The sequence below is a fragment of the Achroia grisella genome, unplaced genomic scaffold (assembly GCF_030625045.1).
Source record: "Achroia grisella isolate CSIRO2021 unplaced genomic scaffold, CSIRO_AGI_Agris_v1 utg841, whole genome shotgun sequence".
Lineage (NCBI taxonomy): Eukaryota > Metazoa > Arthropoda > Insecta > Lepidoptera > Pyralidae > Achroia > Achroia grisella.
In genome coordinates, this window is record NW_026713039.1 from 308,701 (window position 1) to 534,988 (window position 226,288).

The window sequence follows — 226,288 nt, forward strand, 5'->3', positions numbered from 1 at the left end:
GATGAGCTTATCCAAATTTACAATAAGGATGAACTTGTCCCGCGTTGGAACATCTACTAACTAATCAGTATGTTTAACCGTCTCTGTATAATTATGTACATAGTTCTGTTGGCGAAATATGAATAATTGTATTTTTAATATACACGTAGTTTTTTATATAGATTTTGTAAATATTTTTTTTGTTGTAATTATATGTCCTTTGATTAGAATTATATAATAATATTTGACTCTGAGATGGTACCTCTGGCTGAGATAATGAAACATGGAAATGGATTATTAAAACCTGGATATGACAAATTACATATTATGACCAATTATATGAATTACTGAAGAAAATTATTTCAGACATTCTACTTAAGAAATAACTTGACTGAAGCAATCAAGAATAGCTTGGATATTCTACGAAAGACATAAAACGTTTTATATACTGAAGATTAATGTAACTACTGACTAGGCAGTATGGGCAATGCTCTTCGCCTGTCCAAATTGGACGAATTTTAAAACAACAACAATCAATACTGTATGACTCCTTTGTCTGTGTAGGTCAATTGGCAGTTTTTAAAGGCGTGCTTTGGTGAATGAAATGATTTAGAACTTTGTACACATCATTATATTTCGTTTAATTTTAATTACGTCAGCTTGTATTTGAGTTTTATGAAAAGAAATTGAATTTATTTAAACTGGTGTGAACATAGCTCTGGGTGATCAATGCACTTCGATGATTGAGAGCACCAGATGGCGCAGTAGTACCCGTGATGTTGTTACATGTTGTATGGGCGTGTGTAAAAAAATAAGTGTTTTGTGATGTTTTAATCAATACCGGAGCAAGAAAACGGTGAGTTAAACAACTTAACCATATAAATAATCATATACATTGTTCGCAATCCTGTGAACTTTACAGAAAACTGCCAGGAAATAAGAAATTCTACATCTGTGCGATCAGACTTATAACCCGCCCAAATTTAGATCCCTTCAATATTGGTGTATTGCCTCCTAGTATTCCCGTTCATCTCATTTCGGTCGCATTATACTCCCGCCATCTTGTGTCTGCAGCTTTTCAGGATTTCGTATAAATATATCGATCGCGGTCCGTCCGTAACCTAATTCCACCAATTTTCGCATTCTACTTGAAGCAATACTCTTATATAGATACATAAATGAAGTTTAAATTTGGTCTAATTACTTATATTTGGCTGTATAGATGTTGTTGACATTGCTCTTCAGAATTTCAGCATTAAAAAGCTACCCTGTAAATGGTTTCCTTGGGCAACAGGAACGCCTTATGTAATTAATCCTTTCATACTTCCATTGGTATTAATTTGGTGGATTTATTAGACATTAATTATGTTATTGTGTTAACTTTTACGGCCTTGGCTTGCTGCGCCTACAAATCGAAGTGACATCACAAATTTTAAATAGATTTTTAGTAAAGAGCTGTTCTTATGTATCTATGTTTCTTGATTTTTGTACGTGGTTGTATTCCTTGACTTGCAATCTGAGAAAAAAAAACAAAAAAATTATCGTTTTGATAACAATTACGCGGGAATAAAATTAACAATGTCTATTTAATTACTAAAAAGGCTTGGTCTTACAAGACAGATTTAATATTACAATTTCATATTAATAACTCAATAATTTTCCATAAGTAATTATCACATTATTATATTTAAGTGACACACTTATGAAATTTGTTTTGTTTAAAATTTATGATAAAATTACTATAAATTTATTATAATACATACTCTGTATATGAGTATTAGATTAGTCATCCCTTATTTAATTTGTCAGAAATATAGTTACTATAAATTCTTTGTCATATACCACTTAATACACAGTATTTATACATATACACATTCTTTAATTGAATGATAATGGAATACTGCATGGTATATGCTTGGTTTATAGTGTAAGGTTTCCCTTTAAGTTCATATTGTCCTCTTTGTCTCATAGTTCCCTTCATATTTTCTGAAGATATGTGCATTATTAAGTATATGTATGTTTATGTATGTTTGTATTTTATTATATATATTAATAGATATATTTATGTACAAATGTATATTTATGTTCATTATGTGCACCACCTATCCCTTTCTTATCTTAATGTTACTTTCTCTACTGGTACTCTGGAAGAGATTGCTTAGTGATGAGACCACCTTTTGTATCAGTTTATGTAATATCATTTTGTGTTTTTTCTTTGTCTGGTGCAATTATGTACCAACCTGAATTTATTTTTATTTATTTATTTATTTAAACTAAAGTTTAAATAAATAAATAAAAATAAATTCAGGTTGGTACGACCAAACTGTTACTATTTTGACCATATGGAAAGTAATTTTTTTTACAAAATCTTCAAATAAAATTAGGGCAAGTCACTCCTGACAACATTAGCTATCTGCAAGTAAAAGTCTTGTAAAATCAGTATGGCTGGTTCAGAGATTAACAGGGCCATAGTAGTATAGAAAAAAGACTAAACAGACAGACAGACAGATATTTTTATTACTTTATAATGACAATTGAAATAAAAATTACTTTATAAATTATATACTTTCATATGACTATAGTGGGAAAGTGGGAAGTGTTAATTTAAAATTAAATATGGATATTAATTTTATCTATTCCTATAAATATAAACAGGATCAAGATATTCTGGTCAGTTAGTCCATTCTGACAAATACACCAGGCAGTAACTATTATGAGGGATGACCACATGAGGCAATCTCATATGTCATTGCTAGCAATGGGGTCACTATTCATGATTTCTAACATTTACCTCTCTTAGAATATCCTTCAATTCTTGTCCCTGATGGGTATAGGTAGCGAACTCTGAAAAAGGGTGAGCACAATAGATCTATGTAGGTCGCAGTGCTACAGGTCTTAGCATCTGACAATAGCACAAAACACAAAATAAAAAAATTCTACCTTCCTCCTGTGACTAATAATTTCAAAATGATTTATTATCTATACATCTATACATATAAATAAAATTGGAGTGTCTGTTTGTAATATTGAAATAACCATTTTTTGCTACATGTATATGAATATAAATAAGGTACATAAACCAAAATAACATTTTTTACAATTTTTTTCTAATCTAATTCTAATCTCTGAAATGGCTGGACCGATTTTGATAGGAATTTTTTGGCAGGTAGCTGATGTAATAAGGAGTAACTTAGGCTAATATTATTTTGGATTTTATTTTATTTTAGAAAAAAAAACATATAAAATTAAATTCCTTATATTATTACATTACAGCTAGTTATGTAATAATATTAAGTCAGAATAAATTCACACAGTGCCATCTAGTCCCAAACTAAAGAGAGCTTGCATTATATTTACCTAACATTCTTTTTAATTGAAATGTTATCTGATTGAACAATGATTGATTGCCTAGAAGTTTCCATGTTGATTGTTGTATTAATCCTTGTTAATATAAATCTACTTAAAGCAACATTTATTAAAAAAACCAACACACAAGTTTCTCACTCATTCTTCTTGTGATGAGTCTGCGTTCCGAATGAGTGGTAGAATCAAAATATGACTATTCAAAAGTGCTTGTAATGAGTTTATTTGAATAAAGATTAGTTAAGTGTGTTGCTCTGTTGTATAGATTTTAATAATTATTAGTAGTACATTAATAATAAATATTCCAATATCTTATTAATATTATAAACGCGAAAGTTTGTCAGTATGGATGGATGTTTGTTACTCTTTCATGCAAAAACTACTGAACAGATTTTGATGAAAGGTTACAGTAATATAGCTTATACATCAGAATAACACATAGAAATAATCTTTATTAAATTTCAACTCATTACAAGCACTTTTGAATAGTTAATAATAATAATCTCAGGACAATTCACACAGCAGACTCATCTAGACAAGTTAAGCTAGCTAAACTTGTGTGTTACTGTTGTCTAGATAACTGATACATATATTTAGATATTTTTTTTGTAAATACATACATATTATATATAGTATAGTTAGTATGTAAATAATTAAGTATTAAATTTGTGATCTCAATTCCGCATATCTCTGGTCAAAATATGTATATTTTGAGCAGAAAATAGAAAATTTTGACCAAATATATGTTATAATTTTGACTTTACGGTACTGATTCTTAAAACTAGATTAATCAAGGTATAATTTGTCATATGTAAATTTAAGGGATGATTAAATATGGTGTCTTTGCATATCTCTTTGGTCAAAATCAACGGTATACAGCTATTGTTGCGGGGCACCAGAAATTACCGGAGGATAAAAGATGAGTACCATGAGGAGGTCAAGTTCAGGTACATTGCTGCAAATTCAGCAGCATCTTGTCCGCGATGGTTTCACAGATTCGCTAAGTTTGTGCAGATGTCACTCCAAACACGCGGAAGTACTTATAGCGCCTAGGCCGTAAGTGAGGGTGGGAGATGGTGTTAGTATTGGTGTCTGGCGACCCCATCGCTAGCAAGTACCATGTTAAGTCGACCTCCACGCGGTTCTCCCTGTGGACACTATTGTGGTTATTTAATCACGATGTGCTGACCTGACCTCATGCTCATCTTATCATCCGCTAGCGTATACCGTTAGCGCAGGCTAGTGCACCATTCCATTATCATCCATGAAAAAAAAACTGCCTCACTGATACGACTTTAGTCTGAGGGCACCGCTGGTGATTCAAATATCGACCCGTCGTAGTTTGAATAGAACTGGGAATTGAACCTACTATAGCAAGTTAGTTAACCCGGCGCCGCTGTTCTCATCTCGTAATACATTTCCTGCGCCGGCGCGGCCTATATTATTTAGCAATCAACAACTGCCCAGTTATTTTCAACTATACGTCGTGTTACATGTAATATTTGACGGAAGTCAAATGTAGGTTACAAATCTCATTTGTTTATATACCAATACATGCAAATTAGCTAACCCAACGTTTTTTTTATGGATATAATGGAATGGTGCACCCGCCTGCGCTAACGGTATACGCCGGCGAGGCACCAGTGGAGTATAAGATGAGCCTGAGGTCAGGTTGTTTAGCCTATCGTGATAAATTCCTGGGGAATTTCAGTTTTGAAACATGGTTTTCGATACAAACACGAAAGTTTTTAAAGATGAATGGATGTTTGATAGTGTTTCACGTAAAACAAAACCCCTCCGATCGATCCCCCGTCCAATTCAAACGGGGCTCGATGTTGCGACGGCCTGAGCCGAGGTTCGTACCCCTAGCGGTGCCCTCAGACTAAAGTCGTATCCGCCAGGCAGGACTGGCCTTCAGTCGCTCCATAAGTCCTTCCTTTGGTTTGGAGTGTCATCTGCACTCGCTTCCTATCGTCCGGTGAAGCTGTAAAGGCCAGCTGCGGCCAAAAGCATTAGAGTAGTCCGAAAAAAAAACCGTAAAAATAATCTTTATAACACATAAGCTACAAACATGCGGGTGAAACGGGACGAGAAGTTTGTAAGTAAATAAAATTATATGGATCCTGATATGTGGTACTGACCTCATGAACCAATATGATAGTGACACTGACTTACTATATCGAACGCTGATGTAACGGTGTCGAGGCACAAGAGTACAGCGATTTACACCGACACCACTATAATAACAATTATATTATTATATATATAATAATCTCAGGACAATTCACACAACGCCATCTAGACCCAAGTTAAGCTAGCTAAAGCTTGTGTTATGGGTACTAGACAACTGATACAAGTACATAGATATTTTTTTTTCGTAAATACATACTTATTGTACATAGAAAACACCCAGACCGATACAAACAATCATACTCATGAATACAAATGTTTGTGCCGTGCGAGGAATCGAACCCGCGACCATCGGACGTAAAGCGGTGTGCTAGACCGCTAGACCACCGAGGTCGTCGAATATAGAAACTAGCTTATATATATAAAAACTAGCTTTTGCCCGCAGATTCGCTCGCGTTAATATATCCCCTTAGGGGTGGAATTTATCAAAATCGTTTCTTAGGGAATGCCTACGTCATACTAGCTTTATGCATGCAAAGTCTCAGCCCGATCGGTTTAAAATTGACAAAGTTTCATATAAACTTTCATCCCCTAGTGTATCCCTTTGGGAGTAGAATTAAGCAAAATCCTTCTTAGCGGATGCCTGCGTCATAACATCTACCTGCATGCCAAATTTCAGCCCGATCCGTCCAGTGGTTTGGGCTGTGCGTTGATAGATCACTATATCAGTTACCTTTGAGTTATATATATTTAAATAGACTAGCTGTGCCCGCGGTTTTAACTGCGTGAACTTTATAGCCTATACAGGGTGTCCCAGAACTCAACGTCAAGCCGAAACGGCATGACAAGATTGCATGTAACCATCATGAGAAAAATCATAAAAAAATCTATCCCATGCAGTTAGAAAATTATGGGCATTTAAGAAAAACCTAACTAGTCGACAAATTTAAGTATGTATAAGCTATATTACTGTAAAGTTTCATCAAAATTTGTTCGGTAGTTTTTGCGTGAAAGAGTAACAAACATCCATACATACTCACAAGCTTTCGCGTTTGTAATATTAGTATTCGCGGCAAAACCTTGGAGAAAGACTAATAGTAATACTCATAATCATCATTTATATAATTGTATATGCATATTGGTAAATCTAATCCTCCAAATAAAGATGGGTGACACTGCATGTTGTCAACTCACCCGGCCGGCCAGCGGTGGTTCTGGGCCAGACGGATAAGGTCTGCCTCGGTGTCACTGTTAGGCAAATTGTAACATCTCGGCTGGAGTTATACAAAAGTGGAAATTAAATAAATATTATAATATTAAAGTAAATTAAAAAAGGCACGGACGAATATGTCTGTGGAAAAATGTATTTAAATAAAAGGAAGACGTCCACTGCTGGACATAGGCCTCCCCCAAAGATCTCCACCACGATCGGTCCTGCGCTGCTCGCATCCAATGCCTTCCAGCGATCTTGACCAGATCGTCGGTCCACCTGGTAGCCCTTAGCTGCGGTTCCAGTCCGCGGTCGCCACTCGAGGACTTTACTGTCCGAACGGCCATCTGTCCTACGAGCTATGTGCCCTGCCCATTGCCACTTCAGAGTCGCAATTCTTCTGGCTATGTCGGTCACTCTGGTTCATTCATCATTTCTAATAGTAATACTGATAATCTTGAATATTACTGTTGCGCCAGTGAGATAACTAAAATCACTTTATTTCTATTTTTATCAAAACATACCTATATAATCTTATCACTTAATTGTAGTATTAGATGACGTTTTGTTTTATTTATCTCTAGATAGCAATGATCACTCTTTAAGTGGTCTATCTACTTCTACCGTCAAGCTTGCTTAACAATCTGTATTACAATTATCGAGGTTGAGAGTTGTCAGTGCAGTATTAAAATGAAAATTATCTTGCCCAATTTACACTCAGCCCGAGTGGGCATGGAAGTGAGCAGCGCGACAGTGGAAACACTTCCCATGCCGACATTTAGTCATATTTGATATCCAATAAACATATGCCATAAGTATTGTATCTTCGGCTAAAAAAAATATAAGATTTCAATCAACTTGTAATCATTATATTAAAATATGTGCAAAATAAATTAAGAGTCAATACAGGTAGTGAAATTTAACTACATTCATTCATTCATTCATAATTTAAGAGCTACGCTCTTGTCGGTGGAGCTCTTGCCACTTTCCGCGATCTTCCATCATGCTCTTTAAAGAAGAATGTTAATAGGTATGCCAAATCCGTTGAAAGTTTGGTGTAATAAAGCTTGTATGTATACAAATATATTAGTTTTTGTTTTAGTCAAAAATACCCATTAGTTTTGATTTTATAGGCATTTAAACTTACGATAAATTTCGAGTCCCGCTAACATTCACGTGACATGTGACGTCATTTTATAACGCTCTGCTCCGCTTACGTAACGACTAAAATTTTCTCCTTCAAAGTCATTCAATATATTTTATATTCTGTCAAAGCATAACGAAATCAAATGCATATGGGAAGCGTATTACATTTATTTAAAAGTGCAACACGCAAGTTACATTCTCATTCCTTTCGTGATGTGTCTGGTTTCGTAATGCTTCGATAGAATAGAAAATAATATGAAATGATCATGAACTTAATGAAATACACAGTAACAATCTATATAGAAACCGATATGCACTCATTCCTTCTGCAATCAGATCAGAGAATTGTCTACACTGTTTTATACTATGTAAAGATAAAAAGGTAATAAAGATAAAGAAAGAATGATCCTCGCGACGCCTGGTAAAGAACAAACAAATACCCTCGCGATATCTTTTTATCCTTACCCGGCGTAAAGATAAAAAAGATAATAAAGATAAAGAAAGAAAAACCCTCGCGACGCCAGTCGCTAATTCGCTGTAATCTTGTGTATTATAACATTAGCCAAATCACCAAGCCGCAAGGCCGAATCGTACTTTTACATAATTACCTGTTTTTTTATGCGACCTCGCTGTGGAAGTTCGTATATTTTAACTGTTTACCATTGACAGAGTTACGGATAAAAGCTTTGTGTTCAAAATGGCCGTTTTCTTCAATGCTACGTTTACATTCAGCCGCTTCCCCTGCCACTCGCGCTGCCGGTAATATTGCCGGGCGACAACTGAGCGAGAGGGCTGAATGTAAAAACACGCTGCCACTCGCGCTGCCAGTCCTTTGACTCGCGCACAAAAAACCGATGATCGAGGGAGCGCCGGGCAGCGCGAGTGGCAGCGCCAATGGCATGGGAAGTGTTTCCACTCGTGTTTACACTCTCGCGCTGCTCACTTCCCTGCCCACTCGAGCTCCGCTCCTATTGGTCGTAGCATAATGTTATATAGCTTAAAGCCTTCCTCGATAAATGGACTATCCAACACGAAAATAATTTTTCAATTCGAATTTCATAGTTCGTGAGATTAGGGCATTCAAATAGAAATAGAAATAGAAATAATCTTTATTCAAATAAACTCATTACAAGCACTTTTGAATAGTCATATTTTGATTCTACCACTCATTCGGAATGCAGATTCATCACAAGAAGAATGAGCAAGAAACTTGTGTGTTGCTCTTTTTAATAGATGTTTTTTTTTATATAAATAATTACAGTATAACAAGTAAGAGGCATGCGATAATCAACATAGAAGTCGCTATGCACTCATTATTAATGTAAATAAACAAACTCTTGCTGTATGGCATTGCTAGCTACTCGCCCCGGCTTCGCACGAATGTACATGATAGATATGCGTAGTGAAGACAAGTGAAAGTACACGGATTCGTATCGCACTACTTTATTATAAGACAGCTTGATGGTGGGCGCAGCCACACAGGTGTACCAACATACCTAACAATATATAAACCTTCTAGAATCACTCTATCTATAAAAAAGCTGTTCAATATCCGTTGTGTACTTTTTAAGCTTTAAGCATATAAGAGGCTTACTCAGAGCTTCGACATTTTAATTGAATTCCATTTCTATATAGGACAAACTGAGTGAGAGAACATGAGTCACTAGATATTTAATCATAGACACTTCCTCATATTTATTTATTATCATTGTATAAATACGCACCAATGGCCAGAGCTATAGCAATATGTAGCATGAACATAAATGAATCAATTATATAAAAATCGAACACTATTTCTCTCTAGTCTCGTAATAGTAGTGGTACTGCAAATTGGTGGTTTGTATTCACACACTTATACTTAAAAATGTATAAGATTATTTAAAAAAGCAACACGCAAGTTTCTTTCTCGTTCTTCTTGTGATGAGACAGCTTTCCGAATGAGCGGTAGATTAAAAAAATGTAATGACTATTCAAAAGTGCTTCAATGTAAGTTTATTTGAATAAATTATTTTCTATTCTATTTTCGGTTGTAGTGTTACGGTCTCAGTGATTAGAAGCCTTACATCCGATGGTCGCAGGTTCGATCTGACACGATACAAACATTTTCATGAGTATGATTGTTTGTATTGTTCTGGGTGTTTTCTATGTATGTTGTATATGTAATTACGAAAAAAATATCTAAGTATTTATATCAGTTGTCCCATAACATAAGCTCTGCTTAGCTTGGGACTAGATGGCGTTGTGTTAATTGTCCAGGGTTATTATTACTCTCAATTCAAAAATTCAAATTCAAAATATCTTTATTCATGTAGGTCTATTACAGATTCTTATGATATGTCAAATCTACCGTCAGTTCGGAATGATTTCGAGATGAGAAGAACTGACACGAAACTCAGCTCGTATTTTTTTTTAAGTGTTGAACATATTTACAATAATACTATTTCATTTAAATTCAAATTTGGGAGACTAGAGTGACCACCAGCATATGCTATATATAATTTTTTTTTTCATAGCTTTAGGTAATTTATCAGCTGTCTAATTACTATAACGCAAGCTCTGCTTAGCTTGGGACTATAGTCTGTTTTTTAATGCCAGAGACAAATTTGTCATTTCCGATGTTGACAGGTTTTTGCATTTTTTAAATAGGGTTGTGGCACTATCGGAAATTAATATTAATTACCGATTATTATAGGTTATTCAGAAATAATGTGTGAATGTTTATATAAAACGTATTAACGCAAAATTAATAAAGTGTAGTTATTAATAAATAGACGGTTGTTGTATCAAAATAGATTTTTTATTTTTCACTAAAATAAAGACTAACTGGTTTTGTTTATAAAAGAAATGACCTTTTTATAGTGTCATATATCATAAACCAAACACCTGTTTAAAATATTTAACTCTTTGAAAGAAAAAAATGATGGTTTGTAGCTTGATACTGTAAAAATTACTATTTGTACGGAAACGACAAAAATGTATTTTTATGCTGTATAATAATACGACGACAGTAATGGAAACACTAGTATATGTACGTAAAATTTAAAATTCTGTCATGGAAACGTTATTAAAAGCTTTAAAAGTAATATGTCAAAATAAGTTTCCGATTAAACAAATCGGTATCGCAGATACACCACTACCCCGCTGTGGGTGGTAACATTATTTGAAAATTTGACATTTAGATCTGTCAATTTAGCGGAGATTAAGAAACAGACTATAGATGGTGCTTTGTAAATTGTTCTCGGATATTCATTACTTATACATCTATATATATAAATGAAATTGGTGTCTGTTTGTAACATTGAAATAACCGTTTTTTACTACATGCATATAAATATAAATACGGTATATACAACAAAAAACCACTTTTTACAATTTTTGTCTGTCTGTCTGTCGGTCTGTTTGTTCCGGCTAATCTCTGAAATGGTTGGACCGATTTTGACGAGACTTTTATTAGCAGGTAGCTGATGTAATAAGTAGTAACTTAGGCTATATTTATTTTAGAAAAATAAGGTTAAATTCCACATCTAGTTATTAATATAAATCACTCGTTTAAAGCACTTATTACAAGACAGTAAGGTACTTTTTTAAATGCAGATTCGCGCATATAGGTCAAGGCACAGATGTAACTTATAGTGTGGTAACTGGGACGATGATGCATGGAAAAACCAAAGAACCAATAAATTTATACTTACTAATAATAAACTGCTGACCGTGGACTATAGGCAAACAAACGGAGCGAAACTAAGTTTTATTAACTACTAGCTGTACCAGCGACTTCGCGTGGAATTTAACTTTATTTTCTAAAAAGCCTAAGTTACTTCTTATTACATCAGCTACCTACCAATAAAAGTCCCGTCGAAATCGGTCTAGCCATTTCAGAGATTAGCCGGATCAAACACAAAGAGATTAAAATTGTGAAAAAATTTGTTTCAGTGTATGTACCGTATTTATATTCATATGCATGTAGTAAAAAACGGTTATTACAATATTACAAACAGGCACCCCAATTTTATTTATATGTATAGATTTGGAACCGAAAACTTTTTTAAGTAACTGGATTCCGTTGCTTGCAGTCGTCTTGTTGACTAGGCGATGGATAACGACTGCAAGCAACGGATATTCGTCTGCGATGGACGGGTGGTGCGACGGTAGGGGAAAAAAATAAAATTGTAATGTAAAAATTTGACGTTCATAAGCGGCTAAAACGTCCTACATGAATAAATTATTTGTGAATTTGAATTTGAATTTGTATGGCATTTTCTGATGAGTTAGCAGCTTTTTCCTCAGTGGATGTTGGACAAAATAGATATATTTATTTATAATTCTTTATTGCACCAATATTAAAAGCAGATACATAAAAAAAATATATATAACAATATATAAAGGAAAGAAGAAGGTACAGAAGGCAGTCTTATCGCTAACGCAATCTCTTACAGACACCGTATATATTGCAGAATATATAAGATAACCAGCTGTCCCGGCAAACGTTGTTTTGCCTTAAAATAAAAAAAAAATTAGGGGTGGACTACCCCTAACATGTAAGGGGATGAAAAATAGATGTTGGCCGATTCTCAGATCTACTCAATACGCTCACAAAATTTCATGAGAATCGGTCAACCCGTTTCGGAGGAGTATGGGAACGAAAACTGTGACACGAGAATTTTATATCTAGACACGCGGCAGCGTGTCAAGCCGAGTTTCAAGTAAACTGGCTTGCAGCACCGTGTGTATATTTACACGAACCATTTGGAGCCACTTTTGACCCCCTCATAACTCAAAAACTCTATCACACAAACCTGTCAAATTTGGTTCATATATTGAGACTTGCGAGATAAATATGTGTTCCAAATTTCATAAACATATCTCAAACGGTTATTTAGATATTAATGTCCAAAAATCGTCATTTTTATCACTGATCAACTATAGATCAAAATTATAACCCACTTCCAGATGACCTAGGAAGTTCAAATTTGGCATGCAGATAGGTAATTAGGTGAATATAAAGGAAAAAATCTGAAACTGATAAATTGTTATCATTTTAATACAATTTTTCACTTTAATTGATTATATTTCAACTTATACTGGACGAATACTAAAATTCTATGAAAACGTCGATAGCCACCAATTGACATTGATCCCTGGCGAAAAATTTCATCTTGTACTGGACGGAAAGTAATATTGTATGAAAACGTCGATCATTACCAATTTACGTTGACCCCTTCACATCAGTGTCGATAACTAGCAAACTTCAAATATTGCATTGAGCGGTAAACACTAGTTGCTATAATTTAGATTCTGTCTAAAATATACTCGTACTTATAACTAGGAGTATAGTCGAATTTCGTATTTATTATGTTATTAACTGAGATTTGGTATTAATTATTATTTCAATATTTAGCGCACATCGATAGTGTAAAATCATTATTTTTATAAATAATTATTAAATAATAGACATTTCGGTATAGGGCGCCGCGGCGCCGTGTGGGAGCGGTGCGATAAAACGTTGACGCGAACCTGTCCGAGCGAATGGCAGCCGCCCTCATATGTCTCAATGTTTTGTTTCTCGATATCTAACCTATAAGGTTGCGATTTATGCTACGAAATTTATAGCTTTCTTAAATTATACTTATATATTTGTGGTTATATTATTATTACATTATTTTAGTAAATACGTATGGTATAGACAATAGTTCAAACCAAAAATTAATAACAATTTTAGTATAGTTATAAGTAGGAATGTATAGTTAACTCGAGAATGAGAACTCATTGGTAACAAATTGTTTTCTTGAGAATTCAATAGATAACAGTCAATTTGTTACATAATCGTCTTTACGAACTATAACGTGTCAATACGAAGTTTCAGATATTAAATAATGTATATGTTGAAAGAGAACAATTCCGTATTTGCTTAACATATGCTATTACTATCCACAAATCACAAGGCCTTAGTTTTGGCAGTCCTCTTCTCAACATAGGCTCCTCCATATTTAATAAAGGGCAGGTTTACGTTGGACTCTCCAGAGTTAAAACCTTAGATGGGGTACGTCTTAACAATTTAGATCAAAGTCACGAGAGCTCTATTGTAGAGTACAACCATCTGTGGACGTTATACCGCCCCGATTTGCCCAAAAATTCCTGATACTGAATTGGCTTTGGACTTCAACATTTAAAAGTTACAAGAAAATATAGAAAATAACACAAAAAAAAGACAATTATACCCCGTAAATATACGAAAATACAGTAATTTATCAAAAATAATTTGGTATTAATTTAGTTATAAATATGTACCTAGTATAATTTACGTACAAAAAGTAATGATATCCCATCAAAAACATAAATGTGAAATGATAGCCGAGTTTAATATTATGATATATGCCTTGATTGTTGACTTCTACGACAAAAGAGATGAGATCTAAATGGGTGCCAAGTTCAATGGTCTGTCCTGAAATGTATTTATAACAATATAAAATATCATTTCTTCTTATAACTTAGGATAATATACTGTAGCCTAAGGTCTAACTTGGCTAGTTTTCATATACGAAATATACTGTAGCCTTCGCAAGTTCTAAACATGTTACTTGTCGGTTCCTATTTTAATATTAATAGTAACTAGCAATCGAAAGTAATAATTGGTATATGAGAACTGGCCAAGTTAGACCTTAGGCTACAGTATATTATCCTAAGTTATAAGAAGAAATGATATTTTATATTGTTATAAATACATTTCAGGACAGACCATTGAACTTGGCACCCATTTAGATCTCATCTCTTTTGTCGTAGAAGTCAACAATCAAGGCATATATCATAATATTAAACTCGGCTATCATTTCACATTTATGTTTTTGATGGGATATAAGATATTACAAGGAAAGTGTTACCTACATATGAATGTGGACTATAAAGGCAGAGGAAGGCCGAAAAAGAGTCATCTATCTATATCTATCGTCATCTTTCACGCAGTCCATCTCTTTTTCGGCCTTCCTCTGCCCTTGTAACCATCCACATTCATATGTAACACCTGCCTATTGGGAAGTTTATACACCTTTTACCATTGCACCGCTCGCCATCGACAGGGAATTCATCCCCACACACTGGAACCTAAGTGGTCTCGGACAGTGCGGTTTCAGAGCAGCTTCCTCGCGCGTACACTTAGATTGTGGAATGAACTGCCTGCCGAGGTTTTCTCGAGAGACTACAGCACGGGGTTTTTCAAGAAGGGTATATTAAGGTTCGGCAACACGTGACACCTCTGGCGTTTAAGGCGTCCATAGGCTACGGTAACCATTTACCATCAGATGGGCCGTATGCCTGTTTGCCACCATAGTAGTATGAAAATTAACCAAAGGAAGGACTTATGGAGCGGCTGCAGGCCAACTCCTGCCTGACGGATACGAGTTTAGTGGACACCTTTAAAAAAAAGCAACAAGCTCCACTTGTAATCAGTCGATTTGCATCCGTTTCAAACTGTTGGCAATTGTTTTACATAATAGCTAGATGTCCTGAAGTTAAACCGCAACTGTATTATATCGGGGCCATGAATACTCTCTCTTCTTTCAGCATATGTTTGTCCACTGCTGGACGTATGCCTTTTGCATAATTTTCCACTTCAGTCTGTCTGTGGCGTGTCTTGTCCAGGTCGGTCCTGCCGTCTTCCTGATATCATCGGACCATCTGGCAGTTGGTCTGCCTACACTTCTGCTTCCCATCCTAGGTCGCCACATTAAGGATCTGTATGTCCATCGGTTGTCTTTGCTTCGGCATACATGACCAGCCCAACGCCACTTTAGCTGCGCGATTCTTTGGATGATGTCGGTAACTCCAGTGCGTCTTCTGATCTCTGTCTCGTAGGTAGATACCGAGTCATGAATACTAGTTCAATGTTACCGATTAGTAATAAACAGTTGGGTTTTTCATCACTATTCTGAATCATGCCTTCTGAGATATATTTACCTAGAATGAACACATTTGGTTTTTTATATACCTCTTTGATGTGCGAATAACAATTAATATATATATATATATATATATTATAAAAAAATATATATGCATATAATTATTTTATATCATTTAAAGTTACGAAAAAAAATAGAGGAATAATTATGTCATACGTGACGCAGCGTGGGAAGGCCTCCAGCAAGGTGGACCGACGATCTGGTCAAGATCGCTGGAAGGCATTGGATGCGAGCAGCGCAGGACCGATCGTCGTGGAGATCTTTGGGGGAGGCCTATGTCCTGCAGTGGACGTGTTCCGGGCTGCGATGATGATGATGATGAATTGTTTGATATATATTTTATGGGTAACTTGAACCGTTTACGCAGCGCACGCAACGGAAACCCTCGAATGTGAATAATTTTCCCCGTTCTTGTAACATTTTTCACTGATGCTCCGCTCCTATTGGTCGTAGCGTAATGTTATATCCCATCAAAAACATAAATGTGAAATGATAGCCGAGTTTAATATTATGATATATGCCTTGATTGTTGACTTCTACGACAAAAGAGATGAGATCTAAATGGGTGCCAAGTTCAATGGTCTGTTCTGAAATGTATTTAAACAATATAAAATATCATTTCTTCTTATAACTTAGGATAATATACTGTAGCCTAAGGTCTGACTTGGCCAGTTCTCATATACCAATTATTACTTTCGATTGCTAGTTACTACTAATATTAAAATAGGAACCGACAAGTAACATGTTTAGAACTTGCGAAGGCTACAGTATATTTCGTATATGAAAACTAGCCAAGTTAGACCTTAGGCTACAGTATATTATCCTAAGTTATAAGAAGAAATGATATTTTATATTGTTATATTTCCTAGGTCATCTGGAAGTGGGTTATAATTTTGATCTACAGTTGATCAGTGATAAAAATGACGATTTTTGGACATTAATATCTAAATAACCGTTTGATATATGTTTATGAAATTTGGAACACATATTTATCTCGCAAGTCTCAATATATGAACCAAATTTGACAGGTTATAGGTGTATATTTACACGAACCAAATGGTTCGTGTAAATATACACACGGTGCTGCTTGCCAGTTTACTTGAAACTCGGCTTGACACGCTACCGCGTGTCTAGATAGCTTAAAGCCTTCCTCGACAAATGGACTATCCAACACGAAAAGAATTTCTCAATTCGAACCAGTAGTTCCTGAGATTAGCGCGTTCAAACAAACAAACTCTTCAGCTTTATAATATAACTACCAGCTACTCGCCCCGGCTACGTACGGGTGTACATGTATGATACATATAAACATTCCTCTTGAATGACTCTATCTATTAAAAAAACCGCTTCAAAATCCGTTGCATAGTTTTAAAGATTTAAGGATACATAAGAACAGACAGCGACAGCGATTTTGTTTTATACTATGTAATGAAGTATAGATTTGAAATGCTCATCCAATTTGCAACTACAGTTTGTGACGAATGACGGATCTGATTCATATGCTGTGAATCACGTGCTGATGCTGAGGGCATTCTGCGTAGGACGTGACGTCACGACCCAAGGCTCGAGCACGTCATCCTAACATAATACATTCATTATGAGTCGACGAGGAAAACAATTTTGTTTTTCTGCTAACGTTATTATCGGCCAGTACCGGTTATGCACGGCCGATGGAATCCGACTCGATTCTGAAATATCGACTGTTCTATTTTTGAAATTTGAACGTATCGAAAAGGAGTTGTTTCCCGCCATTTGACCTCTTTTCTATTTTTAAATGCAGGGAGTCAAGTTGGTGTTAATAAAAATTTGTAATTGCAAAGTGTGTTTCCCGCCGTTTGACCTTTTCGATATTTTTGTTTTTTAAAATAAATTTTATGACTCTGGATACAAGTTTGAGGCCTACCTTGTCAAATGCACTATTTGACCTTTTTGATCTTTAAATGTTTTTTTTATCAATTATGTTTTACGACTCTAGATACAAGTTCTTTTAAGCCTTCTCTTGTCAAATGCACTAAACTGTTTCTAAACATAGAAGTCAAATACATACATCACCGCTAAGTATATTGAGTCTCATTTCAGTACTTACTACAGTGAATTTATTTAAAAAAAATACATTAAAACAAAATTGTCCCCTTTTTCTTATCACATGGTCTGCTTTCCTTATCCTCAGAGACCTCATACTCTATCATATTTACATCTAACTTGATCTGCCTCTGCATTTTATGCTATGTGTAGATAAGATGTTACCATTACCGGAGAGCTAGACGTATAAATTGACATACAATTATTGAATGTATGTTGTTATATGCGCTTACCTCATTCTCAGTTAATGAGATGCTGTCATAAATTTATGACTCATCAGAATGGTGTATTAATCTATACATATAAATACAATTGGAGTGTCGATATTGAAATAACCGTTTTTTACTACATGCATATGAATATAAATACGGTACATACACCAATAACATTTTTTGTCTGTCTGTCTGTCTATCGGTCTGTTTGTTCCGGCTAATCTCTGGAATGGCCGGAGCGATTTTGATGGAACTTTTATTGGTATCTGATGCAATAAGGAGTAGCTTATGCTACTTTTATTTTAGAAAAATAAAGTTAAATTCTACTCGGACGAAGTCGCGGATACAGCTGTATTATAGCTGTACCCGCGACTTCGTCCGAGTTACTGAATACGTAAGGTTTATTTGGACGGTGACCAGCAATTATATCATTTTTGATGGTTGTTTGGTAGTTTTAATATCCTTCAATACTTGTCCCTGACGGGTCTAGGTAGAGAACTCTGAAAAAGGGCGAGCACAATAGATCTATGCAGGTCGCAGTGCTACAGGTGCTACAAACATTTGACAATACTCTTCTGGGGGGAAGGGGATTGCTAGTAATGGGAACTAGTAATTCCCATTGCTAGTAATGTACCATGTTAGGTCGACCTCCACGCGGTTCCCCCTGGAAACCATTGTGATAAATTCGTAGTGAATTTGTCACGTTGGGCTAACTGACCTGACTTCATACTCATCTTATCATCCTCCACTGGTGCCCCGCCAGCGTAAACCGTTAGCGCAGGCGGGTGCAACATTTCATTATCATCCCCAAAAAAAAAAACATCTGACAATAGCTGAAATACTATATATTTTTATATTTTTTTTATCAGATTTTCGTAACATAGTTTTGTACTAGTGAACTTTTAAGGTCGCCAATTGCGTCACATCCTGTAGTGGGCTGACTCCCACGCGGATTGCAGGGCGCAGTGAAAGTTGTTCCACTATGATCGACCGTCTCAATTCGGAACAGATGTTGGTGTTAATAACACAATACAGTTCATTTCAATTATGACATTCTTTTTTATCATTACATAGTATAAAACAAAGTCGCTATCATTATCTGTCCCTATGTATGATTCAATCTTTAAAACTACGCAACGGATTTTGAAGCAGTTGTTTTTTATAGATAGAGTGATTCAAGAGGAAGGTTTATATATATAATACATGTACACCCAGGCGATGTCGGGGTGGGTAGATAGTTACATAGTATAAAGTAAAGTCGCTGTTTGTCTGTCCCTATGTATGTGGTACGTGGTGATGCGGCTCGAATGCTCAGATGGTAGGTGAGGTTGTCTTCAGCAGATTACAGGGTTGTAGAAATGATAGATTTCACTTGATAGTCTCGAATTTAATGGCAAATTACACTATTTATTACAAATTTGGTGGAGTGAACAAAATGTACGTTAGATCGGTCGGTTGATTTTTTAAGTCTGTTCGTTACTTTTCGTATTTAAATTGGATGGGGGTGTGCGGTCCAATCAGAAAGCTCCAAGCAGTAACAAAACGCAATACAAAAGGTATTGCGTTTTGTTACTGCTTGGTACGCGACAGTATGCTTAAATCTTTAAAACTACGCAACGGGTTTTGAAGCGGTTGTTTTTAATAGATAGAGTGATTCAAAGAGGAAGGTATATATGTATAATACATACACACCCGTGCGATGCCGGGGTGTGAAGTTAGTGTTTTTTATAAAAGCCACTTATTATATATTATACTACTTATATATAAAATTCTCGTGTCACAATGTTAGTTACCATACTCCTCTGAAACGGATTGATGGATTTTTATGAAATTTTATATGCATATTCAGTAGGTCTGGAAATCGGCTACTATCTATTTTTCATACTCCTAAGTGGTAAGGGATATCCACCCCTAAATATATATTTTTTAATTTTTCGACATAATATTTTATTATTATTTAGAATTGAAAAATACTTACAACCCCTAAATATTTACCTTTTTAGAATCAACCCCAATTTTTTAATAGCGATTTTAATTTATATGGCAAAACGTTTGCCGAGTCAGCTAGTACTTATATATGTCTATGTCTGGTCTATGTATAACATTAAATGAAAATCCCGTGCATGAACAACTATTGCCATGCACGCTCATTCAAGTAATTTATGTAAGTAAATAAGTATCGCGCTTAGATGAATTTCGGCCTATCCTAATGCTATTGCCCGCAGCTGGCCTTTACAGCTTCACCGGACGATAGGGGGCGAGTGCAGATGGCACTCCAAACCAAAGGAAGGCTTATGGAGCGGCTGAAGGACAACTCCCGCCTGACAGATACGACTTTCGTCTGAGGGCACCTAGAGATTCGAGCCTCGGATCAGGCCGTCAAATCAAATCGAAATTAATTTATTCATGTAGGACATTTTAGCTGCTTATGAACTTTTTCTTTTTCGGTTTTTTGCCTGCCGTCGTAATCGAACCCCGTTTGAATTGGACAAGGGATCGATCGGAAGGGATGGGGGTGGAGGGTAGAGATGCAAGGTCTCTAAATGGAGATGGAATACTGTAGAATAACTAGATCGTAATTTTATTGCGTGCAAATTCAAAATTCATTCATGTAGGTCTATTACAGACTTATGATGCATCTCATTCAAAACCGAGCAGCCAGAATCATTGGTAATCAACGTCTATGTGACAGACTCGACCCACTGGCTTTGCGGCGTGATATTGCGTCTCTGTGCATTTTCTACCGCATATATCATGGTGAGTGTTCTGAGGAATTGTTCGGATTAATACCAGCTGCTGAGTTTCACCACCGTACCACCCGCCAGAAACTAAAACACCATCCTGATTATCTGGATGAATGGCGGTCCTCCACAGTGCGGTTTTCTAGAAACTTTTTGCCTCGCACAACCACATTGTGGAATCACTTTCCAGCAATGGTATTTCCGAACCGATACGATATTGAAACCTTCAAGAAAAGAGCTTATTCCTTTTTAAAAGGCCGACAACGTACTTGCAATTCCCCTGGTGTTGTGGATGCTCATGGGCGGCGGTAATCACTTACCATCAGGTGAGCTGCGTGCTCGTTTGTCCTCTGTGTTATATAAAAAGTGTCAAATCTACCGTCAGTTCGGAATGATTTCGAGATGAGAACTGACAAGAAACTCAGCTCGTATTATACTCAGCTCGTATTATACTCAGCTCGTATTATACTCAGCTCGTATTATACTCAGCTCGTATTATACTCAGCTCGTATTATACTCAGCTCGTATTATACTCAGCTCGTATTATACTCAGCTCGTATTATACTCAGCTCGTATTATACTCAGCTCGTATTATACTCAGCTCGTATTATACTCAGCTCGTATTATACTCAGCTCGTATTATACTCAGCTCGTATTATACTCAGCTCGTATTATACTCAGCTCGTATTATACTCAGCTCGTATTATACTCAGCTCGTATTATACTCAGCTCGTATTATACTCAGCTCGTATTATACTCAGCTCGTATTATACTCAGCTCGTATTATACTCAGCTCGTATTATACTCAGCTCGTATTATACTCAGCTCGTATTATACTCAGCTCGTATTATACTCAGCTCGTATTATACTCAGCTCGTATTATACTCAGCTCGTATTATACTCAGCTCGTATTATACTCAGCACATAATGAAAGTTTCAACAACAGTGTGCATTACTGAATCCGGCAACAAAATTCGTGAACTCATTACCCACTTCCGAGATACTGTTGAGTAATACAGTAATGAACAGACCGTCTGTACGTCCGCCTGCCGAGATATGTGTCGCGGTGGTACTACCATACTTGATTTTTTTAATCTATGTATATAAATAAAATTGGAGTGTCTGTTTGTAATATAGAAATAACCGTTTTTTACTACATGCATATGCATATAAATACGGTACATACACCAAAATAACATTTTTTACAATTTTTATCTGTCTGTCTGTCTGATTGTTCTATCTCTGATTCTATTGTAATCTCTGATATGGCTGGACCGATTTTAACAGGACTTTTTTTTGGCAGATAGCTGATATAATATGAAGTAACTTAGGCTAGTTTTATTTTAGAAAAATTATTCCACGCGTACAAAGTCACGAGTACAGCTAGTCTATACTAATATTATAAAAGAATGCTGCGTATGAGTTTCATTTCCTCACCTTTTGCAATATCTTCGTTGCAACTCCGCTCCTATTGGTCGTAGCGTAATGTTATATAGCTTAAAGCCTTCCTCGACAAATGGACTATCCAACACGAAAACAATATTTCAATTCGAACCAGTAGTTCCTCAGATTAGCGCATTCAAACAAACACAAACATCAGCTTTGTAATATTAGCATTGATTGAAATTTAACTCGGGTGAAATCGCAGGATACAGCTAGTATAAAATAATGTAAATCCATTAAGTATTGGTAGGTGGTAGTTCTTGTAACTACCATATAGTAATTTTTGTAGCTGTGACGTAGTCGTGTGGAATGAGTAGTCATGCTCACTAAAATGTCCAGACATGTGGCGGCGTGGTGGGCCGGGTCAATGGGCTCCCTAAAATATGGTCGAGCGCAGTGATGGCTGGCTCATCCTTCATACTCGTGAACGAGTGCTGCTTGTAGGGACTGGTCTGCTCTTATCACTACGACTGATTTAATCTTATTGCATGATTATATTTGACCCAAAAAATTAGTGCTGGTTGGTAGTTTGTATTCACACGTTTCGACTTGTAAATGTAAACTTACAAGGATTATTTAAAAGAGATGAGACAGCTTTCCGAACGAGTGGTAGATAAAAAACAAATTGTTATGACTATTCAAAAGTGCTTAAATTAAGTTTATTTGAATAAATGGTTTTCTATTCTATTCTATTCTAAGATGTCCAGTACCTACCCATGATCCAGCTACGTCATGTTATAAATTGGGTCGAATATAATGATGAATGTCAAATAAGTTTGATTGTTAATACTCATAGTACTAACATCGCGCATACTGACTATTCAAAAGTGCTTAAATTAAGTTTATTTGAATAAATGATTTTCTATTCTATTCTATTCTATTCTACCTCAATGACTATGAGGTAACCTGTCCTGTGCTATCTCTGTACAGGCATGTAGGTATGATAAGTGACGCGTGCGCAGGCCCCTTTGTAAATAATTGATAAAGCGCACCACGTGCCGTAAGTTCGTTCAGACATGTCTTTGTTCTTTGTAAACGAGGATCTGTATTTATTGTTTAAGAGCTCGTATATCATATATAATCACGTGTATATGTATGGAAGTATGTATCTAAATATATATAATTCAAAGGTGACTGACATAGTGATCTTTTATTTATATGATTACTGCCCTTTACTGACGCTTTACGTTTTTAATATTTAGTTGGTAGAGAATACCATATGGCATTAGATAGCCAATTGTACGTTTATTTTAGTCTAGAAATACAAAAACTATTGACCATAGCTTTTGCTTGAAAGAGTAACAAACATATATACTTACAAACTTTAGCATTTATAATATTAATAAGATAGTGCAATAAAGAATATATAAATCTATCTTCTAAATATATATAACTCAAAGGTGACTGACATAGTGATCTATCAACGCACAGCCCAAACCACTGGACGGATCGGGCTGAAATTTGGCATGCAGGTAGATGTTATGACGTAGGCATCCGCTAAGAAAGGATTTTGATTAATTCTACCCCCAAGGGGATAAAATAGGGGATGAGAGTTTGTATGAAACTTTGTCAATTTTATACCGATCGGGCTGAGACTTTGATTGTTAAAGCTACTATGACGTAGGCATCCGTTAAGAAAGAATTTTGATAAATTCCACTAAACTAAGGGGATAAATTAACTCGAGCGAGGCCGCGGGCAAAAGCTAGGTTAATTATAGGAGCTAAAAGAATATCAGCGCTGCAAACTTATCTGTAGCTTCATGCTGAGTTGGTTGCCTCTTCATCATTGCGACACATAAAGCCACCTCCATTTTTTAATATATCTTATATATAAAATTCTCGTGTCACAGTTTTCGTTCCCATACTCCTCCGAAACGGCTTGACCGATTCTCATGAAGTTTTGTGAGCGTATTGAGTAGGTCTGAGAATCGGCCAATATCTATTTTTCATCCCCCTAAATGTTAGGGGTAGTCCACCCCTAATTTTTTTTTATTTTAAGGCAAAACAATGTTTGCAGAGACAGCTAGTAATATTATATTTCTATATTATTTAATTTGTAAACTTTATTTCTATTTATAAAATGTATCTCATGTATGCTATGTGTTTGTAATTGTTGAATAAAACATTTATCTATCTATCTATCTATCTATTTAAAGCAGTATTACAAAAATGTATTTAAATCTATACATATAAATAAAATTGGAGTGCTGTTTGTAATATTGAAATAACCGTTTTTTACTACACGCATATGAATATACATACGGTACATACGCCAAAATAAGATTTTTTACAATTTTTGTCTGTCTGTCTGTTTGTTAGGGATAATATCTGAAATGTCTGGACCGATTTTGACGGGACTTTTTTTGGAAGGTAGCTGATGTAATAAGGAGTAACATAGGCTACTTTTTTTTTCATTTCATTACATTTCTTTGTAAACGAAGATCTGTCTTTATTTAATTATTGCTATGTCACAAAAATATATTTAAACTAGACCCGGTCACGCGTAGCTGTGGCTAACAGTTTCTTCATTACATAGTATAAAATAAAGTCGCTGTCGCTGTCTGTCCGTCCCTATGTGTGCTTAAATCTTTAAAACTACGCAACGGATTTTGAAGCGGTTTTTTTAATAGATAGAGTGATTCAAGAGGAATGTTTATATGTATAATACATGTACACCTGGGCGAAGCCGGGGCGAGTAGCTAGTTCTAATATAAAAAAAACTACGTCATCTAATACATTTATATATATATATATATATACTAGCTGTCCCGGCAAACGTTGTTTTGCCATATAAATTAATAACGCTATAAAAAAATAAGGGTTGATAATAGAAGCGTGAAAATTTAGGATTGTATGTATTTTTGTATGTTGTATCATAAAAAAATAGAACCTAAAAGTTTTGTTTTAAAAATAAAAAAAAAATTTGGTGTGGACTACCCCTAACATTTAGGGGGATGAAAAATAGTTGGCCGATTCTCAGACCTACTCAATACGCTCACAAAATTTCATGAGAATCGATCAAGCCCTTTCGGAGGAGTATGGGAACGAAAACTGTGACACGAGAATTTTATATACATATATATATTAGAAAACTTATTTTTTTTAAATTGAACTTCTATAGTAATAGCGATATTAATGTATATGTAAAATATATAACAAAGAAACAAAAAAATGTCTTACTTTCTGACTTGGGGTATGATAAATGGTCTCAGGCTACTAGGTCTGAGTTTTATATAGTCTGTAGACCATGAAATGAAAAATGTTTATTTCTTAAAAAACAATTCGGTTACACTAATATAGTGTTGTGATGAGCTAGTAAGCATGGAAATGTTTGTGTCAGGTACATCCCGCTCTTCCATATACATTGTCATGTGTTTGTTTTTTTTTAAATTATTTAAGACATTAGATAATTAATATTATAAACTTAAACTAAAGTAAAAGTTACTTAGTAGTATAAAAAATTAATAATAACATTTCAATTATGTGTAATGATGTCCTCTGAACCACACGATACAGACTTGCATGTCTAGTGTGTGGTTCGCCGTAATGTGTATTGAATGTAAAAGTGTTTTAATGGCCAATAAATTTTGTTATTATTATATAACTACACAATATTTTGTAAGAATCGTGGCAAACAAAATACTTTAATGCTATACAAAAGTAAATAAATTTAAATGATAAATATTTTCGCTTTTGTTATATCATTTAATTAACAGACAGAAAATTCGTTAGCGCGTAGTCTTAGCGTTGAATGACTCTACCACAATTCTCTCAAAAATACGCCATTTTTTATTAACTTGTTAAAAACAATCTTTGGCATTTATTTTTTGGAACAATTCTAATGTTGTCGGCCGTAACTTGACGAGTTCGTCATTAACCGGAAGAGTTAGTCATTCTATAATTATTTTTCGGAATTATCTATGAGACCAAAAAATTGAGAAGACAATGATAAAGTCGTTATTTTTTTTCAAGCTGAAGCTTTTTCATTATGTTCTATATTGCAGCGTTAAACCATAGAGCACCAGTGTGTTAGTATGATATATGTGCTGCGCATAATATTGTATCCAGATTTTTCGCAGAGCTTGGAAAAATTCATAGTTCTTGCGTACCCTAACATGGGTTGTGTTTTAATTTCAAAATGCTAGATATCCCTATAATATTTACGCTCAAAGTAGAAAATTTCTAGTCGGAAAAACACATAAATTCAGAACCTTTCTTTTTAAAACCAGTCTCAATTCCCAAAGTGGCATAACTAATGAATATACTTTAGCAAGCCATAAACAAGTCAAACAGTTGGGATGACCCAAATCGTGACACCCGGGCATAGCAGCCCAGCTCCTTATATAACAGGCTCCAAGGAGACGGCAGACGGCGCTGAGACGGCGCCGGCCAGACTGGCGCCGAGAGAGAGACGGATGTATGCGTCTCCCGCTTCGGAGACTGTTGGCGCCCAACATGGGACCGCGTATTTTGCCTTCGACAGGGTTACCACCTTTGCTCAGGATTTAATGGCCAAATTTAAGATATTAAAGCACTGCTTAGGACTTTTGGGTCAAATTTAGGGCGGAGAAATATTGGTTTTATTTATTAAAGATATTGAAGCATTGCTTAGGATTTTTGGGTCAAATTTAGGACGGAGAAATATTGGTTTTATTTATTAAAGATATTGAAGCATTGCTTAGGGTTTTTGGGTCAAATTTAGGGCGGAGAAATATTGGTTTTATTTATTAAAGATATCGAAGCATTGCTTAGGGTTTTTGGGTCAAATTTTGGAGCGAAAAAATATTGGTTTTATTTATTAAAGATTTTTAAAGCACTGCTAAGGATTTTTGGGTCAAATTTAGGGCGGAGAAATATTGGTTTTATTTATTAAAGATATTGAAGCATTGCTTAGGGTTTTTAGGTCAAATTTTGGGATGGAAAATATTGGTTTTAATGTTGAGGATATTAAAGACACTACGCTTAGGATTTTGGGTTAAATTTAGGACGAAAAAGTATTGTTTTTATTTGTTGAGGGTATTAAAGATACTTCGTTTTAGGATTTTTGGGCCAAATTTAGTGCAGAAAATATTTTATATATTTATTGATCATATTAAAGAATTTAGGGAGTTCAATGATATTTTATGCATAACTAATTTGTAACTAAAATGAGTATTAAATAACATAAATGATTAATATTAAAAAAAAAAAGAAAACAAACTGGTGGGATTAAAATTATTAAAAAAAGATAAACGTGATTTATTTATTTATTGAAAAGAAACGAGATGATGGATCGATTTTTATATTTCTCTCAATTTAGCAATGCTACCCCTATAATTACTACCCCATCTGGTATATCAGACGTGAAGACATGTTTATTTAATTAATGAAACGGGGAACTCATATCAACAGTAAATCAAATCAAAACAAAAATTATTTATTGATATAGAACATTTTAGAAGCTTATGAACGCTATGTTTTTTTTTGTATTAATATTTTCACTACCGGCCAGTTCAGTATATAGATTCAATTGAGAAGAACTGGCAAGAATCTCAACTGAATCTTTTTTTCTTTTTTTTTACGACAGTTTTACGTGGTCGGCTCTTGAATAGATGCATAATATTGAGTATATATATTGGAGGTTTTTGGATTTGCGTCGAGGGCTATTTATTTATTTATTTAAAACTTTATTGATTTTGTACAATAGGCAGGGTTGGTGCTAATAGCATTCTCTACCAGCCAATCTTAGGGAGTGCAGAGATACTCGAAGGCGGTTTAGTTTTAATAGAATAAATGTAAATATTGGGGAGATAATAAAGAATGTAGAGTTATTTATGTTTTAAAAATCTGATACAGACGTCAGAGTCAGTATAAACTCGAATGTGCTTATATTGTTTATTATAAAGATAATAATAAAAAATGTAGAGTTATTTTAAGTTTTAAAAATCTGATACAGACGTCAGAGTCAGTATAAACTCGAATGTGCTTATATCGTTTATTATAAAGATAATAATAAAAAATGTAGAGTTATTTTAAGTTTTAAAAATCTGATACAGACGTCAGAGTCAGTATAAACTCGAATGTGCTTATATTGTTTATTATAAAGATAATAATAAAAAATGTAGAGTTATTTTAAGTTTTAAAAATCTGATACAGACGTCAGAGTCAGTATAAACTCGAATGTGCTTATATTGTTTATTATAAAGATAATAATAAAGAATGTAGAGTTATTTTAAGTTTTAAAAATCTGATACAGACGTCAGAGTCAGTATAAACTCGAATGTGCTTATATTGTTTATTATAAAGATAATAATAAAAAATGTAGAGTTATTTTAAGTTTTAAAAATCTGATACAGACGTCAGAGTCAGTATAAACTCGAATGTGCTTATATTGTTTATTATAAAGATAATAATAAAGAATGTAGAGTTATTTTAAGTTTTAAAAATCTGATACAGACGTCAGAGTCAGTATAAACTCGAATGTGCTTATATTGTTTATTATAAAGATAATAATAAAGAATGTAGAGTTATTTTAAGTTTTAAAAATCTGATACAGACGTCAGAGTCAGTATAAACTCGAATGTGCTTATATTGTTTATTATAAAGATAATAATAAAAAATGTAGAGTTATTTTAAGTTTTAAAAATCTGATACAGACGTCAGAGTCAGTATAGTCTCAAATATTGGAACTATTTTGTCTATCGGATGCAACCCCTACAGTATATTTTTCTCGGATGCGGCAACCCTGGCGCCCGGGAATTTTTTATTTTCGCTTTGCATTATACTCCGTAAAATTATTTTTATTGCGAATGCAGTAAGTTATTTCAACTAATGTGTTTGCTTCATACAATGTACTTAAATCTTCGCAGATAGGGTTCGGCGATGTAATATAAGGTCTAAAGAAAATGGGGTTTAAAATAATATTGTAGCAGCACACATTATTCTTATTTTTATTTCTCTATCCACCTAAAGGTAATCTGGAAGAGATTGCTTAGCGATAAGACCGCCTTTTGTATCAGTGTATATTTTCCATTTTAATTGTTTTTTTGTTTTTGTTCTGTAATTGGTGCAATAAAGAGTATAAATAAAAAAAAAAAAATTATAAAAACAGATGATAATGAAGAAGAAGAAGAAATTAATAAAAAAGCAGAGCTTGTGTTATGGATACTAGATCATTATGTAGTATAAAATAAAGTCGCTGTCGTTGTCTGACCCTATGTATGCTGAAATCTTTAAAAGAACGCAACGGATTTTGAAGTGGTTGTTTTTAATAGATAGAGTGATTCGAGAGGAAGGTTTATATATATAATACATGTAGACCTGTGCGAAGTCGGGGCGAGTAGCTAGTAACTGATATAAAACAGATGTTTGTACCGTGCGAGGAATCAAACTAGCGACGGTAGGAAGTATAGCAGTGTGCTAAACCGCTAGACCACCGAGGTCGTCAGAAGAGAAGAGGCAGAAATAGTGATTGTTCTTCTGAAATAGAATTTTATCTTTGACGGTCTCCATGATCTAGCTGTTCATCAGGACGCCTAACTTTCTATGGTCGCGGGTTGGATTCCAACGGAAGGATCGAAATTACGACGGCCTGAGCTGAGGTTCAAACCTCTAACGGTGCCCTCACACTAAAGTCATATCCGTCAGGCGGGAGTTGTCCTTCAGCCGCTCCATAAGTCCTTCCTTTGGTTTGGAGTGCCATCTGCACTCGCCCCCTATCGTCCGGTGAAGCTGTAAAGGCCAGCTGCGGACGACAGCATTAGAGAAGTCCGATTTTTTTTTTATTGATATGTTTTTTTTTCTTTACAGATACAACTGCAATGTGATAATAGACACCCGCCTAACGAGTGCCTTAACAGACAGTGCCTAGTTTAGTAGAACGAACGAGAAATAACGACAAACGAACATAATTTATATTTTGGTAAGTATACTAAATTTGTTTCTTTATATACGGTAACTTAGCCAAGTGGTTTTATTATGTACTAGCTATATCCGCGACTTCGTCCGCGTGGAATTTAACTTTATTTTTCTGAAAATAAAAGTAGCTTAAGTTACTCCTTATTACATCAGCTACCTGTCAAAAAAAGTCCCGTCAAAATCGGTCCAGCCATTTCAGAGATAAGCGGGAACAAACAGACAGACAGACAAAAATGGTAGAAAATGTTATTTTGGTGTATGTACTGTATTTATATTCATGCATGTAGTAAAAACTGTTATTTCAATATTACAAACAGATACTACAATTTTATTTATATGTATAGATGATAATGGAATGGTGCACCCGCCTGCGCTATCGGAGGGGCACCAGTGGAGGATGATAAAATGAGCATGAGGTCAGGTCAGTTAGCACATCGTGACAAATTCACCAAGAATTTACCACGGTGGCTTCCAGACGGAACCGCGTGGAGATCAACCTGACATGATACATTGCTAGCAATAAGATCATCAGTCCACATTACCAACAATCTTTACCCACTGGTAAAGTGGTTTGCACCCTGACTTTGACCTCTAAGTTATCAGTTCTTATCTAGGCGATAAAAAAAATTGTGTGACACATTTCATATTTCTGAATCGCTAAAATATTAATAATACCACTGGAAAATACACAACGTCATCTAGACCCAATATACGCATAACTTGTGTTATGAGTACTAGACAACTGATATAAATACATACTCATCATTGCCTTGCCATTATCCCATTATTTGTGGTCGTCGCAGTATGTCATTGTCTTACACTGATCTCTATAGACCGTCATATCTGAACATACTCTTCCCGGGACAAATTGTCTAGCGTAGATCGATTGGTTTAATAATTAAAAACGGAGCACGATTCGAATACGGCACAGTCTGTCCCGCTGGGACATCTTAAACTAAGCCTAAAATACAAGACGTCCCGGGAGTCCCGTCCCGGAGACAGATTCGACCCATTGGCTTTGCGGCGAGATATTGTATCTCTGTTCATTTTCTACCGCACATATCACGGGGAGTGTTCTGAGGAATTGTTCGGATTGATACTAGCTGCTGAGTTTCACCACCGTACCACCCGCCAGAAACTAAAATACCATCCTGATCATCTGGATGAATGGCGGTCCTCCACAGTGCGGTTTTCTAGAAAGTTTTTGCCTCGCACAACCACATTGTGGAATCACGTTCCAGCAATGGTATTTCCGAACCGATACGATATTGAAACCTTCAAGAAAAGAGTTTATTCCTTTTTAAAAGGCCGACAACGTACTTGCAATTCCCCTGGTGTTGCGGGTGCTCATGGCGGCGGTAATCACTTACCACCAGTTGAGCCGGATGCTCGTTTGTCTCCTGTTATAAAAAAATGCAACGCATGAGTGGTATCACGAGTGTCACATGATAACGTGATGTCCATAGTGATGTCCATTTACATAGGCGACGGTTACCACTTACCATCAGGTGGGTTATCAGCTTCTTTACCGTTCTGATTACGTAGAAGGCGGAATTTACCTTGTATGCCATTGCTATTGTTAAAAAAAAATTGTTATCTTTAATCTTCTAAAACTAACGACCCGTCCATGCTTCCAACAGATGCATATCAATACTTTGAATTTCTCGACTTGTTCTATATTATAACACGTATGTATTATATATATAAACCTTCCTCTTGAATCACTCTATCTATTGCAGTAAACCGCATTAAAATCCGTTGCGTAGTTTAAAAGATATCAGCGAAAAGACAGCGCTGTTTTTATTTTATACTATGTAAATATGGATAAAGTCGCTTCCGTTGTCTGTCCGCTTAGATCTTCTAAACTTTGCATTTTAATGCAGTTTTCAGTAATAGATAGAGCGATTCAAGACGAAGCTTTATATGTATAATACATGTACACCCGTGTAAAGTCGGGGCGGGTAGCTAGTGTTCATGAAATTGAACTATTCACTCGTGCTTGCTCTATCGACATCCCGTGGTGCAGCTAGAAAACGCGTTTAAGTGAAAAATGTTTTACTCAGAAAGTATATCGTAAGGGTAGAACTGGCGAGGGATGTCAATTGTTTTTTTATGCATACGCAGTCTTGGAGAAATATATCTTACTAGCTTTTGCCCGCCGCTTCGCTCACGTTAATTTATCCCCTTAGGAGGGGATTATCAAAATCCTTTCTTAGGGGATGCCTACGTCATAGTAGCTTTATGCATGCAAAGTCTCAGCACGATCGGTTTAAAATTGACAAAGTTTCATACAAACTTTCATCCCCTATTTTATCCCCTTGGGGGTAGAATTAATCAAAATCCTTTCTTAGCGGATGCCTACGTCATAACATCTACCTGCATGCCAAATTTCAGCCCGATCCGTCCAGTGGTTTGGGCTGTGCGTTGATAAATCACTATGTCAGTCACCTTTGAGTTATATATATTTAGAAGATAGATTTATTTATTCTTTATTGCATCTTATTAATATTATAAATGCTAAAGTTTGTAAGTATATATGTTTGTTACTCTTTCAAGCAAAATGTATGGTCAATAGTGTTTGTATTTCTAGACTAAAATAAACGTACAATTGGCTATCTAATGCCATATGGTATTCTCTACCAACTAACTGTTAAAAACGGAAAGCGTCAGTAAAGGGCAGTAATCATATGAATAAAAGATTAATTAAAATAAAATGAAACTTAATTTAACATGTAGATTATACATATATACACTCTCACACCCTTGACGACCTCGGTCGGTTTTCTGGCGCTATTTACAGTAGTTGCATGTTTAATTATAATATATATAACGTATATTCAGTGACGATGTGGTCTAGCGGTCAAGCACACCGCTTTACGACCGATAGTTGCGGGTTCGATTTCTCGCACGGCACAAACATTTGTATTCATGAGTATGATTGTTTATATCGGTCTGGGTGTTTTCTATGTATAATATGTATTCACAAAAAAAATATCTATGTTTATGTATCCGTTATCTAGTCCAAATAACACAAACTCTAGCTAGCTTAACTTTGGACTAGATGGCGCTGTGTGAATTGTCCTGAGATTATTATTATTATTATTACACTGAAATGGCTCCACTCAGCTTTATTGTATGTCCTATGTGAACATACAGCTGGTTGTTAATGGCACTAAAACGAGGAAAAAAAATATAAATATTAGTAAAATTCAATTGCAGATAACCGTTAGTGTAGGACAACAGTCACAATGTAAACACTTCAGTCAAAATGTAAAACAAACAAAAGGGTTAACAAACGATTTGTAACTGGTAACTGTTAACTATCAAGTATTAGTATTAAGAGATGATATTGTAGTCCTCAGAAAATCCAACCCAAGCGTCTAGGGTTGCCACATCGCTATACCTAATAGCTGAACAGACCTGTTTGGCCGGATTTAGCTAAAAAGGCCAATTCATGATCTTATTGCTAGCAATGTACCATGTCAGGTTTATTTTCCGACGATTCTCCCTGGAAACTATCGTGATAAATTCTTGGTGAATTTGTTACGATGGGCTAACTGACCTGACCTCATACTCATCTTATCGTCCTCCACTGGTGCCCCGCCAGCGTAAACCGTTAGCGCAGGCGGGTGCACCATTACATTATCGTACAAAAAACACTACATCATTCAACTTCAAAATATCTTTATTAATTCATGTAGGTCTATTAAAAACTCTTATGATATGTCAAATCTACCGTCAGTTCGGAGTGCTTTCGAGATGAAAAGAACTGACAAGACTCTGCTCTTAGTCTTTCCAAATGAGCTTGTACAAAAGATTCATTTTGCTTCCTATGGTCGCGGGTCCATTCCTCGTATAGTGCATGCATTTGTATTCATGAGTATCATTGTTTGTATTGGTTTGTAATAATATAGAAATTACACCGCATGCGTAGAGATACCTTAAATGATTTCCATCATGAAATCTCCGGAATTCTCATATTGTTAGAGGTACACCAAATCTAGCAAGGTTTTCGGGCAATAATCTTTTCACCCTTTAATAGAGTTCACATTAGCGTGGCATTTGTTAAACGATGGTGTTTTGTTAAATGAATCGCTTGCTTGCCACAGGTGTACCGACAATGCAGATTTAAAGGGTATATTTCCACATGATATGAAGGATGGGGTATCCAGGTCTGTTGTTTTTTGTACAAGGGTTAATCGTACAGCCAAATATTAAAAAAAAATCGTATTCACCAAGAAATAAAGTATTGTTTATTAAAAAAAGAAATACAAAAGTTTCTTGCTCATTCTTCTTGTGATGAGTCTGCGTTCCGAATGAGACATAGATATATAGATAAATTCTTTATTCACAATTATAGACACAACATACATGAGATACAGAAAAAACACGAATTAATAAAAGAAATGTAGGTGACTTTATGTGCCGCAAAAGTGAAAAGGTAGCCAACTCAGCATAATGTTACAGATAACTCTGCAGCGCTATTCTGTTGGCTCCTTACTTATGCTATACTTAATACTAAAAAATTATATAAATATTAAACTGAGTGAACGAGAATGAGTGGTAGAATAAAAAATATGACTATTCAAAAGTGCTTGTAATGAGTTTATTTGAATAAAGATTATTTCTATTCTTTGGAAAGTTTCACGAATACAAGTACTACGGCAAACCAAGCAGTCATAACTAATTCTTACCAGAGGTAGACTTAAACCTCGTCTGCGTTTGTGCCTCAGTGTCACCTATTTCGGCCAAGCAGCTTGTTTTGTAAGATGTGCTTCGGTTGTTAGACGCAGATTCATCATCGTCTGCTTCTTCTATATCCCATTTATTTGTGGTCGTCGTATGTTCTTCTCTTCCATTCATCCCTGTTCGCAGTCATCTCGTTATTTACTCCCTTTCTTACCTCTATAACACAGTCCATCCATCTCTTTCGGCCTTCCTCTTCCAAACTGTTGTTAGATGCAGATTAGGCTGTGAAATTACAGGATAAGAGGCGTGACATCTTAGTCCTCATGGATGTCAACGCTTCAGCTTAGGTGTGTTTCGGTTGGGAATGTACCATAGTTGCAGATCGAACTTAAATTATAGTATAAGTGGCATGACATTCATATGGGTCTAATGCAGACTCTTATGATATGTCAAATATACTCTTCTCTCTGATCTGTAATAGTTAATTATTTGGCAATTCTTTTATGGACTCCCGAGATACAGGTTCGCCTAGTGCGGCCTCCAATGTATAATCAGATATAAAAACATCTTAGGCCTCAAGAATGGCAGCGCTAAAGTGTAACTTTGTAAGTGGACTTTAGAAATATTTTTAAATTTTGATTTGAGAGATTGAGAGAGATTTTGAATACTAACTGCGGGTACAGTTAGTATTCAAAATGTAAATAGCATATGCCAGGTTGTTGAAGTCTGGTATTTTACGTCTCTTAAGAGGTGGCATATAATCAGGCAATATCAGTTGAACAATAAGTATATATAGATGTTTGTCCAGTTTGGTTTTATATTTTTTAACTAGCTCTAGGTACTAGCGACTGCGTCCGCGTGGAATTTAACTTAATTTTTCTAAAATAAAAATAGCTAAAGTTATTTATTATATCAGCTCCCTGCCAATAAAAGTCCCGTCAAAATCAGTCCAGACATTTCAGAGATTAGCCGGAACAAACAGACCGATAGACAGACACGAACATTGTAAAAAATGTTATTTTAGTGTACTTGTAATATATTCATATGCATGTAGTAAAAACGGTTATTTCAATATTACGAAATTAAAAAATTCAAAAATCATTTATTCATGTAGGACATTTTAACCGCTTATGAACGTCAAGTTTTTACATTATAATTTTTTTTCCTACCATCCAGTTCGGTATATAGATCCAATTGAGAAGAACTGGCAAGAAACTCAATTGAATTACTTTTTTTAAAGCCAGATTATTTACAATGTATACAATTACAAACAGACACTCCAATTTTATTTATATGTATAGATTACTGTCGACTGTCCATGAAGTATTAAGTGTTTATGACAAATTGTTAACGTTTTATGTTTCCGTCACAAACTAGTCGGCCGTATCGTTCCGAATTATAACTCATACAATTGTTAAGATGCGGAATTTATGTGTAAGGAAAGTTTATTGATCCTCGTATAAGAGGAAGCATTAAATCTTATAGAGACGCGATAAAGAGAATTAACAACCAGAGCCAAAAGAACCGAAGTCTTCGCCATGATACGAATCAATAAACAAAATCACAAGCGCCGGAAATCCGAGCGGAGTACGAGATGCATTTCCATCTTTCACCGTCTTTTCACCCTCCGAATATCATCCCTAAAGTTCATCCCTCGTCTCGTTCGCCTCGAGTGCGAGAGGGATGCACGGTTGGCACGGCGCATGCGCGGGACAACCCCTCATGAACATCGGAGAAGGTTGATGGCGTGAACGCGGGATCCTGGCTTGTTGCCGGGGTCGCTGAGCATTCCTCTGAGGACCGTCCGCGGTGGCGGAGGTCCCGTTCTCTCACCCCCTGGCACTGTTACTGCACCGCAGTACTGCACAATTCATATAACATAAGGTGCACTACAAGGCAGAGTTATAGGTCCCATCCTCTTCAAAAATTTTCAAACTCGAAGTTCACCACGACAAGCATTCCAATCTTTACAATAAGAAACTTTAAACTAATAATTGCCAATTGAAATCAACCGGGGTGTGAGAGAGCGAGAGATTAGTATAAGTATAAAGTGGGAACGAGACGACGCGATGGCGCACCGCTCCCGGTCGAGGTAAGTGCCACTTGATAACCACGTGTTCCTAAAACTTTTAGTTTCAGGTGCTTCATGAAACTCGCTATTATTTCGCCCGGCAGTTTCGTCAAAAGCCATTGTTGCGTTTCAAAGTCCATTTGGGGTTTTCATATTGTTGTTGGTTATTACAAATTGCTCATTTATATTGGGTTGTTTAGTATTGTTTCTTGGTAATTTGGTGTTGTTAAGTCAGCTATTTATAACACTAAATATTTCTTAAACGTTAACTTTAAATTTACGTCTTTTGAAATTAAGTCTTTAGACGGAAATCGTAAATTTTCATACGCGATTTTCGTTTCACGATTACGTATTACGTAAAACTGCATTATTGCGTGTTTTCATTTCAGTACTCGTGAAATTCTAACAATTCTAATTTCTCGTTATAATAAATTCTATAGTAACGAATGGTATAAATTTTACTATAAAGTCTTGTTTATCATATAAAAATTTGTATCCAGCGTTAGCGTTTCGGGCAATGATGAAATTCAGTCGGAATACTAATGAAATTGTTGTTCAATGATTATTAAACAGAAAATGAATCTTTCACTAAAAAATATCGTGGAAAGTTGAAATAAAAATTCAAAAGCTGGTGTTAAAAGATACTATAAAGTTTACGACTGTCTTTGTATACGCAGTAATTATTATGCATTAGCTGATCCCCGCGATTTCGTCCGCCTGGAATTTAACTTTTGTTTTTTAAAATAAAAGTAGCCTTATAACATCAGCTGCCTGCCAATAAAAGTTCCATCAAAATCGGTCCAATCTTTTCAGAGATTAGCCGGAACTAACAGACAGACAGACAGACAAAAATTGTAACAAATGTTATTTTGATTATGTACCGTATTTATATTCATATGCATGTAGTAAAAACAGTTATTTCAATGTTACAAATAGACGCTCCAATTTTATTTATATGTATAGATAAGAATATTCTACTTCGTACATACCTCTTACATTTCTTGCAATCGACCGACATCGGTAGAAATTAAAGTGTATTTGAATTCCTCTTTTTTTTATTTATTTCTTTAAACTTTATTGAAATGTACAACAAGCAGGCATAATGCTAACTAGCATTCCCTACCAATATTAGGGAGTGCAGGGACTCCTTCGCCGGCTTAACGCCAGTAACATTCCCTACCAGCCAACGTTACAGGGATTCCTTCTTTACTTTATTCAGTATCCTCTTCTTCAATCCTCCACATATTACTAGTTTCAGTGTCAATTTCGAGAAGTAGATTTAGTACATTTCTATCTGCATATATACTCTGCTCACTGCCTCCGCCTCTCCTATATCTACCGCTAGTTGCACGCTAAGCTCATTTCTAGCGTGAATTATTGCAGTTAAGTCACAGAGTTCAGAATCATAACTATATAGTCCTCAAGAAAAACAAAACTAAGATTTGTTACTGCCGCAGTAATGTTTTTTGTGATGACCGTCTACTCTGCCTCTCCTAAATCTACCGCTAGTTGCACGCTGAGCTCATTTGTAGCGTGTATTATTGCAATTAAGTCCCTGTAACTTGTCTCTGTTCAGAGTCATATCTAATAGTCCTCGGGAAGAATAAAACCTAAGAGTTGTTACTGCCGTTGTATTGTATTTTGTCTAATGCTGTTCACGAAGATGACCACTGCTATATAAAAAAAAGTCTATTATGACGACCTCTATGGTCGGTTTAGCACACCGCCTTACTTCCAATGGTCGCGGGTTCGATTCCTCGCACAGTAACATTTTTTTGTTAATTATTCTTTATATTGGTCCAGATTTTCTATGTATATAATGTATATACTTACAAAAAATGTATGTAAGGGTTTCTGTCAGTTGTCTAGTGTCCATCACAGAAGCTCTGCTTAACTTGGGATTAGATGAGGCTGTGTCAATTGTTCTGGGGTTATTATTTTTATCAATTCTTACTAATATTATAAAAGTTTGTGATTTAACGGATGTATAGATGAATATATGGTTGTTACTCTTTCACGCAAAATTACTGAATTAAATGCAATGAAACTTTACAGTAATATAGCTTATACATCAGGCTATAAATTGGGTATAAATATATAAATGCGGATGCAACCACGGGCATAGCTAGTTATACATAAACCTCAAAAGCTCCCATTATATCTGTATCATGGAATCAGATGATGGTATTACTATAATTTTATCATTCGCTGTGTCACAATCCTATGATTATACCTCGTTAACGCCCTTCAGGGCACGTGGACCGCCTGCAGCGTGCGCGACTTCACAATCGTGGTCCATGCAATTAAATGCAAACAGATCACCCTAATGTAATATCAGGGGACTATTTATAATAAGTACAGTCGATTCATCCTTACTATAAACTGATATGCTTTAGAAAGACCACTGCAATTATGTTAAACTTTTGTACAAAAAGACTGAGTATTCGTAATCGTTTGCCATCAGATGGGCTGGTTATCATTGTGACATAAAAGACCTTTTTACTGCACCGTCACAGTTACATAACAACAGAGAATTTATTAATAAGAGATGACGTATAAAAGAGGAATGTAAAAATATATAAAAATTTCGTGTCACGTCATTTGTCCATGATGACTCCTAAACTGCTGAACTGATTGCAAATTTGATTTGCACATTGTATGCAATTTGATCCAACTTGAAAGATAGGATAGCTTACATCTCAATTTATAGTCGCAATATTATTTTATTCAAGAACCTTAGCCACAGCAACGCTGGCCGGGTCTACTATTATATTATATAGAAAAAACTAACTGTGAATTCATGATTCAAATGAAAAATCATTAATTCATCTAGGATATTTTAGCCGCTTATGGACGTCGAGTTTTTTCTTTTAATATATTTCCCTGCTTAAGACTAAAACTACACGTATGAACGTAGTGTTTTACATTTAATATATTTAGCCCGATTATAATGCTTAAAACTATACTAGGAATCAGATTCCTTTGAAGATTTAAAGTTTAACTAATGAAAAAATATATAAATAAAGATATTTGTATTATCTTTTTAAAGAAATTGAAAGAAAATACAAAATTATCTGCACTATCTACAGTTGAGTGGTAGAAAATGTGGCATGGTGTTAAGTCCGCCCAATGTAATAATAACAATAATAACTCTTTACAGACAAATAAATAACAATAAAATATAATAAAAATGTTATACAAAAGGCGGTCATATCGCTAACAGCAATTTCTTATTCATTAATGTACGATTTACGCCACTGAAAACCAGCTGTATGTTCACCTAGGACATACATTAAAGCTGAGTGGAACCATATCAGTGCATTTTTGGATGTAAAAAATGATTATTTTATGTTTATTTTTAATTATGGTAAATTAAGTTTAATTATATGTACATTTTATTTGCTCTTTTTTTTTCGTTTGTTGTTTATATTGTATTTTTTACATTGCACTGAATAAAATATTTTTCTTTCTTTCTTTCATTTATATCGTGTGCATTAAAGCTAAATAAATTATCAAATTCTTCTACAGTTGTTAATATCCACTGACTACATATATTGCCTTAACGCCCTGCAGTCTTATTTTATATATTATCATCTGCATCTATAGGGTTCCCAGCATATACACTACTTAAGTTTTTCGATCGCCTACGATCGCGCCTTACACAATAATTGGTAAATCATAAGTCTGTGTTATCGCTGAATCCTTGTAACTATACCAAAAGTCGGTACAAACCTTATCGGTTGTATGCCTTAAATTGTATATAAGAATCACATAATTATACCCTTGCTTCTTTGTTATTCAACTTATTTATTATACTTTTTCAATACATCAGTTATTCTTTTTAAGTCTCTTCTCTAAATTCACCTCACGTTTTATATGTGATTCTCAACTCTTTTATTTCATTCATTGTGATTACTCTTTTCCCCTGCTCGTCATTGGTTGGTTATTATTACTTGTTACCGTTCAGATTACTCTTTTCTAGTTATTATCTAAATTCATCTCATATTTTCATTATTACTACTTGTTACCATAGAGATCGCTCTGTTTAAGTTTATTTTCTAAAATTACCTTATTTGTTCCTATTCACTTAATCTATACCCGTCATTACTGCTTTAGTATACTTGTTAGTAAAGATATTATCCTATTCATGTCTGTTCTAAATTAAAGGCTGTGAGGGATTATGTCTAGGGTATCCTGCTGAAACTGTCATTGATTAGTATTTTCAAGGGTTCGTTAACATTCATTTGGTATCACAACGGGGGTCGGCTCTACTGTACGGACTCCTGTAGCGTTGATCGCTTTCTTGCGTTGATTGATCGAACTTTGTGCATCTCGCTAATTCATCCTATTTAAATGGATCGCTTTTTAACAATACGTTAGTCAATGTTGGTGTCTCTGCTCTGTCTTGTTTTACAATTTTGTTTTCTGTGTTTGCACTTTAGAAGTATTACTAAAAGGTTTCATTTTTGTTCTGAAAGTTTTGTTAGTTAACTTTTTTAACAGATTGCTTTTCATAGTCTCATTTTATTTTAATTGACTTGTCTTAAATTGCCTGTTTCGTTTTCTATTTAATTTTTTTTATTACTCTTATTGTATTAATTTTATTACCACATTTTCTTTTTGTAACACGCATTTTTGTGCCATAAACGAGTATGCGTGTAATCTGATTGTAAACGATGAAATATCATTAGCGTCAGACCCCACTATAAATGTTATGCTCAATTCGTTCGGCCACGAAAAATATTCCAACATTATCATCTAAATCTCGAAAGCACCTAATTCCCCTGTATTATGTTAAAATCACTAACATGTTTCCTCCCTACGACTGTCCATCCCCTAATTCGCTAATAGAAATTGACTATCGGATGTCTACATCGGACACCGTGACGACTTCCGGCGTGCTCCGGATGTACAATATGGCGGACAAGCGTGCGTCCTTTTATTATCATCTTTTGTATTATTATCTTCTAAGATTTGAAGCGTAGAAAATAACCTTACTTTGACTTATTCAAATATATTAATATAATAATGGCAATAACTGTTTTTAGTTACCATATAGTCTGTACATTAAATTTTGTATTGCGTCACAAGGGATAAGAAATATTGCTATTGTTCAAGCAAAATAGTGTTAATTCTTATTTGAATAGACGATTGTAGTCATTTCTATCGTTTTCAAAATATAAATTATCCAACAGAATTTCTATAAAGTCAATTTAATCAAAATATTTCGTATATATATAGATGATATCTTGGTAAATAACCACGCCCAAATATTCTCCTGTAGTATTATTTTCCTTAAGTCCAAGTGAGATAGCAACAGTAAGTTCAATATGTTGAAACGAGACAGCATCGACCTAGGCGCCAGACACCTCGGCGCCGGAGTGTATCGATTCACCCCCACCGAAGTGGTGGGGTGGGCGCATGCGTACATTTTGTTTGCGCATTCCATCAGATTATGGATTTTCTTTATTAGGTTTATTGTAATTATTTATATCTGTCTCATTCTTTACTCATGATTTAGCTTCAGCTTATTTATATATAGGTAATTTGTCTGGAAGATTTGTTTTTATTATTTATAACTGGAATGGAAAACAAATTAATGACTATTTGATAGAAATGCTTTGCTTACTTACATGGACAACACTAGGAACATCAACAAATACATTGTGTACTTAGTGTACCTACGAGCCTGCATTCTTTAAGTCTCTATCTTCAATCGACATACAACTTTCATAATAAGACAGAGGTAATCAAGTAGAAGATTTTTTTTAAAGTCTTACTCGGTAGACATTAACATATTTATTGTTACTATTTAGGGCTGTTTGATACTTTTATAACTTCAATTGAATGTAACAACACTACAATCCGACCGCTCAGAGTTTACATTTCTGAAAGGGATTTAAAATTTTGTCATAAATTGTACTACAGTTCAAAGGTACATCGCCCATTCGATCCCGATCTGTCAGAAACGCAAATTCTGAGCGGCCGGACATAATCAAGTTTTTGATCCATTCTTCTTGATTTTATGTGGTCCTGGTAAGCGATGATGATCGCCTATATACATGAACTGGACCACAGACATTCATTTGTTACTTTATGTGCGTCGCAAAAAATAAATATTAACTTGGAGTCTAAATATCTTTAATTTTGCAATATAGTCCTTGATGTTTGACATAGTCCAAGACGTCATCGTTAACGTAATTATCAAATGTAATTAAATTAACTCATGCGTCAAAAGAGATATATTAACTAAAGTACAATGACATTATCTGTTTCACAGAACATTGGCATTGCATTGCACACATTAAAGAAAGCAATATGATGTTCAGTTTAAATAATTATAATGTTGTCAGCTGTTTTAATAGAAAGTCACTTAACAGAGGTAGTCCTTGATACTTGACATAGTCTAAGATGTGCCCAGTTAACGTAATTATCTACTACTCTTATGGGTCGCTAAAAAGAAATATTAACTTAGAGTCCAAATATCTTTTCTTCTGCCGTATAGTCTTTGATACTTGACATAGTCTAAGATGTGCCCAGTTAACGTAATTAGAACTCTTATGAGTCACTAAAAAGAAATATTAACTTATCTGTCCGTCCGTTATAACTATCGTGAATCCAAATATCTTTAGGAATAGAAATAATCTTTATTCAAATAAACTTAATATAAGCACTTTTGAATAGTCACATTTTTTTTTATTCTACCACTCATTCGGAATGCAGACTAATTACAAGAAGAATGTGCTGGAAACTTGTGTGTTGCTCTTTAGTGTTGCGGTATAGATTTTTTTATACTTGGCATAGTCTAAGACGTCCCCAGTTGACGTAATTATTTAGTACTCTTATGGGTCCCTAAAAAGAAATATTAACTTGAGACTCCAAATAAATTTGAATAGTCACATTTTTTTTTATTCTACCACTCATTCGGAAATCAGACTCATCACAAGAAGAATGAGCGAGAAACTTGTATGTTGCTCTTTAGTTTTGCGGTATAGATTTTTTGTTACTTGACATAGTCTAAGATGTCCCCAGTTGACGTAATTATTTAGTACTCTTATGGGTCCCTAAAAAGAAATATTAACTTGAGACTCCAAATAAATTTGAATAGTCACATTTTTTTTTATTCTACCACTCATTCGGAAATCAGACTCATTACAAGAAGAATGAGCGAGAAACTTGTATGTTGCTCTTTAGTTTTGCGGTATAGATTTTTTTATACTTGACATAGTCTAAGATGTCCCCAGTTGACGTAATTATTTAGTACTCTTATGGGTCCCTAAAAAGAAATATTAACTTGAGACTCCAAATAAATTTGAATAGTCACATTTTTTTTTATTCTACCACTCATTCGGAAATCAGACTCATCACAAGAAGAATGAGCGAGAAACTTGTATGTTGCTCTTTAGTTTTGCGGTATAGATTTTTTTATACTTGACATAGTCTAAGATGTCCCCAGTTGACGTAATTATTTAGTACTCTTATGGGTCCCTAAAAAGAAATATTAACTTGAGACTCCAAATAAATTTGAATAGTCACATTTTTTTTATTCTACCACTCATTGGGAAATCAGACTCATCACAAGAAGAATGAGCGAGAAACTTGTGTGTTGCTCTTTAGTTCTGCAGTATAGATTTTTTGTTACTTGACACAGTCCAAGACCGTCCCCAGTTAACGTAATTATCAACTACTCCATATCCATCGCAAAAAAGATATATTAACTTAGAGTCCAAATATCTTTTGAAATAGAAATAATCTTTATTCAAATAAACTTAATATAATTGCAAGAAGAATGAGCGAGAAACTTGTGTTACTTGACACAGTCCAAGACCGTCCCCAGTTAACGTAATTATCTACTTAGCGACGACAAAAGACTGGCGGTAACCGTACACTATAATAGATTTGTAATGTCAACACGCCGGAGTGGAGGGTGCAGTTTGTATCAACCCTTTCGCCTTTTACAAGTCTATTGTTGTCCTTACGTTTTGTCTTCACAAAGGGGGAGTGTGTCATAGTGTATGGTATGTATGAGGCTATGATTTTGGAACATTCTAATGCTGTGGCCGCAGCTGGCCATTGCAGCTTTGTCGGAGGGAAATTGGACGAGTGCAGGCATTCGATAACTGCGGAAGAACTTATGCAGCGGCTGAAGCCCACTACAGCATTATAATAATAATAATCTCAGGACAATTCACACAGCGCCATCTAGACCCAAGTTAAGTTAGCTAAAGCTTGTGTTAGGGGTACTAGATAACTGATACAAGTACATAGATATTTTTTTTTTCGTAAATACATACTTATTATACATAGAAAACACCCAGACCGATACAAACAATCATACTCATGAATACAAATGTTTGTGCCGTGCGAGGAATCGAACCCGCGACCATCGGACGTAAAGCGGTGTGCTAGACCGCTAGACCACCGAGGTCGTCAATTTATGTATATTATGGATACGACTTTAGTGTAATAACACCGCTAGGTTCCCAAGTCGGTTCAGTAATGGAACTGGGGTTTGATTGTCCGCTGCTAGATGATAAACTACAACAGACAAAAATTGTAATAAAATTGGAGAGTTATGGGTAAAATTGGAGTGTCTGTTTGTAATATTTAAATAACCGTTTTTTACTACATGCTTATGAATATAAATACGGTACATACACCAAAATAACATTTTTTACAATTGTTGTCTGTCTGTCTGTTTGTTCCGAGTAATCTCTGAAATGGCTGGACCGATTTTGACGGGACTTTTTTTGGCAGATAGCTGATGTAATAAGGAGTAACTCAGGCTACTTTTATTTTAGAAAAATAAAGTTAAATTCCACGCGGACGAAGTCGCGGAAACAGCTAGTTGTAAATATAAAATCAATCAAATATAACTTCTTTCTATATTAAGATGAGCTTTTTCACGCGATGTTGTTCAGGAAATCATTATAAAAATTGGTATAGGTATAAAAGTATACATCCAAAATGATAGGTACGTCAAATTTCATTATAATTTATTAAGCGTAACAAACAAACTGACTTTGGCATTTATAATATTATTTACGACACTGAATACCAATCAGATTTATATATCTGTAACCCCATAGTTAAAATGACGCGCCGCCGGCATCGAACCAGTGACCCGTTAAAGATGTGTCCCGACGCACCCACGCCGCTCGACAGTGTTTTGACACATGGCCATATTAAAATGCGACCCTCGCGAGTTTAATGGCCGAACAAGAATTGAACTTTCTCGATTTAACAGCGCTGTCATGTGTGTGTGAGTTTTGGATGCATTTGACGGTGAATTTCCTTGGGGCGTGTGTTTAAGAATAATAATAATATCAGGACAATTCACACAGCGCCATCTAGACCCAAGTTAGGCTAGCTAAAGCTTGTGTTATGGGTACTAGTCAACTAATATAATAATCATAATCTCAGGACAATTTACACAGCGCCATCTAGACCCAAGTTAAGCTAGCTAAATCTTGTGTTATGGGTACTAGTCAACTGATATAGTAATAATAATCTCAGGACAATTCACACAGCGCCATCTAGACCCAAGTTAAGCTAGCTAAAGCTTGTGTTATGAGTACTAGATTACTGATATAATAATAATAATCTCAGGACAATTCACACAGCGCCATCTAGATCAAAGTTAAGCTAGCTAAAACTTGTGTTATGGGTACTAGATAACTGATATAATAATAATAATCTCAGGACAATTCACACAGCGCCATCTAGATCAAAGTTAAGCTAGCTAAATCTTGTGTTATGGGTACTAGTCAACTGATATAGTAATAATAATCTCAGGACAATTCACACAGCGCCATCTAGACCCAAGTTAAGCTAGCTAAAGCTTGTGTTATGAGTACTAGATAACTGATATAATAATAATAATCTCAGGACAATTCACACAGCGCCATCTAGACCCAAGTTAAGCTAGCTGAAGCTTGTGTTATGGGTACTAGTCAACTGATATAGTAATAATAATCTCAGGACAATTCACACAGCGCCATCTAGACCCAAGTTAAGCTAGCTAAAGCTTGTGTTATGAGTACTAGATAACTGATATAATAATAATAATCTCAGGACAATTCACACAGCGCCATCTAGACCCAAGTTAAGCTAGCTAAAGCTTGTGTTATGGGTACTAGTCAACTAATATAATAATAATAATCTCTGGACAATTCACACAGCGCCATCTAGACCCAAGTTAAGCTAGCTAAAGCTTGTGTTATGGGTACTAGTCAACTGATATAGTAATAATAATCTCAGGACAATTCACACAGCGCCATCTAGACCCAAGTTAAGCTAGCTAAACCTTGTGTTATGGGTACTAGACAACTAATATAATAATAATAATCTCAGGACAATTCACACAGCGCCATCTAGACCCAAGTTAAGCTAGCTAACGCTTGTGTTATGGGTACTAGACAACTAATATAATAATCATAATCTCAGGACAATTCACACAGCGCCATCTAGATCAAAGTTAAGCTAGCTAATGCTTGTGTTATGGGTACTAGATAACTGAAACAAATAAATATGCTATTTATTTATTTATAACTAGTACAACACTTCGTCCGCGTGAAATTTAACTATATTTTTCTAAAATAAAAGTAGCCTAAGTTACTCCTTATTACATCAGCTACCTGCCAAAAAAAGTCCCGCCAAAATCGGTCTAGCCATTTCAGAGATTAGTCGGAACAAACAGACAGACAGCCAGATTTTTTTTTAAATGTTATATGATGCATGTACCGTATTTATATTCATATGCATGTAGTAAAAAACTTATTTCAATATTACAAACAGACACTCCAATTTTATTTATATATATAGATTGCACATGCATATTCAATAAATTTACATACAATAAATTAATAATACATACATGTACTCTGTTTAAAGAGTGTAGCAGTTTCATAGATGACACTTTGCATATTTTAAATACATAGCACTGACAATATTATCTGATTACACTAATAATGAGTGCGTAGCGATTTCTATGTTGATTATCGCATGCCTCTTACTTGTTACACTGTAATTATTTATATAAAAAAAACATCTATTAAAAAGAGCAACACACAAGTTTCTTGCTCATTCTTCTTGTGATGAATCTGCATTCCGAATGAGTGGTAGAATCAAAATATGACTATTCAAAAGTGCTTGTAATGAGTTTATTTGAATAAAGATTATTTCTATTTCTATTTCTATTTAGTCTGTAAATTTGTTAGGACGAAATTGAAGTCTGCATACCACCTACAGTACGTCTGGTAAAAAATCTTTTATAGTATAATAAACCTTTGCACTTAATAAATTAAGTTATTTTAGTAAGTAAGTAAGTTTAGTATACATTATTTATATTATTAACGGGTCTTAACACGAACTAATTTTATGGCAAATAAAGGTATTTACCTCTCGACGTTTCGACTAGGTTGCACTAGCCGTGGTCACGAGCTGACTGGAGTAACAGCGATGTCAATGTAAACAGTAAATATCTTTATCTATACATATAAATAAAATTGGATTGTCTGTTTGTAATATTGAAATAACCGTTTTTTACTACATGCATATGAATATAAATACGGTACATATACCAAAATAACATTTTTTACATTTTCTGTTTGTTCCGGCTAATCTCTGAAATGGCTGGACCGATTTTGACGGGTTTTTTATTCGCAGGTAGCTGATGTAATAAGGAGTAACTTAGGCCAATTTTATTTTAGAAAAATAAAGGTAAATTCCACACGGACGAAGTCGCGGGTACAGCTAGTTTGTCGTAAAATTATTCGTGTTAAGACCCGGTTAATGACATAAATAATGTAAGTAATGTTACTAGTGCTGTGATATATACATAGGCGACTTGTTTGACATTTCAATTAGATAAGTCTTATCAATATGAGAATAGTCGCGGCCACATCTATACTCTAATACTTTAGTCCATTAAAGTTATTGCTCGAAATTGAACAATTCTTTACAGACCCCAAAATAAAATTCCCTGTCAAGTCTAGACGCGTCATAACAATAAAGTCATCCACATAACCACTACTTCATATTGGGCTATTAAAATTCCTGCAGGCCTCTCGTCGCTCCTCTAGCTCTCCACGGTCGGGACCATCCAAAATGCCTTTTTATGCAAAACCTTATGCAATAACTCGCCGCCGTTATTGCTATGGGCTTTTTAATGAGCGCATACGAATTTGGTGATAGCCCGCAGTGAAGTCGAGTTCATTACTTTATCAGATGGAGTTAAAATTGAATTTGCATTAACAAATGCGTCACTTAATGGTGCTTTTAATTTAGTAGGATGGAGTTGTAATGTTTATAGACTCGAAATGATTAAAATGTACCCCTTGGTATTGTCTTGGTTTAATTTGTTTTGCGTATTATGTGATGGGATCGGGATGGTTGCGGGTTCGATTTCTATCACGATACAAATATTTGTATTCATGAGTATGATTGCTTGTATTGTCTAGGACAGGGTAGGCGAAACTTTATGCATCAACGTGCCATTTTTCCAAAAAAATCTTTAATGGGGTAATTGACGTGCCATTAAATAATTTAGACTTTCTGATTATTTGGAATATAATAATAATAAATACTATCAAAACTCTATGAAATAAAGTAAACAAAAGACGTACATTTTGGATTGTTTTCATTACACGCATAAATTAAATTACTGTAACATTAGTGTGACTTCTGTTGCTGCAGGTTAGATGACAAATAATTTATGTCAGGCTTGTACGATGTTACTTTTAGCAAATTACATGCTGAACTGGATTCATCTGTCAAACGGTTTGTAACAGAGTTTTTAATGTTATTCATCTCTGAAAATAATGACTCGCAGGCACAGGTACGTGAAAGTATTGTTAAAATAACATGAGCCATCTTCTTCAAACAGTTTTATGATCGACGACGTGCCCAAAATATTGTGTATCGTGCCGTGAATGGGACGCGTGCCATTGACCTATCCTGGTATTGGAGTTGTTTTTATTAGAATATTTGGCGCGGTTGACCGCAATGTATATTATCTACTCCATTCCTCGAGTTATTGCATAGACACCACGCACGCCAACGTCCAGCTTTTATCTGACTGCAAAATGATTCATTGTAGTTTTTTATTAATTTTTATTTGTACACTTTATTACATGTACACAAAGGGAGGGGACGCCCTAAGAAAAGATGGATGGATTGTGTGAAAGATGATATGAATAAAAGAAGAGTATGTTTAGATATGACGACTGATAGAGAGCAGTGGAAGAGAATGACATACTGCGCCGACCCCAAATAATGGGATAAAGGCAAGGCAATGATGATGATTTGTACACTTTATTGCACCGTGTTTATAACCAGAAATATTAATATATTAAATATACTTGTGGGAAGGGGAAGGCAGCGTAGGAAGGCCTCAAGCAAGGTGGACCAGCGATCTGGTCAAGATCGCGGGAAGGCATCGGATGCGAGCAGCGCAGGACCGATCGTCGTGGAGATCTTTGGGGGAGGCCTATGTCCAGCAGTGGACGTCTTCCGGACTGCGATGATGATGATGAAATATACTTATAAGATAGACGGTTTTATCGTTATGTAATTTTAGACTACTTTTACTTACTTAACAGATAGCTAAGACACAGTTTTGTATTCGTCTTCTCTAAGACAGATAGCGATACGACTGCAGTTAAAGATTATCTCAAAAATATCCCTCTGAAAATATCTGAAATATCCCGAGTTATGGGAGATCGGAAATAGATATCGTTTAAAAGTTTAACACGGTGGTGAATAACCGGACTATTACCATGGATTCAATATATCTTTAAACACCTCGTCTTTATATTATACTAGCTGAATAGCGCAGCTTCGTCTGTGTAACACTTACTTGACATTTATCTTTAGATTTCGCACAATTTACCTATTTTTTTATACTACGTTAATAATAATCTCAGGACAATTCGCACAGCGCCATCTAGTCCCAAGATAAGCTAGCTAAAACTTGTGTTATGGGTACTAGATAACTGATACAAATACATAGATATGTTTTTTTCGTAAATACATACATATTATACATAGTAAACACCCAGACCTATACAAACAAACGTACTCATGAATACAAATGTTTGTGACGTGCGAGGAATCGAACCCGCGACCATCGGTCGTAAAGCGGTGTGCTAGACCGCTAGACCACCGAGACCGTCTTACAAATCTTTCCATTTCTCGATTTGTTCCATACTATAACACGTATATATTATACATATAAACCTTCCTCTTGAATCACTCTATCTATTGCTGAAAACTGCATTAAAATCGTTTGCATAGTTTAAAAGATATATACGAACAGACAGCGGCGTCTACTTTGTTCTATACTAAGATTTAAGGTAAATAAAGAGTTATGTACGTAGTTTTCTATTGTAAAACCGTTTGTTTTTATTTAAAATGCTATGAGTAATAATTTGTTATATATTTGCTTTACTTGGCACTGGTTCGTATACAATTTTTTGTGTTGATTTCATGTCACGTTCTGTTACGAACAGACTTTTATTCAATTCAAATTCAAATTCAAAATATCTCTATTCATGTAGGTCTATTACAGACTCTTATTATATGTCAAATCTACCGGCAGTTCGGAATTATATCGAGATGAGAACTGACAAGAAACTCAGCTCGTATTCTTTTCAAATTAATATTATACATGTGTGTACATTAATATAGATTATTTTTTAAATTCAAACTTAGGATTGGACTGAGATTGTTATTATAAATGCTTTAAAGTTAAAGAACACAATGTGCTGTTTTTTATATTTTACTAGTTACGCGCCCCGGCTTCGCACGGGTGTACATGTATTACACATATAAACCATCCGTTTGAGTCACTCTATCTATTAAACGGAACCGCTTCAAAATCCATTGCGTAGTTTTAAAGATTTAAGCATAAATAGGGACAGACAGCGACAGCGACTTTATTTTATACTAGCTGTTCCCGCGATCTCGTCCGCGCGGAATTTAACTTTATTTTTCTAAAATAGAAGTAGTAAGTTACTCCTTATTACACCTGCCAAAAAAAGTCCTAACAAAATCGGTCCACCCATTTTAGAGATTAACCGGAACAAACACAGACAGACAAAAAAGGTAAAAAAATTTATTTGAGTGTATGTACCGTATTTCTATTCATATTTTACTACGTTTTAAAAATGGTTATTTCTATATTACAAACAGACACTCCAATTTTATTTATATGTGTAGACGATGTAACAGTAATGATATCTCACTAAATGAAATTAAGATTAAAAGTGACTATTTCAAATTACAAATGTATAGTTGAGATTTCACTAATTTAAAAAATTGTGATAGTATTGCATTTTATGATTTTTTTCTGTGACGTGGTCGTGTGGAGTGAGTAGTCATGCTCAGTAAAATGTCCAGACATGTAGCGGCGTGGTGGGCCGGGTCATTGGGCTCCCTAAAATATGGTCGAGCGCAGTGATGGCTGGCTCATCCGTCATACTCGTGAACGAGTGCTGCTTGTAGGGACTGGTCTGCTCTTATCACTACAACTGATTTAATCTTATTGCATATTTATATTTGTCCCAAAAAATTAGTGCTTTTTGGTAGTTTGTATTCACACGTTTCGACTTGTAAATGTAAACTAACAAGGATTATTTAAAAGAGCAACACACAAGTTTCTTGCTCGTACTTCTTGTGAGACAGCTTTCCGAACGAGTGGTAGATAAAAAACAAATTGTTATGACTATTCAAAAGTGCTTAAATTAAGTTTATTTGAATAAATGATTATCTATTCTATTCTATTCTTTCGGTTGGTAACCCTAAAATCATTAACCGTCGAAAAACGAAATGATCTTCGTACAAACCATTGAGAAACCCATAGCTCGTCACCTGTAATGACGCACTACTATTTCTGTAAGCTATTTATAAATGTAGGTGCTTTAATGATGGACTGTTACGACATCGTGCGCCGATGATTCATTTCTGAACATCAAACGATGTTATTTTCTTTTATTTCATATTGTTTTATACACAAATGTAACAAATCTCGTTTTATTACCTCTATATTATAATTATTTTGTTATTATTTTCATATTTAATGTACATATTAATTTATGTAATTACTCTTTCTGTGAGAGGAACAATAAAGTGTTTTTCATTCATTTTCATTCATTCAAATCTCGTTACACAATAGCCAGTCAATAGTAATTACATTTTTAAGATAATTATGTCACAATTACAATTTTAAGTATTCAAAATAATAAATTAAATAATATATAACATAGTAATAAAAGTCACTTAATGGAAAATGTCAGAATTGTACATTGGAATTCAGAACAATAAAGTGTTTTTCATTCATTTTCATTCATTCAAATCTCGTTACACAATAGCCAGTCAATAGTAATTACATTTTTAAGATAATTATGTCACAATTACAATTTTAAGTATTCAAAATAATAAATTAAATAATATATAACATAGTAATAAAAGTCACTTAATGGAAAATGTCAGAATTGTGCATTGGTTTGTACTGTAGTGGAGAGAGACTAGGAAGGCCGAAAAAGAGATGGATGGACTGTGTGAAAGATGATATGGTAAGAAAGGAAGTAAATAACGAGATGACTGCGAACAGGGATGAATGGAAACGAAAAACATATTACGCCGACCACAAATAAATGGGATAAGGAAGAAGCAGATGATGATGATGTAGTGGAGAGAGACTATACTTTTTTTTATAATACTGGGGACACCGTACCACCGTCACCATTCCCCCACCACCTTCCATACCAGCACCATAAACTGAGGATATATATAATATATATATAAAGAAATAATAATAATAATAATAATAATAAACCACCAAAAGCTGAGATAATGAGACGATAGAGAGAAGAAGAAGAATATTAATGAATAAAGAATGTCACCTGAAAAAAAGCGACAGATATTACTTATAAAACAATATTAAACACAAACTCTGCTTAGCTTAAGACTAGATGGCGCTGTGTGAATTGTCTAGGAATATTATTATTATGTTTTGTCACAGATAAAGTCTTCTTTCGAAGCAGATTATATATATTCCGGACATATGTGCCTTTTGTAAACAGATTCGTGGAGTGGGGAACTCGTAGGCGCGGTAATTTTTATAAATAGAAATGTGGGACAGATGAATGGACCGTTTACATTTATATATATATGTATTATATGTAACTTTCAAATGTTAGCATGTGAGTGATTAACTTCGACGGGGAATGCCGTCGGAAAAAGTAGATATTTGTAAACAAAACTGTAATTTATTTTATGAATGAGCTGTGTCCACATTGGATGCGAGCAGCGCAGGACCGATCGTCGTGGAGATCTTTGGGGGAGGCCTATGTCCAGCAGTGGACGTGTTCCGGGCTGCGATGATGATGATGATGATGTGTCCGTTATACCCGTGTGTAATTTATAGTCGCTAGATTAGGCAAACCAGCATACGGCCCATCTGATGGTAAATGATCACCTTAACGCTTAGACGCATCTTTAAGGGGGCGAGTGTACACCCTTTACGGTCTTATTACAAAAAATCTGTTAAAACTCGGACGAAACGTGGTCTAAATGGTCGTGGTTTAAACCATTCCTAAAGTTAATACTTGGAATAAACCTAACATTATTACGAATCCAAATCTAACAGAGGACTACTTAGTACTACAGTTAAATCGTTCATTATGTATTCCATACAGAAATCAGTCACTCATGTCTGTCACCGTACAATTACATTCCATTTTACCAGAAAACTGAAAAGATCAAAAATAATATTAGTTCAAAGAAAAATGTATAAACTAAAAATAAATTTATTTCTATTTATCTATGTCTTCATTATAACTATTTCATTAATATATAATATTTATTAATGTACTATTAGGCTGAAAATCAGTTTTAAATTACAAGTAGGAGTCCTATACGGAGAAAAGGAACGGCGAGATATTTTTATTGGATCGTTCGAATGATGACTATTTCAAAGTCAAATGAGTGAAAAAATAACAATTAACGTCTTTTATATGTTTTTATTGTCGTAAAATTTGCTTTAAATGGTTTTAGTTAATATATTTTTAATTTAGTTAAAATATTTTTCCAAAAACTACAACTAACAATAGAATTTTTAAAATGGAGTTTGTATTTTTGCATTTAGATCACTGTTAAACTAGGGGCATCGCAGGTCTAACTTTAGACCATAGACGAATCACGATTTAGAGATAAACTTCATTTTGTAATAAGGAATACATTGGTGAATGGTTTATTACTAGTGCTAAACCAGATTTATCTTTTTGTAATAAGGCCGTTAGAGTTTAACTATATGATATACTTCGTTTTTTTTTATATTATAACCTATGTGTTATTCTGATGTATAAACTATAGTTCTGACAATGTTATCTGATTGAACAGAGATTAAGTGCGTAGCGGTTTCTATGTTGATTGTCGCATACCTAATCCTTGTTGTTAATTAAATATAAGTAAATCAATATTTATTTAAAAGAGCAACACACAAGTTTCTTGCTTATACTTCTTGTGATGAATCTGCATTCTGAATAAGCGGTAGAATAAAAAACTTGACTATTTAAAAGTGCTTATATTAAGTTTATTTGAATAAAGATTATTTCTATTTCTACTGTAAAGTTTCATCAAAATCCGGTCTGTAGTTTTTGCGTGAAAGAGTAACAGACATTCATCCATCCAATCGTAATAACAAACGTTTATAATATTAGTAAGCGGCTTGAGGACGTTATAACAGTAATATACTACCTCAAATTACTGACAGTCGTGAGTTGATGTGATAAAAACACCGAGAGCAATGTCTTTATTTCGATAAATCTATATATATAAAAATGAATTGCTGTTCGTTAGTCCTGCTAAAACTCGAGAACGGCTGAACCGATTTGGCTAATTTTCATCTTAAAATATTCGTGGAAGTCCAGGGAAGGTTTAAACGGTGATAAAATATGAAGAAATTGCATGTAAAATAGTTAAAACAACAATTTTATGTTCCCATACACACTGCTGATACCTGTCAAACAGGGTGTGTTCAGAAATGTATTGCGTAAATTAACTTAAAAAAACCTTTGACATATTTCATTTTTAGGCGGAACGGAGTCAGCTGTTAGATCTATACATATAAATAAAATTGGATTGTCTGTTTGTAATATTGAAATAACCGTTTTTACTACATGCATGTGAATATAAATACGATACATACCAAAATAACGTTTTTTACAATTTTTGTCTGTCTGTCTGTCTGTTTGTTCCGGTTAATCTCTGAAATGGCTGCACCAATTTCGACGGGACTTTTCTTAGCAGGTAGCTGATGTAATAAGGAGTAACGTAGGCTATTTTTATTTTAGAAAAATAAAGTTATATTCCACGCGGACGAAGTCGCGGGAACAGCTAGTAGTGATAATACATTTTAAGCCACCATCATATTCAGGTTTTAAGGAATTGTCATAAACAACTTCTGGTTTTATGAGCCCAGAAACATTGGCATGCACCTGTATCTCAGTAGATCTCAAAATAGTGAACCAGAATGATACAAAAGATGGTAGCCACGTTGGTACAACTAAGATGTCATGTCTACACTGTAATTTAACTACCGTAGCTCAGCCTTTAATTGCACCGAAGATAATGAAGCGAGCTACTTGGCGGCTGGTTCATCATCATCATATCAGCCCGCAAGATGTCCACTGCTGAACAAAGGCCTCTCTCCACGACGATCGGTCCTACGCTGCATCCAATGCATAAGCTCAAAGTCACTCAGAGGGCGATGGAGAGGGCTATGCTCGGAGTTTCTCTGCGTGATCAAATCAGAAATGTGGAGATCCGCAGAAGAACCAGAGTGACCGATATAGCCCGAAGAATTGCAAAACTGAAGTGGCAATGGGCAGGCACATAGCTCGTAAGACAGATGGCCGTTGGGGCAGTAAAGTCCTCGAGTGGCAACCGCGGACCGGAAGACGCAGCGTGGGAAGGCCTCCAGCAAGGTGGACCGACGATCTGGTCAAGATCGCTGCAAGGCGGCTGGTTAACATATACAAATTCTACCTCGAAAATTCAAATCAAAACAAATAAAAAATCATTCTTGTTTTCTATTATAGCCGATATTAACGTCAAGTTTTCATTGAGTATTGCTTGCTATATTTTTCGGTTTTGGGTACACCCCCATTCTTACCTGATATTGTTTTTTTTTGTAAATTTCTAACTGTAGTAAAGTTTAGTGTTAAAAACAACAAGATGACCGCTGTCGTAGACCCCTTGCAGTTTGTCATAGACCCCTGGGGGTCGATATAGACCACTTTGGGAATTACTGGTTTAAAGAGTCTGATGGAAAATCGTGGAAAGTCGCAAGAGCTCCAGCGACAAGAGCGTCACTCTTAAATTATGAATGAATAACAGATGTATCATCATTGCCTTGCCTTTATCCCATTATTTGGGGTCGGCGCAGTATGTGAATGAATGAATAACAGATGTATTTCAAATTTTAATCAAAGAAATTTTGGTCTTTTCAGATACCAATTGAACAGAACACATCGCAAGCACAGACGGGTGCGTGACGCAGCATCAGGGAGCGGGTCGAACTCGCGCTCCAAGACAACTGGAGGCGGCTGACAGCCCGCGGAACTGTGAGTATACCACCAGACTCTACCAGCACCAGACTTATGTGTATTTAGTTGAACCTGTAATTTCATTACCTTACCTCACTTATGTGACAGTGACGTTATTTATTTATTCATTTAATTCAGACAACATGGCCCATATTATACATACCTTATAGACTAACATACATAAGAAATAATAATAAAAAGCAAATAAAATTGTCTCTATGGTCACGGCACTGACGAAGCGCCAAGATGCCACGGTAGCGCCGATAGACCACCCCCTTCGGCCAGTAGTCCTCCTTCATGAAGGTGGGCAGCATGTTGGTGGGGACCCGAGCCTCGAACGCTTTGAAGCTCGCGTTGTGACTCGATTCCATCTACGTCACCCTCAATGACAGGTTACTTTTGGTCCGGATATAGTCGACAATCGGTCGGTGACAAGTCCCTGGAACTGTTCTGGAGCTCTTTTTCCCTTTGTTACACGATAGATCTGGCACCGCTCGGTGAATCCATCGAAAGCTAAGTTCGTCTCTCAGTACAGTGTTTGTCATTTTTTTGGTAGGCAACACTCGACAGAAGATCACGTCGCTCCTTCAGTCAAGAGCGGCCGCGCAGGAGGACCAGCGCCCACTCCCTCGACCTACCCGCCGAGGAGAGACCCCACCACACCGCCACCATACATAAGTAAGCGTAATATAATAAATCGAATTGAAAAATTGTTTTTGTGTTGGATAGTCCATTTATCGAGGAAGGCTTTTAGCTATATAACATTACGCTACGACCAATAGGAGCGGAGCTGCAATGAAAAATATTCCATAAGGCGGGAAAATGAAACGCAGACGAAGTTGCGGGTCAGCTGGTTATGGAGAATTGTGTCGAGGTTTTAATCCACACAAGAAGCTTCATTCTTTCATAAACTTAAGAGCAACGCTCTTGTCGGAGCTCTTGCCACTTTCTACGATCTTCCATCACACTCTTCAAGCCTCGATACGCCACGACTTCAATTTTGTCTTTAATTTGCTTGATGTAACTGTGCCTTGGTCTTCCTCTCTCCCTCTTTCCTTCTATCTCCCCCTCAATAATTACTTTCATAAATTCATCGCGCCGTATCAAGTGCCCTAACATTTTTCCTCTTCTGCTTTCTATAGCATTCAATATCAGCCTTTTTCTTTCACCCTGTGCAATACTTCTTCATTTCTTACTTTAACAACACAAGAAGCTATTCTGCCAATATTTGTGGCCCTCCTTCCCCCTATCCGGCCCCATAAAAACCACATACGAGAATAAACTAATGTACGGGGTCTTCCTTATTGCGTGTAAATAGAAACTTTTGAATATATTTCTGCCTGCGGTTTCACCCCCATTAAATATATAACCTACTAGCTAATCGCCCCGGCTTCGTACGGGTGTACATTTATTATATATATAAACCTTCCTCTCGAATCACTCTATCTATTAAAAAAACCGCTTCAAAATCCATTGCGTAGTCTTAAAGATTTATGCATACATAGGGACAGACAGCGACAGCGACTGTTTTATACTTTGTAACGATTGGCTGTAACTGCGGTTTTATCCTATTATATTTATAGCCTATATGTTATTTTGATGTATAAGCTATATTATTGTAAAGTTTCATCAATATCAATTCAGCAGATTTTGCGTGAAAGGGTAACAAACATACATGCATACTCACAAACTTTGGCGTTTATGATATTAAATAATTGAGTGCATTACAATTCAATGGACGGGGAGTCTTTCTTTACGTGTGTCAAATCTCTCATGAAGACCAGTCCATCTCGGAGGTTTCTATACGCTGGCGGGGCACCAGTGGAGGATGATAAAATAAGCATGAGGTCAGGACAGTTGGCCCGTGACTAATTCACCAGCAATTAACCTCGATGGTTTCCAGAGGAAAGGTTCACCATGGTACATTGTTAACACTGGTGTGGTACCCCACTAGATGGATATATAAGGTCTTCACCAATCACAGACACATATCATATATGAGTTACACAAAAAATATGAAATAAAAAAAAATGTAGGTGTCTATGTGCCGCAAAGGCAAACTCAGCATAAAGCTACAGACAAATCTGCAGCGCTGATTATATATATGCATTGCATACGCATTTTTCATACCCCTGAATGATAAGAGTTGTCCACCCCTAACACTTTTTTTTTAATTTTTTTGTCGAATTTTTTTTTTCGTGTGTCATTAAAAATACTTACACGCTCTAAATTTTCACCCTTCTATCACCAACCCCTATTTATTTTAATTTATACGACAAAACAACGTTTCCGGGGTCAGCTAGTAAATACATGTAAAAATTATTATATATAAACCAGCTGTCCCGGCAAACGTTGTTATGCCTTAAAATATAAAAAAAAATTAGGGGTGGACTACCCCTAAGATTTAGGCGGATGAAAAATAGATGTTGGCCGATTCTCAGACCTACTCAATACGCTCACAAAATTTCATGAGAATCGGTCAAGCCGTTTCGGAGGAGTATGGGAACGAAAACTGTGACACGAGAATTTTATATATAAGATATAAATACATATATAATTCTGAAAATGAATCTGTATTATTGTAAACATGTATAACATTTATTTGAAAAGAATACGAGCTGAGTTTCTTGTCAGTTCTCATCTCGAAGTCATTCCGAACTGACGGTAGATTTGACATATCATAAGAGTCTGTAATAGACCTACATGAATAAAGATATTTTGAATTTAATTTTGATTCGTCCGCAGAGCACACTCTCTAAGCAAGATGGCGACTTTATCCCTGAAGATATCGTTGGAAGGCGGGACGGTGGTGAAGACGATACAGTTTGATCCCTCCACCACGGTGTACGACGCCTGCCGCATCATACGCGAGAAGATTCTAGAAGCCAACGCCAATGAACGTAAGTGTACACACTCGGAATGTCGTGGGTTCGATGTCAGCACAATACAAACATTTTGTACTGTTTTTTTTTGCGTCTTATTCAAGAAATATCTGCTTTCGAAAGTTTACACTCTATCCTGAGGAGATAAAAACCATCGCTCCTAAGAATATCCTTCAATTCTTGTCCCTGACGGGTCTAGGTAGAGAACTCTGAAAAAGGGCGAGCACAATAGATCTATGTAGGTCGCAGTGCTACAGGTCCAAGCACCTGACAATAACACAATAAAAAACGGTTTTTTTTTTAATTTTTTTTGGTCGTACACTTCTAACAGTGTGGTCAAACCGATACAAACAATCATACTCATGAATACAAATATTTGTGCCGTGCGAGGAATCGAACCTGCGACCATCGGTCGTAAAGCGGTGTGCTAGACCGCTAGACCACCTAGGTCGTCGGATGTACAGAAACTTGTGTGGCATTAAAAATACATACAACCCTAAATTTTCATCCCTCTACCATCAACCCCTATTTTTAAAAGCGATTAGTACCTAAATATATATGGCAAAACAGCCTTTGCCGGGGCAGCTAGTATTAATATATTTATCTCTTTCTAACAGCGAAAGAGTACGGCCTGTTCCTGGCGTCTGAGGAGGACAACAAGAAGGGTATATGGCTGGAGGCATCTCGCAGCCTTGATTACTACATGCTGAGGAATGGAGACCTGTTGGAGTACAACAAGAAGACGAGGAACCTCCGTGTCAGGATGTTGGATGGTCAGTAATTTTTTTCGGACTACTCTAACGCTGTTGGCCACAGGCCTTTACAGCTTCACCGGACGATAGGGAGCGAGTGCAGATGGCACTCCAAACCAAAGGAAGGACTTATGGAACGGCTGAAGGCCAACTCCCGCCTGACGGATACGACTTTAGTTTGAGGGCACCACTAGAGGTTCGAACCTCGGCTCAGGCCGTCGTAATTTCGATCCCCGTTTGAATTGGACGGGGGATCGATCGAATTGCAAATCGAATAAACAATTTAATAATTGTATTGATTATTTGTATTAATCTATTGATTAATTCTATTTGTTTTACAAATAAAATAATAATAATAATCTCAGGACAATTCACACAGCGCCATCTAGACCCAAGTTAAGCTAACTAAAGCTTGTGTTATGGGTATTAGACAACTGATACAAATACATAGATAATTTTTTTTTCGTAAACACATACATAAAATATACCCAGATGGATACAAACAATCATACACATGAATACAAATGTTTTGCGTTGCGAAAAATCGAAAAGAAAAAAACTGTACCTTAATGGTGGTAATATTTCCAAAATATAGATCCACTTTGAAGCATTTGCTGAAGTGCATTCACTTGATCACTCAAACACAATGAATTTTTTTTTGTCTATTCTCACTTTACTTTTTAAATGTATCATTATGGATTGAGAGATCCGGTGTACCCAGCTTATACCCATACCACATAGCCCCTGTTAAGTAGGATAGTAATGCTACGTTTACATTCAGCCGCTTCCCCTGCCACTCGCGCTGCCGGAAATATTGCCGGGCGACAACTGAGCGAGAGGGCTGAATGTAAAAACACGCTGCCACTCGCGCTGCCAGTCCTTTGACTCGTGCACGGAAAACCGACAATCGAGGGAGCGCCGGGCAGCGCGAGTGGCAGCGCCAATGGCATGGGAAGTGTTTCCACTCGTGTTTATACTCTCGCGCTGCTCACTTCCCTGCCCACTCGGGCTGAGTGTAAATTGGGTATAAAAGAGTGCACCGTCATCCCTCATGCCTGTTTGAACACTAATCTGAATATAATTTCCTTAGCTTATCAGTAGATAAAATACACATTAAAAAATTACAAATTCTAGGAATGTTGTTTCCATTTTGGATCCGTAAATAATTGCAGAGAATTATACATATTAAGTTGTCTTTTGTTTTTACCACAATATTGTACCACACGGTACCCATTTACCATCAGATGGGCCGTATGCTTGGTTGCCACCACAGTATAAAAAAATATTGTTATGCCATCTGCCTGTTTGGCTTGTCTGTACTAATATAATAATGTTTTTACCACGCTATTGTACCATAACGGTAACCATTTACCATCAGATGGGCCGTATGCTTGGTTGCCACCACAGTATAAAAAATATTGTTATGCCATCTGCCTGTTTGGCTTGTCTATACTAATATAATAATGTTTTTATCACGATGTTGTACCACACGGTAACCATTTACCATCCGATGGGCCGTATGCCTTTGCCACCATCGTAGTATGAAAAAAATATTGTCTATATCATCTGCCTGCCTTGTTTATACTAAAATTATAAAGGTGTAGAGTTTCTTTCTTTATGATACTAGCTTTTACCCGCGGATTTGCTCGCATGTTTTTTTTTTAATAAAAATATCATACTATGTTCATTATAACACCTCCAAGAACATGTCGCCAATTAAATAGAAAAAAGACAAATTTCAAAATTAGGAGCTACAATTGCCTCCTTGTATAAGTCAATTAAATTAACCACGCCGTCTTAATCATTATCTAAATACTTTTAAAATGATATACAATACTTGTGTGTAAATTTAAAATTAAATATGTAATATATTATAAAATTTAATTAATTAAATTTTCTTTCTTTCTTTCTTTCTTTCTTTCTTTCTAAATTTATAAACTTTAAATGCCTGTCAACAAGACAAGACAATAATGCACATTTTGAATACTGATATTTGTCTATTTATCGGACTATGTGTACAATTTCATGATTATCGATTCAGTTTTTGCGTGAAAGCGTTACAAACACCTATACTTTCACATATTTCGACGACCTCGGTGGTCTAGCGGTCTAGCACACCGCTTTACGTCCGTTGGTCGCGGGTTCGATTCCTCGCAAGGCACCAATATTTGTATTCATGAGTATGATTGTTTGTATCGGTCTGGGTGTTTTCTATGTATAATATAGTATATGTATATAATATAGTATTTACGAAAAAAATATCTATGTACTTGTATCAGTTATCTAGTACCCGTAACACAAGCTTTAGCTAGCTTAACTTGGATCTAGATGGCGCTGTGTGAATTGTCCTGAGATTATTATTATTATTGTTATTTATAATATTAGTATTTAGTAAGAATAGAATAGAATAGAAAATCATTTATTCAAATAAACTTACATTGAAGCACTTTTGAATAGTCATTACATTTTTTTTAATCTGCCGCTCGTTCGGAAAGCTGTCTCATCACAAGAAGAACGAGCAAGAAACTTGCGTGATGCTCTTTTAAATAATTTTATTCTTACTTACAATTTAAGTTTATAATAATATATTTAGTCATCATATTATATTGTTTTAAGTTTTTTAATTTTAGGTTCTTAGTTGTACAACTAGGTTATGTAAATAATAAATTAAAACATATTGTATTATTAATAAAAAACACTATAAGGTAATAAAGTAAATTATTTAAGTTTAAATGTGTGAATACAAAGTAGTCATAATTTAATATGAAAGTAATGAATAAACTACGGAACTTTGAATGTATCAACACACGTATTGATTAATTTATCTTTGATTAGGATTGTAATCTACTCTGTATATAGCTTATGTACAGAATAGATTACAAAAAGGAGCACGATATGAGAATGTTTCAGTGTTTATTTATTTATATTTAATATTTATACATCAATAATATCATCAAAGTCCTCGAGTGGCGACCACGGACCGGAAGACGCAGCGTGGGAAGGCCTCCAGCAAAGTGGACCGACGATCTGGTCAAGATCGCTGGAAGGCATTGGATGCGAGCAGCGCAGGACCGATCGTCGTGGAGATCTTTGGGGGAGGCCTATGTCCAGCAGTGGACGTCTTCCGGGCTGCGATGATGATGATGATGAATAATATCATAATAAACAATATTTTTTATGCAACAGACATACAATACGGATGTTATGAATTTATTTAAGGATAATTCAGAGAGGTTGAAGAGTAATCGTCTATCGTGGTATGGACATGTAATGCGTAGGAATGAGGATAATATTTTAAGAAAGGTGTTACATATGAATGTGGATGGTTATAAGGGCAGAGGAAGGCCGAAAAAGAGATGGATGGACTGTGTGAAAGATGATATGGTGAGAAAGGAAGTAAATAACGAATAAAAGTCAATAAAATACCAATAAAAGTCCCGGCAAAATCGGTACAGCCATTTCGAGATTAGCCGGAACAAACAGACAAATGGACAAAAATTGTAATAAATGTTATTTTAGTGTATGTACCGTATTTATATGTAGTAAAAATCGGTTATTTTAATATTACAAAAATACACTCCAATTTATTTATATAAATTATTTATATTAATCTTCCTCTAGAATCACTATCTATTTAAAAACACCGCTTCAAAAACCATTGCGTAGTTTTAAAGATTTAAGCATACATAGGGACGGACAGACGGCGACAGCGACTTTGTTTCAACCTACGTAATGATTAGGGTATATTAGTAATGAGTTACTTTTGTCACTACATTTACTTCGGACAGTTAGTGGCAAATAAAACCCAAAGTTCGGCGAAAGCAAATGTATTAACAAAAATAACTTATTTCTGATTTAGTATACATATATCTTATATATAAAATTCTCGTGTCACAGTTTTCGTTCCCATACTCCTCCGAAACGGCTTGACCGATTCTCATGAAATTTTGTGAGCGTATTGAGTAGGCCTGAGAATCGGCCAACATCAATTTTTCATCCCCCTAAATGTTAGGGGTAGTCCACCCGTAATTTTTTTTATTTTAAGGCAAAACAACGTTTGCCGAGACAGCTAGTAGGTAATTAATATACGATTAAGTGGCAGAGTTCAGTCAGAAGAGAGTTTCTTTTCAACGAGTTTACAAAACTACTTTAAGATTTAGAATTTAAACATACATAGAGACGGACAGACAGCGACAGCGACTTTGTTTTATACTATGTAATGACAAGACGTAATGTGAGTCTTACGGTGTGGTAATGGTTTGTTTGTCACAGGAACGGTGAAAACGCTGTTGGTGGACGACAGCCAGATCGTGGCCAATCTGATGGTGGTCATATGCACCAAGATCGGCATCACCAACTACGACGAGTATGGACTGGTGAGTTTTTTTATTTATCTTTATTTAATATTTAACGCTGACAATGTTATCTGATTGCACTAGGAAGTGCGTAGCGGTTTCTATATTGATTATTACATGCCTCTTATTATTATTGACGACCTCGGTGGTCTAGCGGTCTGGTACATGTACGTACGACGGTCGCGGGTTAGATTCCTCGCACGGTACAAACATTTGTATTCATGAGTATGATTGTTTGTATCGGTCTGGGTGTTTTCTATGTATAATATGTATGTATTTACGAAAATATTATCTATATACTTGTATCAGTTATCTAGTACCCGTAACACAAGCTTTAGCTAGCTTAACTTGGGACTAGATGGCGCTGTGTGAATTGTCCTCAGATTATTATTATTATTATTAATTATTTACTTTAAATAACGTTTATTTAAAAGAGCAACACACAAGTTTCTCTCTCATTCTTCTTGCGATGAGTCTGCGTTCCGAAAGAGTGGTAGAATAGTGCTTGTATTGAGTTTATTTTAATAAAGATTATTTCTTTTCGTCCGTACGTCACCAATATCTACCGACTTAGTTAATAATCTCGCCAGTTTAAATTTGCTTAATATTATTTACACTAATTTTCGTATCTAGCAGTCAAACGGATTATATATCATGAATCCAGAACTATACAATGGTCCTTCGAGCCGGATAATAGAAATGTTAACTGATCAGTATCTGTACATGGAATACATGTGAGAACTTCAACATCATATGACCCAAAACAATGATTTTGACATATTTGTGTAGGAGAAAATTTCGTTCAAATTTATACGAAGATGAAAATGTAAAAAAAATCATAATGTGTTTACTCATGTATTACAGACTCTTATGATATGTCAACTCTACTGTCAGTTCGGAGTGCTTTAGAGCTGTGAAGAACTGACAAGAAACTTAGCTCTTATTCTTTTAAAACGAGCTTGCTTGTACATGATTATAAAAACGCAGATTCTTTTTTAAATTCAAATCAGTTCCTGTACTGAAGGCCAAAAATCTTATGCGAGAATTCTCTAGTATGTTTTTTTTAATAGTTGATAATGTAATGGTGCACCCGCCTGCGCTAACTTTTTACGCTGGCGAGGCACCAGTGGAGGATGATAAGATAAACTTGAAGTCAGATCAGTTAGCCCATCGAGAGAAATTCACCAGGAATTTATCTCGATGGTTTCCAGAGATCACTGCGTGCAGGCAAACCTGTCATGGTACTAGCTATAGGGTCACCAGTCCACTTTCTCACTCTCTAGTAATTTAGAATGTTGCACCTACTTTGCTGTGAAAGAGATAGCAGATGGATCATAATATTAAATTGTACAGGTACGAGAGGAACAGAAAGATGAGCCCGACCCATGCGAGCGTCCCAACTATGGCACGCTCACGCTGAAGCGTAAACACCACGAGAAAGAGCGAGACGCCAAGATGGAGCAGCTGAGGAAGAAATTGCGGACCGACGATGAAGGTTGGTGGAATTTATACTCTATTACTAGGGGAAGAGAGTATAAAGTCTCTATTTGTCTATCTATTTCTGCTACTAATAGCTAGATGTAAAAATATGTTTTTATTAAGGGCTATTGTCCAGTGTTTAGACATACACTGCGACCTGTATAGATCTATTGTGCTCGCCCTGTTTTTCAAAGTTCATTACCTTTTTTTTTTTTAAATCTTATATATAAAATTCTCGTGTCACAGTTTTCGTTCCCATACTCCTCCGAAACGGCTTGACCGATTCTCATGAAATTTTGTGAGCGTATTGAGTAGATCTGAGAATCGGCCAACATCTATTTTTCATCCCCCTAAATGTTAGGGGTAGTCCACCTCTAAATTTTTTTTTTATTTTAAGGCAAAACAACGTTTGCCGGGACAGTTAGTATATATATAGATATTGATTGTAATCTGTTTTGTATGGTAATGAACAAATAAATAAACTTATATTACATATATACAATTTATTTCTAACAATTATCGCCAAACTGCTTTGCAGTTTGTTGGCGATTAAGGACGCTCATTTTTACTCATACTTAATTTACAATTTAACTATAATATACAACTTATAAAGGGATAAATAACGGAATGACTGCGAACAGAGATGAATGGAAGAGAAAAACATATTACGCCGACCCCAAATAAATGGGATAAGGAAGAAGCAGATGATGATGATGATGATGATGATGATGATGATGATGATGATGATGATGATACAACTTATACTAATGCATTTTTTCGAGTAACCATCTTTTCAATTTAAATTTAAATATTTCTTTACTTGAACAATTGTTAAATTTAAACTTTCATGTTTAATATACATACATTATTTAAATTATTAACCAGGTCTTAACACGAATAATTTTATGACAAATAAAGGTATTTACCTCTCGACGTTTCGACTAGGTTGCACTAGCCGTGGTCACGAGCTGACTGGAGTAACAGCGATGTCAATGTAGATAGGTGACAGCAGTTTTTTCATCTACCGTCACTAGATTGTTTAACGAAAGTTCGCGACACACAGCACTCACGGTATCCGTATACATTGACTATTGATGCTACTGAACTTTGCTTGAATTTAGAATGATAGTGCAACCTAGTCGAAACGTCGATAGAGGTAAATACCTTTGAAGCGGAGGTATCAAATGTGTCTCATGAGTGAGAGGTGCTGAGGGTTTTAATGAGGAAAATACGGAGATTAAATAAAATGCGACTAGTATGACAGCGATATATAATAGAAAGTAACAATAAAGAATATGTCAAAGAATATTATTAGAAAAATTAAAAATAGTATAAAAACCTATCAAGGAGTACAAAGTACAACCTTTATTTGCCATAAAATTATTCGTGTTAAGACCAGGTTAATAATTTAATTAATTGAACAATCGTTTTCGTTAAATTTTTTATTAAATGTTCGTGGCGTAACGTACTTTCTTGTTCTCTCACCATAATAGTTGCATACCATCGGTTCAATATAAATTCAAATTCAAATTCAAAAATCATTTATTCATGTAGGACATTTTAGCCGCTTATGAACGTCAAATTTTTACATTATAATTTTATTTTTTCCCTACCGTCCAGTTCGGTATATATATCCAATTGAGAAGAACTGGCCAGAAACACAATTGAATTTTTTAAAGCCAGTTTATTTACAATGTATATTTATATAGGTGTCTATGTCTAACATTAAATGAAAATTCAGTGCATGAACAACTATTGCCATGCACCCTCGTCATTCAAGTAATCGTTTAGTGAGTAATAGGCTTTGCTCAGTAGTAATATACTTATTTATAGTTGTTTGTCTCATGCTATACTCAGTACCTAGCACGTACCGTACAGTACCCGTCAGGGACAAGAATTGAAGGATATTCTCAGCAGCGATGGTTTTTGTCTCCTCAGGATAGAGTGTAAACTTTCCAAAGGAGATATTTCGTTTATGCATGAGTGGGCTACAACCACATAGGATGTCTAGTGGCGTTTCCTCTTCAGCTTGCCAGATATAAATGCATTACATATATGGTAATGACCTGTATTCAATCGTGCAGTGAACTGGGTGGAACCAGCCAAGACTCTCCGTGAGCAGGGCATCGACGTAACGGAGACGCTGTTGCTGCGCCGGAAGCTGTTCTTCTCGGACCGGAATGTGGACTCTCGGGACCCGGTGCAGCTGAATCTGCTGTACGTGCAGGCGAGGGATGCCATCTTGGATGGGACTCATCCTGTCACACAGGACAAAGGTATACTATAACTCATAAGTCTGTCTTTTAATCCCGCAGACAAATTTGTTATTTCCAGGTTATTATCTATAGATAGATCTATACATATAAGTAAAATTGGAGTGTCTGTTTGTAATATTGAAATATCCGTTTTTTACTACATGCATATGAATATATAATAAATACGGTACATACACCAAAATAAGATTTTTTTTAAATTTTGTCTGTCTGTCTGTTTGTTCGCGCTAATCTCTGAAAAGGCTGGACCGATTTTGACGGGACTTTTATTGGTTGCATAGTCCTGTTTTTTTTTTAATAACAATTGTTGTGTTGTTGCAGCTTGCGAATTCGCCGGCATACAGTGTCAGATACAATTCGGTGATCACAAGGAAGACAAACACACGCCTGGATTTTTAGAGTAAGTATCTACATGTTTTTTTAAATATTTAAATATATATATATATATATTCTTTATTGCACTTAGTAAGAAACAACATATTTATAAATAAATAAAGAAATAGAGGCTCAGCAGTGGGGCCCTACATTACAGTTTTATTAAAACGCACATATCGCTATCAGTCAAATTGACAACACTGCCAACCCACAAAGAATTTAGGGGAACTCCGAAGGTATAACTTTCGTATTTCTCTCAACTGAGTTGCCATGATTAATGTCGGGTTGCAATCTGCTATATTTATTTGGAAATTTTCAAAAGTTCAGTTCGATAGATATTTTTTGGTAAGGGTTCGAGGGCCCTTTGAGCTTGAGGGCCCCGGGCACTGCCCTAATAGCCCCTAGGTAGCAACGTCACTGCTCGTATACTACCATCGTGGTGTAAAAAAAATGTTAAATGAGTATATACGAGCTGAGTTTCTTGTCAGTTCTCATCTCGAAATCATTCCGAACTGACGGTAGATTTGACATATCATAAGACTCTGTAATAGACCTACATGAATAAAGATATTTTGATTTTGATTTTGATATATTTGTTGCAGCCTGAAGGAGTTCTTGCCAGCATCATACGTGAAGGTGAAGGGTATTGAGAAGAAGGTGTTCAAGGAGCACAGGAAGCACCTCGGGCTCAGCGAGCTGGACGCCAAAGTGCTGTACACCAAGAGTGCTAGAGACCTGAAGACTTACGGTGTAGCTTTCTTCTTGGTCAAGGTGGGATTTCAAGGGATTTCATAATTTTTTTTAGCATTCACACCTAGACCTACCTATTGCTAGACCACCGAGGTCGTCAACATGTACCTCACATGTTGAAGACCTTGCTGGTCTAGCGGTCTAGCACACCGCTTTACGTCCGATGGTCGCGGGTTCGATTCCTCGCACGGCACAAACATTTGTATTCATGAGTATGATAGTGATTCAAGAGGAAGATGTTTATTTATATAATACATGTATACCCGTGCGAAGCCGGGGCAAATAGCTAGTAGTTGTATATAATGATAATCCTGGACAATTAACGCAGCGCCATCTAGTCTCGCGGTAAGCTGAGCTTCTGTTATGGGTACTAGACAACTGATATGATTGATATGAATTAGTGCTAATTAGTGGTTTGTATTCACACACTTAAACTTAAAAATGTAAAGAATTAATAAAATTATTTAAAACAGCAACACGCAAGTTTCTTGCTCGTTCTTCTTGTGATGAGACAGCTTTCCGAATGAGCGGTAGATTATAACAAATGTGATGTCTATTCAAAAGTGCTTCAATGTAAGTTTATTTGAATAAATGATTTTCTATTCTATTCTATATAAATACTTAGATATTTTTTTTGTATTTACATATATTTTATACATAGAAAACATCCAGACCGATACAAACAATCATACTCATGAATACAAATGTTTGTACCGTGCGAGGAATCGAACCCGCGACCATCGAAAGTAAATCGGATTTAGGCTATCAGTGTACCTAAAATGATATAAATCGGTTCAGAAGTTTTTGCGTGAAAGCGAGACACAGACAGAGTTACTTTCGCATTTATGATATTAGTAATTGCTTCAGTAATTGCGGACTTGTAAAGCTTATTCAAGTGTAATTGGTTTTTAGGAAAAAATGAAAGGCAAGAACAAGTTGGTGCCTCGATTGCTGGGCGTGACCAAGGATTCTGTGTTACGTCTGGACGAGAAGACGAAGGAGATCTTGCAGACCTGGCCGCTGACAACCGTCCGCCGCTGGTGCGCCAGCCCCAACACTTTCACCCTGGATTTCGGGGACTACAGGTCTGTGACTGCGTGTATTAATATGTTTTATAATCTGTGGCTCGACCCCTAAAGGGATCGCGAAGATTTATTATATATTTAACATAATAGTTTTAAATCTTTAAACAACGTTTCCACAACAATTTTAAAATTTACGTACATATACTAGTGTTTCCACTACTGTCGTCGTATGCAGCATAAAGATACATTTTTGTCGTTTCCGTACAAATAGTAATTTTTACAGTATTAAGCTACAAACCAACTTTTTTTTTCTCTGAAACAGCAATATATTTTAATAAGGTAATTGTTTTATGATATATGACACTATAAAAAGGTCATTTATTTTATAAACAAAACCAGTTAGTATTTATTTGAGTGAAAAATAAAAATCTAATTTGATACAACAACCGTCTATTTATTAATAACAACACTTTATTAATTTTGTGTTAATACGTTTTATATAAACATTCACACATTATTTCTGAATAACCTATAATAATGGGTAATTAATATTGTTTGGGAAACTACTCTGCTACCAAAATGTTAGGGAATATATAGGGGGATTTAGTGTGTCTGGCGTACCTGTATGGTTCTGCGGATTTCTTGGGCTTCAGGGTCTCAAAGGTATCTTCGCTAGCTTTCCAGCTTCACAGTAAGTTTCACAGTAGGTTAACACAGTTCTAATTTATTTCAATTCACAACACAATGCGCGCACGCGTCAAGGCCGCTGTACGGTCCGTTTGTTACTAGTTAAGGGAGGGGAAGGAAAGACGCGGTAACAGAAAACTAACGGACTCTAATATAATAATCTGTGCTTACGATGGTATAGGGTAGATTTTGAACAAATATTAATTTCCGATAGTGCCACAACCCTATTTAAAAAATGCAAAATCCTGTCAACATCGGTAACGTTAAATTTCTATCCGGGATTAAAAAAAACTGACTATAGGTGGCGCCGTGTGAAATATCCAGGATCATCATCATCATCGGTGATTGCATTAAAGGAAATGCACATCTGATGCAAATACCGGTGAAGTCTTTAGTCAAAGTGCCATAAAAAAACCTATTTTTCGCTTTTTTTTTATGGTAATATGTGGTATTTTCTCCACAGCGATCAGTACTACTCGGTGCAGACTACTGAAGCGGAGCAGATCCTGCAGGTGATCGCGGGGTACATAGACATCATCGTGAGGAAACAGCGCGCCAAGGACCACCTGGGTATCGAGGGTGATGAGGGATCCGCCATGTTGGAGGACTCTGTCTCACCGTCCAAGTGAGTAGATATATTTTTTCTCGAAACCTCCCAAAGGTTTGGGCATTTGTCATTTAGACCTAGTCGAAACGCAAAACTCCCACAGGTTTTGAGCTATTGTCATTTAGACCTAGTCGAAACGCAAAACTCCCACGGTTTTGAGCTATTGTCATTTATACCTAGTCGAAACGCAAAACTCCCACAGGTTTTGAGCTATTGTCATTTAGACCTAGTCGAATCCTTAAACCTCCCAAAGGTTTGAGCTATTGTCATTTAGACCTAGTCGAATCCTTAAACCTCCCAAAGGTTTGGGCATTTGTCATTTAGACCTAGTCGAAACGCAAAATTCCCACAGGTTTTGAGCTATTGTCATTTAGACCTAGTCGAATCTTTAAACCTCCCAAAGGTTTGAGCTATTGTCATTTAGACCTAGTCGAATCCTTAAACCTCCCAAAGGTTTGGGCATTTGTCATTTAGACCTAGTCGAAACGCAAAACTCCCACAGGTTTTGAGCTATTGTCATTTAGACCTAGTCGAATCCTTAAACCTCCCAAAGGTTTGAGCTATTGTTATTTAGACCTAGTCGAATCCTTAAACCTCCCAAAGGTTTGGGCATTTGTCATTTAGACCTAGTCGAAACGCAAAACTCCCACAGGTCTTGGCTATTGTCATTTAGACCTAGTCGAAACGCAAAACTCCCACAGGTTTTGAGCTATTGTCATTTAGAACTAGTCGAAACGCAAAACTCCCACAGGTTTTGAGCTATTGTCATTTAGACCTAGTCGAAACGCAAAACTCCCACAGGTCTTGGGTATTGTCATTTAGACCTAGTCGATTCGCAAACCTCCCACAGGTTTTGAGCTATTGTCATTTAGACCTAGTCGAATCGCAAACCTCCCAAAGGTTTAGGCATTTGTCATTTAGACCTAGTCGAAACTCAAAACTCCCACAGGCTTTGAGCTATTGTCATTTAGACCTAGTCGAATCGCAAACCTCCCACAGGTTTTGAGCTATTGTCATTTAGACCTAGTCGAATCGCAAACCTCCCAAAGGTTTAGGCATTTGTCATTTAGACCTAGTCGAATCACAAACCTCCCACAGGTTTTGAGCTATTGTCATTTAGACCTAGTCGAAACGCAAAACTCCCACGGTTTTGAGCTATTGTCATTTAGACCTAGTCGAATCGCAAACCTCCCACAGGTTTGGACTATTGTCAGGTGCTAAGATCTGTAGCACTGTGACCTACATAGATATATATGCTCGTCCTTCGTCCTCGCTACAAGTTAGGGACAAGAATTGAAGGATATTCTTAGGAGCGATGGTTTTTATCTCCTCAGGATAGAGTGTAAACTTTCCAAAGGAGATATTTCGTTTATGCATGAGTGGGCTACAACCACATAGGATGTGTAGTGGCATTTCTCTTCTGCTTGGCAAAATATGCAGATTGTTGTCATACTAAGATACATTGATACATATACATTTTACAACACATAAATATATAAATTATAAAAGAACAGAGTATATAAAAAGGAAAAAACATTAGTGATAGAAGGGTGAAATTAAAATAAATAATTGTATGTATTTTTAAATGCGACATTATAAAATAAATAAAAAGTTACACATAAATATATAAATTATAAAAAAACAGAGTATATAAAAAGGAAAAAACATTGGTGATAGAAGGGTGAAATTAAAATAAATAATAGTATGTATTTTTAAATGCGACATTATAAAATAAAAAAAAAGTTATTGTATAGTTAAGTATGAAAGAATTATTCCTCATTAAATGATTAAAAAAATGCCCGCCACAATATATGTCTATCTTTTAATGGTAATCAAATTTTGTCGAAATTAATGCAATATTGCCAAAATTGCTATAGCGTTTTTGATAACCACTCGAACGAAGTCGCGTCTAGTTTTATACATAAGATGTTGATGCATTGTGTGTTGTACAGGGCGAACATAATACAACACGACACGTTCAAGTCTGGTAAAGTGAATACGGAATCAGTGGCGAAACCAGCGGTGCACCGGCCCGGAGCTGAAGGTAAAATATAAACAAAACATATTATATTATATAGATTTATTTATATACTGTAGAAATATCAGTGTTGCTGGCGGCTTGTCTACCATTCTTTTAAAAAACTTTGTCTTTTTGGTATCTGATAGATAGATAGATAAAAATTTTATTCACGTTAAAGGCACACACACACACAAAAGGCACTGTAATAATAAGAACAAAAATAAAACAGATATACACATTACATTAGTGAAGTCAAACAAAATACAATACACAACAATTTTATTTGCATTTTATTTTATCTGTATAATTGTTGTGTATTGTATCTGTTTTTTATTTATTTATTTTAATGCACAAATACAATATATAAATATACATATGGCAAACAACACCTAAGGGCGACCATAAGGCAAACAGAGAAGTTTTATATGTCACTTTTGACCAGTTGTTGTTACTTTTTCGCTGTGAGCCCTTTTGGGAAATATTTATACACATTTATTTCAATTACAGTGGACCCCCGGTAGTCCGACAATCATTTTGCAGGGCAGTGTCGGACTATCGAATTTGTCGGATTATAGAGTACTGCCTAAGACCCCTTATAGTCCGAATTTTTTTACAAAAGAGTACCTTGTAATCCGACAAATTATAGATCCAATGATGATTCTTTATATTATATACATATACAGTGGACCCCCGGTTATCCGACAAACGTTTTGCAGGGCAGTGTCGGACCATCGTATTTGTCGGATTATAGAGTGCTGCTTAAGGGTCCTCTGCTTATAGTCCGGAATTTTTTACAAAAGAGTATCTTGTAATCCGACAAATTACAGATCCAGTGATAAGATTCTATGTTATAGTATGTATGTATTTGCACTCTGAAGTATATTGTCAAAGTAATATTCAATAACAAATAATAGACAATGTCGGATTACAAGGGGGGCCGGATTACCGCGGGTCCACTGTATATTATTTTTATTAATAGTAGATGTGTTGCCGCTCTATTCAAAACCAGGGATATACTATATATATGTTGACGCAATTTATAACGATCCCAACGACCCCATAACGGTAATTACGAACGTGCCCACCCGTTCCGTCCCGACCACACACACGACACCGTCCTCACCGTCGAAGACGACGACCTCAAACACACCATACCGCACAATCAATCGTGCGTCTGCGCGCGCTTGACGCTCCCCCGTCCAATTCAAACGCGGATTGAAATTACGACGGCCTGAGCCGAGGATCGAACCCCTAGCAGTGCCCGCAGACTAAAGTCGTATCCGTCAGGCGGGAGTTGGTCTTCAGCCGCTCCATAAGACCTTCCTTTGGTTTGGAGTGCCATCTGCACTCGCCCCCTATCGTCCGGTGAAGTTGTAAAGGCCACCTGAGTGATAGCATTAGAGTAGTCTGGAAAAAAACACTATAAAACACTAAGCCAATAACAGGTTTTCTCACTGTTATGTGCATAAGATCTCTTTTTGTGTAAAGCTATAAAATATTTGTAGTTATAAAGGGATAAAAATCTTTTTCTTTCTGTCAACAAGGAGTTTATTTCAACTCTTTGCCACGCACAACCACATTGTGGAATCACCTTCCAGCAATGGTATATCCGAACCGATACGATATTGAAACCTTCAAGAAAAGAGCTTATTCCTTTTTAAAAGGCCGACAACGTACTTGCAATTCCCCTGGTGTTGCGGGTGCTCATGGGCGGCGGTAATCACTTACCATCAGGTGAGCCGCAAGCTCGTTTGTCCCCTGTGCTTTAAATAATGATAATTAATCGAAAATTTGTAGAAAATGTCAGGGTAACAGTAATAGTGTAGAGAAATAGATAATTCAATGTATATATATTATTTTATGTTGTGATTTTATGTGTATTTTTTTGTCAACACACATTTTGTAATGTCAATACGTTTAAAACGGAATGGAGAATGCATATGCATATAAAATATATATTTTTACCAGAATATCTATATTTCTATGAATCATCTATACAATTTAAATAAAATTGGAGTGTCTGTTTGTAATATTAAAATAACCGTTTTTTTACTACATGATGACTATGATTATAAATACAGTACATATACCAAAATAATATTTTTTTACAATTTTTGTCTGTCTGTCTGTTTGTTCCGGCTAATCTCTGAAATGGCTGGAACGATTTTGACGGGACTTTTATTGGCAGGTAGCTGATGTAATAAGGAGTAACTCAGGCTACTTTTATTTTAGAAAAATAAAGTTAAATTCCACGCGGACAATGTCACGCGGGTACAGTTAGTATTTAAGTAAATTTGATATAAACTTTTTACTAGTCGTATTTTTTTTATGTTACCACTCATTCGAAGAGTTGTGAATAACAGCAAGTAAATAAATAATAATAAAATAGGGGAGTTAATAAGCTTAAAATCCAATTTTATTTAAAAATAATGTTGCCATTATACTAAATATATTTTTTAGTTCAATAAATTTTGAAATGTATAATCGAACAAGACTCCAAATATGATATTTTGTTTTAATAACCGTAAGTTTAGTTAGCATTCTCTATTCTATTTTTAGCGTCCATGCTAAATGTACAGCTATATTTTTAATGCACCATTTTGTTTATTTTTTTTTATTTGCGGTGTGGCGCAGGCGCTAAGCCGTTCGCGGTCGGACACCTGACGGGCGCTCAGCACACGACGGTGTCCGGACAGATCATCACCGGACACACGCCTCCCAATGTGTGTATATGCTTTATTTTTTTTTTTATTCTATAAGAGCACAATTTAAATGTTTTCAGACTATGGCTGTTTGAGTGCAGTTCCTTTGCGTTTATGTATTGATAAAAAAGTTAATATGATGTCCAGTGTGTGTATATGCTTTATCTTTTTTTTATATTCCAATACAGCACAATTTATGTATATATATATGTACTATACGTAATTAAAGTGACTTCAGATTATAGCTGTTTGAGTGTAGTTCCTTTGCGTTTATCTATAGATAAAAAAATTAAGTGATATGCTCGAGTGTGTTTCTAATGAGTATTCGGTGTTTGTATGTATTGTTTGTATTTGTCTGGGTTTCTTCTAAGTGTATTATCGGACAGTTATTAAGTATTCGACAGCCTCGATGGTCTAGCGGTTTACTTCCGATGGTCGCCAATTCGATCTCGCACGGCACAAACATTTGTATTCATGAGCATGATTGTTTGTATCGGTCTGGGTGTTTTCTTATTATGTATGTATTTACGAAACAAATCTGTGTATTTATATCAGTTGTCTAGTACCCATAACACAAGCGCTGCTTACCGTGGGACTAGATGGCGGTGTGTTAATAGTCCTGTGATATTTATCATAATTATCTGAAGTCACTTATTATTTTATAGTGTAACTTATTTATGTTGTAAGTTAATTTTTTTAGTCTTATTGTAGGCGACACGTAAATATAGAAAATAAAAATTGTAAATGTATTCTTAATATTAAAAAACGCGCGTTATGGCGGACGTAGGTGCGAGCGAGCGCGACTACAGCGCCTCGCGTTTTTCTTGCAGTACTAATCGGTTGCCGCGCTTTTTGTTCTCGCTTCGGCTCGCACCTCGCACCTCCGCAACGAGAATAAACAAAAACAAATCTATTTATTTCTTTTACATCTTCAACACTTATATAGTGTTATTTTTTATATTTGTTAGGGTTCACATCGATATTGTCGAAAAATCTGATATTTTATATTAAAAGAATGTAGTTTCATTATTACTGGGTATCGTTAAACTAGTTGCATATAACCCCCACTCATATCTTCTCTGTATAAAAGGGAGGGTTTTTGTAGGCCGCGGCATTCGGTGTTTGAGCACAGGATGTGCTGGTTGTATTTTAATTGCTAAAGTGAATTGTGTTAGAGACATAGTTAAATTAATGTTATATAGTTGTTATTTTATTATAATACATACTTTTACTAGTACATAGAGTTGATATATCTACATATTGTAATTGAATTTTTATAATATTAAAACCTGTGTAAGGGGCCGTTCAAGTATTACGTAAGCACTATAGGGGGGCGGGGGGGTCTTTTCTTTGCTTATTTTGGATGACATGGGGGTGGGGGAGTCTGTATGATGATTACGTCATCGGTCGTAATTTACTTTTTTACACGAATGGCAACCCTCACATTGTCTTTGCTAAAAAAAACAATACATTAATTGAGAGATGTTTACGTAAGCATGGGTGGAGGGGGTAAGAGCTTTGCTTACTTTTGCTGATAACGGGGGATGGGGGGTAAATAATTGTGATAAATCTGCTTACGTAATACTTGAACAGCCCCTAAGGATGAATAGATTCTTAGGTTTGAAATGAGTTTCTAACAGAACCGAACCTGACCATCGGTTGATCAGGCCAGTCAGCACCAAGAACGATATCAATCGAAGAATCCATACTACACTTTTTCATTTACTTACTAAATACTTCCTGAAACCTGTATTAAATATATATTTCCTGTTTGTTTCATGCTTACTAACACGGATGTTACAGTCTACGAAATAGGCTGTGTAGGTATAGAATTATTATACATATATATATACTAGCTGTCCCGGCAAACGTTGTTTTGCCATATAAATTAATAACGCTATAAAAAATAGGGGTTGATGATAGGAGGGTGAAAATTTAGGATTGTATGTATTTTTGTATGTTGTATCATATAAAAATAGAAACTAAAAATTTTGTCTAAAATATAAAAAAAACAATTTAGGGGTGGACTACCCCTAACATTTAGGGGGATGAAAAATAGATGTTGGCCGATTCTCAGACCTACTCAAAAAGGTCACAAAATTTCATTAGAATCGGTCAAGCCGTTTCGGAGGAGTATGGGAACGAAAACTGTGACACGAGAATTTTATATATAAGATATAAATATATACACGGTTAGCCGGAAAGGGTTTTTTTTATTATTAATTGGTTTTTTGAGCTATTGTCAGGTGCTTGGACCTGTAGCACTGCGACCTACATAGATCTATTGTGCTCGCCATTTTCAAAGTTCGCTACCTAGACCCGTCAGGGACAAGAATTGAAGGATATTCTTAGGAGCGAAGATTTTTATCTCCTCAGGATAGAGTGTATACTTTCCAAAGAAGATATTTCGTGATTTTATGAATAAGTGGGATATGTCAAATCTACCGTCAGTTCGGAATGATTTCGAGACGAGACCTGACAAGAAACTCAGCTCGTATTCTTTTCAAATAAATATTGTACATGTCTACAATAATACAGATTTTTAAATTCAAATTTGGGAGAATAGAGTGACCACCAGCATATGATATTGGTAAAAGCAAATAGTCGGATCAGTGTTCGTAATCCGATCTACTTGGTACATTGCAGGCCTCTCAAGTGCAGCAGACGAAGGTGACGTCTGTCCTGACGGAGCCACAGAGGGCGCTGCTGTCCACCATCACCGCCGGACGGGAGATCATCAAGACCACTGAAGAGGGACTCGACAGGGTGAGTTGAATTCAAAATGCAAAATCTTTATTCATGTAGGTCTATTACAGACTCTTATGATATGTCAAATCTACCGTTAGTTCGGAATGATTTCGAGATGAGAACTGACTACTGACTGGTCCAGCGGTTTAGCACACCGCTTTACTTCCGATGGTCACGGATTCGATTCCTCGTACGGCAACAACATGTATATTCATGAGTGTGATTGTTTGTATCGATCTGAGTGTTTTCTATGTATATTATGTATGTATTTATGAAAAAAAATCTTTGTATTTCTATCAGTTATCTAATACCCATAACACAAGCTGTAGCTAGCTTAACTTGGGTCTAGATGGCGCTGTGTGAATTGTCCTGAGATTATTATTATCACATAGGCCATATGCTAGTTTGCTAGCGTCGTAGTATAAAAGACGATGGTTTGTCCCCAGGCGTCTGTGCCGCAGCTGGGTCATGACGCAGCATCAGTGAAGTGGAAGCAAGTAACCATGGATACCAGCAAGCAGGTGGTGACGTCACAGATCGCAGCCATGAACGCCGCCACAGCACAGGTCGTCACCCTCACCTCAGGTATGTACCATGTACCATGACAGTCACTTCATTTTTTTTAATTCGAAACATATGTTAAATCATTTTTACTGAGGAAGGCCTATTACTCACTAAACGATTACTTGAATAACGAGCGTGCATGGAAATAGTTGTTCATGTACGGGATTTTCATTTAATGTTAGACATAGACACCTATATAAATATACATTGTAAATAAACTGGCTTCTATGGCTTATAAAATAAGTAATTCAATTTAGTTTCCTGCCAGCTCTTCTCAATTGGATCTATATACTGAACTGGACAGTAGGGGAAAAATTATAATATAAAATTCGTCTGTCTGTCTGTGTGTTCCGGCTAATCTCTGAAACGGCTGGACCGATTTTGACGTAACTTTCATTGGCAGGTAGCTGGTTCCCTTTATTACATAAGAGTAACTTAGGCAACTTTTATTTTAGGAAAATAAAGTTAAATTCCACGCGGATGAAGTCGCGGGAACAGCTAGTAATAAATAAAAAAGCAGTTCACGTAGACAAAACTCCTCAGTAACATATTTTTTTTATAATTAGTTGATATGACTTTGATGTCGTCTCACAGGACCAACAGAGGAAGTGGACCACACAGCTGTGGGCGCTGCCATCACGACCATAACCAGCAACCTGCCGGAGATGACCAAGGGTGTGCAGATGATCGCAGCTCTAATGGACGACACCGATAACGGTGATAAACTCCTGGACGCCACCAGGAAGCTGTGCAGTGCGTTCACTGATCTACTGAAGGCAGCTGAACCAGAGACTAAAGAAGTAAGTTTTTTTATGCATTAAATTCTTTATTCGAACTATTTTAACGCTGTTGGCCGCAGCTGGCCTTTACAGCTTCACGGGACAATCGGGGACGAGTGCAGATGGCACTCCAAACCAAAGGAAGGACTTATGAAGCGGCTGAATGCCAACTCCTGCCTGATACGACTTTAGTGAGTGGGCAGGGAAGTGAGCAGCGCGAGAGTGTAAACACTTCCCATGCCATTGGCGCTGCCACTCGCGCTGCCCGGCGCTCCCTCGATTGTCGGTTATTCGTGAGCGAGTCAAAGGACTGGCAGCGTGCTTTTACATTCAATTGTCGCCCGGCAATATTTCCGGCAGCGCGAGTGGCAGGGGAAGCGGCTGAATGTAAACGTAGCATTAGATTATAGCACTGTTGTCTTCATATATGATACTTGTATACTTTGGTAAGAAAGAAGTTTTAAAATGTCTGTCTACATTCCAGCCCCGCCAGAACCTCCTCAACGCCGCATCACGCGTCGGAGAAGCCTCCACCACTGTACTGTACACCATCGGAGAAGAAACCGAAGAGGACAAAGAAACACAGGTAACAGATAACGAGAGACGCGGCAAAAAGTCCTACCTCTATCGCAAACTCAATTACTGCTACGATAACTTTTACAAAGCGTTTTTCAACAAAGAAAAAGAATATGATTCTGAATTTGATAATGTTGTACAATGTGATGAATGCAAGGTTAAGTATGAAGATGATGGTTTGTATGAAGATGTTGATACTACCAACTGGTTAGGACTCGACGTCATCCAGGAGGAATCTGATAGTGACTATTACAGGAGTTTAGACTATTGTAATGCAATATTCAAGAAAGGTAGACCGGTTACTATTGAGGATATTAACATAGATAGAGCCAATAAAAGTGATAACGCCTGTAAATTGATAGATTTTCAGTCGATATTAGAAAGTTGCGAAGGTTATTTACATCAAAGAAATAATGATAAAAATGAGAATAGTGAAGAAACACCGAAATTGTATCCGAAAACAATTTCCGATAAGATTTATGACTTTAAAAAGGACTTCTCTAATCATAATTATGTTAACGTCCATTATGACACACCTAAACGTGATTATACTAACGCCGAAACAGACGGACGTACGAAAAATGATATGTTAAGAGAACGTTTCTTCCTCTCAGATGACAATGATAAAAATCAAATCAATGAACGTTACAATAAACAGAAGAAAATTGAATGTCACAGTATTAGGAATGACGTCACTAAAGCAGGCCCGGACGTTAAAGTATCAGGGGCTTTAAATATGAAATTAGTCAACTTGGACAAGTACAATCGTGTGTTGACAACAACAGAAACGTCTATGGAACAAGCGGAAGCTAGTTTCACGAAATACCAGCTCAGTAAAATGAATAGAGATAATTTGGAATCGTTTTTGAAACGTAGCGAGAAATATTATACGACAGAAACGCGTGACAGGACGACTAAAGTCGAGATGAATAATAGTGAGGCTGAAAAGGGAAAGACTGAGATACGTATTTTCTATAACCCCACGTTTAGGGCTACTGGGGATAAGTCTATAAGAGGCTTCTGTCAGTTTTGCAAAAGGAGGTGCCCCAGAAACGAGGAGAAGTGTTGTGCCAAATGCATTTGTTTAGAGTTAGAAATGAAAATGATATGGAAGGAGAATTGGTTGAATATATTATGTTTGTTGTCGCTTATTTTCGTGTTCATTGCGTTGTTAATACAATGGATTATTCCGGGCAATGTATGCGAAAGCGGTAATGGAACGGAGACTGATGGAAGGTGTTTTGAGATGGTATAGGGTTTGTTAGATCTGTTAAGAGGCATGGATTAACAATCTAAGATGAGGTTTTTAATTGATCACAATGGTATGGTATTTCACTCGTTAGAAAAGGGCTTAATTAAACAGAGGGACTTTATTTTTAATCCAATTAGGTGTTATTTAGCGGAAGTCCATGTTATTAATTAATTAATTAATATTATTTTATTAATTCCGCTACAATTAGCATGTGTGAGACCACATATATTCAGTGTGGAAACTTGACTACCATTACGACCTTGCCTAATGAAATTACTACAGATTCGCGGCTTAGTCACTGAAGAGTCAACACTAGACTTCCAAGCTATATCCGAACCCTATTCAACGCCTCGTTTAGAGGCAATACACGTGTTATGGGTGTAGACTGAATAACGGACGGAATTTGATCACCATTAGAGAAGGTCGTAACGGTAGTCAAGTTTCCACACTGAATATTTGTGGTCTCACACATGCTAATTGTAGCGGAATTAACAAAATAATGTAAATCTATCAAGTAGAGTAACTTTAGACGATTGGTAAATGAATCTATTGACAACTGTCCGATCATCATAGAATAAAAAGAGACAGCAACATGTAGCGTCTTTGTCTTTCGTAATGTGTATGTTATACACTTCTTTCTTCCGTGGAGATATTATCTGGATAGTTAGTGGATGTGTTGTACTCTCTTCTAGGTAGTAGGTTCGAATATAGTACTTAAATTATCCGGCTCGACGGACCAGATGGTTGTATAGGTACAATCAATGATTTTTCAGGAAGGGTATATTTAGGTTTCTTAAGGGTCGCCAACGCGCACGTGATACCCCTAGTGTTTCAGGCATCCATAGGCTACGGTAACCATTTACCATCAGATGGTCCGTATGCTTGATTGCCACCATCGTAGTATAAAAAAAAATGAATGGGTATAAACTGGATTTCAACAAAAATGCCATAATTGTGGTCAATTGGCACTAGTGATTTGTACTTAGTTCCTCTATCTCGTTCTTATGTATTGGAAATGAGAGGGAAGGTTATTGATTACGCGTGAAATTTTCCGCCTAAAACGGCGTAGGCTAGGGTTGTCTCCATTCTCTCTGTATTTCGATTTATATTAAAACATATATTATTTAACTCATACACTATTACTATTATATGATTACTATTGAACATAGTTTTTTTTGTTAATTTATATTTACACATATTTTTGTTAAACTGTACATGCATGATGTTTAATTTTTTATTACTTATTCTGTCATCGAGAGACACACGTACACAATTTTTTTTACAATTTACTTGTGTAATAATTTTTTTTTACAATATTTACACAAATTCACTTATTTCTATTTAATTACCCGTATATGCGTGCTCTCTCTGATTCGTACGGCTCTCTTTTCCTTTGCTTGTCTTATCGAAGTACTTATTTTTTTAATACTTCATTTTTTTTGACCCACCCTCGTCGAATAAAGACAAAGGAAAAAGACTGCTATGAAATACACCTCAATTGTATTTATATGTATATTGAGAATCTCATTTACCATTATAATATGTATATATATGTAGTGTTGCCACTTTACAAAATTATTATGTATATAATTTATCTGGGCACATAACCTAAAATTTATGAAATAAAAATACTAGATTTATGCTGGGGTAGTTTTAAAGGCATAAACAAAACAAACCAAAAGCTAATGATAATATTCAAGAACTTCATTATTCTTCAGTTCGTGGAAGTAAAGCGGAATTTATAAAATAATATTTGAAGCCTCCATGCAAAATGCACGGTCACGTGACCAATTTAATAATAAATCAAGTTTCTTAATAATAAAACCTAAGGTTTGTTTGTATGGACCTTTGTTTTGCTTATTCGCTCGGAAACTACCGAACATAATTTGATGAAACTTTACAGTAATGTAGCTGATACATTAAAATAAGAAGGCTAAAATTAAAAAAAATAGTGTTAAATGATGATTGAATAAGGGTGTAGTATTTTCGTAATTCCCTTCTTTATTTGTGAATGAATTTGGTACAGATACATAATTATTGAGCCCGGCTTTTGGCTTTTATACCCTTTAAATATAATCCCATATGTATATATATATATATATGTATATGATACATTATGTTATATCTGTACCATGAAATATCAAAAAAGTTATTATGCATTTTGGTTATAAGAAAAATTTGATTGTAATAATTTTTTTTTATAACCAAAATGCCTAATAACTTTTTGATATTAACAAAAAAAGCATTATTAACTAAAATATTATATTATATAATACTAATTCAATGAACTAATATAACAAATATAATATATAACAATAAGTGGCATCACTGTAACATAATTGTTAAGTTTAATACCCACAATTCATATATTTGTTTTGTTATTTGATATTTTAATTAACAATGGGCTAAGTCTTACTAATCTAGTCGTTACAATTGTTTATTTTTTTATTGTTAAATTTATCGCCATTAAAATATAATTATTAGTATGATAGAATTAGACATTTTTATATATATAATATTATTTAGGAAAATATACAACATTATTATTATTATACAATAATATTTACAAGAATACATTACTTTTAATTTTACAAGTATATTGGAAAAGTATTATTTATATTTAATGAAAAATAATTATTACTTATAATTTATTGGAATTAATAAAATACTTTTTGTTAATTGGACACGTATATTGGAAAGTATTAATATTTATTGAAAAGTAATGATGCCTTAAAAATTATTGGAATTTGAAAAAAAACTAACGTCTAATTTTACAAATATATTGGAAAAAGTATTAATATTTATAGTATTATTAATTTGGAAAGTATAAGTTACTTAAAATTTAATGGAATTAATAAAATACTTCTTGTTAAGTATATTAGAAAGGTATTATTAATATTTGAATAGAAAATAATTATATCTTAACATTATTGGAATTCATACTTCTTGCTTATCTTCATTAGACAAGTATAGTAGAAAAAGTTTATTACATTTATGGAATAATAATAATGTTTTCATATTTATTGGAATTAGAAAAAAACGATAAATTTCATATTTAAGAAAATTATTATTAATATAAAAAGAATTAATAAAATACTTTTAATATTTTTTAATAATTCTACAAGTACATTGGAAAAGTATTATTAATATGTAATGAAAATAATGGTAACTTATAATTTATTGGAATTAATAAAATACTTTTTGTTAATTTAATAAATATATTGGAAAAATTATTAATATTTAAAGGAAGTTAATAGTATCCTATTTATTGGAATTTATGAAAAACTTACTATTGTTTATTGAACAAGTATAAATACATAAAGGTTTTTATAGTTATGCTAAAATAATATAATTTTCATATTTATTGGAATTAGAAAACTAAAGTTATTGCTAATTTGCTAAGTAGATTGGAAAAAGTATTAATATTTAATGGAAAATAATGATTACTTAAAATTTATTGGAATTTATAAATCACTTTTTGTTAATTTGACAAGTATATTGGAAAAAGTATTAATATTTAATGAAAAATAATGATTACTTAAAATTTATTGGAATTCATAAATTACTTTTTGTTAATTTGACAAGTATATTGGAAAAAGTATTAATATTTAATGAAAAATAATGATTACTTAAAATTTATTGGAATTTATAAAATACTCTCTGTTAATTTGACAAGTATATTGGAAAAAGTATTAATATTTAATGAAAAATAATGATTAATGAAAATTTATTGGAATTTATAAAATACTCTCTGTTAATTTGACAAGTATATTGGAAAAAGTATTAATATTTAATGAAAAATAATGATTAATGAAAACTTATTGGAATTTATAAAAAACTTACTTCTTGCTTACTTGACGAGTATAATACAAAAAGGCTTTTATATTTAATGGTATTAGAACAAAATAACTTATTGCTAATTTGACAAGTATATTGGAAAAGTATTAATACTTATTGAATAATAATAATGTTGTTAAAATATTTTTTCATAAATATGAACTTTGATATTTATGAAAAAATATTTTAATCGTATTACAAAAGAGATTTAGTGGAAACAGTTTTGGTATCAGTATTACATATTTTGATGACAGCTACTTTATAGATTATATTATTTGATGACAGCTGCCTTATAGTTACATATGATTTGATGACAGCTACCTTATAGTTACATATGATTTGATGACAGCTGCCTTATAGTTACATATGATTAGATAACAGCTGCCTTATAGTTACATATGATTTGATGACAGCTACCTTATACTTACATATGATTTGATGACAGCTACCTTATAGTTACATATGATTTGATGACAGCTACCTTATACTTACATATGATTTGATGACAGCTACCTTATAGTTACATATGATTTGATGACAGCTGCCTTATAGTTTACAATGATTTGATGACAGCTGCCTTATAGTTACATATTAATTGATGACAGCTACCTTATAGTTACATATGATTAGATGACAGCTGCCTTATAGTTACATATGATTTGATGACAGCTACCTTATAGTTACATATGATTTGATGACAGCTGCCTTATAGTTTACATATGATTTGATGACAGCTGCCTTATAGTTTACATATGATTTGATGACAGCTGCCTTATAGTTTACATATGATTTGATGACAGCTACCTTATAGTTACATATGATTTAAATAGTTTATAATTTACATTAATTTTGGTTTTGGGTTCATTTTCTTTATTAATTAATTCTGTAAACATATTGTTTTTATTCATGTTAATTACCTCTAACTTTTGTTAACAGATTTAACTTTATCATTTTCAACATTGTTTTTTTTTTATAATAATTATATTGTTTTATATGAAAATACGGGTATCCATCTTGTTACAAAAATGTCGCTATATAAATATTGAAATATATTTACGCGTAATTGCAGAATACAGCGAAACTTACATCTTCTAAGAGCTTTGGAACTTGTACTTCACAAATAAAGTATATGAATTTAAATTGAAAATATAAAAAATGCCTATTTCATTGTTAGAAATTTTACTATATATTTTTTTTATTGCAAAATCAAAATGGATATCCGCATTTCATAACTTTACAATGATTGTTATGTTGTTAAGTTTGTTTCTGTTATACCAGTGGTTGTTCAGATGAAAGACTTGCGTTTTTTTTACAAAACAGACCGAGTATTCTGTCTGTATGTTAAGAGACAGTGTTCAGTTGGTGGAGTTAATAAATTAGAAATTAAAAAAATTATTGGAGTAATAGAGTAAGAGTAATTTCTGTTTTGAAAAAAGAAACAAACTTATAGTTGAAATAAACATACCATCATCTTCAGAATAAATATCTTAGGATTGTGGATGTGGTTTACAATAGGAACAATCTGCAGTATAATATATATTCATTTCGTATGGTTAATACAATAATGAATTGACTAAAAATAATATTTTGTGAAAATAGACTTTAAAATTAATAGACTTTAAAGTCGAATTCCGTTTAAGAGTAATTTCTGAGTTAATGCTTTATTGATAGGATAGGATCTGGTTTTTGAAATAAGAACAATGTGTAATGTAATATATATTCATATACCTAACATGGTTAATACAACAATGCATTAACTAAAAATAAATATTTTTTTAAAATAGACTTTAAATTAATAGACATTAAAGTCGAATTCAGTTTAAGAGTAATTTCTGAGTTAATGCTTTTTTTATTTCAAGATGCGATATATTGATTGAAATCAATACCGTAGCTCAGGTCGTACATAAAAAACATTTTATTGGAAGTGGACTTTAAAATTATTAAACTTTAGAGTCTATTTCTGTAAATTAATAATTTTTGCTTTAACACTTTATTGTATTAAAGGTGCATAATAATAAAAAAAGAAATAATAGTTTTAAATCTTAAATTAGTTTTGTAAACTCGTTGAAAAGAAACTCTCTTCTGACTGAACTCTGCCACTTAATCGTATTATTTACCTATATATGTATACTAAATCAGAAATAAGTTATTTTTGTTAATACATTTGCTTTCGCCGAACTTTGGGTTTTATTTGCCACTAACTGTCCGAAGTAAATGTAGTGACAAAGGTAACTCATTACTAATATACCCTAATCATTACGTAGGTTAAACAAAGTCGCTGTCGCCGTCTGTCCGTCCCTATGTATGCTTAAATCTTTAAAACTACGCAATGGATTTTGAAGCGGTGTTTTAAATAGATAGTGATTCAAGAGGAAGGTTTATATGTATAATACATGTACACCCGGGCGAAGCAGCTGTAGCTAGTTTTAATATAAGTGCTTTACCATGGTTATAACCAGAATCGTGGCGGCCTCGGCGGTACTAGGATAAAAATTATGGGCCCTTACGATTGGTAACAATTTATGACGAAAAAAAAAATACATAGAGTTAAAAAATATATGAAATGAAATGAAATGATAACACTTTATTGTTCCTCTCACAGATCGTGTAAAATTGTTTTAGGAACAATGCATAGAATTAAAAGAAATATAAAATGAAATGAAAAACAGTATGTTCCTCTAACAGATCATCATAATTATTTATCTGTTACTTTTTTCAAAACTTTTACAATTAAAATTAAATATACACTCTGCTTGCCGATTTTTCGGCAAAATGATTTATTAATTCATTTATAGCTGATGCGGAAATAGGGAAATTGCTTTTTATTACTTTTGTCATTTGTGAAATAAAAAAAAAAAGTTAATTTTTGCTTACTCACGTTGGGGGCCCTGTATAATTGATACGGCAGATACATATATGGCGGTAGCTACGCCCCTGCTTATAACACACGCGGCGGAGTTTCAGTCCGAGCTGAAGCCGAGTTCGTAATAGATCCGAGTGTGTTAAATACACACGTATAACGTACCACGTGTTTCAATACACTTGATATAAAGTCAACCATAAAACTCTAATGCACATCGCTTTACCATAGATAAAACAGCTTGTTAATATTAAAAAAAACGAAGAATAGCATAGATTCAAAAAGAAGAAGTCTTATGCAGTGTAAATAAATTTTATTTTGAGGGAATATTTTTGATACACAAGTTTCTTGATCATTCTGATGATCATGTGATGAGTCTGCATTCCGAATGAGCGGTAGAATCAAAAAACTTGACTGTTCAAAAGTGCTTATATTAAGTTTATTTGAATAAAGATTATTTCTATTTCGATATTTGGCGACATTTTTTAAATGAAATGTATTTATTTGCATAAAATATTGTATAAATAGAATAGAATAGAATAGAAAATCACTTATTCAAATAAACTTACATTGAAGCACTTTAGAATAGTCATCACATTTTTTTAATCTACCGCTCATTCTAAAATCTGGAAAGCTGTCTTTGAAAATATTAAAAGAATGTCAGTATTAATAAAATTGTCCACATATTTCGCCTTGTTTTAGCAACATTTTAATAATATACAAATTATATATATAATAATAATCTCAGGACAAGTCACACAGCGCCATCCAGACCCAAGTTAAGCTAGTTAAACCTTGTGTTATGGGTACTAGATAACTGATACAAATACATTTCTTTTTTGTAAATACATATTATACATAGAAAACACCCAGACCGATACAAACAATCATACTCATGAATACTAATGTTTGTGCCGTGCGAGGAATCGAACCCGCGACCATCGGTCGTAAAGCGGTGTGCTAGACCGCTAGACCACCGAGGTCGTCGATTTATACAATATGACGAATTAGAATGATACAATAGAATTAATTTACATTTAAAAATTACATTATATATCTAATATAGGTAGATATATAACAATTATTTTCGTTATGTGTCAATTAATATTATTCAAATATATCAAACAATACTATAAATGTTGTAGCGAGAAATTGAAACTGGTGTCTTATGGTATTGTAGTTGGGGTGTTACGGAAGGCTATTAGGACAGACATCATCTGCTTCTTCCTTATCCCATTTATTTGTGGTCGTCGTAATATGTTTTTCTCTTCCATTCATCCCTGCTCGCAGTCATCGCGTTATTTACTCCCTTTCTTACCATATCATCTTTCACACAGTCCATCCATCTCTTTTTCGGCCTTCCTCTGCCTTTATAACCATCCACATTCATAGGCCATTAGGACAGACATGTAAGCCAAAATACAAGAACATAAACCATCTATCTAAAACGAACAACCTGACGATACACACAATGTTACACAAACTTGTATGAAAGAAAAACATTGGCCGTAATAGTTTTCGATAAGGAATACTAGATGGCGCTGTCTCAATTTTAACAAATAAATCGGAATATCAACAAAGTAAGTAATGTTGTGGATCAGGGCTAGAAAAAAAGGTTTTTTTTATCTAAATTGATTCGAGTTTTTGTTTCCAATCATGTCAATATTGGATGTTTGTTACTTTTTCACGCAAAAACTACTGAATCGATTATCAGGAAATTTTGTACACATGTTCTTTTAGGTATTAGAATGAACCTAGGATACTTATTAATAAAAAAATATATAAAAAAAAAACAAAATATAAAAAATAAAAATTGCTTCTTCAGCGCCATCCAGCAGCCAGTAATGAAGTTGCGAGCGAAGCCGCGTGCAAAATCTAGTTACATAATATTTAGATTACTTCCCCCCTCTGAGCCCAAGCATGCTGAACCTGACGACTTGTGATTTCACTGCCATATCTCATCTTTCAACCGGATTTAAAAAGCTGTTTAGCAGTTGAATGGAGTTAGAGTTAGCTTACGTTGTAGAAAGTATTTTTGTCGGTAAGTAAAAATTCTGGTTTGAGACTATATAGTACTATAGTAGGGTATAAAAAAAGTGTCAAATAATTCCTCTCTCTCCCTCCCTTTCTCAACCTATCTCACTCTCCCCCTCTCCCTCTCTCCCTATCTCTGCCTCCCTCTCTCTCTCTAGTTTACAGAAACGAAAAGAGAGAAGGGAAGAGAATAACACACAAGTAGAGAAAGAAGCCGCGATTTTCTCTACTTCTGTGTTATTATCTTCTCTTCTCTCTTTTCCTAGGAAATTTTAGGAATAACATGGGGAGACGCGTGGAGGACAAGAGTTTCGTCTCCCATGCTTTTCACCTTTATTCAGTCTCGCACTGTCGCGTTAACAACCCAGAAAAAATACACAAAGCATTGCGATAATCATTTTATATTCATAACTTATTGTTAATATATTTGTATATACAGGACATCCTGCTGTCACTCGCGAAGGCTGTCGCTAACACCACGGCCGCACTCGTGATCAAGGCGAAGAATGTGGCCGCCCAGTGTCGTGATGACCAGCAGCTGCAGAACCAGATCATAGCTGCAGCAACGCACTGCGCGCTGGCTACCAGTCAACTGGTCGCATGTGCCAAGGTAGGCTACAATTTTTGATATATGTAAGAAGCACTAATTATGATTATGACTTAGGCTTTGATGATAGTTACCGGAAGAGAAACCCCAAGTAGCGCCCGTGACTTGTGACACGGGTGTAGGTTTAAAAGGCCCTTTTAGAATGCATTAAAAATCACCTTCACTACTTGCAGCTTCCCCCCAGGCCCAACTAAGACCGGGATAAACCCATTTCTAATACAATTCACTTTAGTATCCAAAACACAACCGGCACGCTCTGCGCACGTCGAACGAATGCCGTGACTTATTCAACGCAAGAGGATTATTCAACTACCGACCTCCGTATTTATAGACCGAAGTCAGTGTAGTAGGAAGAGAAGCGGGGGTAATGGATATCTTATGACAAATAACTTAGTTCGGGATATAAATACTAGATGGCGCTATTTACAATATTTGTAATAATCTGTACATTGGGTACTTCATTAGTACTAAACACAAACTACCTTCTTTTAATATCATTTTAAAATATCGGATTTTTCTACAATATTGATGGGAACTCTAACATATATATTAAAAAATTATAACTCTTTAGAAATGCTTAAAATTGTATAAACATTATCTGAATTCGTTCCACCAGGTGGTAGCCCCAACTCTTCACAACCCGGCGTGCCGGGAGCAGCTGCTGAGCGCGGCTCGTCAGGTGGCGCAGGCCGTGGACCGGCTGGTGGAGGCGGCGCGGCCGGCACAGGAACAGCCCCTGGTGGAGCAGCTGGTGGCGGCGGCTCACAGGGTCACCGAGGAGCTGGAGAGGCTGCTGGCGCACTGTCACCAAGGTCAGATGAATATATAAATATAATAATAATTTAATTAATTAATAATTAAATTTAGTGTCCCGGCATACGTTGTATTGCTATTAAGTTACAATAGCTGTAAAAAAGAGGGGTTGGTGGTAGAAGGGTGCAAATTTTGGGTTGTATATATTTAATGTCATATAATAAAAAATAAAAATAACAAGTTTTGTCGAAAAGAAGATTTTTTTGTGGTGAGCCACCCTTAATACTTAGGGGTATAAAAATTAGTTATAAACCTATTCTCAGACCTACTGAATATACATATAAAATTTCATCAAAATCGGTCCAGTCGTTTCGGAGAAGTATAAACACGAAACCTGTAACACGAGACTTTTATATTCTACTAGTTATTCGCCTCGGCTCCGCCCGGGTGTATATGTTGTACATGTATTATATATATAAACCTTTTTGATTCACTCTATATATTAAAAAAACCGCTTGAAAATCCGTTGCGTAGTTTTAAAGATTTAAGCATACATAGGGACGGACAGACGGCGACAGCGACTTTGTTTCATAGTATGTAATGATATATAACTTTCTCCCCTCGACGGGGTAAGCGTGATAGCTCATTACCGTATAGTTTGAGTAGCATATCTCACCGGTGAGGTGACACTGTCGGTACAGAGCGGCGCGGCGCGGCGAGGCAGGGCAGCGAGCGCGTGGAGAGCGTGCTGACCGCGAGCGAGCGCGTGGTGGTGTCGGCCGACCCCACCGACATGGTGCACCACGCCCGCCTCCTCGGACAGGCCACCGCCCACCTCATCACCGACATCAAGGTACACGCTGCGGTCATCTCTACCTCTATACATGTTAATACAATTGTAGTGTCTGTTTGTAATATTGAAATAACCGTTGTTTACTACATGCATATCAATATAAATACATACGCCAAAATAACATTTTTTACGATTTTTATCTGCCTGTCTGTTTGTTCTGGCTAATCACCGAAATGGCTGGACCGATTTTGCCGGGACTTTTATTGGCAGGTACTGATGTAATAAGGAGTAACTTAGACTACCTATATTTCAGAAAAATAAAGTTAAATTCCACGCGAACAAAGCGGGTACAACTAGTTATATTATAAAAACAAATTTTTATGGCGAAATTATTGTTTGTAATAATAATAATATCTCAGATCACACAGCGCCGTCTAACCCCAAGCAAAGCAGAGCTTGTGTTATGGATAATAGACAACTTATACAGCGGGTACTGTGAGACTCCTACTCACTAAAAACTCCAAGGTATCTCGAAGCGCCTATTACCGAAGTCGCGGGATCGAATGAACTTAGGACAAGCCTCCACCAACCTCGCGGTTATACTGGCCGAATCTGGCGCTGAAAATCACGCATTCTCTTGACCCCTACAAATTATCTCTACTCCTGTACCTCTGGTCGCACTCTTCTGGGGCAACGGAAGAAACATTAACGGCTTCGGAGCCTGGTAGCACTTCCTCTCCTTTTTTTTACGCATATCACATTCAGTCCTCTCGTAGTCTGCCACCGGTGCCACTGAAACACGATCTCCCACGGCCTTCTAAAATTCTCCTCAATTCTGTTCTGAGGACACCAAGTATGGGTAGTATATTGGATCTCCTTCACCTTCACCGCGACGTATCTCGTCTAGGAGCTTCCCGCTTAGGTAGGAATAGAGCGAGCACTCCCACAAAATGTGGAGGTCCCTCGACTCTCCGCAGCTGCAGCCTCTCGACTTGTAGGGACTTATGGCGTGCAGTCGCTTACCGAAGCAGCCGTGTCCAGTCAGTAACTGTGATGTAATCGGGCTCGACCCACAGATGCCAATCTAATAGCCACGTCCAGAAAGTACCTCAACCTAGGACACCCTCCAACAACCCATGACCATTCCAGACCAGTCTCTTGACCTCTACGTAGACCTCGGGTAGGACTTCTTCTACGGTGTCTCGTTTTCTTGAGCGTCATCAGTCCTCTCGCCTTCGATGCCACTGAAACGCGATCTTCCACGGCCTCCTAAAATTCTCTTCTGAATACACTACGTCTGGGTAGTGCCCAGTGCACTACCTTCTACTTCACCTTCACCGCGACGTATCTCCCCCAGCAACACCCTCAACTAATGGCAGTGGGATATTATAAAGATAGTGTTGTTTGTAATAGACGGAGGCAGAGAAACAGCCCTCAGAGTCGCAGCGCAAGCTGCTGGCGGCGGCCAAGCTGCTGGCCGACGCTACAGCTCGCATGGTGGAGGCGGCCAGGCAGTGCGCCTCCGCACCACAGGTACGTAATGTTGCCAGCGTTATAACTAACTCAAATTACTACACGTACTCAGGGTGGCCAACCTTTATATTAGAGGTGATCAATGCAAACACCGTAGAAATAGAAATAATATTTATTAAATTTAATTTAATATAAACACTTTTGAGTAGTCATATTTCTTTTTCTACCACTTATTGAGAACAGAGACTCGTCACAAATACGAACAAGAAACTTGCGTGTTGCTCTTTTAAATACATATTGTTAATACATTATCTGTACATAATTACATTTTTAAGAATATTGTGTGAGTAGTGCAATATGATGTTCAGAATTTTTAGTAATTTGTGTGAATACAAATTGCTACAAAGCAAAGTTGATATAAATAAATGAATAGTTACTTGAGTAACAAAATAAATCAGTCGATCTGAGCAGACCTGTCCCTACAAGCAGCAACCATGCACAGCACAGCATGAGCGTAACGGGTGAGCCAGTCATCACGGCCCTCAACCATATTGTAGAAAGTCCAATGAGTGATGTTATGTTTTGTTAACGAACAGGACCGTGAGAAGCAGGAAGCGCTCCGCAAGGCGGCGGAGGAGTTGCGGTACATCACCACTGACTACGCACAAGGGCAGGACATCGTCGGGTCACAGGTCGCCAGACTGCAGGTAAGAGTCATACCTCAACATTTGTCTCCAATCTATTTAGCCTCTGTGTCATATTTATATATATACAATCTTTCTTTTATTCGTATTAAAGTTCAAATTGTTTGCTTTTAGCCAGTTTGTTACCGATATTAGTTGGTTACTAATTTTCGTTTCATAAGATGTTTCGTTTTTATCCTGAATCAGTAATAACATCTACACACAATGCATATTCCCAATTAATAGTATTAGACAAATCATTAATATATGCAATAATAAAAAAGGAACTTGTGAAAGACCCAACCTTGAGTTTATTATAAATGCAATAACAAATGGACCAAAATTCTTCCTTGAGGCAGACTAAACTTAAGTTTAATATAAATGCAATAACAAATGGACCAAAATGCTGCCTTGAGGCAGACCAAACTTAAGTTTAATATAAATGCAATAACAAATGGACCAAAATGCTGCCTAGAAGCAGACCAAACTTAAGTTTAATATAAATGCAATAACAAATAAAGAACCCAAAATGCTGCCTTGAGGCAGACCAAACTTGATTTTAATATAAATGCAATAACAAAGGGCCCAAATATTGCCTTAAGGCAGACCAACCTTGAGTTTAATATAAATGGACCAAAATCCTGCCTTGAGGCAGACCAACCCTAAAATTAATATAAACGTTTTGTGAATGTTTGTTTAGGAGAGCGCTCGCCACGCAGCCTCCAGCGCGACGCAACTGATCACGTCAGCTCACAACACCGCTCAGTTCAACACCAACAAGTATTCGCAAGTTAGTATTAACAATCATCTTTGTATCTACTACTCATTTCTTACTCACTTTTACCCGCGGCTTCGCTCGCATTGAATCCATTAAATATATTTTTTTGTTTAATAAAAGGGATACTTTTTCATGTTCATTTTTTTCAAATTTCAACATTTTCGTCCAGGATATTATTATTATATTGTTTTATTTAGGAAACCCTGACAACAGAGTGTAAGACGTTAGGAGAATCGATTCCAAGACTGGTGGATGCTGCTCAGGCGGCAGCAGCCAGGCCGGGCCGCGCGGCAGATCAGCTCGATCTCATCTCAGCATCTGAGCAGTTCTTGCAGGTAACGTAAATATAGTAATATAGCTGCTCGCGACTTTGTCCGCGTGGAATCGTGACATTGAACAAATAAAAATATCTGAATAATGAAATTAACTTAAGAATAGAATAGAAAATCATTTATTCAAACATTGAATCACTTTTGAATAGACATCACATTTTTTTTAATCTACCGCTCATTCGGAAAGCTGTCTCATCACAAGAAGAACGAGCAAGAAACTTGCGTGTTGCTCTTTTAAATAATTTTATTCTTACTTTACATTTTTAAGTTTAAGTGTGTGAATACAAACCACCAATTAGCACTAATTCTATTAAATACTCAAATAGAAAAAATATTGAATATATAACCAACTGGTTAAACAATTAATAAGAGGAAATCAGTCATAGTGATTAGAGCAGACCAAGCAGCACCTGTTCACGAGTATGACGGTATTTTCTATGTATATGTACATACAAATAAAATTGGAGTGTCTGTTTGTAATATTGAAGTAACCGTTTTTTACTACACGCATATGAATATAAACACTGTACATACACCAAATAACATTTTTACAATTTTTGTCTGCCTGTCTGTTTGTTCCGGCTAATCTCTGAGATGACTGGACCGATTTTGCCGGGACTTTTATTGGCATGTAGCTGATGTAGTAAGGAGTAAATTGGCTACTTTTATTTAAAAAAAAAAAAAAATATCAGGTGAGCGGGCACGCAGTGTCGTCCGCGCGTGCGGCGCTGCCGACGGTGGCGGACTCCTCGGCGGCGCACCTCCTCGCGGACACCACCCACCGCTTCGGGGACGCCGCCGCAGACCTCCGGTAACCTCACCGACACTACCTTTTCGATTCGATTCCCGCACGACAAACATTTGTCGTGATTTGTCTATACCCAAACGGTTATATCAACCTACATATAGATTGATATAACCGTTTGGGAAGAAGCACTAGTAAATGATGACGACTCAGGCTTTGAACCCGGCTACCGCAAGAGAAACCCCAAGTAGCGCCCGTGACTTGTGACACGGGTGTAGGTTTAAAAGGCCCTTTTAGAATGCATTAACACTCACCTTCACTACTTGCAGCTTCCCCCCAGGCCCAACTAAAACCGGGATAAACCCATTTCTAATACAATTCACTTTAGTATCCAAAACACAACCGGCACGCTCTGCGCTCGTCGACTGAATGCCGCAGTTCATCCAACGAAAGAGGATTATTCAACTACCGACCTCCGTATTTATAGACCGAAGTCAGTGTAGTAGGAAGAGAAGCGGGGGTAATGGATATCTTATGACAAACAACTTAGTTCGGTCTATAAATACTAGATGGCGCTATTTACAATATTTGTAATAATCTGTACATTGGGTACTTCATTAGTACTAAACACAAACTACCTTCTTTTAATATCATTTTAAAATATCGGATTTTTCTACAATATTGATGTGAACCCTAAAATATATAACTATAGAAATTCTTTGTAGAGAAAATAAATTAAGTATTATTATATAAACTTGTATCCGTCAATAGGATTCTTTGAAATTGCTTGTAGAATAGTAAAACTGCGACGACCTCGGTGGTCTAGCGGTCTAGCACACCTCTTTACGTCCGATGGTCGCGGGTTCGATTCCTCGCACAGCACAAACATTTGTATGCATAAGCATGATTGTTCGTATCGGTCTGGGTGTTTTCTATGTATAATATGTATGTATTTACGAAAAACAATCTATGTATTTGTATCTGTTATCTAGTACCCGTAACACAAGCTTTAGCTAGCGTAACTTGGGACTAGATGGCGCTGTGTGAATTGTCCTGAGATAAAAAAAACAACAATTTTATTTTCCCATACAAACTGCTGATACCTGTCAAACAGGGTGCGTTCAGAAATTTAATGCGTAACTAAACTTCAAAAAACTTTGACATATTTAATTTTAAGGCGGAATGGAGTTTGCAGGGTCAACTAGTTAAATGTATATTGTTAATGATTAGATCGGCGGTGAGCCGAGCACGCATCTCGTGCAAGGGTCTGGAGTTGGATGCTGCGGCGGAGATCATCAAATCCCTGCAAGCGGAGCTGGATGAATTGGAAGAGGCTGCCAGAGCCTTGGAACTGCGACCGCTGCCCGGACAAACGGTGAGTGTCGTTGTACATATATAGTAATAGTGATGTATTACTGTATAATCTATACAATCCATCAAAAACTACCATCATCAAGAAATACCATCCTGATCATCTGGATGAATGGCGGTCTTCCACAGTACGGTTTTCTAGAAACTTTTTGCCACGCACAACCACATTGTGGAATCACCTTCCAGCAATAGTATTTCCGAACCGATACGATATTGAAACCTTCAAGAAAAGAGCTTATTCCTTTTTAAAAGGCCGACAACGTACTTGCATTTCCCCTGGTGTTGCGGGTGCTCATGGACGGCGGTAATCACTTACCATCAGGTGAGCCGCATGCTCGCTTGTCCCCTGTTTTACATAAAAAGAAAATGTTACAAGTCAACAACATCCATTGTTATGTGGATGGCAGTACCGGAGATGCCTTGTACAGCGGCCATGCTAATATGTCGCAGGGAAAAGTTATAGAGAGTATAATCTATACATCTCATCCATCATCTGCTTCTTCCTTATGCCACTTATTTGTGGTCGTCGTAATGTTTTTCTCTTCCATTCATCTCTGTTCGCAGTCATCTCGTTATTCTCCCTTTATCACATCCTACAATTACCGCGTCGTACATATTACGCAGTTACGATATCATCTGCTTCTTCCTTATCCCATTTATTTGTGGTCGTCGTAATATGTTTTTCTCTTCCATTCATCTCTGTTCGCAGTCATCTCCTTTACTCCCTTTCTTACCATATCATCTTTCACACAGTCCATCCATCTCTTTTTCGGTCATCTTATAATCTATACATCTATACATATAAATAAAATTTTAGTGTCTGTTTGTAATATTGAAATAATCGTTTTTTACTACATGCATATGAATATAAATACGGTACATACACCAAAGTAACATTTTTTACAATTTTTGTCAGTCTGTCTGTTTGTTCCGGCTAATCTCTGAATTGGCTGAACCGATTTTGACGGGACTTTTTTTTGGCAGGTAGCTGGTGTAATAAGGAGTAATTTAGGTTACCTTTATTTTAGAAAAATAAAGTAATATTCCACTCGGACGAAGTTGTGGGAACAGCTGGTTAACAATAAGCTCGTTGATTTAGGATTCAATGGCAGTTAGATGTAATAACATAGTCAGTCAATATATACTTTTAATGGAATTACTTTGATTTAATATAATTAGATAAATTATATAGTGTGTGTTTGTATGGTCGGAGTCGGGCGTCGTGGAGCACGAGAGTGGGTAACCATAAATGAATGTTTTGTGCTAGTGTATCAGGCGGAGTAGGCGTCGTCGAGTATGACGACGGGTAGTCATAAAGATATTATGATGATGATGATGTATGTGCGTGTTGTTAGGCGAGTGGGTGTGGTCGTGTATGACGATGGTCATAAATGATAATAATAATAATAAAACTCTTGATTATGCATAAAAGAAACAAATAGTTACAAAAAGGAAATAAAAAAAAGAAGGATATGCAAACAAGGCGGCCTTATCGCTTAAAGCAATCTCTGAAGCAATGATTGTTGTTTGTGTGTATATGTGTGGTTAGGAGAGGTGGGTGTCGTCGAGTATGATGGTGCGGGAGTCAAACAAAATGATATAGTATGTGTATGTGTGTCAGTTGGAGTGGGCGTCGTCCAGCATGATGGCGGGTAGCTATAAGCGATGTCGTGTGTTTGTGTGGTCGAGCGGAGTGTACGTCGCCGAGTATGACGGTGGGTAGTTATAAATGATATAGTATGTGTATGTGTGTCAGTTGGAGTGGGCGTCGTCCAGCATGATGGCGGGTAGCTATAAGCGATGTCGTGTGTTTGTGTGGTCGAGCGGAGTGAGCGTCGTCGAGTATGACGGTGGGTAGTTATAAATGATATAGTATGTGTATGTGTGTCAGTTGGAGTGGGCGTCGTCCAGCATGATGGCGGGTAGCTATAAGCGATGTCGTGTGTTTGTGTGGTCGAGCGGAGTGTACGTCGCCGAGTATGACGGTGGGTAGTCAAAGAAATTATATAGTGTGTGCGCGTGTGGTGAGGTGTAATGGGAGTCGCCGAGTATGACGACGGGCAGCTATAATGAAATGGTCGGTTTGCGGTCAGCTGGAGTGGGCGTCGTCGAGCATGACGTCTGGCGGGCGGGCGGCGGGCGCGGCGGCGGCGGCGCTGGTGTCGGGCGCGCGGCTGGCGGAGCCCGGGGCCTGCGCGCGCGGGGGCGGAGCCCTGGCCGCCGCGCTCAGGGAGTTCTCGTCCGGGCTGCGCGCGCACGTGGCGCTGCACGACCGCCCGCCGGACAGGTAACGACACCACCGGACACCACCGGACACCACCGGACACCACCTCTCGAAGGCCGTCCGCTGACGTGCCGAGAGATAAGAATTCTTAAGGATACTCACGAGGACTTAAAGTTGGACATGTAGAAAAAAAATAATTTCTTCCTTCTTAAAAGGCCAGCGACGCACTTGCTATTATCCTGATATGTCTCTCGAAGGCCGTCCGCTGACGTGCCGAGCAATATAAATTGAAACAAGTACTGAAAGTGGCACTTGTAGAAAAAAAAGATACTTCTTCTTTCTTAAAAGGCCAACAACACACTTGCAATTCCCCTGGTGTTGCGGGTGCTCATGAGAAGTGGTAGTCTCTTACCATCAGGTGAGCCGTAAGCTCGTTTGTCCCCTGGTTGGTATATACAAGAATGTATAAACAGATCTTATCCTTCTAAATATATATAACTCAAGGTGACTGATGGAATGATCTATCAACGCACAGCCCAAACCACTAGACAGATCGGGCTGAAATTTGACATCCAGGTAGATGTTATGACGTAGGCATCCGCTAAGAAAGGATTTTGATTAATTCTACCCCCAAAGGAATAAAATAGGGGATGAAAGTTTGTATGAAACTTTGTCAGTTTTATTCCGATCGGTCTGCTATTTTGCATGCATAAAGCTACTATGATGTAGGCATCCCCTAAGAAAGGATTTTGATAAATTCCACCCCTAAGGGCATAAATTAACGCGAGCGAAGCCGCAAGCAAAAGCTAGTCCTGAGATATGATTAATATAACTAATCTATGATTATTATAACTATGATTATTATAATGTCACCAGGGTGATCTCATCAGGCCGCCAAGTGCTACACTCGTCCCTGACGCTGGTGGAGACGGTCAAACACTACCTGAACACGTCGGAACAAGTCGACACAGCCTCCATCGTGTCCATAGCCAAGGATCTATCTCAAGTTAGTTGCTTCTTTCTATTCTATTCTACAATCTGTAATCATAAATAATGACCCTCTATAATTCATACAGCGTCATCTAGTCCCACGGTAAGCAGAACTTGTGTTATGAGTACTAGACAATTGAAACAAATACTTTTTTTTTTTGTAAATACATACATAACTAGCTGTAACGGCAAACGTTGTTTTGCCAAAAAAAGAAAATTAGGGGTGGACTACCCCTAACATTTAGGGGGATGAGAAATAGATGTTGGCCGATTCTCAGACCTACTCAATACGCTCACAAAATTTCATGAGAATCGGTCAAGCCGTTACGGAGGAGTATGGGAACGAAAACTGTGACACGAGAATTTTATATATAAGATTTACATAACAAACACCCAGACCAAACAATCATACTCTTTTTGTTTTTCTTCTTTATTCATGTAGGTCTATTACAGACTTATGATATGTCAAATCTACCGTCAGTTCGGAATGATTTCGAGATGAGAAGAACTGACAAGAAACTCAGCTCGTATATAATGTAATAATACTATTTCATTTAAATTCAAATTTGGGAGAATAGAGTGACCACCAGCATATGCTATTGCAAAAACAAAAAATCTAATCAGTGTTCGCAACCTGAACAGACCAGTCCCCACAAGCAGCACCCGTTCACGAGTATGACGGATGAGCCAGCCATTATTGCACTCAACCATATTAGAAGGAGCACATCGACCCGGCCCACCACGCCGCCACAAGTTTGAACTTTATAGCGAGCATGACTGTTTCAAGTTACTCCACTACGTCATTTATATTATTTACAGCATCAACTGTACCAATCACAGTTTTCACCCATTACAATATTTAAATTACAATATGTCATTAATTTAATTCATGTCAATATAATATTATTTCTGCTTGGTTGCAGAGCTTGGAGCAGACGTTGGAAGCGGTGCCTTCTCACGCTGAACTGGACCTCGCCATGGAGAACATCAACGAGACCCTCAATATACTCAACAGCGGCGAGTTCCCGCCATCCGAACGGCCTTATGGGTGAGTAAATTACATTTATATGACACTAAGGTCGGATCCAATCGTAGCATAAACACGTTCAAGGAAACGGAGTTCAGCGTGAACTCGAAAAAAAGAATGACGTTGATCTCGTTTTACTTTAAATGGAATTCACCAGCGTTATACAGATCGCGTTTACCAATAGAATGTTTAATGAAGTTTAGATTTTCATTCGTTCAGTGTTACACGCTCATAAAATAATATTTGATGTAATGGGTAATTTAAATAAAATAATTCTAAGAAATATTTGTAATTCAATCATGTGATAATTAGGATAAGTTTATTAATTTTTAATTTAGTGAGTACCGTCGACTACAAAGTATAAAACAACTTTACCTATAAACTAGTAAAAAAATATTTTATTGAGGATTTTTTTTACACTACTGGCAATTTTCTTTTTACTCCCGATATTGTATTGTCAAAAATTTGATTGATGACTGTTTGACAACCGACAACTGCTTTAAATACGGTTAAAGAGTTAACTGTAGGAAATCAGACGTTCAGAATTTATAAACGTGTTTAGCGAAATTTGTAGCGGTGAAATGCAAAATGAAGATTTGAACACGTTCAAACGTTTTGATGGCGTTCAATACGAACTAAACGTGATCAGTTTCTTTGGTGAAATCCGACCTAACTCTTACACGCGACTAAGATTTTAACGGTCTTATTACAAAAAAATCTGTTAAAACTCGGACGAAACGTGGTCTAAATGGTCGTGGTTTAAACCATTCCTAATGTTAATACTTGGAATAAACCTAACATTATTACGAATCCAGATCTAACAGAGGACTACTTAGTACTACAGTTAAATCGTTCATTATGTATTCCATACAGAAATCAGTCACTCATGTCTGTCACCGTACAATTACGTTCCATTTTACCAGAAAACTGAAAAGATCAAAAATAATATTAGTTCAAAGAAAAATGTATAAACTAAAAATAAATTTATTTCTATTTATCTATGTCTTCATTATAACTATTTCATGGCTGAAAATCAGTTTTAAATTACAAGTAGGAGTCCTATACGGAGAAAAGGAACGGCGAGATATTTTTATTGGATCGTTCGAATGGTGACTATTTCAAAGTCAAATGAGTGAAAAAATAACAAATAACGTCTTTTATATATTTTTATTGTCGTAAAATTTGCTTTAAATATTTTTAGTTAATAAATTTTTAATTTAGTTAAACTATTTTTCTAAAAACTACAACTAACAATAGAATTTTTAATATTTTTGCATTTAGACCACTGTTAAACTAGGGGCATCGCAGGTCTAACTTTAGACCATAGACGAATCACGATTTAGAGATAAACTTCATTTTGTAATAAGGAATACATTGGTGAATGGTTTATTACTAGTGCTAAACCAGGTTTATATTTTTGTAATAAGGCTGTAAGGTAAGTATGTGAAAGATGATATGTATAAAAGGAGAGGTATGCTCAGATATGACGACCGATAGAGATCAGTGGAAGAGAATGACATACTGCGCCGACCACAAATAATGAGATAAACATAAGTCATGTTTTAAGCAATATTAACATTTAGAATGTTCTTTTTTTGTTACTAAAGTGAACTGCAAACGGAGCTGAACTCTGCAGCGGTGGGGCTGAGCTCGGCGTCGTCGGAGGTGGTGCAGGGGGTCGGCCGCAGCGACCAGCTCGCGGCCTCCTCCCAACGCTTCGGGGACGCCTTCAACAGGCTGCTCGCAGTCTCCATGGAGATGGCCGGACAGACCGAGGTACATCCTTATATATTATCAAATCGAAAATCATTTATACATGTAGGACATTTTAGCCGCTTATGAACGTCAAGTTTTTTGTATTAATATTTTTCCCCGTCCAGTTCAGTATACAGATTCAATTGAGAAGAACTGGCAAGAAACTCAACTGAATATCTTTTCATTTTATGCTTATGTAGGTTATATTCTTCTGTCTATGTCTAACATTAAATGAAAATCCCGTACATGAACAACTATTGCCATGCACGCTCGTCATTCAAGTAATCGTTTAGTGAGTAATAGGCTTTGCTCAGTAAATATGATTTATCAGATGTTTTGAATTTATTTAAGAGTAATTCCAATATATCCTTTGGTATCTTATTGTAAATTTTTATACCTATTCCCATAAAAGACCTATTGACTTTTTCTAAACGATACTTGGGGACAGCAAGTTTGTCTTTAAATCTAGTATTAATATTATAATATATATCATCCGCGTGGAATTTAACTTTATTTTCTAAAATGAAAGTAGCCTAAGTTACTCCTTATTACATCAGCTCATATCAGACATATTGACTTGACTTGACTGATAAGTATCACATCATATCACACGTTAAGTATATCTACGTATACACGTAAAACTCACGGCCGTGTCCACGACACAGCCATTCCCCAATTTTTTTTTAATTGTGTTCGTTCGTCTCTAGGACCAGGAGTCGCAGACGGTGATGGTGAGCTCCATGAAGTCAGTGACGGTCAACTCGTCAAAGTTACTCGGCACCGCCAAATTTGTCAGTCAGGTAAGCAGATATATTATGTGTCGTTCTACAGGTTTTCAATTAGGTTAGGAGTTTCAGGTGGACCGATGATCTGGTCAGAACAGTTAGCTTAGGAGTTTCAGGTGGACCGATGATCTGGTCAAAATCGCTGGAAGGCATCGGATGCGAGCAGCGCAGGACCGATCGTCGTGGAGATCTTTGGGGGAGGCCTATGTCCAGCAGTGGACGTCTTCCGGGCTGCGATGATGATGATGATGATGATAGGAGTTTCAGATAGGTCGATCGAGGATCGAATAGGCGATGTGACTTTGAACCGACGTACAATTTCGGTGAAATTTTAAATATCTTTCATTTGCCTTATTAACGAGTGATAACATTAAAAGTTTAATATTTATTCCAATATATAAACGTATTAATTTTGCGCTAAAATGATTAACTATTAAGTACTCAATATAAAAATAATAATAAATAAAATATTTTTGTTTTGCATGCACCGCCAATAGATGGCGATGTGACAAAATTACAACGTGCTATTATTTCGTTTTGTAAACTTCGTATTTTTTATTACTGTTTTTAATAATATTATATATTATAAAATTCTTATGCTTGATATGAAAAAGAATTATAACCCTTGTATACACGAGTGTAGTGTGTTTGTAGGCGTTTTAGGACACTTAGGACCTTGTGATATCAATAGGTTATACATCAGAATAACGCAGGTGCGCAATAAATTTACGCAGGTGAAACCGCGTGCTCAGTTAGTGTAATATATTTTTCAGTATGCGTAATGTTTATCTTGTTTCATCAGGACTTGACGCGTCCAAATGCCAAGAACCAGCTAGCAAGCGCCGCGCGTGCAGTCACTGAGAGCATCAACCGCCTTGTAAGTGTTTTTTAACTAATATATTATATCTATATGTTTTACGTCTCTATCTGTTTGTGGCATCTTATTTCGGAACCTATGGACTGGTTTTGCAAAAATGTTTCCTGAAAGCTTGATGTGATTGATATTGTCCTTAATAGTAATATACTCATGTTACTATCTGAAATATTAGCTATAGTATCAGCAAAAATGATTGATTCAGGATCAATCTTTAATCAGTCAATCAATCAAATCAAATCAATCATCTTCAAATATGTTATCAAATCATTAATAAAAATATTACACAAATAAACTACATTGGTCCTAAAATGGATCCTTGTGGTACACCTCTCGTTATTTGCTCGATTTTAGATTTTACTGTTGTTTCACATACATTAATGAATAATTTCTACTAATTGTTGTATGTTAAGTACGATTGAAAGAGTTTTAACGAGTTACCTCGGATATAGTAATGTTCAAGTTTTTATAAAGGAATAGGATATAGTATGGTCGATAGCATCAAACGCTGAACTGAAATCTAAAAAAAGACCCGCTTCTTTTTCTTTGACTAGTAGATAATGCCATATATAGTTTGAAATTTAGTGCAATAAAGTTATATAAATACAAAAAAGAGTAACTGATCTGTGGTTTTTTATTGTGTAGTCAACTCCTAGATGAGATAACGAAATTACAAAAAATGCATTTTGATCGGATTGGTTACAACCGGCTCGGTGTGTACAAGTGTGAGTGACGGAGGATGGTCCCGCAGGTGGACGTGTGTACTCACGCCGCGCCGGGACAGAAGGAGTGCGCTGCAGCAGTCCGCAGCATCCTCAGCACTCGTCCGCTGCTGAACGCGCCCACACAGCCACTGGCGGACCTCGGATACTTCGCCTGCCTCGACGCGCTCGTCGACCAGAGCAAGGGGCTCAGTCAGTATACTCTGCTCTTTCTCTCTCTCCCCTTATCCCTCGCCACCCTCTCCTCTATCTTATCCCTCATTGTCTCCCCCCTTTATCCCTCTCTCCCTAAACATGATACTATATTATCATGTTGGCCAAATAACTTGTAGCCATTTCAATTTTTTTTTAACCTTTCCTGTATTAAAAATTACTTTAGATGTTTTATTATGATTATATTTAATTAATGGTATGTAAATTTGAAACAGGTGAAGGCATGTCGGGCATGGCTTCAGCGGTCAAGAAATCTGATTACGAGCAGTTCGCCAAGTCGGTGACGGCCGTGGCCACCTCCGTCCAGGGTCTCGTCGAGTCTACCGCGCAGGCCGCATACCTGGTAACAACCACTCATAATATTTATTTTATCACTCTCATCATCATCTGCTTCTTCCGTATCCCATTTATTTGTAGTCGTCGTAATATGTTTTTCTCTTCCATTCATCTCTGTTCGCAGTCATCTCGTTATTCTCCCTTTATCACATCCTACAATTACCGCGTGGTACATATTACGCAGTTACGATATCATCTGCTTCTTCCTTATCCCATTTATTTGTGGTCGTCGTAATATGTTTTTCTCTTCCATTCATCCCTGTTCGCAGTCATCTCGTTATTTACTTCCTTTCTTACCATATCATCTTTCACACAGTCCATCCATCTCTTTTTCGGCCTTATTTATCACTCTATTCTCCCAAATTTGAATTTTAATGACTGTATATTATTATAAACATGTTCCACTATTGTTTGAAAAAAATACGAGCTGAGTTTCTTGTGATTTCTTCTCATCTCGAAATCATTCCGAACTGACGGTAGATTTGACATATCATTAGAGTCTGTAATAGACCTACATGAATAAAGATATTTTGAATTTGAAAAATTTTTTTTCATATTTCATTTGTTAAGCAAAGTAAAAAAGTGTGGCAAGTCATAATATACAGTAACTAGCTGTGCCTGCGGTTTCACTCGCTTTAAATCTTAAGAATATAGCTTTTATATTATTATGATGCATAAGCTGTATTACTATAAAGTTTCATCAAAATCCGTTCAGTAGTTTCTGCGTGAAAAAGTAACGAACATCAATACTCATAAACTTTCGCGTTTATAATATCACTAGCTGTGCCTGCGACTTCGTTCGTAAGGAATAAAGGATGAGGAATTTCCATTTCATCCCTTATTTTATTTTAAGGGTAAAATTCGTAAATAAAAATTTAAATGTCATATTGATAGCTTATAAAATAAGTTTCAAGCTTCTAGCTTTAAAACTTACGATACTTCCATAGAACGTTTCATCTCCTCTTTCAACCCCTTACAACCCGTAATCGCATTAAAAAAAAGTAAGTAGCCTATGTGTCAAGGTCCTTAAGGTTTCTTCAATAAAAGCGGACTGTAGATATGTTTAAACATAATGTATTGCAAAATATTGCGAATTTAAATTATTAATTGAATAAGAGAAGTAAAAGTAAAGTTTATAAATCTATCATAAGACCTGTCATTTTGTATGGATCTGAATGTTGGGCCGTAAAGGGGATGGACGAAAGGCGTGTGCATGTGGCAGAAATGCAAATATTAAGATGGATGTGTGGGGTCACCAGGAATGACAGAATAAGGAATGAGTATATACGAGGAAGTTTGAAAGTTGCGCCGGTTATAGAAAAGTTGCGAGGTAACAGATTGAGCTGGTATGGGCATGTTATGCGGAGGAATGAGGACCATGTCTTATGGAAAGTGTATAATATGAATGTGGATGGATGTAAAGGGAGGGGACGCCCTAAGAAAAGATGGATGGATTGTGTGAAAGATGATATGAATAAAGGAAGAGTATGTTTAGATATGACGACTGATAGAGAGCAGTGGAAGAGAATGACATACTGCGCCGACCCCAAATAATGGGATAAAGGCAAGGCAATGATGAATTGAATAAGAGAAGTGACGACGCGCGTCCTTGTAGCCGCTCGTGACGGCATTGAGGAGCGATCGCCGACCAGCCGCTGCGATCACCGAGCTGATCCCGCACCTTGATCCTCGCCACCATACATTGCGTAGTAACACTATGTCCTTTCTCAGGGTCTAGACTATCTGTATACCAAATTTTATTTAAATCTGTGCAGTAGTTTTGGCCAGACAGACAGAGTTATTATCGTATTTGTAATATTAGTAAGGACTCCAGGGGAATGTGGATGACAGCCTGATAATGGTACTTTAGTAGCAATGGAATCATCAATCCACAATATGAAAAATCTCCTATCCCCCAAGATATAGTCTAGTGTGGAGTGTGGACTGCAGGAGTCCCTTGTTACAGGTGGCGGTGTCCGACGAGAGCAGCGTAGCCGGCAGGCCCGGCCTGGTGGACCAGGCAGGTTTTGCTCGTGCGGCTGCTGCCATCGACCTGGCCTGCAGAGCCCTGGCGGACCCCGCCAGCGACCAGAACCAGGTACCTTAGCTACGGATTTTATGATTGAGATCTCCTGCCATCATAATGTCCAGGATATGTATAGGCCTCGATGGTTTATAGGTTTAGCACAACGTTTTACTGCACATAGTCGCGTGTTCGAATAATTTCACTGTGCAATTTGTATGAGTGTTGTTTGTGTTGATCTGGATGTTGTCTATGTGTATATATGTATATATAAATCAGTTGTTTAGTACTCATAGCAGAGATTCAGTGCTACAGGTCTCAGACTAAGCAATTAAGACAGCACAAAATCTCTAAAAAAGAACTCCCTGATGAAGGAATCAAATTCAATGAAATAAAAAAACTTATGCAAGAAAATGCAACAGGCTCTATCTATGGTTTATTAAATTATGTTTTATTAAATACCATCCTGATCATCTGAAAGAATGGCGGTCCTCCACGGTGCGGTTTTCTAGAAACTTCTCACCCCGCACAACCACATTGTGGAATCACCTTCCAGCAATGGTATCTTAATAGAATGATGAGTGCACCGTCTTTGGGGCTATGTATGATCCGGTTTATCACGGTTCCAATGGTATTTCCGAACCGATACGATATTGAAACCTTCAAGAAAAGAGCTTATTCCTTTTTAAAAGGCCGACAACGTACTTGCAATTCTTTTAGAAGGGTGTGGATGATCTGGTTCATCATTAAATATGAGTATTAATAAGACATTGGGATGATAAGATGGTGCGGTAGTTTAATGGTATCATGACTGCACTCTCTCAGTGGGGTGCGGATGTACCGGGTCATCACTATGAGAAGATGGTGGTGTAACTTGATAGTGTGATGACAAGATGTTGTGGTGACGTGGTGACGTGATGGCAGGTGCTGTCGGCGGCGACGGTGATAGCGAAGCACACGTCCGCGCTGTGTAACGCGTGCCGAGTGGCCTCAGGACGCAGCGGACAGGCCGCAGCCAAGAGACACTTCGTGCAGGCCGCCAAGGACGTGGCCAACTCCACCGCCGCGCTCGTCAAGGAGATCAAGGCGCTCGACGCGGACTACAGCCAGGTCAGTGCGCACCATACGGCCGGCCGGACGGGCCGCAGCCAAGAGACACTTCGTGCAGGCCGCCAAGGACGTGGCCAACTCCACCGCCGCGCTCGTCAAGGAGATCAAGGCGCTCGACGCGGACTACAGCCAGGTCAGTGCGCACCATACGGCCGGCCGGACGGGCCGCAGCCGAGAGACACTTCGTGCAGGCCGCCAAGGACGTGGCCAACTCCACCGCCGCGCTCGTCAAGGAGATCAAGGCGCTCGACGCGGACTACAGCCAGGTCAGTGCGCACCATACGGCCGGCCGGACGGGCCGCAGCCGAGAGACACTTCGTGCAGGCCGCCAAGGACGTGACGATAACTCCTCTTGTAAATTTGAAGCTACAAACATACACTTTAAATTTATTTATTGTATGATGTTTAATAATAATGTGTAATACTAAAGGTCAATAAACTTGTGCAGGCGAACCGTGCACGGTGCGCGGCCGCCACCGGCCCACTGCAGGACGCGGTGCGCAGCCTCTGTCAGTTCGCGGACAGTCCCGAGTTCGCATCCGTGCCGGCCAGGATCTCTCCGCAGGCCAGGCAGAACCAGGAGCCCATACTAGAGTGCGGCAGGTACGTTATACACTCTATTTCGTATCCATTATGAAGAAATGGTACTCCCTCCTTTGCTAACTGTATATGCTGACTATAATAATAATCTCAGGACAATTCACACAGCGCCATCTAGATTTTAGTAAAGGGATCAATGGACTGCCTATAAGGTGGCAAAAGTGTATGAATAGCAATGGTACATACTTTGATTAAATAAATATATTATACCAGCTTTTACCCGTGGCTTCGCCTTTTGCTTGCGTTAATTTGTCGCATTAGGGGTGGAATTTATCAAAATTGTTTCCTAGGGGGTGCCTACGTCATAGTAGCTTTATGCATGCAAAGTCTCAGCCCGATCGGTTTAAAATTGACAAAGTTTCATACAAACTTTCATCCCCTATTTTATCCTCTTGGGAGTAGAATGAATCAAAATCCTTTCTTAGCGGAAGCCTTCGTCATAACATCTGCCTGCATGCCAAATTTCAGCCCGATCCGTCCAATGGTTTGGGCTGTGCGTTGATCGTGCGACATCACTATGTCAGTCAGTCCTTTGAGTTAGATATATTTAGATTTTGAAAAAATTTACTTTAGGTTACTCCCTTACAAAACGCCAATTTCATATGTGTTAAATATACTACGATTTATATATTGATAAATAAAAATAATTATGAGTACGACTGTATTAAGAGTGTGAGTAAAAGAGACAGTATTAAGAGAGAGAGAGTACTGTATAATACCAATATAGCTGTATAGGATGTTCCTTAGTGTGCATAAAATCCATATAAAAAGTAAACATATTTTGGCGCCAAAAATTAAAAACTAATTTTAAAAGTAGACTAGGCTGTACGATCTAAGGATCTTTGCCTGTTCCATAATTGAAAAGGAGATAGATGAATATAGGGAATAAAAAAAGAAAACTACATTATATAGAGACAATATTATATAGAGATTGAAGAGAACTTTAGATGGCTGTATGGGCTGAGTCCTTTTGCCTTTCCCTAAAAAGGGAAAAACCGAACCAAAAAAAAATAAAAGAGAACTTTAGAGCAAATATATATATTGTCATATTTATTATTTAAATATATTATAACAGTTATAAAGTGCATGTAATGGTTGGAAGCTACAAAATAAAGACATTATATGTTTAGTGATTACACTTTTTATTGTTTTTAAAGAAGATTCCCTGATAAACAATATGTTAGGAATAGAATAGAATAGAATAGAATAGAATAGAAAATCATTTAATCATAAAAACTTCATTTAAGCACTTTCGAATAGTTTTTTATCAGGACATAATATTTATATCAGTTGTCTAGTACCCACAACACATGCTGTGCTTACATTTGGGCTGGACGACTGTGAACTGTCCAGGGTTACTTGATATCAGCCATGTTGCCAACCATATTTAGAAATAATATAAGATAAATTATTGTAATTGTTCTAAGTGTGTATGTATGTATGTATATGTAAAAATGGTTGACAATAAATGTTTTTCTTTCTTTCTTCTTCTATCCACACTACGTAGGTCTGAAACAAGCATACGGCTCAAGGTTTGTTGTGTGTGCAGGAACATAATCTCCGGGTCGTGTGCGATGCTGGAGGCGGCCCGAGCGCTGGCGCTGGCTCCTCAGGAGCGGCCGCAGTGGCAGCAGCTGGCCGCGCACAGCAAAACCGTCTCCGACAGCATCAAGTCCCTCGTCGCCAACATACGGTACCTGCACATTATATATATCTATTTATTTATTTTATTTTATTCTTTAATGCAAAAAAAAAAAAAAGGCGAGCTTAGTGCCATATGGCATTTTCCACCAGCTAACCTTCAGGTATACAGAAAGCGTTGTGGGGCAGTTATGTCAAAAAACAAACACAAAGTTACTAATAAATATTATATAATATATATGAAATGCAAATAAATATATACAAATAATAATATATATAGTATACCTGATATTATATAATGTCATACATTAATGTTAAATATAGATAAATATTATTCTAAAATTTTATCAATTTATATATTACTAGCGGTCCCGGATAACGTTGTTTTGCCATATAAATTAATAACGCTATAAAAAAATAGGGGTTGATGATAGAAGGGTGAAAATTTAGGATTGTATGTATTTTTGTATGTTGTACCATAAAAAAATAGAAGTTAAAAATTTTGTGTAAAAAATAAAAAATTAAAATTTTGGGGTGGACTACCCCTAACATATAGGGGGATGAAAAATAGATGTTGGCCGCTTCTCAGACTGAGCAGGTCTGAGAATCGGCCAACATCTATTACGCTCACAAAATTTCATGAGAATCGGTCAAGCCGTTTCGGAGGAGTATGGGAACGAAAACTGTGACACGAGAATTTTATATATAAGATTATATATTTTGTTTTATGTATATCCAAACATTAATATAAGTTGTTTATATTTGTCTGGGTGTTTTTTATAATAATAGACTAATTACTAGCTACTCGCCCGGCTTCGCTCGGGTATACATGTATTATATATATAAACCTTCCTCTTGAATCAGTCTATCTATTAAAAAAACCGCTTCAAAATCCGTTGCGTAGTCTTAAAGATTTAAGCATACATAGGGACGGACAGACAGCGACTTTGTTTTATACTGTGTAATGATGATACTATTTATTTATGACAGCCTCATTGGTCCAGCGGTTTGGCACACCGCCTTACTTCAAATCGTTGTAGGTTCGATTCCATAGCTAATATACATAGATAACATCCAGAGCTATATAAACGATGGGGAAAAAAATGTAAAATAAAAAAATTTACGTTCATAAACGGCTAAAATATCCTGCATGAATAAATTATTTTTTTATTTGAATTTGAAACAATCATACACTTGAATTTGTATACATGAATGATGAAGTGCTTGTATGATACAACAAATATTAGAAATCGAATCCACGACCATCGGAAGGAAAGCGATGAGCTAAACTGCTAGACCATGAAGACCTATGACCATGTTAGGAACATGGTCATAGGTCATCACCTATTATAATGCATGTTAATCACCTATTATATGTTCAATAAATAAATGTTAATAATGCAGAGAGAAGGCGCCAGGACAGCGTGAGTGCAGCGTGGCGCTGGAGACGCTGGGCAGACTGCTGCGGGAGCTGGACCAGGCCGCCATCCAGGCCGTCGGCCAGGAGCTGCAACCCAGGAAGGCCAACTCGCTGCAAGGTGGGTACCTTCCTAACTGATGCTGGAAGACACGAACTTTCCATTCTGGTTTCACCGTACGGGCTCCGGGTCCATCATGTGGCAGAGAAGGATACTTAGAGCAGTCCCCGGGACTTAGTATATTCCAGGCCGTTGGCCAGGAGCTGCAGCCCAGGAAGGCCAACTCGCTGCAAGGTGGGTACCTTCCTAACTGATGCTGGAAGACACGAACTTTCCATTCTGGTTTCACCGTACAGGCTCCGGGTCCATCGTGTGACAGAGAGGGATACTTAGAGCAGTTCCAGGGACTTGGAGGTCCCCTTGCTGACGTACGTCAACACTCACCTTCACCGCTCGTGTTTCTCTGCCTGCCCACACAAGTCTGGTAGGAGCCTGCTAGTGCTGTTTTTGATACACGTTCCAGTATAGAATTACTGCAGTTGTAGACAGGCCGAGATGTTTTAGAAGATTGTAGAAAGATTTCGCTGGTATACCTCCCGCTCCCACTTCAACCGTATATAAATTAACCACATTCGTTAATTCATTTATTACTTCATAATATTTGGTTGTTTTTATTGCATTTTCTTTACGTATATTTGATTCCCATGGCTCCAAAGAATTTTATGAATTTATGAATGACTAGCTGTACCCGCGACTTCGTCCGCGTAAAATATAACTTTATTTTCTAAAATAAAAGTAGCCTAAGTTACTCCTTATTACATCAGCTACATACGAAAAAAAGTCGCGTTAAAATCGGTTCAGCCATTTTAGAGATTAGTCGGAATAAACAGACGACAGACAAAAATTGTAAAGTGTTATTTTGGTGTATGTACCGTATTTATATTCATATGTATGTAGTAATAAAAGGTTATTTCAATATTACAAACAGACACTCCAATTTTATTTATATGTATAGATAAAGAATTTTTTCGTTATTGTTACGATATAATATATATTACTATTAATTTATTGGTGAGAAAATTAAAAAAAAACTCTGTTAAGAAACATATGTTTATGTATATCAATTATAAACGAAATAAAACTTATCTTTGTATGTCTGTGTGCGCAGGATACACAGAACAAGTGGAGAACAGTGCAACTGAGATGCTGGAGCGACTGGAACCTCTCCAGGTGGCTGCCAAGAGCGAAGCGGAGAATCTGGGACACGCCGTTGTGCAATTGGTGAGTTTTATAAGGGTAGTTTCAGGGATGGTAATGGAGAGGGTGTTGAGGAGATGCGTGCAGTGTAATGGAGGGGATGTTGAGAGGATAATACAGTGTAACATAGAGGATGTTGAGAGGATAATACAGTGTAACATAGGATGTTGAGAGGATGTATGTAGTGTAACGGAGGGGATGTTAACAATATGTGTGTGATGTAAAATAGATGTTGAAAGGACATGTAGTGTAAAGGGAAGAAGTTGAGAGGATGATACAGTGTAACATAGAGGATGTTGAGAGGATGTATGTAGTGTAATGAAGGGGATGTTGAGTGGATGTATGTAGTGTAATGGAGGGGATGTTGAAAGGATGTGGTATACATCCTCTCAACATCCCTTCCGTTACGAATGTGAACGTGTAACGAATGGGATGTTGAGAGGACGTATGCAAGGTAACAGAGGTGAAGTTGAGAGGATGTATGCAGTGTAACGAAGGGGATGTTGAGAGGATGTATGCAGTGTAACGAAGGGGATGTTGAGAGGACGTATGCAGTGTAACGGAGGGGATGTTAAGAGAACGTATGCAGTGTACCGGAGGGGATGTTGAGAGTAGTGCGCAGGGGTGGTAACTGCGGGTGCGTGGTGCGTGCAGGTGTCGTACGCGGAGCCGGTGGTGGAGTAGTGCGCAGGGGTGGTAACTGCGGGTGCGTGGTGCGTGCAGGTGTCGTACGCGGAGGCGGTGTGAGAGTAGTGCGCAGGGGTGGTAACTGCTGGTGCGTGGTGCGTGCAGGTGTCGTACGCGGAGGCGGTGTGAGAGTAGTGCGCAGGGGTGGTAACTGCTGGTGCGTGGTGCGTGCAGGTGTCGTACGCGGAGGCGGTGTGAGAGTAGTGCGCAGGGGTGGTAACTGCGGGTGCGTGGTGCGTGCAGGTGTCGTACGCGGAGCCGGTGGTGGGCGCGAGCGCGGGGCTGGCGTCCAACATCACGGAGTGGGAGGTGCAGCGCGCGCTGCTGCAGCACGCCCGCACCGTGCTCGAGACCCTCGCCTCCCTGGTCGCAGCCGCCAGGGCCGCCGCAGGGAACCCCAGGGTGACTACATCCACCACTTCTAAATATCCTTAATCATGTGCCAGCCTCGGTGGTCTAGTGGTTTGCATACTGCTTTACTATCCGACGGTCGCGGGTTCGATTCTCGCACGGTACAAACATTGAATATGATAGTTTGTATCAGTCCAGGTGTTTTCTATGTATAATATGTATGTATTTATAATAAAAAATATATCTATGTATTTGTATCAGTCATCTAGTACCCATAACACAACTTTTAACTAGCTTAACTTGGGTCTAGATGGCGCTGTGTGAATTGTCCTGATTTAAAAAAAAAACAGACTCTTATGATATGTCTAATCTACCATCAGTTCGAAATTATTTCAAAATGAGCAGAACAGAACAAGAAACTCAGCTCGTATTCGAACTTTATAGCAAGTATGAATGCTTCAAGTTACTCCATTACATTATTTATATTATATTATATAATATTTTCTTTGTAAAAAAGGTTATTATAAAATTTAAGAATTTATAAATGATTATAATGTTATTGTAGAAAATAATTTAACTCAAAAACATGTTTGTTACAATCTTATGTAAGACTACTCATTTATAAATTCTTCAATTTTATAATAACCTTTTTTTACAAAGAAAATATTTCATACAAGACATTTCGATCTTTTTCTTCTGTAAAATTGAGTACAGACTCTGGCAGGTTGTAAAACCTTACGCAGTTTCCATAAAACGAGTTACTTAACTTTCGTCAAACTTTATTTTATACTTTGTTTTGATTTACACACCTTGTAATTTCTGAAGGCATTATTACCTAACATCTGTTCATTGCATCATCACGTAACAATTTCGTAAGCTTTTATTAGTCTAGTGACGCGACTTCGTCCGCGTGGAATTATCTTTATTTTTCTAAAATAAAAGTAGCCTAAGTTACTCCCTATTACATCAGCTACCTGCCAATAAAAGTCCCGTCAAATTAGGTCCAGACATTTCAGTGATTAGCCGGAACAAACAGATAGACAGACAAAAATTGGTGTATGTACCGTATTTATATTCATATGCATGTAGTAAAAAACGGTTATTTCAATATTACAAACAGACGCTCCAATTTTATTTATATGTATAGATTATTGGTTTTACTTTGTGATTAATAATATATTTTTTTATTTAGGCTACCGGAGCTCATGAAGAGGTGGAAGCATCCGTGACACTAGCACGAGCTGCCCTCACCGAGCTGGGCGGGGCAGCCCGTGAACTAAGCGCTGCACGCGGCGCTGTCCGCCCGCTGCTCGACTCTCTAGCTCGCTCCGTCGCCAAACTCACAGACCACAGGTATCTAATAATAATTATCGTCATTACTTTTGTATTTATAGTACAGGAGACAAACGAGCTTGCGACTAGTCTTCATATATATGAAGGTATCCGCTGAAAACCAGCGTCGTGGCACCCCGTCACGACATATGCTGAGCGGATAGGGGCTGTTCAAGTATTACGTAAGCAGATTTATCACAATTATTTACCCCCCATCCCCCGTTGTCAGCAAAAGTAAGCAAAGCTCTTTGCCCCTCCCCCCACGCTTACGCAAATATTTCAATTAATGTATTGTTTTTTTAGCAAAGACAATGTGAGGGTTGCCATTCGTGTAAAAAAGTAAATTACGACCGATGACGTAATCATCATACAGACTCCCCCACCCCCATGTCATCCAAAATAAGAAAAGAAAAGACCCCCCGCCCCCCTATAGTGCTTACGTAATACTTGAACGGCCCCAGACCTATTTGTAATTATTAATATAAAATTGTAAATTAAAATTTATAAATTATTTTCAATGTACCAAATAAACAATTTTCTTTCTTTCTTCTTCTTTAGCCTGAGGGCACTGCTAATTTGGGTCTAGATGGCGCTGTGTGAATTGTCCTGAGATTATTATTATTATTTTAATGTACAAATAATGCGCGTGCGTCACGGCCGCTGTACGGTCTGATCTTTTTTTTTTTTTGTTTTATTTATCCGTAATGGAAAGGCAAAGAGTCTAAGCCCATACAGCCGTACGGTCTGATCTGTCATAGTAAAGGGGGGGGGAAGGAAAAGCGCGGGAACAGAAACTAACGGACTCTAATATAATAATCTGTGCTTACGATGGCACAGGGTAGATTTTGAATAGGGATGAGTGAAATAAATTGATAAATCGCTTACAAATAACAGTAATACAGTTGAATTGGACGGGTGTCGATTATAGAGACGACGGTATATACATGAAAGTATCACGTGTCTATCTATATATTTGTTTTTATAGCATAAGGGACAAACGATCTTGCAGCTAATCTGATTCTAAGTGATTACCATATAAATTGTTAGTATATATAACTCAAAGGTGACTGACATAGTGATCTATCAACGCACAGCCCAAATTACTGGACGGATCGGGCTGAAATTTGACATGCAGGTAGATGTTATGACGTAGGCATCCGCTAAGAAAGGATTTTGATTAATTCTACCCCCAAGGGGATAAAATAGGGGATGAAACTTTGTCAATTTCAAACCGATCGGGCTGAGACTTTGCATGCATAAAGCTACTATTACGTAGGCATCCCCTAAGAAAGGATTTTGATGAATTCCACCCCTAAGAGGATAAATTAACGAGCGAAGCCGCGGGCAAAAGCTAGTATAATATATAGTAAGAAACGATAATATAAGGAAGCAATACATGATGCAAGTTGTGTTTATCCACTACGCGGTGTTAATATAAAAATAGCGTTGTCCGTCAGTACGTCCTATATATAGCCTGTATGGTTGATCGGAGCGGAATGGATAAATAATTAGATATATTTACAAAAAAATATATGTAAGTATTTATATCAGTTGTCTAGTACCCATAACACAAGCTTTAGCTAGCTTAACTTGGGTCTAGATGGCGCTGTGTGAATTGTCCTAAAATTATTATTATTATATTAGTTGACCAGTACACATAACACAAGATCTGCTTACCGTCAGACTAGATGGCGCTGTGTTAATTAAAACTACGCAACGGATTTTGAAGCGGTTTTTTTATAGATAGAGTGTTTCTAGAGGAAGGTTTATATGTATAATACATGTACACCCGGGCGAAGCAGGGGCGAGTAACTAGTGATTAATAAAAACTTCATTCATTATTTTACATTACATTACCCACGTTAAATTTTAATAAAAAATATAGCCTTTGAGTTATTCTGATACAAAAGCTACGTTACTCTAAAGTTTCATCAAAATTCGTTCAATAGTTTTTGCGTGAAAGAGTAACAAACATCCATACTTCAAATTTTCGCGTTTATAATATTTTTAAGATAAAGATTACATTATTTTTAATATTACTACATTCTAATGGAAAATATCTCGTTTATATAAAGTGTACAATAAATACTAATGTGTATACCATTCGAGGAATCGAACCCACGACCATGGGAAGTAAAGACCTGTACTAAACCGCTATACCATAAGGGCAAAATATATCGAGTGAGATTAGATCATCCGTTGAAGCGTTGGCTTAGGTCCAAATGCACTCATCTTGTATGCTTGCTGCCTGTACCTACCAAACACTCGCTACGAATAGCCGCTAAGTTGGTGATCTCGACGTTTTATCAAAATACGTTCTCATAAACTTTCGCATTTATAATATCAGTAAGTTATTACTATTTATTTGAAATGAAATGATACTTATTCAGTAGAAGAAAAAACTAAAATGTCCAGACATGTGGCGGCGTGGTGGGCCGGGTCATTGGGCTCCCTAAAATATGGTCGAGCGCAGTGATAGCTATACTCGTGAACGAGTGCTGCTTGTAGGGACTGGTCTGCTCTTATCACTACGACTGATTCAATCTTATTGTGTTTTTATATTTGACCCAAAAAATTAGTGCTGGTTGGTAGTTTGTATTCACACGTTTCGACTTGTAAATGTAAACTTACAAGGGTTATTTAAAAGAGCAACACACAAGTTTCTTGCTCGTTCTTGTGATGAGACAGCTTTCCGAACGAGTGGTAGATAAAAAACAAATTGTTATGACTATTCAAAAGTGCTTAAATTAAGTTTATTTGAATAAATGATTTTCTATTCTATTCTATTCTAAAACGCACATTAAACAAACAAAAAAAAAAGTACATTAAATTACGTATGTGTGTTTATCGAAGCATCTACCGAATAGATCTGTGCTCAGCATAATGCTGCAGCGGCTGGAGCGCTGCAACGCTGTTTTTCAGCACAAGACCTGGTGTGGTGTACTGCTGTGTTGTACACGATTTATGATATATACTAAATATATAATAAATTGATATAAATTATTTAATTCATTTATTCATTTTCAATTCTACAAATATTTTAAAGTTGATTATACATTTGACCCCGCACTAGGCGAGCCTGTATCACGTGAGTCCACAAAATAATTATCAAATAATTAATTAACTATTACAGATCAGTGAGTAGAGTAGATGTGACATATCAAACGAATTAATATATTTTAATTGGATTACATAAAAAATATACCAGATCAATTGTTGATTACATAAAAATTAAATAAAATAAACAGAAGAAACAAAATAAAATAAAGAGTGAAAATTATGTAGATATTTAAATGAAGTATAGAATAGAATAGAATAGAAAATCATTTATTCAAATAAACTTACATTGAAGCACTTTTGAATAGTCAAATCATCACAGTTTTTTTTAATCTACCGCTCATTCGGAATGCTGTCTCGGAATGATCTTATTTCGTTTCCAATAAGGACTAAATTGGTTAAACAGAAGTCACGGTTTTGCGGGCACAGATCTGTGACATGACTGTAATACGGTTTACGAGGGGTGCATAGATCTGTGGCAAAACTTTCAAAGGGTTAAGGATTTGTATTTTCTATTGTAAACTCACGTATGATTTGTTCGCAGGATGTCTCTGGTCGGAAGTTACGATGAGACTGAATCGTTCGTGGACTACCAGACTCGGATGGTGGCTGCTGCTAAGGAGATCGCCAGGCTCGCTACAGACATGGTGAGTTTTATGAGTTTATGAGTCGTGACGATGTATGGGGGAAGTGTACCTCTCGCTAGGGTGACCACGAGAAAATTCCGAAAGTTGGGAAAATCCAAGATGGCGGACCAAGATGGCGGTTGAACTTTGTCAATTTTCGTCGGATCGATTTCGTTCAAGCGGTAGTTCGTAGGGCCGCAAACGGTTGCATTTCAGGTTAAAAGAAAAAAATAAAATCCAAGATGGCGGCGTGAAAAATGAAAATTGTAATTTTTCGAGGGTTTCAAAAACCGAAATTCCTAGGGTAGTTACGGGGGTGCTGGCAACTCATGGGGATAAATTAACGCAAGTGAAGCCGCGGGCAAAAGCTAGTTTATTAATATAATGTGTGTTTTTGTTTGTATGTCAGACGGCCAAGTCAGCGACGGAGTCTCGTCAGCTGGTGGCGCTGGCCAACGAGGCCTGCCAGAAGTACGAGCGACTCGCGCACGACAGCCTCGGGGCCTCCGCCACCACGCCCAACGCAGACCTCGCCAACAGGTGCCCTACTGCCCCCACACACACACACACACACACCACGCATACATACTACTCATGTTCAGTCCCCGCCGATCGATCCCCCGTCCAATTCAAACGGGGATTGAAATTACGACGGCCTGAGCCGAGGTTCGAACCCCCTAGCTGTGCCCTCAGATTAAAGTCGTATCCGTCAGGCGGGAGTTGGCCTTCAGCCGCTCCATGAGTTCTTCCTTTGGTTTGGAGTGCCATATCTGAAATCGCCCCCTATCGTCTAGTGAAGCTGTAAAGGCCAGCTGCAGCAAACAACATTACGAGTAGTCCGAAAACAAAATACTCATTTTCCGAATAACTGTACCCGTATCCGCGGATCTGGACATCAAATAACCGAATCCGGACCTGTATCCATGGATTATATACTTTTTAAACTATCCGGCACATCACCAATACATGCATACAAATCTAAATCTAACACAGACCTCTTCAATGGGTCCAGCCCCCCTGTTCGCTATATACATACTAATGATGTTCCGGATATCCGTATCCATATCTGCGAATTTAAGACACCATATGTCTGTATCCGTATCCGCGACTCCGGACATTAAATAACTGAATCCAGACACGTATCCGTGGATATACTTTTGTAACGATTTAACACACATTGTACATTCTTCCTGTGCCTGCACACATTGGCTCGTGAAAGAGCGTAGGTGTAAGATACGGTTTCTGGTCCAGGATCCGGTCGTCGGTGTCGGAGCTGGGCGAGGCCGTGTCGGGCCTGGTGCGAGCTGGCGGCCAGTGCCGGCTGTCGGCCGTGCCAGCTCACCAGCACGCCGTCGCAGACGCCGCCAAGCACGTCAACGAGAAGGTAACACACGGACTTTACGTACCAGGAATTCAAAAATAACAAAACAGTTCCCAAGTATGACGTGAGCTCACGTACAGAGTAGTCGGCGGACATATTACCGTAGCAGGACTTAAAAAAACAATGAAAGGTTCCTAAGTATAACCTGTGCTCACGCATAGAGTAGGCGGCCATAGAGTCTATGTAGCAGAAATAAAAAAAAATAGTTTCCAAGTACAATGCAAGCTCACGTTATAGTGTAGTCGATGTCATTAGTGTTACCGTTACAGAAACTTGGAAAAAATCTTTAAAAGATTATTCCCCGCCAGAGCGACTCCATATTTCTCTTTACTCCATAATTCTTTTTTTTTACTCTTAAGTCTGTAGCATAAGTTAATTCACATAATATATTCAGCATAAGGTAACTTTCCCTAATATTTTTTATTATAATTTATATTACATGCAATTTTATATATCTTCGTTATGAGTGATGAATTAGCATATTGGTCCTTCGAGCCGGATCAACTGGTTCAATATTTTATGACTTCTACATGTGTTTATATATAAAGACGTTGGTGTTGGTGCAACTTTGTATATTTTTGGTGTGAATGCACCATTAGTAGGATGGTCCTTCGAGCCGGATCAAGTGAGTCATTATGTGATGTGTCCCGCAGGTGGTGCAGGTGCTGAGCGCGCTGCAGGCTGGTGCGCGAGGCACCCAGGCCTGCATCGACGCGGCCGCCACCATCGCCGCCATCCTCGGGGACCTGGACACCACCATACTCTTCGCCAGCGCAGGTGAATTCAGACTTCCCAATGTAAACCACACATAGTCGAACTCTACACCTAGCAACCGAACACATCTTGACTACGAGGAAAGAGATTTTTAGTAATGTGAACTAATTACTCCCTATTTGTGGTGTTGCTACATTAATTCCATATTAAAGGACCAAAGCAACTAAAATTTATTAATAAATATATAATAATAATCTCAGGACAATTCACACAGCGCCATCTAGACCCAAGTTAAGCTAGCTAAAGCTTATGTTATGAGTACTAGACAACTGATACAAATACATAGATTTCTTTTTCGTATCCAGACCGATACAAACAATCATACTCATGAATACAAATGTTTGTGCCGTGCGAGGAATCGAACCCGCGACCATCGGACGTAAAGCAGCGCGTAGACCGCTAGATCATCCAACGAGCAGGCTATATTATTGTTCCATCCACCAGGCACGCTGCATTCGGAAAAGGAGACAGATACGTTCTCGGACCACCGCGAGAACATCCTGAAGACGGCCAAAACCCTGGTGGAGGACACCAAGACGCTGGTGGGAGGCGCGGCCGGGACCCAGGACCAGCTCGCCAGCGCCGCCGCCAGCGCCGTCAACACCATCGGTCAGTTCTATACTCAGTACTTTCGTACCTTAGTATGATATACTAATTAAAAACCTACGCCCTATAGAAATATACGATAGGAAGTTTTGATTGACTTCTCTAGTTCAAGAATATATATGTTACATTAATACTGGGTCGGAGGGGTGCGGAGTAAAATACTCTTTATTCATTGGTCATTGGGCTCCCTAAAATATGGTCGAGCGCAGTGATGGCTAGCTCATCCGTCATACTCGTGAACGAGTGCTGCTTGTAGAGTCGCTACGGTCTGCTCTTATCACTACGACTGATTCAATCTTATTGTATACTAGCTGGGCCGGCAATCGTTGTTTTGCCTTAAAATAAAAATAAAAATTTAGGTGTATGAAAAATAGATGTTGGCTGAAGCTCAGACCTACTCAATACGCTCACAAAATTTCATGAGAATCGGTCCAGCCGTTTCGGAGGAGTATGGGAACGAAAACTGTGACACGAGAATTTTATATATAAGAAATTAGTGCTGGTTGGTAGTTTGTATTCACACGTTTCGACTTTTTTTTTTTTTTCTCTTTATTTTTTTTTTGGGATTTTTGTGCACATAATGTGACGATGACAATCCCATCGTACCTATACTAATTAACAAAAATAAACTAAAAAAACTTAATCTAATATGATACCATCCAGAACAATAACTTGGCTGCATCGGAAGCTGGTTCTGCCAATATTTCATGAAATACTCCTACGTCTAACCTATTTAACATTAAAGCTTGGATGGTATATTCTCTTTTATATGCGTTACGAACACATTCCATTAAAATATGATGCAGATCTTCTTTTCCACAAGTGTCACATATATATATTTTTTTTTTCATTAAATAAGCAAATTTATTTAATGGAATGTGTCCGGAACGCAGTCTATTCGCAATAACAATGTGCTGCCTATTAATCTTTGTGAGTGCGAACCATGGAATACGAGGAGGCTGGCACTGTATCGTTTTATACCATATGCCCTTTGACTTAGATCTTTCATCAAAATATTCTTTCCAGCTTTTATAGCACTTTTTTTTATACTTGCTTAGTATCTCTGAATAGTCTGATAACACATCAATAATTACTCCTTCAGAGCAGGCTTTTTTGGCCAAAGTATCAGCCTTCTCGTTTCCCTGTAGACCTACATGAGCTGGGAGCCACTGCAATGCCAATGTCACATTTTTAACCCTAAAATTATTAATTTTATCTAAAATTTTGTATGCTGTTGATATTCCTCTATATCCGGAAGCGCATTTTAAAATATGGAATAGGGCACTTTTGCTATCCGTACATATGACAATATTACTTACATTTAAACAGTTCAGACAATATGAAAGTGCCATTGAAATTGCAATGAGTTCCGCCGTCATAATCGAGATATTGTTTTTTATTTTATACATTTCGTATGTGTTTCTATCAGGATCGTAATAGGCAGCACCAAGACCGTTGGTAGATTTTGATCCATCTGTAAAAATATATTGCCAATCACCGTATTTCGTATTTAGTTCTTTCAATACCTCATATTTTAATTGATTAATTTCATAGTCACACACTTTACACACATCTACCTCAGTTTTAATTATATTTTTAATATTAAAATTTGTAACCCATGTACTCAGAGTAAACATTTCCAGAGGATCAGATGTCGATATATTCTCTTGTATGGTTTCATTTGAACAGATTGTCAAAAGAGGTTTTCTATTAGTGCAGCCGTTACTTTTGTGGTCCATGACTGAGATTTTAAACAGAATTTATATGCAAGGAACTGTCTTCTGATAAACAAAGGTGGAATACCCAGTTCACATTCCATGACATGTGTTGGTGTGGTTTTAATAAAGCCGCCTATAATCCTTAATGCTTGATTTTGAACAACATCTAATTTGGTCGTATGGCATTTAGCAGCGTTGTCATAGAGTGGGCTCGCATAATCAAATCTACTCCTAATTAATGCTATGTATAATCGTCGTAGATGTACAGGATGCATTCCCCATCCAGATCCCACTAGAACTTTAAGTAAAGTTAAAAATTTTTGTCCCTTTTCCCGGATTTCTTTAATATGCTTTCCCCATCGTAATGACTTATCTAACCATAGACCTAGATATTTAACATTTTGCGCATCCTTTAATGTTTGGTCATTGACAAGTAGTTCTAAAGTTTGTTTCTTATTGCCTCGACTAAAATAGCAGACCTTTGATTTGTTAGCTGACAATTCGAGTCCCAATTCACCTAGTATATTGGCCAATATATTCAACCAGCTCTGGATGTTTCTTATGCTATCTAAAAAATTATATGCTGTTGCATATAGTACAAAGTCATCTGCATATTGACAGATACAAATTTGTTCCATTCTCTTACAGATTTCTATGGTAGCTATATTAAATAATAAGGGGGATAAAGGGTCTCCTTGAGGGATCCCTTTACTAGTCCATCGTATATGCATTTTACCTTCATCTTCGTCGCTTCTAATCATAAGGTGCCTTTCTTTTAATATTTCCCAGATGTAAGTACACATTTTACGCCCTACTGACAATTCGTCTAGTATATGTACTATTTTTTCTATTAAAATGTTATTATATGCTCCTTCTATATCCAAGAAACAGGCTATTGTTGGTACATTCGTAGAGAATCCAATTTGTATCTGAGTAATCAATCTGGTGAGACAATCCAAACATGATTGAGCTTTTCTAAATCCGGTAGTATTTACAGACATAATTTTGTTTTTCTCCACGAACCATTCGAGACGTTTTACAATCATTAGATGGAAAGTTTTACACAGGCAAGACACTAGTGTGATTGGTCTTAGTTGTTCTTTAGTCGCTTCATTGGATTTTGGAATTGGTATAATGAGCACGTCTCTCCATTGTGAAGGGACGGATCCTGATCGATAAATATGATTGTATATTTTTAGTAAATGTGTCTTAGCTACATCAGGTAGGTTGTAAATCATAGAATATGAGACTTGATCGGTACCTGGAGCCGTATCTTTACTCTTTAAACAATTGAATAATTCTGCAGTTGTAAAGTCAGCGTCGAGATTAATTAATTAATTATAGAATTAAAGCCGTTTAATACTGGTGGCGGGGGTGATACCGAATCAGGAGCTAATGTAGCTAGTAGTTTTAACTTTGCTTGTTCTGAGGAGTATACCTTCTTTTGTTTTAAACCCTTCATCCACCTCATTTTTCGCCACATATCTGCAACTGACGTGGTATCCTGTAAACTATTGCAAAATTTTTGCCAATGCAGAGATTTTGCTCGTCTTATAAGTCGTTGCGCTTCTGAAACTTTCTGTTGCCATATAGATAGGTTTCTAGGTGTAGAATTCCGTCTTAATTGTTTCAGTGCCAATCTGCGTTCAGCTATTGCTTTAGATATTTCTGGGTTCCAGTATGATTTTGGTTCAAATTTATTTGCGGGGTCCATGCTATATTTTTTTATAGGTATCGATTTGTCAGCAGCCTCGTTGATTGCTTTTAGTAGAATATCATACATATTTTGTACATTCATACATACGTCTATATCAACTAACGTGTTATTTATTACATCTTTATATTTTACCCAATCAGCGCATTTAAAATTTCGTTTATTAATTATATTTGTTTTGTCTCTATACTTAAAGTTAATTTTAATAATCAAATGATCGCTTCCTAGGCCTTCATTAGTCACTTTCCAGTTTGAATTTATTGCGATATCTGTAGTACAGAAAGTTATATCGGGAGCTGTTTGCTGAAGGGAGCCATTAACTACTTTTACTCGTGTAGGGTTGCCGTCATTAATTGAAATATATCCATTATCAAGGGAGCTATCGAATAATTGTGTACCTCTTGTATCAGTTTTACATGACCAATTTGAATGGTGCCCATTAAAATCACCAAGTACAATTGAGTTGGTGGAGAAACATGAAAATATGCTATCCCAATCAAACTGAGAAGTACGTACAGAAGGTGGGCAATATATAGATATAATATTTTTAATAAGTTTACAATTCATTATTTTAATGTTAATAAGTTCTATGCCATTATTCGCTATATCTATTGGATTTATCATTGCTTTTATTGATTTATGACATAGCACAGCTACCCCACCGTAAGAATCATCCCTGTCTTTTCTAAAAATATTATACGCCGATATATTAAAGGCCGATTCTGGTTCTAACCAAGTTTCGCTAATCACTGCTATGTGAATTTTTTTCCCTATTTAACAATAGATCAAAATCTACCAACTTAGGTCGTATACTTTGTGAATTCCATTGTAAGATATTAATATCACATTTACTATTGGTGTATCTAGCCATTATTAAACATTTTGTATATTTTATTAATGACATCTCCCTCACTGATAACACTCATAACATAACGCATTATTTCTTCCACTATGCTCTTAGTACACATTATAATTTTTTCTTCACATGCTTTTTCGGATAAAATTATTTGTTGCATTTTACGCAATATCTTGATAATCATTGGAACTTTATGTTTTCTATTACTTTCCTTATCATCGTCATTGTTATTCGTTCGCGTCTCAGTGACTGTGTCATCTAATTCAACTTTCCTATTAATTGATTTTAGGTTTCTTTTATTTTTCTTCTTTTTAGGTTTATTTCCTGTCTTGTATGTTATATTTGGTGTTCTTTCATCTGTATTGTTGTCCGAGTCATTTGTTTCCTCATTAACTGTAAATTGATCAATATTAAATTCCTTCGTCATGAGTGCATCACGGTATGATCTATTGAAAGTAGAAGATATATTGTCTGGTATCGAATTAACAGTAGTGAGATTTTGTTTCCTTGTTGTTTTAAGTTTTTGTTGGGCATATAAATTGAGAGCTTGTTTGTAGATACAGTTATTTTTGCTCATTAACTTTCTAATTTCCTGTTCCTTTATAAATAGCGGACATCCTTTGTCAAGTGCCATGTGAGAGCCATTGCAGTTTATACATACAAATTGTGTAGTCTCACAGTTATCATGAGATCCTCCACATTTGGGGCATTTTACTTTATTTGTAGGACAAGCTCGTTTTACGTGGCCAAATTTCCAACATCCCGAGCATTGGGAGACTGGGAATGTATATGTTTCCACCTTGAACCGGCAGCCGTATCCATAAATATACGAGGGCAAAGATGGACTTCGGAAACAAAGACGTATTACTTCGCTGTTAACCCATTGACCCTTGTCTGTTAATCGTTTGAGCCTTCTTACAGATATAATTTCTTGTTCGCTTTCAAATAATTTAAGAATTTCGTCTTCTCCTATATCGAGGTCGATGTCTTTAACTACACCATATGTAAAATAAACTTGATTTGACCATTGGCATCTATAATTCAATTCCATAAACTTTTGACAATTTAACAACTTTTCTGCATCTTCTTTATCCTTAAAGGGTATAATTAAGCGGTAAGGTCCCTTATACTTAATTCTCAATATATTAGTAATATTTTCAGACTTTAATAACTTTGCCATTCCTATTTGTTTGGGCAGTATATCTTTCGAAGATACAATAATTTCAAAGTTGTCGGTAACATTTTCTTGATTTTTGTTGTTTGACAAACTACGCAGTAATCGTTTTGGTTTTCTAGTAACGGTAATAAATCCATCTTCGTCAGCATCTTTGCTGCCGCTGCTGTCTTCCCTTAACCCTTTTTCCACTTGCCGCTGTATCTCACTATGTACTAACACGGTTTCGTCTACCTGTTCACACTCATTAGTCGCCATATCTTCGCATACGTCACTGTGAACTAACGATTGAATTGAGCTAACGCTCTGTGACCGCACGAAACTATCCATTATCACAAACACAGCTGCACCGATGCATTAGCAACCGGTATACAAAATATGTAAGTAAAATAGATAATAATCAGCGAGCTATGCGCACGTGTGCCTGTCTCAGTCGCCGGCACGGCACTGACGTTTCGACTTGTAAATGTAAACTTACAAGGATTATTTAAAGGAGTAACACACAAGTTTCTTGCTCGTTCTTGTGATGAGACAGCTTTCCGAACGAGTGGTAGATAAAAAACAAATTGTTATGACTATTCAAAAGTGCTTAAATTAAGTTTATTTGAATAAATGATTTTCTATTCTATTCTATTTTATTTTATACTAGTTGTAACCGCGACTTTGTCGTTAACTTTATTTTTCTAAAATAAAAGTAGCCTAAGTCACTTCTTATTACATCAGCTACCTACCAAAAAATGTCCCGTCAAAATCGGTTCAGTCATTTCAAAGATTAACCGGAACAATTTAGGCTACTTTTATTTTAGAATAATAAAGATACTTTCCAAGCGGACGAAGTCGCGGATACAGCTAGGTATGAATAAATGAGTATGAGTGCGGAGTGTTGGCTTCTGTGATCGGCGTGAGTAACCGTGGTGGTGGTGGTGACAGTGCAACTGTGCGAGGTGGTGAAGCTGGGCGCGATGTCGCTGGGCGCGGGCAGCCCGGAGCCGCAGGTGCTGCTGCTGCATGCCGCGCGGGACGTGGCCGCAGCCCTGCGGGACCTCGTGGCCGCCACCACCGCCGCCGCCGGCAAGCACGTCGCGCACCCCGACATGCAGCGACTCAAGCACGCCGCCAAGGTACCAACCCGCGACCCCCACAGGGCCCATCCCACATGTATATATATATTATTCTATTTAAGTAAATCTTTAATAATGATTTAAAATGTTCTTTTTTTATTTTAGAATTAGGTACTTATTCGATGATCTTCAGATGTCATTGTACATGGACGATTTCCAATTCTTCTTTAGCAGTTATACTGGAATTTATATTAAATGTATCTTTAATTCTGTGCATATTTTCAATATTAGAAAATCATTACTAATATTTTTTTTATGTCAACTAATAAATTTCGATTTGTAATTAGTAAATTAAAATATATAACTTAATGAAATTGAGATTAAAAATACCTATTTTTTTTAATTTATAATTAAAACCACCTACTTATTTGTTTACTATTCCTGTTGCATTAAATAATAAAAGAAACAAACTCATTATACTTTAAAACAGTCCTGGATCTATAAATAGATCATATAAGCCGCGGCCTGGAGCCGGCAGATTTCAGATGAAGGATGGTCACTCGAATTCAGAGGGCGTCCTAGAGGCTGCAGATTTCAGAAAGAGGACGGTCAATCGAATTCAGAGAACCGTCCTAGGGGCGGCAGATTTCAGAGGAAAGACAGCCACTCGATTTCAGATGATAAAAGTCAGACAATTAAATTAGAGAAAATAATTATTTTAGAAAGGTATATAGATGGGACGGCGGATATAAAGTGACCTACACTCATAAAAATATGAATCCGGCATCGCTTTAAAGAATTGAAAATCGCTCCATGCTCAATCTTGATATCTCTATTTAAATTTTGCTTTAGTGTTATTGTTTTTATTCGACGTTTATTAGTTAATTATATGTTTACATTGATGTGTCCATTTGTCTGTTGAATGTCGTCAATATTGGACTAGTAAGCTGGTGTCAGAATCGTTGCCAATTTTATTTAAGTTCCTATTGCTCAAAATATTAATAAAACTGAAGTATATAGTGTAAATTCTATAAAATTAATGTTACACAGATTAGTAGTAATATTTGGTAACGATTCTGACAGCACAAACAAAATAAGGCCTATTGTAATCGGTTATTTCTATTAGCGACTGACCGACGCCACCAAACGCTGGAGCCTCCCCACCAAAACCATCCCTCGTCAGCCCAAACGGCGCTCTGTCAACATCCGAACAGATTATAACTCGTGCGACTCCGAGACCGACATCTTCCAATCGGATCAAGAAGAAGAACTAATCAAGCTTCTAGATTATTCTAGTCAGGATGACGATGTCTCTCCATCTATATTCTATGATAACTGTGAAGAGGTCGTTACGTATATTGAGAGTTTAATGAAAGAAGCACCTCAAATAACTGTTAAAGATGATAATTTAAACGAACGTTATAATTTAGCAGCTAAAAATAGTCTAGTCGATATGGACTGGAGAGTACTCAAATATGGTGAGAATATATTATTAGGTGAAGTTAAAAAGCTCGTCGATCTGTTTGTTGAAATATGTGATCGTTTAGATAACAAAAGAAAAAGGGATCAGATAAGTAGATTGAAAGCTAATTCTGATCTTGATAATCAGATGAAGCGACTCTCACAAGTTATAGAAGATTTAGATTCTGAAGTGGAAATAGATGAAACTGTTGTTAAAAATATAACAACAATAAAGACTGTAGAAACGACTACACCAGTTAAAAAGCCAAAATTAGAAGATAAAAAACCAAAGTTAAAATATCCACCAGTGTTTAAAATTAAAAGAGTTAGACCTGTTAATTTGATTATTAATTTAGATGCCAAGAAAGAGATAGCTTCAGTTGAACCAGACAAAGAGATATTAAGTCCCGAACAGAGACAAAAGGACGAGTCCACAGAGATTGTGATAAAACCAGACACTGTAACTAAAGAAGTAAAAACGGAATTTTGGACGCTCTTCAAAGACGACACAGAATGGTGGAAAGCGCTCGCTAAAAGAAATTTGGATAAAATGGAAGAAACTAGACGAGAGCTGGAAAGATTCAGCGGCCACGAATTAGTTATTGGTGATTACCAAACAGAGATAGATAGATATGAAAAAGAGAAGAACACATTACAGAGATTTATCGATGACGTCGACAGATCGAAAGCTGTAAATCGAGATTTAGAATACGACAAACGTTATGAAGATATGGTATTGAAATTGATTGATTTCGCTAAGAGAGACTTCAATTATAAAGGTTTTGATCCACTAATTGAGAAATTAAATGCTCTGTCTAATATCAAAATTGAAGGTAGAAAGAAGAAAATTGTTAACATTCAAGATATTATAAATATTTATACACAAATTGATATAACTAAATATACATATGAAGAATTGTGCCTTCTGGAGAAGTATTATAAAGAAATTATAAGGAAATATAAGAAGGAAACATCGGACAAGGAGAATGTGATGAGAGATGAGAGATCTCCAAGTCTGGTGAGAGAGGACACACAATCAGCGCCGCCGGCTTACAACCGCAATGTAATATTGAGCGTGCACTCGAGTCAGAACTTAACGAAAAATGTAAACCAATACTCAAGTACAATTGTAACAAACGGTAACTCTCTGAAACGGAACAAGCATGACTCCAGAAATGATATAGAAATCTTTGATTTAACACGAACCTATCCGATCGAGTATTATGCCAATAATTGGTGGTCTATATACGAGGATATATTGAAAAGTCGGGAACACCAGTTCGGTTCAATTGACAACTGGTGGAGATTCTACGAAGCGATCTTAAACAAAGAGAACACAACTGACGAAGAGCTGAAAAGACTAAGAGCTGTAGTAGAATATAGGAACAGCTTGAGGAAATCTAGACCCAATAGCCGTATGGAGGAACAGCTGAGGATGTTGGATGAGGTGCAGAGTAATAGATTTCGGGAAAGCGAAGATGTGAGCCGCAAGGAGGATGAATCGGTCAGAATTGTTATTTTCTTAGCTGATGCACATAACAAGAAGAGCGCACGGACGCATGGTGTTCAAGAGCTTGGTTGTTGGTCATCGTCTATTCCTAATAATATACGAGTGTGTCTAAAGCGTATTCAAGTTAAAAATTTACCTAATTTCTTAGTTTCAAATGTAGTGAAGGAAAAAATAAAGTTGATTGTACGCATTTAATAGCGGGATATTTATAATCATATTTATTGTGAGACTAGCTGACCTCGCGAACTCTGTTCAGCCTCAGAATTGAATAAGTCATGGATTTTTTTTAAGTTTAGTAAAGCTATAAATTTGAAGTTGAACGAACCCTGTTTGATAGGTACGAACAGTTAAAAATTAGGGTTAATAAAATTCTTATATTTATTATTTTCTATCGAATTTCTTTATATTTAACACCGTTTAAATCTTCCCTGGACTTCCACGAATATTTTAAGACTAAAATTAGACAAATCGGTTCAGCCGGTCTCGAGTTTTAGTGAGACTAACGAATAACTTTTAATTGATTTTTATATGTATAAATAATAACAATTAAATGTAATATTTTTTTAAATAAGTGTAGCGATATTGAAATTAAAAAAAAACAATTCTCTAAAACTTCGCAGCTCATGAGAAAAATAGGCATGTTTCAACAGTGGTTGAGCCGTAAGCTCTTTTGGGCCGTACTATATAAAAAGATCCATAAACTACGGTAACTGTTTACTATCAGATGGGCCGTATTCTCGCTTAACTACGTCGTATGAAATACTATTTGACGTCTTTTTTGACTCGACTGTTGCATCAATTGAGAATATTAGTTGAATTTTAGTTTATTTTTGTTATTTAGTATAGGTACGATGGCATTATCATCGTCACTTTTGTGCACAAAAATCCCAAAAATAAAAAAAAAAGAGAAAAAACAGTTGAGAACAGGAAAAACGTAAAAAATAAAGTTTTTATATAATTGTTTGCGAGGACACCATGTAGATCAATAAATGCACGATAAATATCCTATTTATAAAATGTATACAATTCTAAACAATCTTGAATAGAGTTTAAAACAAATGAGAAATATAATTGTCTAAATTATTGAATATAATGTTTAGTGATATTGTAATATGCTTTAAACACACTGCTCTCACCTCCCAATCACCGTGCCTTCTTGTCATTGAATATGTTTGTCATTGTCCGGTATATGTGGCATGATTGATGTGACCATACGTCCAGATTTCTTATCTGTCCCGCGATTACCCATTGTCCAAACTATCCCACTTTTATTAGATATATAAATGTGGTTAGGGTCTATACCCTTTTAGCGATCTCCCGTCAAATTGTAATGGGGATCGACGAGAAACTACGACGATCTGAGTCGAGGTACGAACCTCTAGCGGTGCCCTCAGACTAAAATCGTATCCGTCAGACAAGAGTTGGCCTTCAGCCTTATTTAACCAGCTTCATAAGTCGTTCCGCGGGTTCCAAGTGCCATCAGCACTTGCCCGCTATCATTCTTGTATTGACCTCTAGCTGGATTCGTTTTATGTTACATATAATATATTAAACTAGTATTTTAAAGTGTTTAAATACATTACACATTTTGTCAGTTGAAAAATTCTGATAAACTATTACCCCCTGACCAAAATTAGTGTGGTAGTACCAACCAATAAATAAATGTTATCCTGTCCCACTGTAATAAAAACTAATGGTCACATGAGTTATGATGTTACGGCTTCACTAATCGCCAAGATAGATCCATAAGGTAAAATGTAGGGTCAATTTGTCTCAAAACATATAGCGGTCCCAATATTTATGTAATCTTATGTGAGACCACATTTTTAATATTAGATGATTGGCATACGAATAGGCGATTCCCGTCCGATTGGCGCATTTAGGTCTTACGCCCCGCCCTCTTTACATTTGCGCCAATCAAACGGGATCCCTTAATGTGTGCACGCACTAACTGAAGACTAAATTGTTGATAAATGTACAAATGTCTACTCTATTAGTGAAGCCGTAAGAATTAGAATAGTAACAACCCATCTCGATCAATAAGCGGGCGTTTTAGCGTTTGTTTCACAGAATAATGATGGGAATTCTCATTCAATATGGTAAATGGTGAAACAGGCTTCAGTATCGCTGTTGTTAGTGTGGCGTATCTATCTATGAGTGATTGGCTGGATTTTGTAATGTTTTAAGAGTACGTAAAACAAATCTAGAGATATTGGCAGTTTGTAAATCACTGAAAAATATAGTTAGCTTAGGTAGACTTTTGTCTTAACTCACTCGTCTGGTTGAGAATCACAAACTCACATATGTCTGCCGCTAACCAGATTACTCTGTAAGATGTTCTACAGTTGAACGGTGAGATTTGGCAGTAATATTACAAGGTATATAGTTATAGGTCATAACATCTCAAGTCCTCAGAAAAGTCACATGACTAAGTGATGTTTTTTATGTAATTAGAGCGACAAACAAGCTGCCGGCCCATCTGAGTTTAAGTGGCAACCGTCGCCTATATATATGATTAGAGAGAGAGACATAGATAGAGAGAGATGTCATGCTTTTGTCCTGTAATTTCAGTCAAAAAAATAGCTATATAGTTAACGCCACATCAACTGCAGTCACCTCATAGATGGATGCGACCCACCATCACTGTTCATCTTAACAAAGCCACAAGCTTTCATAGCTTCAAGGTCCAATATTGACAGACACCATTCGTATTTATATATATGTATTTATTGAACACACATACGAGCGATTTTGCTAGTAGACGCGACGATATCGCAGCGATCTCGTCGCGTGAACGTAACGATATCGCAGCGATCTCGTCGCGTGAACGTAACGATATCGCAGCGATCTCGTGGCGTGAACGTAACGAGATTGCACGTGTGCGTGTGCTTTATTTAAATTTTATGAAATTCATGTCCCGTGAAAGCTTTTGGGTTTCCCGTCATGGCGCTTCTGTCGTCCACATCGGGGTTTCATTTTTTTTCTTCTAATTCTATTTTATTACATCTAATCTAAGATGGCAACCCTAAGCTTTTATTTATTAATGTTTTTTTTTCTAGATTCTGTGTATTGTTATTAGAAGATTTTGTTTCGTTTTGTAATCAGCCCAAAAATTATATATTCAGTAACTAGTGGCCTAGTGGGATGCTGCCTGGATTTGGATTGAAAGATCGTTACATAAAATTTGGCCTTTATCAAAATGCTTGTTGATTTTTATTATTGACCGCTAATCTATAACAAAGATTAAAATATACCCATTTAATCGCAAGCGTATCAAGTGTTGCGTTAACTGCGACTTCGGCAGTTGACAATGCCTCTAAATAACAGGCGAATAACAGCGACGTTGGCAGTTGATGCCTTTGACAAGCATATAGGAGAAGTAAAACTGACCTTTGACAATCCCATAGGAGTAAAACTGACCTTTGACAAGCACATAGGAGAAGTAAAACTGACCTTTGACAAGCATATAGGAGAAGTAAAACTGACCTTTGACAAGCACATAGGAGAAGTAAAACTGACCTTTGACAAGCACATAGGAGAAGTAAAACTGACCTTTGACAAGCACATAGGAGAAGTAAAACTGACCTTTGACAAGCATATAGGAGAAGTAAAACTGACCTTTGACAAGCACATAGGTGAAGTAAAACTGACCTTTGACAAGCACATAGGAGAAGTAAAACTGACCTTTGACAAGCATATAGGAGAAGTAAAACTGACCTTTGACAAGCACATAGGTGAAGTAAAACTGACCTTTGACAAGCACATAGGAGAAGTAAAACTGACCTTTGACAAGCATATAGGAGAAGTAAAACTGACCTTTGACAAGCACATAGGAGAAGTAAAACTGACCTTTGACAAGCACATAGGAGAAGTAAAATTGAACACTTTTATTTTATTGTCAAAATATAACACAATTTCTGCATTATTTTTTGTCAAAATGATTACATTATTCTCTTAAAAAATATTTAGGAAAATTTGGAACATCGATTTGTGAAATATAGAAAAGAATCTAAAATTTTTTACAATTCGAAAAACGTGATGTCTCGTACGCAGATACGAGTTAATTCTCTTATTTTATTGTCAATAATAAGACAATTCTCAGCATTATGTTTAACATTTGAAAGATTGATTTGTAAAATATAGAATAGTCTAGAATATTTTAGTATTAAAAAAAACCGTGCAGGTAACTGAAAACGAATTTTACTATGTTCTTTAGGCCTATAACTGTAGGGATTGAATACGCAGTGTAAATAAATATATTGAATTAATTATAAAGGTAAAATATGTATATATAAAGGTAAAAGACTCGAGACGCGTCAACAGTAAACAGGTATTCAACGACCGAAAGACTATCTTTCTAAATACTAAATTCTAGTTCTGAGTTTCTACAAGGGCCAGATATAAATTTAACATGAAAGTTATGGAAAAATAATTTTTGGTGCTGATTTATGTGACGCATGATGCGTGTCCAATCTTATAGCGTTCTGTCTCTTTCTAATCATTATAAATAGAAAAGAATGGCGCTTTATAATAAACGAACCGGCTCTCACGAGCGCAATGTAGTGTTCTATTGTGTTAAAGAAAATATAGGCAATGTTATACCCTGATATTGTAGCCTACTATAGGTGATAGGATTTTTGAAATTTATCAAGTTATTTTTGAGTTTATTTACCTTTAAAGTTTCCCGTTTAGTACCCACATTTAATATAGTTAAACGGATCGTAACACGAATAATTTCATAATAAATAAGGTGATTGTAATGTAGTCAGATCAGGGCCAGTGTGACCTAGTCGAATCGTGGATAGAGTGGACCTTTATTTGTCATAATAAAAGCTTACTCTCACGTACACATTTTTTTTATTCGGTTGTTTGGGCTATTGTCAGATGTGTAGCACCTGTAGCACTGCGACCTACATAGATCTATTGTGCTCGCCCTTTTTCAACGTATACTATTATATATCACGTACACTTAGATTAGGGAACGATTTACCTGCCGAGGTCTTCTCTATAGACTACAGCATAGACTTTTTCGAAAAGGGTATATTAGGGTTCTTTATAGGTCAGCAACGTGATTGTCATGCCCCTGATGTCAGGGGTCCATGGGCATATGTTTACACGTTTACCATCAGATGGTATGGTGATTTCTGGGAGTCTGATAGAAAAAAATATATATAAGAAATTTATTCGTGTTAAAACCCGGTTTACTACATCAATAAATTTATTCTCATGTTACATCATGGCCATTCATTACGAAAGATAAAAAAAAAGCAATTTTCAAAATTAACCAATAAAGATTGCAAGATTTTATACTATAAATTCTCTTGGATCACATCAATTTCATTAGATGGGGTTAACCGAAATTCTCATATCAACGGGATATAGCCCATTAAAACTTAAATTGCATGTGTCGAGTACAGTTATTCTCATACCCATTAAATACGGTGTGTTTAATTGATGGTTATTTGTAGGTGATGGTGACGAATGTGACCTCACTGCTGAAGACGGTCAAGTCGGTGGAGGACGAGCACACGAGAGGCACCAGAGCTTTGGAATCTACCATCGAGGCAATATCGCAAGAGATTGAGGTATGGATCTGATAAGATACATCAGGAAACAACTTAAGTGGACTTTATCCAAAGTAGTTCGCGTCGTTACGCCTGTCTCATCTACATATATCAGCTGCTAAGCAAGTTGCTGTGTAAGCTATGTTCCAGTTTTAAGGTTGAGATATGGCAGTGAAATTACTGGATAAGAGGCATAACATCTTGGTACCCCAAACTGGTGACGCATGAATGGTATCAGGGGCGTCACACTGTTCATGTATGTAGACGATAAGAGCAACATTATCATCAGCCCATTTAGACGGCTTGCCATTGTAATAGTACAACAGACCTACATGTATAAAATCATAAATGTAATTTTATAATTTTAATTCATTAGTACATTCTGAAAGTGTTGATGCAATAAAATTATCAATTAAAATCACGTCGGGGTACCACTTTTGCGGGTGAGTGATTCTATGTTGTTGGTCGAGACGATGTATATTACAGATGATAATAAACTGACAATATGTACATAGAAATATTGATCTTATATACTAAATGACAATAGGAAAATGTAAGGTGGGGTGACACAGTTTAGACACAGCAGTGCTTACTACACAATATTGAATTTGTCTTACTAGACATTATTAAATGCAATTATTATTTTGATGTATCTAGGTGACTGTGTCCCATACTATTTAAAAGTCTTTATTAAGTTTAAGTTTGTTGTATATTGAATGTTTTTTTTTCTATTTTATTATTTCATTGAATTAGTGCTAATCGGTGGTTTGTATTCACACACTTAAACTTAAATTGTAAGTAAGAATAAATTATTTAAAAGAGCAACACACAAGTTTCTTGCTTGTTCTTCTTGTGATGAGACAGCATTCCGAATGAGCGGTAGATTAAAAAAAATGTTATGACTATTCAAAAATGCTTCAATGTAAGTTTATTTGAATAAATGATTTTCTATTCTATTCTATTCTATTCTATTCTTTTATTTGAATGAAGATTCTTTTCCATTCTCTTCTATGAGCAAAGAAACCTAACCGGTAGCGTGGTACATACAACGTGTTGTCGTAGGTGCTGAGGTCATCGTCCGCGCCGAAGTCTACGGCCACTCCTGAGGAGTTGATCCGCTGCACGCGGCAGATGACGGCGGCCACGGCTCGTGCGGTGGCGGCCGGCAACGCCAACAAACAGGACCAGCTCACCGCCGCCGCCAACCTCGGCAGGAAGGCCGTCGTAGACCTCCTCGTCGCCTGCAAGGTCGGTTGCCACCGGTTATAGGTTTTACATTTGATTGAATTAATTCGTTCATTCCGATTGAGTGGTAGAATTAAAAAACAACTATTTAATTATTAGTGTAAATGCTTATACACTTACTATATATATAAGATTATTATTAATCTTCATGAAGAATGATTACTGACCGAAGGGGATGGTGTATCGGTACTACCGTGACAGTTTGCCGTCGTCAGTTCCGTGACCACAGAGAAAATATTATATTTTACTAGCTGTCCCGGCGAACGTTGTGTTGCCTTAAAATAAAAAAAAAATTTAGGGGTAGTCTACCCCTAACATTTAGGGAGATGAAAAATAGATGTTGGCCGATTCTCAGACCTACTCAATACGCTTACAAAATTTCATGAGAATCGGTCAAGCCGTTTCGGAGGAGTATGGGTACGAAAACTGTGACACGAGAATTTTATATATAAGATTATTTTTATGTGTGTTAGTTCCTAAGGTATAGGTAATACAGTGTTGTCTCTTGTTTGATTAAAAAAAATAAGGTTATGTGAATAAAGATTTATATTTTTATTTTATGGTCAATAAGAAAATAATAGATATTTAGTTTGTTAACTTATTTCAAGTAACAAGTAATGATTAAAATTAGTTTTTATTGTTTTTGTTTTTTATATAGTATTTGGGAAATCTGTAATTGCAATAGCGCTATAATAGTTCGGAATAAAAGATAATAAGGACAGATGGTAGAATGTATTAAAACATACATAAATATGTTTACGAACTTAGTGATAGTAGTTATTATGTACATACTTGATAAACATATATATATAAATATATCAGTTTTCTAGTACTCAGAGTTTAGCTCGGCATTAGATGACTATATGTGAACGGTCCAGGGGTTACCATTACTATGTATGTACGTCAGGGCGCGTCTCACGGCGCGGAGACTGCGGAGCTCCGCGAGCGCGGCATGGCGGCAGGCGCGGGTGCTGCGGAAGCGTTTAGGGCTCTGCTGGCGGCCGTGCTGCGGTCGTCGGGCGGCGACGCGGCCGCTCGGGCTGCGCTGCCGGACCGGTCCCGGGCCGTCGCCGCCGCCGTCGCTGATCTCATCGCCGTCGCTGACCTGCTCAAGGGTGAGTCCACACACACCCTGATCCTTTACCGTTTGTATGGAGTCACCATACAAAATAGACTGTAATTTTTGACGAAAGAGTTTAATATAGGGATAAAAAATTGTTACTGAAGTTATTGAGTAACAATTTGTTTTGTACAGAGATATTATTTTAATAATTTTGATTTAGGCATCCAACGCGTCGCTTGCAACCCTAATCCTTTACACTTTAACAATTAGACTTTGTTATACTTGTATAAAATCTAGGTGTGTCATTTCAATATACGGCAAAATAAATAGTTACTCAGTAACGATTACTTATGATAAAATATTTTTTTTAAATAACCATTTATTGGATCTTGTTTTATTCTGCTATCATAAAGATAATTTAAATTCATTCGGTAGTGAAATGAACTTCTGAAAAGTCTCCCTCTGCCGCTTATTGTAACGATACATATGCCTTTTGATATATTAGTGTCTCTTGTTTACTGTATATTGTGTGTACGTGTGTGGCAGGCCCCGAGTGGGCGGACCCCGCAGACCCGACAGTGATCGCGGAGCACGAGTTGCTGGGAGCCGCCGCCTCCATCGACGCCGCCGCCCGCAAGCTGGCGGCGCTCCGCCCCCGCAGGCCTCCGGTGCAGGTACACCAGCGTCGCCCTCACTCACGCCTCACTCACACACCGCGACACTATACCATATGTCATTTCATTTACAATTATATCAGTACGGTGTTATTTATACGTTTAGCATTGAGTTTCGAATTAGGTGAACCTGTGCTTCGAAACCTATTTCTTTCCAGTTTATTATGATGCAGAATGATATTTATAGTTAGTTATTATATGAAAAATTACATTATATTTATAATGGACATAGTATTATATTCGCGAGTGTAGCTAGTTACATATATATATATGTAACTAGATACACTCGCGAAAGTATAACATATAGTAAAATGAAAGTAGCCTAAGTTACTCCATATTACTTATGTAATATAAAAGGCCTAAATCGGTCCAGCCATTTTAGAGGAACAAACAGACAGACTTTCATTATTTATTTAGCTGATGCTACATACCAATAAAAGTCCCGCCTAAATCGGTCCAGCCATTTTAGAGTTTACCCCGAACAAACAGACAGACAGACAAAAATCGTAAAAATGTTAGATATATTTTTTATATGTACCATAAATTGTCTATTTATATTCATATGCATGTTCAATTCAATATTACAAACAAACACTCCAATTTTATTGATATGTATAGATGTATAGATTATCATACAAACTATTGTAATTACTATTACCATACTATTTTGTAACGAGATGTTGTAAATAAAATAATATAAATATGAGTATGGGAAACAAAACAAGGAAAACTATGAAGAGAGAAGAGAGAAGAGAAGCGCGTGCCGGTGAGATATGTTTGATATTCTTGGTTGTTATTTGTATCACCCAGGAATCAAACATATTACCCATCGACCGTGGCTATACTACAGTATGAAGATGACGCAGAACATTGCATAAGAAGATTTTTTTTTGTGTGTACTTATTTATGTAATAATTTCGTTTAGTTTGTTTGTTGGAAACTGTTTTTTTTATAATAAATTCGAAACCATGTTTCTCGAAAATATATACGGTTTCAGGGAAAGTTTTAGAACGAACAATTTTTCGTTAACATGCCATGAACGCTCGTCATTCAAGTAACCTTTAGTGAGGTAATAGGCTTTGCTCAGTAAATATGATTTAACAGATGTTTTGAATTTATTTAAGGGTAATTCCAATATATCCTTTGGTATCTTATTGTAAATTTTTATACCTATTCCCATAAAAGACCTATTGACTTTTTCTAAACGATACTTGGGGACAGCAAGTTTGTCTTTAAATCTAGTATTAATATTATAATATATATCATCCGCGTGGAATTTAACTTTATTTTCTAAAATAAAAGTAGCCTAAGTTAAGTATTACATCAGCTACCTGCAATAAAAAGTCCCGTCAAAACAACAAACAGACAGACAGACAAAAATTGTAAAAAATGTTATTTTGGTGTATGTACAGTATTTATATTCATATGCATGTAGTAAAAATAGGTTATTTTAATATTACAAACAGACACTCCAATTTTATTTATATGTATAGATGATTATATAAAGCTAAAGTTACCTTTGGACTATTAATAAATTAGACAATAATAGAATAGAATAGAAAATCATTTATTCAAATAAACTTAATTTAAGCACTTTTGAATATAACTATTCAAAACAAATTGTTATAACTAACAATTTGTTTTTTATCTACCACTAAGTAATAATATACAACAATATATACAATAATACAGGAAACGGATGAAAACCTGAACTTCGACGAGATGATCCTGGAAGCGGCCAAGTCCATCATCGCTGCTACATCAGCTCTGGTCAGAGCTGCATCCGCAGCGCAGCGGGAGCTCATCGACCAGGTCGGTATACCTACTCCCTTTCATCATATTCCGATTTCAACTTCAATTGTCTATGTATAAAGTCATTTGATGGCCTCGGTGTAACGGTTTAGCCCACCGCTTAACTTCCGATAGTCGCGGGTTCGATTCCTCGCTCGGCACAAACATTTGTATTCATGAGTATGATTGTTTGTATCGGTCTGGATGTTTTCTAATTATACTATGTATGTATTTAGGATAAAACATATCTATGTATTTATCAGTTATCTAGCACCCATAATACAAGCTTAAGCTAGCTTAACTTGGGTCTAGATGGCGCTGTATGAATTGTCCTGACATTATTACATTATAATTATTTGTGTTGTATTGAAATATGAAAAAAAAATGTATAAATATTGGTTTCAGATTAAGAAAATGTTTGTATAGGTCTGGATGTATACTATGTATGTATTTAGGAAAAAAATGTATTTATGTATTTGTATCAGTTGTCTAGTACCCATAACACAAGTTTTGCTTGCTGTTGCCGCTGTGTTGTTCAGGGTTATTATTAATATAATTTTAATAAGTTATTCACCGTTCAACCATGGTATTACCGCACCGATATCTTATTAGAATCTTCAAGGAAAGAGCTTATTCCTTCAAGAATGACCAGTGTGTTGCCGGCGTTTAAAAGGCCGGCACTTAATTCTCCTGATGTTGCAGGTACTCACGGGTAATCACTTACCATGCGATGAGCCGCAAGCTCGTTTGTCTCCTATACTATGTATTCACGGGTAATCACTTACCATGCGATGAGCCGCAAGCTCGTTTGTCTCCTATACTATGTGCTCACGGGTAATCACTTACCATGCGATGAGCCGCAAGCTCGTTTGTCTCCTATACTATGTACTCACGGGTAATCACTTACCATGCGATGAGCCGCAAGCTCGTTTGTCTCCTATACTATGTGCTCACGGGTAATCACTTACCATGCGATGAGCCGCAAGCTCGTTTGTCTCCTATACTATGTGCTCACGGGTAATCACTTACCATGCGATGAGCCGCAAGCTCGTTTGTCTCCTATACTATGTACTCACGGGTAATCACTTACCATGCGATGAGCCGCAAGCTCGTTTGTCTCCTATACTATGTACTCACGGGTAATCACTTACCATGCGATGAGCCGCAAGCTCGTTTGTCTCCTATACTATAAAAATATCCGTACACAGGGCAAAGTGGCGCGGCGGCCGACGTCGTCGTCGGACGACGGGCAGTGGTCGGAGGGTCTGATCTCGGCGGCGCGGCTGGTGGCTGCGGCCGCACACTCGCTGGTGGAGGCTGCCAACGCGCTGGTCCAGGGCGCAGGCTCCGAGGAGAGGCTCATCTCCAGCGCGAGACAGGTCGCCTCCTCCACGGCGCAGCTGCTGGTCGCCTGCAAGGTTGGTGCCATCGTATGTTGTTATTTATCACCATCGGCTTCCTCTTATCTTAATATTACCTGATTGCACTGAGAACGAGTGCGTAACGGTTTCTATGTTGATCATCGCATGCCTCTATTTTGTATTTATTGTTTTAAAAAACATCTATTCAAAAGAGCAACACACAGTTTCTTGCTCATTCTTATGATGAGTCTGCGTTCCGAATGAGTGGTAGAATAAAAAATATGACTATTCAAAAGTGCTTGTAATGAGTTTATTTAATCTTTATCTTTTAAATAATCTTTATTCAAATTTCTTCTTTATCGTATTAATTTGGACGCAATGTCTCATTCTCTGCCATTCTTCCCTAGTCACAGTCACCTTGTTATTCACTCCCTTTCTTGCTATATTATTTTTCACACAGTCTTCATTTCCTATACATTCAAATATAATGTTTTCTTTAAAATATTGTCATCATTGCTACTTGTAATTCATTTATTATTTTTGCTAAAGGTTATTTTTAAATAGTCGTCTGTGCCCACAACAGTTTTTAGATAATTGTAATTAAGCAGAATTAGAAATAGAAAATCATTTATTCAAATAAACTTACATTGAAGCATTTTTGAATAGTCATTACATTTTTTTAATCTACCGCTCGTTCGGAAAGCTGTCTCATCACAAGAAGAACGAGCAAGAAACTTGCGTGTTGCTCTTTTAAATAATTTTATTATTACTTTACATTTTTAAGTTTAAGTGTGTGAATACAAACCACCAATTAGCACTAATTTAATTAAATACTCAAATAGAAAAAATATTGAATATATAACCAACTGGTTAAACAATTAATAAGAGGAAATCAGTCGTAGTGATTAGAGCAGACCAGTCCCTACAAGCAGCAGACTAGTCCCTACAGGATTGGATAAGTCAATGAAATTACAGGGTAAGAGACATGGCACCTTAGTTCATTGGTGTCACATACTTTGTACATCTTTTTACTCTCATACTTTCTACCAGAGGTAAATTGTAGAAGATTATCAGCGTGCGTATCTCAGTCTCGTCTATTTCAGCCACCAAGCAGTTCGCTTTGCAAACTGCGTTTCAGTTGTAGAGTCAAATTAGGCAGTGTAATTACAGGATAAGTGGCATGACATGTTAGTCCTGTCGAACGACAACGCATGCTTGGTTTCAATGACATGTAAGCCTTTAGAAAGGCATCGCATATATGGAGTTACTGGTGTAACGCATAGCCGTGGTTGCGTGGGAATGGACGTGTACGTGTGTGTGCGGCAGGTGAAGGCGGACCCTGCCGCGGAGTCGACCCGGCGCCTGCAGGCCGCGGGCGCGGAGGTGATCCGCTCCACCGACAACCTCGTGCGCGCCGCCCGGGACGCCATCCACTGCGAGGACGAGCGCAGCCTCGTGCTCAACCGCCGCATGGTGGGCGGCATCGCGCAGGAGATCGACGCCAGGTCGGTATTCCATCCCTCCCGCAGCCTCTCTCTCTCTCTCTCTACTTTTATAAAATAGCAGTGGTCCAAGAATAGAACCCTGCAGAACTCCTCATGTTATAATAATAATAATCATCTTTATTTGTCTCAAATAATAAACTATTACAATTCATCATTGCCTTGCCTTTATCCCATTATTTGTGGTCGGCGCAGTATGTCATTCTCTTCCACTGCTCTCTATCGGTCGTCATATCTGAACATACTCTTCTTTTATTCATATCATCTTTCATACAATCCATCCATCTTTTCTTAGGGCGTCCCCTCCCTTATTCCATATTATTCATAATAAACTATTACAATTGTTGTTTATAATTAAATTTAGATGTAATAATCTCGAGATAATGCGGTACTATAACTCAGAGGGAGCAGTGAGTCCACGCTCTCTTCTATTATCTTTTATTAGTAAACTAGCTGTACCCGCGACTTCGTCCGCGTGGAATTTAACTTTATTTTCTAAAATAAAAGTAGCCTAAGTTACTTCTTATTACATCAGCGCCAATAAAAGTCCCGTCAAAATCGGTCCAGCCATTTCAGAGATTAGCCGGAACAAACAGACAGACAGACAAAAATTGTAAAAAATGTTATTTTGGTATACGTACCGTATTTATATTCACATGCATGTAGTAAAAAATGGTTATTTCAATATTACAAACAGACACTCCAATTTTATTTATATGTATAGATGACTACTATCATATCATATAAGAAAAAAGCTAACACAATAATATAAAAAGATGCAATAATTCCCTCAATGTACTTACATTGTACACGATTAGAGTTTAAATGAATATCTTATGTTCTGTGTGAGCAGGTCGGAGGTGCTCCGCATCGAGAAGGAGCTGGAGGAAGCGCGCGGACGGCTGACAGCCATCCGGCAGGCCAAGTACAAGCTGCGGGGGGACGCGTCCGGGGACGACACCGACACCGACGCACCCCCCGCCACCCCCGCCACCCCCGGGTACACCAGCGACGCCTCCGGCCACCACAGGTACGTACCACGTGGTACACCTCACGCAACAAACACCACGTGCTGCTGGTCCCCGACTAGTAGCTGACACGTGCACGTTGCCCACCGGGTTACATATGACTTTGTAGAAAGTCTACATATGCAAAATGTATTTCTATAAAGAAATACATTTTTCATACGTACGTACTGTACTGTTGTATTTACAAAAAAAATTAAAAAGAGCTATAGACAAAATTTGTGCTATGTCGTTTTCTCTGACTCTGCATTCTCTGAGAATGCAAAGCAACTGGTCAATGTGACTAATTACCTACCGCACAAAACTTGCAAAATGGTTTAGATAACATAATCAAAATAATCTTTATTCATGTAGGTCTATTACAGACTGTTATGATATGTCAAATCTACCGTCAGTTCGGAATGAATATGAGATGAGAACGAGCAAGAAGCTTTTATTTTTCTCATAATGAGCTTATACATGATTACAAAAATGCAGATTCAATTTTAAATATCATTAAAGAGAATGTATTGACCACCGGCATATGCAATTCATTCTTGTCCAAGTATTATTGGAAATACACTCATTAGCTGTAACCCGAACATATACGAACCTACAACAATGTTTCAATTTGTTATTTATCGGTTTCAGATTCAAAACACCCAACAGCAGCTTCGCGAATACAACCTACAGCCCGAACAGCACGTATTCTCAGCACAACACAACCCACAACGCCACGAATCTGTCGCAGAATATATCGCAATTCAACCAGTCCATACACGGCGCGTCATACAACCAATCCCACACGCAATCGCCCAATCCTGCGTACGCGCAGTCGCCCGCACCTGGCCATGGATCTGGGCCTGCCCATACTCAGACTATATCCAACAACGGATATTCTCAGTACAGTCAAACTCGGGAAGAGAAGTACGCGCAGAGCCCAACATTCTCAAGTTTCCGACCCCAAGACGATACCCCGAAGCAAAATTACGAAGGATTCACAACTCGGTAAGGATTTTGTATGTTTTCTAAATGGTCGAAGTATATTTACATTGTATATTATTGCCATCACGGGTTAGTGGCTTACAACCAAGAGGTCGTGAGTTCAAATATAGAAAAAGAATACGTGTTAAATTTACATTTTTTCATTTGATTCTCCGGTAAAATAAACACCGATATTAAAACAATAATAAGAATCATAGTGACGCTGTTAGAGTCACGCCATATAATTACAATTAAGTACCTATGTGTGCAGTGTAAATTAGACGTTAAAAGGTATATTAAAAGTTTCAATATGCGGTAACAAATCTCATATAAGAAGGATTTAATGTAGTTAATTTATAGGTAATTTTAGTTCACCTCGTGCAAACTAGATGGCGCTATAGGAATATGTAAATGGCGCCGGTAAGCTGTTTGTGGTTATAATGACCAGTCCGTAGATTTTTAATAAACCTTATCAATCCTATTGAATGGTATTTTCAAATGAAACCCTCAATAGCTGCTTTTTGACCTCACGGTACCTAATTCTTCATTGGTCCTTCGAGCCGGAGTCCGAACTACAATTACCTATAAATTAACCATAAACAAAAAACATTTTATAATCAAATTTGCAATTGTTAATTTTGGCAATCTATATAACAAAGTTAGTCGCTGTCTGTCCGCTTATATCTTTTAAATAACGCAACGGATTCTAATGCAGTTTTCAGCAATAGATAGAGTGATTCAAGAGGAAGGTTTATATGTATAATACATGCGTGTTATAATATAGAACAAGCCGAGAAATTAAAAATTTGTAATGATCCGTGGGAAGTCGGTTAGTTTATAATTATAATGATAATATACTTTGACCATAAAATCTTTCCATTATTAATTCCGCTAATTTCAGCTGCTATATCCAGCTTCACTAAGCCAAACTGGTATTCCAGCTTGTACTTCTATCTCTGTCTAATCTAATCTATCTCTTTCTCGCACGCTGCCGGACAGATGAATATGAGAAATGAGTGCCTCACATTTATGTGCCTACTGTACTATATTTACGCTATTTAAGTTACTTTATTTAAGGAAATCTTCATTTATTATGTATGATGAGGTGCGTTCATAATTTATTAATTTTAATATATGAACTGACGGTCATAGCAAACATATATCTTATATATAAAATTCTCGTGTCACAGTTTTCGTTCCCATACTCCTCCGAAACGGCTTGACCGATTCTCATGAAATTTTGTAAGCGTATTGAGTAGGTCTGAGAATCGGCCAACATCTATTTTTCATCCCCCTAAATGTTAGGGGTAGTCCACCCCTAATTTTTTTTTATTTTAAGGCAAAACAACGTTTGCCAGGACAGCTAGTATAGATATATATATATATATATATATATTGTTGTTTCACAGTATTTTCATATTATGATTAATAACGTCGTAAAGTTGCTTTTTTATTGAATTGTTTCGAATAATTTTTGCATTAAGAATGGAATTGAGTAAGTCTAGAGTTCTAAAAGATCACATTTTTCAATTTTTTTTTTAATGGACAGTTTTTTTATGATATTAAAATATTTGTTTTGAAAATTGACGTGTTTTTTCTTAGCGTTTATTGTTATACAGGGTTGGTAGTAAGGGATACGTATGATTTCCCCAAAAGAATACATTTTTTCAATTTTTTTTTAAAGGACAGTTATTTCAAGAAATGAACATACTTGTTTTGAAAAATTGCCTGTTTTTTTCTTAGCATTTGTTTGCTATACAGGATTGGTAGTAAAGGATAGATATATCAAGCTAAAAGCCAGTTAAAATACTCATGAAATTAAACCTTATCCGCCAAGATACAAAGTCCAAATTTGAAAATAGCTTTTGACATTTTTAGACTATTTTTGTCACGTGACCGCTGTTTGTATGAACGTCTTAAAAGTTATTTTCAATTCTCCACTTCACGTCTTAAGGTATATTTTTCAGTAACACGAATACTAGATACTGAACCTTATTCTGCAAGATACAAAGTCGAAATTTGAAAATAGCTTTTGACATTTTTAGACTATTTTTGTCACGTGACCGCTGCTTGTATGAACGTCTTAAAAGTTATTTTCAATTCTCCACTTCACGTCTCAAGGTATATTATTAACAATTAACTCGTGTATTTCTTTATGATTATTTAAAAAATGATGAATATACAAAATATGTTTGCTGGATCGTCTGTGCTAATTTTATTATATTGAATGCTTTGAGAAAAACTATCCAAAACGACAGTAAACTCGCTCCCTGCCACGATATACCGAGATATATCAAATATACCGAGCGAAATGTGGACATGTCAAATGATGAGTTAACCACCAATAGTCGTGATGATAGTGTAATATAGACCATATTACACTATCAGTAAAAATAAAAATAAATTATCAAAACTACTAAATCCTATAGAAATCCGAAATCCTAACATAGTGTAATATAGTCTTTTTAAAAATTATCAAAACTACTAAATCCTATAGAAATCCGAAATCCAAACATACTGTAATATGGTCTTTTTAAAAATTATCAAAACTACTAAATCCTATAGAAATCCGAAATCCTAACATAGTGTAATATAGTCTTTTTAAAAATTATCAAAACTACTAAATCCTATAGAAATCCGAAATCCTAACATAGTGTAATATAGTCTTTTTAAAAATTATCAAAACTACTAAATCCTATAGAAATGTCGAAATCCTAACATTTTCTAGATGTGTGTTTACTAGAAGAATATATATATATTTAGAGATAAACTGAGGGAAACTTTATCTAGGGGTCGGGTCTGTCTGTAATAAAATGCAAGTAAAATTCAAATCATTCAATATAACAAAACTATCAATAGATTTTACTTATGTATTAAGAAAGTAGATGAAAAAATCTTTATTTGCGTTAATGGGCGTACGCACTAAGTACAGTAATATTAAGAAGAAAGATGCAATATAAATACACATCTATATATATCAATGAATAATATACAATATTGGTATAAACAACATATAGTCGGTTAAATAGAAAAATGGCAGTATTCAAAATGTACATTTTTTGTCTTGTGACAAACATTTAAAGTGTTTTTTTTTTTTTAATTTAAATTATTTTTTCCCTTAAAGTTCTAAATTTACACCAAAGTATTGTATATCATTTTAAAAGTATTTAGATAATGATTAAGACGACGCGGTTAATTTAATTGACTTATATACAAGGAGGCAATTGTAGCTCCTAATTTTGAAAATGTCATTATTCTATTTAATGAATGATATGAATTGTGTGTGCATCACCCATACGCAAAAAGGCAGCATCTCAGTGTATTGTTTGGTCCAGCAGCAAACAACACCTTGATGCAAATCGCAAAGAAGCGCATGGCTTCACGCTTGTGCTTTCGCTGAGGGGGTAGGCAGTGTCCATGCGATCTGCTTACGTCTCAAGTGACTATGTGATACAGATTTTCAATGTTCAGTATAATTTGGCGTTGTTGGATTCGATTCTGAAATGTCTAATCTAAATATCTTCATACATGTAGGTCTATTACAGACTAGTAGATTTAAAAAAAATGTTGACTATTCGAAAGTGCTTAAATTAAGTTTATTTGAATAAATGATTTTCTATTCTATTCTATCAAATCTACCGTCAGTTCGGAATGATTTCGAGATGAGAAGAACTGACATGAAACTCACTCTTGTTCTTTTAGCTTTTACTAAAATATAGATTCATTTTTAAAATTAATTTTGGGAGAATAGAGTGACTGTGTGGAAATGGATTGGGTAACATTTTAATGTTACATTAGAGAAATATTGTTATGAGAACATTACAAAGAAAATATGATTTTTTTTGGCTAGTTTTGAAGATTTAAAAATTAACTTTTCAGAATCGACACTAATGTTAATAATTAGATTGTTAATCTATATATAATATTAATATATGACTTGAAGATCTGTACAAATATATCTTAATTTTATATTCTACGCACCGCAGACCGGTCCGTTACGCTTGTCACTGCGTTCTACAATTAATTTCTAGATAATTGTATGCAATATATAAACGGGTTATATGACATTACTCAGCTCTAAAAAGCTGAGATGTTCCGTATCTAAAAGCAGCGTCGGTATAACTGCAACTCAGGTCTATAAAATATGCTTGTTAATGAATTAGGTCTCGCAATAAGTTTTCTTTTTGGTTTAATATAAAAGATCCGAAATATTGTTAGAACGAAATATTGTTTGTCTCTCCGTATGTGTGCGCTGTTCTCAGAAACGGATGCCCGTTTATTTAATGTGTACAATTCTAAACAACTGTGATATTAATACAGTGTTTTCTAGTATATACTCAAGTAATATTTCGATTGCAGAAAAAATATGTCCAGTAATGACAGAACGATGATGAATAAGTAAGTCGTCTATATAAACGAAACGCTATATAAAAGTTTGTATATTTGTTTTCAAATGCGTGGCTTACCCCATCCGCGCTGTTATATATCCGAAATTATCGTTCTGTACATAAGAAAGTGTGTTTTCATTGTATATACGATACGATAATAGTAGTTTTTCATTCTACTGCTATATAGTAGAAAGCCTGACTAAAGTCTAATGAATTAATAACTAACTTTCTAATTTTATTTTGTTTTTTTTTTCTATCGCCTAACCTGCATGTGGGTATCTAACATATTAGAACGAGTGTGACTGAGGAGACGGTTGTCGTGAAGTCGTTACATCTGCCGGAAGTCCGTACCGCTTACTTGATATCTGATGAGGGGGATGAGAAGGAGAGGATATTCTTCAAGAGCGTGAGACCACCGCCGCCGCCACCGCGACGCGTCTCCAAGACAAAGTACGAAGACAGCGCTAAATCTTGATTGGGTTGGTTTACTATTTACTTGAGAGCACCGGGGTCCATGTGCACATTTGGAGCAATGATATGTTTACTATCATTATTGTCATTCATTCAATCATGGGATAAATTGACACCATCACATTTGATATCAGAATGAAACGACGTCGGGGCTTCAGTAGTAACTAATTTTGTTTTCTTTAATTCCCTTTTTCTTTTTTTTTTTTTTTACTAAAATTAGTATTAGATTGTGGTTAATTTGGTTTAATTGTAATGCATGCTGCATGCTGGTGTTGGTGTCTCATTACGGTTGGAGATTAATTTACTTAATGAAATAATCGACTAATCAACAAGTAACATTGCAGCTACGAGACCCGCCTGTACGACACGCCGCGGCCGGCTAACGAGTACAAATCTGAAGAGAGCCACTTTGAATCCAGTCATTATCAAAAAGAACAAAGATCCAACTACGATACACCCAAACAATCACCTTTGAGCCCTAAATTCAATGCCAGAGAGTTGAAATTTGAAGATAAACCAGAATCTGTATATTCGACGCTCAAAAAGCCGAGCACACCGAAATCTCCTTTCGATGGTATAGGTCAAAGTTTCACAGAGCATCAGAAGTCCACAGAAGCAATTCCAGGCGGGACGAAACAATCCGAGTATACTATTAAGAGTGAATCGTATCACACGTACCCTAAAGTGGTCAAAACAGAGACACGAGAAGAAATCAAATCGCCCTTCACAACGTCCACGCCGTCCAAATTCGAGAAATCCGATTTCAGCCAATTCAGCGAGATCGGCAAAACTTCAACGGAATTGGTCAAAGCGGCCACCCCGGACTACGATAGGATTTCGTCGCCGTACGGTAAAGAAACTTACAGCTACGGTGGGCCGAATTACATGGAGGAAACTACCACAGAAGTGAAAGAGATACCGAACGGAACACAGAAAGTAACGACAACAAAAATCTACAGTTCCAGCCCAGTAACAATAACGAGTACTAATACGAAATACGAGCCGATAAAACTCGAAGGCATCGACGAACTATCCAAGTCATTCGATAACGATTCTAAGTACAGTACAATCGATTCGCGGTTCAACACGCTAGAGTCCAAACTGAGCTCGGACACGAGCCGCTCCTTCATGAGACCGTCCGACTTCCAATCGTCGGATTATCAAGCGACGTCGACGGTGACAAAAGTGAAGAAACCGTCGGAATTGGTGAAGGAAATCGATAACTTGGACAAGAAGTTCTCAAAACAGACCATAAAGTCGGAAACCATCGAGAGGAAATCGGTGATGACGAGCTCGCACAAGTCGGAGACGAGTTCAACGGTGACGAAGAAGTTTGGCAACTTCTAAAGGTTTGATACTTGTTTTGAATGTGTTCAATATGTGATCTGAACTGCGTTTTGTTAAGACATTTAATGACGTTTAATGCTTATATTTTAATGCACGTTTCGACTTAATATATATATTTAAGTATGTTAGAAATTGTGAGTTCTTGTGATTTGAAATGTATATTGAACATTAGTAAAACTAACAAATTTTAAAAACTATTACGATGAATTAACTTCGAATAAATCGATTACTACATTCGTACGCACCTTAACTAGCCTGACAGCAGCTAGCCGTATCGTTTGCCAGGAGAGTGGACGGTAGTGGTCACCATTTACATTCTATTACAGTCCAGAGTACATAAATACGGTACGAGTTAGCACTGCAGTCTTACAACTTCTAACCTAAAATAGGTTTACGAAAGTTTAACGGTTTTATTAATGAATGGCTCATGTTTCTATGTACTATACATGGAATGTATTCAAGATTTTTTTATACACCACTAACGTTACGTACATTTTAAATCACTGAATTAACCAGAGGTGCTATTTTGTTTCATGAACACGCGGTGCCTAATTGTATAATATATACACATAACTTTTTCTATCGTGGTTGATATTTTGAAACGTTTATTGATATTCAGGGGTCGTTATTTTTAACAATTTATATATATATACAAACATAATTTTATAGTTATATATATACGGATTGGTTTAATTGATATTCTAGTGTGTTAATGTTATTGAAAAATAGATTAAATATATGAATAAATAAGACTTAAATTACTAATGTAAGTTAATTATATATTTAGACAAACTGAAATGAACTTAATGTAATTGGATATAGAAATGATATTTATGTTTATATTTTATATTGTATAAGTGTATTAGAAAAAACAACGACCCCTGTAATTGTTTCATACAACAAACTCGTCATTATTAATTTAGATGCTATACATATCGTCGAATAAATAGACAGATGGCAGTAATCAAAATGTACAGTTTTGTCTTGTCTTGTAGGCAAGCATTTAAAGTTTATAAATTTAATTAAATTATATTTTCCCTTTAAAGTTTTATATTTACACACAAGTATTGTATATCATTTTAAAAGTATTTAGATAATGATTAAGACGGCGTGGTTAATTTAATTGACTTATATACAAGGAGGCAATTGTAGCTCCTAATTTTGAAATTTGTCATTTTTCTATTTAATTCACGATATGTTATTTGTTATTACAACAATATTCTTTGTTATAATAGCAAATATTAATAAGTTTATTAAAAATTAAAATATAAAAAAGTATCATATTTATAATATTGGTATAAATAATAATGATTAGAGATATTTATTTATTATAAAATATTATAATTTGTCATCTGGACTTGATATTGAGGAGTTTGTTGCTTATGACATTCGACTATATGCATTATGACTTATATTTAATACCAAACTTGATTCTTGTCAATTCGAAATGCAGAATAAAACGCATTATAATTTTTTTATAGGAATTAAAGAGTGGTATAAGTTTAAATGATAAAAGGACTGATAAGCTTACAAAATTTATATTAATTCTGTAAAATGGCGTGAGATATGTTTTAAATATGATATATATATCGGCAAAATATGGTTGTATTTTTTTATTATTATTATTTAAAAAAAAAAAGAAAATGTAATTATTTGGCTTAAAGAAAATCTCGAGGGTCGTAAAAATATTTAATAAAAAAAAAAATATTGAGATTATTTTTTTAAAATATACATTTAATAAAATATTGAAAGATTTATTTTTAGTTGTTACGTGCAAAGTTCGAAATGACTGCTATCCAATTATTAAAAATATTAAAAAAAAAAAACAAGCCTGTATAAAAAACTTACAAATGTTTTTAAAAAAAAAAGAAATGCAAGACTGTTGAAAAAACATCAAAAAAAATGGGTTAAAAAAATTAAAATTGTTAAATGATTTTGGACTTTAGATCTAAGAATTTAGTGCAGGTTTCGTGTAATGTACATAATGCATGTAGCGGAATGTGATTTATATGCGTCACAAAGTGCTAGCCCCATCGGGGTCCTTATTCACGTTGCCTTCAACTCAAATTGTATTAAATCCCATACAAATTGGGATATTCCTCGTACATACAAACATAATTCATGAATAGAAACTGCTTTATTCAACTTCAATTTGAATAAATATACTTCAAGACACAAATATATGGACGGACTCAGTGATATAGCGGTTTAACACCTTACTGCATAGTCGCAGGTTCGTTTCCCGCATTGTACAAACATTTGTATTCATGAATAATGTATATTTTATCTTAATTTCAACATATAAATGGACGTACAGTTTTTGCCTCGTCGCAATTATATCGTAAGTTAAATAGAAAAATGGCAGAATTCAAAATAAACGTTTTGTTTTTGTCTTCTAGGCAAGCATTTAAAGTTTTTAAATTTAATTTAATTATTTTTTTCCTTTAAAGTTTTAAATTTACACACAAGTATTGTATATCATTTTAAAAGTATTTAGATAATGATTAAGACGGCGTGGTTCATTTAATTGACTTATATACAAGGAGGCTATTCTAGATTCCTATTTTCAAAAATGACATTTTTGTTTTTAATCAACGATATTATATGTGAAGAATAATATATAAAAATGTATGTAATGTTTGTATGTACGGAATTTTTTACCGCGTGTGCCATTTAACTGTCTTTATGTTTGACGACGTGCCTTTAGATAAGTTGAAAAATCTCAACTAGGCTCTGTGTGAGAGAGACAGAATATATATAAATATATAGTCTGTGCAATCCTACAGATTATATATATAGATTTTTTTTTGTCAAGAGGCTAGTGTGTCTAATTAGGCCACTAAAAACATTTTTATATGTTCAAACTTATATATATATATATATATAATTTATACATGTATATATTTTCTCTCACACACAGCCCGTATATATATAAAAATTTGAATGTGCCATTGACAGCCATATACTTTTTAAATATATAATATAGATATATATATATATATTTGTAAATAATTATATTATACAATATATAACATAGTTATATTTAGAATGACTGTAATGTTTGGTGCAATTTCATTCTCACTACTCTATAATAACTACTCGCTAATGTAATTTTAGTGTATAAAATTTAATATCTAACTTACTAAGATATAAAAGTGTAATATAAAAAGTATTTGGCATAATCTTGGATGTTTTAGCGGCAAGTATATATGAAAGCAACCAATTTGTATGATTTATTATATATAACACTTATATGAAACGATTATATTGTTATACTAGCTGATCACGCTATTTCTACCGCGTGGAATTTAACTTTATTTTCCTATAATAAAAGTAGCCTAAGTTACTCCTTATTACATCAGCTACCTGCCAAAAAAAGTCCCGTCAAATTCGGTCCAGCCATTTCAGAGATAGCCGGATCAAACAGACCGACAGACAGACAGACAGACAAAAATTATAAAAAATGTTATTTTGGTATATGTTCCATATTTATATTCATATGCATGTAGCAAAAAACGGTTATTTCAATATTACAAACAGACACTACAATTTTATTTATATGTATAGATATATTATAGATTGTGGAGTTTCTAGAGTGTTCAGTCCTTCGGTTACATCATCATCATCATCATGAACACGAAGCTAGACGGTAGTAGGTGATTAACTACAGTAGTAACCATAAATCTAACAGAATTATAAATATTCTTCCAGTTATTTTGATGAAATTTCAATGAAGAATAACTATTTGAAAATAACTTTTAATTTCTTATAAATAACAATACATACTTGATAGATTGCAAAAAAAAATACAAACAAATATCAAATTCAAAATATCTCTATTACAGACTCTTATGATATGTCAAATCTACCGTCAGTTCGGAATGATATCGAGATGAGAACTGACAAGAAACTCAGCTCGTATTATATTCAAATAAATGTTGTACATGTTTACAATAATACAGATTCATTTAAATTCAAATTTGGGAGAATAGAGTGACCACCAGCATATGCTATTGCAAATTTATCGAAAGGAAATAACCTAATCAGTGGTCGTAACCAAAATTTACTAATAATACTTGTCCATCCCAAGATTATGCAACAATACTTTGCTACCGCTATTAACTTTATTATGGCAGCTTGGTAATGTCTAACAAATCGAGGAATACATTTTCTTATACTTTTGTTTTTTTTTATAGCGAAATAGTAGCAGTGTCCAGAACGCAGGTAGCTTGACGGTACAATGAAATAAGCGTCTTATGTGCTCTTTGCTAAGTATTATAATCGTATAATACACGTTTTAGAGTTGTGATGTGCCTTATTAATTTGCAGCTTACAAATATATACAGTTATATATTCCAATATTTTATATACTATATTACTTATAAAACTTATGTTCATATTTTCAATATATTTATAAGTATTTATGGCAGTTTAATGAACTTAACCTTTCGAACGTTTTGACACAGATCTGTGCACCACTGTTAAATCATAGTGCATTATTTTGATACAGCGCCATCTATTATTTAGTTCCTGTACTTTTGCTGATTTAAAATTCTATATAAAGGAATGCTCTTTCTATATAAATAAACCCGTCTAATTGAAACTGGGATCGAAATTACGACGTTCTAAACCCAGCGGAGTCAGACTAAAGTCATATCTGAACCCTAGCGGTGCCATCACACTAAACTCGTATCCATCAGGCGGGAGTTGACCTTCAGTCCTTTGGTTTGGAGTGCCATCTGCACTCGCCTATCGTCCGGTGATGCCGTAAAGCTTTGTATGTAAGTTCATTAAATTCCCATATATATTTACATGAATATTATATACAGTTAGTATATAGAGATGCCCGCGGAAGCGATTCGTCCACTGAAGGTATTGAAACACCAATTCTGATAGTTCTAGATAATAGTTACATAGTTTAACTTACTACATATATAATATATATATTTTTATGACCTTAAACATATTGTGTAGTTATAAACGCTATGAAATTAAAATATATACACGTAAAGGTTTTTCGTGTGACACAATTTGCTAATTGTTATTTGAAACAGATTGAAATTGACAGTTTTGTGATTATATATGTACCACTAACGACTTTAGCGCAAAATTTTCTACATGAGTACTTTAGTATCATCTGTTTCTAACGTCAGTCAATGCGGTCAGATGCGGCAGTAAAATAATGTACGGGAGGCAAGAAAGAAATAAAGAACTATTTATTCTATTTAAAAATAGAAAACAATATTCTTCAATTAAAAAAAAATACATTTAAATCCTCTAGAATGGAAGAGAATGAGAAGCAACGCGTGTCACATGATAACGTGATGCTTTCTGCTGTTCACGTAGTGGCGTTACAATTTACCATCAAATGAACTGTCCCGCTTGAATCCCATAAAAAAGTATGTAAATATGATTTTTAAAGGGCAAACGTTTGTTAAAACTTTGATCTGAAGAGCCAATAGTGGACTATTGTATAATATATAAAAAGCATATTTCCAATTATGCAGAATTCGAAATGAAAAAAACTTTTAAATATTCTTTATTCCACTTAAATACATTTTATAATAATAATAATAATAATAATCTCAGGACAATTCACACAGCGCCATCTAGACCCAAGTTAAGCCAGCTAAAGCTTGTGTTATGGGTACTAGACAACTGATACAAATACATAGATAATTTTTTTTTTCGTAAATACATACATAATATACATAGAAAACACCCAGACCGATACAAACAATAGTACTCATGAACACAAATGTTTGTGCCGTGCGAGGAATCGAACCCGCGACCATCGGACGTAAAGCGGTGTGTTAGACCGCTAGACCACCGAGGTCGTCATAATTATATTAATTAAGAATAATGTTAACAAAGGTAGACTTATCTCTAAAGAGATCTCTTCCAGTCAACCCAGTACAGCGTGGCGTAGGAAGTGTTGAGTGGGTCAAATTGTGCAAGTGATAATCTTATATATAAAATTCTCGTGTTAATGGATTATTATGAAATTTTATATGCATATTCAGTAGATCTGAGCATCGGCTACTATCTATTTTTCATACCCCTAAGTGGGAAGTGGATATCCTAAGTATATATTTTTAAAATTTTTCGACATATTTTATGTTTTTTTTATTATTTAGGATTGAAAAATACATATAACCCTAAATTTTCACCTACCCCTATTTTTTTATAGTGTTATTAATTTATATGGCAAAACAACGTTTGCCAGTGTTAATTAAAACTTTAACATTCGCTCAAACAACAAAAATATCACTTATTTGAATATTTGAAGCATAAAAAAATATTGAGGTGCTGGTAACTGAGACAGTTAGTCGATACATAATCGCAAATGTATTTGAATCTGTTTCAAATAAGAATTGTAATAATATTACATGATAATAATCTTGTACGGTATGGAGTAAGCAAAAAAAAATTATTTCTTAGTAAGAGCATGCTTCAATTATGAGCGGCGGGTCTACTATAAATTCTAACGTTGATTTCAAACAGTATATTTTATATTATTATTAATAATTATATTAAACTACAACACCGAAGAAATTTGAGAATACAAATGTATAAAAAAAATTTATGCTAGTCTCGTTAACTCAGCTTTTGCTGGTTTTTGACGCTTTCTAGCATTTTGTTTTTATACATTTTGTATAATAATTTTTGTCTTCCGTTTAAAAAAACTTCATTATCATCATAGAGTTGTTTGGTGATTGTCACCTGCAATGACAAATCTATAACCCCATTAAAAGGAGTTATATTAAATTTATATATATATAAAGAACAATAATTATTTATATGTATTTATTTGTCAGAATATAGTCACAATTGTGGTTATTATATAATATAGGTTTCATCCTATTCTCCTGTATCCAGAACTCATATTCTCATGTGGCTTATAAAACCTAAATAGATACAATATTCACTCTATTCACATCTATAGATACACACATATATATTTTATAATACAGTATAAAATAGAAATGATAGCAAAGCAGTGTATATAAAAGAAGAAAAAAATACAGTATATATAAAAATATATATGACCTTCCCTTCTTTTTTATTTATATATGTACCTACACCACAGTGATGTAAAAAAGTAACAAAGGTGTAATCAATAAATTGATATTAACAGTTAGTTCTTTCATTGAAGACTAAATATAGAATAAATATATTGTATAATAAAAGATTAAGAAAAGGCGCGAAATGACGAATTGAATTAGTTTTTATAGTAGACCGGCTGGAACTCTCCAGAAGCGACACATTTGGGCTAAATCGTGTCTTATTAATTAATATAACTTTTATATAAATGTAATAATTATATTTAATCACTTATTAATACTTTATACACTATAATATAAGTAAATTTAGAATAAAATGTAACCATTATAACGTATAATATATATAAACGTGTAGTTTTTGATACATAATTTATAGGTTATACATAGAATATAAGTATTGTATAATCCATAGTACATATGAAACATAATGTCAATATAGAAAACCAAATAAAATTACTAATTATATTGTTTTAATATTAATTTATGATCGGTTTTGATTTATCAACTTTTTGTTAATGACTTTGAGATTTTATTCGCTCTAGTGTAAGGTAGACCGTGTAGGAGTCGTATGATGTAACTTAAATTTGTATGTAATAAACTTAACTAATAGATTTACTGTGGTTTTTTTTTCTTACCTTACCTTATTTTTTTTTTATTGGGTTGTTTGGGCTATTGTCAGATGTGTAGCACCTGTAGCACTGCGACCTACATAGATCTATTGTGCTCGCTACCTTACCTTAAAGAAGTATAATAATAATATTAACCCTGGACAATGGACAATTCATACAGCGCCATCTAGTCCCACGCTAAGCAGAACTTGTGTTATAGGTACTAGACAACTGATATAAATACTTAAATATATATTTTTTTTGTAAATACATACAGAATATATATAGAAAACACCCAGATCGAAACAGCAATCTCAATATTCATGAATACAAATTTCCACCATGTGAGGAATTGAACCCGCGACCATCGGAAGTAAAGCAGCTAAACAAAACCACCAAGACCATTCATGTACGAAATTGCCCACTGAATGGAAAATGTGGCAACTGGATTTGACTACGATTACGACAGCGGTCGTTGTTTTTACTTTATGTTTTTAACACTAAACTTTACTAGTTAGAAATTTACAAAAAATCAATACCAGGTAAAAATGGGGGGTCTACCCAAAACCGAAAAATATGGCAAGGGGTCTACGACACAAGTTTGGGAACCTCTGGTCTAGCCACGCTAAACAGAGCTTGTATTGGTTACTAGATAACTGATATAAAAACTTTCTGCAAATACACACGTATATAGAAAACACATCAAAACAACAATTTTTATATAAAAAAATTGCACCTTGCGAGGAATTGAACCCGCGACCATCGGAAGAAAAGCGGCTAAACTAGACCATTGAGGTCGTCACTTTTTCTTTAATATAAGCATTTGCCCAGAATAGAAAATGGGAGATAGAAGGGGAATTGGTTACGTCCGTAAGGCCTCCTGCCTTAGGGTCTGCTTCATAGTCTGCTGCCTCCTCGGCTTCATAGTCAGTTTACAAGCAGATGGTGAAAATTTATGGTCTCTTAAAAATGTGAATAAATAAAACAGCTCTGTATATATCATTGCGTGTATTAAACTTGATATGACAACATACAAAAGAACACAAATTCAGTCTGCAAATAAACCAGTATTTTGCTACGAATTAACATTTAAGTATAACTGCCTTAATTCGTACGCTCTTTCACGTTCTCCAATCGGGTGCTTTAGCGTCTTCGTCCGCGTGGAATTTAACTTTATTTTTCTAAAATAAAAGTAGCCTAAATTACTCCTTATTACATCAGCTACCTGCCAAAAAAAGCCCCGTCAAAATCGGTCCAGCCATTTCAGAGATTAGCCGGAACAAACAGACAGACAGACAAAAGTTGTAAAAAATGTTATTTATGCAGTAAACAATGGTTATTTCAATATTACAAACAGACATTCCAATTTTATTTGTATGTAGAGATATAGATAAAAATGTTTACAACTCAACATTGTGTCTAGACTGTAAATGTCAAACACCGATTTTCAGTGGATTATCATTGCAAAATGGCGAACGTCTGACTACGAAGCGAAAACAATTGTAGATTTGTTCATAATTTAATAATCTAAATAATAAAAACAATAGAAAAAAATAGTGCATTGCTCTTAAATAAGTATCTAAAAATAAAATCAGTGAAAAAAAAAATGTTAAATGCATTCCTTCAATTCCACTCGCTATCTTTCCCGCGCTAGCTAGTAATTTATAAATATTAAAAAAAATAAAATCAGTGAAAAAAAAATTGTTAAATGCATTCCTTCAATTCCACTCGCTATCTTTCCCGCGCTAGCTAGTAATTTATAAATATTCAAAAAAATAAAATCAGTGAAAAAAAAAATGTTAAATGCATTCCTTCAATTCCACTCGCTATCTTTCCCGCGCTAGCTAGTAATTTATAAATATTAAAAAAAAAAAAATCAGTGAAAAAAAAAATGTTAAATGCATTCCTTCAATTCCACGCGCTGTCTTTCCCGCGCTAGCTAGTAATTTATAAATATTAAAAAAAAAAAATCTGTGAAAAAAAAAATGTTAAATGCATTCCTTCAATTCCACGCGAAGTCTTTCCCGCGCTAAATTCTACGCACTCCTATGCGCACGTGAAAGAACGTGTCAAAGGCAACCTGCCTTTGACATGACAATCTTACATAGTGCATTAGAATTTCTTCAAACACACAATGCAAAGATTGAATAGCGAACGTCTGACTACGATCAAAATGAATTGTAGATTTATAAATCATCATCATCATCGCAGCCCGGAACACGTCCACTGCTGGACACAGGCCTCCCCCAAAGACCTCCACGACGATCGGTCCTGCGCTGCTCGCATCCAATGCCTTCCAGCGATCTTGACCAGATCGTCGGTCCACCTTGCTGGAGGCCTTCCCACGCTTCCGGTCCGTGGTCGCCACTCGAGGACTTACTAATATTTCTGGTATTGTCTCGCTTTCATTATTATCTATTTATCTATTCATATTTTTGGGCAAGGTCACTATTTCACGCGGACGAACGCGGACACAGCTAGTAATTTATAAATCTTCAAAAAAATAAAATCAGTGAACAAAAAAATTGTTAAATCCAATCTTTCACAAATACGCGCGTTGATTTTCCCGCGCTAAATTCTACGCACTCCTATGCGCGCGTGAAAGAACGTGCCAAAGGCAGGTCATGACAATCTTACATAGTGCATAAGTATTACAATAACTTCAAACATACAATGCAAAGTAGTCCAGTAAAATTTTAATTGTGTTTTGTGACTAAACAACAGCAGATAATGAAAAAATTAATAGGACATGTTTTGTGCAGTTTTTTATTCTCTACAACTTTCATTTAAAACATTTTTTCATATTCCTTACCGTTAACGAGTTATTTTGGAAAAGGGCGTTTTTCAAACCCTATTAGTTTTTTCATCCCTTACTCGTCAATTTAAATCAAAATTTCTTTCTGAATATCATTATTCACGTATTTGAAGACTTAATTTTATATATTCAGCCAAAATTGGTCACAACATGGTTTAATTAAAAATTTTACTGGACTGGTTATATTAGTATATATATTTCTGACCAAATAAAGCTAGTATAGTGGCAAACAAGCATACGGCCCATCTGATGGTAAACGGTTACCGTAGCCTATGGACGCCTGAAACACCAGGGGTGTCACCGATCCTATAATTATATACCTGTAATTATATAAGAGTGTGTACAGCCCCCAATACCCTCCCTGGGGCAAGAGGATTGTTAGTAATGTGGACTCATGACTCCATTACTAACAATGTACCATGTCAGATTGACCTCCACGCGGTTCCCCCTGGAAACCATCGTGATAAATTCCTGGTGAGCTTGTCACGATGGGCTAACTGACCTGCCCTCATGTTCATCTTATCATCCTCCACTGGTGCCCCGCCAGCGGATACCGTTAGCGCAGGCGGGTGCACCATTCCATTATCATCCACTAAAAAAGAGAAATACCCTCATCGGATGGATAGGTGATAAACTGCCCAATCACCTCCCTCTACGGGTAGGTAGATGGTGAAAGTTCGTTCCATAATTAAAAAGGGTACAATATGTTTAGGAGTAAGTTACCTCGTATGCACAGATACTTTTGTTTGTTATATTTACTTAAATCTAACAACTACATATCACGGACATGTCACAAACTACGATATCTAAATATATATAACTCAAAGGTGCCTGACATAGTGATCTATCAACGCACAACCCAAACCACTGGACGGATCGGGCTGAAATTTGGCATGCAGGTAGGTGTTATGACGTAGGCATCCGCTAAGAAATGATTTTGATTAATTCTAACCCCCAAGGGGATAAAATAGGGGATGAAAGTTTGTATGAAACTTTGTCAATATTAAACCGATCGGGCTGAGAATTTGCATGCATAAATCTACTATGACGTAGGCATCCCCTAACAAAGGATTTTGATAAATTCCACCCCTTAAGGGGATAAATTAACGCGAGCGAAGCCGCGGGCAAAAGCTAGTTAATATTATAAAGAGGTAAAGTTTGTATATTTGTTTGTTCGGGATAATAACCGATTCTGCTGATCCGATTTTAAAAATTCTTTCACTGTTAGAAAAGTATATTATTCCAGAGTGCTATGGCTATATAACATCACGCTACGACCGATAGGAGCGGAGCAGCTATGATAAATGTTGCAACAAATATTTTGAGTGCGTCCGCTGCGTGAACGGTTAAAGTTACACAAAAAATATGTATTATATATGTATATTTTTTATTTACAAGATCAAATTGTTGTCATTTCGAAATTAAAAAAGCAACTCCGCGACAGTTTCTTACTTTTAAAGTTAACTCACTAATGAGTTAAATGTTAATAAATCAAGCATTTGTGGAAAAATGCCGCCTTTCTACTCCATAAGGAACTTATAGTCTGTTTTTTAATACAGGAGACAAGTTTGACGTTTCCGATGTTGCCAAGTTTTCGCATTTGTAAATAAGGTTGTGGCACTATCAGGAATGTTTGAAAGAAAAAAAATGTTGGTTTGTAGCTTGATACTGTAAAAATTACTATTTGTACGTAAACGACAAAAATGTATTTTTCGATTTTGTATAATAATACGACGACAGTAATGGAAACACTAGTATATGTACGTAAAATTTAAAATTCTGTCATGGAAACGTCATTTAAAGCTTTAAAAGTAATATATTAAAATAAAAGTTTCCGATTAAATAAATCGGTATCCCAGGTACACCACTACCCCGCTGTAGGTGGTAACATTATTTGAAAATTTGACATTAAACCTGTCAATTTAGTCTCCGAGATTAAAACATAGACTATAGTGATATATTAAATACATTATTCATATTTATCTAAAAATATAAACACTATTATTGTGCTATTTTATTACATTTTGACTACAAATATTTAATATTCTCTTATTATATAGGTACATTATATATTTTTCTACGTTAAAACTATTTGAATATATTTCTTTCTACAAATGGTTCCGCCAGAGCCTTTTTGATAACATATTTAGTTGGATTGTAGTTTATTGAACACTCCTAAGTAGTTTTTCATGTATTGTAGTAGATTATTGAACAAGCTTTAGTAGTTTTTAATGTGTTGTAGTAATTTATTGAACATGTTTTAGAAGGTTTTCTATTGTAGCAGTTTATTGAACAAGCTTCAGTAGTTTTTAATGTGTTATAGTAGTTTATTGAACATGTTGTAGTAGGTTTTCTATTGTAGTAGCTTATTGAACATGCCTTAGTAGGTTTTTATGTGTTGTAGTAGTTTATTGAACATGTTTTGGTAGTTTTTCATTTTAAACCAATTTAAAAACATATGATATAATGTTCTTTTAATATTTAATTTAGAGATATCGCCAGCTTGCAAATGCAGTGTATTATTGTTTATTTATCAGAAAAAACACTTTAAAGATTGTAACTATGTTTTAAGTTTAAAAGTGAAGTAGATCTATGTAAAAAGTGTCTCTTATAATATAAAAAGATTTTAAATTACTTTTTATAATACAATGGTGGCAAACAAGCATATGGCTCATCTTATAGTAAACGGTTACGGTAGCCTATGGACGCCTGAAACACCAGGGGTGTCACGTGCGCGTTGCCGACCCTTAAGAAACCTTAATATACCCTTGAAAACCCCATGCTGTAGTCTCTATTAAAAATACATGACATGCGCAAGCAGGCGATATATCAAGCTGGATGACTGATTGATGATTGATGGATGACTGACGACTCTGGGACCATCTAATAACAGTGCTTATAATATTTTTTATACCTAAATAGTGGCAAAGTTCGACTAAAAATAAATCTATAATTATTTAAATAGTTTTAATACAAAATTACACATATCAGATTTTTTAACAATTTGAGATTATTCGTAAGTGGCAACATTTATGGTGTAGCGGTTAAACAAGGTTATAACTTCGAATTCCGGACAATAAAATCTTTTATAATTAGGTACTAGTATGTTTTATTCATAAGTAGCAAGGCTTGTGGTGTAGTAGTAAGACATTGGTTATAGCTTCGAATTCCGGTCAATACATTATTTACTATTATTGCATATTTATGTAGTAGTATGTTTAGATTTAGGGCGATTACATACAGTCGGTTAATCGGCTACTCACGACAAATATAATAATAAAGATAAAATCGCCACAACGGGCACATAATGTGAAATCGACGCAGATTTTGCCCAAAGTCTAAGGTATTTTTTATGGATAATAATGTAATGGTACACCCACCTGCACTAACGGTAAAAAAAATATTAATTCATAAAATTCAGGCTCCCTGACGGGTAACCGACTGTATGTTACCAACCTAAACCTCATCGTTCTTTATTGACTTCAGACTAAAATCAGGGGTATTATTGGAACAATGATATATCCCTGGAACGTTTCTTCTGTAAATTAAACTAAGTTTACCCCCACTATAACTCCAATGTTACCCCTAATTTTAATATCTTCAGTAGGTTTTTTTATGTATTTATATTACAAACTGCATAGTTTAAAACTAGATGGCGCTGTGATATGTTGCTTTTATTTAAATATAATATTCTTTATTCATATTCTCTCAATCCATACATATTTATTCTTGTACATAACACATAATAAATACATTAAAGCCCATATTAAACATTTATTTATTATTTTAGCAAATTAACTACTATTTGTACATGAGTTTGGTCGTTATAATCAGCCCCATTCGCTGTCCGACCCTAATTTACACCAACCTACCGGGGCGACAAGCATACGGCCCGCCGGATGGTGAGCTACTACACATTGGACACAAATTCTAACCTACGTTCTCATTCCTTATAATACAATATATAAATATTTCGTTGTTATTTTATTTATATATCTAAATTATACATCATCCATATGGAAACTATATTAAACATATTTATAATACATTTTTTTTATTTGTAAACCTATAGCCTACATTGGCAATGCTATATGAGCGATGCTATACAATGCTATAAAAAAAACTAAATTCAAAAACAATATGCTAATGAAACTTTAAAATCAATTGTATAATTAATTTTTACGTAAATGGAATGTCAAACAAGGTAAACGACAGATACCAGATATCAGGCGGGCCTGATGGTAAGTGGTATCCGTCGCCTACATAACTGCATAACTGCAGAACAGCACTGCGGACATCACGTTATCATGTGACACCCGTGATACTACTCATGCGTTGTCACTCCAGAGTACTAAGATGTCACGCCTCGTACCCTGTAATTTCACTGCCTAATCTGCACCCTACAACCGAAACAGATTACAAAGCAAGCTGCTTGGCTGAAGGTACACACGCAGACGAGTTTTTTCAAATCTACGTCTAGATAAAAATATAGCATCGCTCGCTCACTAATGACAGTACAACAAAAACTTACTAAATACAAAAAAACTACTAAAATAATACTACTGGCTTTATATACTGGATATGGCAACACTCAATTTTTATACCAAAGTTGGTAGTTTTTTTAAGTAACTGGAATGAAAACGAGCGACGGTACCTGATGGTAACTGGTAACCGTCGCGTATGGGGTCGTTCAAGTATTACGTAAGCACTATAGGAGGGCGAGGGGGGATCTTTGCTTTGCTTATTTTGGATAACAAGGTGGGGGAGTTTAGATGATGATTACGTCATCGGTAGTCATTTACTTTTTTACACGAATGGCAACCCTCACATTGTCTTTGCTAAAAAAACAATACATTAATTGAAAAATGTTTACCTAAGCATGGGTGAGGGGGTAAGAGCTTTGCTTACTTTTGCTGACAAGGGGGATGGGGGGTAAATAATTGTAATAAATCTGCTTACGTAATACTTGAACGATCCGTATAAGAAATAGGGACATCACGTTATCATGTGACAACTCTGATATATGCGTCATTCCCGTGGAATAATATATTGCAGCAGTGTTTTTCAATCTTTTAGATTTCGCGACCCCTTCACAGGTTAAAATATTCTGACGACCCCCTTGTGTCATAGTAAACTAAAGATATAATTCAATAAAAACGCCTATATACGTTAGTTATCAAATATTTGTTTTTATTTTGGTACATTTATATTATATTATATTACCAGCTACTCGCCCCAACTTCGCACTGGTGTACATGTATTATACATATAAACCTTCCTATAGAATCACTCTATCTATTAAAAAAAACCGCTTCAAAATCCGTTGCGTAGTTTTAAAGATTTAAACAGAAATAGGGACGGACAGACAGCGACAGCAACTTTGTTTTATACTATGTAATGATTCACGCGGGCCACACTGTCAGCGACGGCGACGCTGCCACACTGTATTGTCAACAGTGAAATATCACAATAATTTGATTAAACTTTTGAAAAAAAATTATAATGTAAAAACTTGACGTTCATAAGCGGCTAAAATGTCCTACATGAATAAATGATGTTTGAAAAATAAACAATTACATACTTCCCACTATAATTGTGTTTTTGTTGTACATGAATCTCGATCTTTTTCTTTCAGCCGATGACCCCTCAAGTCTTTACTCGGGGGGGTCATTGGCTTCGCGACCTGGATGCAGGGATGATAGGTGCAACAAAACTAAATTTTACAATGTCCCTAAAATTGTCATCATAAAGTACCCTAACGCGGCCGCCATTTTGATTTTTTTCTTTTTAATACTTTTGATATATCCACCACATGGTCATAGAAACATTTCGTCCATACATAGTATTGTGCCACGGTGACTCCTTCTAGTGTTGTTCACTAAGAAAACCGATGTAACGTGTTGCCAGATAATCCTGACAAAAACCCTTAAGGGGACGAGTTTTGACAGTTCATTGTCATTCTTTTGTTTGAAATGTCGAAAAAAATTTTTCCCACTTTTTGGGACTTATCTTCTAAATTAGCCCAAAATCGGGGAAAATTTTCATACCAGGCAATACTAGTCGAGAGTCTCTAGAAGAGATCTTATCAAGGCCTGCACTATTCAAGACTTTATATAAATTTATTTCCAACACTGGGAAGAAATTTTAATATTTTTTTAAGATTTTGTATTTTATGTTGGGCTAAAATGGACTTGTATCCAGAGCCGTAAAATATTAAATAAAAAAAAAAGACATCACGTCTCCCCTAGGGGTCGCGACCCACAGATCGAAAAACACTGCATTGCAGCATCGAAATATGATATTTAGCGATATTTCATTTCAACTACCCAAGTTCATAGTAATATATTTATTTAATTTCTCCCAAAAACTATATGTACTGGTCCCATCTATTTAACGTAACCAAACAAACATAACATGAGATCTTTAACACTAAAAAAGACAGCGTTCTATATTAAATTATAATAACTATTTCTACCATAACGTGCTATTTCTACCATCGATTTCTACTATAACATTTGTTTCTACTATGCTAATTTACACTTATACTGTTATTTTAATTATAAATTTATTGCAGGTTTTGTGTTTATTTTAAAATTACTCTTAGCTAGTGGCGACCCTGTACAAATAGTGTAAGGCGACCTCCTATTGAGTAGTGCAGTATACAAGCGTGTATTACTTTGTCATTACTGGAATGTAGATTTAGTATAGATATATATATACATAACTCAAAGGTGACTGACATAGTGATCTATCAACGCACAGCCCAAACCACTGGACGGATCGGGCTGAAATTTGACATGCAGGTAGATGTTATGACGTAGGCATCCGCTAAGAAAGGATTTTGATTAATTCTATCCCCCCAAGGGATAAAATAGGGGATGAAAGTTTGTTTGAAACTTTGTCAATTTTAAACCGATCGGGCTGAGAGTTTGCAGGCATAAAGCTACTATGACGTAGGCATCCCCTAAGAAAGGATTTTGATAAATTCCACCCCTAAGGGGATAAATTAACGCGAGCAAAGCTGCGGGCAAAAGCTAGTATATATATAAAGGACTAGCTTTTGCCCGCGGCTTCGCTCACATGCCAAATTTCAGCCCGATCCGTCCAGTGGTTTGGGCTGCGCGTTGATAGATCACTATGTCAGTCACCTTTGAGTTATATATATTTAGATTACTTAGCATCCTTTTACGCTTTGCTTTTACGCGCGTTGTTAGACCTCAATGACTCTCTCATTGACTTCCAATAGATGGCGCTATTTGGTAAAGACTAACAAATATGGCGGATTGTGAAACTGAGATTGTGAGTGAGAGTGTTAGAAAATTAAAGTGCTTCAGTGGAATAAGATCGACAAATAAACATTAAATATCCTTTCGTTGTATTCACACCTTTCGACTTGTAAATGTAAACTTACAAGGATTATTTAAAAGAGCAACACACAAGTTTCTTGCTCGTTCGTCTTGTGATGAGACATCTCCGAACGAGCGGTAGATAAAAGAAATTGTTGTGACTATTGAAAAGTGCTTAAATTAAGTTTATTTGAATAAATGACTTTCTATTATATTATAGGTAATAATATAATAAATTTTATTTCGTCTCCACAAATTCCAGTTCTATTATATAAATGCCAACAATAATAATGCTGCTACACCGACCACGACAATGTACCTGTCCCGTCTACATTACGCCACTAAGGAGCAGGACATTGTCGATTATATTCGTACCAAGAGTAACCTGACATTGAGGGTAACGCAGCTGAAGTCGAGTCACAACGCGAGTTTCAAGGCGTTTGTGGCCCTGGTCCCCACCGACTTGCTGCCCACCTTCATGAAAGAGGACTACTGGCCGAAAGGTGTGGTGTATCGACGCTACCGTCTTGCAGCAGTACCGCTCCGCAGATTGCCGTCTTCAGTGCCGTGATCACACAGACAATATCGTTGTATTAGTTTTTAAATATTATATTATATGTATGGTAGTCTATAAGGTATTTATAATATGGGCCTAGTTGCCTGAAATAAATCACAAATATATATTGTGGGAAATCTGGAGCCCAAGCACCTTAGACACCAGGTCTCCCCTTCATATAAATTTGTTATACATCTAGTTTTAAGTTTAAACGTAGAGTGAATTGAGCATGTGTGTGTGATATTACAGGTATGTTTGTTGCATTACCTTATGATTAACACGTTTATAATTTGTAATATGTTCGCATAAAAAATTATGAATGTATAAATAAAATTACTTTGTTTTACAGAGCAACGAATGGTTTAATTTTTTTTTTATAACAGGGACAAACGAGCATGCGGCTCACCTGATGGTAAGTGATTACCGCCGCCCATGAGCACCCGCAACACCAGGGGAATTGCAAGTACGTTGTCGGCCTTTTAAAAAGGAATAAGCTCTTTTCTTGAAGGTTTCAATATCGTATCGGTTCGGAAATACCATTGCTGGAAGGTGATTCCACAATGTGGTTGTGTGAGGCAAAAAGTTTCTAGAAAACCGCACTGTGGAAGACCGCCATTCATCCAGATGATCAGGATGGTATTTCAGTTTCTGGCGTTTTGTCGAGAGACCTAATATATACATATAAACTGTTTTTTCGGATTACTCTAATGCTGTTGGCCGCAGCTGGCCGTTACAGCTTCACCGGATAGGGTGCGAGAGCAGATCAGACTCCAAACCAAAGGAAGGACGAGCGGCTGAAGGCCAACTCCTGGCTGAAGTTAAAAATGCGTCAAAATATTAGGGATGAATGTGATAATGAAAAATATATCAAACTCCATTGATTCACACAAACGGAATGATTTAGAAGTGGTGAAACAGACAGAACGAGTGACTTTGTTTTATATTAATAGATCACTTTAACTAGCGATATTACTGTATATGGCAGAAAGTTTGCCGGGTCAGCTAGAACATATATGATTATCATCATAATATACCAGACAGTAATAATTATACATTTTTTTTATTATTAAATTAATATAATCTTGTTTTCATTGAGAAAATTGAGACATTGAATATTTTCAATTAATTTTTCGTAATTGAAAACTTACATATATATTTTTTAAATTATAAATTCAGGTATTTATTAAATTATATATTTTATTTATCATTATATTATATATATATAAATATCTATACCAAAATACCGATGTATATACAATTGGAAAATAGAATGTAATATTATTACTAACTGTCCCGGCAAACGTTGTTTTGCCATATAAATTAATAACGCTATAAGAAAATAGGGGTTGGTGATAGAAGGGTCAAAATTTAGGGTTGTATGTATTTTTTAATGACACATAATAAAAAATATAAATAAAAAATGTCGCCCAAAAAGAAATTACAGAAGTGGACAACCCTTATCACTAAGGGATATGGAAAATAGATAGTAGCCGATTTTCAGACCTACTGAATATGCATATAAAATTTCATAAAAATCGGTCAAGCCGTTTCGGAGGAGTATGGTAACTAACATTGTGACACGAGAATTTTATATATAAGAAAATACACGAAAAAAAAGAAGAGACAGATAAGAATAGAGTCAAGCATAGACTGTAAAGTAAATTTTAGTTATCTGTGTAGATTAGTGAAGACAATCTGTGGAAGTGACTTTGAATAACGTTGCTTTGATTTTCTAATAATTTTATAATTTATGCAATATTTTAAGTTGAAGAGTCTTTCTTTATGTTGTACTTAACAAGGTCAGCCGTCTTACGAAAACCGAGGCAGCCTCGAATCAACCATTTTATACAGTAATAATCCTGCCTTAAAGTGGACTAAACCCACTGTACTACATTATCTTCCTGCCTTTAAGTGGACTACATTCATGTACTTCATCATCCTATATTTTATAGAATTAGGTGTTATTTTGCGGAAGTCCATTTCACTACTTCATGGATTTATACTTTGTTTAATTCCAACCAAATCGCAAGTAACAGTTTGAGTAAAAACAACATATGGATGACTAGGGCCCTCACAGGACACTGCAAATTAAACAAGCATATGGCTAAACTAGGCCTATGCACGACAAGTATCTGCAGATTCTGCCAAACTGAAGAGGAAACGCCACTTCACATCCTATGTGGTTGTAGCCCACTCATGCATAAACGAAATATCTCCTTTGGAAAGTTTACACTCTTTCCCGAGGAGATGAAAACCATCGCTCCTAAGAATATCCTTCGATTCTTGTCCCTGACGGGTCTAGGTGGCGAACTTTGAAAAAGGGCGAGCACAATAGATCTATGTAGGTCGCGGTGCTACAGATGCTACACATCTGACAATAGGCCAAACAACCCAATAAAAAAATTTAAAAAAGCAGCAGTTTGATCGCCGAACAGTCAATACTAGGCTTCCAAGCATATAGTTTTAACCGAGCCGAACTCTATTCCACATCTGATGATGCCTCGTTCAGAGGCGAAACACGTGTCGCGATATAGGTGACTATAGACTCAATAACGGTCGGAATTTGATCACCATTACAGAAGGTCGTAACGGTAGTCAAGTTTCCACACCGAATATTTGTGGTCTCACACATGCTATTGTAGCGGAATTAACAAAATAATATAAATCCATTAAGTTGCAATATCCTGTCTTAAAGTGGACTAAAACTCAAGTACATTATCATCCTGCCTCAAAATGAACTAAAGTCAAGAATAATACAAAACGAGATATGGGTGTAGACTCAATAACGGTCGGAATTTGATCACCATTAGAGAAGGTCGTAACGGTAGGAAAGTTTCCACACCGAATATTTGTGGTCTCACACATGCTATTGTAGCGGAATTAACAAAAATAATGTAAATCCATTAAGTTGCAATATCCTGCCTCAAAATGTACTAAAACTCAAGTACATTACCATCCTGCCTCAAAATGGACTAAAATTAAAAATAATACAAAATGAGGCACGGTTGTGTCTCGAGACAACGTAAGTGTATCCTTCTTTACGGGCGTTCCTTCTACCGTTTTCCTGCGTCGAAAAGTTTCACCTGATCGGGTATAGCATTCGGTTCCACTGGCACGAGCCGCATCAACTCGTCGAGGGTCCGTACGTAGCTTAGTTTTCGGAAGAATTTTGAACTGAAATATAAATAAGAGGATATCTTACTAATATTATAAACGCGAAAGTTTGTGTGTATGGATGTTTGTTACTCTTTCAAGGATATCTTAATAATATTATAAAGGCCAAAAGTTTGTGAGTATGAATGGATGTTTGTTACTCTTTCACGCAAAAACTACTGAACGGATATTGACGAAACTTTTCAGTAATATAGCTTATACATGAGAATAACACATAGGCTATAATTTTAAAAGATATTATGTAAATTGGGCGACATATAATTATTAATGTTATGTAAGTGTGATGCAGACGAAGTCATGCGGATCACCTAGACATTATATATTTTTGTAGGAGACGACGTTTTGTAGAAATAATCCTCATTCAAATAAACTCATTACAAGCACTTTTGAATAGTTATATTTTGATTCTACCACTCATCCGGAACGCAGACTCATCACAAGAAGAATGAGGAAGAAACTTGTGTGTTGCTCTTTTTAATATATAATTACACAATAACAAGTAAGAGGCGTGCGATAATAATGAATAAATAATATAAATTATTCATTTATTATATAAAAAGGTGTGCATATATATTTACTAGCTTTTGCCCGCGGCTTCGCTCGCGTTAATTTATCCCCTTAGGGTGGAGTTTATCAAAATCCTTTCTTAGGAGATGCCTAAGTCATAGTAGCTTTATGAATGCAAAGTCTCAGCCCGATCGGTTTAAAATTGACAAAGTTTCATAGAAACTTTCATCCCCTATTTTATCCCCTTGGGGATAATCGTGTCGTATCAACAGCTAAAGGGACTGATAGAAGATCGTGGAAGGTGGCGGGAGCTCCACCGACAAGAGCACAGCTCTTAAATTATGAATGAATGAATGAATGGGAATAGAATTAATCAAAATCCTTTCTTAGCGGATGCCTACGTCATAACATCTACCTGCATGTCAAATTTCAGCCCGATCCGTCCAGTGGTTTGGGCTGTGCGTTGATAGATCACTGTCAGTCACCTTTGAGTTATTATATATATAGATATCTATATATATATAATTATTTATTTAAATGTACCTTTGTCAAATGTGTAAATGTAATAATGGTTGTCAATAAATGTTTTTCGTTCTTTCTTTAAGTTTCTCGCTCATTCTTCTTGTGATGAGTCTGCGTTCCGAATGAGTGGTAGAATCAAAATATGACTATTCAAAAGTGCTTGTAATGAGTTTATTTGAAATGATTTTAAGACTTAAAATGACCTCACCTTACAAACGGCTTGGTGAGTATGACGAATGATTTCAGCCAGAACGTTGGATGCACCAGATACAGATGTTTTAAACTTTTTCTTAATCTGAAACCAATATTTACACATTTTCTTTCATATTTCAATACAACATAAATAATAATAATAATAATAATCTCAGGACAATTCACACAGCGCCATCTAGACCCAAGTTAAGCTAGCTAAAGCTTGTGTTATGGGTACTAGACAATTGATACAAATACATTGATTTTTTTTTCGTAAATACATACATATTATATACTAGATTTTGCCTGCGGCTTTATCTTTAATTTATCCCTTATGTGTGGAATTTATCAAAATTATTTCTATGGGGATGCCTACGTCATAGTAGCTTTATGCATGCGAAGTCTCAGCCCGATCGGTTAAAATTGACAAAGTTTCATACAAACTTTCATCCCCTATTTTATGTAAAAATTTGACGTTCGCAGTCGACAGGGAATTCATTCCCACACGCTGGAACCTAAGTGGTCTCGGACAGTGCGGTTTCAGAGGAGCTTCCTCCCGCGTACACTTAGATTGTGGAATGAACTACCTGCCGAGGTTTTCTCGAGAGACTACAGCATGGGGTTTTTCAAGAAGGGTATATTAAGGTTTCTTAAGGGTTGGCAACGCGCACGTGACACCCCTGGTGTTTCAGGCGTCCATAGGCTATCGTAATCATTTACCATCAGAAGGGCCGTATGTTTGTTTGCCACCAACGTATAGTTATAATTAACACTGACCTTCTGTCGATGAGTTTGTAACACTCGTGGAGCCAGTGGAACGTGGGCATCTTACGGCTGCCAGCACTCCCGTGCAAGTATATGAGAACGTATTCATCTGTAACGAGCCGCTCCAGTGTCCATATCACGTATCTGTAACATTCATGCGTCATACTCGTGAACGGTTGTGGATTATATTTATTACTAGCTAGCGTACAGACAGACAGTCAAAAATTGTAAAAAAATATATTTTTGTGTATGTACCGTATTTATATTCATATGCATGTAGTAAAAAACGGTTATTTCAATATTACAAACAGACTGGCTGGCTATCCGAGAACATTTTTAGGGACTGGGCTCTTATCACTACGACTGATTTAATCTTATTGTGTTTTTATATTTGAGCCTAAATGAATTAGTGCTGGTTGATTTATCAATGACTTGAATGTTAACTACAAATATGTTAAAAGAGCAACACACAAGTTTCTTGCTTATTCTTTGTGATGAGACAGCGTTCCGAATACACGGTAGATATAAAAAAAAATTGTTGACTATTCAAAAGTGCTGACTATTAACTTTATAAAATTTCGTTAACGATAATAAAATAAAAACTTTAGACAATATTATCTGATTACACTAATAATGAGTGTGTACATCATGTTGTTACTTGTTATACTGTAATTATTTATATAAAAAAAAACTATTAAAAAGAGCAACACGTGATGAATCTGCATTCGATGAATCAAAATATGACTATTCAAAAGTGCTTGTAATGAGTTTATTTGAATAAAGATTATTTCTATTTTCTATTCTATTCTATTCTTATTGAATGTTTGCTTGGTAGCGAATAACGATTGCGGAAATAAATGCAAATAAATTTGTATCCAACAGGTATACTAACAGGAACAGGTTGTCCATGACGTAGCGGTAGTCAGTGCGCGCGCTGTCGGGCAAGTGACACGCACTGAACACGATGATGGCCGCGCCCGACGGCTCGTAGCCGCCGTGAGACACCACGCGCTTGTACGGCTCGATCACCTGGATTTGGAGGAGTGTGGGAGGCGGATGTCAAATCGGGAAAATATTGTTTCATTGTTATATTTCAGACTTCGTCTGCGTGATATATATATTTGTTTTTCTAAAATCAACTTAGGCTAAGTTACTCCTTATTACATTAGCTACCTGCCAATAAAAGTCCCGTCAAAATCGGTCCAGCCATTTCAGAGAATAGCCGGAACAGACAGACAGACAGACAATAATTGTAAAAAATGATATTTTGGTGTATGTACCGTATTTATATTCATATGCATGTAGTAAAAAACTGTTATTTCAATATTACAAACGGACACTCCAATTTTATTTATATGTATAGAGGAACAACCCTAGTTTTTTTTAATAATTGGAATGACTATTAAACTCGCAAGTAACACTCCTGGTCTTTCAGTTATCCATAGGCTACGAAATCGTTTACTACCATGTGCTAACTGATCTGACCTCATGCTCATCTTATCATCCTCCACTGGTGCCCCGCCAGCGTAACTGTTAGCACAGGCGAAGGCACCATCATGATGATCATCCCTCACCGTCACCATCATGATGATCATCCCTCACCGTCGCCATCATGATGATCATCCCTCACCGTCACCATCATGATGATCATCCCTCACCGTCACTATCATGATGATCATCCCTCACCATCACCATCATGATGATCATCCCTCACCGTCACCATCATGATGATCATCCCTCACCGTCACCATCATGATGATCATCCCTCACCGTCACCATCATGATGATCATCCCTCACCGTCACCATCATGATGATCATCCCTCACCGTCGCCATCATGATCATCCCTCACCATCACCATCATGATCTTTCAAAAAAAATCGTTTACCTATAGACGTATAGATGGTAAATGCGTACCTTCATATCGCAGGTGGCGTGCCCACCAGCCCTGGGCACACTCAACCAGGAGCGCTCATTGCTCAACTCCTCAGCAGCTGAGTACTCTGGTATAGGATCGCTGCACTCACTCATTGTGTTTGTTGATTTTGATCTGTTTTGTAAAAATAATCATTTTTTTTATAACACAGGGGACAAACGAGCATGCGGCTCACCTGATGGTAAGTGATTACCGCCGCCCATGAGCACCCGCAACACAAGGGGAATTGCAAGTACGTTGTCGGCCTTTTAAGATGGAATAAGCTCTTTTCTTGAAGGTTTCAATATCGTATCGGTTCGGAAATACCATTGCTGGAAGGTGATTCCACTAAGTGAGGATGAGGGGGGAGCGAGAGTAAGGCCATCAACCGTTACATTATTTGACCCCACCCTATCCGGACTTTTTTTACAGCCTCGGTGGTCTAGCGGTTTAGTACATCGCCTCACTTCCGATGGTCGCGGGTTCGATTCCACGCACGGTACAGACATTATTCATGAGTATGATTGTTTGCATCAGTCTAGGTGCTTTCTATGAATATTATGTATGTATTTACGGAAAAATTTATGTATTTGTATCAGTTATTTAGTACCCATAGCACAAGCTTTAGCTAGCTTAACTTGGGACTAGATGACGCTGTGTGAATTGTTAATTAAATATCTAAATATATATAACTCAAAGGTGACTGACTGACTGACATAGTGATCTATCAACGCACAGCCCAAACCACTGGACGGATCGGGCTGAAATTTGGCATGCAGGTAGATGTTATGACGTAGGTATCCGCTAAGAAAGGAATTTGATTAATTCTACCACCAAAGTGATAAAATAGGAGATGAAAGTTCGTATGAAACTTTGTCAATTTTAAACCGATCCGGCTGATACTTTGCATAAAGCTACTATGACGAAGGCATTCCCTAAGAAAGGATTTTATCTAAGGGGATAAATTAACGCGAGCGAAGCCGCAGGCAAAAGCTAGTTATACATATAAACCTTCCTCTTGAATCACTCTATCTACTGTTAAAACTGCATTAAGCTCCGTTGCGTATTATAAGTGAACAGACAACGGAAGCGACTTTCGCTTTTATACTATGTAAAGATTAAATAGGTATATATATATAAAAAACTCTTCCATCACAAGGACTTTCAATTCATACAGAATTAGTCTACCTTCTAGTATCCTCGTCATCACTGTGCTCAGTGCACGGCGGGGGCTCCGCTGACGGCTCGGGCTCCGGCGGCTCGTCCTCGGACTCCATAGAGCATGCGCTGATACTGTCCAGACTGCAGCGGTCCTCTTCTGGTGGCTATGTGTTAAATATAACTATTAATATATATAGTTTTTATTATAAATGTCATACAAATATACATAATTCCTCAATATCAATTTTCTATATAAACAATTACAAAAAACAACAACTATTAATTAAAAGAGCAACACACAAGCTTCTTGCTCATTCTTCTTGTGATGAGTCTGCGTCCCGAATGAGTGGTAGAATCAAAATATGACTATTCAAAAGTACTTGTAATGAGTTTATTTAAATAAAGCATATTTCTATTTCTAACTAGTTGTCACACGAGACTTCGTCCACGTGGAATATAACTTTTTTTTTCTATAATAAAAGTAGCTTAAGTTACTCCTTATTACATCAGCTACCTGCCAATAAAAGTCGAGTCAAAATCGGTCCAGCCATTTGGAGATCAGCCAAGTTCGTTAGCTTAGCCCGGGTGTACATGTGTTATATATATAAACCTTTTGAATTTTGAATTATTATGCAATATAAAACAATTGTCTTGAAAAATCGACCTTATACCAAAATGTTAAAGTTGATATTACAATATTTCTAAGTTTCGAATTTCTAATTAATACATTTCGTTGTTCAGTATGTTTTATACATAACTCCTCGCCTTAGAAAATCGACTTTAAACCAAAACATTAAAACTGATTTTCCAATACTTCTAAGTTTCAAGTTACTACATTTCATTATTAAGAATGCAATATATTATACCACTTGCCTTGAAAAACCAACTTTAAACCAAAACGTTAAAGTTGATTATCAAAATTTTCTAAATTTACAAAGAATATATTTCATTATTTAGTGTGCTTTATACACCACTTGTCTTGAAAAATCGACCTTACACCAAAACGTTAAAGTTGATTTTCAATAATTTCTAAATTTCGAATTAATAAACTTCATTATTTTTTATGCAATATAAAACACTTGTCTTGAAAAATCGATCTTAAACCAAAACATTAAAGTTGATTTTCAATAATTTCTAAATTTCGAATTAATAAATTTCATTATTTATTATGCAATATAAAACACTTGTCTTGAAAAATCGATCTTAAACCAAAACATTAAAGTTGATATTTCAATATTTCTAAATTTCGAATTAATACATTCCATTATTTATTATGCAATATAAAAACACTTGTCTTGAAAAATCGATCTTAAACCAAAACTTTAAAGTTGACATTTCAATTATCTAAATTTCGAATTTCGAATTAATACATTTCACTATTCAATATGCTACTTATAACTGTCCTTGAAAAATCGACTTTAAACCAAATCATTAAAACTGATTTTCCAATACTTCTAAGTTTCAAGTTATTACATTACATTATTAAGCATGCTTGCCCTCAATTGCAGTCGAGTAAATCAGAGCAATGTGTAATTTTTTTCACAAACATTGCGTTGTTTTATAAATATAAATGTGTGGGTAAATTTCCCGGCATTTATATTGCATCATTTGTAACAATGTTCACACGACCGCGGTGGTCTAGCGGTTTAACACCGCCTTACATCCCGTGGTCGCGGGTTCGATTCCTCGAACGGTAAAAACATTTATTTATATTTATGAGTATGATCGGATTTTTTTTTAATAAATGTAATGTAATGGTGCACCCGCCTGCGCTAACGGTTTACGCTGACGGGCACCAGTGGAGGATGATAAGGTGAGCATGAGGTCAGAGCAGTTAGCCCATCGTGACAAATTCATCAAGAATTTATCACGATGGTTTCCAGGGGGAACCGCGTGGAGGTCAACCTGACATAGTAGCAATAAGATTATCAGTCCACATTACAAACAATATACAGTGGACCCGCGGTAATCCGGCCCCCCTTGTAATCCGACATTGTCTATTATTTGTTATTGAATATTACTTTGACAATATACTTCAGAGTGCATATACATACATACATATATAACATAGAATCTTATCACTGGATCTGTAATTTGTCGGATTACAAGATACTCTTTTGTATAAAATTCCGGACTATAGGAGACCCTTAGGAAGCACTCTATAATCCGACAAATACGATGGTCCGACACTGCCCTGCAAAACGTTTGTCGGATAACCGGGGGTCCACTGTATATGTATATAATATAAAGAATCATCATTGGATCTATAATTTGTCGGATTACAAGGTATTATTTTGTAAAAAAATTCGGACTATAAGGGGTCTTAGGCAGTACTCTATAATCCGACAAATTCGATAGTCCGACACTGCCCTGCAAAATGATTGTCGGACTACCGGGGGTCCACTGTATATATTAGTAAGGAAGTAGAACAATAATAATAGCCTATGACCGGAATGGAACTTGTGTACGCGTATGTCTAATACATACCAATTTAATTTTCCGCCTCTGGTCGGGGGGCATCTTGGCTGGCGTGGGGCGGAGCGCCACGCTGCCGGTGTACGGGTCCAGGAAGGCCTGGTACGCGGACCGGTCCTCGGTGGATGACGACACCACGTCAGGGGACTCCAGATCCTGGACCATAAGATGACAAAAATAAAGCATCTGCTGAATCATATATTTATTCGTCCGCGTGGAATTTAACTTTATTATTCTAAAATAAAAGTAGCTAAGTTACTCATTATTACATCAGCTACCTGCCAAAAAAAGTCCCGTCAAAATCGGTCCATCCATTTCAGAGATTACAATATTTCTCTGTCTATCTGTCTGTTTGTTCCGGCTAATCTTTGAAATGGCTGGACCCATTTTGACGGGACTTTTTTTGGTAGGTAGCTAATGTAATAAGGAGTATATTAGGCTACTTTTATTTTAGAATAATAAAGTTAAATTCCACGCAGACGTAGTCACGGTAACATCTAGTTATACATATAAACCTTCCTCTTGAATCACTCTATCTATTTTTTAATAGATAGAGTGATTCAAACCGCTTCAAAATCCGTTGCGTAGTTTTAAATTGCGTAGATTTAAACACGTTCTGGTATTTATTGCATGTATATATAATTGTGAAATAATTCACCACAAAATAATTAACCTAATTGTAAAATAGTCAATTGAAGTGTATATATACTGCATGTTTTTGGTATCCGCGCCCCAGCCCCCAAGATACAGGCCTGACCTAGTTTGGGGACTACAGATAATAGAAAAATACAAAAATTGTATTGTATTGTAAACATGTAAATGTAAATTTCTATTAGAAAATCAAATTTCCACTGTATGACTGTCCGTACTGTGTATGTATTTTTTACCGTTTTATATGTGTATTTTCATTTCCATACATTATCATAGCATAGACTTACACCTCATCAGAAGCACCAACAGCGCACGTTCACGCAGGCAGCAGTACGTACACTATTTATATATTTTAAATTAATTACTACAAGGTTCCACTGAAAATCAACGTTTGGGCATTACAGCCCAGACACAAAGCTGAGTGGAAACCAATTTGGTCGCAGCTGTATTTTTAAAATAATTTGTTATAATTTTTGTAAAATATTGTATGATTGTTTTGTATGCGCCAAATAAATATATTTTTCTTTCTTTCTTTCTTTCGTTCTAAATCTATGTAAATAAATAAATAATAATAAATAATTTATGCATGCATAGGGACAGACAGACAGCGACAGCGACAGTGACTTTGTTTTATACTATGTAATGATATAGATTATAAATACTTACATTATTAATACTTATATTACTGGACAGTTCTATGGGTAACTCGAAATTGGGCATAGTTCGAAGTTGAGACGGCGATTCACACCATTCGGCCACCTGAAACATTCACACTCTATATAGATAAGCATACGGCCAGCCTTATGAGCATTTTTAGTGGCATCTAGATTCGAAACATATATCTTGATTTATAATGGAATGTTAACTACAAATATGTTAATTACTAGCTGTACCCGCAACGTCGTCCGCGTGGAATTTAACTTTATTTTTCAAAAATAAAAGTAGTATAAGTTACTCCTTATTACATCAGTTACCTGCCAAAAAAAGTCCCGTCAAAATCGGTCCAGCCATTTCAGAGATTAGTCGGAACAAACAGACAGACCAACAGACAAAAATATTAAAAAAATGTTATTTTAGTGTATGTACCGTATTTATATTCATATGCATGTAGTAAAAAACGGTTATTTCAATATTACAAATAGACACTCCAATTTTATTTATATGTATAGATGTATATATAAATAAATAAAATATAAGTGTTTTACTAAATAATAATAATAATATTAATCTCAGGCCAATTCACACAGCGCCATCTAGACCCAAATTAAGCTAGCTAAAGCTCGTGTTATGGGTACTAGATAACTGATATAAATACATAGATTTCTTTTTCGTAAATACCTACATATTATATATATAAAAAACATCCAGACCGATACAAACAATCATACTCATGAATACAAATGTTTGTGCCGTGCGAGGAATCGAACCCGCGACCATCGGACGTAAAGCGGTGTGCTAGACCGCTAGACCACCGAGGTCGTCAAATTCATATGAAATGTATATACGGTACTGTCTGAAACTGTTAATTTATTGTAGAAATTCTATATATTTTAATAAAAAATAACGTTAAATTCCACGCGGACGAAGTCGCAGGAACAGGTAGTATAAAATAGAGATATCCACAAGAATTCGACCCGAGCAAAACTGGGGCGATCCTCTAGTTATTATAGTAAAAATAGAGTTATCCACAAGAATTGGGCCCGAGCGAAACCGGGGCGATCCGCTAGTTATTATAGTAAAAATAGAGTTATCCACAAGAATTGGAGCCGAGCGAAACCGGGGCGATCCGCTAGTTATTATAGTAAAAATAGAGATATCCATAAGAATTGGACCCGAGCGAAACCGGGGCGATCCACTAGTTATTATAGTAAAAATAGAGTTATCCACAAGAATTGGACCCGAGCGAAACCGGGGCGATCCGCTAGTTATTATAGTAAAAATAGAGTTATCCACAAGAATGGACCCGAGCGAAACCGGGGCGATCCGCTAGTTATTATAGTAAAAATAGAGTTATCCATAAGAATTGGACCCGAGCGAAACCGGGGCGATCCACTAGTTATTATAGTAAAAATAGAGTTATCCACAAGAATTGGGCCCGAGCGAAACCGGGGCGATCCGCTAGTTATTATAGTAAAAATAGAGTTATCCACAAGAATTGGGCCCGAGCGAAACCGGGGCGATCCGCTAGTTATTATAGTAAAAATAGAGTTATCCACAAGAATTGGAGCCGAGCGAAACCGGGGCGATCCGCTAGTTATTATAGTAAAAATAGAGATATCCACAAGAATTGGACCCGAGCGAAACCGGGGCGATTCGCTAGTTATTATCAGCAACTCACCCCTGTATTAAATTCTTCTGGTTCTGGTATATCCATGATCAATGACTTAGGGGTGCTATGTAGATCATTACATCTCTTCTCCACATATTTAATTACGGGACCTTCCCTCACCCTCTGCGATGGTACATCCCTCTTCACGTCTCCAAACCTGGAGAGGAGTTTCCTCTCCCTTTCCACTCTAGCCACATCTGGAGTCAGTCCATCTGTTCTTGCATCTAACACCTGGCTATCAGCTGTGATGACGCTGTCTGTGAAGTAAAGATTACTCTTGGACGTGTTCTGCTGTGGACTGTAAAAGCCGTTGGTATCATTAGGTCTTTCATCTTCTATGCTTGAAAGACTCAGGTCTTTCTCTTCATCCATTTTATGAGCTTTTTTCGGTATCACATCTGGAAAGTTCTCTTCTGGACTTCCCAAACCCATGAGAGGGTGATTCGTCGTCAAGGTCAGGGTTGAACTGAATTTTGGAGGACTAATACCCAAATTCCTTGGTCTTACACCTTTTGGAGAATCAATGTTCAGGTTCGTCATTCTAGATATTAGACTCTCGTTTAAATCTGATTTCAATTTGGTGACTGCTGTGTTCAGGTTGTCTTCAGGTTCCGAGGGGTTCTGGAGACGGAGGACGTTCTGGTCGTGACTCTCCTCGAAGTCTGACGAGAGGGAGTTGGGGGTATCCTGGGATTTGAAGGACTCGGATGAGAACATAGAACCGGTGTCCATTTTCTCGTCTGATGATGGAGAGGTGAGCGCCTCATCTTCAGTGCGAACGGTATTGAAGTTACTGAAACAAAGATATCCATCTTTACTAGCTGATCCCGCAAACGTTGTTTTGCTATATAAATTAAAATCGCTATTAAAAAATAGGGGTTGGTGTTAGAAGGGTTAAAATTTAAAGCTGTATGTATTTTTAATGGGACATAATAAAAAAAATTGTCGACAAAATAAAAAAAAAACATTTGAGGTGAGCCACCCTTAACCCTTAGGGGTATAAATATCTAAATATATATAACTCAAAGGTGACTGACATAGTGATCTATCAACGCACAGCCCAAACCACTGGACGGATCAGGCTAAAATTTGGCATGCAGGTAGATGTTATGACGTAGGTATCCGCTAAGAAAGGATTTTGATTAATTCTATCCCCAAGGGGATAAAATAGGAGATGAAAGTTTATATGAAACTTTGTCAATTTTACACCGATCGGGCTGAGACTTTGCATGCATAAAGCTACTATGACGTAGGCATGCCCTAAGAAAGGATTTTGATAAATTCCACCCCTAAGGGGATAAATTAACGCGAGCGAAGCCGCGGGCAAAAGCTAGTTGGTTATAAACGTATTCTCAGACCTATTGAATATACATATTTTTCAAGAAGTATGTATGTAAAATTTCATCAAAATCGGTTAAGCCGTTTCAGAGGAGTATAAACACAAAACCTGTGACACGAGAATGTTATATTAGACTAGCTATGCGCCCCGACTTCGCACGGGTGTACATGTATTATATATATAAACCTTCCTCTTGAATCACTCTATCTATTTACTTTACTATTACGCTTCAAAATCCGTTGCGTAGTTTTAAAGATTTAAGCATACATAGTGACGGACAGACAGCGACAGCGACTTTGTTTTATATTATGTAATAATAAAGAAGAAGATTAGAAGATAATAGTCTAGGACAATTCACACAGCGCCATCTAGTCCCAAGCTAAGTAAAGCTTGTATTATGGGTACTAGACAACTTTTTTATAAATACATAGAAAACACCCAGACTGCTACAAACAATCATACTCATGAGGGGGGTTAGTAATGTAGATTGATAACCCCATTGCTAGCAATGTCACGTCGACCTCCACGCGGTTCCCCCTGGAAACCATCGTGACAAATTCCTGGTGAGCTTGTCACGATGTGCTAACTGACCTGACCTCATGTTCATCTTATCATCCTCCACGGGTGCCCCGCCAGCGTAAACCGTTAGCGCAGGCGGGTGCACCATTACATTATCATCCATAAAAAAATTATACTGGTGAATACAAAATGTTTGTATCGTTGAGGAATCGAACGTGTGTGAAAGTGGCGTGTTAAACCGCTAGACCACCGAGGGCGTCCGATAATAATCTAGGACAATTCAGACAGCGACATCTAGTTTCAAGCTAAGCAGAGCTTGTGTTATGGGTATTAGACAACTGATATAAATACTTAGATACCTTTTTTGTGAATACATAGAAAACACACAGACCGATACAAACAAACATACTCATGAATACAAAATGTTTGTACCGTACGAGGAATCGAATCCGCGACCATAGTAAGGCGAAAGTTTGAAAGTATGGCTGGGCTATACAGGGACCACACGTTAATTTCAGTCCTGAAAAATCGTTTAGTCGTTATAAAATAACAGACCGACACACATACAGACGCATTTCGAAACATATGGATAAAACAAAATGGCGCCGGTCCAAAAAAAAATGGCAAAATATATAAATACCCATAGTATAGGAAATATATAGATACCTATATAAATACTTATACATTGTAAATAAACTGGCCCAACATTATATTTTTTTAAAATTAAAGTAATTGGAAGCACACATTAGAGAGAGTTTCAGTTGTTGTCAGTTCTTAACATTTTCAATTGAAAGCATCTATTTTGAACCTATATATACCGAAATGTAATTCAATTGAGTTTCTTGACGGATCTATATACGGGAAAAAAATATATAATGTAAAAACTTGACGTTCATAAGCGGCCAAAATGTCCTACATGAATAAATTATTTTTGAATTTTCAATTTTGAATAGTCTGTATTACAGACTATTCATTATTATGTACAGACTCTGTATGTTTTAAAAAGTAAATTATTAGGTAGGATAAATGTAAACATTATATATATATTAACTTGTAAGAAAATAAAAAATGTAACAAACCTGTAAGTTTATATCCGGAAAAAATATGAATAATAACAAAAAAAGTAAAAAAAAAAGCAGACGCATATCGAAATATATATGTATATACTATACTAGCTGTCCCGGCAAACGTTGTTTTGCTATATAAATTAATAACGCTATAAAAAAATAGGGGTTGATGATAGAAGGGTGAAAATTTAGGATTGTATGTATTTTGTATTGTATCATAAAAAAAAGAAACTAAAAATAGATGTTGATTCTCAGAAAAAATAAAATTGAAAAAAGCCGTTTCGGAGGAGTATGGGAACGAAAACTGTGACACGAGAATTTTATATATAAGATATATATATATATGTATAAAACAAAATGGCGTCGGTGCGTAATCGAAAGTGGACACTAATTGCGAGCACATAATCGGTGATAACTACCATAGACCACGGCAGGCCGGTGAAAGCGCCAAACAATGATCTACTTGTATGGTACAGACACTTTCATTATCATGTCTGTCCCCATGTATGCTTAAATCTTTAAAACTACGCAACGGATTTTGAAGCGGTTTCTTTTAATAGATAGAGTGATTCTAGTGGAAGGTTTATATATATATATATATATATTTTAGTTTATATATATATACGACGACGCTTTTTATTTTTTATTATATAAATTTATTGTATACGGATATTGAAGCGGTTTTTTTTTTAACAGATAGAGTGATTCTAGTGGAAGGTTTATATATGTAATATATTTTAGTTTATATATATAAAAGTTATGTTGTAAACGTAATCATGCATGCCTTTGCTTTGCTTTTATTCAAAATTCAAAATTCACAAACATTTGTATTCAGACTCTTATGATATGTCAAATTGTTTGAATGATCGAGATGAGAAGAACTGACAAGGTCGTATTTTTTTTTAATGTTATAATATTTACAATAATATATTTCATTTAAATTCAAATTTGGGAGAAAAAAAGCATATCTATATAAAAAAATTCAAAAAAATCAAAAAATCTAATCAGTGTTCGCAATGAACACCAGCACAAGCAGCACCCGTTCACGAGTATGACGGATGAGCCAGATCATTGCACTCAACCATGTGTGAACATCGTCCTACCAGATTATTTTTTATTATATAAAATATATATATGTATAAAACAAAATGGCGTCGCCACGTAATCTTTACCAATGTGGCTGTTATCACTAATTGCTTTGTAAAATATTATATATTTTTATGTTTTTAGTTCCAATAAAAGAATTATTATTATTTATAAGTACATCCGGGCGGAGGAGCCGGAGCGAGCAACTAGTTACATAGTCAATATCATTATAATATATGTAATATAACATACAATCTATACTTCACTACATAGTATAAAACAAAGTAGCTGTCGCTGTCCGTCCTTAGGTATGCTTAAATTTTTTAAACTACGCAACGGATTTTGAAGCAGTTTCTTTTAATAGATAGAGTGATTCAAGAGGAAGGTTTATATGTATAATATATTTTAGTATTATATATATAAGTTTCATCCGCGTTAAATATCAATATATAAATTTCAATAAAGAATGTGTGTTATTCAGATTTTTATTTTTTATTATATAAATTTCATTGTAATCTGTATAAATTTGGAAATGGAACAAACAAACCAAATTTTCGCATTAATAATTTAGATAAAAGCTGTACCAGTACGACATAACGCCAATTGCAATTTAAGAAAAAATATTATTTTTATTAAAAAAAAAAATAATTTATTCATAATATAATAAAATGTTTTTCAAGATATACAAATAGAAAAGAGAGAAGAAAACCACAGAATTTTTTGACGTTATTGGAACCAAATAATATGAGTAAAAAACGTTATTTAAATTAAATTTAACTCGACATTTTATTTATATGAGAAGATAATATTAATACATACATATAAACAAAATTGACCTCGAGAATTCTCGAGACCCGAGAAATTGAAAACATTCGAAAATTATATTTTTGAACCCTAGTCTGATTGTGCAGGGTCTAAAATTAATAACCATTTGCACTCTATAATTTGCTTCTCCAGTTAAATTATAACTGTGTGCAATTTCATAAAATGGGGCACAATCTTTCTTAAAAAGCAAAAACATTGTGTCTCATTTTATAATATATAATATATAATGATATTAATATATTATTAGAATTGGCATAATGTAGGTACAGAATAAATATTATCCAAACTAACAACAACCAACATCCTTATTGAGCCCTAATTGCATTTCCTTCTATCTATATTATATTACATTTTTATCTTACACTAGCTGACCTCGCAAACTCCGTTCCGCTCAAAATTAAATAAGTCAATGGTTTTTTGAAGTTTAGTTGTGCAATAAATTTCTGAATGCACCCTGTTTATAAAATCTTTTTTTATATTAAACTTAATTAATATATGTTTAGCTATTTTAGCTTGAAAATGAAATGTAGAGACACCATATCACATCTATACATATAAATAAAATTGGAGTGTTTGTTTGTAATATTGTAATAACTGTTTTTTACTACATGCATGTGAATATATCTACAGTACATATACCAAAATAACATTTTTTATAATTTTTGTCTGTCCGTCTGTTTGTTCTGGCTAATCTCTGAAATGGCTGGCCCAATTGTGACGGAACTTTTATTGGCAGGTGGCTATTATTTTTCTAAAATAAAAGTAGCCTAAATTACTCCTTACTACATCAGCTACCTGCCAAAAAAAGTTCTGTATATATTCCGTATATATATATAAATAAGTCTGGACAATTAACACATCAACTAGCCCCAATGTAAGGAGAGCTTGTGTTATGGGTACTAGACAAGTGATATAGTTACTAAATTTTTTGTTATCCCTACATAACATATATAGAAAACAGTGGAAGATAATAAGATGAACATGAGGTCAGGTCAGTTAGCCCATCATGGTGAATTATCTAAATTCATGGTGAATTTGTTTCACATGTTCTTCCACTGTTGGCCAGGCAACATAAACCGCAGGCGGGTGCACCATTCCATTATCATCCATAAAAAAAGTCAGGTCTAGTATGGCAAATATATAAATACACCATCATAAATTCTAGATGGGACAGCATCGAGGTCTACTAACATGAATAATCTCTTACACCCATGAAGGGCAAGGTTAATTGTGATAAAAAAATTGCTTTTATTAAAAAATATCCTACATATGCTTATGATCTTCAAATTTGATGTGGTACCAAAAAGAGTCAAGTATATAAAATAGGTAAATGAGATATAAGGCAATATAAAAACAAAAATAAATATGTAACTGTATTTTTAGAAATTTTATTTTATAAATACCCTCCGATTTTTATACTCAAACTCTACGATTTTCACAAACATAGATAGTAGAACAATTTTTAGGCCTCTTTATCAGTTTATTTAGAGCCATTATTGTCAATAATAATAACAAAAACACTCATACAAAAATAAATATAATCATTACAAAAAATATATATTTATGTATGACATATTTGAAACTTACCTCATTAATATGGCCTTGAACTACGTATAAATCCCAATATACAAATCACAAAACACAATTTGATACATAGAAACTAAATAAATAGCAAAATAAACATTTATAGAACACTGAATTAAATACTATGCTTAGTTTCTCTGTGATTGACAAAACCAAAATGCCTAAAACAAATTGACAGATTGATGTTTTTAGAACAGAGTAGTTAAGTTGAACCTCGTTCATCTGTGACTTATATTTGACGTTGACATATAATGCTTATTCATTCACTCATAAAAATAAAAAAAAAACTGAAGACAATGGCTGTATGGGCTGAGTCCTTTTGCCTTTCCCTAAAAAGGGAAAAACCTAACCAAAAAAAAAATTTAAACTTGAAATCTACCATTGTGAAAAGCATATCCCGCGCTCTCTTAAGGAACTATTAGGAAATTCAATTTTTTTTTAATATTGTACGACTGCATTATCTCAACCATTTAAGATTTATAAAATAAACTAAGAAAGTTAAGACTATGAAAAACATGCAGATATAGCTGTCTGGACAGATTTCCCTTTACCTTTCCTTTAAGAGATAAACAGAACAAAAAAAAACATAACTTTTAGAACCACTTTCTTGTCGTTGGATCTTTTGCTGCATTTCACGATCTTCCATCATGCTCTTTAATTGTTGATATTACCCGACAGGTAGTTCATTTCACAATATCAGAGTGCGTGGGAGAAATCTCTGAAACCCCACAGTCCGTGACAACTTAGGTACAAGGGGTGTGAGAATGAATTCCCGGTCGATGACGTTCAAAAGTTTCAATCAATTCTATTGATTACCTACATATTGTAGATTTTAACAACACCATACGTATTTTCCCATAGAAATAGAAATATTCTTTATTCAAATAAACTCAATATAAGCACTTTTGAGTAGCCATATTTTTTTATTCTACCACTCATTCGGAACGCAGACTCATCGCAAGATTATTTGTATGTTGTTCTTTTGAATAAATAAATAATTACACGATAACAAATAATAGGCATACGTTAATCAACATAGAAACCGCTTCACACTCATTCTTTGCGTAATCTGTAAATGTAATTGTAATTGTCAGCGCTATGAATTTTAAGTTTTTTCTACAAAAACATCATTTACAAACTCTTCAATTTTATAATAATCATTTTTACAAAGAAAGTGTTTTATACAGCATTTGAATCTTACACAATGCATATTCAACACAATCGTAAACATAACCACAATGAAAGATTCCTAGAATATACTTTTATAAATTCAAAACAGAAACATCACGATGAAGAATAATGTACTTCAAAAAAACAATCCATCGCCATTATAATCCTTTACGTTACGTTGGAATGATTGCTACAATTTGATTTGACTGTAAAAAATAGTTATTGATTTAATTATAAAAATATTTATATAGTGAAATAATATTTGTATACTATGATATTTATTATATTATAATAAAAGGAAAATGGGTAAGATTTTAACATTCGTATTTTAAAGCAACTCATTCTTAGAATTTCAATTATCTGTGGTCTAGTCAGGTCAGTTAGTAGTGGCAAATTCACCAAGAATTTATCATGACGGTTTCCAGGAGCCGCGTGGGGTCAACCTGACATGGTACATTGCTATAATGCGATCATATTCACATTACTGACTTTACTAACAACTTACTAGAAATTTCAATTTTTTTGGAAATAAATACAATACATTTTTTTTTTTAATATATTTTACGACTCCGGATACAAGTCCTATTTTAGTAATACACATTATCGGCAGAAATGTTGCCATTGTTTAGGTTAAAAAAATAAATTGAACCATTCAAATTTTTTCTTATTTTGTTATACAAATAAATAAATCGTGTCTTTTATCGCGAACAGCCTAATATGTGGATGACTTTATCAACATTTATGGACTATATTTATTGGAAAGATTATTGTAATCGTATCATATCGTAATAATCACCTAGACTCCCCACCCCCCAAGCAAAGCAAAGACCCCCCCTAAGTGCTGTTTCATCACAAGAAGAACGAGCAAGAAACTTGTGTGTTGCCTTTAAATAATCCTTGTAAGTTCACACTCTACAATACGAAACGTGCGAATACAAACTACCAACCAGCACTAATTTATTAGGGTTAAATAAAAGTACACAATAAGATTAAATCTCTACAATCAGCACTCGTTCACGAGTATGACGGATGAGCCAGTCATCACTGCGCTCGACCATATTTTAGGAAATATGTAATAATTCTAAACCTCATCAACCTGAGTGTACTGAAATTATTGAGTCACCTTTGTACGTTATGTGTAACCGATGTATCAACTAGAAAGTTTCTCGTAACACCACATTAAAATAACTAAAAATCTTCCCACACGAATCCTCATGTTTTGACTCTTTCACGGAAATCTCGGCCAGTTCAACGTAAATATTTAATATTTTTCGGACACTGATTATGACTTGATGTTCAGTTTTACAAATATTAAACATTACGAAATGTATTTCTACCTGAAACCACTCGGATAATGATCAGTTGATTTCCAAGTTTTGTATAGTTAACGTGTTTTTTTTTTGTATTTTCTTATTTTACAGGTGTTGGTGGCGCGAAAATGTATTTATTTGTATTTTTTAGTATTTGTTTAGTGGCACCTGCAATATTTGCTGAAGATGTGAGCTGTAAGTCGATATTTTCATCTTAATCCTTACTAATGTTATAATTGGGAAAGTAACTCTGTCTGTCCCGCTTTCACGCCTAAACCATTGCACCGATTTAAATGAAATTCGGTACACAGATAGTTTAGACCCTGACAAAGGACTTTTGACGAGGCTACTTTTTAATGTGAAAAAAGTGTTGCAAGGGGTTGAAAGGGAATATGAAAGGTTCAAATTCAAAATCAAATTCAAATTCAAAAATCATTTATTCATGTAGGACATTTTAGCCGCTTATGAACGTCAAATTTTTACATTATAATTTTACTTTACCCCTACCGTTCTATGGAAGTATCGTCAATTTACGCGGACAAATTCACGGGCGCAGCTAGTAATATTATAAACATGAAAGTTTGTAAGTATGGATGTTTGTTACTCTTTCACGCAAAAACTACTGAACGGATTTGGATGAAACTTACAGTAATATAGCTTATGCATCAGAATAACATATAGGCTATATTTTTTATTGAAATTAAACGCGGGTGAAACCGCGGGCTAAGCTGGTAAGTATATGTCTGTTCACCTGACACAATTTATGTTCACATCTTTCACTAAAGTCCGGTCAGTCGTTTAAACAAACAGACGCACAGTCATACTTCCCCATTTGAATTGGACGGGAGATATATCACAGGGGACTTCTATGTAATAAGTAATTCAATTGAGTTTCTTGCTAGTTCTTCTCAATTGGATCTATATACTGAACTGGACGGTAGGAAATATATTATAATTATAATATAAAATAAGTAATTCAATTGAGTTTTTTTCATCTTCATTTATCTATTTCTATTTTTATTCATTTTTTATTTCTATTTAATAGAATTAGTGCTAATTATAATTTGTATTCACACACTTAAACTTAAAAATGTAAAGTAATAATAAAATTATTTAAAATAAGCAATTGACGCAAGTTTCTTGCTATATTCGAAATATATTATAATTATAATCTTGTGATGAGACAGTTTTCCGATGAGCGGTAGATTAAAAAATGTAATGACTATTCAAAAGTGCTTCAATGTGAGTTTATTTGAATAAATGATTTTCATTCTATTCTATTCAATATAGTTTCTTGCTAGTTCTTCTCAATTGGATCTATATACTGAACTGGACGGTAGGAAATATATTATAATTATAATATAAAATAAGTAATTCAATTGAGTTTCTTGCCAGTTCTTCTCAATTGGATCTATATACTGAACTGGACGGTAGGAAAAATATTATAATTATAATATAAAATAAGTAATTCAATTGAGTTTCTTGCTAGTTCTTCTCAATTGGATCTATATACTGAACTGGACGGTAGGAAATATATTATAATTATAATATAAGTGCTCTGTGAACGGAATACAACGTTTATGATGCTCTGTGATTTGTAATTCAATTGAGTTTCTTACAAATTTAAAAAGTTCTTCTCATTTATTGGATCTATATACTGAACTGGACGGTAGGAAATATATTATAATTATAATATAAAATAAGTAATTTTTTCAATTGAGTTTCTTTATTAAAGTTCTTAATCAATTGGATCTATATACTGCAGTATATTTTGTAATTTTTGAACAATAAAAATTGTTTCAAACCAAACTAGTGTAACAAACCAATAAATTAAAAGATTATACGTTTTTACTTTTTATCAAAAATGTTGGCAACGAGTGTTTTATCGATAGAAATGATTTACCCCCCCCCCCCCCCCCTTTCTAAATTGAAATGATTTTTCGAACATGAAGAAACAATTTCATTCTCTCTTATAAAATACTGCTGTTGTATAATTGAACTAGTAGATTCTTTTATTGGTATAACTAACAAATCATATATATCGCAATAAAATTTACTCAATCATTTGGCCATATAAATAATAATTTGTGAAAGTCTGGTATCGGTGAACCTGTTGTGTATATGTAGTAACTATAGATTCTTTTATTGGTATATGACGGAGTAATAACTGTGAGATACATACATATATATCTCAATAATATAATTTATGATACAAAGTATTTGTTATAAATATATAATTGAATCATTGAATCATTATGATTTTAATAAATAAGGTGGGATATGCAAAGTAGGGTTGTGATGTACACCATTTGAAGGTGAGATGGGATGAGTACCTATTCTCAGCACCAAAACAAGATTAATTTATATTATTAAATCAATTTCATAGTCGCTAAATGTCTTGCATGAATAAATGATTTGTCACTTTTATTAAATAGAGTGAGGGCTGTACAAATATACATTTGCAGACCAAGCCTGCGTGGATAAATACTCGAGGAAAGGCTACCAACCGTGGCAGGAGTGGTCGGACCACTACACGTGTCACCGTTACCGTTGCGAGATCAGAGATGGGAAGTATTTCATTGCTGCGGTTGGGTTAGTACATATACTAATTGTTAATACGTAAATAGATAGTGTTCCCGCCAACGGCAACCGTTCGCCATCTTGCCCCGCTAAAGCAGATTTCAGCGACTACAACGCCATCTGGTTTGAGCGAGATAACCACAACAATATATTTTTATTTAATAAATATTATTTATGCTTATAAACTGTAAAGTAAATATATAAATAGTAAAGATTAAATCTAATTATAATTATGACATAAAATGTACGTTCTAGAAGTTTGATACAATCATGTTTATTATTGAGTACAAGATATAAGTTCTGATTTGACCATAACAGTCCCACCTACCTACTGACTTTAAAAAGAACCACCATATTGTGTGCACAGACCAGTTCGGTTTAGATGCTCGAAGTGAAAAATACATATAAGTGAAAGAAGAAATTATATAATATAATAGTCTCTCGTTGCAATATAGAAATCTTTCTTCAAATCAGGGACGTCGCGAATATACGCATCTACATTCGCAAATGCGGAACTTCCGCATTGATTTATACATCCGCAACCACTTACGCATCCGCAATAATCGATGCGGATGCGGATGTCACACAAGACACTTAGAGTGTGGAATGAACTTCCTGCCGAGGTTTTCCCACGAGACTACAGCGTGGGGTTTTTCAAGAAGGGTATATTAAGGTTTCTTAAGGGTCGGCAACGCGCAAGGGATACCCCTGGTGTTTCAGGCGTTCACAGCCTACGGTAACCATTTTCATTAGTTTCTTGAAGGTTTCAATATCGTATCGGTTCGGAAATACCATTGCTGGAAGGTGATTCCACAATGTGGTTGTGCGAGGCAAAAAGTTTCTAGAAAACCGTACTGTGGAAGACCGCCATTCATCCAGATGATCAGGATAGGATAGTAGGTTCGAATGTAGTACTTAAATTATCCGGCTCGACGGACCAGATGGTTGTATAGGTACAATTAATGATTTTTCAAGAAGGGTATGTTAAGGTTTCTTAAGGGTCGGCAACGCGCTCGTGATACCCAAAATTCAAAATTCAAAATTCAAAATATCTTTATTCATGTAGGTCTATTACAGACTCTTATGATATGTCAAATCTACCGTCAGTTCGGAATGATATCGAGATGAGAAGAACTGACAAGAAACTCAGCTCGTAATTTTTTTCAAATAATAGTGGAACATGTTTATGATAAATACAGTTATTAAAATTCAAATTTGGGAGAATAGAGTGACCACCAGCATATGCTATCGCAAAGAACAAAAAATTTAATCAGTGTTCACAACCTGAACAGACCAGTCCCCACAAGCAGCACCCGTTCACGAGTATGACGTATGAGCCAGCCATCATTGTACTCAACCATATTTGAGGGAGCACATCGACCCGGCCCACCACGCCGCCACAAGTTTGAACTTTATAGCGAGCATGACTGTTTCAGGTTACTCCACTACGTCAATTATATTATTTACAGCATAGGCTGTACCGATCACAGTTTTCACCCATTACAATATTAAATTTACATTATTTAATTTACAATATGTCATTACAAAATTTATAATAAGTTTCTTTATTGTTATTACATTATCCATGTCAATGGGAAAAATTATATGCCTCATAACAAAAGTTAAAATTGTAATTAAGTCCACACATTGTAGTCATTTAAGTAGTCGTTTATTTTATAATAAGCTTTAGAGCAAAGTGTTTTTTTTACATGTATCTTAAATTTGGCTTCACTTAAATTTAAAACACTATCTGGCAATTTATTATAAAAACGTATACAATGTCCCATGAAAGATGTACTTACTTTTTTGAGACGATAACTAGGCATATTTAATTTATTTTTATTCCTTGTATTAAAAGCGTGTAAGTGACTATTTTTTGGAAATAAATTTAAGTTTTTGCGTACATACATAATATTTTCATATATATATTGAGAGGGAACAGTAAGAATACCTGTTTCTTTAAAGCGTTCTCTAAGAGATTCGCGACACGGTAAATTATATATTGAACGAATTGCTCTTTTTTGTAATATAAAAATTGATTCTACATCAGCCGCTCTTCCCCACAATATAATACCATACGACATTATACTATGGAAGTAACTAAAATACACTAGTTTCGCTGTTGCAGTATCAGTCAATTGTCTAATTTTTCTGATAGCAAAAGCAGCCGAGCTTAGTCTTTTAGCTAGTGTGAATATATGTGGACCCCACTGCAATTTATTATCTATTACAATACCAAGAAACGAAGTCTCATCAACAAAGTCCAAAACATGATGATTCATACTAACAGTTGTCGTTACTTGTTTTACATTTGGTAAAGAGAATTTAACACATTTTGTTTTCATTGAATTAAGCGCTAGATTATTTGATGTAAACCAGTTTAGAACATCCTCAAGAGCAATATTTATATTATTAAAATCCTTTGTATTTCTTTTCACTTTGAAAATAAGTGATGTGTCATCAGCAAACAATACTATGTCAAGTATGTTTTGAAACTGGTATGGTAAGTCATTTATATAAACAAGAAAAAGAAATGGGCCAAGTATAGAACCCTGTGGTACACCCATTTTTATAAATGACCCCTTGGACTTGCTTCCTTTAATGTCTACCACTTGAATTCTATCGCGCAAATATGATCTAATGAGTTCTGAGGATTTTTCTCTAATTCCATAATGCTCTAGTTTGCGTAATAATATCCTATGGTCAACGCAATCAAACGCTTTAGAGAGATCACAGAAGACACCAATGGCATCCTGTGAATCTTCCCAGGCACCGAAAATACTTTGTATTAAGTTAATGCCTGCATCAGTAGTAGACCGTCCACTCATAAATCCAAATTGCTGTTTATGAAATAAATCATGTGTATTAAAATGAGCTAACATTTGTGTAAGTAGTATCTTTTCAAAAATCTTACTAAATACTGGTAAAATTGAGATAGGTCTAAAATTTGATATATTGTCTTTGTCACCAGATTTAAATAGCGGTATTATTTTACTCACTTTCATTAGATCTGGAAAAATACCTTGATCAATGCTCATATTAAATATTTCAGTTAAATGTGAAGCAACTTCACTTATTACAGTTTTCATGACTCTAACTGACATACCCCAGATATCCTCAGTTCCTTTTAGATTGAGAGCGTTGAACGTTTTTATCACACAGGAGCAACTGATATGATGAAAAGTAAAGTCATGAACGCAAGGATTTATGGTATTTTTTAATAATGTTTCAGCTAAACTAGGTGACGAGTTTAAATTTTCCGTAGCTTTGAGAGGTATTGTTGAAAAGAAATTATCAAAAGTTTGAGCAACTAGTTCATTATTATCAATAATAACGCCATTTTCTGCTTTTAACTCATATTCTGACTGGCGCGACTTAATGTTACCTGTTTCTGTATTTATTATATTCCAGGTAGTTTTTATTTTATTTTTAGAAAACTTAATTTTATTCTTTAAATAAAGTGCCTTGGCGGCCTTACATACTTTTTTGAATAACTTTGAATAATTTTTGACATATTCATAGAATATAGGATCACGCAAATATGATCTAATATCATATAATTGATACATATTTTCCCTACTTATATTGATACCTAATGTTGACCATTCAGCGTACTTAGAATTATTTACTTTAAGTTTCTTTACTGTAAAATTTTTATCAAAATGATTTTTTATTATATTGAAAAAACGATTATATGATATATTTGGATCAATATTACCAAATATCAAAAACGGTAAACTTCCATTTAATCTGTTTTTAAAATTCTGTAATTTAAATGCTGTTGTTGGTCTGTAGAACTTATACATAATCTCGTTTTTTTCATTACATGCGAATGTTACTATTTGTCCACAATGGTCTGACGGCAATCTATTTATAATCGATTTATTTAAAATACTAAAATTACAATATATATTATCAATACATGTTGCCGTAGTGGATGTAATCCTAGTAGGTTCAAAGAAAATATGATCCAGATCAAAACTTTTAAAAAGGTTTCTAATTTTATTACTTATAGGACTATCAACAAGAAGATCTATATTGAAATCCCCACATACCAAAATAAATTTGTTACTTTTGAATGCTAACTTCAGTACATCTTCCATGGTAGACTCAAATTTTTCATAGTCTGAGTTAGGAGGCCTATACACACATATAATTATGTGTTTCTCTAGTTCTACACATGATAATTCTATAATGCATTCATTTGAAAGGGCTACAATATCTTTACGTTCTTTCCCTTTAATGTTATTTTTTAATAAAATAATTGAACCACCTCTAATTGAAATTTGCCGAGTAAATGTACTCAATATTTCATAATTTGGTAACTGAAATACCATGTTGGACTGTTTCAACCAATGTTCTGTGAGGCATACAATGTCAATATTAAATTTACTTATAAATAATTCTATCTCTAATTCTTTGCCAAGAAAGCCTTGAATATTTTGATGTACTAAATTTAGTTGTGATGGCTTTCTCTTTGTCTGTAACTTAAGTTTAAAGATTCTTGCACAGAAACATTAGTAAAACTACTAAAAACTGTGCAGTCAGAATAAATACCCGTTATACTACTTATAACAGGATTGTGTATATTATAAGCTAACAAAGTAGCTATATGTCTTTTATCAAAATGTGACAAATACAAAATATTTTTAGTCAATGTAAATTTTTTTACAAATTTATTTGTATCAAAACAATGAATGTTGTCATTATAACAGCTCATGTTATATATATGAGTGTTAAGTTTAAAGATATAATTATTTCTATTCTTTGATAATGATTTTGAGTATGGAAATGTACATATTACAAATTTTTTAATTCTCATATTTGAGACAGATTCAAATAAGTTCATCAAATCATTTTGAGTGATACCTAAACTATTTCCAATGAATAACACAATAGTTGTGTATTCAGTATAACTATTTTGATTTTTTAACATTCTATCAACTATATAATTAAATGGGGCATTCGGCATACAATTGTTTTGGATATGTTCACTCAAACAGTTATTCATGAGCGATCCTAGATTTATTCCTATACTATCTGAATATATTACAGTGTTATTCTTACATGTGTGGTGACTACTAACAACATTGGGTAGTATATTTGTTTGTTCCGGAGTGACAATGGATGTTGATGAAGGTGATGTGTAATTGCCCGACATAGTGTTGCAGTCTGCATGTTGCTGTGACAGTTGTTCTGATGTTCCACTTTCACTTTTTGAGTTAAATTCAAGCAATTCCTTCATCACAACATTATGTTTTGATATTTGAAACTGAGCATGTGAGTACTTGTCACTAATAGCATCCAATGATGTTTCCAGTTCTTTTATATGCAATAATAACCTTGTAGTATTTGTATCAAACTGTAATTTATGGGTCCAGAACTGATTTTCATAATATTCTAATTGTTTTTCAAAATTAAATTCTTTTTCTTTTACTAATTTTGATAAGGCAGTTTGATTAAGTTTGAAAGATTTTCTTAATCTTTTAATTTGTCTGCTTATTTTTCTATAATTCTTACTATTGTAATTAGTTAGAGGGTGCCTTACTCGCTTCTGTTGTACAAAAGGCTTCTGTGTGTCGGAGATGGAGTGGACAGGGTCAGGCTCATCACATACACTTTGTTCGATCAACTCGGCATATAATGTCATAGTCTTTTCTGCTGCTTGGTCTCCCATTTTTGTGGTCAATGTGTTAATTTTATTATATGCTTCTGACAATTCACATTCTAATTCATGGATGCGGTTGAGTGCACAGTCATGAGCATTCCGGCACTGGTCAAAGGAGTCGACAAGAAACTGCAGTTGATCCCGTTCTTTTTGTACATTTTGAAATTTACAGTCTAATTCAGCCAAGTTTTGCTTTAATATAGTATTTTTATGTACTATATTTGATATTTCTACCTCCCCCTCATCCCGTTCCTGAATTAATTTGTCACATAGTTCCTTCTTGTCTTTTAACTCCTGTAAAGCCTTCTTCAATTTCACATCCAAGTCCTTACTGCGAGTGACCATTTTTACTGGAAACATAGTAAAGATAAAACAGATGAGTATTGAAAATATACAATTTAGTAAGGCTGATTAGGGAGTTAATATATAAGATTACTTGACAATTTAATAATTTATAAAACAATTTTGTAGTTGTGTATTATTTTATATTTATGTATTAATTATTAATTAAGAAAATATACTAGAAATTGTCAGGGAGTACAGTAAAGACAAAATAAACGAATCGTTAGTACTATTATGTAGGTAGTTAGGAGTGTATTTTGTAAGTCGCAATTATTGTTAAATATTTCTAATATTACTTTAGGAATAAAATGAGTAAAAAATGGTAAATCTAGATACTTATTTTTCTATAAATAAAACAACATTCAAAGAATTTGTATATAACAAACGATCTATAGCATGTGATGAATTGATGACAATCTAATTATTTAGATTAGCAAGAAAGTATTTATATTAAGAGGTAGTTTATTGATTAAATAGATTACTCAATCAAAGGTAAACATATAAATAAAAACAATACTTCCCCGGTTTATCCAAAGTTTATCCAAAGTTTTTCGAATTTTGCTGCCGTTGACCCCGTTTCCCCCCCTTGTGTTTCAGGCGATCACAGGCTACGGTAGCCATTTAACCATCAGATGGGCCGTATGTTTGATTGCTACCATCGTAGTATAAAAAAAAAGTTTACATCCAATAGTTACAGATTGGATTCCTCGCACGTCACGAGTATGATTGTTTATATTAGGTATTTTCTATGTATTTACAAAAAAATATCTAAATATTTATATCAGTTGGTTTAGTACCCATAACACAAGCTCTGCTTACCATCGGACTAGGTGGCACTGTGTTAATTGTCCAGGGTTATTTATTCATAGATTTTCATGAACATCCATTTTGTCCATCCATCCATCTAGGTGTCGCAAGCCCAAAATTCCTGAGAACGCCTTGGAATGTCACGAATATATTGAGGATGAAAACGTTGGTGCGTATTGTTTGTATGATTTTATTGTATTTATTTCTTTCATATTATATTTATAGACATTATGTATAAGCCCCGGTGGTCTAGCGGTTTAGCACACCGCTTTACTTCCGATGGTCGCCGGTTCGATTCCTGGTTCGGCACAAATATTTTATATTCATTTGAGTATGATTGTTTTTTAGGTCTGGGTATTTTCTATGTATAATATGTATGTATTTACGAAAAAAATATCTATGTATTTGTATCAGTTATCTAGTACCCATAACATAGCTTTAGCTAGCTTAACTTGGGTCTAGATGGCGCTGTTACGTATACGGCGCCATCTAGGTCGAGCTGTTTATATACGTAAAAAAAAAACTAAAAGCAAAACTTTAATTAAAAAAAAACCTCAATAATGGCACTAGTCTTTAAGTTAGTTTAAGCTGTATATTGTAATCCTAATACCCTATTTCTTTTTAATTCTTTACATATAAAAGAGCTTACATCTAGTCCCCCGAGGATTGTTCGGCCCCGGAGTCAATGCCAGGCTAAAGGGGCTCGCCACGAGTCCTCAACCTGTACCCTCTTAGAGACTCATCTGGTTCATTTTCTATTCTTTTCTATTCATTCAATTTGAACCCCCAACCATCACCTTCTTAAGGGGGTACGGATAATTCTTATAAAGGTTAATTAACTAAATTTCTTGCCAGAATTTCCTACCTGTTGCGCCCGCTTGAGATGCGTCGTAGAACTCAATGGTGAACGGATTGTTCAGACCAGAGGCCAACCAGGCGAACTCTTCCCTGACAAGTGAGTAGATTTTTTTTAAGTTATAGGAATGACCAACAGTCAGACGACCCACGACCCACCTGGTGGTAAGGGGCCATTCAAGTATTACGTAAGCACTATGGAGATCCGCGGGGGGTCATAACTTTCTTATCTTTTCTTGTTAGGTATGTTGAGATATAATACCCTTAAGGTAAGACGACATATCACTTCTGGATTTCATATATAAAATAATCAAGGGAATTGAAAGATATGATCCTAATATCTTTCACTCGTAAATAGGTAATGTTATAAAGAATAACTTAAGGTACTTTCATTTTAATAAAAAAGAGTTATATTTCACGCGTAATGAGTATCGAGTAACTGATAGTATTTTCTATGTTTAGGTATTAAAAAAAATGCACTTTAAGTAATTATTTAGATATTATTAATTAACAATAGAAAAGTAATAAACACAGTGCGGTTTCAGAGCTTCCTCCCGCGTACACTTAGATTGTGGAATGAACTTCCTGCCGAGGTTTTCTCACGAGACTACAGCATGGGGTTTTTCAAGAAGGGTATATCAAGGTTTCTTAAGGGTTGGCAACGCGTACGTGACACCCCTGGTGTTTCAGGCGTTCTTAGGCTACGGTATTCCTTTACCATCAGATGGGCCGTATGCTTGTTTGCCACCATAGTAGTATAAAAAAAAAACAAAATAAACATTGAACTGATTTCTTCTATTAGGCCATGGAAAGGACAACAGAATGAGCCAAACCCAGCAGTCGTAGGCATGGGTGCTATCCAGCAAAACACCATCAACAACGAGCCCCAAGGTCAACCAGCTCCGGGGATGTTCAACAACAGAGGCGCAGGCAAGCAAGCTAAAGTACTATTAAGCGGTGACACAACTCAGTGGTGATCAATTAAAAAATACTCAACAAGTAGCAAAATATCTATGTATTCGTGGGAAATGTTTCATTTTATAATTAAATATATAATTTTAATTCATTATAAATATAAATGATTATTTAATTTCATGAAAGTCCCATCGTAATTTAGCTAAATTGGAGAATATTAATTAAATTTGTTAATAATTATGAATAACACATTCATTTGGGAACGATACTATACTGCTTTGCCTATTTAATATATCACTTCACACTTATCACAAAAAACTACGAGATTATATGGAATCTACGTACGACAATGGCTGTATGGGCAGAGTCCTTTTGCCTTTCCCTGAAACGGGAAAAACTTAACAAAAAAAGTAATTATACTATTTATCTTTTTTCGATCTTTCAAACAGAAAATCTACTAAATATCTATTAAATTGTTAAAATGAATTCATTTTTATGAATACAAGTTACTATTAATTATTAACATACGATAAAAATGTACAAAATACTTTAATAAAAAGTATTTCATTAATTTAGCCAACGATATTCCCGACAGCGGATGGCAGCGATATTAACGGAAGGCGATATGTAGACCCTTACCCCAGCCAGCAAATGCAGGAATCACCGAGAAAGAAACGATCAACCGTGTACCCCTTATTTGATAGAAGTTTAGCGCGGGAAACGGGCTCCTACCAGCCCCACAGCCAAGTCAAAATACACGGTTATACTCCAGAGAAATATACATCGTATTTCTCAAATAATGTCAAAGGATTGTCAAATCCGAAGTTACTGTTTAATTCGTCATAAATCCAAGATAAATAAATGTCACTTACATTATAACTTTGTATATTTAAGCAGTATAAAAATATATTTTCACATTAAAAAAAACTAAATCAATGCAAATAAATTAATGATATGCTTATGTAACTCAATTTATTTTGTTGTTGCTGTGTTTTTGTTACGTTATACGTTATGTAATAAATATAGCATTATTATTGTGATTTGTTATTATTATTATCTAATAAATGTTAACTATTATTCTTAGTTTTATTAAACAATCACGCAACAGCGCATAGAAATCATTATTCATATTAATAAAATTACGTCAATATGGTAACACTGAAAATTCATTCTTTTAACATCTTGTTTCTCTGACCTAAATGTATTGAAATATTAAGAGAAAAAATCAGCGGTAGTAAAAAAGTAAATCTTAATTAAACTTTATAATGAAACATATTTAGGTCTTTTATATGACGTATTACTTGACAATTTGGAATAAGAATTATTTTTATACTAAATACTGGTTTACTAAAGCCAATGAGTAAAGTAATTAGCAGTAATTAGTAAACCGAATCGACGATAGGATGACAACCCTGTTTAGAAAACTGCCAATTACTTAAAATGTTCACTGAAATGGGCTAAAGTTGCAACTATTGACATTGACAGCTATAGTAAATATTATCATTCACATAGAAGATACAGCATTCCCTCATTCCTAAGATTAGGATTTTTGGGTTTAACGGGAATGCAGTCACTTTAAGAAACTATTAGGAGGCTTAAGAATTGTTATTTTGTTTTTTTCAATTACATTATATAAACAATTCAAGATATAAATTCAACTACGAATCTTTAGAATATCAAAAAGACATATCGCACATTTATTATAATATTGGTATAACTCAAAAATTATAAAATTTTGGAAAGTCCACTTTATACCTGTGTTATTAAAGTCTAATTTCAAATATTTAAAATATCTGAATGACACCGTGTCTGGTACATGGCTGTATAGGCACAGTTCCCTTTGCCTTTTCATTTTATGATAAACAAAATAAAAAAACAATCAGTCAGTTTATCAGCAGCACGTACATGAAATTGTGATAAAATATGTTTCTTTATTTACAAAAAAAAATATGTTTTATTTATTTCAAAGTTTTAATTACATTTTAACCGAGTTAAACCCTCGTCATATGAATTGTATAAATACATAATAATTTTATTACAAAAGAACTATGTGAAGTAATTTATTGAAGTTGATAACTTGTTGATCTTATATTTAAGGTCTTAAACTTAGTTATTCGTTTAATTGTGAATAAAAGACACAATGGTGGAGCCTGAGAAGCCGTTCGCGTGTACCATAGCTGATTGTGGACAGACATTCACAAATGAGGATCACTTACATGTGCATACGAAGAAACATGATATGATGTTGCAGTTTGGACAGGAGCAGAAAGCTGCTTTTGTTGGTAAGTAATATAACTAGTTAATTGTTAACACCACCAAAACCGAAGTAATGTCAAACTGCCAACCTATAGAGATTAAAGAATAGAATAGAATAGAAAATAATTTAATCAATCACAGTTTTTTTAATATACCACTCATTCGGAAAGCTCATCACAAGAAGAATAAGCAAGAAACTTGTGTGTTGCTCTTTTAAACAATCCTTGTAAGTTCACATTTTACAAGTCGAAACGTGTGAATACAAACTACCAACCAGCACTAATTTATTTAGGCTCAAATATAAAAACACAATAAGATTAAATCAGTCGTAGTGATAAGAGCAGACCAGTCCCTACAATAAAAGATAAAGATATCATCACTGAGTATGTTAATAATTACACATACTCTTATACTCATAACTACATATTGCTCTTTTGAATAGATGTTTTTATATAATAATTACAAATTCAAATTAAAAAATAATTTCTTCATGTAGGACATTTCAGCCGCTTATGATAGTCAAATTTTTACATTCTAATTTTATTTTATTCCCCTACCATCCAGTTCGGTATATAGATCCAATTGAGAAGAACTGGCAAGAAACTCCATTGAATTTTTTTTAAAGCCAGTTTATTTACAAAGTATATTTATATAGGTGTCTATGTCTAACATTAAATGAAAATCCCGTGCATGAACAACTATTGCCATGCACGCTCGTCATTTAAGTAATTGTTTAGTGAGTAATAGTCTTTGCTCAGTAAATATGATTTAACAGATGTTTTGAATTTATTTAAGGGTAATTCGAATATATCCTTTGGTATCTTATTGTAAATTTTTATACCAATTCCCATAAAAGACCTATTGACTTTTTCTAAACGATACTTGGGGACAGCTGGACTGGAAAGTGAATATGAATAGAAGTGGCGGGCAGAAACCAGGTTCGGTTGCACATTTGCGCAACCGCGAAGTCACGTTGCCGGTGCTGGTGCACGTTCCGCTGCATCAGCGGTGGAGCATTGCGTTTGCCTAACACCAAAGTCCATGTATTGTAACATAGGTGTCTATGTCTAACATTAAATTAAAATCCCGTGCATGAATAACTATTGCCATGCAAGCTCGTCATTCAAGTAACCATTTAGTGAGTAATAGTATCTTTATCTCAGTTGAGTATGCTATTACAGATCAGACCCCTACTCCGACGCGGTTCATCAGAAACTGTGAAGAGGTGGGGTTATTCCTGGACCTGCAGAGTGAGGAGAACCCCTTCGATGAGGGATTCAAGAGGGCTATGGAGTCGGTCAAGTGAGTATTACACAGACAACTTAATTGTAACATTCATTCAACACACAACCTCGGTGGTGTAGTAGTTTAGCACACTGCTTTACATCCAATAGTTGCAGCTCGCGCGTTACAAACATTTGTATTCATGAGTATGATTGTTTGTATCGGTCTGGGTGTTTTCTATGTATAATATGTATTTATTTACAAAAAAAATATCTATGTATTTGTATCAGTTATCTAGTACCCATAACACGAGCTTTAGCTAGCTTAACTTGGGTCTTGATGGCGCTGTGTGAATTGTCCTGAGATTAATATTATTTATTATAGCTTCTGTATAACAAATTATGATATAATTGAATTTATCTCTTTTATATGAATAGAGTTGCAAACAAACTGACCATTCAATTTATTGTAATTGGCAACATCTATACATATAAATAAAATTGAAGTATCTGTTTATAATATTGAAATAACAGTTTTTTACTACATGCATATGAATATAAATACGGTACATTCAACAAAATAACATTTTTCCCAATTTTTGTCTGTCTGTCTGTCTGTTTCAGCTAATTTCTGAAATGGTATGACCGATTTTGGCGGGACTATTTTTGATAGGTTTTATTTTAAGAAAAATATAGTTAAATTCCACGCGGACGAAGTCACGAAGTCACTCTAGGACACTTATTATTCAAATTCATAAATAATTTATTTATGTAGGACATTTTAGCTGCTTATGAACGTATATTTTTTTTGTATTATAATTTTTCCCTATATGTTATACTAGCTACTCGCCCCGACTTCACCCGGGTGTACATTTATTATACATATAAACCTTCCTCTTGAATCACTCGTATCTACTAAAAAATACAACTTCAAAATCCGTTGCGTAGTTCAAAAGGTTTAAGCATACATAGGGACGGACAGTTTTATACTATGTCGAGCGCAGTGATGGCTGGCTCATCCGTCATACTCGTGAACGAGTGCTGCTTGTAGGGACTGGTCTGCTCTTATCACTACGACTGATTTAATCTTATTGTGTTTTTATATTTGAGCCTAAATAAATTAGTGCTGGTTGGTGGTTTGTATTCACACGTTTCGACTTGTAAAATGTGAACTTACAAGGATTGTTTAAAAGAGCAACACACAAGTTTCTTGCTTATTCTTCTTGTGATGAGACAGCTTTCCGAATAAGCGGTAGATTTAAAAAAAAATGTTGACTATTCAAAAGTGCTTAAATTAAGTTTATTTGAATAAATGATTTTCTATTCTTTCTATTCTATTCTATGTAATGATTATTATTATGCCTCATAATCTTTACAGGCATGGCTTACCACCCATGGAGTCATCAGCAATTGCACCATCGACCGACGACCTTCACACACCGCAGATGGTGTTCCCCTTAACCGACCATGCAGACTCAGCGCTGTACAGTACCACCAACAACCAGAGTAATATCACAATTAGCAGGTAGTCTTAAAAATTATATTCAGTGGACCCTTAGTTATAGTTTGTTTTTGAAGGGATGATAGTGGAATGGTGCACCCTTATAGTTTTATTTTTGATGGAGTGCTGCCCTCGTCTGCGCTAACAGTCTATGATAGCGGAAGTTTAAAAGTAGAATCAGCTGTTTTTCCTTCCTTTAACACGTTAAACGCCATGTAGGTCACCCGTGACCTCAGAGACCTGTAGAGATGTGTTGAGCGCCGGCGCGTGATTTTTTCATACATTTGTAGTACTAAAATGACCGGATCGTCGCTCAACAACAGTACTCATTCATAAGCTCGCGGCGCACGCAAATAGAAAATGTGGTTTTTGTCCCACAGCGCCACGGCGGTCAACTGGTGACCGAAATGAATTTTCTTTATTTTCTTAAAAAATTTCAATCCCAAATTAAAAAATAAATACGTTTTAACGTTTACCGATGTCATAAAAATATTTTTTTTTATACAAAAAAAAAATATTTTTGTCATTTTTACAATGGCGTTTAACGTGTTAAGAGAGTTGCAGCAATTCCTGACGATGAAAGAAAAGAAAGAAAAATATTTTATTCAGTGCAATGTAAAAAATACAATATAAACAACAAACGAAAAAAAAAGAGCAACTGATGCAACTGCTATCGCTATATTCCCCGATTGTATGTATGTATGTATGTATGTATGTATGTATGTATCCCCCTACCTGTGTACTTATACCGTGAGTTACCACAATTAGCAGGTAGTCAATTAGCAGTAGTCAAAATTATATTTAGTGGACCCTTAGTTTTAGTTTTATTTTTGATGGAGTGGTGCCCTCACCTGAGCTAACGGTCTACGCTGGCGGGGCATCTATGGAGGTTGACGAGATGAGTATGAGGTCAGGTCAGTTACCCCATCATGGTAAATTAATAACATCATATCCGGGGCGAAAGGGATTGTAATGTGTAGTAATTATTTGATTATTTAATTGAATTATTTATTTTTATTTATTTAAATAACTTTAATGCACGTCATACACAGGTAAAAAGTACATATGGCGGACTTAACACCTAATGGCATTTTCTACCAGTCAACCATGAGTTGTGCAGAGATAAGTTGTTGGCGGTGCAAACAATATTATAATATTTTATAGAATATACATGAATAAATATATATATAGACACATGTAAATACATAAATATTCCTACAAATATACACAAAAATATATATATACAAAAATATACCATACACATAAATATATGACAATAATCTGACAATGAAATAGTGATTACAGCCGACAGTGTGAATTAGTGCTTGTTAGGGAAAATACTCTCTGCTACCAAAATATTAGGGAAAGTACTATGTATATATATGTAAGGGAGGGGAAGTAAAAGCGCGGGAACAGAAACTAACGGACTCTAATATAATAATCTGTGCTTACGATGGTACAGGGTAGATTTTGAACAGTGCTAATCGGTGGTTTGTATTCACACACTTAAACTTAAATTGTAAAGTAAGAATATAATTATTTAAAATAGCAACTTAATCATTTAGATAATGATTAAGACGGCGTGACTAATTTAATTGATTTATAAACAAGAAGGCAATTCTTATTTAGAAAGATGTCATTTTTCTATTTAATCGACAATGTAATATGTTTTTCTCTTTCATTCATCCCTGTTCGCAGTCATCTCGTTATTTACTCCCTTTCTTACCATATCATCATTCACACAGTCATCTATTTAATCGACATCTCTTTTCATCCCTGTTCGCAGTCATCTCGTTATTTACTCCCTTTCTTACCATATCATCATTCACACAGTCATCCATCTCTTTTTCGGCCTTCCTCTGCCCTTACACCTACATTCATATTTAACACCTTCCTTAAATAAACAAGGAGGCAATTCTAGGTTCTTATTTAGAAAGATGTCATTTTTCTATTTAATCGACAATGTAATATGTTTTTCTCTTTCATTCATCCCTGTTCGCAGTCATCTCGTTATTTACTTCCTTTCTTACCATATCATCTATATCATCTTCACACAGTCCATCCATCTCTTTTTCGGCCTTCCTCTGCCCTTATAAACATCCACATTGATATGTAACACCTTCCTTAAAATATTATCTTCTGTGTATTTTCTATGTATATTGTGTATGTATTTACAAAGTGAATTGAAATATGTATTTGTATCAGTTGTCTATTTCCCATAACACAAGCTCTGCTTAGCTTGGAACTAGATGGCGCTGTAAATTATCCTGAGATATTATTATTAACAGATCATCCAGCGATGAATCGGGGGTTATCAAAGAATACGAGACCACAACAATATCGAAACTTACAAATGAAGTGACCACAATCAGCCGAAGAGTTGAGAAGCACGATGTAGACAAACCACACGACGAAGTCAGACATACAGACAGAAATAAAGATATACTAAACGAAACGGTGTCATACACGAATAACATAATAAAAATTACCAAAGACGTCGAAACGAGCAAGAATGGACCAATGGCTGTAACAGATTCAGTTATAAAAGACACTAATAATGTTACTAAGGACGTATCGTTCAACGAACCAACGAAATACATGACAATACCACCTATGATGAGTCAGAAATCATACGATTTCGTCGTAGACAGCCTCACATCAGATATATGCAAGAATGATCAGACCATAGACAATAAAACTAGAAAAGTAGCACAGACTAAATCTCAAATAGACAAGAATATAGAAGAGTATTCGGTAACAATCACGTTACCCGGTGGTAAGCAAATTCGGATGAAATCTGTTGACGGTAACAGTCCAGAGAATAGGACTGTATTGCAAACTGATACGAAAGAGAAACTTAAGAAGGCTATAGCAAATAAACAAACAAATATACCCATAATGCAGAATATACCTGTGACAAATCAATTACCAATTACAGCAGCTACTTTGATACCAGTGACTATATTGAATTCAGCGCATATTAACAAAATACCAATAGCACCATTAAATGTTAATAGAGAAGTTATGAAGCCCATTAAGAGAAGAAGGGCTCTGGATAGTGCGAGTGTTGCAAGTAATGATTGTGTGGTGGTGACTGATGGGAAACTGAAGAAGCAGTTGACTGAAGTCGATTTAGATTGTAGAGTAGCGGCATCCAGACGGTATAGGTAAGTTATAATAATACTTACTAACCTATATATATATACAGTGGACCCCCGGTAGTTCGACAATCATTTTGCATTGTGTCGGACTATCGAATTTGTCGGATTATAGAATATACATGAATAAATATATATAAGAATTCGGACTATAAGCGGTATAGTCCGAATTATATATAGAAATAGAATATAGAAATAGAAATAGAAATATGACAATAATCTTTATTCAAATAAACTCATTACAAGCACTTTTGAATAGTCATATTTTGATTCTACCACTCATTCGGAATGCAGATGTTTGCTCATTCTTCTTGTGATGACAAGAAGAATGAGCAAGAAACTTGTGTGTTGCTCTTTTTAATAGATGTTTTTTTTTATATAAATAATTACAGTATAACAAGTAAGAGGCATGCGATAATCAACATAGAAGTCGCTACGCACTCATTATTAATGTAATCAGATAATATTGTCAGTGCTATAGATTTAAAGTTTTTCTATAAAAACATTATTATCGTTAACGAATTCTTCAATTTTATAGTAAGCTTTTTTTTTGCAAAGGAACTGTTTTATTTGACATTTAAATCTTTTTTCTGGCAGATTTATAACAGACTCTGGTATTTTATTGTAAAACCTTATGCAATTCACCAATGCCAATTTTTACAAAATATTTACCTTGTAATCCGACAAATTATAAATCCAATGATGATGTCATTTTTCTATTTAATCAATTCTTTATATTATATACATATATAGTGGATTCCCCCGGTTATCCGACAAACGTTTTGCAGGGCAGTGTCGGACTATCGAATTTGTCGGATTATAGAGTCCACTGACTATGACCCCTTATAGTCCGAATTGTGTTTTTTACAAAAGAGTACCTTGTAATCCGACAAATTATAGATCCAGTGATAAGATTCTATGTTATATATGTATGTATGTATATGCACTCTGAAGTATATTGTCAAAGTAATATTTAATAACAAATAATAGACAATGTCGGATTACAAGGGGGGCCGGATTAGACAGGGGCCGGACCGCGGGTCCACTGTAACTCAAAGGTGACTGACGTAGTGATTTATCAACGCACAGCCCAAACCACTGGACGGATCGGGCTGAAATTTGGCATACAGGTAGATGTTATGACGTAGGCATCCGCTAAGAAAGGATTTTGATAAATTCCACCCCTAAGGGCATAAATTAACGCGAGCGAAGCCGCGAGCAAAAGCTAGTCTATACACATAAATAAAATTGGAGTGTCTGTCTGTAATATTGAAATAACCGTTTTTTACCATAAATACGGTACATACACCAAAATAACATTTTCTACAATTTTTGTCGGTCTGTCTGTTTGTTCCGGCAAATCTCTGAAATGGCTGGATCGATTTTGACAGGACTTTTTTGGCAGGCAGCTGATGTAAGGAGTAACTTAAGCTACTTTTATTTTAGAAAAATAAAGTTAAATCCACACGGACGAAGTCGCGAGTACGGCTAGTTGTAAATAAATTATCTCTTATTGTATGCAGGCAGCGGTTAAAAAAGTCAATGGAGATGCAAGAGATAGAGATGAAAGAGTTGAGAGAGAAGAACAAAGCACTGACAACTGAGAATGCCACGCTCAAAGTACTAATCACTGAACATTTGAAGTCATGCTCTCATGCTGATGATCTCAGTAAGTTTATATACTCGATACTCAATTTTTGTAACGGTGTTTACCGGCCTTTTTTTCGGACTACTCTAATGCTGTTGGCCGCAGCTGGCCTTTACAGCTTCACCGGACGATAGGGGGCGAGTGCAGATGACACTCCAAACCAAAGGAAGGACTTATGGAGCGGCTGAAGGCCAACTCCCGCCTGACGGATACGACTTTAGTCTGAGGGCATCGCTAAAGGTTCGAACCTCGGGTCAGGCCGTCGTAATTTCGATCCCCGTTTGAATTGGACGGGGGATCAGAGGTGACCTTTCCTCTTCGCTAACGGTTTACGCTGGCGGGGCACCAGTATAAATAGATAAAATATAATAGGTCAGATCTGGGTGTTGTCTATGTATAGTATTTACGAAAAAAATCTATGTATCTGTATCAGTTACTAGTACCCATAACACAAGCTTTAGCTAGCCTAACTTGGGTCTAGATGGCGCTGTGTGAATTGTCCTGAGATTATTATTATTTATCTCAGAATTCATCAATCACTTTATTTTACCGCTGAAGAAATCTGTGTATTTGTTTTTTATAGATAGATAGGTAGATAATTGATTTATTGCCAATATAACACAAATAATACAATTTACAATAAGACATAAAACAAGAAATAAATAATAACATGGAAGTTGGCAATAGGAGCTGCCTCAGCTGTTGCTGATATATGTAAGTACAACCTTAATGAGGTGCACCTATACAGCGCTGGTATTCAGGCAGCCCCTATTACTCATAAAAAAAAAACTAAGATGCGGGTATTTTACATTGTACAGAGACATATAAATTTATTATATTTAAAATACCAAAACAAAATCTAAATATATATAACTCAAAGGTGACTGACTGACATTGTGATCTATCAACGCACAGCGCAAATCACTGATCGAATCGGGCTGAAATTTTACATGCAGGTATATGTTAAGACGTAGACATCCAAAGTTTGTATGAAACTTTGTCAATTTTAAACCGATCGGGCTGAGACTTTGCATGCATAAAGCTACTATGACGTAGGCATCCCCTAAGAAAGGATTTGGATAAATTCCACCCCCAAGGGCATAAATTAACGCGAGCGAAGCCGCGGGCAAAAGCTAGTATTAAATAAGATCTGGGATACACAAATATATTTTTTTAAATTTATTTCATTTAATTTCAGGAATAATTCAAGAGAAGATAACGCCGAATTCCAGATGTAACTTATGATTTTCATAAAAATAATACTCCTTAAGACTGCAATCCTAAATGGGGTAGACAGATAGCAAAAATGCTCATTAAAGTACAAATTTCGGTGCATGTTACATAGTGTGAGATGTGTGTATGTCTTTTGAAAAGTTCTCCAGACTTCTGTAGCGCGGTGGTTATCACCTCATCACTGTAGTGTTATATATGTTGTGATGAGGTGTCGCTACATAATGTTTATTGTAGTTTAAGGAGCTGTACGCCCCTTTAGGGTTACGGGGAGGTGTGTGTACACGCCCCTTTAGGGTTACGGAGGGCAGATATGTTTCGTCTACACCACGGTAAGCGAACCTATATGCCTCAACGTGCTATTTTTTCCAAAAAATGTTTAATGGGGTCATTGACGTGCCATCAAGTAATTTTGACTTTCTGATTATTTGTAAAATAATAATAATAAATACTATCAAAACTCTCTATGAAGTAAAGTAAACAAAAGAGATACATTTTGGATTGTTTTCATTACACGCATGAATTAAATTTCTGTAAAATCAGTGTGACTTCTGTTGCTGCAGGTTAGATGACAAATAATTTATGTCAGGCTTGTACGATGTTACTTTTAGCAAAATGCATGCTGAACTGGATTCATCTGTCAAACGGTTTCTAACCGAGTTTTTAATGTTATTCATCTCTGAAAATAATGACTCGCAGGCATAGGTAGGTGGAAATATTGTTAAAATAGCATGAGCCAGCTTCTTCAAACAGTTTTATGATCGACGACGTGCCCAAAATATGGCACGCTTGCCATTGGTTCGCCTAACCTGGTCTAGACTAGAAATAGAAATAATCTTTATTCAAATAAACTCATTACAAGCACTTTTGAATAGTCATATTTTGATTCTACCACTCATTCGGAATGCAGATTCATTACAAGAAGAATGAGCAAGAAACTTGTGTGTTGCTCTTTTTAATAGATGTTTTTTTTTATATAAATAATTACAGTATAACAAGTAAGAGGCATGCGATAATCATTATTAATGTAATCAGATAATATTGTCAGTGCTATGTATTTAAAGTTTTTCTATAAAAACATTATTATTTATTATTTATACCAAACACAACTGTCAGGCTAAAGCTCAAGATTACTTTCTAATTAACTTCGTTTCCTTTATAGATGTTGAAGCTTTAATCCGCAGCTTCGCTCGCGAACTCTGGTATTTTATTGTAAAATCTTACGCAATTGCCATAAAACGAATTACTAACTTTAGCCAAACGACATTTAGGTAAAATCAGTTTGTTATTGTTACGTAAGCTTTTATTGGTGCAATCACTAACTCTTTTGAAACTGTCTATATTCTTCCAGCATACATGATATTTTCATAAATGTATTGAGAAGCTAACTAACTAGACAAAGCCACTGTGGGTATTTTAGTTTCATATAATTTTATGTGATAAATTTAATATTAATTATTACAATAAAATTATGTTAATTGTTTTATTATTTTTAATAATTATAATTTATTTATATACCTAGTTTGTTAAGTAGATACATCTTTGATTACGCTTAAATTTTTAATGTTAAGGTTTTCATACAATATTTTAGAGCCCGCGAGACAGCAATGGATCAATGGAGGTCAATGTGGTGAATTTCCATAAATCAAATATTTATGTATGTATATCACTTGGCTATGGTCTGCTTTTTAATCTCGGAGACAGTTTGACGGTTCCGATGTTGCCAAGATTTTGCATTTTTTAAATAGGGTTGTGGCGCTATCGGAATATATATTAATTATCCATTTTTATTGGTTATACAGATATAATATTTGGGTGTTTATTTAAAACGCATTAAAACAAAATTTATGAAGTATAGGTATTCATAAATATATGATTGTTGTATCAAAATAGATTTTAAAAATATCTATGTATTTGTATCAGTTATCTAGTACCCATAACACAAGCTTTAGTTAGCTTAACTTGGGTCTAGATGGCGCTGTGTGAATTGTCCTGAGATTATTATTATTATTATTTTCTATTCCAATACAAGACGCGTGACGTGTAAGTTATTTGTAATGTCCCTCCGTCCTGCAATATAAGGAATAAATTAACAAAGTTTTATCACAATGGGATCAGCAAATGTTAATTTTTATATACGATACAGTATTGTTATACCGCCTCTAATAATATTGTTAAATGAAGTTGTTATTCTGTTGTTATGATTGTATGTTTTAATCTGATTGTTATTACAATAAATATACAAAAGTAAAAGTTTTTTATTTGATTGATATCTTACTAATATTATAAACGTGAAAGTTTGTAAGTACGGATGTTTGTTACTCTTTCACGCAAAAACTACTGAACGGATTTGGATGAAACTTTACAGTAATATAGCTTATGCATCAGAATAACATATAGGCTATATTTTTTATTGAAATTAAACGCGGGTGAAACTGAGGGCTAAGCTAGTAAGTATATGTCTGTTCACCTGACACAATTTATGTTCACATCTTTCACTAAAGTCCGGTCAGTCGTTTAAACAAACAGACATACAGTCATACATCCCCGTTTGAATTGTTTATTAATTTAATTTACGAGAATAGAGTGACCACCAGCATATGCTATATAAAAAAAGAAAAAAAATCAAAAAATTTAATCAGTGTTCGCAACCTGAACAGACCAGTCCCCACAAGCAGCACCCGTTCACGAGTATGACGGATGAGCCAGCCATCATTGCACTCAACCATATTAGAGGGAGCACATCGACCCGCCCACCACGCCGCCACAAGTTTGAACTTTATAGCGAGCATGACTGTTTCAAGTTACTCCACTACGTCACTTATATTATTTACAGCATAAACTGTTTCATTTCACCCACATATAATAGAAAATAAAATTACATCTTTGTAGTCACAGTACTGACACAGATAACATAATATGTACTGATGACGGCAACCTGCCACGGTGGGGGGAAGGGGATTATTAGTAATGTGGACTCATGACCCCATTGCTCGCAATGTACCATGTCAGGTTGACCTCCATGCGAACCATCGTGATAAATGGCGAATTTGTCACGATGGGTGACCTGACCTCGTGATCATCTTATCATCCTCCCCTGGTGCCCCGCCAGCGTAAACCGTTAGCGCAGGCGGGTGCACTATTCCATTATCATCCACATAAAAAAAAAAACCTGCCACGGTGGGGGGAAGGGGATTGTTGGATGTGGATTGTGGATTGATAACCCCATTGCTAGCAATGTACCATGTCATATCGACCTCCACGCGGTTCCCCCTGGAAACCATCGTGTTAAATTCCTGGTTAATTTGTCACGATGGGCTAACTGACCTGACCCCATGCTCATCTTATCATCCTCCACTGGTGCCCCGCCAGCGTAAACCGTTAGCGCAGGCAGGGGCATCGATCCATTATCAACCCTCAAAAAAAAAACCTGCCACGGTAGCGCCGATACACCATACCCTTCGGCCAGTAGTCCTCCTTCATGAAGGTGGGCAGCATGTTGGTTGAAACTCGGGTTGGTTGGAACTCATCGAACGCCTTGAAACTCGAATTGTGACTTGACTCCAGCTGCGTCGCCCTCAATGTCAGGATTTTGACAATTCACACAGCGCCATCTAGTCCCAAGCTAAGCAGAGCGTGTGTTATGGGTACTAGACAACTGATATAAATACATACATACATTTTTTTTTTTGTAAATAAATACATATTATACATAGAAAACACCCAGACCGATACAAACCATCTTGAATACAAATGTTTGGGCCGTGCGAGGAATCGAACCCGCGACCATCGGACGTAAAGCGGTAAAACCACTAGACTACCGAGGCTGTCAAACTGGCTGACACTGGTTACTTTTGATCCGGATATAGTGGACGCTGCTTGTAGAGACTGGTCTACTCTTATCACTATGACTGATTTAATCTTATTGCATATTTATATTTGACCCAAAAATTAGTGCTTGTTGGTAGTTTGTATTCACACGTTTCGACTTGTAAATGTAAACTTACAAGGATTATTTAAAAGAGCAACACACAAGTTTCTTGCTCGTTCTTCTTGTGATGAGACAGCTTTCCGAACGAGTGGTAGATAAAAAATAAATTGTTATGACTATTCAAAAGTGCTTAAATTAAGTTTATTTGAATAAATGATTTTCTATTCTATTCTAAGATGTCCAGTACCTACCCATGATCCAGCTACGTCATGTTATAAATTGGGTCGAATATAATGATGAATGTCAAATAAGTTTGATTGTTAATACTCATAGTACTAACATCAGGGGGAACTTGGGATTGTTAGTAATGTGGACTTATGATCCCATAACATAATATGTACCATGTCATTGACCTCCACGCGGTTTAAATATATCGTGATAAATTCCCGGTGAATTTATCACGAGCTACGACTTCATGTTCATCTTATCATCCTCCACTGGTGCCCCGCCAATAAACCGTTAGCGCATGGGAGCATCACTCCATTATCATTCAATAAAAAAAAAAAAAGTACTAACATCGCATACTACCATGGCGCGCTCGTCATCCTACTGCGGCTGCGCGCCGTGCAATATTTTGAATCTGTGGCGCGTTGCATTTGCGCGGGAAACAATCTACAAAAACAACTTCTTCTACAGCCTTACTTCAACTATTGTACTTCTGATCACTAATTTTTGTATACTGTTCTTCATTACTATATATTCTCTACATCAGAAACTGTGAACCCAAATTGATATAGTATACAGGAAGTTTTGTAGGTTAAGTTAGGTTTTGTATTGCAACTCTTACAGTAGAAATTATGGCCTCAGAATAATATAGTAAACAAAAAGGTAGGTTAGGTTAGGTTTCGTATTATGATCTCTACATTAAAAACTTTGACCCCAGACTAATATAGTATACAGAAAGGTAGGTTAGGTTAGGTTTTGTATTGTGACCATTACAATACAAAGTTTCGCCACAGGATGGTACACGTGAAACAGAAATTCACTGTTACAATAGGAAGTCACCTAATCGTATCAAAACGGACAAATTTACTTGCCAACCAAGTCTATTCGAAAAGAAAACCGTCTTCATGAAAAAAATCAACGACAACGCCTCGCGGGCCTCTTGAGGCCCGCGCACACATGCACCCTCTAGTTACTATATATAGCTGTAAATTACTATTATTAGAATAAACTTATGTATATACAACCAAAACTGGCATATAAATAATGCCCCTAATCATGCCACTAACATTGATGAAGTATCAAAAGAGTTCTTAAACAGTTCTGTACCTACCCATGATCCAGCTGCGTCGTGTAAATTGGGTTGAATATAATGATGAATGTCAAGTAAGTCTGATGCAGAGGTTGCGCTGGTCAGCAGAATATAGCTGATGTCACTATTAGGCATATTGATTTAAGAAGAAAAATAATCCATCACATCTATACATATGTAAGAAGCACTACTTATGATGTACGACTGAGGCTTTGAAGCCGGCTACCGCAAGGGAAACCCCAAGTAGCGCCCGTGACTTGTGACACGGGTGTAGGTTTAAAAGGCCCTTTTAGAATGCATTAACACTCACCTTCACTACTTGCAGCTTCCCCCCAGGCCCAACTAAGACCGGGATAAACCCATTTCTAATACTATTCACTTTAATATCCAAAACACATCTGCGCTCGTCGACTGAATGCCGTGGCCCACCCAACGAAAGAGGATTATTCAACTACCGACCTACCTATTTATAGACCAAAGTCAGTGTAGTAGGTTGGTCTATAAATACTAGATAACGCTATTTACAATATTCGTAATAATCTTTACATTGGGTACTTCATTAGTACTAAAAACAAACTACCTTCTTTTAATATATTTTTAAAATATCGGATTTTTTCTACAATAATGATGTGAATTCTAACACATATAAATAAAATTGGAGTGTCTGTTTGTAATATTGAAATAACCGTTTTTTACTACATGCCTATGAATATAAAAACGGTACATACACCAAAATAACATTTTTACAATTTTTGACAGACAGACGTCTGTTTGTTCCGGTTAATCTCTGAAATGGCTGGATCGATTATGACGGGACTTTTTTTGGCAGGTAGCTGATGTAATAAGGAGTAATATAGGCTACTTTTATTTTAAAAAATAAAGTTGAATTCCACGCGGATGAAGTCGCGGGTGCAGGTAGTTAGGTATATATATAAACCTTCCTCTTGAATCACTCTATCTATTAAAAAGACCGTTTCAAAATCCTTCGCGTAGTTTTAAAGATTTAAGCATACAGACAGACAGCGACAGCGACTTTGTTTTATACTATGTAACTTGCTGCTCGCCCCGGCTTCGCATGGGTGTACATATATTATACATATAAACCTTCCTCTTGAATCACTATCTATTAAAAAGACCGCTTCAAAATCCGTTGCGTAGTTTTAAAGATTTAAGCATACATAGGGACAGACAGCGACAGCGACTTTATTTTATACTATGTAACTTGCTGCTCGCCCCGGCTTCGCATGGGTGTACATATATTATACATATAAACCTTCCTCTTGAATCACTATATCTATTAAAAAGACCGCTTCAAAATCCATTGCCATACATAGGGACAGACAGCGACAGCGACTTTATTTTATACTATGTAACTTGCTGCTCGCCCCGGCTTCGCATGGTTGTACATGTATTATATATATAAACCTTCCTCTTGAATCACTCTATCTATTAAAAAGACCGTTTCAAAATCCTTCGCGTAGTTTTAAAGATTTAAGCATACAGACAGACAGCGACAGCGACTTGTTCTTTTATACTACGATGGTGGCAATCAAGCATACGGCCCATCTGATGACGATTCCATCCCATA

At 35.6% G+C, this 226,288-nt stretch overlaps 4 protein-coding genes and 1 long non-coding RNA gene across 5 annotated transcripts; 4 read left to right on the plus strand and 1 right to left on the minus strand.

The window, feature by feature from the left end:
- Window positions 1–662: 662 nt before the first annotated feature.
- LOC131852304 (uncharacterized) lies at window positions 663–58,192 on the plus strand. Its single transcript, XR_009357919.1, has 4 exons — window positions 663–835; window positions 30,047–30,158; window positions 57,428–57,541; window positions 58,080–58,192. It is a non-coding gene; the product is annotated as an uncharacterized LOC131852304 (long non-coding RNA).
- A 2,082-nt stretch (window positions 58,193–60,274) lies between these two features.
- On the plus strand, window positions 60,275–161,818 carry LOC131852299 (talin-1). Its single transcript, XM_059202975.1, has 59 exons — window positions 60,275–60,423; window positions 61,023–61,178; window positions 65,430–65,533; window positions 66,866–67,007; window positions 69,076–69,267; window positions 69,586–69,664; window positions 70,242–70,410; window positions 71,302–71,474; window positions 72,565–72,726; window positions 74,661–74,752; window positions 77,363–77,451; window positions 80,077–80,196; window positions 80,625–80,763; window positions 81,337–81,542; window positions 82,006–82,107; window positions 92,520–92,690; window positions 93,304–93,499; window positions 94,142–94,293; window positions 95,647–95,766; window positions 96,303–96,413; window positions 97,090–97,179; window positions 97,365–97,502; window positions 98,192–98,310; window positions 99,475–99,619; window positions 101,709–101,902; window positions 102,716–102,845; window positions 103,753–103,877; window positions 105,464–105,632; window positions 106,319–106,411; window positions 107,199–107,273; window positions 108,022–108,184; window positions 108,421–108,548; window positions 110,508–110,639; window positions 111,489–111,674; window positions 112,123–112,277; window positions 113,824–113,967; window positions 115,320–115,453; window positions 116,502–116,614; window positions 117,521–117,679; window positions 118,821–118,981; window positions 122,562–122,664; window positions 123,053–123,183; window positions 123,895–124,027; window positions 124,678–124,801; window positions 125,243–125,407; window positions 131,797–131,987; window positions 133,054–134,892; window positions 140,367–140,483; window positions 141,525–141,710; window positions 142,615–142,822; window positions 143,317–143,444; window positions 145,137–145,256; window positions 146,444–146,653; window positions 147,923–148,101; window positions 148,952–149,128; window positions 149,754–150,110; window positions 154,766–154,924; window positions 155,290–156,294; window positions 160,489–161,818. The coding sequence occupies exons 1-58, from the start codon at window positions 60,288–60,290 to the stop codon at window positions 156,290–156,292; spliced, it is 11,094 nt and encodes a 3,697-aa protein (XP_059058958.1). The 5' UTR covers window positions 60,275–60,287; the 3' UTR covers window positions 156,293–156,294; window positions 160,489–161,818.
- A 15,916-nt stretch (window positions 161,819–177,734) lies between these two features.
- LOC131852295 (protein prune homolog 2) lies at window positions 177,735–194,877 on the minus strand. Its single transcript, XM_059202970.1, has 10 exons — window positions 194,795–194,877; window positions 188,381–189,164; window positions 186,709–186,801; window positions 185,404–185,547; window positions 182,944–183,080; window positions 181,758–181,890; window positions 180,734–180,870; window positions 179,854–179,985; window positions 179,093–179,179; window positions 177,735–177,855 (listed from the first exon to the last, which is right to left on the minus strand). The coding sequence occupies exons 1-10, from the start codon at window positions 194,797–194,799 to the stop codon at window positions 177,735–177,737; spliced, it is 1,773 nt and encodes a 590-aa protein (XP_059058953.1). The 5' UTR covers window positions 194,800–194,877.
- Window positions 194,878–196,177: 1,300 nt separating this feature from the next.
- Window positions 196,178–209,457, plus strand: LOC131852277 (uncharacterized). The gene is made up of 7 exons (XM_059202936.1): window positions 196,178–196,267; window positions 197,383–197,466; window positions 199,737–199,863; window positions 206,770–206,837; window positions 207,524–207,623; window positions 208,326–208,453; window positions 209,034–209,457. Exons 1-7 carry the CDS (start codon window positions 196,264–196,266, stop codon window positions 209,282–209,284), a joined length of 762 nt encoding a protein of 253 aa, XP_059058919.1. The 5' UTR covers window positions 196,178–196,263; the 3' UTR covers window positions 209,285–209,457.
- Window positions 209,458–210,371: 914 nt separating this feature from the next.
- Window positions 210,372–219,775, plus strand: LOC131852246 (uncharacterized). The gene is made up of 6 exons (XM_059202897.1): window positions 210,372–210,720; window positions 211,876–211,996; window positions 213,296–213,442; window positions 215,707–216,585; window positions 218,100–218,245; window positions 219,423–219,775. The coding sequence occupies exons 1-6, from the start codon at window positions 210,579–210,581 to the stop codon at window positions 219,467–219,469; spliced, it is 1,482 nt and encodes a 493-aa protein (XP_059058880.1). The 5' UTR covers window positions 210,372–210,578; the 3' UTR covers window positions 219,470–219,775.
- Window positions 219,776–226,288: the final 6,513 nt, after the last annotated feature.

What these genes read in the sequence shown, in the direction of transcription:
- LOC131852246 (XM_059202897.1), top strand. Translation starts at nt 210,579, where the DNA reads ATGGTGGAGCCTGAGAAGCCGTTCGCGTGTACCATAGCTGATTGTGGA. An exon ending in AGGGCTATGGAGTCGGTCAA is followed by an intron (nt 211,997 to 213,295) that starts GTGAGTATTACA and finishes TAATCTTTACAG; the next exon opens with GCATGGCTTACCACCCATGG. An exon ending in CTCTCATGCTGATGATCTCA is followed by an intron (nt 218,246 to 219,422) that starts GTAAGTTTATAT and finishes ATTTAATTTCAG; the next exon opens with GAATAATTCAAGAGAAGATA.
- LOC131852277 (XM_059202936.1), top strand. An exon ending in TATTGAGGATGAAAACGTTG is followed by an intron (nt 206,838 to 207,523) that starts GTGCGTATTGTT and finishes ATTTCTTGCCAG; the next exon opens with AATTTCCTACCTGTTGCGCC. An exon ending in GGCGAACTCTTCCCTGACAA is followed by an intron (nt 207,624 to 208,325) that starts GTGAGTAGATTT and finishes TTCTTCTATTAG; the next exon opens with GCCATGGAAAGGACAACAGA.
- LOC131852299 (XM_059202975.1), top strand. Translation starts at nt 60,288, where the DNA reads ATGGCGACTTTATCCCTGAAGATATCGTTGGAAGGCGGGACGGTGGTG. An exon ending in AGAAGCCAACGCCAATGAAC is followed by an intron (nt 60,424 to 61,022) that starts GTAAGTGTACAC and finishes TCTTTCTAACAG; the next exon opens with CGAAAGAGTACGGCCTGTTC. An exon ending in TAGCTTTCTTCTTGGTCAAG is followed by an intron (nt 70,411 to 71,301) that starts GTGGGATTTCAA and finishes ATTGGTTTTTAG; the next exon opens with GAAAAAATGAAAGGCAAGAA.
- LOC131852295 (XM_059202970.1), bottom strand. An exon ending in CAGAAGAATTTAATACAGGG is followed by an intron (nt 186,802 to 188,380) that starts GTGAGTTGCTGA and finishes TGAATGTTTCAG; the next exon opens with GTGGCCGAATGGTGTGAATC. An exon ending in GATGACGAGGATACTAGAAG is followed by an intron (nt 181,891 to 182,943) that starts GTAGACTAATTC and finishes TTTACAAAACAG; the next exon opens with ATCAAAATCAACAAACACAA.